This window comes from Ammospiza caudacuta, chromosome 15, assembly GCF_027887145.1.
Source record: "Ammospiza caudacuta isolate bAmmCau1 chromosome 15, bAmmCau1.pri, whole genome shotgun sequence".
NCBI lineage: Eukaryota > Metazoa > Chordata > Aves > Passeriformes > Passerellidae > Ammospiza > Ammospiza caudacuta.
In genome coordinates this window covers 14375795-14660517 of record NC_080607.1, presented here as the reverse complement: position 1 = coordinate 14660517, position 284723 = coordinate 14375795, and the positions used below count along the sequence as shown (strand labels likewise).

The following is a 284723-nucleotide window of genomic DNA, read 5'->3' as shown; positions in this document are numbered from 1 at the left end:
GAGGGTGTCTGAGGCTCATCAGCTGAAGGATGGCAGCCACAAGAAAGCATTGGATCCAGACTTTGGGAAAACAGTGAAAGACCTGCCTCGGTGAGAAAAGCACCCCACACAGAGCTTAGGGAGCCCTGCAAAGGGCAGGGAGAGTGATGAGCCCAAGCTGAGCTTCCTTCAACCCTGCCAGCTCCAAGGTGTTGCCCTTCTTCAGGCAATGACACTTTCTTGCAGAGGAGGTGTCCAAGTGCCTGGTCCTATCAAGATCTGGGAGCTCTTGGCAAAGAGGCTGAGCTAGAGCTGGTGCTGGGGGTCCCATGGGGGAGCAGGGGAACAGTGGCTGGTCCCATCTGGGTTTTCAGAAGCTCATGTCCACCTGCAGTGCTGTGCCACACACTGAGTTTCACTGAGAGTGGCTTGATGCCCAGCTTTAGGTGAAGGGAGATGCCTAGGCATTGCCAGCTCCCTCCCTCTCCCCAGCAGCATTATTTCTGCCTCACCTGGCCCAGTTGCGTGTTTCCAGCAGCTCCTCCTCCCCAGCCCTTTGGGGCTTTATTCCTTTCCTCTATTTTTACTTGGGTTAGATCCCTGTTTTGTCATTTTTAATGAGAAACGAGATGAAACAGGCCCTGTGATTCTCACAGCTCCCTTCCAAAGCCAGGGAACAAAATATACCACACTGTAACTTTCAGTTCCTTTTCTCTTTTATTCTTGGTTTCCTTTTTTTTTTTTTTTGCCTTCACATCTTCCAGCCACCTTTTATATATTACTACTTCTTATCTCTCCAGCAAGGCAGTGACACAGCAACTTGCTTAATCTTGAGCTGCTGCTCGGCTCTGTGATGGGAACAAAGCAGGAGCCAAAATAAAATGTGATCTTTTAACAACATATTTTTGTTATGGATTTTTGAAATATTTTATGATTTTTTTTTTTCGTTGTGCTGAGTTGTATTGAAATGGAGGGCAGGGGGAGAGGTGCTGCTTTATTTATTGCAGGGGGTTAGCTGGCATGGAGACTCTGGATGTTGCAGAGATACCTGAATATTGATTCCATTTGGAGTTTGCAGTCAATAAGGGGATCTGTCACCATTGAGATATTCCTTTTTTTTTTTATTTCTCCCAGGACCGTTTTTAGGGAGGAGATTTTATCCATGTGTGATGGCTGCTCCCTGCAAAGATGTTGCTAAACCCCAGGCTGCTGCCAGCAATCACTTCTGAGCATTAGCTGTGCTCTTTGTTGTGCTGGCAGAGGAGGATGGAGGCAGAACAGGTGCTCAGAACAGGAATTTTCAGCACCAGTCGAGCTGTGTTGTGTCAACACAACGACTCACACCCATCTGAACTGCTTGGAGACTTTGTAGGAAGTTTACCAGGGGTTAAGGCAGTTGTATGAAGAATATTACACTGAGCAGACTCCAGTGCTGTTATTAAATGGCATTCTTGACTGGGTGCCATTTTCCGAGGTCACGGCTTGTTCTGCTCACGGAAATTGAATTCAAAACCTGCATTTAAATAACGATAAGTCTGTGGCTAAAACCAACACAAACAGGGCAGCAGAGAGGGATGATATTCAGTGCTTGATGCTTTTCTTTCTTGTCTGGAGCAAAGCTCCCACTGTTTCTGCTGTCTAACAGCAGGAACAGAGACAATCCTCCTCCAGGAGCATCTTTCACTCCTTGTTTCTGAATAATAAATCGCAAAGGTGGGAATTTGTATCAGGGAATTCAGACCAGTCCAGACCTCAGTGTACTTGCAAAGCAGGAACCCAACAGACTTTTGTGGTCCCTGGTTTTGATTAATGAAAGGGAAGTGCCTTCAAGGCTTTCTGCTCTGGAAACTTGCATTAAGGAGGAGATCCCATCTGTGCAGGCAGCTCCTGGGGACACGTGGACCAGGCTGGAGGGTAAGGCCAAAGAACACTCCCTGTTCCTTTTGTCTTGGTCAGGGACTGTGTGCCACACTTTTCTCACAGTACAGGCAGTAACAGTCTCACAAAGATAAGCAGAAATACTGATGAAATAAAATACTGTTCCATGCCATCAGGTCCTTTCTAAGTGAGGTTCATGAGTTGCTGCATTCACAGTGCTGCCTGAGAGCTTACAGGAATGCAGCCCATACAGCCTAATCCTCTGCCCTGGAGACACTTCTGTATTAACTCTTGTGTTGAAAAGGCCTGATAAAACAGCATTTTTCTTTCTCTGCTTCCATATGATTGCTGTCAGAGCAGAGGGACTCAAGGGGAGGGCATGCAGAGCTGTACCAACAGGAGATTTTGACCCTGCAAGCAGCAGGGTGGAGTTTGTGAGGATCACTGCCTGGCATGGCAAGCCCTGATCTTCAGCACAAGGAGCTGTGGTCAGTATTTCACTGATCACTCCTGGATTAGGTGCAGGGTGGGAGTTAGAAAAGCCATGAAATGGAACAAAGGGAGGTTGGTTCATGTTCCTGTGGGATGCGTGTGGTGCCCTCTGTTCCCTTGGTGATGGTGGCAGTGGGTGTCACTTTTTGCTGGAAAAGCCCCCATTCACATGCTGTAAAATTGGATAATATCCATTTATCTGGGGTGTTCTGAGCATGCCATGCTCTGAGGAGCAGGTTCTGATCATGCAGGTGGTCCCACCCTGCTCAGAGAGCCATTACGTGAGAAAGAGTTCCTGTGTGTGCCCATATCAGTAAAACCTTGGAAGCTCAGCTTTTTTAGGTGGTGGGATTCTTCTCTGCAGTGCTGGGCCTCCTGAAATTCCTTTGGCTGCAAGAGCTGAGCACTGCCGAGGCTATTCAGGAATTAGGTGATTTCTGGGTGTGTTTAAAGTCCTGCTGATGTAATAAAAAGGTTTGTGCTGTCTTTGGTAAGGTTTTATGTGCCATAGCTCCTCACAACTACATCTTCTGCCTTCAGACAGATTAAGTAAATCCTTATTCTTAGTGCTGAAAAGAATGCCTTTGCATTTTCCTACTTGCAAGTCCAGCCTGTAACTTTTGGGCAGAGGGTACAAAGTCACACTAGTGCAGGGAGCACTCTCTTTTACTCTTCTCTGTAAAAAGGTGAAAGCACTGTCTGTTTTCTGCCTCAGCCACAAGATCTACAAGCATTTTCTCACTAAAGTATTAAAATTTATGCTTCTAAATAAAGCACAGTCAAAAAAATCTGGAAAATAAAATAGTACATTAAACTAATCCCAAGAGTTAGGCAGTGTAAAGCCCCCTGTAATCAAAGTGTAGGAATGTGTGGCATTTCTGTCTTTCAGCTTCTTTGTTCTTTTGATGTAATGAAATTCTCCATGTGAGTGAAGTTGCATAAATCTGACTGTGAGCCTCAGCACGTCTCCAGAGCAGGAGGTGGTGACTGTGCCTTTCTGCTCTGTGAGCATCCCATGGCATGGCTCTTGCAGGATTTGTGCCCATCCCACAAATGGGATAACCCATGGCACTGGCCTGGGCTTGGCTAGGGGGAAGTCATGGGGCAGAATTTGAAACTGGTTACAAAACATCCCCTGAGAATCAATGTCAGTCCTCTTAGTCCAATATCCGAGATAGTGAGAGATAATTGAGACCATTCCCTGTGCCTGAGGGCCTTTCTGCATCTCAGGGATGGAATTGTTGCTGGATCTGCATATAAATGACACATGGCAATTTCTCAGGCATATCTGTGGCTCTCTCCTAAATCCCAGTGGGTCAAAGTAAAATGGAGTTACTCAATTTATACGTTAAGCTTCAAGTAAAACTGGGCTTAGATTGTGGCAGAAGGATTGCTTTCTGGTTTTCAGGTGTCTTGGAGGTGTTTCCTCCATATAGAAAGGCTTGCTTGGTATTTCCCCTGAGTTACAAAACATCTCTGGTTATCAGAGGTTGTTATTGTTCTGAGAGCGTGGGTGAACAAGTAACGTGTGTATGTGAGGATGTTGCTCTTGGTTGAGTCAGGAGTCCCAAGATATCTGCCAACAGGCACTAATAAAACCTTGAAATGATGGAGATTTGGTGAGGAGTAATGTCCGCTCAGTATTGCCCCATTGAAACAGACAAAGTACTCAGCCTGACCCCAAATGTTGGGAAATTCCTGCTGAAATCATCCATGTAGAAGTTGTGGATGCCCTTAGTGTGAGTTACACACATGTACTCTGTGTCATTGACTGGAAAACCTCCTTCAACCCCAATTATCTTCCTTTTGGTGTTTTTCCTTTCAGAGTTGCAGGATGATGGGATGCTGTGTGTGATCCTTCTGACTTGGAAGATCTGAAATTAAAATGTGCCTGAAATCTGTGATTCAATTCCAATATATTTGTCCTTCCCAGGTCAGTGCTGCTACTTCTGAAGAACCCCACCTTCATCTTCCTCTGCTTAGCAGGAGCAACTGAAGCAACCCTGATTGCTGGGATGTCCACCTTTGGGCCCAAATTCCTGGAGTCTCAGTTCAGTTTAAGTGCCTCTGAAGCTGCCACCTTTTTTGGTAAGGGAAACATGTTTTTGCAATGTTTTCCCATTTTTCCAACAAATAGAAGAGCACTTTTAGCTCATTTAGAATGGAGACAGATGCTTTGCAGTTTAATTATGGACTGGTTATCCCCTTCAGCTGTTGGATGGGATCATTTCCTATCAGCACACCTACACCCAGTGCATTTCCAGAGCTGCATCTACTGACATCAGGAAGAAATGTGTCACTTCTGTAGCCATCTGTTACCCTCTAGAGGAAGGCAAAATAATTGTAATTCCTCCTAGTGCATCACCAGGAAACACCGGCTAAACATTTCCTCTGAGGAGGGATGTCAGAGCTGGGGGGGATAGCATCCAAAAACTGGGAGATCCTCACCCAAGTGCCGTAACATAGACCCAGGAATGGTGTCCAACAAGCATCAGCACTCCTCAAAGAGCCAGTTGTAAGATCTCTGGGGAGGAAAAGCTGCCTTAACAGGTTCATGCCAAATTACCTGAGCTGTTACACAGGACCACCCACTACAGCAGCATCCACTGAACTCCCACCAAGAAGCCACACAGAAAGCAAGGAGTCATTTATATGCAAAATACACTGCAATTAATGTCTTCAAACCTGAAAACTCCTTGCTGACATTTCCAAACTCACTTGTGGGGTTTTTTTCCTCTTCCTTTCCAGGTTATCTGGTGGTGCCAGCCGGAGGGGGAGGCACATTCCTGGGAGGATTCCTCGTGAATAAACTCAAACTGCGCTGCTCAGGAATCATCAAGCTGTGTTTGCTTTGCACAGTGTCAAGTCTGCTGGCCATCTTCATTTTTTTTATCCACTGCCCTAACATGCCCATGGCAGGAGTAACCCAGATGTATGATGGAAGGTAACAACAACCACCCTGTCTGTCTGTCTGTCTGTCCTGAGGGGATCTGCTCAGAACAGGGTAATTCAAACACACAGTGCTGGTGGCAGTTATGTGTGGGTGTGTTGGTGTTGAAAGTTGGTGTCTCACACCAGAGTGTGAGACAGAAAATAGATTTTTTGTGTGAGACAGAAAATAGATGTCCTGAGTTTTGCAGTGAGATGGAGTTTATGGAAGAGGCTCCCTAGTTAGTAAGGGAGGGAAGATCAGCAGCACCAGAGTGGGAGATATTCCACCCTTCAGCTGCCTTTGCAGCAGCCCCCATCTCTCTCCAGTGGGGTAAACTGGACCAAAAGTGGGAATCTCCTCTCTGAATGGAAGTGTCACCCTAAGAGCTGGTCACTTAAACTCCCTGGGTGGCTGTGGGAGAGACAGTTCCAGGGCATGGTTAAAATTTGGTGGGATGAAAGCCTTTCCAAGCCTGGGGATCCATCACAACTCCCACTGTCCCTTCCTCTCTTCATTTCCTCCTGTGAAGAGCTGCTCACTGACTGCTCCTGTGTTTCCCTCAGTGCTTTGCCAGGTGGGCACCTCAACCTGACAGCAGCCTGCAATGCCCAGTGTGGCTGCCTGCAGGGCACCTACAGCCCTGTCTGTGGCACTGATGGCATCATGTACTACTCCCCCTGCCACGCTGGCTGCAAAAGTGTGTCTGTAAACCTCAGGAATGGCAAGAAGGTAGGTCTGGGAGCACTGTGCATGAACAGGGTGGTGGCACATCTCTGAGTGATTTGGCTGGCTCATATGGGTTTGAGATTTGCTGCAAATCAGTGCAAAATCAGGCAGGGCAGGGTGGATGCTCTCAGGTACCATGTGAGATAAAGGCAGGAGGTACTCTGAGGTCACCCTGCTTTGCTTCTCTCATTGTGTCCAATCATCTTTGCCTCATTCTGGGTCAAACTCTGCTGAAATCCGTGGAAAATCACCCAGGCAGGCGGGGAGCTTGGTAAGCCCCTGATTTCTGTCCTAGTGCTCCTTTAGGGTCTTGGATGAACATGATGCAGCTCCTCATCCTTCCAGCATGTTGCCCATGGAGTCAGGTGAAGGCTTAGGGAGGGTAGAGGTGATACTCAGCTGCCTGGCAGAGTTAATTTCCCTTGCTTGATATTCCTGTTTGGAAACAGAGGCGTGTCAAAAATGCGGCTTGATTTCTACTTCCTTCTGGGAGTCTAACCAGCTGCTTTCTGCCCTCCCTGAATTTCTTATTTTTAAAGCTTTGACTGTCACCCCACTCTCCTCAGCAGAGCCCCCACCAGCCTTTCTTTCCCAGGTCTACCAGGAATGCAGCTGTGTTGACAATGCCCTCCTGCCTGGCTCTGGCAAAGCAGAGGCAGGGAAATGCACCTCCTCCTGTGCCAAAAAGCCCTTGCTCCTGTGCTTCATATTTGTGGTCATCCTCTTCACCTTCCTGAGCAGCATTCCTGCCCTGACTGCCACTCTGAGGTAAGCGGGGATGGCCTTGTCCTCTGCCAGCATTGCAGGAAGCCTCAATATCCTCCTCTCTGCTTTTTCCTGCTGGATCAAGCATGGGAAAGGTGTGATGGGAACCACTGAGGTGATGGCAACCTGGAGACATCAGGACTAATTCCTGTCCCAGTCTAGCTGGGAAAGTAAATTTCAGCATTGGGAGCTTTGTCCTCTGACATGGGATACACACATGGGATACATTGGCAGCAGGGGTGGAGGGACTCTGCACTGGGGTGACCCTAAATCTCCAGAGGGATGGAGGTCCCAGGTGAGCTGCAGGTCCCAGGTGAGCACAACTCCAAGGACCTGGAGTTGTGAAGCAGGGAGGTGATGCAGCCTGGCAGCATTTTTAAACAAACCCCTTTTTCTCCCCAGGTGTGTCTCTGACAGACAAAGGTCCTTTGCACTCGGGATCCAGTGGATTGTGGTACGAACCTTAGGTATGGAGCAGAGGGAATTTGAACACCAAAAAGGTCTGGTGGTTCTGTCACCCAGGAATAAAACACACTGGGTTGGAAAAGAAGGGAGTAGGACACACACTGCTGAAAATGAGGATGCTTTCTTTCTTTTGCTGCCTTTCAGGACAACCTAATTCCCTTTGCATGTGATTTACAAACTCAGTGGAGGGTTCTGTAACACATCACAGGTGACAGGTTCAATGTCCTGCCAATGTGCTCTAATTTTAAGGAAAAGGAGCAGAGGTGTTGAAGCTCCTGTGAGTGTCTTTTGGCTCTTGTGCAATGTAGGTCAGGATGGCCAAAAGACCTGCTGGACTCTCAGATCTTGAAATCCAGCATATTTTTGATACCTGGTAGCTCTGGATGCTGCAGGATGAGTTCTCTTAATCATGGTATCATCAGAGCTTGGTGCTTTTCTGCAAAGTGCTGCCCAAACTGAAGGTGCCCTCTCTCTCTGCCCACAGGAGGCATCCCTGGCCCCATTGCCTTTGGCTCCATGATTGATAAATCCTGCCTGCTGTGGCAGGACCAGTGTGGGGAGCAGGGCTCCTGCTACGTGTACCAGAACTCAGCCATGAGCCGCTACACCCTCGTCGCTGGACTGGTCTACAAGGTGATGCTGCTGCTTATCTCCACTCCCTGGTAAAGCAGACAGGTTTCTAGGACATAATGTTTTGCTCTGGGAAAGATTTTTACAAAATTGAGTTGCCCTGATCTGGCCCAGCCCCAGACAAAATTAAATTTTCACACAAGAAGTTTCTCAGGGAAGGCAAAAGCCCTGGTAGCTTCTCATCAGGTAATGGTGCTCCAGACACCATCATTCTGTTAAATTCCCATTATTTTCTAGGATTACAGCTTCTATTTCACCATATGAAATACCTCCTTCCAACAGCAAACAAAGTGATTTTTGCTAGAAATGGAGTAAAATATCCAAGTGCAGTGTATTAGTGAGAGTGAGGGATGGCATTGTGGGCAGGCTGTAAATAACCATTCCCAGTCACTGCTAGAAAATAAGAGAGCTTAGAGCAGTGGGCTTTATTTATTAGCAGAAAACCATCATTTTAACTGCTCCCAAACAAGCACTTGCCCTAGATAGTAGTGTTTAGCAGCTGCTATAATAAAGGGGTTTTCAAAAGCCTTCCAGCAAAAGGCTGAGGCAGTGTTGGCTCATGCAGCACTGTGCTCCAGGTGTCTGTGTGGGGCTGAACTTTTCCAAAATCCCATTGCTATGGGGCTGGCTAAATTCAGATTTTTACCCCCTCTGGCTCTCAGTGCTGCTCTGCTTCCCAGGCTGGCCAACATCTCCTCCTCCCTAAAGCTTGCTCAGCAAAGCTCATTGCAGATGTGGGGTGGTTTTGGGGGAGAGCAGAGAGTAATGAGGTGTCTCCATGGCTGCAGGTGCTCGGGACAACCTTCTTTATAGTGGCCTGTTTACTCTACAAACCTCCACCTTCAGAGTCACCTCCAGGCAGCTTGGATGCATCTGAAAATGGCAGCAGAGACCTCCAGGAGCACAAGCCTTCACTGCCAGCTGAAGAGGATATATAGCACTGTCCACATGCAAGAGACTTTTTCAAACTGAGAAATACCACGAGAAGACATTATGCAGTTTCCCAAGGGGTTTTTAAATCAACAGTAATATTTTAAATTTTTATTCTTTTTTTTAGTTGAAGATAAATAATTTAAGTGACCACTGGTGTGCTTTGCTATTTTCTTAACAGCAGAAGCACATTTAAAGTTGTGCGCTGGTGCCACATGCAGTTATTTAATTTTATTTAAAGAAAGGGCTACTGTAGCTTTATTCTGTGTCTGTGACAAGCCAGGACCACGTTCTCCACTTGTGGAAGTAATCACTGGTAACTCCAATGGAGCATGTGGGGTTTAAACCACCAGAGGATCTGGGCCAACTGTATTGAATATCTCAATTGTAAAGCCAACTGTAGCAAAGCTCCTGTTGGGACTTCCAAGCTGGGGAGGAGCACTGCTGTTCTGCAGTCTGCACTGCAAAGGGGTCACTGGCCCTTGAACTGTTGCATGCAAAGCAGACAGCCCTGGCAGTGTCCTCCTCCTTCCCACGGCACACAGAATCACTCTGTTCAGGAGCAGCTCCTCTCATTATGCAAGTTCCTATTACTGGGAGAGGAGATTTGATTAGCAAATCCATCAATACACTACAGGCAGCCATTCCCAGAGCTGCCAAGCACTGTACACTCACTGCCTCACTCATTGCAGGGTTTACACCGTGGTGACACTTCAGTTTTTTTATTTGTGTTGTTTAAAAGTGATGCCTTTTGTAATGTACTGTGCAAAACTTGAACTTCTTGCTGTTTGCTGGGCGTGGGAAGGCGTGAGATACAGATCTATGCAATGTTTATCTTGGGTTGTTCTGTAAAGACAGTGGGTTTGGGTAAACAGAAAGGTTGGAGTGAATTTAGTTTGTCTCTAGACCAGTAGCCTGAGGGGTGGGTCTGCCTTGTGGAAGGGGGATGCTGGCTTGTAACTCTTGCAGGGAGAGAGGGCAGCGTTCCCAAAACGACCTTTGAATGTGCTCTTGCAATATGGATCAGGACCTTTCTGAGGGGCAGAAGAGGAATTGGGGCACATGTGAGTCTGGCTGCCCTCTGAGTGGAGATCAGGCCAGGCTGGTGCTTGGTGTGCAGCCAGCCACAGGGTGCAGGTGCATCCCCAGGGGGGCACAGGGAGCCCCTGGAATCCTGCCTGGTGTCACTGTGGTCACAGGGCAGCGCCTGCAGCCCTGAGCTGCACAACTGCCCTTCCTTCCTGCCAGCTCCCACTCAGATTTGCTCTGTAGATGTTTTTTTTATATTCTGTGTATTTGTGCTTCCACAGATGGACACAGGATGGGCATTTGCTTCCTTCATTAGCAGAGGACTGACCCTCAGAGTGTTCCTGTTGCAGGCAGGGATGGTGCTGCTGGGAGTGGAGTTGATAGTCAGGTCAGTGGAGGAAAACAGCTTCTTCCATTCACAGATCCCCTTCCAGCAGAGCCACAGGGTGAGCTCTCTGCTTCCAAACCCTTGTTTCCCAGCCCCTGAGGAGTGCTGGGACACACTGTGCACCCCCTGCCCCATCCCTGGAATTGCTCAGTGCCAGCTTGGCTGGGGTTTTGAGCAAAACTTCACCATCAAGCTGAAGATGCCTCTGCCCACAGCAGGGGATTGAAACAAAATGATCTTTAACCCAAACCATTCAATGATTCTATCTCTAGTAACTCCTGGAAAAACTAAAAGTGATAAGGGCGAGATGGATGGTGGCTTTTGGTGCTTGTGGAAGGGCAGCTGGTGCAGCTTTGATGGGGCATGCAGGAGAGCCCTGTTTTTCTAGAGAGGCAGGATTAGACCCACTGATGCAGGATTTAACCCCAGCCCTGCCCCAACACCTTCACCTGGGTTTGGAGCCACCTGCAAGCACGAGCCTGTCTCCAGGCCTTGCCCTTCCCAGCTTAGACACCTTGGGTACAAGCAGGGATCTTAGATGGGCAAATGCATGAATGTATTTTGGGAGCTTATTTTATGTATGATGTATTTATGAAAGTTAGAAGTTTTTTCTTCTCATATATATATATATATTGTATGTATGGGTGTATATACATATACATATACATATATATATATACATATACATGGATATTGCAATGCAATTTTAGTGTTTATAAAATGAGCTTTATCTGAGTGTGTTGTTTCCAGAGCTAAACAAAAGCTCCTGGGATTCTGGGCATTTATTATGTTGCTGTGGGACTGGCAATTCAAGGATTTTAGTAAGCAGTAACATGGCATTCCTATTCCATAACCAGGCTGTTTAGGTGTACAGGTAATTTAAAATATTTGGAAGTATGTTTTCGAATCTGATATGAAGTATTATATTGCTATAAAGGCATAGAAATATAATCACTCTTTCACAGGTACTTGTGTGTGTGTTTTTCATCACTTGTCCTCCTTTCCCAGCTGCAGTTCTTGGCAGGGGTGTATCCATGGTGCCATTTGCTGCAGGGCCAATGTGGCATCTCCGAGGAGGAAGGTTGGAACTCAGGTTTATGCTTAATTTGTAGCATTAATAAGGCCCCTCATGGCTACGGGAGCTTCAGGCACCAGGTGACTGTGGAATTCACAGGGAACCCCTGACAATGGGAGAGAGAATGATGTATCTGACTCCATCTTATCAGAAGGCTGATTAATTACCTTATTATACTATATTCTTCTATACTATATTACATTACCTCTAAACTGAATCTGCCAAGCACTCAACTCTGCACACAACTGCACAGAATCTCATGACTGTCCCTTGACAGTCCCAACTTACATATACACATGGCCCTGACAGGCCAAGGAAACAAAACACCATCACTTTGGGTAAACAATCTCCAACTGCATTCTACTTTGGCACAAACACGGGCACAGCAAATGATAAGAATTGTTTTTCCTTTCTCTGAGGTTCAGAGAATGTGAAACCCAGAAATATTCTTGGGAAGATTTGTGCCTTGCTTTTCTCTGTGAAAAGAAACATGGGGCTACAGGTGGCCTCGAGGCCCTGTGAGTTGGTGTCTCCTGCTGGATTACCCTCTCCTCCTGACACAGAGGATTGCTGCTTTTGGAGGCAAAAAGAGGTTTGTGGCTGCTGGGGAAGTGTTGGAACCCAGGACATTCCTCTGGCTGCCCTGGATGACTTGAGACCCTGGTGAGGGGCTCAGAGACCTTTGCACAGAGTCAAAACCACCTGTTCCTTGGATTTTACCCCATGGAAACAATTACCCACTTTGTGTGAGGAGTTACAAGCCACAAGAGTGTGAGTAGAATGATAGTGAATTTGTCACAGGGTGAAACAGTAGAATTCTGGGGATTTAGAATGGGACTTCAAGAGGCAAGATGGAGGGATCTGAGTGTGCCCTGTCCTTCTTCTTCTTGTCCTCCATCTTCTGCTGTGATGGTGACACTTCTGGATTGGTTTAGAGTAGAGACAGACTGTCTAACATAGGTGATAGGTATTGGAAAATTATTGTAAATAAAATACATATAGTTCTTATTATAAAAAGCCAACACCACCCCAAGAGCAGTCAGTGTGCCATGAACTGACCTGCTGGACAGATCTCAGCAGGTCAGAGAAAGAATGTAATAGATAAAAAATAAGCAACCTTGAAAAGCAGAGCTGAGGAATCTCGGCTTCTTCTTCGGCCCTGGGGCTGGGAAAAAAAAGACTTTTTAATGCCTCAGGAGCCATTTCAGCAACACAAAACCCAAGAGGGAAGAAGAATCATTTCCCTTCTTTCTCCACAGACCAGCCCAGTTGAGGCCATGGGGTGTCTGCCCTGCTCTGGTGAGTGAAGATCAGCAGCTGAGTGTCACCTGTGGTTGGCTCAGGGCCATTCACGCCCTTGGGGACTGCAAACAAACGGGGTCGGTGCTGAGCAGAGCCGCGGGGAAGTGACACAAAGGAGAGCCCGGGGCAGGGCAGGCAGCAGGAACTGCGTGGCATTTATCGTGGCAGCATCCCAGGCAGTCAATGAGCCGTTTCTCTCTGCTGAGGAGTTTGTTTGGAAGCTTCCTGGAGGTTTGAAAATGCCAGTAAAGAAAAGCTGTGAGTGACACACAGATGGTTGTGCAGAGCCTCCTACCCTCAGTCTCTCCTACGCCTGGATGTGCAGGAGTGGCTCATTCCTCCCTGTCCCAGCTCCTGCATCCTTTGGCTGCCCTGCCCCATCCCTGCAGCTCTCTGAGGCAGGAATAGGAGCAAACACCGACAATTCACTTTGCATGCATACAGCACACGAAAGGAAAATAAACACTAAGCAAATAGAAGGTGATTGGCATGATGTGATTTCAGCAAAAGGAGGAACCCCCTCTTTTTCCGAGGGTCAGCCCCTCAGGGTTTGTGCAGGGCCAGGTGGGCTGGGAAGGTGCCACTAGATGGCAATGGAGCTCGGTGCCATGGCCAGCACATCCCTGTGTTGCTGGCAGCGGGTGCTTTTTGTATCGGACAGAAATCCAGTCCGTGTGCTGTGTTCCAGCTTTGCAGCAGCAAAACCACAATACCTTTCGTGACATCCAAATAAGGTCCAAAAGTAAAATCTATATGTATCTATATATACATATATTTATATATATGAATAATGTATCTAGTCATACATTACTCCATGGGAAATACACAATTTGTAAGCAGGAAGCTGTGCAACAGGTGAGGGTTCAAACAGAGCAGCTGTATTATTTCTACAAAAAGCTGGTAAATTCATGTTTCAAGCATTCCCTTCCCATTCCCTTCTCTGAGCTGTCATTCATATAAAAAGGGAAGTTTTTAGAGTTTGATTTTCTTTCTTCAGATGTTGTAATTGGGGTTGCTATTAGCCTGATCTTTTCACCTCACTCTGAGACAAGCCTATCTGGATTCTCCTGAAGTTAAAAGGATGTTTGATTTGGAACACAGGAATAATTCCAGGTGCTCTGGACCAGGAGGAACTCCATGGTAAACCTTATACTGAGCACAGTGGTCTCTGGGTCAGGCTCATAATTAATAAATTATCTAATTTGCTTTGAAATCAAACAGAAAAAAAGAGGAGTGGTAGTTTAAGGGAAATGTGCGTGTTTTACCAGCCAGGGTAACCTCAACCCAGCAAATGTGAGGATGGCCAGGAGGTGTGAGGAGTGGCTGTGGCTTTGCCATGGGAGCAGAGCTGGGTTTCCTTCACACAGTTCCAGGGAATTTGAGGAAGCAGAATGGGCTGGCATTTTCTCTTGCCAATAATTTTCTCTGGAACAGAATAAATACCAGGATTTTCTTGTCTTCCCTCAAGTTTTCATATTGACCTGCAAGCAGCAATTTTAGAAGAGGAAAATGAGACCATTCTGCTCCTTCTAATGAAGTGTTGCATGTCTTCTCCAGCCAGGGAGCCACCATCCAGTTTGCTAGAGAGGCACAGAAGAATGAATCTCACATTAATTTCGAATTTTCTGAGGTGTTACATCTCGCCTGCTTCATTACCAAGTAACGCTCTGTCAGTTAAGAGAGTCCTCTGAGAAACCTAAAAATGCACACAAAGGGAGGACTCACCACAAATTCTCTTACAAACCTATCCTTCTAGTAAGGGGGGAGCAGAGCTGCTGTAGAATGAATATTGCAGTAGTTCAGTGAAACCCTGATGCACGAGTAACTATAGAAACTGTAGCTCCAGACATGAGTGTTCAACATACTAATGTGCCCTGCTCCAAACTAATGTGAAAAATGTGATCTCTTACTATTCTGGCTTTCTGCTTTAAAAATACAAAATCTGTTCCAAGTGGAGCAATGCTCTGGAAGTTGATGAAATCACAGATGAAGCCTTGCACCTCAGCAGGGGGAAGAACAGAAAATCCTGAGCTACCCAAGCCTCTGTGGCATTGCAGGTAAAATCTGACCTGTGGTTCATAGAATCATGGAATGGTTTGGGTTGGAAGGGACCTCAAAGATCATTGATTCCACCCCTCTGCCATGGGCAGGGACACCTTCCACTGTCCCAGATTGCTCCCAGCCCCATCCAACCTGGCCTTGGACACTTCCAGGGATGGGACAGCCACTCTGTGCCAATTCCAACTGTACGTTTACCACCTAAAGAGTAGCAATGAAAGCAATTTTAATAGAAAAATGAAGTGCTTGTTGTGCCTGCATGCTTTCATTCCTGTGGAGGGATTGGCAGAGGATTTGTCTTGGGAGATGTAGACACTTACTTTTGTTTTATTTTGTGAGGAAAATAAAATCCATAGGGTTGAGCTTGATGCACCAAAAAAAAGGATGGATTTTTGATTTTTAAACACTTAGGGTTGTCCATTTAACTTCTCAAAAATTTGCTGCTCCCTGTGCTTCTCTTGAGAGACAGCCCAAGCTGCTAAAGAAACCCACTCAGGGGCCTTCTGAGGCGTGGTTCATCTTTCTTTAACAATATCTTAAAACCTTATTTTTATCTCTTCTTTTTCAATTTTCTCTTTTTAAATGTGATAATTCCCAATTTCCCCACCAGCAATCTGGGAAGATCATTTCTGCAATCCTTTTAGCACTTCACTTGGATCTGCTCTAAGAATATTCCCTCATTAAGGCACTGCAGTGTCTTTCATTTTCTCTGTGCTGGGAACTGGGCTCTCAGCAGTGTGTTACCTGCATCTGCATAAATCAGATAACCAGGAGGAAAACTCATGAAGGCCCAATTTATCAGTGCTTTTCAGGCATCTCACACTTTGTAGGTCAGTGGATTTGTGAGTGTTCTGGGTGCCTTATCTGCTTCTTGTCTTGCTCTACATCTCACTATGCTCTTCTCTGGGAGATAAGGCCCCTCTCATTTTTCCATAGCTCTGTTATTTTGCTGTCCTGGAGATCCCAGCAGCTCCCAGGTGTCTCCTGGGAATGGGTTTTAGATTCCTGGAGTGTTGGGGTGGATGAAACAGGAAAGCCTAATAAATATGATTGTCTGGCAAAAGATTTTGAGAATATAGAAACTATAAGCGAGATTGAAATGAAAGTAAGCTTTGAGATCCCTCAGTTACTGAACAGCTGGAAAACAATGGTGTGGCTGACTGAAGGTGGAAGAATTGATGGAAAATTCCCTCTGCTTGTAAGCAGGCCCAAGGGTCTGAGCAGACCCTACCAGCTTGGCAGAAGGGGCCCAAAGAGGAGTTTTTAGGGTTTAAAATGTAGCACAGTGTGGTAATGTAGTGATTCTTATAGGCTGCATGGAAATGCTATAGCATTTGTATATTGTACCAGATTGGTTCGTGAGAATTAGAATATTCAACACAGAAGATGATTTATTGTATTGTAACGAGAACTTCGCTCTCTTAGCTCTTGTCTCTTAGCTCTGACCCCTTCTACTCTCTTATGCTTTTGCTCTCTTACCCTCTCATCCTGTCTCCCCCTCTCTTCTCTTGGGCCTGCTCCGAGCTGTGGCTACAGCTCCCAGCAGGGCCCTGCACCCAGGCCCTTTGCAATAAACCCCAAATCCCAGCAGGGCCTGCACCCAGGCCCTTTGCAATAAACCCCAAATCCCAGCAGGGCCTGCACCCAGGCCCTTTGCAATAAACCCCAAATCCCAGCAGGGCCCTGCACCCAGGCCCTTTGCAATAAACCCCAAATCCCAGCAGGGCCCTGCACCCAGGCCCTTTGCAATAAACCCCAAATCCCAGCAGGGCCTGCACCCAGGCCCTTTGCAATAAACCCCAAATCCCAGCAGGGCCCTGCACCCAGGCCCTGTGCAATAAACCCCAAATCCCAGCAGGGCCCTGCACCCAGGCCCTTTGCAATAAACCCCAAATCCCAGCAGGGCCCTGCACCCAGGCCCAGTGCAATAAACTCAAATTCCGTGACCCAACTTCAGAGATCTCTCGTCTCCGTCCATCCCCACCGTCCTACCCCCCAATGCTCCTACACTGGAGGATGCTGTGAAACTGGAGAGCATCTGCTCCTCCCTGAGCTCCCCTGGGACAGCTCTGTGGGCACTGGGGGCAGCTCAGAGCAAACTGAGAGCTGATAAACCTCTGTCTCCAACCTCAAACGTTTAAAAACTGTGGGGACAACTAGAAACCATCCCTGTCCGCTCTGCTGCCCGTGCCCAGGGCGGGCACAGGGGAATCGCTTCCCTCCGGAGCATCCCGCAGCAGCCAGATGGGTGATGCTGCTCCCTGCGAGCTGCAGGGGAAAACCCGAGCGGCCCCGCTCGTGTTCTGCTAATCTAATTAGGCTGAAGAACATCATTAATACTCGGTGTGCCTCATTGATTAACATTAAGGTTTCTCTCATTAGCGGAGCTTGGGAGCCGCGAATTCCTCCCTGCCCCGAGTCGCGAATGTGTTGTGTTATCTCGAAGGCAACATCTCCTCCCTGCCTTGCTGAAGTGTTTTGCATTTTTACAGGGCTGTTAGTGATAGGGGGAAAGGGAGGAGATGGGGGAAAACCCCCGAGTACTGAACAGCAGAGGGTTTTGCACAATGTAGGTTTATCTTTTTGTGCCTCATTAACAGTGAAAGGCAGAAATATTATTAATTTTTTTCAATCTCATAACAATAACTGAAAGATTATTAATTTTTTTCAATCTCATAACAATAACATTTTTTTCCTATCCCAAAACATTTTTTTTCCTATCCCAATCCCCTCCTTGCACTGTGGCTATGGAAGGGATGTGAATGGGTCTCTCCTGTCCACATCCCCTCCATAGCCACAGTGAAAGGAGGTGATCCCACATTTATTAAATGCAGATTTTACATTCTGCATAATAAAAAAAAATATTTTTATTAAGGAGCTTCAGCGAGCTGAAAACCTGGAACTGTACAACTTTATCCATCAGAATGAATCAGACCCCAAAATTTTCATTTTACAGGTCTCCTTTCTTTCTTTTTTATCTCCTTTTATTTTTTTTCCCTTCCATTTCATAAATATCTGCATATTAGTTTCTGCTTATACCAGGAATTTTCAGTTCCTGGAAGGATAAATGTGAGATGATTTATGTCTCTTGCCAGACACACTGACCAGAGGGATTTCCCAGGCTCCAGCAGCTGATCTGGGTGTAGGAACAGAATCAAATTTAGGCCGTCAAATTATTCCTTTTGCAAGCAACTACATGCAAATTCTGGTCGTATTTTCCCTTTTTCTTGTCCTACCAGAGGGATAAAAGAAGTTATAAAAATATTAAGAACTCCAGACTTTCTTAGGGAACTTACCAAGAGGCTGTTTTATCAGACAGCTTTGCCCTGTTTCCTAGAGGGAAAACTGTTTTTCTGGTTTTTTCTCAGTTGTATTTACCTGCCCCAGTTTTCCCCAGCACAGAAATCAGTCTGTAATTTACACATGGTCCATCTGAGCCCATCCAGGGCAGATAAAAGCCCAGGGTGAGGCCAGTGCTACAAACCCTCCCTGAATGTGGACTGGCCTCTGCATTTCTGGGTCTGGTCTCATTCCCCAGAGTGGTGACAAATCCCCTGTGAATCTGGGTCACACCAGGACAGTGACAAAGGAGCAGCACAGGCTGTGTGTGCTGTGGCTTCTGCTCAAGGACAGCCCCTCTCCAGCTGGGAAAAATGAGTTTATTCTTCGGGAATGCACATTTAAAAAAAAAAAAAAAAGGCTAAGCAGATTAATGCAACTAATTGAGTTTCATGCTTTCTTCCTATGGAGTCATTGTGGAATTTTATTTCTGTTTGTTTCAGGGGAGAAAAAGGCACTTCCAAGAAGCAAATAATTGTATTTACAGGATTATTTTTGTGTTCATGGGCTCCTGGGGGAAAGCAGTGGGAATGAGCCGGGCCCGTTGTGATCTGACTCACAGATAAACTGCTCAATGGACCCACTTCCCAGACTGCTGCTGCTAATTTGGGCTGGCATTTGTTGATTGTTTTCCTTTCATGCTGCTCGTTTCCTCTCTCTCGCCCGCCTGGCATTGCCCACACTTCTCCTTTCAGCAGGACAAAGCACCCCAAGGCTCAAGATGTTCAGGGAAGATCCCATGGCAAACGCTGCCCTGTGCCAGGGGGCAGCTGCAGGTTATTAAGGTTTATTCTTGTATTTTTCTGGCTTCCCATTTCCAAAGGGACACAGCTCAGGGAAGCCAGAGCCAGGGAAATGTGAATGAGGAGTCCTGTTAGTGCAGCAGAAATGGGACAGAGGGGCAGCAGCTTTGGGAGGTGATTTATTGACCCCCCCTCCTCCAAATAGCTGCCCTGTCTCTCCCATCCACATCCCCTCCATAGCCACAGTGCACAGAATGATCCCACATTTATTAAAATAAACTCCTTTTATGTCTCTGCAGCTCAGGAAAAAGCATCCATCCTATACCTGGAGTCCAGTTCTTTTAAAACACATATTTTTGCATGTTTTCAGCCTAAAATAGGGCTTCTGTGGATTTAGGGGGGTTTTACCCACATCTCTGCCAGATTAGGTTTTGAAAGAAATAACATCTTAGCTTATTCCACCCAGGATCACAGCAAATCCTCTACCTCTGGAGAGCTTTAGTTACCAGATTTTGTAGAATTCTTATACAAATCCTGTCACTAGATTAAAGGCAGATCTGAGCATTTTATACCCTCCAGGGCTGCAGGGCCCCTGGGTCCCCTTGTGGCCCAAAATGGGGGACAACCCTCCCCAGGCATGCTGCAAAGGGTAAAATCTCTCACCCACATTTTCCTCAAAATCCCTGAATAAAATAAGCCAGAGAGGAGGTGTTCATCAGGCCCTGGATTGTCTCAGCATCAGGAATAATTACTGTGACATTGTGATTTTCTGCCTGCTCTATTAAGCCAACCTTGGGGACCAGGGCCTCCCAAAGGGTCCCTGTCACGTCTCCCAGCCCTTCTGGGGATGCCTCAGCTGCCCTGGGGGGCTCCAAAGCAGCACATGACGTGTGCTCAGGCACCTGGATCCCTCCTCAAATGTCAGCCTCCGCCAGAAGTTTTGCGCTGCACAAATTCACCTCACTTTCCCTCTGGCATTAGGTTACGTTGAGTATGGCAGGAATATGCATACACAGGGCTGGAGGAAGAAAGAAATGCTTTAAATGAAAGATCAGGTTATGAATTAAAGATAAAGGAAATGTGATTACTGCAGAAACCAACTGAGAGCAGGCAAATGCTGAGGTGGATTAAGGAGGAAGCGCCAACTGAGCGTTGCCACGTTTGCTTCCATAATATTCTGTTTATAGAGATAAAACCAAAAACAATATGTAGCTTGAAAAGAGCAACATTTAACCTCCCCCGTGCCAAGTGCTTTGATTTAGGCTTGTCTTGGTGTGCCAGGTGTAATTAAAACTCCTCAGCAGCTGTGGAAATGGTGGAAATCCATCCTTTCCTACCTGCAGCCACTGAAGGCTGTCGCTGGAAGCAGGTGGGTAAGGAGGCACCAGGGACAGATCATTCCTGGTAACCTTTGGGCTGACAAATGTGATGTTTGGGGCTTCCCTTCCCTCTCTCTGCTCCACAGCACTCCCCACCTCACTGCCTGGGGTTTTCTCCCTTCTCTCACACACAGGCAAGGAGTGACATTGTGCAGCTGTGGGGAAATTCACCCTGACCATGCACAGAGTCCAGAGCTGCATCCTTCTGCAGTCCTGCTGCCCAGTAAGGTATTACATACCTGGGTAATGACATTAAATGGACCCAGACTGGAAAGTGTCTTGGAAAAGACAAAAAAAGTTAATTTTTGACTCAATAAAACATGATGACAATGGTAGATTAACTTAAAACTCTGTACCAGACCCAAGAGCTGCTAAAACTCGACAGATTCAGTTTTGAATTCTGGTAAGATCATGCAAACTTTGGTGCAAACACTTAACTCAGACCTAAAGCTCCTAAAATTAAAACCCAAGAAGATCTTACATCTTCTTGCGCAGCACCTGAGCAATCCAGATTACTTCAACCCCTGCAGGGTCTTGGTGCTCAGCCCCACCTCTGGCCCACTCCTAAACTGAAATTTCTGCACAAATCTTCCCAGAACTAAGAAGTTTCACTTGACATTTTAGAAAATCACTCAAGGAAAACAGAGTTAACACACATCATACCTCCCAGCCAGCAGCACATGTTGGGAGAATAGGCTTCATTTCACTAACTCAGGATTTTTAGCACTATCCCTGCTGGAGAAGATGGCAGATAGCAAAAACACATGGTGGAACCAGGAGCTGAGAGAGAAATGTTCTTATCTCATGCTTATTCATTTATACCCTTAAGTTCTTATTTATCCCATGTCCACCAGCTGCTTTTCTCCTAATTAATCCCCTGCGGAGGGTAAACCTTCCTCCCACTGCCTTCCCCACACATGGGCTCTTCAGAGGGGCTCTGAGCTCTAAGCTGCAGTTAGGTTGTGGTGCACAAAGGCTAAATAAACAAAGAATCACCTCTTTGGGGATCCTGTAGCTGCAGGGAGCAGAGGGCACTCCCCACATCCCCTGTGCTTTCTCCTCCTGCCTGGGGCAGCATCTTGCCAGGTCTCAGTGGCATTTGTGTCACTGCCATCACACCTGGCCCTGGAAAGGTTTTCTGTGTGCTGTGCTCTCAGCTGCTAATTTGAGTAATAGCATCACTGTAATTACAAAGGGGAAAAAAACCCACAGAAAGAAAAGGAGTCCTGGGGTGTGTAGGCAAAACAATGAGGTTTGTTTGAGATTCCTCACTGCTTTCTTGATCTGATCAGTGGTTGCAGTAAATACACATGAGTACATAAATTTGCTCAGCCTGGCTTTTTCCTCAGCTTACTCTCCACAGACAGAATGTAAAAACCATCATCATTTGATACTACAAAACTGCTTGACATTTTTCATCGTGAATATCAAGATTGTTTTCTTGCCACTGCGAATCCCTGCGGATGCGTTATGCCCGGTTATCTCAGCTCAACACATTTCACAGGGGGACATGTTGTAAGAGTGGCAGGACTGACAAAAATAAAAATTCACTTCAATGGAGAAGGCAAATCTATTTCTTGTTTGGCAGGCTCTGGCAACTGGTGCTTAAACAGCTCCTCATGCATTTCGGATGCGCTCACAGCACTGGGGCTGAGAAATTGCTGCCTCCCAGTCTGGAGGAGAGACAGGCACTCTGCACCACCCGACTGATTGTGGATCATCAGAGCTAAAGCTGCACTAAAGCTGCTGCTTAAGTGCATTTCAGCCTGGGGAATTCAGAGCTGCCTTTGGAAAGCATTCTGCTGGTTTGTATCCACATGAATTGGTTTAAGCATCACCCTGTGGTGGTGGTCACAGGGGTCCCAGGACAAAGGAAGAGTTGAGAATGTTGACGTTTCAGAAGGCTGATTTATTGTTTTATGATATATATTATATTAAAAGAAAATTATGTATTAAAACTATACTAAAAGAATAGAAGAAAGGATTTCATCAGAAGGCTAGCTAAGAAAGGAATGGAATGATAATAAAATCTTGTGACTGCTCACAGTCTCAACACAGGTGGCTGTCATTGGTCATCAAGTAAAAACAACCACATGAGACCAATCAAAGATGCGCCTGTTGCATTCCACAGCAGCAGATAATTGTTTATATTTCGTTTCTGAGGTCTCTCAGCTTCTCAGGAGAAAAAATCCTGGCAAAAGGATTTTTCATAAAATATGTCTGTGATATCACCCCTACCCGGGACAGAGCAGAGCAAGGGGTGGTAGAGGTCCTGCTGCCTCAACTAAGCAAAGCAAATGGACATTTTGCACCACTTCTGGGTGCAAATTCCCTCCACTAGGAATGGGGGCTGGGAGAGCTAAAACCCATTTCAGGACTCAAAATATTTTGAAGTATCTAGTCCAGCACTTCATTCTGAGGAGAATTGCCTTCAGCAGAAAATAAAATCCTAACAAGAACTGGGTAAGAAGAAAGAGCTGGTGGGACAGGCTGGATGGTGGGATTTTGGTTTTGTATTCTCCCTGGACACTTCACCAGTCAACTCACCTCCTGAGCTTGCCATGATGCCCAGAGATGTGGGAGCAAAGGTTGGGGTCCCAATCCATGGCCTGATGTAGCTGGGAGCCAGCTTGGGTGGCACTGGAGCAGGAGCCACAGGTACCCAGCAACTGTTATCCAGATTAATGGAAAATGGGCAGGAGACCTGGCTGGCTCCCCTGGGTCTGGTGAGCAACAATCCCAACGCTGAGTGAACTGCAGGAACAGAGTGTGCCTCATTACAAGAGCTCCTCATAAGTTATTCATTGTTATTTAGACTCAATACCAGACAGCAAAATTTAATCAGCCAGCATTGTGAAATAGCAGTGAGGGAAAGCTGGCGAGCAGCTCCACAATTCCAGAGGAATTATGAAATGGGCCCTGTGGCTTCAGCTGCTCATTTTGCCATGTTTTCAGCAGCCCTGCTCTTCCTGTGTTATTCTCACCAAGCAGAGGCTGTTGGTTTCACCCCTGTCCACGGCAGCTGGGAAGGTCCTTGCTCACCTGCTGGGACATGTCTGGTGGGTGAGACCTTGTGCTTGGTGGCACATGGGCAGGAGAAGAGTTACAGAGAGTATTTGGTGGAGGATGTACTATCTACACTGTGTTCACACTCAAAGCTCACCCTGTCCTTGAACATTTAAATGGAGAATTACTTTCAAAGTGACCCGCTCCAGAAACACAATTACATGGATTATAATGCAAGAATATTACCAGTCTTCCATCCTTTTGATAATGCCAGTTCAAGCCAGCTGCAGAACTTGACTGCCGTGAAGAAGATGTGGCTTTCCTCTTTTTTCCATCTTTTTCTATTTGCATTTCAAGTCTGTAAGTGTGTTCTCCAGGCTTCATTCACTTGACAATGACTTTGTATTAAGTTCCCCATTCAAAGCCCCTCAGGTATTTCCTTTCCCTCAGTGCTGCTGTCCTGGGTGAACCAGAGAATCCTTTAAACTGCAATAGTGATTAATTACCATCATTGTGAAGGGATGCTAAATTTCCCAGTTGTGACTTGATGGCTAATTTGGTTTGTGAGACGAGCAGAAAGGACCACTGGGCTCTTCTCACTGGAGTTTGAAAAGTGATGTTTTAATTAAAGTTAGAGGCACCAAAGAGGATTACCCTGTCTGCAGTGCCAGCTCGGAAGGCACACAGATGAATGGGCAGGGGATCAGCACAAGATCACTGCTAAGCTGGGGCACAGAGGGAGGGAGACACCCAAGCTGCCCCCAGAGAAAGGCTTGGCAGCCTCACCTTGTTTGCTGCAATCCTTAATTGAAAGAAAATAGGAAAAATCAGATAATAAACTCAGCTTCTGGGTTTTCCCTGGATCTCACGGAGGTTGCAATTTCTTTGGGAAAGATTGTCTTGTGTTCAGCACAGGTGAGGCCCTGAGAACTGTGTTTGAGTTTCCCATGCTGTTAATGACAATGCACGATGTTACTCATAATGCCAGGTTGAATCCCTACCAAGAAGGAAAGGGAAAACATTTCAATAATTGCTATCATTGGCTTGTGGCTATTTACAGCACCTTGAGGGGCAGCATGCCCTGTCAGAGAGCTTTGTGATCCTTTATCCGAGTCCTCTCTCAGCTAAAATTGGAGATACTCCCTTCTCATTTCCCTGATGTCCTTGGCAAGCAGCAAGCCATGTGCTTTTTAATACATGTTGGTAACACTATTTTCAAGTGCCCCAGAAGGCTGATATTTTTGTGTGCCTTTTTAAAATGGAGGAATACATTAATTAATTAATTCCAGGTTCCAGGAGAAGCTCCTTGCTTCCCAGTCTCAGGGCTGGTTCCCAGTATCCATGTCAAACCACACTGCATCTCTGTGAGACAAGGAAAAGGAGGGTAGAAAATCCCCCCGAGCATGAAAGGCTGATGCATTAGCTTATTGCCTCTCCTATCCTCACTAATGCCATAATCTGATGGAATTAGGAGAGATGGCCCAAAAAGCAGGAGAGTGGAACGGTTCCCTCCACAGCCATAGGTACACATGGACCGCAAGTGCACATCTCCGTTTTTGCTGGGTGCCTCGGGTGGGAGGGGAGGCAGCAGCTATCCCAGCAGATGTGGAGGAGCAGAGACATATGTTTGAGTGGTTAATGGCTCCCAGGGGGGCTGCTGCAATCACTGCCCTGTGGACAGCAGCCCTTGTTGGGAAGGACAGCACAGAGGCTGAGGCAGAGCATGCCTCGACAGGAGATGGTTTCACAGATGCAGGAAAGGGCTGTTGGAGGGCCCTGTGGGCTCCTGGAAGAGGTGACAGGGTTTTCTCACTGGCTTGGCCCATCTTCCCTTCTCCTATCAGCACTTGGAGGGGTTCCATCCTGCAGCTTCATCTGCCTGGCTTCCTTCAGCACTGCTTGTTCACAGCCAGCCTTCTGCTCTGCTTGCTGCTAATGAAGTAATCCAGCGTCTCTGCCAGCCACCTGGTGCCTTTGTTAAACGGGGAGGGAGCAGCAAACTGTTCTCATCTCATTGCTAAGCTGACAACTTTTCTCATGTGTAGAGTCATAAATATGCAGGAAATTCAGCGACCACATCCAATGCCTGATCCTGACTTCAACCTGACTCTCAAAGAAAGGCGAGCCTGCTCAGAAATCCTGGACTTTGACTATTGTGCAGTGCCTGCTCTTCTCCCCTGATCTTTATTGTGTCCCCACCTGAGTTCTCACTAAATGAATAAATTCATACCTGTCAGTGCAAATTGGGAGCCCTGTACCAAACGGGGGAGAGGTTTTGTGAATATTTAATCAAATGGAAGAACAATGGAAAGTGCCAAGGCGTGCAGTGCTCAAGCAGCAGGTGATGGAAAGCAGGTGCTAGAGGCTCTGCTGGTGGCTGGATTTGGCTTGGCACAGGGAATCCTCGAGGGGCTCTGTGCAGTGCAATGGTCTGTGGGAAATAAGTGCTGGAGAACAGAGCTGGATCACACCATCCATCAGGATTCAGAGGCAATTCCATGTGCTACGAGTCTCATGCACGCTCATGTTGGTTTCCCACATATCTTGTGCTATTCATGGTCTGAAGCTGTAACTATTTGGGTGAGGAAAAGACTCTGGATGGGTCCTGATCTTCTTCCCAGCCTGCAGATAATGGTGTTACTCCACTGTCTCCACCTGAGTAAGAGAGATCTGAATGTGAACAGTGCATTTTGCATGCTGGAACAACATAAAATTATGGAGCTTGCCAAAGGTCACATAATGATGGAATTGGGAAATTATAAAGGTACTGGAAAAACATTAGATGATATCATATCTACAGGGCCACAGCGCTCTTCAAAGATTACCCCAAGCCATGGCAGCCCTGACTGTGTTTTGTGACTCATTGACTTTGTGGGAAAATATTTTGCCTAAAAACCTGCAGGACTTCTTGAATCAAAAGGACTTTCATTAAAACATAAAGTAGTTCCAGCATTATCAGATCTTTCCTTTTTCTTCTTTCAGGAGCTTCTTCAGAGTCTAAGATGGTATTTGTAGGTCTAGCTGGAATTTGGGAATTAATAAATAAAGAAGAAACCAAAAGGAAATGAGTTATTAACTGCATTAAACACCCAGGCTAGTCCTTTGTACCAGAAGTGTAAGGAAAGTGGGTGGGTATGGACTAATTAGACTTGATCTTCTGGTTGCCAAAAAAATTTAAATATGCCATGAATTTGCCACTCTTTTTTTTCCCTTAGTTTTTATTTTCATCTGCCTGTAACAGTTTTAAATACTGACTCCAAATGTAATATGCTTCCAAAGCAGCATTAGTGCTGAGTCTAAACCAAACATTATCTGATTAAATCTTGACCCAGATGAGTTTGTCTACTTTCTGTGCTTCTAAATACATATTTACCATATGTTGCCTCATATGCTGCTTTTGTTTTTTACTGATTCTTGGGCCCAAATGCTGTAATAATCATATGTTCCTGTTAGTCGTGAGTCAAATGAAGTTCCAAGTTTGCAACCACGTTAACAAGTCTGAGAATTAAAGAGCATCAACATCCATGGTCAATCATCACCCTGGTCAACCCTGATGCTGTCACTTCTTCCCAGCTCCAGAACCAGGGGCCAAAGCCTCAGTGGATGTGGATTTTTCCCTGTGCTGAGGCTGCCCCAGCACCTTGCAGCCTCCTTAGGACTCCTTTTATTCTGCAAAATCTTGTATTCGTTAAAATTATCTCATTTTCAAACTGTAAGCAGCCCATGGCTCCTAGCAGCCCTTGCTGCCTCAGGGAGGAGGTGATGCCTGCTCTGCCCTGGGTTTCTCCCCCATGAGGTTTCTTCTCTTTCAGCCTCTTTCAGAAGGGCAGGACAGAGCTGAGCAGCTCCTGAGGGCTGGAGTGCACAGCTCAGGACACCCCCATGGGCCCCCAGCTCTGTCCAGCTGGGCAGCCCCAACACCACAAATCTTTTAGCAGCTGCTGAGCCTCCAGCCCCAGCTCGCACCTGAGCTGTCAAATGATCCCACACAGAGTGTGTCAGATTGCAGGGAGGGCTGTGGTTGGTCCTGGCTGGTCCCTGGCTCCTCTTCTGCAGCATCCTGCAAGGAAAATGTGTTTTTTCTTATGGGGAGAGCTGTGTTCTCCCACCTCTGCTTCAGCATAGCCTATAACCCCCTACACACTCCCATGTGGCCAGATTTCCAGAGCAATCATGAGGAGGTTGAATGGATCCCATTTCTAGTCTGCTGCTTAAAAATATCTTACATTTTGGGCTGGGCACAAGGCTTACTAAGCTGCACGTTTATGCAGAGTATTCAGACTTCTTCATCGACTTAAATAAAATTTGACAGTGCCTACAAAACCTCTGAGCTTTTGGAGAAAATCTAAATCTTTTTTAATGTGTTGAAGTATTTGCACTGTTGAAATGAAAGCGAACATAAATGCTGGTTTAATATTTATCCCTGTTTGTACTTGGATTTTATTTTCAGGGTTCTGTGACAGCAACATAAATGTAAGTTACTGCTGATTCATATTCACACTTAATTCCTTTCTCCCAAACCTCTTTATACTTCTGCTACTTATTCTTGCTTGAGCTTTTCCTTTTTTTACCTGTTTCCTAGCAAATTATAGTTAGAGGTGAAGCATTTTCTAGTTCAAGCTAATTTCTTGAATTATTCAAGCATTTAATTTAAGGAAAAGCATGCAATTATAGCAAAGTACTTTGGAAAATTTTAATCCTTAACTAAGAAGCTGTCTTGGAGTTTCTGGGATGCACAGGCTGAACTGGGAGCCCACAACAAAACCCATGAGTTTCATTCTCCAGCTTCAGCCCTGTGGTTGTGCTGTAGCAGACCCAACATTGATTTTGGCTGCTGCAAAGCTGGTCCCATTAAACACACCTACAAGAAAGCCTCCCAAGGGAGTGGCTTCCTGCCTGAATTGCAGAAGTTTCTGTGTTTAATTTAAATATCTAACATTGAACATCCTCGCACCCCACGCTCAGAATTGATTATAAACCTTGGGATTTATGTCTCTTTCTGTCAAAGAAAATCCTCAGTGGGCAGAATGGGGAAGGAAAGTGGAAAAGGCTGCTCCTTTCATGGGCTCAGATCCACATGTGCTGGCCAAACCCCATTATGGATAATGTTTATACACATTCTGCATCCCTAATCTGCCTTATTGCACTGCAGGTGCTCAGCCTGGCTCCAGGAGTGGCAGCTCTGAGCTGTAATTGCAGGTTTCCTGCAGGTTCATTGCAACCTGCACCACCAGCCATCTCCCTGATTTATTCCAAAACAAAAACATTCCTCTGGATATCAGCACACAAATTTAATTTCATTCATCTTTGCCAGGTTAGAAATTGCACCCGTGAATGGGGTTTGCTGCTGGAGCAATGGGAAAACCATTTAATGTCATTTAAGCCATTTGGGACCAAATCTCATCCTGGAGGACAAATCCACGGGCTGCAGGAACCAGGGGGCTTCAAGGGAGGTTTGTTTGAGATGTTTGCTCAGTGCCAAAACCAAGCATGAGGCTTTGCTGCTATTTTATAGGTTGGCAAAAAGATCCACATAAACACAAGCTGTAATAATTAGCTTGAGACAGTAATACACGAGTGCACTGAGTTAGAGGGAGGGAGTGGATTTTGGCCCTGCTGTTTCTCCACTCCATTTGATTTAGGTGGTGGCATAGAATCATAGAATCATTAAGGCTGGTAAACACCTCCAGGATTGTCAAGACCAATCTTAATGGAAATATGAAAATATATTGGTGGTGATATCTGCACCCAGCTGGGATGTGGCAAAAATCAGAAACTCCAGAATTTTGGTGCAGGTCAGGAAGGCAGGATCAGACTCAGATGTGGAGCTCTGCCACTGATTCCAGACTCTGGGCAGAAACTGAGCTCACTGAGGTTGTGTCTCCATCCTCTCTCCACAAACTGGCAACATTCAAACCTAATTTGCCTTGTAATGATTCCCATCTAATGTTTTTTCAGAAACAACAGCGAAACGTGCGATTTCATGAAGAGAAAATCAAAGATGCTCACGGGGTGTTCCTGTTATTATCGGCACGTTGTGGGCTCTGTCTGTGCGATCAAATAAAGCAATGAGGATGATGATGATTACTGTCACTTGCAGCACAACCTGCCCCTGATCAATAGCAGTTCTCCTGCTGAGCCCAGCCCAGCCCAACCCCTGGGGCAGCAGGACAGGGTGGTGCAGCAGGTCTGGATCTGCTCCTGGAACACAGCCCAGGAGAGACCCTGCAGATTGCTGGGCTTGGATTGGCACTGCTGTGCATTGAGCTGGGCAGGGAATGGGGGACAGGAGTGCTCTGTGCAGCAGACACTGGAGGGAAGCCTTTGTTTTTGGGAGAACCCCCTCCTGATGCATCTGGAGGTGGCTAAAGCAAGGGCACTTCTGCTCTTCATAAACCAGAACCATGATTTCAGATCCCGCTGCACGTCCTGGACAGTGGATCTCCAGGAACTTGGGGTGACATTTATTTGTTTCCATCTTTATCAGGTCCCTGGAGCCAGCAGGACCATTCCCTGTGTCTCTCTGGTGTGTGAGCAGTTGAAGCCCCATCTGTGAGGATGTCCTGGCTGGAAGTATCCCCTCCAGCTGCTGTTTGCCATGGAGCTGAGCAGAACAGCTCCCTACCAGGCAGGAGAGGAAGAAAAGTGCTTTCTCCATGAAATAGCTGTCTCCTGGAGGAGTTATAATAGTAGGCTATCACCTGGTGAGGCTGGTGGGAAGATGGGCAGAGCCCTGTCAGTGAAGAGTGATTCACTGGATAACTGTTTTACAGGAGAACTCGCAGCACTAATCACAACTTCTCACTTGCTAATGGCTGAGAAGAGTTAAATGAAGAGTAAAAATAGCTTCATGTCTTCTGAGTCTTCCATGAGCATGGCACCTGTGAGGAAGTCTGCAATTAGCCAAACTGAGAATCTAAAGACAAAAGGATTTGACTTATCTCCTTGACTTTGAGCACTTGAAGAAAAAACTCAGCCTGTCAGGAACGGAACATGAGACTATTGCACCTCTCCTTGGTTGGGAGCATCACCTTCTCCCAGAGCCTGTGATTAGGTTCAAAAGCCAAAGAGGATGAGGAGTGACCCCTGCAGGAGTCAGCCCTGTCTCCATCTCTCCTCTCCCCTCCTTTGGGGCTGAGCCAAAGGGCTGGGACTGCCCTGGCTCCAGCACTGCTGTGCTCCCACCACGGGCTGCAGGAGAAGGGGACCAGTTGTGACAGGACCCTGCAGCTGGGTTTGCTGTGGGGAGGTTGGTGGCTGAGGGTGAGATTGCCACATTTCCTGTCTCTATTTGCTGTCAAAATCTGCTCTGAACCAATTTCGCTTAAATTGGCAAAATTGTTTCTTCACATCCTCCCTTTTACATCTTGAAGCAAGTGTGCATTTGATCAAAATCTTTCTTTTTATGCTTTGAGCTCAGGCTGTGACATGTCACGCTGCTAATTCAATACCTACACATGCCCTTTTATTCCAATAAAAGACGAACAGATAAAGTGATCTCCTCATATTGCAACACAAGATGGATTTTATTTCTTGCAGGTTTGCCCTTTTTCAAGCACATCTCAGATCTCTTTATATGACAGACTATCAATTTCTCCTTCTAGCTGGCATATTAGGCCCATAATAAAATGTGTTTGCATACTTATCGAGGGAAGCAGAGAGGCTCACAGAGGACAGGGGTGTATTTCTGAGCTCCTTGGAGGGGCTTCTGGGCAGTGAAATCTCCATTAAGGTACAGACACAAGCAGGTGGGAGCTACACATCTTCCAAATGCATCCAAAGCTGAGTCCTCACAAAGATGAATTTAGGACTTGCTGCTTGCTCAGCTCATTTGTAAAGGTTTCAGAGGCTCATCAGTGCTGTTAATTTGTTATTCTCCAGTTATGATCCACTGAGGTGTCTCAAGTGCCTTTCTTTCTCCAGGGAGACATTCAAATGAGACACCCCTGGAGACAAGATCGTTTGGGGACAAGTGAAGAACTCCAAAAGGCTTTAAAAATAACTCTAAAAATCTTTTAAAATAACTCCTGGTATTTATGGCCTAAATCCCATATTTTTTTATATGCCCCATATTGTTATAGGCCCCAAACATTGGAAAATAATTTCTAAGCATTGGCCTTGCTGCACAAATTAAGCTGTAGAGGTGTCAGAAAATGTTGCCTGTGGACTTCTGCCCTCTAGAAGTATTACTTATGCAAACAAAATCCAGGCAGATCCTGCCACCCTGACTTCAGCTTGACTTTTGGCTTTTAATTCTTGAATTTCACAGCTCTGTGCCTCCTTGTGCCTCCCTTGCAGAGGAATATTTCTCCTTGCACTGAGGTCAGCCTGCTCATCCTGCCAGCATAGCTCCAGGTAACACAAGGGCTTTAAGTGAACCTCACACAGTATCAGAGCCAAGCTGACCTGTGGCTGCAAAGTTTGCTGAAGGAGCAGAACAAATTCTGGAGAATCAAGTCATTTAAGAAATAATTTTGTTAATTGAACTCTGTCCAGCTGCCTCCCAGTTCAGCTCACAGCTGCTTTGTGGAAGTTTCTGTCATTGTTCCTCCTCTTTGCCACCTGAAATATTACTTCCTTTGGTGACATTACTGAGAAAAAAGGACTCCATCTAATTTTTCTAACCTATTTCCATCCTTGTCACCAGTGTGGCTTTGCTGATGTTTAGCAATTTCCTGTATGAATGCACCCTTCTACCCAAATCATTCTCCAGATTTTTTCCTCGGGCACTCAGACCTGGATTCAAGGCTGGGTGGGAAACTTCTTCTGTTCTGCTGTAAAAATCATGTTCTGCACTAAAAATGAACTTGTTTTGGTTTCCACATCTCCACACGTGGGCTTTGTAAACAAAAGTTTACCAATTCTAGCAAAGACACCCCAGGATCACCCCTTTGCTTTGGCATAAGGCTTTGGAATGATGTTCACAGGTTAGGCAAGACAAGTAGCAGAGCAGGGAAGTCTCTAGAAGCAAAAATGAAAAGATGCTGCAAGAGCAGACATTGTTTTCTGTAAGATGAAAAAAAAAATCCAACTTATTTTTTTTAACAGTGAAACAGTTGGAAATATTTTCCCTTGGAGTCAGAACAGCTTGTCTGTGATTTATGAGAATCTTTATAATGATAGCTATTGTCCAGAGAGTTCCCCTTCTCAGTAAACATCTTTCCACTAAATCAACCAAAGATTTATTTCCCACAAGCTGAGCTCTTTTTTCTTTTTTTTTCCCCTTATTTCTTCAGTACCTGCAGTTCCCCAAACACCTCTGATGAGACTTATGGGGAAAAAAGATGTCAGACACTGAATGCAGCCCCAGTTATCAATGAAAGGCACTGAATGAGCTCCCTCTCTAACAGAGCATGAAAGGAATGAACTTCCCTGGCCTTTTTTTGTTTTTGTAGTTATATTTTTTTTCTTTATCTCTTGCATCCTTTGGTTGTTTTCTTACTGTTTAATTTAGAGCAGCCCCAGGGCTATATATATAAAATATAATAAATAAATAAATAAATATAATATATATAGTATATATAGTATATATAGTATATATATAATATATAATATATAATATATAATATATAATATATAATATATAATATATAATATATATTATATATAATTTTATATATGATTTTATTTAATGTATATAATTTTACATATATATATATATAATTTTATATAATTTTATATATTTTATATATATATATATTATAGAGCCTCTGGAGTTGGCGCTTTTACCTGACGATGGGAGCCTTTTCCCTTGGGTTGGGTGCAAAAACCTCTGAGCCATATCAGAAAAAGGAAATGAAAATCCCTCTCCAGAGACTCTCTGCTCACTCTTAACAGGTTAATGCTGGTTTTGTGCTGTCTGGTTCAAGATGCTTGAACTGAGCAATTGTCTGGGTAAATCTGGCCAAGGGGAGGAAGGAAATCAGCACAGTGAGGTGTGAGATGTGGCTGGGAGGCACCAGGGTGGGCACAGGGCAGGGAGCTGGTGCCTCTGCAGATCTGCTGGGCTCAGCAGGACTGCAGCTGCCTCACAGACAAAGCACCCCAGGCAAGCCCATGATGTGATCCTGACAGTTTCCTGGCCACAGGAGTGTGAATAAACCCTTCCTCTGAGTCATCAGAGCAGCAGGTCCTGCAGTGACATCAGTGAAGAAGCAGGGCAGAAACTGGGATTCTCCTCCAGGCTGAGCTCAGGCAGCTGCAGGGCAGGGATGGAGCTCAGCAGCCTCAGCAGAGCCTCTGGTGATGGTCCCCCTTCCTCCTGGTGATGGTCAGGAGGGACTTGTGATGCCCTCAGAGGCTGCAGACAGTGTCAGCACCCTCTGCTCACACAGGGATGGGGATGCCAGGCTGGGCTCAGGAGCAGCCCAGGCTCAGGGTGCCAGTGCTTGGAAAAACAGGAGGATGTGGGCTCTTAAAGGGAAGAATAGCAGGAACGAGCCAGATTACAGAGAACCAATAATTAGCATTTGCACAGGTCACAGCCAGTCTACAGAGAACCAATAATTAGCATTTGCACAGGTCACAGCGTGCTTTGGAAGACACAAAGTGCCAAATTTTTGAGTTGGAAATGTCAAAGCCAGTGTAGGGAGTCCCAGGAAAGTTTCCACTGGGAATCTTTCTGGTGCTGAGCCTGCTGCATCCATCAGTGCTGGCCTCCCTGGAAAAGGAAAAGACTTTCTGTGTGCCAGGGACCAGGGTGAAGGGTGTCTGAACACATCCTGCTCTTTGGTGACATAGAGCCAAGGAAAAAGCTCTTCCAGCCCATGGCATTTCCAGCATTTAATAGAAAAGCTCACGCCAGGAAAGAGCACAAAGCATGGCCAGTGCTTTTTGTGTTTCCTGAAATCCAAGGCATTTAATCAGGATCTGTGAGCACTTCAAACATGTGGGAAGGTCACTGGGAAGAGACAGCAAAGAGCATTTTGCTGCCAGGGATTTTTGCTGTGCTGCTTTTTCCTTTGCATTTTACAACTGCCAGGCCCACCAAAATTTTGGAAAACAGCATCAGCTCTTTGGAGGAGTGTTGGGAAGGATGAAAGTTTGACAAGAAAGTCTCACAGATATGTATGCTTAGCAGAAAGATTTTTAAATGTAGAGTCTGCTGAAGGAATAGAGATGGAAGCAAGTTTTGGTATAGAAGAAAAGAATTGCTGAGCCAGTCTTGCTGGCTAACCAAGGAGGCAAAGGGTGTGTTAGTTAGAAGGGGTTTTTATGACTTAGCATAAGGATAAACCCACCTCAAACAAGAAGATGTTTTTACCAAGCAGAAAGATAGCACAGGCAAACAAGCCTGCAGATGTAGCAAGTAGAAAAAAGGTCTCAGAATTTTTCACTGCAAGAAAACTGAAAAACAACTTCTAGCTTAAACTGTAATGTAGTAACTTTTAGTGATTGGAGAATAGTAACATGAATATGGTAATTATAGTAATTATGATAGGCTATAGGTAATAGTTAAGGTATAGATTGGCTCTGCTGTATTAAGATGCTCAGCAAAGAAAAATATATAATGCAATGTAACCAAAACCAAAGGGTCTCCAGGCCTGCCTGCAGCTGGAGCTGACAGCTGTAGGCTCAGCTCTGTCACCCACAACCCTGGACTGCTGTGACACCTTGGATGGAATAAGCTGCATTTTGGAGAGCTGCCTGGAGTCCCACATCTCTCATTTTGGCTTTTACAGAGGAGGGCTGAGAAAATGAGGTTAATCTGAGAACTGAGTGCTGAGAGCTCCTGGAGGATGCTGGTGCGGTGTGTGAAGGGCTGGGCTGGGCTGGAGCCTCCTGGCAGGCAGGGCTGTGCTCCGAGCCGGCACCGCTGCGTGGAGCTGTTGGGAGCACATCTGGCAGAGCCGCTGCAAATTCAGATTAAACCCTGGGGAACCCAGAACAGCCCATCTGCATGTGCCTGCTTGGGGCTACAATGCAGGGTCACAGCTACAGTGAGTGCAAAGTTTCCATTTAGATCCACTGTCCCTTTTTTTGGTATTTGTTCTTGGAATAAACCCCAGGATTTGCAAAGAGAAACCCTGAGTGCAGCACGACTTCTGTGCGGTGAGCACTTGTACTGCATATATAAAGACAAAATGCATTTATTGCTGTGAGAAATCAGATTTGGGCTTGTTGCAGTGCCAGCCCAAGGGACCCCAAACTCCTTTATCTCCAAGCTAAAGCAGTTGGTATCTCCTGTGTGTGTCCAGTTAATGCATCACATCACTCTCTGATGTTTGAGACAAATACTACCAGGTCTGTCAGCCAGTACATTCATTATCTTAGAAGAGGTTTTGCCTCAATAAAAGACTGAATTTGACCATGTAACACACAGAGTACAGGACCTGTAAAAGTTGCCTTGACACCTTATTTCCCAGTTCTTCCTTCCCAGACACTGATTTTTCTTCAGACTGATTTTCTTTCCAGTAGCACCATACACATCACAGCCTGTCCTGGGTTTTGGGCTGCCTTTTTCTGTTTTGAAGCTGCCCAAGAACACACATGCTGTGGTGTGTGATCATTGCTCTGCTCTGGGCATGTCTGTCCACCCTGCCAACCCCCACACCGACGTGCTCACCCTGCAGAGCCTCAGCGGGTGAATCTGCCATGAAAACCAGAGTCAATAAATTTCCTGTGTATCAACTGGTTTGATTTAAAACACTCTTCTGAAAACAGCTTAGCCAAAGGCAGTAAATATTGTTTATTGCTCAGCCAAACCAACACTTTATTTTGCAATAAGTTGAGTGTAGGAGTGCCTGTAAGTAATGATCCAGTCAATATTGCCACCAACAACGCTGATCAATGTCTCTTTTTCTACCGCCCCTTTCTCCCTCACTTCCTCGCTTTTCAGGCACAGCATGCCCCCAAAAACCCCTGTACACTCCAGGATTTTACCTTCCCAACTCATCTTAGACACTCCTGACTTTTAGGGGAGAGCCTGTCTATCGGGAGCCCACTGGGAAGTGATTTTAAAGGCTTCCATCAGTCCAACATCCCCTGCCTCACAAACCTGCTCCAACAGGGGTTTGGGGCTGGGTGCTCCGTGGGGAAAAGGTTGATGCTGTCTCTTAGCACCAACCCCTTGCAGAGCTTTCCCTTTGCTGCTTCCCATGCGGAAAAATCCTGGCCAATTTCATCAGGCAGGAATAAGATTAACATGAAAAATTCCTAGTGACTGGAATCACCTGGAAAAAGAAAAGATGAAAAATACTTGAGTCTCCATAAAAGGGGAGTGAGGCTTCACATCTAAGCCACGGTGGGACCCTCGGCTTGAAGTCCAGGCAGTTTAAATAGATGAGGTCTTTGGGTGACATTTTCCTGCAAGATTTTAAGTAAATGCCTTGCAGTAACATTTGAGATCAGGCGTTTTTTTTAGTTTCCATGATTCTTTTCCTTTTTTAAGCCTCAGACACACACACACAAAATATATTAAAACGAGCCCAGATTAGCTAAAAGGTCGGCTGGTTCCGAAACAAACACCAGGGATTTATGGTGGAGGCTGTGGAGCACAAGAAAGGATGCGGCTCATCCCCGCCTCTGCCTTGGCTGGGAGAGGAATGTGGATTAAAACCTTGCTGGGAGCAGGAGTGAAGGTGTTTTTGTCATTCATTTTGTAGAAAGGGAATTCACAATTCCCCCAGGGCATGAGCTGGCAGCAGGGAGAGAGAAGAGGTGCTGCACAGGAAAGGGGTGGGAAAGGGGGAGATGTTTTGGGTGCATTCCAGGGCTGGCCTCAGGCTGGATCAGCCCAGCTCTGTAAAAGCCAGGTGAGGACAGAAGGGAGAACCTGCCTGGGTAAAAAACTTTTTGGAAAGGGGGAAAGGTCGATCCCTGCCTGGGGAATGCAAGGCTGCATCCCAGGAGAGAAGCTCTGTGCTCAGCACCCTGCCTGTGAGGAGCAGAGCTGTCTGAGCATCCTTCTCATGTGGCTGAGGCAGGTTTGACAAGGAATTATTAGAATTTACTAAATTAATTAGCTCATAGAAACGCACTGCTGAGGCCTTACCTGATGGGAGCACTCAGCCCATTTTTGTGGTGGTCCCCACCAACTTCCCCATGCACTTTTAGGAAAGATTTCACCAGTACAAACTGCACCAGCCCGTTGAAGTGTTGATTGTAGATCAACAGCCACATTATTTCCAGGTACCTGCTCTTTCAGTTTGCAATTAGAATTATTTTTAAATTATATCTCTTGATATTCAGTGCTTGGCATGGAGGGAAAGTGGAGGAGGCAGCACATGGAGCACTCAGGGGCAATTCCCTCCTTGTAGCTGTGCCTGAGCATCTCCTGTGTGCACAAAGATGAGGCAGCAAAACCCAAACCAGAGCATTTCTGCAGACAGCTATTGATATAAATGTGCACATCCACGCTGCAAAATTAGACCAGCAGATGGGTATCTTGTTTGTGGGAATAGCAACAGCTTTTCACAAGGCCAAAATAAAGTTACAGCGCCAGAAGGGACAATAACTCTTCCTTACAGATGAAGATCCCAAAGGAACTCTCTTGCTGCACCTGTGGGAGAGCTGTTTAGTCCATAACTGTGGATTTGTGCTTAAATCTTGGGGCTCTGAGCTCCCCCAGCCTGGGGGCTGAGGGCTGGGGACAGTGGACAGCCAGGTTTGGATCCCAGCTGCAGCTCTCCTTCAGTACACCCCTTGTTCCTCACCTCATGTTCCACTCTCCTTTTCCAGGAGAGTGGATCCTGATCCACCCCAAGACCTTGTCCAAGGCTCAGGAGCAATTGGGGAGACCAGCTGGGAACAGCAGCTCTGACAAACTCTCTCAACTAATAGAAATTTCCTAATAGAAGAGCTAAAATGGAAGGAACATTGGTGTTAAGAGATTATTAGTCATTTTCTAAACTAGAGTGGGATGAGTGCCGGAAAATATTTCTCTCCAAATTGATATGAATAACATGACTAAATAAATCCAATTTTGGTTAGTCTTCCAAGGGGTTCTTACTGGATGGACGTAAGAGGAGCAGAACTGGGGGGAATATTGACTCTTGGTGGATGGTTGGGGAAAGTTTGCAGTTGTATTCATGAAATTATTTGATTTACTGAAGAATTAGATATCTTTCAGCTAGGTAAGAGCCTGGGTGAACACAGAGCCCACTGGCTGTTGGAAACAAGGTACTCAGCATCTGCTAATGAACAGGAACAATTATGGCTGTCTTTGGATAAACCAGTGATGCCCTGAGTGGGATTTTCCTCCATCTCCTCGCTTCACTTTTAAAGATTTTTCTCTCAAAGGTGACTGAGTGGACAAACAGCTCACCAGAGATTTACAGGGTGGCTGAAAGGGTAACCCCATCACAGATCATCTTTGGGGAACCGTTCCCTGTGGAGGATCCATTTGTCACCTTCAGCATCACCATGAGACCCCACAATCCCTGTCCCAGCAACAGGGAAGCTCATAGAGGAACCCATATCCCCAAATATGAAGATATTAAGGGAAAAGCCACTGATAGGGACCAAAGCAAAGCAGCTGAGGGTGCCCTAGCAGGTCAGGGCGCAGGTAGGTATTTATAAATGTATTTTCCCCTTCATTTACATGCATTTATCCCAGCAGCAGCAGGAGCTGAGTGGGTATTTGGGAATCAGCAGCGCCTACAGATGTACAAGAGTGCCAGAACAGCCCTGATCCCTCTGCTCACCCTGTGGGGATGCAGGAGGGGGCTCAGCCCCCCAAGCAGCCCCTTACAGCCCTCAGCTTCAGCCTTAGGGAGGGATGTGGGGCAGTCTCGGTGGGGAGCGGCTGTGCAGCAACCGGGACCTTCTCCCTGCCTCTCCCCCTGCACGGGCCGGGCTTTGGCACCGGGCTGGGGCTGCAAAACCCTCTCGGCAGCGGGGCCGGGGCACGGCGGGGAGCGGCGGGGCGGGCGGGTGTGTGTGTGTGTGTGTTGGTGTGTGTGTGTGTGTCCCGGTGTGTGTGTGTGTGTGTGTGTGTGTGTTGGTGTGTGTGTGTGTGTCCCGGTGTGTGTGTGTGTGTGTGTGTGTGTGTTGGTGTGTGTGTGTGTGTCCCGGTGTGTGTGTGTGTGTGTGTGTGTGTGTGTGTTGGTGTGTGTGTGTGTGTCCCGGTGTGTGTGTGTGTGTGTGTGTGTGTGTTGGTGTGTGTGTGTTGTTGTGTGTGTGTGTGTGTGTGTGTGTGTGTCCCGGTGTGTGTGTGTGTGTTGGTGTGTGTGTGTGCGTGTTGGTGTGTGTGTGTGTATCCCGGTGTGTGTCCCGGTGTGTGTGCCCCTGTACCGGGGTGTGTGCCTGTGTGTACCGGGGTGAGTGTGTGCGTGTCCTGGTGCGTGTGTCGGTTTCCCGGGATGTGCCCGAGTCCCAGTGAGTGTGTGTCCGTGTCCCGGTGTGTGTCCGTGTCCCAGTGTGTGTGTCGGTGTGTCGGGGTCCCGGTGCGTGTGTCGGTGTGTCGGTGTGCGTGCCTCTCCCGGTGCGTGTGTCGGTGTGTCCGTGTCCCGGTGTGCGTGTCCGTGTCTCAGTGTGTGTCCCGGTGTGCGTGTGTCGGTGTCCCGATGTGTGTGTCGGTGTGTCTGTCCCGGTGTCTGTATCGATGTGTCTGTCCCGGCGCGGCGCGGAGGCTCCGCGCAGCACACACACACACGCACACAGACAGACAGACAGACACACACACAGACACTCACACACACACACACACACACGGACACACACACACACCGTGTGCGGGGGAGCCGCAGGGAGGGAAGGAGGGAAGGAGGAGGGATCGGGGGCCGCTCGCACCGGCACCGAGCGGGGGGCGCGTCTCGCCCTCGCACACGCGCGGCAGCCCCGGGACCGCCGGCTCCTCCCGCCGCGTTAAAACCGGCCAAGTTCGGCGCCGGGGGCAGCGGCGGCTCCGGGCGGCGCTGCCGGGGATGCACCCGAACGCCACGGCGCCGGCCGTGCCCGCGGGGCCGCTGCAGCCGCAGCCCAGCTATGCCAACGCCAGCAACCGCTCCGACCTGCTCCCCAAAGTGCCCGACGAGGAGGACCTGGACGTCAACACCGACATCTACTCCAAAGTGATGGTGACCGTCATCTACCTGGCTCTGTTCTTGGTGGGCACCGTGGGCAACTCCATCACGGCGTACACGCTGGTGAGGAAGAAGTCGCTGCAGAACCTGCAGAGCACCGTGCACTACCACCTGGCCAGCCTCGCCTTCTCCGACCTCCTCATCTTCCTCCTCTGCATGCCCATCGAGCTCTACAACTTCATCTGGGTCCATCACCCCTGGGCTTTCGGGGGCGCCGTTTGCAAGGGCTACTACTTCCTCCGGGACGCCTGCACCTATGCCACGGCGCTCAACATCGCCAGCCTCAGCGTGGAGCGCTACATGGCCATCTGCCACCCCTTCAAAGCCAAGAGCATCATGTCCCGCAGCCGCACCAAGAAGTTCATCAGCTGCATCTGGATCGCCTCCTTCCTGCTCGCCATCCCCATGATCTTCACCATGGGGCAGATCTACGGCAAGGACCGCGATCCCGACTCCCTCATCTGCACGGCCATCGTGGACACCTCCACGCTCAAGACGGTCATCCAGGTGAGGAGCCTCCTCCAGCGGCTGCCCGAACTTTGCGGAGCCGGGCGGGGCAGCGGGGAAGGCTGGAGCGGGGTCCGGCTCGGGATGGGATGTGCCGGCCGTGGGATGTCTGGGATGGGATGTCTCGGCCATGGGATGTCTGGGATGGGATGTGCCGGCCGTGGGATGTCTGGGATGGGATGTCCCGGCCGTGGGATGTCTGGGATGGGATGTCTCGGCCATGGGATGTCTGGGATGGGATGTCCCGGGCAGCCCTGGCGGGACGCACCGGCCCCGGAGGGATTTGTGGGGGTCTCGGCTCCGCTCGCTGCTCCCCTCTCCTGCCCCGCTACTCTGAGCAGAGAGACCTTGCCCCGGGGAAAATCCGTGCTAAATCCCGGAGTTTCCCATGCCCGGACATTCCCGTGTCCCGGTCCGCAGCTCCTGCTGGCCGATCACGGCCAGAAACCCCCGAATTTCCACCCTTTCCCTGCATTTTTTGCATCTCCCCCCCTTCTGTTGTAAAGCGGCCAGCAAATTCAGGGGAAATAAAGCCATCTCTCTCCGTTCTTTGCGTTGATCCAGAGCCCTTTTCCTCAGTGTAGTGACAGCTCCTAATTTCGGAAAGTTTCGGACATAGGCTTCTGAAAAGGATCTGCACGGTGGAAGTCAAACTGCTATTTTTGCAGTTTTGGGGAAATCCTTAGCTGGTTTTAGCAGCCCCTCCTGACTTCAGCAGGGCTTTGCTGCTCTCCACACGGTGCTAAATCCAACACGCCCATGCGTGGAGCGGATTTCAGCACCAACACTTGCCTTGCTCCAGTGCTCCGGCGGGTTGAGGCATTTGTTTACTGGAGCATTGAGCTTGAAAAATGTAAGAGACACGCAAGGAGGGACAGAAGAGAGCAAGACACCACTCTCCATAGCCCCTTGGCTGCCAGGCTTGCATGTGATAGCTGCTCAATTTTTTATTTGGAACATGAATTTCAGGTGGGGTTAATCAGCGGGCAGCTGGAATTTAAAGCTGCATGGGCGCTGAAGTCGCTGGGATGTTCCCACACTTGAAGGGAGGGAACTTAAATGGAAATGGATCAGAACCATTCCTTGCCACTAAAAGCAGGTGAGGGTATGTGCATTTAGATTTAAGACCAGAGTCAGTAAACGTTTAGACATAACTCTCCCAGTTTCCCCTCTGTACTGTTCAAGTAAACCAAAATCAAGCCCTGATAGAAGCCCTGGATTTCCTCTGCATTTTATCGTGATCCCTAACTTTCAGCCGAGGTGGTGAGGGCTGCATTTCTCCTGTAGATGCCTGGAAGGTTTTGTCAGCGGCAGCCCAGTGTACTTAACCCAAATTCTCTGCTCTCTGAGGAGACTGAGCCATCTGATTTGAGAACAATGGGACTGAAATGCATTATTTCCACTCATCTTCCTTCTAGGATTAAACTGATGCTCGTTGTTACCATGGTAGGGCTAAAACCAGAGGATTATTTCCTTGCCATATCTTTGGAGATTACACTTTAAACAATTCTCAGTGCACCTTACACTCTTGCAATTATTCGGGTTATACCTTATCCCATTAGCCAGTCAGGAGTAGGAAGACATGAATATATTATGTGTATGTGAAGTTCACCTGTGGGCTTTTCTGCATATATATATCTTTAATTAACTAGTGGATTAATTTAGAAGTTAAAAGAAAGAGGCAGCTGTTGGGGGAGAAGGAAGAACCAAACCCCAAACTGTGCCAATCTGTTCCTTCCCAGGGGATCCGGCTGCAGAAGTGGCTTTGCCAAGCCAGGAGGGTTTTTCCATGGTTCCACTCCATTCCTCTGAGCACAGGGAAGCATCACACAACGAGAGGCAGGGCCCTGGGCCGGGGAGGGCTCTGGAGTGAATAAGCAAAGCAGCTGCAAGTCAGGTTTGAAGTGCGTTAATGGAAACCGTGGCACAGCGTGTGAGCCGGCCCGAGCTGCGCAGAGGTTTAAAAAAAGACAAATGATGGAAGAGCCAGGAGAGAAAGGGCAGTGCTGATGTGCAGTGTGACGTGCAGAGGTCTTGCTGGGTGGCAGTCTGGAGCCCTGGTCCTTCGTGGAGGGTTCAAGCTGCTTCAGAGCATCTCTGCATCTCTTTGAATTCATTTTCTGTCTTTAAATTAAGGAGAGCAGTGATGCACTTGCTCGAGCTGGCAAATCACTTGTAATAAATCACTCAACACATTTCACTCCTATTCCTGTTTGGCAAACTGTCTAAAGCAAACTGGCATTTCTTTTTTGGAAGCCTTTAGTTCTCCAAGTGGTTTTATTTGTTGACTGATTGAAAGAAGTTCAAGTTCTGTCCCAGAACAGGGCATTGTAACCATTTGTGCCCTCAGAGACCAGTGTGAGCTATGGTTTTGTTGGGATCATTACAGGAGAAGGATCCTCTCTGAACTGGAACGAGCTTCCTGGAAAAAGTATTTCACAGAATCACAGAATATTCTGAATTGTAAGGGCCTATTTGACTGTAGTAATTCAACATCTCTGATTTTGAAAAAGTTCCTCTGTGTTTGCTTTGAGTATTCAGATTTTAGTGGACATATTTTAGTGAATGTGAACAATCAGGATTCCTTGTAAGAAAAATTTTAAAAAAGTAATTATTCAAACAACATTCAGGAAATTTGGTTCTTGCACGTATTAACCTGCACCACTTAAGCTCCACAACAACTCTAAGAGGTAATGACTGATGTTCTTCCAGCAATTACAGATTGTTCAGGGCAGCACATAATCAGGAAGAGCAGCAGGTGAGACATTCTGCAGGGTGACACTGTGTGTCCCCACCATCCCTACACCAGGCATGTCTCACCTCTTGCCATCGAGGCATAAAGCCCTGTGTGGCCTCTAAAATAGAATTCTTAGAATTATTTCCCAGCTTTGCTCATCACTGTCCTTGCAGCTACTTTAATCAGCCTGTGGATCTGGTTTATTACACATTCTCCACTGCCAAGTTTTCATGTTGCTTCTGCCAGTCAGGGATGTCTGCTTTGGATTTTGGCATCCACGTGGGATCTGGTACCAGGAGTGAGTCCATTACAGCCACATTATTTAGGTCTAGTAAACCCTTTAGCTGGCAGACATCCCCTGAAAAGCACTGCTGCCAGTTTTAGGTTCTTTTTCCACATAGATTAAACACCTCTTAAAGCCATACAAGTAAATTCATGTTTTCATGGCACTTCAGCTGGAGGAGGTTTTAAAGCTCCCTGTTGTGGCAGCAATAGAAATGAGAGTTCTGGGGCAGGATGAGAGGTTTTCCCTGTTCACTTTTGAGTCTGTGCCTGTGGGGCTGGCTCTGGTACCAGCTTCCCCCAAACAGGATCCCACTGAGTATCCTGCTCTACCATGTGTGCCATCAGCATTGCACAGCCTCAGCCCTGATTTTCAAAAAGCTCTGAATTTTACTGGCCAGATGCAGTTCAAATTGATTTTCCTGCTTATTGCTTTCTTACCTTCATCCCTGTTTTCTGGAAAGGTTCACAGCAGAATCTGGGGAAGAGGGGAAGCTGAAGGAAACACCTCCAATCCTGGTGCACTGTCAGTCCCCAGAGCTCCTCAAACCAAAATTTCCTCAAACCCAGGATTTCATCTGAGCCTGGGCTGGGCACAAGGGGAGCTGGGTGTGGGCAGATCCTGCACCCCAAAATTCCCAATGGGAAGGTGTTTTCCCACAGCCTGTGCTTGGATGGCTCTGCTGCAAAATGTCCCCCAAGCCACAGCAAGTGCCTGGAGAGTGTCTGACACATGCTAATGTTTGATTTGCGCAGACAGCTGGTGTGATCCCATTTATTAAAACACATGGCAGCAGGCCCTGCTCCTCCAGAAACTGCCACAGCTCCAGCAGCTCCAAGTTGCTCATTTGTGAGGGCAGCACTCGGGGAACTCCTCTGGCCCTCCTCACCCTTTGGCAGGATCTCTGTTCCCTGTGGATCTGCTCAGCCTGCGTGGCTGCAGCTCACCCATCCCTCCAGAGCCCTTGTTTATTATGTTTTATGAAGCCTGATCACAGTTTGGATGATTGGTAGAGTAAATAACTCTGCACACTAAACAGCTGTTTGCCCAAGTGGCTCCTCAGCTTTATTTCTGCCTACATTTCTTCATTCAATGCCTTTGAAGGGACCTGCCAAAGAGCATCAGGTGTGAAGGAGGTGGAAAGGAAGGAGTCTTGACATCCATTGCCATGCTCTCTACACACTCTTTCAAGATCATCTATTTGATTTCCATTTGTCTGGGAGGCTCACAGAGTTATTAATTCCATGTATGATGTTGCAAACGCTCCCTTGCACTTTCCCCTGGTAATCTTGTCCCAGAGAAAAAAAAAATCCAAAATTCCTGCCTACATTTCTTCATACAATGCCTTTGAAGGCACCTGCCAAAGAGCATCATGTGTGAAGGGGACAGAAATGAAGGACATCCATTGCCATGCTCTCTACGCACCCTATTAAACTCATCTATTTGATTTCCATTTGTCTGGGAGGCTCACAGAGTTATTAACTCCATGTATGATGTTGCAAACACTCGCTTGCCCTTTCCCCTGGTGAGGAGCACCTTGGCAGGGTGGTGGGATGTGCTCACTGCCCTGGTGCTGTGGAAGGCAGGGCCCTGCCCACCATCAGGTCTGTGATGCAGAGTAAATAAACATGACAAGCATTTCTCCATATTATGTGAAAATTGCAAGCCATAAAACCAAATGGCTGAATTCTCTCCCAGGTTTGCTGGCAAATCCTACCCAGGATTAGTCAATACTTCAGGAATCCTGTGTTTATGCTGGTATTGACTAGAGGAATTGAAGTTGATTTCTCTTCCTTAAGTCACAGCCAAACTCCTACTGTGGTTTTTAATAACAGAGCTGTTCTAAATCACCCACTACACCAGGGAACTCCTGTGTGCCACTCACGCCTCACAAAGGCACCTTTGTGGCAGGACTGTGTCCCATCAGGTCACGGTGCTGCCACCCCCTCAGGTAGACAAGAAAATGAGGATTTTGGTGTGTGGATCCATCCCCACAGTGGTGGAGAGGGACTCCAGCAGCAATCCCATCTGTTTGATGGGAGCATCCCTAAAATGCTGCCTTATTTTCACGGGCTATTCAGGGAACCCAGGGCTTTAACTCAGCATATGCACGACAGCCCAGCCTGCCTAATCCCAGCCCGTTTACACCCTGCTCTGTCTCGCAGCTAGATCTAATTTAAATAAGCTCTTGTGTTCATTGCTTTACATAACCACTTTGCCTGCTGTGTTTTGCCAGTTCTTACATAATTTGTTCTCTCTTTTCCCCCCTCAATTGATTTTAATTCACTTGATTTCTCTTTCCCTCCCCCTTCCCAAGATGTCAGCTGGAGAAATAATAAAAAAATGAGGAAATGTGGCCGATTGATTCAGCACTTAGGTTTTCCTCTTACCAGCAGCTTGGGAAGGCAGAAGACACGAAGGTAATCTTGTACTTGCTTGTCCCAGAGAGAAAAAAAATCCAAAACCCTTCGTCTGCCTTTAATCTTTCAGATCATTTAAAACAGCTATTTAATTGTCATCTCCCTGCTTCCCCCCTCCTTTCCCTCAAAGACTTTCACTCTTGTCTCTGTGCAGCATCTGCTCCAGACTCACAGATGGCTTTTTTTGCTTCCTGACGTTCAGAAACACTTCTGTGTCCTGCCCGAGGCAGGCAGGATGTGCAGCACCCCCTCTGTGGGACCCAGGGGTGCCTGGGTGGGCAATTTGGGCTTCCATGGTGTCCCCATGGCTCTTTCCCTGCTGTGAAGTTGCCCCTTGTAGAGGGACATGAGGCAGAGAGTGAGCAAAGGGGACTGGAGGAGCTGGGGGACGAGGTGGGGAGTCAGAGTCTTAAAGCAGAGAGCATTAAATGAGCCAAACTCATCAGTCCCAGAGCTGACACCTCTCCTTTCCCTCCCATTAAGCAGATCAATCTGGGTTTTTACATTCCCAGTCTGTCTGGTTGCCCTCCAGGCCAGGCCACTCTCGCTGTGAGAAGCTGGAGATGCCTGCAATGCCCAAATGGAGATGTCACTCAGTGCTCCACTGACATCTCCCACATGGACACCATTTCTCCTATCCAATTGCAAAGGTATGGGATTCAAAGAACCCCAAACATATAATGGTTATGATAAATCAGATGAGTTATTTGGGGAAAAAGTGCTCGGGTTTGGAAAAGGTGGTGATGGTGGAGTACTGACCCTGACTGGGGACCACATTTCTGAGCTGACAGTTCATTCCCAGTGTTTTTTTGCATTCAATTGTTTTCTATATAAGGGAGGAAAATATTAGTGAGACAAGTTTGTATCCCATTATCCAAGTGCCTTGTCTGTGAAGGTCCATCCTCCTCCTCCTCGCTGCTTGGAGTACCAGAAACTCCTCATCCCCCTGCTCCTGCCAGGACAGGGATGCTGTGGCACAGGGCTGGGCTGTGTGACTCCCATCCTCAGCCTTTGGAGAGGATGCATCTTCTGGGCTGCAGGAGCTGCTCACCTGCAGGTGGTTTCAGCATGTGAGACTTGCTCCTCATCTCCTGTGGTTTTCCACTTCAGTAATTCTCAATGCACAGTGCCCTGCTGGGCTCCATGGGGGCTTTTCCGCTCCCAGGGAGGGAAAGACACAATGGACAAGGTCTTTGTAGATGAAACTTTTCCTTTGAGGAAAAGTTCAGTGAGGCTTCTCTGAAGCTTTTGTGTTCTCATGGGCTGGGGGCAATTGTCAGCTGAAGAGAGGAATCAAAGAGATGAGATTCTCCTTGTAGGAATGATTAAAAAAAAAAAAAAAAAAAAAAACAAAGAAAAAAATGTAAACTTTCATAAAGCCTAATATTTGAAGGGAAGAAAAAAAAAATCTATTTTATGCAAAATGCTCATGAAGAAGCTGGGAGTAGCTCTGGACTGCAGAGTCCTGGACAGAGCAGGAAGCATGTTCAGAATCAGTAAATCAGGAGGCACAGGAGGGGCAGCTGTGCCATGGCTGTGCCCATGGCTGTGCCTGTGCTGTGTGTCACTGCCCTTGGCTGTGTGTCACTGCCCTTGGCTGTGTGTCACCTGCAGGGGAGCAGCCCTTGCTGCCCAGGCTCATGCATGGCTGTCCCTGCTGCCTTCTCCTCCTGGGCAGGTCCTGCTGCTGCTGTCCCCTCCTGCCTGGCTCAGCCTGAGGTGCTCCTGCTCTGCTCTGCTCTCAGGGCTTTGGGGGGTGTCAGACACCCAGAGGAGGAGCAGTCCCACCCTTTAACCATCCCATTTTCTTCCTCCTTTAACCTTGAAAGAAGGGGTTCATCCCCTTAGCAGCTCCACCCAGACCTGCTGCAGATGTGCCACGAGCACTGGGATGCAGGATGACATCTGGCTCAGCAGACCCCTACTTCTGATCAGGACTCCAAGGAGCTAATTAATACAGTCATTGCAATGCCACATCCTATTAATTTTAACTGAATCAAGAACAAAGGGTGTCTGCACTGCTGAACCGAGCAAATGTGGTCTTAATATGTGGCAGGACTTTTGTACCACCTTGTTCCCTTGGAGAATTTGTTTAATAAGTCTGTAACTATTTGAGTATGTTCAATAAGAAATTAACCCACTTTCCTCTCCTATTCAATGATTTTTTTCAAAACCATCTTATAAAAATGCGGCTCACACAGATGCTGGGAAAGTTTAACTCATTACTGGCATCACTATTGATTCCTCCTGCAAAGACCTTACATTGTATCCCCACGGGGGTAATTTATACAGTTTAATATTCTCATTTAATTCCAAAAAAGAAACTCAATCCTTTGAGTTCCCCATGTTTCATTTTTTATTGCTGTCAGTCATGGACTTGTGACACTGTCAGACTTGTTCCTTAAATCCAAGTGTGTCAGGTTTGATAAAGCACTGCAGGCAGAAGAAGGATAGGTTTAGACTAATAAAGAGATTATTTGACCTCAAGGTACAATGATGGGGAGCTGTGTATGCCCCAAACACTTAATAGACTGCACTAACTAAGCCAAGGAGCAAACCCTGCCTCAGGCTTGTCTCCCTGACAGCTGGCAGGTGTTTCCTGGCTAATGCAGGACAGAAAATCCCTTGAAAGGGAAACAAGAAAGGGCAGAAATTTGATCAGTAAGTGTCTCAGAGTGCAGCAGAGTGCTCCTCTGGGCACATGGCCAGCCTGGCACTCAGAACACAGCCTGGAGATCAAACCATGCCAGGAAAAAAACCCTGTAATACCTGAGGCTCCACGAGGCTGAGAGGAGCTGCAGCAGAGAAAAACACAGAGGAAAAGCAGTAATAAAGTAACCAAGAAGTTCACTTCTCCTTTGGGATAAGTCCTTTTTTTTCTCCCTTGAAAGTGTAATTGAATTTTCTTTGCTGCCATCCCCAGCAGCCCAAGGGGAGGCTCCAGCACTGCCTGCTCAGCCTTTATGGAGAAAATCCATAAGCAGAGTGTGGGCATGGGGAGAGGGAAGCAAAACTGTCCACAATGCTTCCAGCACTCACAGAGCTTGGGCTGACACCCTTAACCTCACAAAACAGGTTAATTTTCCCCCAATAAAGAGTTTCTCAGTGATGGAATTGCCACCACTTTTCCCTTCAGCAGGTCAGGAGATGAGCAGAGCTGCACTGGCCACTGTCAGCAGCTCCCACACTTGGGGCTGCAGACAACAGGGGGACAGTGTTTGACTCAAATATGGCCTTTCATTTATTTATGCTGCCTATCCACCACTCAGTATCATATTTAATGCAAATAACATTCAAGTGAAATCCCCACTGATAGGCACATTATGAAGATTAACAGCCTGGCTTTTCCATTACTCTGCTTTATACACTGTGGATTTGTGCCTTGTGCTTTGTAGGCAAGTGCTGGCAATATTTGAATCCAGAAATCCATACCTAAGCCTGCTGTTTTGCAAAAATCAGTGCCCAAGGGCCCGCTTGTGATTCCACAGCCAAAGCAAAGGGCTGGAGGCATGAAAACCTCTGGGAAATGCTGACAACCTGGTGGGTGAGAACCTAGAAGGGTTATTTTTGCTGATCACACAATGGGGCACTGGAGAGGGGTTTATTTCTTTTAATCATATAACCCACTTTTCTTTTAGACAGGCTGTCAGGAAAATTAACCTCCCCAAGTTTAAGGTGATACTGGACATATTCTCATGCCCTGAGATTGTCTGGAGCTGGTTTATTCCTTTGGATCTTTTCTGGTGAATTTGTCAGGTGCAAGGCCACGGGCCCAGCACCTCAATATGGAATTTTCTAGTAGGGTTTGTGTCTGTTTTGGGTCTATTCCTCCCTCTTCTCACCTTTCATGGAAGAGAAATGTGACAAACATCACTGTGTAAATGTGGCCAAATCTGTTTGCTGCCCCTCCAGAGGGATGCCACTTGTTCCCTGTGCCACCACACAGAGTTTGTTTGAAGACAGAGCACCAGCAGCTGCAATAGCCATTTTCTGAGTCAAAGGAAGCAGCAGAAGCCTTTTAGACCTTGTGTCACTGCTGAATGCCCTGCTTGGGAGCAGCAAAAAGCTCAGGGAGTTTCCAGATGAGCTCCATTAAGGGTGCATTTTCCCTCAGCTCATCACAAGCCAGAGTATGGGGGTGTCACCAGCAGAGTGTCCCAGGGCAGTGCTTCCAGGGAGAACAAAACCTCAATCACCCAAAGAAAAGGCTTTTCCAAGGGGCCAGGGCAGAGAGGGGACAATAACAGCAAAACAGAGAGGCTGTGGTTCCCAGCACCTGTGATGGTGTTCACAGGGGTGTTAGCATGAGGGAAGAGAGGAGGATCTGACTCCATGTTTCAGAAGGCTTGATTTGTTATTTGATGATATATATTACATTAAAACTATACTAAAGTAATAGAAGAAAAGGTTTCATCAGAAGGTTAGTTAAGTTAAGAATAGAAAGAATGATAACAAAGGTTTGTGTCTTGGCTCTCTGTCTGAGCCAGCTGACTGTGACTGGCCATTAATTACAAACAACCACATGAGACCAATCCCAGATGCACCTGTTGCATTCCACAGCAGCAGATAACCATTGCTTACATTTTGTTCCTGAGGCCTCTCAGCTTCTCAGGAGGAAAAATCCTAAGGAAAGGATTTTCCATGAAAAGATGTCTGTGACACACTGGTGCTTCCCATAATGTCCTGTCTCAACAAGGTTTCACCCTGGTGCAATCCCTGCTCTCCCAATTCCCTCTCCGCAGGGTGGTTCCCACTGCATGAGGAGCAGGCTGGAACCTCAAGGAGATGTTTGAAAGGAAGAGAAATGCTTCAGGTTAAAAACAGGGATGGGGCTTCAGGATAGAGCTGTGCCTGGGGGAGCCACTCTGCTTTTTTATAAGGAAGAACAGGCCTCTTGCTCAGTGATATTAGTGTTAGGGGTCCTGCAGGAAGAGAGGATGAAGATGAAGCAGGGCAGGAGCCATTTATTGTTGAGAATGAGATGCCAGCTGCTTTGCTGTTTGGCATTTCTGTCTCTCCCACCCCTGTCCCTGCCTAGCTGATCTCCTCTCAGAGGGGCTGAGATGTGATCTGCAGGGAATGGCTTCATCAGAGGCACATGGGGCAGAAGGTCTTTACCTTCCATGATTGCTTTTATCTTCCCTCTTGCCCCTTGTTATCAATGGAGCTGCTACAAAAAATACAGTTACAAATATAGTGAACAGCCAGAAATAAATAAACTTTTTTTTACTTTAAAAAGAGTGTGTTTGGGAAAGAGAAAATTGCTGGTCATACCCCAGAGGTTTTCTCCTATCATGCAGAGCTCTGCTAAACTTCATCCCTTAAATATTGCTCAGGCAAAAGTTGCTTTAAGGGCCCTCAGGAGTTGTCCCTCATGGTGAGGTTATATCTCTGTGCTCCTGCATAAACCATGTTCTAATAATGTTTCTGTTGTCTGCTTCAAAGGTTGTTGGTTTTACCCCCATGAAATAATGGAAAAATTTGTTAAACTCATCAACTATTTAGGGGAAAAATGCAATTTACTCCATTTCAATTAGAAGAAAACACCCAAAGCAATAAAAACCCATTGGCAGCCTGCAAGAAGTAGAAGCAAAGAGGCAGGGGCAGAAACAGGGCAAGAAATGACACTTTTATAAACCTCCTGCTGGGTAGGGATAGAAGAGGTCTTTGTGCCTGCAAAACAAAACTGTTTTTTCTGTAAAGCAGCTTTTGTCTGGGGCTCTACACTGCAGCTGGAGCTGCACTCAGCAGCCACACGCCTGCACACAGGCTGACTGACTTCCTCCCCACTGCATTCAGAGAAGCCAATGCTTTCCCTTGGGGCTCCAAGTCAGGGCTCTGCTCTCAAATTCAAGGAAAAAAAAAAAAAAACCCTAAAACATTCCAGGTGACTTTTCAGAAGGAGTTAGTTCAGGTGATTTGCAAGCCTTCCTTTTCCCCCCCCAGTTTCACAGGAGCCCTTGGCTGGGGCTGCGTCTGTCGGGGTGCACTGCCTCATTTTCCACCTGGATTTGCTCTCACACCTTTCCTGAGCCCCGAGGCAGCACAGAGGAGCTTGTTTAAAAGGCCACATGCATTGATCAGGCTGTGGAGATGCTCTTGACTTGTGACCTGTGGGTACCATTGAGACAAGGTTGAAGCACAGCTGAAAATCTTCTGGGCATAATTCCATTCCAGCATTGGGCTTCTTTGCTCTTTGGGAAGCTGGTCCACACCTCAGTTCCTCACACTTTGGAGGGTCAGCCACTGCTCCCAGGCAATGAGTGATGGGATGAGGTGAAACAGCCTCAAATTGCACCAAGGGAGGGTCAGCTTGGATGTTAGGAAAAATTCCCATACTGAGTGGTTAAGCAGTGATGATTCTGTGAAAACCTTAATAGTTAGCAGGTTTCCCTCTATTTGTGTCCTACAAATTTCCCAAATTTCCATCCCATGGGCCCACCCCATGCTCCTCTGCAGACCCAGCGCCCTCAGCAGCAGTGCTGCTCTCCTGCACACACCCAGCCTGTGGCTGGGGCCTCTCAGGTCAGGGAAACCACTCAGGTGGAGAAGGATTCCTTCTGCCTGGCTGCCTTCCTTACAGACAGGCAGCAGTCCCAAACAGGGGGTTGGTGTTGAGATGGGTGAAGCTGCTTTCCTTCCTCAGAGCTGGGGAATCGCCCAGGAATGGGTTTGGCAATCAAAAACCTCCTCATCAGTGGTAAATCATAGACTCACAGGATGGTTTTAATTGAAAATGACCTAAAGATCATCTCATTCCGACCCCCTGCTATGGACAGGGACAACTTCCACATGAACACATTGCCCCAAACCCTGTCCAGCCTGGCTTTGGGCACTGCTGTGCCCAACATCCCAAGAGACTGATGGGGACAAAATCCCCCAACCCTTTCTGGGAATGGACTTGATGAAAATTATTACCAGCAAACATTAAGAAAGAAGCCTTGAAAAATTACTTTCCAGGCTGTGGCAGTGGTTGTTTTGACAGAGTTTTGATGCCTTCATTCAATATTCCATTGAAGCTTTGCTGGAGATAAGTGATCTCATAGAAAACAGGGCTTTTGTGTCTGGTCACAAAGAATGATTTGCAAAGACTGCTGAGGGAAGTAGAGTACTTATCCAGGGAGACAAGAATTTCAGCTGAAAATAATCATGGCTTTTTCATTTATAATTCTAGCTGCAACTTTGTCAGAAATCTGCCTCCATCCAAGCTGATTGGGCTGGAAATGGAGCAAACCAGTGGAAAAAAAAAAAACGTGGACTGGTCACCCCTAAAAAAACAGCTTGTTCCAAGACTTACTCACAAAATGCTTGCAGCTTCTCTTTCTGCTCACAGCGTGGTGTTAAACAAAACCTGGGATGGTTTTAGGAGCACATGGCTGAGGCAGTGATGCAGATGTGAAGTGGAGCTGCTGCCCTGCCAGCCTCTCACAGCTGTTGGGTGAAGTTTTGTGTTGAAGTTGTTTTAAGGTGAATGAGACAAACTTGCCTGGAGCACCAGCACCAAGCCCAGCAAAGAAATGGACTGATTAAATAAACAGAGATCTCCCTGTTGTTAGTGCTGTTTAGATAACTTTGATATGCTTATTTTTCAAAGTAAATGAATTACATAACTCTTTCCCCTATTTTTGGCCCCAGAAGGAGTTGGTGAATTTTCTGTTTCAGAGCAGAACATTTGTGCTTTTCCCCATGATTCAGGGAACAGTTTTTAGTCTGGAGCTGGTGTGTGGATGATTCACAGTGACACATTTTGTGTTGGCAGCAAGCCCCGCCTCGAAAGCCTCGATGCTCTGGGCTGTGCCTCTCCAAAATTTGGGCTTGAAGCTGCTCTGGGTCTGGGGGAACCAGGCTGAGCCCTGGACCACAGCAGAGTGCAAGCTGGTCTGTGACAGCCTTCCTTGTCAGAGCACATCCTTATACTTGTGAAAAGTTTCATGAGTTATTTTACTTCCAGTTTTCCCTTTCTTTTTCTCTACTTTCCATCATGGTTTACATGTTCTCCTCCATTTTTGATGCTTTCTGGGCATCTTTTGGTTTGCTGCTCTGAGGCTTTTATTTTTTCTTCTTTTTTTTAAAGCAAAACAGGCAGGGTTGGAGTGTGGGCTGGGTCTGCTTCCCAGAAGGCTTTCCTTGCTGCACTGGAAGGAAAATCATTTCCCACCCTAGCTGTCCCTGGCTTCCATCACTGAAAGTGAGAAGAGGTGGAATGGTGCAAAAAGTGCTGTGGAAACTGCTGTGTAACTCTCCCTTTAGTGTGTGATCCATCAAAGTAACTACATGCGGCTCAGGAACCTCACACTGCAACAATGGCATTCTCCTGTAGCTTTTCTATTTCCATCTAATTAAAATGTTATTGTTTCCTTCATGTTAGTTTGCATTTTAAATAAGGAGATGGGGACAGATTTGGCTGATTGGTAACTTACTCTCTGTGTGAGTAAAGATCAGCACTAATCACCCTGTCACACTTGTGCTTTCCTCTTCCTCATGCATCTCAGACATCAGATTGCAAAGGAAGGGGAGAAAGAGGCTGGGGTTTGATGACAACAGATGACATTGATTTATTTCCTCTGCTGGGTGTCAGGAGGGGAAGGTGACATGTCCTTGCCCACTGCCTGAGCTGCATTTTGAGGAGTGAAGGAATGTTCATCCCAAAACACATCTCTAGTCTGGAATTTAATGGGCTTCCATCTCCTCTTGCCTCTGACTTTTGCTGTGTTTTATCCCCTGCCTCCTCATTGTGCCAGGAGAGGGCAGGGAGAAGAGCAAGGCTGGGCATGAATGGAAACGTCCCTGCTGGAAACATAACTTGAAATAATCTCCATTAAACGTGGCAGGGTTCAGCAGCACCTCAGAGCAAAGATTTGTTCCCAAAGAGCCAGGATGCAGCAGGGACCATCCCCACCACCCTGGGCAGGCTCAGCAGCTCAGGCTCCCCATTTCCTGGCCACAAAGCCCCCCAGCTATGGGAGGATGCTCTGGAGGTTTGGGCACATGAGCTGGGGGCAGAGGTGTGAGACCCAGCCCAGCTGGGAATGGAGGGGTTTGAGCTGGGATCTGGCCATTTGAAACCTCCCCTGTTCCAAAAATTGAGCTAGGATCTGGGCATTTGAAATTTCCTTTGCTCCCAAGGCTGAGCTGGGATCTGCCCATTTAAACCCTCCCCAAAGGTTGAGCTGGGATCTGCCCATTTAAAACCTTCTCTGCACCAAGAATTGAGCTGGGATCTGCCCATTTAAACCCTCCCCTGCTCCCAAGGTTGAGCTGGGATCTGCCCATTTAAAACCTTCTCTGCACCAAGAATTGAGCTGGGATCTGCCCATTTAAAATCTCCCCTGCTCCCAAGGTTGGGCTGGGATCTGCCCATTTAAAATCTCCCCTGCTCCCAAGGTTGAGCTGGGATCTGCCCATTTAAAATCTCCCCTGCTCCCAAGGTTGGGCTGGGCTCTGCCCATTTAAAATCTCCCCTGCTCCCAAGGTTGGGCTGGGCTCTGCCCATTTAAAATCTCCCCTGCTCCAAAGGTTCGGCTGGGATCTGCCCATTTAAAACTCCTGTTCCAAAAATTGAGCTGGGATCTGCCCATTTAAAACCTCTCCTGTTCCAAAAATTGAGCTGGGATCTTCCCATTTAAAATCTCCCCTGCTCCCAAGGCTGAGCTGGGATCTGCCCATTTAAACCCTCCCCTGCTCCGAAGGGTTTCTGCAGCCCTGGAGCACGTGTGCTTTTGGAAGGTATTTTTAGCAAACTTCAGTTTCCTGAGGGTCACAGAGAACTGGAGCATCAGCATCTGGAGGAGCTGTCATTCCACTTCCAGTCTTGCAGGAGTAACACATTGACTTATTTATGAGAGCAGTCAGCTCCCCTCTCCCTGTGTCTGACAATCTGCTTTACCTCTCCCAGCTCAGAGAAATAATTTTATTGTCAACCATTCTGGACCTCAAATAAAGCCTTAAAACAAGTTAGGCAAGCTTTGAGGGAAATGGAAATGTTCCCGGATTTTGTTTTATTTTATTTTTTCATTCTTTCTAGAATAACCCACTCTTTCACTGCCTAAACCAGCGAGCAGATAATCACTGCTCTGGCCAAAAGGAGGGGAGGAAATTACTTATTTTACAAGACAACATCCAAATACTTTGCACCCAGTAGGAGAAGCCTAATCTGTTGGCTGGAAAATGCCTGTGTCAAGAATGACTAATCTGAGACCAAATGATACCTGGAAAATGAAGATATTCAGTGCTCCCTGCAGAGAAAGATCCATCAAAATGAAAGGACAGGCTGTTTCCTCCTCTTTTATTTCAGTCCTAATGAAGTTTCTTCATTTCTACAGTTTGTTTCTTTCTGGATGGGGGTGGGAGAGGCAAAATACTCTGGAGCTTCATGCTTGAAATCAAAGTTTTCTTGCTGTCACAACCCCTGCACCCAAATGCTGTGCTCACAAAAGCTCTGATGCTTGGGGAGGAATCCTGACCTTCCCTGCTGTGGCAGGAACCCAGAGAAATGTTGGGTGAGGAGGCTCCAGATGAGATCAGAGCAGGTGGGGGATCCCCAAGGATCCTTCATTCCTCCTTCCTCCTCCCTCTCCACTGGAGATGTTCCTCCTGCACGTGGGAGAATGATGGGGTTTGTGTCTCATGGTGAAATAATTTGTTTTCAAAGGAGAAAAAGGAGCTGGGGTTAAACCAAGAAGAATGAACTAAGAAATTTATCAGGGATGAGTCAAACAAAGCAATTAATCTGGGGTTATCAAATTAAACCCACAGCACTTTGTGTGCAAATTGAGCTTCTGTTCGAGCTGAGGTGGCTCACTTTGCTTCATTTTGGGCTTATAACCCATCTTTTTCTTCTTTCTTCTTTAGCTTATAACAATTCTGAAATAAAGCAGGAGATCAGCATATTTTCTTATTTAATATTTTGAAACAAAATGTGTTACTGTTTTTAGGGACAAAACAAGTGTTTATTTGAAAACACTGAAATAGTTCAACATTTCCCCTTTTTGGGCTGTACTGTATATTGAATTATGACCTGAAGCTTTTGGTTTCCTTCCAAAAATTCATTTTGCATCAAATTCACCGCTCTCTTAGGAGATTATTTGTCCATAACTGCTGCATTCCTAAGCAAGGGCTGTGTCCAGGTTTGTAATTCCTCACCTTCTGCCTCAGCCTTCGTGGGTGACTGGTTGAGCTGCTGGAGTTTGGCACCAGGCACCTCCAGAAATACAAGCACAGGGCTTTACCCTCAGTTTAGGGGCTTCATCCTGCAGAGGAGTCCAAAAACACCCTGCAAAAGCTCTTAGAGCAGCTCTGAGTTATAGCAGATATTCACAGTTCATAACACAGGAGCAGGAGGGTTCTAGGGCCACAAAGTTTGCTTTCACTTTTTCATTTTATTAGGTTTTTTTCCTAATTGCCTTTAGTCAAGGCAATTAGAACTGCTCAGCTATTAGAAGCCTCTTTCAGGACAAAAACATTTTTCAGTTGCTTTTGTAACCTGTGTTCTCACATCTCCTCAGTCCCTGTACTTTGCATTGCCTTACAAGAACATGTCATAACTCCTTAAATTCACAAAGATCTTAAATTCTCCAAACAGATCTTCCTGGTAATATTTTTGTACAGCTTTCACTGTGTCACTGTGATGAGTCAAAGCACAACTGATTTGGCTTCATCACTCCCTGAGCCAGGTTCCACTTCTTTTAAGCATTTTAATTAATGCATAATAAATGAGTAAACTGATACTTCAGTTGTCCCTTAGAAGTTAGGCACATTCTTCTTGGCATTCTCTCTTGATCCATTTTGTTTGAAGTATCTGTCCTCAGTGGGTCTTTTTTTAAAATTTATTTTGCTTTTGCTCCTTCACTGCTAAAGATCAAGTGTTTTTCCTTGCTTGTTTCAGGTATAGACCATAGAGGTCCTGGGGGAAGAGTCTTTAATAAGGTCTCTAATTTGTTCTAAATACATTAATCCAAATAGCACTCAAGTGGCTGGTGTCTCTCCTTCTTTATGTTTGGTTTGTGCTTTTCATTTTGGCTCTCAGGTTGTGAGACTGGCTGCATCATTAAAGATCAGACCAATCCCTTTTTTTTCCATCTGTAGGATCTCTGCTTTACCAAAGGCTGTGCAGAAAAGTAGAATTTCACAGAGAGGTCCTCACCTGTGAAGTTTTGACACACTCAAATTAGGTTTGATCTCTACCTTTAGAATTAAAGCTGGTTCATACACGTATTCATACAAACAACCTTTTTTCATGCAAAAATGGCTTTATAATTGCACTGAAATGGGATTTTTGCAGAGGCAACAGCTTTGTCTGCTTGTAACAAGTGCAGCTGCAGGGACCTGTGTGGAGCTGGATGCCCACAAGCTTGGGCTGAGTGAGGAGGGCCCTGCCCTTCTCAGCTCCCTTGTGTATGATGTGAACCTGAAAAAATGGTCAAAGTTGCCATAGACCCGACACTGTGGCATTTTTTCCAAATGAAGCAGTGCCAGGAAATAGAAGGTGAAGTGATGGAGAGCTGTAAGTAGTGGAGGAGGGAGCAGTGTGGGCTGCCCATCCCCACAGGAGAGGGAGTGATGCTCTGCAATTCCCCTGGGCTGGCTGAGCCCTGCTTTGGCCACTGTCCTTGTCCCCATCACCCACCTGCTGACTGTAAACAGCAGCTCAGCAGGGAGATGAGTTTGGGAATGTTTCATTTCTATCTTAAACAAAATCCAGTGGTGCCTCTCTGAGCTGGTACCTCAGCACAGCCTAAAGGAGGGAATTGCTCACATGGTGAGGGCCTGGCACAGGTGCCCAGAAAAGCTGTGGGTGCCCCATTTCTGGAAATGTCCACAACCAGGACAGACCTCAGAGCAACCTGATCTAGTGGAAGGTGTCCCTGCCTGTGACAGGGGGTAGAAAGAGGTGAGTTTTAAGGTCCCTTCCAACCCAAACCAGAGTGAGTTTGTGATTCCCACCAGGTTTACCTGCAGTGATTCACCTTTCCAAGCATTTAATTGCAGTATACATGAAGGCAGCAGCATTTGTCTCCTTGCTAACATCTAGTTTTGAAACCAATTAAAAGACAGGAGACAATTAGAAGGAAAATGTGCCATGGCTCTTCCTCCTTTGCCCACGGTGTCACCTTTGCTGAGCGCTGCTTGCCCGAGCCTTTGTGAGTCATTGCTACACAAGAGAGCTCAGAATTCAGAGTGAAACCAGCACTTTAGTTCTTGCACACCCTTGTTTGATATCCCTGCTCCTCCTTCAGCACTTCCAGTGCCAGTGGAACAATTGAGAACATGGATGTTTTCATTTCCATGGCTTGGTTTCCAATTTGGCAGCACAAGGCAACAGAGGAGTCACTTCAAAATACTGCAAATTCCTCTAAATAACCATGACAAGGCCCAGTTCTCTCTGAATTGGTGTAAAGGCGAGTTTTTGTCCTGAAATCCAAATTTTGCTTCATTCATTTATAATATTCATGCACTCAGTCTGCCAGCCTGGCATTTCAGCTCCCCTGTGGATGTTTTTATTGCCTTTAGTCAAGGCAATATTGCACAGGAGTTAGATTGAGGCATGGAAAGTCAGACTCTCTGAGGTCACTTGGAGGCTTCATTTATAAATAAACCTTGCTAGAAACCAGAGAAAGTCACTGTGGAAATGCTTGGGCAGGTGAGGTTTAGGCCAGACCAAGTAATTTTCTGCCTCCGTCTATTTACCTGAAGAACAGGAATAATAAAAACTTTCTTGTATCCAGAAGGGAATGGATGGTTTTGCTTAATGAATCACTTAATATCTTTGTCCATAAAATGATGCATAAATTCATCATAGCTCCACCATTTCAGCTCTGTGCATGCTACTCTCTCTCCATGAAAATTCATTGCAGTACCTGAATGCTGAGTGCTAATGAGAATTCTCTGCACTTAAAGGGTTGAAATTAAAATACTGCAATTACCAAAGTATCTTCCATTAGATGGAATTATTTATGAGAACTTGTCACTTAAAAGACTCTCAGATTTTACTGAATCAAAAATCAAGAAGTTTCAGGCCATTGTCATGTCTTTTCTTCCTCCGGAGTGACACAGGATCACCTCCTCTACATTGCCATGGGTTATTTGGGGAACAAAGTCCAGGTTTTCTTATGAGCCTTCTCCAACCATTGTGGAGTCTCTGTGAACAATTCAGAGTTGAATTGCTTCATTTCACCACTTTTGATGCTCATCCTTCTCATGTCTGGTCCTTCACGGAAAGTGAATCTGGAAGGGCTTTGCTGTCCTGGACTACTACTACTGTTGGCAGTGACCAGAGGGAACATCACCCCACCAAATAATAACATTTTTTAGGTTTTTTGGCAGAAACAGACCTGAAATTGGCATCTCTGATCTCCTATGGTCCATCTCACCTTTTTAAAGCTTGGAGTTTCTGAGGCTACGCTCAGATCCCAACTGAATGGGGCTTTACTGCAAAAATTCCTTTTCAAATGGAAGAAGTAAATAATATCAGAAGTGAGCCATCCATTGTGAACTATTATTTTGTAGGTAGAGAAAATAGCTTTTATTATAATACTGAACTGAAATGAAAAGCAAACCAAGACAAAGTAAAGATGTGGGTGAGTTCCTGGGAGAGCAGGTCCTTTGATCTCAGGTAGGAGCAGACACCTCAGTTTTGTATCAGAAAATCAATCTCTCAGTGTAACTGTCGTGCAAAGATGCCCACAGAAGAGGCCAAGGACACTCCTGGCAGCAGCAGAGGTTCATTTGAGATACATGTTTATTGTCCCTGGGGTGGAGGTGAGCTGGGGGTATCCAACATGCCATAAAAGCAGTGTCAAAGTCCATCCTGTGTTAGTTAAAGCAGTGGCTCAGCTCAGAAGTAGATGTTTATGATTAAAATAAATTCCTTGGTTTGAGGGCAGAAAGGGTCACAGTGTATCTCAAATTTTTTATTAGCCTTTTGCAAATAGAAATTATTTTAAGAAATGGGTAGTAATAGTGCTGCTTCTCTGTCCCTGCCTTATTGTCGAAAGAAGAAAAAAGACTGAAGAAACTAATTACATTTGAAGTGTACCTGATATAAAAAAAAAAAAAGAAATTGAAGAAGTCATCAGTCACTGAAAAGAGGAGAATGTTTCATTATGAAGCCAATTTGCCCTTTATTGTGACTGATGTGTGCAGGTGTTTGCCTGCTCTGTGCCTCAGAGTTGGGCTCTGAGGGGATTCTCAGAGCCCTCTGCTCAACATCTGAGCTGATCCTGCCCCTCTTCCCATCCCACACTGACCCCTGTTTTCACAATATGCTGGAGAAAAAATGGAGCAACTTTAGAACATTTTGAGACAGAAATTGAGACCGAAATCAGAGAGACCCACACTGACAAGGGCAGGGGCTGGCGCATCTCAGCTCTGCTTCTCACCTGGGCTTCTGCTCAGGGAAGGGGAAGGGTGTCACAGACATCTTTTATGAAAAATCTTTTCTTTAGGGTTTGTCCTCCTGAGAAGCTGAGAGGCCTCAGGAACAAAATGTAAACAATGGTTATCTGCTGCTGTGGAATGCAACAGGTGGATCTGTGATTGGTCTCATGTGGTTGTTTGTAATTAATGGCCAATCACAGTCAGCTGGCTCAGACTCTCTGTCCGAGACAGAAGCTTTTGTTAGTCATTCTTTCTTATTCTATTCTTAGCTAGCTTTCTGATGAAATATTTTTTTCTATTCTTCTTGTATAGTTTTAATGTAATATATATTATAAAATAATAAATCAAGCCTTCTGAAACATGGAGTCAGATCCTCATCTCTTCCTTCATGTTAAGGCTCCTGTGAACAGAAGGGAGTGTGGCACATCACCCCTGAGAGCTGCCAGCCCCCAGCACAGCCTCCTCCTCTGTCCCTGTCACAGCCTGGATGGATGTGGGGGCTGCAGGACAGCAGCAAGAGACACCTTGCTGTCCCTGCCAGAGGGGACAGGCACCCTGCCATGGCCTGCAGCCTGCTGCCTTCACCTGGGACAGCTGAGGCCAGCATGCTGAGGGCTGGATGCTGTCACTGGGGCAGGGAAGGGACAGTGAGCTCCCTGTCACAGCCAGGCAGCACCAACAAGGCTCTCTGCCCCACGCCTGGCATGCTTTCAGCAGGCAAAGCTGGGCTTTGTCCTCCCTGGGTCAGTGTATCATTGTCACTGCTAGAAGTGAAGGGATGGGACTATTTGCAAGCTAAGAAGGATTTATTGCTCAGATAAACATCGGTCTCAGAGGCTGTGAGATTTTAGAGGAGCAGGCATTTAGCCAGAGCTCAAGAGTAGTCACAAGTTCTTTGTTACGGGGCAATACAGAACTTTCTAACCCAATAGGCAGTTGCCGCAGGGTTTATTTTACTTTTCTAAACTATCACCTTTACTTACTTCTACTGCACTGCAGATCCTTTTATCTCATGGGCTTCTAACTCACATGCACACAGATGCTTCTATTAAAACTTCTAAACTCTCTGTTTATTCCGCACAACCACACCCTTACATAATAACCTTTCACCATCTATCAGTACAGTCTCTCACTTACCTAAGGCATATTCTCACCTACAACTATAATAAAAGTTTGTGAATTTTTTTGCTTAATATTTTTACACCACTCTCAACTTCTCCTAAGGCTGCAGATCAAACCCTCCAGTGTCTGGGGAAAGTTTCTGTTTTCCTGATTTTCCTGATTGCCACAGGAGCAGAGCTGCTGTGTGTGTGTGGCTGTGAAAGCCCAAAATGCAGGGCTGGACATGGCACAGGCCAAAACAGCAGCAGCAGCCCCTCCTGAGAGCAGCTTTTTGCGAGGAGGTGGAAGGAGAAGGATCAAAGGATGGTTTTGCTGTTGGTTTTTGTTCGGCAGCATCAAACAGAAGCGCGGCTGTGCCGGCTCAGCGCTGGGTAGCAGAGCCAGATGCTCCAGAGAAAATCTGCTTCATTTCATTCCTTCAGCTCACTCTGGAGCTGGGTTTTAGTAGTGAATTAAAAATATTAAAAAAAAATAATTCAAGGCTAAATAGTCGATTCTTGGCTATGAATATTTATGGCTGTATTGGACTTGCAAATTCAAGGTAATTTAAATGTCAAAACTGGTGTAAAATCTCTCCTTTGGAGGGTAAGTCAGAAAATTAAACTTGATTACAAGCCATAACATTTGGAAATTAGCATCTTAGGGTATCAGTGATAAACACTTCTGTACATCCCCTTTTTAAGTGATACATTTTTAAAAGATGAGAATTAATTTTAATAAAAAAATGGTCCCTTAATTAACAGTGAGGTGATTAATGGGGAAATCCTGGTTGCATTCATGACACTGTGATTACTTCATCTTGCTAAATCACTTCCTCTTTTGCAAGGAATCTGCCTCCACAACTGTTTGGACAGGAATGGTTCCTACCTGAGACAGCCTTGAGTCTGGGCAGTCTGCCTTGGGGATAAAAGCAGCAATTTTTGCACTGAATTTTTTTGTGCTTCAAAAAGGAAATTATTTTGGTTAATGCATAGCACAGGCCAGTGTAAGTAAGTGCCAGCAACAGCAGCTGCAGCATCTCTGTGAGCAGAGGGGGATGTGACCAGCCTTGGACAGCACCATGCAGAGATTCTGCTCCTGACTCCTGCACTGCACAAATCAGGACATTGGAAGCTGATACCTGCTCCAGGTCAACATTCTCAGCCATTCCTCCATGGAGCTCTGGGGTTTTGAGAAAGGTAAAGCTGAAAAACAACCCAGCTTTTAAAGGCCTGTGAATTGTGCTGCAGGAGCTGGAGCTGGTTGGAGATTCTTCTAAACTTGCAATCAGAACCTTGATTTGAGAAATAGAAATTTATACCTTTGCTCCATACAGAGTCCAAAGAATTATTTAACCTAGCACCTAAGGGTTCCCTTATGGATTAGATTTTTAGCCAACCTCAAATGCTGGCTACAGCCAGGTGGGTACCTCTACTTTTTGGGGTAAGATCCAGAGAAATTTATAACAGCAAAGAAGCCACTCCACAAGCAAAACATCTTCCTCATGCCAGTCATTAACTGGCTGGATTATGCTTTAGAGCAAAGCAGGTTACATAAAGTCTGTGCTCAGTAATGACTCCTCAGCAGAAACAAATCTGACATTTGGCCTATTAGCCTCATTTGCAGTCTGCTCCCATAGCATTTGGTCTCACATGTTCATTTTGTACTTTAATTTGGAAAAAAGAAAATCAATTTTGAGAAATGGGAAAGCATTCGGGGCTTGCCTGTGCTGTGGTTTGCAGGAGAGAGCCGTGACCTCCTCGATCTGTTTTGCCTTGGGTTCATTTTCTGGAAGACCATGAGGATTTGGGGTTATGGGGTCTTCCAGCTGCCCAGCCAGGCTTGGGAGCCACAGCTCATTAGGACCTGACCTGTTCAATGCAGTGCCTTTTAATTGGCCAGCAGAGACACTGCCACCAGGGAAGATGGCTCGTACCTGCTTTCCTCCCCACCTGTGCTAGATTTAGAATTTCTCCCTTGTGTGTCACTTGATCCTTCCATACTGCCGCCAATATGGGGATTTGAGCCTTTCCATGCTGATTTATCTTCATGGCAGGACATCAGCCTGAAACCAGGAGATCCTCCGAGCTCCTTGGAGATGCCAAGTCTCTCTGCAGCCCCTTGTTTGTCTCATCTCCCTGGCCAAATGGCTTTTCTCCAAAAACCTGCCCCCCACACACACCTCCTCAGGATGACACCTGTAATTCTACTGTAAGAGCAGCAGAGTGCATAGTATTACTGTAAAAATATTAAATAGGCCCTTTCAAGTAGTTTGAAAGCCTGTGCATGAATAACCACCCTGGTGTCTCCTCAGGAGCTCATGGCTTTCCATGCAATAATGTTCCCAGAGCCCAGGTGGTGTCTCCACAGCAGCCCTGGGTGCCCATTGCAGCACAGGGGGATCCATGTGGAGGGTGGTACTGGCTGTGGAGATGTCCAGAATGACTTGTGTCCACTGGGGACCCTCTCAGAGCAGCTGTTTTCCCTAAAAACACCCCAAAACTGCAATGCCAAGATACCCAAACCATTGCTCACCCTTGTGCCCCTCTGTGGCTGCAGTTCCCAGCTGGTTCAACCCTTGTGTCCATCTTGCAGAGAAAATGATCTGTCCCAAAGCTGCAGGCATGGAAATTGCTCACTCAGATGGAAATGGACAATTTCATCCAGTTCTTAAGCCTCCTCTGAAAAAAAGGGCTCTGAATGTCTCTGGCTCTGAAGCTTTTATTTGCATTCCTTTCCACATTTCTCCGAGCCATTTGTATTTCATCCTTACAACGCAGAAGAAAAAAAAGGAAAAAAGAGTGATAGACACATTGACTGATGGTGAATGGGCTTTTTTCCCACCCTCTGGATTTATTCCTTTTCCTCCTCCAGCTCCTGACATCTTCAGCTCTCCAGCTCTCTTTTTCTGTAAATATCCTTAACAATGAATGGACCCAGGAAATGTTCTCAGGGACACACAGTTCCATGGAGAAACCAACAGCCACACTCAGATCACACAGGCTGGGCTAAGAAAGCACCTAAAAATTGTGATGATTATTAAAGCTCCTTCCCAGAGGCTGTTTCATGTCCTGAGGATGCTGGGGATGCTGGGGACAGGAGCAGGACCAAGCAGCAGCCACCAAATTCAGCAGGAGCCCTGGGAAGCCAGAGGCACCCAGTTTCCTTCTGGCCTCACTGCCTTGCTCCAGGAACACTCCCTGGATTCATCCATAATGTTCACAAATTTTCTGCTGCTCTGTTTTCAGCATTACAGCCATGGCAAGTACCCTGCAGGGAAAGGAGCTCATTTCAGCAGCTCCCAAAGGCAGCAGGAGCAGCCCTGGGAAACAAAATAATGACAAGGCTGTTGATTTAAGTGGCATGAGCAGGGCAGAAGCACCAACACACTCCCAGCAGCACCAGGGGACCAAGGTGCTCCCATTTCACATTGCAATCCTATTTTTTCCCCCACTGGCATTCATCTTAAAAACTGGGGGATGCAGTGGAATTAATGGGTGACACAGAGCTAATGTGTGAAGAAGACAAATCTGTTTTTGTGTGCAGTTTATGTCTTGCCCACAGCAAGAGTGAAAAAAAAACCAAAAGGATTTGGCCATTATAAAGGAGGTGCTCCATGAAATACAAATGTGCTTTCTGACTTCCCAAATAGAAAAAAATGCAGGGAAGTGACTGAAATTGTATCAGGTTGAGTAGGATCACAAAGAACCTGAGCCCTCCATGAATAGCGCCTTGATGATAAATCAGTAAAAGAAGTCTATAAACAAAATGTGCTTCGTGATTTGCCTTGCTCACATGGCTCAAGTGCAACAAAGAGGGAGAATTTGAGTGTTCCTCAAGACTCTGCCTATCAATACTTTTCCAATCACCCTGATTATGGGATGCTGAGGAGCAGAATCAGGAGGGATGAGCTCTGCCTGACCTCCCCTCTTGGCTGTGTTCGCCAGGCAGAACTCCTTGAAGGAGAGCTGGAGATTTTCCCAGCCCACTCCAGAGCCTGCTGGGGACAAGGACAGACAGACACAGCCTGCTGGGAAGGACTGCCATGGAAATGGGAATATCACAGCATTACCTGAGAGAAAGCTCAAACCGCGCTTTGCTCAACGCCACCACTGTCCCCAAGCCTTTGTGTCAGCCAGGAGAGGTGCTGGGGCTGCCCAAGCACCACTTTAGGCTGCAATTAATTGGTGTAAACTGGGAAAAATTCTAAAAAAAGGAAAGAAAATAAAAAAAAATAAAGGGAAAGAAAAGCAACCAAAGGAAATAAAAACCCACATTGCCACAGCTTAATAAAGCAGCTTGGGGAGGAACTGTAGCATTTTCTGTGTAAAGTGAGGTATGCTCCAAACTTCAGCTTTTAAGTTCAGACCCCCAGAGAGATTGTTAGATTTTAATTGCTACCTTAATCAACATTTATTAGTGCTAACCAAAGCTCCTCATGGATTTAAAATTCAACCCAATTGTCAACTACTAATTACTTTAAGCAGACAAGCTGTTATTTTACCAGCTGTATTAATGAGACTTTTCAGCATATGTGAAATATTACAAAAAGCTTCAGAAAAATTGATCCTGAAATGCAATTCAACAGATAAATTTTTTTTGTCATGACATTACTTGTCTCAGACACTACAGCATCTCTTACCCTCCTCTACCTCCACCTCACCTGGCAGAAATGCAAAACCAAAATTGAGTCTGATGTATTTTTTCAATAGGAGAATGATTTTTTCTTTCCACTTGTTTGGGTTTTTGTTTAACCTAACTTTCCTTTGAATTGTTCTGAATTGGGTCTAACGTGTTTTTCAATAGGAGAATGATTTGTTCTTTCCATTTCTGTGGGTTTTTGTTTAAATTAACTTTCCTTTGGATCCTTCTGCAGTGTGTACCTCATGCATCAGACTGAAGGCTGGTTTATAACAAAGTCTTTATCTTAAATCTTCAGCACCATCTTGGGGAATGGAGCTGATTTATTAATTACCCTGTGCTCTAATGAGTTCCTGCTCTCCTGTCAGCCAGCTGCTGGTTGCACCCTCATTTTTCCCCCACAAAGGGTAGGACAGAGGGACACGAGTGGCAGAGGGGAGCCCAACACCCTGAGTGCTACCCACTCATTTATTTACACACTCATTCCACATTTTTTGTATTTGTATTTTGTATTTTTTTGTATTTACACACTCATTCCAAGTAAATTACACACTCATTGCAAGTGTAAACCTAGAGTGTGACAGCCCCACATGAGCCAAACAGACCCACACGTTTCTCTGTCATGATCCACCTACCAGGAGAGTGTGGGAAGGAAGAAAGAAAGAAAGAAAGAAAGCAAGCACCGCTTGATTCAACTGTTTGCTGCTCTTCACTGGCAGAAATCTTTGCTTGTTTTGCTCCTGTGCTCGTGTCTCTGGCTTTGTTCCCCTGCTAGAGCAGACTGTTCACTAGAATCCTGAAACAGCCACTGCAAGTGACTTCATAGCCATGTGGGAAAAAAAGCATCCATTTTGATGATGAGGGATGAAATGACTCAGTATTGCCAGAACAAGAGAAGCTGGGGGATAATTGGCTGTCACCAGGGTTTGAATATCTTTCTTGATGTTCTCTTTGAGTAAATATCCAAGCATCACAGTCTCATTCATGACAACAGCCATGCCAGGCATGAGCCAAAGCAGAATGGAATAGCAGGCACAGGTTAGACAGCAAGGATCTGGATGCTGGCTCACAAAACCAGCTGCTGTGAGTTATTTACGGGGTGATAGTGCCCTCAGACACACCTGCAGGCTGTGCTGCCCTTAAGGCTGTGGTGGCTGCAGCATCCCAGGCTGCAGAGGCCACACAGGAATGCCAGATATGATGAGCACTGGCAGTTGTGCTGAGGAACTCAGGAAAGATGTGATTTCCTGGGGTTTCAGAAGAAAATCTTCAGCCATACCCAACACCAGCACCAGCCTGCTCCACAGGGAGCACCATGCAGACACTTTGGGTGAATGTGAACCCCGTGAGCCCCCACGACTTGTGCAGCCCAGTAGGGAAGAAGAACCAAAGGAGGATAAGCAGAAAATGACGGCAAAATCTGGATTAGGATTACTCAGCCGTCAGGAGCATTAGGCACTGTATGAACATTTATTAAATTCTTTAGAGGGCTGACAAGCAGCAGAGCTGGAGAAACCCAAATATCTTGTGAAAGGCAATGGGCAATATCCCTTTGGCAAAAACCAAAATACCAGCAGATAGTGAGTACTGAAATCCAACTGCACTGGTAAATTATTTAAAGTGCATTTCCAGTCTGTCATTTGAAGTTGAAGGATTATTTCCCCTTCAGTAGAACATAGCTGCTGGGTAGGGTGAGGGGGAAATGCTACCAAAGACTTGTGTGTTCAAAGGGAAAAGCATGAACATTATTCACTGAGTTTTTGTTCAACCAAAAATATTGCTCTAAATAGTGCAATGGATCTGAGCAGCCAGGCTGAGGCCAGCAAACTGACAGCATATGAATTGACTTTATTCCTGTTTGCAAGCAAAATTGGCTAAATTGAATTAATTTACCTTGTAGCTCACTGTACCAGTCACAGGAAAGGGAGAAGGAGGGAGCTGGACTCGGTGAGCCTTGTGGGTCCCTTCCAGCTCAGAATTTTCTGTGATTTCCTGAGGGAGGGAGGTGGGGAGGGTTTGAAGCTTTGGGTTAATGATGATGTGATGGAGGATCATCACTGCTGCTCTGTGACTTCTTCGGTCCCTGACCCAGCAGCTGTCCCATACCAAACCCTTCCTTTTTAAATTCCACATATCCCTCTTAAATCAGTGGCAGGACGTCTTAAATTAACTAAACTGAGATGTAAAAGGCCCCACATTCATCATCTTCATCAAGCTCAATCCTACAGAGATCTTGGGTTATTTGGTTTTTGTTTTTTGTGTTTTTTTTTTCTTTGGCATTGGGCTTTTTTGATTACTCTTCCATTTTTCTAAATAAACAATTTTCCTTCAGTTTTATTAAGAGAAAAAGCTGAGTGTCCATTATATAAAAGGCATTTCCAGTGCACAGTGGTAAACCCTAGAACCTTCCAATTTGTCTATTCCCCAGTCTATTGTTTCCAGGATTTCCTGAATTTCACAGTTTTTCTTTCTCTTTGGAAGGTGGAATCAGCAGAGCCATTCAAGTTCGACTTTGATGGGCAAACACCAGGAAAAGAGGAATTTTTTCTCTTAAAAACAGTTATTATGGCGTAGGTTTTCTAGCATTTAAGGAGGTAATGAAAAGCTCTGAGATCCCCAGGGAGTTCAATATTTAGGCATTACCCTTGTGTACAATTAGGAATAATAAGATTTATATGAAACAGTTATGGATTAATCACATCTTTTGCTGTTAGTCACAATAAATAAATAAATCTGAAAATATTTCAGGTCACAGCACTATATCCATGCATAGAAATGAGGTTAAATGATCCTTCAGGTATGCAGCCATGCTCAGGAATGCCACCATCATTCAGTGCTCTGACATCTTTCCCAACCCACCATGAGCAAGAGGCCCATTTAAGTTGCTCTGCATCAGATGTTATTTTTTATGTACAAATGTTTTCTCCAAGGAGGGAAGTTTATGAATGGGAATGTTTCTGCCATGGATATGATGGATGTTTTTTGTCAGTTCACAATTTATTTCCATCTGTTCTGTATCTGATTAGCTCCTGCAGAGTATGTGATTAACTCAGCTTCTCAACATCATTAGCTGCTCTGCATTCCCATTATGGTTCATCAGTGTGGGACCACACACAGGCTCCAAAATGGTACACGTTGGTTATTCTTAAAACCTTAATCCACGCTGCCTGGTTATTCTCTGTGATGGCCACAGATCCAGGGAGAGGAGCCAGGAAAACATCACTGCTGTGGAGCAGACACAAAATGCTAATGAAAACAGAGTTTAAGCAGATCCTCGTTCTGATCTCAATGCTGGAGCTAAATTAAGCCTTTTGGAAGAGTTCAAGGCTGGTGTTATCCAGCTGGAGACAGCTCTGGAGGCACCCAGCCAGCACAGAGAGAGGAGAGGAGAGGAGAGGAGAGGAGAGGAGAGGAGAGGAGAGGAGAGGAGAGGAGAGGAGAGGAGAGGAGAGGAGAGGAGAGGAGAGGAGAGGAGAGGAGAGGAGAGGAGAGGAGAGGAGAGGAGAGGAGAGGAGAGGAGAGGAGAGGAGAGGAGAGGAGAGGAGAGGAGAGGAGAGGAGAGGAGAGGAGAGGAGAGGAGAGGACCATGCCCTGTGCATGGCCACGTCCTCCTGCTCTGCAGCAGGTTGGTGGTGTGAGGAAAATTAATCCACAAACAACAGAGGTTTATGTACAAAAAGGAGACAGAGGAGCCCTTTCTGGCTTTATTCCAATAAAGGGAGAGGCCATGGAGCATTCTCCTGGGATCTCTCAGATTTTTGGAGGACACAGCCTCCATTTTTATCCCAATTTCCCGGCCACATTTCCCTTTTCTCTTTCCCCATTGGCTGAGGTACCTGAGAGGTACAGACTTCCCTGATCCCAAAGATTCCCCTCTGATGTATAACCCTCCCTTTTAATTTTTAATTCTCACTGATCTTAGGGGTTTTTCTTCCCCATTGTTTTTTTCATCTATCAATGTCTAATTTCATTTATCAGCAAACCTAAAGTTTATTTGTAACAGCAAATATGTTTTTCCATTCATCAATCAGTGAAGCCTTTCCCATTGTTTCTTCTATCTCGCAGAGCTAGTTTTATCTACCAGCAGACCCACAGCTTGTTTGTAAAGACAAATCCTCTATTCCTCTCCTAGGTACCTGCACCTTGTAGATCTCCAAGCACAGCACAGACTGCAGTCTGCTACCCCAAGCCTCGTAGTAACACGGATTTTCCTCTGGTATAAATATCTACCAATACAAAACCTGAACCTCCTCCACAGCCTCGAGCAGGCAGAGCTCGAGAACGAGCCTTGTGCTTTATCCTCTGGGTTGTCTTTGGAGGGGTTTCCCTCAGCGAGCAGAGCAGTGAGTGGCTGTGTCAGGAGCAGATGCTCACATGGCCTTGCTGTGCAATTAAAGAGCTCCAGCCCCAGGGACACCAATGGCTGCAGGGCAGCAGCAGCAGTGCAGGGACAGGAACCAGTCCAGGGACCCAAGAGCATCCAGAAGTTCCATCTGATCATTAATCTTCAGACTTATCTGTTCTCTTTCCTCACCTCAGCACCCGTACCTGCAGTCTGCTGTTCCCAGACCACATCCAGAGCAGAGATAAGGCTGGGGCTCCTGCAGAGGTCTGAAATACAGAGTGTTGGCCAATTCCAGCTCTTGTGGCTGATGCCAGCTGAGATCAACAAAACCTGCTGAGTTATTTAATTAGCAATGGATTGGACAGGATGAGCCTGTGTTCCAGGCTTTTCTTGGGGATTTTTTCCCTCTGGATGAAAACTCTGGGTGTCCTGCTCGTGTCTGTGCTCGTGCTCACACTCTCATCACTGCCCCAGCCCCTGAGCTTCAGTGCTTGTCACTGCCATCCACCCTGTCCCCACAAGCTGTGTCCTGGCTTCAGGCTCTGCCTCTTAACCCAGAGCTGATCATACATTTTGACATCAATACCTGTGACTGGCAGCCACATTTTACATCACTGTAACCTTTCTTTGAAACGTCTGGGCTTGATATTCAGCGAGTTTGAAAAGGTCTCCCTGAGGCACAGGGAAGGTCTCTCTGAGCTCCTGCAGCTCCAGAGGGTGAACAGGGCAGCTCTTTGGGGTGAGATCAGAGCAATTCACACAGCCGCACTCTGTTACCTTGGATAATGTGTGTGCAATGTGTACTCACCTCTAGCTGGGTAGAAGAGGCACAGGGTATATCAGGATGTAACAAACAGAGGCTTTTGTGGCCAATTCTCAACACTTCAAAGAGAAAAATAATAGCTGGGTTTTGGTATCTTGTCTTTGATTAGTCATTAAGCTAATGATAGGATATTAGATCCTGGATCTACTCAGATATTTGCATCCTGTCCTGTCGCAGACATCTTTTTATTAAAAATCCTTTCTTAGGATTTTTTCCTAAGATGCTGAGATTTTTTCCTTCTGAGAAGCTGAGAGGCCTCAGAAACAAAATGTAAAGAATGATTATCTGCTGCTGTGGAATGCAACAGGTGCATCTGTGATTGGTCTCATGTAGATGTTTGGAATTAATGGCCAATTACAGCACAGCTGGCTCTCTCTCTGTCCGAGTCACAAACCTTTGTTATTCATTCTTTTCTATTCTTAGATAGCCTTCTGATGAGAACTTTTTCTTCTATTCTTTTAGTGTAGTTTTAATATAATATATATCATAAAATAATAAATCAAGCCTTCTGAAATATAGAGTCAGATCCTCGTCTCTTCCCTCATCTGAGAACCCCTGTGAACACGGTCACACTGTCCCTCTTTGTGAGGAAAGGGAGGGTTATTTCACAGGGCTGAGCTCAGTGGGGTTTGTGTCACTGTGGTGCTGTGAGGGATTCAGGATTCCACCATCCCCACCAGAAGTGTCTGCACAGGGCACAGAGTGTCCCCCAGCCAGGTCAGCAGCAGCCTCTGCCCAAGGGTGACAGCTCTGTCACCCCTGCCACGCTGTCAGGGCTCTGGAGAGAGAGATGCCCAAATGAAGTGTGACAGGCAAACCTGCCCCAGATGAACCTGGCAATGCCTGCAAAGGTCGAGCTCCTGCCCAAATGCACTGGTAGAGCTCCAGATACACACACAGACTCTGGCACTTGGCCAGATATTCCTATTTACCCAGCATTTGTGCTCCCACACCGGGATGCCCCGACCCAAGGGAAGGACCAGAGCCAACACACTGCAGTACTGCTCCCCTCAAAAAATTCCAGAGGAGATAAATTCCTTTGCTAGGCTGTAGTTGTCCAGCTTCCATGCTTTCCCCTGTGCCAGTTACTGGCTCCAAAAGCAGAGTTATTTTCTTCTATCACTCACAAACACTAGCCTCTCCTGCCCTGCTGTAGCTAAATGGCATTTACCTGACAATCCTGAGACACTTGGCATGGAAAGCTGGAGAGCTAATGTAAAGGTAGGGTTAATTAGATGGTTATTTATTTACAGTGGGGGAAAAAAAACCTGTGGAAGCTTTTTTTTCATCAGACACATCCTGTGAACATCAAACACGAGTGCCATTGCCAAATGCTCCCTTTGGCATCCCAACACGATGTACCTTCCCCTTCTCTGCTTTGTCTTGCACAGATTGCTGTATCCTGGAATGCAGTACTGTGCTTATTAATGGCTGAAATTATCCACTGGCTGGTTAAAAAAATGCTAATTCTGGCTACTGAGTGAGATAACCAGTAATTTTGTAAAGTACATTTAGTCAAATAAGATTTTTTGGCAGCCAAATGTTGTTGTAGCAGAATGTGCTTCCCTGATTGACATATGCTAACAATACTGCCTCCACAGTCAGGGGGAGGATAATTTACTTTCCATTTCCATTGGAAATGAGGTGAACCAGAATGTGGTAGATTGTTGAAATGTGGCTCTGTGGTTTAACAGATCTGCTCAGAACCACAAATCAAATGATGTGCTGTATCCTCAGTCCTCTCCCTTGTCACTTCCAGGAAACCAGCAAGGACACATCTCCTCCTGAGTCAGTTTTCAGCTCCTTTGGGGTTTCTCACCATTTCCCCAGGTGTATCTGCACTGAGAATCCTCCCCAGCAGAAAGCAGGGAGGATGCAGCCATCTCAGAGCATTCCCCAGGTGTGCTCAGGGAAATGAGCTATGACAGAAACTTATTGGGTACAAATGAGGTTTCCCCAGCTCCTCATCATCCACACTTCTCTCCATTTCAATTGTCCTGAAAAGAAAGGGAGAAAATCTCTTTGGGCATCCAGCTCACTCTGGAGGGGCTGTGTCCCTGGAGAGGCTGAGCTGACAGAGACCAAGGGTTCGCTCTGCTCTCACCTCACTTATCAGGCTGCAAGGGAACATCTCTCAGCTCTGACACAAAATCCCTGCCATAACCCAGGGTTAAAATTATCCCTTAATCTCAGTTGGTCCCTTGTCCACTCCAGGGGCCTTGCTCCTGCTACTGCTCCATGGGATGCACCACACTGTGACCAGCATTTCATGCTCCACTGGCTTTGGGAGATTTTATTTACTTATCTGGAAAAAAGGCATGAGGGAAAACACATGATCTGTGTTCAAAAATCTTTTATTATCTCAGTATTGGAACATTTTCTTTTTCTCATCTAAGCTCTTCCAATTAAAATGTTGTGAGTGGTTCTGATTCTTGGCTGTTTTTATCATACTTACAGTGATGACTTTGCCACTGAATGTCCAGAAGAGCCTTTAGCCTCGTGTTCAGTTTTAACCAGTTCTCCAAGATCTCACTCATTTGTTCTGTGCCTGTCCAAAATCTTGTGCTGATGGACCATGAACAGCCAGCTGCAGGTGGCTCAGGTGATGGAGTTTTGCTGGGAGCAAAGGCCACCCATAAACAGGTGTAATACTCATCAATTTTACCCTCCTTGCCTTCAGATGTATCTAACAAAAAAAAGTTTTGTCTTCTAGTAGGGATCCAAACCCCATCTTTTTCCAAAGTGGCCACTGATGTTGGAGAGATTATAAAATATCTCATTAATCACCTCCAAAAGTCTTCCTGCTCCTGAACTTTTGAGTGTGTAGTCCTGGGATCCCCAACCAGCTCCTCTTGAGCAAGGGGGAAATTTTCCACTGACTTTGAGACGTGGTTAGAGGCACCAACTCCAGCAGTGTGCAAAGCCACCTGAAAATGAAGTGTTGCTGCACTGATGTGCTCAGTGTGCTGGGCTCCCAGCAAGCAGATCAACAGAAAAACAGGGAATATAAAGGGTTTGCTTAGGAAAATTGGCTTTTCTAGCCCTTGTGTACTTTGGGACTTTGTGTTTGCAAATAATAATTCTTTCAACAAATTAAAACATTCTGCTACTGGGGAAAATATTGATTTTTTTTTTTAATATATGAAAGTTTTGCTACAAATCAAGATGGGGAAAAAAATCTTTAAATATAGCCTTTGATGGAAACTATGCAATATTCCCACTTTTATCATAACAATTCCTAAAAGGGAAAGTCAATGCTATTCTAGCCAATTTCATAAGCTCTTTAAGAGAATTCACAATGCAGCTATGGAATGAATCAAGGCTTTTAAGACAGCTTGGAAAAGACTTTTAGAGTTCTGCAAAATTACATCAAGCAAGTGTAATTTACAGCTAGGGCAAAATTTTAGAATGAGAAACAATAAATCCTGACTCTCAGGTGACAGACTGAAACATTTCCCGAGTTAAGTGGTGCATTTTGCTGATGTGTAGACATTGTTCAGCAGTGGGGAAGAGGAAGGGCATTCTGCAGCTAAAGCCACAGAAATTGGAGTGAGGAGCTACAGGGTTCATGTCTTAGTCTGACCAGGTAAATCTGAGCAATCATTTCCCCCCTGTGTGCTCCAGCTCAGCCTGGCTGCATTGCAAGGGTTAAATAGTTGGTCTGTACTGCTTAATGATCTGTCTTAAACTGTGGAGGCAACTCCAAAAGATAACTCTTTTTTATATACAGGAGGCTGTGAGATCTTTTAGAAGAGTAGAAAACTGTTTTATACTTAATAAAAGAGGCCATTGGCAGCTTGTGGTGGTGGGGTGTATCTAGGAATTCACTCAGCCCGCAGAGGAGCTCTGTTGTTGTTATCAGCACAAACGGGAGAGGATGTTCTCATCGTGTGGAAGAGACAAAACCCAGCTGGTGCTTTTGCTTAACACGTTGGACTCTGGAGCACAAAGTTGTACAGAGGCTTGATCCATCCAAAGAAAACCTGGGCAGCAACCACAGAGCCTGTCTTCACCAAGAGAGGAGTTTCTGCTTCAGATCTATGGACAGAGAAAGTGAAGTGTTTCTGATGTGCCTCTGCTCCCCTGTGCTTATGTGCTGCTCATTTCTTTTACAGGTGCCCTGCAGCGCCTTGGGGGTGTGGTTGGGTGATTCCCATTCACATCCAGCATTTCTGAATCCCCCCAGAGCACAGAGCCCACAGATCTGCACCAGACACAGGGTGTACAGAGAACCCTGTTGGGTGATTCCCATTCACATCCAGCATTTCTGAATCCCCCCAGAGCACAGAGCCCACAGATCTGCACCAGACACAGGGTGTACAGAGAACCCTGCCCACCTTGGTGATGGTCCAGCAGGGGTGGGTGGATGGAGAGGGGATATCTCCATCCCAGCAGATGGAGCACCTGTCTCTAGATGAGGTTTTGCAATCTGCAGAGGGACCTGGCATTATCTTGGTTGTTCTGTGTCCTACATCACTGAGGTGAAAGATAAGTCCCTGTCTGAGGAAGAATTCAGCCTGCCTTGGAGCTCTCCCACTGAGCAAATTCCCTCTTGAGTTTCAAAGTTTCATCTTTTTGTCATTTTATCACTTCTAATGCAATTGCTTTCGCAACGATTTGCAGCACGGTTCAATTCTTGTCAATATTTTGAAATTCTAAAAACTTGAAGGTCTTTTTATTTGTTCCACCCTCAGCTGAGTGATGTGCTGAGCCTCCTCCTGTGCCATCCAGCAGAGAGGATGAGCTCTTGGGCTCAGCAGAGCAGCTCCCCATCCCACATGGCAGATGTGCAGGCAAACCCTACATGTGCCTCTGTTTCCCTGGGCTGCCCTTTGCCAAGCTCAGTTCCACTGGGGTTTCTAAACAGCCCAAAAGCCTTCCTGCATTTGACATGAACTGTGACTTCCACTTGATTCAATCACTGCTTAATTTGATCCTCCATTTAATTTTATCAAAACTGTAGTAATCAAATAATTTGTACTAAAAACATTACAATTTCCACTTGTTTATTCTGATCAATTTTAATCCTTTCAGGCGCAAGGTTTATTTAACGTAGTTATGAGGTAACAAAACACTGTCATTAAATCCACAAGGAAAGGACACAAGACAAAAAAAAGATAGTTAAAAAGGTCCCAAGGAGGGCTCATAATGCAGGAAAAAGACAATAACACACTGTTATTTAGAAGGCACGCTATGCATGATGAGAGCTAAGCAGCATCCTGCTGGTTGTGAGATGAAAAGATCAATGGCATGTTTCAGACAAGACATTTCTGGCAATGAACTGCACTGAAAAGAGGAAAATACATGAATGATCTGAATAGATTAGATATGAACGATTTTGCCTTTTTTGGGTGTTGACCGACATGAATGAATCTGCACCAACAGTGTTTGAGTTCTCCTCTGTACAACAAACCTCCAAAACCAGCTGAGTGAGAGGAGGGAAAGCTTTCCACTGCAGGCTGTTCCTCTGTTGCTTTGAGAAATAAAACCCAACCTCCTTCTCTGCTGCTCCTCTCCCTGACTGTGCCCCATCCCTCCCCTGCAGGTGAACACCTTCATCTCCTTCGTGTTCCCCATGGTCGTCATCTCGGTGCTCAACACCATCATCGCCAACCAGCTGCTGGTGATGTTCAGGCAGGCGGCCCAGGAGAACCAGGTGTGCACCATTGGTGGCCAGCAGACCATGCTCAGCATGTCCATGGAGCCCAGCAGAGTGCAAGCCCTGAAGCACGGCGTGAGGGTCCTGCGTGAGTATGGCCTTCCCTTGGGGAATGGAGAAATGGGACTGGAGGAGGAACAGGTGGGAAGTGGAAAACACTTTAGCCCAAAACGCCCTCTCCTTTTGTCTTTGCTTGGTTTTAGGAAAATTAATCCACAAACAACAGAGGTTTATGTCCAAAAAGGAGACAGAGGAGTCCTTTGACTTTATTCGAATAAAGGGAGAGGGCATTCCCCTGGGAACTCTCAGATTTTTGGAGGACACAGCCTCCTTTTTATCCCAATTTCCCGGCCAAATTTCCCTTCTCTCTTTCCCCATTTCTGAGGTACTTGAGAGGTTCAGACTTTCCAAAACACCTGATGCCAGAGATTCCCCTCTAATGTACAGCCCTCCCTTTTAATTTTTAATTCTTACTGAATTTAGGGGTTTTTCTTCTCCATTGTTTTCAGCTTTCAATGTCTAATTTCATTTATCAGCAAACCTAAAGTTTATTTGTAACATCAAATACCTTTTTCCATTCATCAATCAGTGCAATCCTTCCCATTGTTTCTTTTATCTCCCAGAGCTAGTTTTATCTACCAGCAGATCCACAACTTGTTTGTAAAGACAAATCCTCTATTCCTCTCATTGGTTTTTGCAAAACTAAGGAGCAGACCTGCTCACTCTGGAAAAGCAAAACCAACCCAGCATTTTAATGATTTAGCCGACAGCAATTTAAGCCTTGCTTGTGTTGTTTCATTACTTCCCTTTTTCTGCATAGCTCTGGTTCAGACAGAGCTTGAATAAAAGATCCTGCACTCAGGAATTGAGCTGTACTGCAGAGTAGTGGATGTCTTGATTAAATAAACTGAGGAAAAGACCAAAGAATCTGGTAGCTTGACCTTAGAGAGGATAAGGCAAAAGCTGCCCAAAAATATTACCCAAAATATCTAACAAAGGGTGCCCGTAGTGGTTTTAAACATGAGATGGGGAGAATTTGTTAGCAGAAAGCTTTCTGGTGTTCTGGTGTTTTTAGAAGGTTTTGGGTTGGCAGGGACCCCAAAGTTCACCTAGTCCCAAACCCTTGCCATGGGCAGGGACACCTTCCACTATCCCAGGCTGCTGCAAGTCCTATCCAGCCTGGAATTGGACATTTCCAGGGATGGGATATCTTGATATTTGAAATGCTTTGGCTCAGACCACACTTCCAATGAGGGAAATCCCTAGAGATGGCACCAGGAGCCTCCACGACATTTTCCCAGCTGTTTTTTACAAGGAGTGCATCCCATGCAGCACTCCTTGCCTGTGCCATAGGTGAGAGCCACCTGTGCATTCCCAACTGGGAAACACCTACTGAGAAAAAGGAAAGAAAAGCACAGGGGACATTAAATTCCCCACAATTATCTTGTTGGACTGTGTTTGTTTACAGTCTCTGCACCCCAATGAACTGTTACCCAGGGGTGGGTGAGGAGGGAGCCCTGCTTCCCCACGGAGCCTGCCAGGACTCTGCTCCTTGCTATCCCTTTCTGTTTTTTAGCACTTCTGCCTGCTGCCACGAAGTGAGAAGCTGCCTTTTCTCACTCTGCTACACCGCCTCAAACACCTCTCTCTCTCTCTGTCTCTCCTTTTAGTATTGTATCCTCTTTGATCATCAAGAAGAGAGAGCTCTTCATGAATAATAGCAGAGAAACCTAAATTTACATCTGGCATTCCTCAGCACTGGAGGAAATGCACCTCACCCCCAGGTCCACATCTCCTCTGAGGCTCTGAAAAACAACCCTTCACTTTCTGAAAAATAAGCCTAATTTTCTTTTTCATCTTCTTCTGCTTCCTCATTTCTCTTCTCCAGGCAAAGTTTTTAGTTTGCTGTGTACAGCAAAAGCTGAGAACATTTGGCAAAAGTGAGGGTTTCAGTCTGGAGCCTGAGGGGGTTCAAAAGTGGGTCAGATGTGGCACCACGGGGGCTCCCTGTGCAGGGATGCCCAGATATTCCAGGCATCTCCTCAGGGCCACCCCAGCAGCAGGACTGAGCTCCCCTCCCTGCTGGGAAGGCAATGAGAGGGCAGCTGTTTGCTGCATTTCTGTGCTCAGGAAGATCCAGCAAATAAAAAAAATCCTCCCTCACTTTTGCCTGTGATTCACTCCACCATGCAGAAATGCTCTCTTTATCCAGGAAATGGGAGTGAAATCCTATGCATTTCAGTTTTCCAGATACAAAAAACCTGATTTTTTTTCTTTTCTTACTGGAGCTGCTTGATTCACACTTTTGTCACCTGTTCCTCATGAGTTACATTTTAATAACCCAGCTCTCTGAGCTGTCTGAAAAGCAGCAAAGAATACACAAGGATTCACATGATTTATCCATCCTGGCATCCATGACAGCCAAAATCATGAACAAAGTCTGGGCTCATTTATGGAAGAAAAGAAAAATGACACTCATCCCCCCTTATAAAACTGCTGGCAGGGTGTCAGAGCTTCATGGGGGTGAAAGAATTTTCCATTTCCAAAAGTGAACTTTGCTCTGAGGTACAGAGAAGGCTGATTTAGGTCTAAGGATAAAATGTTTCAGAACTTGTAAAAGCAGTGCTTAGAAAACAATTTTTTGAGGTTCATGGTGTGCAGGGCTGTTGGATAAGAGCAGAGCAGCAAAAACTTCCCTGCTCCAAATGTACTGAGATTAAGTATTTGTTTACATTGAAATAAGAGCTAAAAGTGGCCAGGCTAACAGCCTCATTCAAAACACCCACAACAGTGTTTTCCTCCCTTTTGGTAGCATTTGTGAATTTTCTTGGCTCTGTCTGACTGTGGTCATGTACAGAATAATGAGGGTGATCAGGATCAAGGGATGTGTCAGGCCTGTTGCCTGGGAGCCAACTCATTAAGTCAGTAAGCAAGAGATTCCTGATTCCTGAATTCCCTCTCTGCTGTCAGAGCTCACCAGGTGTGAGGATTCAAATTCAGAGGGCTCCAGGCACTCACAGCTTTCCAGCTTTTTTTACTGAGGATATCAGGGCAACCAATTCTGTTGTTAAAAATACCTTCCACTAACAGATTGCACACCCTCCTTCATCCATCCAACTCCTTCCATCAAACACCTCCAGGCTGTGTTGCTATTCCATGGCTCTGCTGGAGCCCTGGAATGCTGAGTCTCCCAAGGCTGTGTGATGATTCATAGGATTATGAACGTTTTCTGATATGCCAATCACTTGATAAAACTCTAAATAATCCTTAAATACTCACATGTATACACAGAAACACACACCAAAGCAATCACAGAATCATGGAATGGTTTGGGTTGGGAGGGACCTTAAAGCTCATCTCATTCCATCTCCTGCCATGGCAGGGACACCTTCCATTATCTCAGGTTGCTCCAAACCCTGTCCAACCTGGCCTTGGGCACTTCCAGGGATGCAGCAGCCACAGCTTCTCTGTGCCAGGGCCTGTCCACACTCACAGGGAAGAATTTCTTCTTGATATCCAGTCCAACCCTTCCTTCCCTCACTTTAAATCCGCTCCCCTGTACTGTAACTCCAGGCCCTTGTCCCAAGTCCCTCTCCAGCCTGCTTGGAGCCCCTTTAGGCACTGGAGGGCCGCAACAAGTTCTTCCTGCAGCCTTCTTTTCTCCAGGCCGAACAACCCCAATTCTCTCTGCCGCTCAAAAATCAGGGTGTATTTGAGCTTGGCTCAGGATGAAAGCTCTGTTCAGCCGAAATGTCTTCTGGAAATGGGGCAGTTTTGTGGCATGGACTGATACCCCCACCAATCCCCCTGCCTGCAGCCCTCAGCAGCTCCTGGCTGCCTATCAGACCATTCCCACGAGGATGGAAGGAGGGCAGGAGTTACTGAATGGCACAGCTGAGCTCTGATAACGACACTGAGACAAATTGATGGACATCAAGGGGAGGCTCTGCATGGGGGACGTTGGCTAAGCCTATTAAAATGTAATCAGTCCCAGGTAGCGTTTGCTCTGTCACTGAAGCTGCTTAGTGAAAGCAATTATAAAGCACTTAAAGGTTTAGCCAATTAAAATAATATCCTTCAGTCTCCCACAGCTGGCTGGGTGATGCTTCAGTAAAATGCCTCTTAGCAGATGAAGTCAAGATGCATTTTTTACTGAGCATCTGTGAATTTTTAAATTATTGAGGCCTCTGTATTTCATCAAGTAATAGAAGACAAAGGCCAAGAATTAATGATGTATCCATGTATTTCATTAATTTGTGCATTAATAATTCCCCTTCTGAACAAATATTTTGAAGAGTCCATTCATTTCTCCTCACCAATGCTCCAAGTCTGAGTTATTCATTTCAGGAGGAGAATATTGCCATGAGATTTAGTTTAACCAGCCTACAGGCAGGAATAGCTCATACTTTGCAGCCACAATACACAGAAGAGCACCAGTCTAAAACTCCTTAAACAGTTGTATTTCATAATTTCCATATTCTAAGGAAAGCAGATTTATTTGTTCATGAATCATTTCTTTTCAAGAAAGGAACAGAATTCATGGCATTTTGTATCTCTAACAAAAAGTCTGAGCAACTCCAAGTGGAGTTCAGCAAAACCCCTGTGGCATTAAGCTTGAGTGGAAGCTGATTTTAACAGCTGAAGTGTCACACTGAAATTCGGGAGGATAAATTACCTGTTTAACAGTTGTATATATTTCCCAGAGATGTTTGTAGTTGTAGGTTTACTTTGCAGCCTGCCAAGTGAGATAAAACGAGCAGCATCAGAGTGCTCCATAAACACCCTCAAGGAGCAAAAACCAGGGGTGGCTGCACCTCTTGGGACAGGGAGCCTCTTTTTTCCCCTCTGTGTCCCTTTGCTCAGCCTGGCACAGCATTCCTGCAGGAATTGCAGGTTCTTGTGGCTGCATCTCTGCAGAAAACTCCAGCATAGGCCATGCCCTCACAGCAGATTTTTCAGGTGTTAAGCCGTGACAATGTGAGTGTTTAAAAAGTTAACTAATATGATTCTAAACATGAAGTCTGGCCAGGGCTTTAGTCAGTGTGGAAGCATGCAGAGAATACAGCTCCAGGGTGCTTTTGATGAGCAGAAACTGTTCTGGGAGGAACAAAGGATGTGTGAAACTCAAAACTGGAGGGGAAAGAAGAAAGGGCTGCAGAGGAAGCCAGTTGAGATTACACCTGATCTCACCAAATAGAAAGAGACCTGAACCTGGTGAGGATAAAATGGGATTCCTTCTTTACCTTTCAAAGAGGAAATTCTCTTCCTTTTTCCTTCTTTCTCCTCCAAACATCCAGACATCCCCAGGGGAAATGGCATGAATGAAGTTTAAATTGAATCAAGCAACCTCTTCTCTAATTTCCAAAAGAATAATTACCTTAAAGGAAACTTGGGAAGAGACCCCAGTATGCACTGGGACAGCAGTGCTGTGATGATTGCTAGTGCCTGTTCTTGGGCCAGATTTAATCTGTATTTTCTGCCTTGCCCCTTATGGATGGAACTGGTGCCAGGGGATGATTTAACCACTGGCGTGAGCTGGGGCAGAAATTCACATCTATTTTCAAATCTGTCATCTGAAGCCATTAAAAATCAGGACTGGAGAATACAATCTGGGTGAAATATGTTGCTTTTGAATGCCAAAAGGTTTTTCCATTCTCTGTGCTGTCTCACTTTCACTAATAAAGAGGAACTTGGGGGTTTTTTTATCATACATTCAGGAGAATTAGGGGATTGTATCCAGCAAATGTTGTGTGTTTTCAGTGGTGTTTAAAGGAGCTGAGGACCTCTCAAGCTCACTGTTACTCCCAGTTTCTTCTTTGCTCTCCTGAGTACTCCTGGTTCATGCTGGTGGTCCCCAAACCCTGCTGATTGTTACTGACTTTTATGGAAATCCTTTCTTCCACAGCCTTATGACCCAAATACCAGCATAAGTAGCTTTAATTTTACTGGGCTCCTGCAACCCCTACTTTGGGACCTGCTGATATAAATATTGCCAAGAGCATGTCAGGTAGAACATCATGTTAATATAAACAACACCTCGAGGTTTGAGGAGGCAGTGCCAGCTGTGTCTGCACTGGCCCAGCTTTCACCACCTCTCAAACAGCTTTTTAGGAGAGGTTCTCTTGTAATGGCATCAACTAAATAAGTACATAAAACCTAGGAGGTTGGGATATACAAGGATTGTTTCTCCAGAAACCACCCTGATAACCTTTTGTACACCTCATTAGTACCAGCTGGTGGGTGTTCACCCCCTGGGCAGCGTTGGCGACGAGTCTGAAGCACACAAAAAGCTGAGAGCTGCTGCTCAAGGGGGCCAACACCTCCCCAAACAGCTCCTGCCTTTGCTCAGGAATTCCACCGGGCTGCTCCACATCTGTATGTGGCTCAGCTCCCCGTCAAGTGCAGAGAAAAAGAAATAAATTCGTTGAAATAGCCTGGACAAAACTATCAAGAGAAGATGGATCCGAGCTTCTCTGGAGGCCTCAGCAGCAGCAGAGATGGTTTTAAGAAGGAGCACCATCCCTTTTCTGCCTCTGCTGGAGATAAAGGAGGGCAGGACAGAGGGATCCCCTCGCCCAGGGCCACCCCGGGGCTGCAGGGCTGTGACTCAGCATCCCAGAAGGGCTGGAGGAGATGAAGTGAGGAGGAGGAGGAGGAGGAGAACACCAGCCCAGCTCTGTGCCGCAGCAGCAGCTCCGGGTGAGTCAGAGCTGTGGCTCCTCACCCGTCACTGTCCCAGGGCTCTGAGTCACCGTGAGCCTCACATGGCCCCACCAGGGCATGGGGGCTGCAAACCCCTCCTGAGCCCACTCCTGAGCTCAGCCAAACCAGCCAAATCTACTCATGGTGCCCTCCCTGTGCACATGCTAACCCAGAGGAGCAGGGCAGGCCGCAGCCTCAGCCCAGGGAACGCACAAGGCAAAATAAAACACCCAGTGTGATTTAATAGAATTTAACTCCCAGGATTGCTGCTGTGTCCAGTTGAGTCTGAGAGCAGAGACTGGCACAGTTTAAATCTCCTCACAATGAAAAAGGTGCCAGTCAGAATTGATGTTTCTCTCTGCAGGACTTCCTGAAGGAAAAACAAACCAGGGCTCGCCCTCTGCCACTCCTCCTTCCTCTCCCCTTCTTCCTTGGCATGCAGTTCAAACAGGCAGAGAAAAGAGCCATTATTGGACAAAATAGAAAAACACAGGATGTAATAATTCATGGTTTAATACACATTTAAATTGGGAGTTTGATTTAGAAGGGAAATGAGGGCATGCATTGGTGGAAGGATCATTCCCTGCCACCCCTGGCACACTGAGATCATCTTGCTGGGGTCCCGCATCCACTCCCAAGCCTTGAGGTTTGGCACCTCATTTGCTCAATTATGGGAAATATCAGAAGCTCATGGAGCAGCTCTGCTCCTATTAGAACCTTATTGAATTAATTAGAAGTGAGGGATGTGTCTGGTTTATTTTTAGTTCAAAAAATAAAGGCAGGAAATCTCAACCTCACCAACACCACCCTGGACAGTGACCCCATCACATATTGAGTCAAACCCTGCAGTGCTCAGCTCCAGCAGCTCATCTGCTCCTTCTTATTCCACCAAAGAAACCCATGTGTCAAGCTTGTGATGATGGAGAACACATCCTAGGAGATCATAACAACAATAAAAAATCATTTTGGCAGACGGTTTGCCCGGGATTTGTTTTACAGCTCAACCATTTTGACAGGCAGAGCAAAACAGCAGGAAAAGGAACCAGGTATCTGGGAGAAAAGGGAATTTTCATTCTGTATTAGATGAAAGTTAACACAGTCTCGTGTTTCATATTCCTCCCAGGAGAGAGGACCCAGGAGGGCAGGATTGCCACCCTAAATCTGCTTGATCCCTTGTGTGGTAAAATGAAAACATAAGGATTAAGGGTGACAAATTCAGGTCGGGATCTCCTAATCTGTGCAGCACAGAGCTGCACAGTGTGTCACCCAGCTGGGACTTCCAAATCAGACCGTAAGTGTCTCCAGTGCACTTCACATGTTTAATAGAGATTTAATTGCGAAGTGATTGCGTGTGATATTACAGAATTATCACAGATTACTTAATTGCTGATGTTAAGCAGATACTCCTCTCAATATGTGTTTTTGTTGCTATAGATCCATATTATTTGTCACAGAATTGCCTGGGCAGCAGAAGAAGCAGAGATCATTTACCAGGGGAAAACCACTTTCATTTAACGTGTTGGTAAATTTAACAAGCAGATGTGTGAGATTCTTATAATTGGCTGTGGAAAGAATCCGGATCCTACAGTTCCTAAAGAGCTGCACGCAGGGGTGAGCAGCTGAGAAGTGCCAGAGTGTGGAGGTTTCCGCAAAAATTAAGATGTGCCTGAATGAAGCTGTGTTTGGAGGCATTTGGGAAGCTGCTTTTGCAGCCTGAGAGTGCAGCTAATCCTGTGCAGGACTGGGAGAGCAGATGGGCTGGAGCTGTGGTGTTGGCTCTCTCCCCTCAGCCTGAGGCTGATGGATGCAGGAGGAGAGGCTGGAGAGTTTTGCTTCTCCTGCAGCCCCTGGGAGGGATCTCTTGGAGAATCACAGCGGGGCTGCTCCATCCAGGACAAACCAAAACCCATCCAGCAGAGAAATGGATTTCTGGAGGTGGCCAAAAGCAGAAATGTGAAGGAGCAAGGCAGCCACAGTCCCACTGAGCTCCCATGGGATGTCCCACCTCTCCTGTGCCACACATCATGCAGGGCTCTCCTGCCAAAGTCCCATCAAAGCTCTTCAGGGAAGGATCAGACACAGGTCAAATTCATTCACTTGATGGCATCTGAAGGGCTGCAGGCTGTCTGGTGAAGAGTTACATCTGTGATCACTGAGGCCACAGAGCGGCCAAAAAACAGTTTGAAAAAATGAATTCACTTGGACAAGAGAATAAAAACAGACCCTCTAGCCTTCTTTCCAAAACATGTCCCTTCAGTTGCTTAAATCTTTATTGGATAAATGGCTTTTGCAGCATTCCTGGAAGATGCTGTCATGCATCATGGAATGGAACCTTCTCCACTGTTAGCTGTGTGTTTAATGAGAGAGGGAGCTCATGGAGTTGGAGTAGGGTGTGAGTAGGGAGCTGGACACATTTTCTAATTTCTGCTCTCCTGTGCCTCTTAGCTAAGCATCAGTGATGAGGAGATGGAGCCACAGCTAGACTTATTCCTTCTGGACTGCATTATCCAAGGGAAACATCTACTTGAGCTACAACCTGGTCCCTGTGGGATGACAGCATCTGGGTTTGGGACATATCCACATGAATATTTTCAACCCCAAGACAGAAAACCCCAAAAATTTGGCTCCGTGTGCCAAATCCACATTTGTGGTACCTCACTCTGGAGCAGAGCTTTGCTGCTTCCCAGCCCCTTACAGGTCACATAAAGGACGAGAGTGATGTGTCCTTTGTTGTCTGTAGAGCAAATTTGCGACCAAAAATAACTTAATTATTTTATTTAGTTTTTATTTTCTTCTTGCCTTTTATTGTGTTACGTTTTAACTGAGATTTCTTTATTTCCTGCTAGGATTCTGCCAGAATCCTGCTGCTCCATACAGAAGTTGAAACACATATTACAAAAGAAAAAAATCTTTCTCTTGATTGCCTGATAGATCTGCTTTTTAATCCAGACTGACAATGGCACTCTATCAACAGCACTTTTATGTCTCAGAGTTGTTGCATTTTATTTTCCATTGTCTGATATCCCTCAGAATCTGGAAAGGAAAAAAGCAACAGTGTCTTTCTCTGCTTACCCTTTAATCGATCATTTTTATTATGACAAAGTCCAGACCCAAACACGTTGTAACCTCAGGTATGGCACAAACGTAGAACAAAAGGATGAGCCCTGCCACTAGAAAGAGCAGTTTAATGATGCTCAGCACTGTGGCCAGTGGCTCCAGTAGTAACAAACTAATGGGATTAGAGTGGTCCTGGCTCCCTGTCTACCTGGATGGAAAACATACACCAGTTGTCTGTGAATACCATGGACAAAAACCCTGTGCCACAAGGGCGTGAAATTGAGATACAAACAGAGTTTCCTTTGAGCGAGGAACTGGGCATGGCCAGTCCTTCATCTGTACTTTCTGCTGTTCCTCATGTCCCTGCCCCAGTGCTTAGTGCTGTTCTCTGTTATTTCTGTTTTGCTTGTTTTTACAGACATTTGCAGGCTGCTCATCCCTCAGGGTTATCAATTCTTTGCACTACAGCAACACAAGAACAACTGGGGCTGCAGGAAAACAGTTACAGCAATTAAAGCCAAGCAGACAGGTCCCTTTTTCAGCCTGATGGAGAGTTGCTCACAAAGTTAAGGCTTTTTTGCTGCCTTGCAGGTGCTGTGGTGATTGCCTTCGTGGTCTGCTGGCTCCCTTACCACATACGGCGCCTCATGTTCTGCTATGTCCCCTCCAGCCACTGGACAGAGTGAGTCACCATTTGGGGACAGGGTCCCCCCGTGCCAGGACAGGCTGGGGGCTCAGGGTGGGCTGGGGGTGCCAGGCCAGCCCAGGTGTGCAGGTGGAGGGGGGATCTGGGAACAAAGGTGTTCTCCAACCAAGGGGTTCAAGTCTCAAAACCTGTCACAGACATGTTTTATGAAAAATCCTTTCCTTAGGATTTTTTTCCTCCTGAGAAGCTGAGAGGCCTCAGGAACAAAATGTAAATAATGGTTATCTGCTTCTGTGGAATGCAACAGGTGCATCTGTGATTGGTCTCATGCGGTTATTTCTAATTAATGGCCAATCACAGCCCAGCTGTCTGCACTGTCTCGGTCAGTCACAAGCCTTTGTTATCATTCTTTCTTTTTCTATTCTTAGCTAGCCTTCTGATGAAATCCTTTCTTCTATGCTTTTAGTATAGTTTTAATATAATATATATCATAAAATAATAAATCAAGCCTTCTGAAACATGGCATCAACATTCTCATCTCTTCCCTCATCCTAAGACCCCTGTGAACACAGTCACAAAAACCAACTTGCTGCTTTGATGTTTTTTCTTTTGGATGTCTTAGTGTTTGCCAGGCAAATTAAGAGTTTTGTTATACCTAAATCCCTCAGGAAGCATTATTTTGAACCAAAAGGCATCATCAGCCCCTCCTCCTCCTCCTCCTGAGGGCTGCAAGCACAGCCTTCAGTCTGGCAGCCCTTGATGGAATGACATTTGGACAGGGGGGTTGGTACACCCAGAGTGGATTTTAGTCTCTGTGCAGAGATATTGATCCCAGCCCTAAGATGCAGCAGCTCCTGTCAGCACACAAATAACTCCACGAGGCCACATTTCCTCTCTGACAGGGGAGATGACACAGGTGGGGGAATGGCTGTGCCACTTACTGAGCCTGGGCCAGGTTATTTGCTAGGTTTTCAGGGAGAGGATCAAAATGAAATGCCAGCAGTTGCTGCTGATTAGGAAATGTCCAGATTGTCAGAGAATTCCAGGATAATTGCACAGACACTGCTCACAGATGTGCAAAGGCACCCCCTGCTCCTTTCTGAGGCACCAGGCCAGGCTCTCCAGCAAAGCAGCCACCAAACTAATTATTATTTTTTAATATGTCATTAAGAGCTAATGCTGTCTGGGGACACACACTGAGGAAGGCTGAGATGCCAAGGGATGCTCTCTTGTGTCTCCTCCCACCGTGTAACATCCCTGCTCTCCCTGAGACCAGGACAGTTTCTTTCAAGGGAAAGGAAAAAAAAATCTACAATACCAAAAAGCAGAACAACAATGAAAAACGAAAATTCTTTCAATTCCAGACTCAAAATATAATAAACTAGGATATAGCAGTCTACTGACTGGGACTGTGGATCCAGCCACAGTAAAATCTAAACTCTATCTTCAGTCATGAAAACTGAGCTCTAGGCACACACTGGGACAAATTCTTGTTTCTCCTTTGCTTTCCTATATGAAAACCACTTAAGGCACTGTTCAATTATGTAATGACTGCATTTGCTTTGAGCAAGAGGTTTAGAGAAGTCTGTCTGCATTTAGTGGGAATTTATTCATTGTGGCTGTGTTCATATAATATTTTTTTCTTCTTTTTAAAACCATGATTGATTTTAGGAAAACACTGAATTTACAAAATGATAGTGAACTATCAGTCTGGTGGCTAACCAAGAGTTTGCAGCAGCTTGGCATGTTCATTAATAAACACATGTACCTTCCCCCTGAAGAAGAGAAATTTTTCCAATATTAATTCTTCATAACTACACAAAGAAACTCTGTAAGAACTGAATGGGCCATGCAGTCCTTGGCAGTGCTGAGGGGGTGTTGAGGGATGGGCAACATAGTCCAGCACTCCTCTATTTATCTTTTGTTAGACACTGCTCAGACTAGAAAAAAGATCTGCAATTTTCACCAAGATAAATGATTCTGAGGAACATCTTCCTGAAAATGAGACCCGTGGTGTTTATAAATGCTTTACCAGCTCAGGGCTGTTGTTCTCAGTTGGCCCAAAGAAAGATATAGCCAAAAGCATAAAAGATAATAAAACATTTTCAACCAGTTCTAGTTGAAAACATTAAATTGTGGTGGTTAGGATGTGTTTCAGAAGCATGCTATCATCAGTTTGCCCCCAGAACAGGAAATGCTGTCCTATGTTACGGACAAATCCCAACCCAGGGACCCATTGAATGAGCTGATGCTGCTCTCACTGCCAGAGGGAGGAGAGGGCTGCATCTGTTCCTGGAGTTTGGCTCTTCTGCAACCTCTGTAGATCAGAACTGCAGCCAAAAAAGTCAAGCTAATGTGTATGTATGACACAGAAGCGAATTTCCATCTGGCTCCTCGGGTTCCAGAATGACTACTTCCAAAGAAAAATGAGTGCATGAGGTAAATATCTTGTCTGGATCCAGGGCTTAAATAAGTCTCTAACTGCTGGTGAGTGGCATCTGATCCACGTTTGACCAGTTCCAGCTGGAGATGTAGATGGGTTGTGGTGGCCCAGGCACCTTTGGTAAGCTCATGTTTGCAGCCTAGGAAGGTTAGCTGGAAAGCAGCTCGTGTTTTTCTCACCCTGTGACTTTGAGCTCTTCACACTCAGATTTTTCTCTTTCATCTGTTCTTCCAGTTTCCTTTACAACTTCTACCACTACTTCTACATGCTGACAAATGTCCTCTTCTACGTCAGCTCAGCAATCAACCCCATCCTCTACAACCTGGTGTCGGCAAACTTCCGCCAGATCTTCCTCTCCACGCTCACCATCCTGTGCCTGCCATGGAGGAAGAAGAAGAAACGACTGGCCTTCACCAGGAAATCCAACAGCATCTCCAGCAACCACACATTTTCCAGCCAGGTCACAAGGGAAACTACGTACTGAAGCCAAAGGAGGAGGAGGAGGAACGCAATTCATCGAGGAGTCAAAACTTGAGAGAGGCCTCTGTGACTTTCATGCATGGTCTCCAAATTCACCTGACACAAATGTGTTTAGCAAAGTCATTTTTGTTGGAAAAAATAGGCTTTGTTCTGCCAGTAACTTTGAGGTTATTTTCAAGCATTGGCCTTGCCTCTTGTGAGTAATGTCTACATGTATTGTAACTTCAGTCTGGCATAAATCCAGATGTGGTGTTAACTGGGAAGCCAAAATGTGTTCAACTTAGGCAAAACTGTTCTGCATTTCATCCTTTTCTCAGTGCAGAGATGCCGTGTCCACATCCAAGGGTTTGAGATCACATCTCCTGGTGGCACCAAGCAGAGAGTTGGATGAGGAGAAAGAAGTTTGAACAGAAAGGGATGTTCTTGGAGAATGGATGTGCTCATCTGTGGGATGTTCAATGAACGAGGAGTGAAAACTCAGGGAGCCAGGTGGTTATTTTAGAAATTTATCTCCATTGTGAGGAATACGACTGAGGTGCTCAAGAGAGCCTCTCTGGCTCCTTGGAATTAAATAAGAACAGATGATGCCTTACCTAGGCTGGGGTGGCTGTGGCCTGGGGAGTGGGGTCACCTTTGGCTTTAGGGCATCCACAGTGCCTGGCTTTGGCACCACTGCAGCAGAGTCTCTGGCAAAGCCAAGAATGCAGAGGCTGTGCCCAGATGGAGCGCTGAAAATGAACAGAAATGGAAAAATCTTCCTTTTGCCATACAGCCAAATCCTATTTTTTACCAGGGAGAACAGTTTGCTGGCTTGCATTAAGAGTTGAGAAAACTCTGAGCTCATGAGGGCTCCTGGCTGCTGAGATAAGAGCAATCTGCCCCAGTTCTGTGGGACCTTCAGATTTTTCCCATTCTTATTCCAGTTTTACTTGTTTCCTTGCCATTTCCACAAGGCAGACATCTCACATACAGCAGTTGTAGGCAGCAGGTCCTCTTGTTCTACCTTTTTTCTATTACTTTTTGCTACCAGAACTGTTGGCACATCTATCTGCACCCCTAATATGCAGATAGTTCAAACACAGAGCATAAGAAACTCTAAACTGGGGAGTCTGTGCTCTAAACCCACTTTCTTTTAATAAGCCAGAGGAACAGAAACAGGACCTGAAAATTCCCTTTGAAATTCAAGAGAGAAGGCAAGGAAAGCTTGAGCTTTTCTCTCTGTTCCACCTCTAACAGCCCCTTATATGATAAAACAAATTGCTCCAGAGTCTTTCGTACTGAAACACCTGGGCTCTGGGACAAGCTGAAGGGCTTTAGTGACCTGCACAAACCTGGAGCTGACCAATCACCCTGTGCTGATGGTGACCTGGTGTCCCCTTTCACACCACACACCATCAGGAGAGCAAGACTTTCCTCTGAAAGGTGACAAAGCAGAAGAGCCAGCTCAGTTTGGCTTTCTGGGCTTTGCCCATGTCAACCTTCAGCTAAGGAGCACCTGTGGTCCCCAGCTGGAGCCACAGTGCTGGAGGTGAGGGTCACACAGTGATGGAGGCACCAGCACCACTGGTGACATCTCCTGCTGCAGATGTTGCATCACAGAATCACAGAATAGGTCAAGTTGGAAGGGAATCACAAGAATCACTGAGTCCAACTCACTGGATTTGTCGTGTAGGTCCTGTTGGGCTCAGCACAAAGAGGAAACACCCATCTGGGGGCATTTGCTGTGAGTTCTCCGTGACGAGTGACAACTTTTGGGGCATTTAGAACCTGTGTGGTATTTTATTTTGTCATTTAGAACCTGTGCCCAGCTGGCCACCATGGCAGCCCATCAGCCGCACCTGCCAGGGATGGGATGATTTTAATGCCAGAAACCCTGCAAAAGAAAGGGCTCAAAATAAAAATCGGTGGGGCTTCAGTTCCTTCTGACTCAGCCAAACTGCAAGCTCTGTTCTGTCATGCCTTCTTGTGATTTCCTGCCCTGGTTGTACCAAGCAGAGGGCAGAGATTATATTTGACCAAGCACTTTTGTTGCTCGTGGACTGTTGACTCCTTTTTGATAAAGAAAACAGTTAGCGGCACACAAATAAATAAATTGAAACAAAGAGGAATAAGGGAGATTGATCTCTTCAGAAGGAAATCTGTGAGAAAACAGCAAGTATTTTTTGTGTATGGTGTGTGAAATGCTTGGGCAGGTTGGAAGAAGAAAACCTGCTCATCCTGCCTAGTGGCAAAATCCAGGTGCCATGAACAGGAGAGGGGAAAAATCTGCCTTGAGAGAAAGAGGAGTCTTGATGTCACACATTTAGCATTGGCTCTTCAGGCAAGACACTTCAAATGTTTCTGGATTACTCAAAATTTTTTACTTCACCTCTAAATACAGCCAACAGCTGGGAGGAGCTTTCTGAAACCTCCCAGGGAAGCTGTAACTGCATTGCTTTGACTTTCATTACCATTTAACACCCTGCATGTCTCATTTGCTTTGAAATATTAAACATTATTACTACACTTGTTCAACACAAACCTGCTGAAATGTGCTTGATTATCTTAGAAGACACCGTACAAAAATTGTTCTTTCACATAAGATGCTTGGTTTAGATTTTCACTACTGAGATACCCAGGCAGCTTACAGAATATTTGATCACAATTCAGAGAAACTGCCAGGTTTATTTTAAGTTTGACACGACAGTGGGAAAAAGCTGGAGTAAAAATGAACTTCTCATAAACTCTTTCCACTGTGTTTCTTGGGCCACTCAAGTGCTGAAGAGCTGAGGGAATTTGGGGGGTTTATCCAGGTGGTTTGCTAACTTCTACAGCTCTGTTCTTGCAGTTTGACAGGAAAGCAGACCTGGGTCCACGGCCTTAATCTGAGATTGCAGCTCAAAGCTACCTCTTCCACTGGCCAAATCTGACAACCTTGAGCTGAGCAGTGTAAGTTACAGCTGGTTTATCCACTCTTCCCTCCTCACCTAATTTTGGTATATTCAGCTTAGAGGTGTGGTTCCCTTGAGCTCAAAGAAGTGAGGAAAGCTGATTGCAAACCAGATAGTTTCATGATTTCCAGAGGATCACTGGACAGTTTGGGTTGGAAGGGTCCTTAAAGACCACCCAGTTCCAAACCCTACTGTGGGCAGGGACACTTTTCCCTAGACCAGGTTGCTCCAAGCCCCATCCAACCTGGCCTTGTAGAGGAAAGCTGATACAGTAGAGAAGAAAAAGGTACAAACTGCCCCATATTCACCAGAGAAATAGTTCTTTAGATGCCTTCCAACAATGATTGAACTGCTAACCCAACAAATTTTTTAAATTTAATCTGGTGTGAATGGCTTTTTCCATTAAAAAGAAAAACTCCCATCCCTTGTGTCCCTGCCTTGGCTGCACTCTGCACCAAAGCAGAGGTGAGTGTTGGGGCCTCTGCTCATCTATGCAAATTCCCTGTGTTTGGAACTGTTTGTTTTGACTAAAAAAATAATAAAATCTGTGGAACCCCACAGATGTGAAGTGCTGCCAGATGGATTCTGAGAAATTCCATTCTGAACAGAGTCTATCAAGTGACCCCTTCAAACATTATTTTGAGGCTTTGTTTCTCTTCAGAGTGCCCTTGGCAGAGCCATCAGCTTAGCAGAGTGTGAAATCAGGTTTATGAAGTAATTTTGCTATTCAGAAATGTCCCCCAGACAGGACTGTCTCACCACAGGCCAGTCCATCAGGGCAGGGATGCTCTGCTGAGCTTGTCCTTTTTTGCAAGGTGCATGAGGCCTCACTTCAGTGAGATTTTCAGGAGAGAACTCAATGGGAAATCAGCCAGGAGGGTTGGCTTTAAACACAACAGCAGCAGGACCTTTGCATTTCCAGCACCCAGTGCAGCAGCCCTGGGTGTGCTGCGTCAGCCCAGTGTCCTCCTGGCTGTGTTTTTGGTAACTCTTTAACCAAAGCTGTGTCTGCTGAAGCTCTGTCTGGTTCTTCACATATCACAGCTCACCCACTCTTCCTGTTCTCAGTCTGGATTTGCTTAAAAAGTAGAAATTGCTGATCCAAGATTTCATGATGCTGTGTCCTGGCTTTGTGACTCAGAGTCCTTCCCCAGCTGTGCCACCTGATAGTCCTGCACATATTGTATTTATGGCAAATATTTTTGAAGTGCACCTTTTTATTTTTATTTTATTCTGAGATACAAAATGTTGATGTGCTTTATTTTTTTTTTTTTGTGGCCTGTTGCTCAATGGGGAAAAAAATGAATGTTAAAAGTGTGTCAGTGTCTACTTTGTGATATTTTCTGTGACAAAGGGAAAGAAGAGGGTGTGGAATCCTCCTGTATGGCAATGGGAAACACTCTTTCAGTGTAACATGCTATTATTGATACTGTATTTACTGATCAAAGTGTACTGAAATGGTTAATTCCTGATATAGCCTTTGTACTGTATGGTATTTTATTTTGTCATTTATTGATCCTAAGAAATAAATATCCAAATTTAAGTCTGGGTTGTTTTTTGTTTGAAGTGGCAGGTGTGCCTTTATCACACAGTGGTTATCAGCACAGACACCCTGCCTGGGCTCTAAACTGGTGGAACCACTGGCCTTGAACTGGGATTTGCAGCTGCTCTGCAGAAGGGCCCTGGGTGCTTCTGTCCCTGCACTCTGCAGCTCAAACCCGTCCAAGCATCAGCTGCTGCTTCTGACTTAGCTCAGCAGACAAGCAGGGGGACTGGGTTAGGTGTGAAGGACGCTCCCATCAGTGATGTTTGCCCTGAAAATCCTTCCTGGGATCTGTTAAAGCATCAGATCTGTGCTGTGCTGTTGGGCAGAGCAATTGGGAGCATCCAGGAGCCTGGAGTGTGGGAATAATGAGATCTGAGCAGTTCCAAGTGCTGAGATCCCAGTGGCACTGCAGGGTCTGAGCTCCTGCCTTGCCTGTCTCCCCTGCTTGCTGCTCCCTACTGCAGGGCAGATGTTACAGATGTTGTAGCTTGGCCATTACTCTGCAGCAGCTTTGCCCAGAAAACTGAGCAGGTTGGGGCTTTATTGCACTGGGAGCTGTAGGGGCACGGCAAAAGAATCTTCACCCCCAAGAATGATGAAAAATAAGCAGATTTATTGTGTTTTAACAGTGAGACTTCCCCTCCTATCTTCCCATCTTTTGTGTGAACCTCTTCCTCCCTGGCATTTATTTTTCTAACACAAATGTAATTTTGTGGGGACAGAGTGCTTGGGTATTACCCACAATATTAAGGTGTCCTCACACTAAATGAGCAAAAATCAGTCACCTTCATCCTCTCTGCAGCTCCTGGTTAATGTTCTGTTGTGCAATAGCTGATCTGAGCCATAAAATCTTCATACTTTTTAACCATTCAACCCTTTTGTTTTGATTTCTGATGGAAAGGAAGGTAGCGTGGAAAGCAGCAAGAGAATAAAATTTAAATATTTGGAATCATTCATGCCTGGAAATTCCATCTTCTAAAACCTAACTCAAATGGTCTCCAAAGGCTTTTTGGTGCTGCTTCCCAATGAGAAGAGCAGGATCCTCTATTGTCCCTACACCATCAAGCACTAAGAAATGAAAATCATTTATTTTATGGATCCTTTGATTTGGTATTCAGCCCTGCTCTGCTCAGAGGTGTATTTTCAGCTCACAGCTCCTGTCTGCAGCAGTGGAAATCCACAGCACGTGGCAGCATCCTTGTTTCCTGCCTGCAGGAGATTTCTGCGCTGGGGTCCCAGTGGAGCCTCCATGGGTTGTGCAGAAATTCAGTGTTCAAGCTGGAGTTAAAAACCTTGCTGTCTGCTCATGGCTTGTCTAGCACAGGGCTGACTCCCTGAAAAAGCCAAATCCTGGGAAGCTGAGCTTCCCATCCCTCCCAAGCCACCCTGTGTCACGAAATCCTGCACCACATCCCGCCCCAGAAATGTGCAGGAAAACAGAAAATGTGGAGAGTCAAATAATTCTTTTTTTCCTTTAGAAAGGCACAAGGACTGTGCCTCGAGCCATGAGGAATGCTTTGAGCTCGGCCCTTATTTCTCATTTCAATTATAAAAGCAATTTCCATAGTTCACGAGGGGAAAATTTCAGGCACCTTTCGGAAAAAAATGTTACGTTTTAGTAAATGGCTTCATAAAACTTAATAAACATCCATGCAGAAGTTAATTTATTTAAAATATCTTTAAATCCTGCTCTGCCTTATTGAATTTGTTGGAACAGTAGATCAGGCAGGAGTATATTCATGAGGGCATTTAAGCAATAAGGCAGCACATCACAGTTATTATTCCAGGCCTCCTGTGGGCTGGGAAGCACAGAGCAGAACCTGACGTGATTTTGGGCACTCAAGTGCAAAACCTCTCCAGAAGCACAGGCACAGGCATGGTCTGAGTGCTGCAGGGTGGCCAAACCAAGCTGCTGGGGTTGTTTCCTGGGAACAAAAACCATGCCAGGGGAGCCCAGAGCAGCCAGCCCAGCATCCATGGGCTGCCAGCCCCGTCCTGGGCTCACTCAGCCAAATGCCAGTGGGAGAGGATCACAGAATCATGGAATCACAGGGTGGTTTGTGCTGGAAAGAACCTAAAATCTCATCTTATTCCAACCCCCTGCCATGGGCAGGGACACCTTCCACTATCCCAGGCTGCTCCAAGCCCCATCCAACCTGGCCTTGGCCACTTCCAGTGATCCAGGGGCAGCCACAGCTTCTGTGGGCACCCTGCGTAGGTAGGCCTCAGCACCCTCAGAGAATTTCTTCCTAACATCTAATCTAAATAGATAAACAACAAAGTTAGTTAATCACCATATCACTGGTGATGCAAACCAGCCAAGCCAGCCAGGAGTTTCAAGGAGGAGAAAGGCCAAAAGTTTGTAGTGAGTGTATAAGGGCATGTGTGGGTGCTGCAGCCACACCTGGCATGATGTTTTGCCCAGGGTTGTTGAGCCTGGAGAAAAGAAAGCTCCAGGAAAAAGAACTTAAAACCCCTTTTAGTACTTAAGGAGGCTTCAAGAGAGCTGGAAAGGGTAAAAACTCCAGTTTTTACAAGACCCTGGAGTGAGAGGATAAGGGGAATGGCTTTAAGCTGAAGGAGTGTAGATTTAGATCTCACTAGCACCCAAAAATTTCACAAACATAACGGAGATGTAGTAGCCATTGTTACCAAAGTTTAACAGCATTAGGACACTTCCAACAATCCAGCCCACTCCATCCCTTTGTCAACTGCTATGGAGCTCATTTTAGGGATGGATTTCAGGCACAGGAACTTCTGGGATTCACCCAAGGGCCGCAATGAGATCCTGCAGAGCAGAGCCTCAAACCCCAGCGTTCCCAACTCAGCTCCACCTTTCCCCTCACTCAGCATCAGCAGGTGCCTCATGAGCTATATTAAGCCTCCATTCCAAGACATATATTAGCAAAACATGCCAGCATTGAGCCATTAAAAGGCAGCTTCTCCCTGGCTGTCAGCAGCCTTGTCAGAGCCCCTGGCAGCTCTGAGTGCTCCTGTTATCTCCTGCACACTGCAGGAGGTGAAGCACTGTGTGCTGAATTTAAAAAACACCCAAACAGCAACAAACTCCATTAACTGGGGCTGACCTCAGCAGTGCCACGGGGAGCTGTAAGGAAATCTGTGGCACCTGACATTTTCAATGTTTTAGTTCTTCTGTCCAGCTGGAAAGCAGCGACGACTGCCAACAGCATTATTAGCACAGCTCCCACACAGAGCATGAATTCTTACAAAGTTTCACATTACTGCAATCAATCATTTTTTGTTTTGCTTCAGACCAGCAATTGGAATAAGATTAATTTCTCTTTGCCATCAACACAAGCATGAAATGCCATTTTTTGTGACCAGTCCAGGAAAACACCTGATGTCATGGTTGGTGCTTTCTGACTCAGAACTTTACACTTAATCCCTCTCCTTCCTCCTGGCTTGGGACAGACCAGAGCAGGCAAATGGCACAGGGATTTTAAAGCTGGCCACCAGTGACACCACAGCAAGGCAGCCAGACTGGTTAATCCTCTAGCACCCTTCAGGAGGCTGATGTAAGCACAAGCCCATAGGCTTTTGAGATGAAACAAAATACAAATTTGTGGAGCATTTCTGAGCCTTGATGAATGTACACCTGTGCAACTGGTATAAACCTGTTTGCATCTGCAAAGAAACTCAGTTTGTGTTTGTAAGTGACCCAATCTAACTCTGTTTCTCTTTTCTGAGGTTTTTTTTAAACGTATCATTTAGCAGGGGAAAATTATGCTCTTCATTCTGTTCACAGCTCCAGCCTTAAATGCCAGAGGTGCTGACCAAATTAAAAGAGAAATCCGAGTTCACAGATTGTGTCTGGAAGAAATAAAGACTTTGGTACTGATTTTCATTGAATAAAGGACAGTATCTCTTGCTTTTTGTATATATTACAGGGGTGAGGGGGGAGAGCTTTTATCACAGCATGGCTCAGTGCTTTTTAATATGTTGCTCATCATTTGGAGCTCACTGGCATTCACTTGCAGATTTCATTTTGTATCTTAAAAAGTTTTCATGGACTTTTGGAGAGAGGGAAAAATGCATTCTGCCCTGCTGCCAGTCTCACTCCAAGGATACACCACTACAATCAGCTCCTCATGACTAAACGATAGAATGGTTTGGGCTGGAAGGGACCTTAAAAATCATCTCATTCCAATCCCTTACCTCATTCCACTAAATCAGGTTGTTCCAAGCCCTATTCTTCTGGCTATGGAGAATATCATCACTAAGAGCCTTGGAGAGCAATGCTTTGCCTTAGGATGGTTGACTGGTAAAAATTCCTCTCCCCTTGCCCTAGGGTGATATGATCTCTGGGAGATCAGCCACGTTGTTATCATCTATCCCTGGGGAAGATTCTTCTGGGAGAACATTTCATCACTAAGCTAAGAAGAGTCAATGTGTGAGTGGCAGCTTTATACTTGTGAACAGGAAAGCCAAAGCAATGCAGAGATGAACATTAAAATAAAAATTGGGGAGGGCTATTTCTGCTCCACTCCTCAGAAAATGCAAAATTAATGAACTTCTCTACAGGGAGATGGAGGCACAAAAAGTTTCTGCAGAGAGGAGATTTCACTTTGGTTTCCCCCCAGCTCAAAAACTCTGACTTTTCAAAGCTCAGCTTTGAGGGAGATTGTGCCATATCAGCTTAGGGTGTAGGATAAAAGGTACAAAGGATTTCAAATGTCTTCAGAAAGTGTGGGCACCAACAGTGCACAATGACAATTCTGTTTGCTCTCTGTACATCACATCATCCAAAGGATTCACAGATCTTCCCAGGGAGAATACAGTTGTGTCAGTAACATCAATGTGCAACAGAAAAACCAACTGGAAAATGGAAAAGGGAAAAAAATAAAATACAATCTGCTCCTTTCTGAATTTTGCATTTTAAAATATCAGTTAAAAGCTTTTCTCTTCAGCCAAAATCTCACTTCCACTTGTTTACAACAATTCATCCCCTGGTGCTGTTCATTTTCCTGGGAGATCAGCTCCAGGGCTCAGGATCTGCCTGTGCTTCATATCCATCTCTCCAGAAGGCACCACAGGGTTTGAAGATTGGTTGGCTTCATCAGGAGGAAAAGCCTGTTTTCTGTGAGAGGGGACCATGAGTCACAGCACGACTTTGATGAAACCAGCAGACTTCCTTGGAGGTTGGCACCAGAGTGCTGCAGAATTAGGAGCTGTAGGACCAAAATGAAATAATGAATCAGAGGATGTCATGGGAAAGGTGTTTTGTTGGAATGAAAATTTTTAAAACTGAGGGTAAGGTTTGTTTATTTGAAATTGAGCCTTTTTCTCATGATGCACAAATCACGTTTCTCAGGAAGGTTTTTAACTGTGCACAGAGATATAGAGAATAGGATTGTGATAGAAATGAGGGGAAACAGGAGCTGGGCAGAGGATCACCCATGCAGAGGGATGAAGCAAAGGCACAGGTACAACCCTGTCAACCTGCTCAGTAAATCATCCCCTCACCAGGCATCAGGGTTAAGCAGAAAGCAAAGAGTTAACTTTGCTCACATCTCCCAGCAAATGCCTGTTCCCACAATCCCTGGCTCTTTTTGGCCAGAGTTCTGTATTTTTTAGCTGTTCTCAACTCTCTTGTAGAGCAATTATTCTCCAAGTGCAACTGAGGACATTTTCCCTTCTGCTCAGATGAAATTTACTTCAGTTCAGTTTGGTGGTAGCTCCTCAGAGCACCTAAGGAAATCTCCTGTCCTTAGAGTCTTCCCTGTAGCTGCCCAACAAAGGGAAAGCTGCAAAAACCCTTGGTGGTTTAGCAGAGGGGAGGATCAGAGCTGCAGAACCTGAGGAATGGGACACTCACCTGGCTTGCAGGAGAAAGAAACCAGTGGGATACCTGGGAGAGAAATAAACTCCCAATTATGGGAAGGGTTTCAGGATTTCCTGCTGCCAAACACAGCTCCAGAGCATTTATCTGTATCTTTACCAGTACCCACCTTCCCACATTTGTATTTTCAATCATAGATGTTTTCAAAGTGATCCCTAAGCTCCAAATATTAAATTTAGAAGAAACGTTCAGTCACGGACCCTCAAAATGAGGGCGTGTTTTGTTTGATTGATTTCATCTCCAGTGCAAATATTCACATCTTTCCTACCAGCTCCTTTTATTTAGGATTAACAAGTACAAGTTTCACTTGAGCACCTGTGGTTCTACCTCATGAATGTTGAAATTGAGAATAATTTGTGTTTCTGTTCATATCAAAGTATCTGCTCTATAAAATAGCTTAGGTCAGCTCTACCTTTTTCTGTTTATGAGCAGAAATATTTCTGGCTTTATTGGTGTTGTGGATAGCCTTGTTCCTTGCTCTGTTTTATTTAGTAAGACTGTAGCTTTAATAAGATTTCTATACTGAGATTTAAACGGCACAAATTTCAAATAAATGTGCTCGCTGATCAAGGCACAAAAGAGAAAATATTTTAATAAATTGAATATTGCCTTCTATCTACTGTTCTTCCAGCAATAGTGACCTGGAGTCTGAAATACAATTCAACTCTAGCCATAAATATTCATAGCTGAAAGTCCTTATTTTCCTTTAAACTGTTCTGTGCTGCTGGAAATTCTAATGTTTCAAAAGTCAAACGCTGAGACCTCATCATAACCAGAAGTACCAGAAAAACCTTGATGCAGAAAAGTGGATTTCATTTCAAATAAATCATGAGCTGTGGTGGGGGGAAAAAACAATTTTTTAATATATATATATATGTTTACATATTTTTATATTTATATTATATTTACATTTTAGTTTTTATTTATATAAAATATGTAATATATACAATATATATAATATATTCAATCTATATAATATATTGCATATATTATATATAGAATAAATATATATTATGAATCAATATACTATGAATAAATATTACGTAAATAAAAGTAAATATTATATAAAAATTAATATATGGGTGTTATATAAATATATCTAAATTATACATGTTATTTATATCATATTATACATAAATATATGCATGCTGTGTTCTGATGCACAACATTTCCATGGGTACAGAGAAATTAAATCCAAGTCAGGCAAAGCTGGGATTGCACAGCCAGATGTGGGCTATGAGACACTGCAGTCACCATGGGGATTGTGCAGCCACATCTGGATCTCACCTGAAGGAAAGCTCTCCAGGAAGAAGAGACCAGCTCATTTTAAAGCATCACTTTGAGAAGCCCGGTTCTAGTTCTGGTTATCAGTCCTGCAGCACTCCAGGAGTGTTCATGCACTCATCAGGTGCATGAAAATTTCCTTCTTCCCACATTTCTCCTCTCTGCTCCCATCCCCTTGGCTGGGCACCACGTTTCCTTCTAAGCCACGCCAGGAGCTTGCAGCTGACATCCCCAGGAGCAGGAGGAGCCCAGGACACCTCTGAGCAAGGCTCCCCCCTGACCTGCAGAGCCAGAGGCACTTCGGGCTGTTTGCTGAGTGTCCATGCACAGGCAGGGGACAGGAAGAAAGGTGTCTCATAAACCCCGTGACAAATGGGAAGAGAGCAGTAATTCAATTACTCTGCCCAATAATGTTACCAAAAAGGATGAAGAACTTAAGTAGATAATTGTTTATCCTTTGTGTTCATTGTTGATTCAAAACTAATACAATTACTTGTGCAGGTGATGTCTCAGTTGTGATTCACAGGGGGGAGGCAGCAATTCTTGTGCCTTATGAGCTGTTAATTCAGCATGACAGGCTTGGCCTGAGGACACCGACAATGTTGTCATCTCAGCTGCCTGATGGCACAAAGCTGAACTGATCCATTCTTTCTCAAAGGCTCAGGGAATTCTGTGAATTTGGCGGAAGTGTGTGGTGGTGTTTGAGGGTCCCCAGTATGAGGGAAGAGATGAGAATCTTGACTCCATGTTTCATGTTTTCATTTTATAGTTTTATTATATTATATTTTTAAAAATTACATATTGAAACAATTCTGAAGAAAGAGAAAGGAGACATCAGAAAGCTAGAAAAGAATGAATAATAAAATCTTGTGGCAGACTTAGAGAGTCCAACACAGCTGGCTGTGATTGGCCATTAATTAAAAACAATCCCCATGAGACCAATCAAAGATGCCCCTGCTGGTAAACCATATCCAGACCCCATTCCACAGCCATCAGACAGTTATTGTTTACATTTCGTTTCTGAGGCTTCTCAGGAGAAAAATCCAAGCAAAAGGATTTTCATAAAATATATCAGTGACAAAGTGGAAATCTCTCAGGTGACAGCTGTGTACCAGGGGAGTTTCTGTCCTTTTTTCCCCCCATAACTCATAGCCATGGTCCTCTCACACTTTGGTTTCACCACCATTCTTTGGTATATTTTAGCTCCAGGAAGGGAAGGGATGTCCCAGGGAAGTCACCTGCAGAGTGGGCTTTGGAGCACAGGTGACAACCTGTCTGTGGCTGGGCTGCTCACTGCTCTGCCTGTCTCCTGCTGTCAGCACAAGAAAACTGCTTATTTTCTCCCCCAGTTTTTCCCTGTCACTCTGTGCCAAAAGCCTCATCCTGCTTTCCAGTGGCTCCTTGCCATAGGCGGAGGCTGGGATTGTGCCAGGCACCCTCCTCTTTGAGCAGCCCCAGTTTGGGTCTCCAAACACTCCCACACAGGTCCCTGTGTGCCCAAACACAGCCCCCTGTGGGAGCTGGTACAGGGGACAATGTGGTGGCACCTGGGGCTTCCTGAGGAGGCGCAGATCATCCCAAAGCTGTGCAGAGCTGCTGCTAAAGCTCCTGCACATCTCAGGGACAGCATCAGCCCAAAGGCTGGGGAATGGAGCAAGCAGAGTCCCAGCAGCACCCAAAGGAAATGACTCCCAAACAGAGATCAGACACAAAATACCAGCTAGGAACCAGAGCTGTGGGATGCCTCTCCTCACAGCCTCCTCCTCTGCTGCTGACAGAAATAAACCTGCTCAGCTGTCACTGTGGAGCTGGGGATGGGCCATGGGGAGGCAGGACGTGTGGGGGTGGATGAGGGGGAAGGATTTTTTTTTTTTTTCTCTGTGAAAACATCCAGTTTCACCACTGACAAGTCTGACAGGTGGAAACCAATTTAAAAAAAAGATCCTACTCACAAGTGCCTGGCATCTTTGGAGAAGTTCCTCAGCTTTGCCCACTCCTGTGTAGTAACTGCTGGGGACACTGCTCTCCTGCTCAAACAGGGGCTGGGCTGAGGTTTTGACAGATAAGGGGTGATGTGGTCACATATCTCTTTTGCACATTTCTGTGGGCTCACACATGAACCACCCTGTTTGGAGCAATGCTGCAGAAATGTTGATTTCAGCCTTTTGCTCCCATTTTCCCATGAGATACTGACAAAGCGTCTCAGGAAAGCATCAGCTATTTCAGTTTGATGCTTGGCAAAGCAAGGATAAGGATTAGCCTACCTTCACCATTTCATTTTCTATTACACACTCAAAAGGATCTGAATTAAAGGATCTGTAAGGCAGGTCCTGCCAATTCATCATCATCACTCGGGCTTGGCACAAGAGCAGAAAATTGCTTCTTCCCCTTCTAGGGTCAAGTTTGAATTTAAACACAAGCTTGAAGTTAAACACAAGTTTGAATTTAAACACATATATTCCTGGGAATCTGCATCAGAGATGTTGAACACCTCCTAACAGAAGAAGCAGGATGGCAAAAAGAATGTTATCGTTCAGCTACATTTGCAAAATTCCCATGCAAAATAAATGTGCATTACATGACTGCTGCAGCATCTCTGAATTGCAGGCACTTCAATGTTTTAAAATTCCCTCATGAGCTTTGCTCTGCCAGCTACTAAGCAAGTTTCCCCCTGTACCCTGAAGAAAGTGAGTGTGGAGAGCTGCCAACACTTTGTAGGGTAAAGCTTTTCCCGAGAAAAGCTTTTCCAGAGAATCAACTTGCTTTCTGTCACTTCAGAAAAGCCCCAGGAGGTCTGAACCCTGCAGGCTCAGACAGAAGCAGTCTGGGTTTAATGTTCCAAGAACAGATCAGACTCCAAGAGCATCAGCTCCTCCTCAGCTCTGCAGGTTTGGGAAACATCTCCACAGGTTCCCTGGTTGTGCTGCATTTCCAAGCCAGGAAACCCAACAACCATCCACCCCTTTCCCAGGGATTCTCCTCACAAGCAGGGTGAAACTTCATAAGGAACATCTGGGTAAGCTCAAACGTGGTCAAGTGGCCACAGCAGTGCAAAGGGTTTGGGTTTTTCAGTAATTATCATGATGGGCTTTAATGTCATGAGAAATCAAGTTATTTTTTTGGATTTCTCCTAATTATAGAACAGGTAGGACAGCAGCACTTAGTGACAGCAACAACAACTCTTTCTTAAATTAGAGTATTAAATTTAAAGTATTAAATTAGCTGTGGAGATCCTACAAAGAGCAACCACAGCAAGCAGTCCTGGCTGACAGCAGAGATCTCACCTCAGTGCTGCAGCCTCAGCTCAAGCAGAGGAGTCTCTTTCTCTCCCTCCAATGCTCCTGCCACAAGCTCTTTCTTCTGCAGTGTTTGTTCACCTCTCAGGATGCTGCCCACTCCTGTGATCCATTACAGATCTCACGCTTTGGAGACTTTTAAAATGTTTCCCCTTTCTTGAGTGCCACTTCTCTTCAAGGAGCCACTGTGGGCTGCTGAGCTAAGACAACATCCACCATCAGCCAGAGCTGCACAGCTGCAAAATCCAGCTGAGGGCAGCGCAAGGATCACTAACACAACCTGCCTTCATTACCACAACCTGCCTTCATCATCAGCACAACCTGCCTTCATCATCAGCACAACCTGCCTTCATCATTAACACAACCTGCCTTCATCATTAACACAACCTGCCTTCATCATTAGCACAACCTGCCTTCATCATTAATACAACCTGCCTTCATCATCAGCACAACCTGCCTTCATCATTAGCACAACCTGCCTTCATCATTAACACAACCTGCCTTCATCATCAGTACAACCTGCCTTCATCATTAACACAACCTGCCTTCATCATTAACACAACCTGCCTTCATCATCAGTACAACCTGCCTTCATCATTAACACAACCTGCCTTCATCATTAGCACAACCTGCCTTCATCATTAACACAACCTGCCTTCATCATCAGCACAACCTGCCTTCATCATCAGCACAACCTGCCTTCATCATTAGCACAACCTGCCTTCATCATTAGCACAACCTGCCTTCATCACCAGTCCTTACAGGAGGGCATTTGGGACTGCTTGGCAAATCACACAGCACAGCCCCATAACCCCAAATTTACCCATTCCTGCCCTAAAAAAGAATCTGTGGGGTGATGACTGACAGAAGGGCTGATTGGCCAATGTCTCTTACCCTGCACTCATGAATTTTCATCCCAACACCTTCCTCACAGGGCTTCCTGAGAGCCAGGCTGATTTTATTGAATGTGACAGGAGATAACAGCACCTTATAATAATTGTGCTTTTTTCCATTGTGAAAACCATAGAATGCAGCAACCTGCAGCTCTCTGATGAGCAAAGGGACACCTGCCTGAGCCAATATGTGATGTGGGCAGGGGAGCTCTGCCTGCCCCCATTCCATCCCACACAAAGAGGAACATCCAGGAGGTTGGAGCTGACGTCCAAAGCATCTCATGACTCACTTGGTCCCCTCATGGGCAGCACAGAAGAGATTAAATGGAAGCAGAAACACACTGGAGTGCACCTCCAAGGAATTGATAAAATGGTTTGCCCTACCTTGTTATTCTAATTTATTCCTAGAGACAGGCAGTTAAGTGCTGGGTAAGTCCAGCAAGGGAATCTACTTCCACGGGCAAGAAAAATCTTGCTTTCATTTGTGAGACTCAAAGGAATTGATGGCTGGAAATTTCTCCAAAACCAAAGGGAAGACTTCTGCCTAGACCTGTCTCTCTCACATGGGCATCACCACCATGTGTTAGAAGAACAGGAGGTGCAGCAGGTTGGACCCTGGCAGTGTTGAGAGCAGAGGAACAGGACCCACATCAAGGTGTTCAAGGTTTGTTGTCCCACGTGCTGTCGGGCTCTTGGCTGCACAGTGGCTCCCAGCAGTGGCTGTGATTCAGGCTGCAAGCACAGAAAAAACTGCCTGCACATTTGCTAGCAAAAAAATCAGGAAGTTTGGTGAAGATTACAGCCAGAGCAGGAAGCAAAATTGTTCCAAATTCTTTTAGCATAAAACCACCAGTACAGAAATATCAGTATCCTAAAGGAATGCTCACATATTTCATTTCTTCCTTTCAGCCCCATCATTCTCCAGTGACTTTCAGCTTGCTCCACTTGTAATATATTTTCTCCAACAATAATGAAATTGATGCTATTTTCACCAGCCCTCAATTTCCTGCACATGCTAAGTAACACTCCTGGAAACTGATACAGGGAGTGTGTGGCTGTCACTTGAAATCAAGAATTAATTAAGGTGCCTACAGCCATCCCTCAGGTGTTGTCCTTGGCTAAGCACAGGCAAAATGAGACAGTGGAAGGATCACATCTGGAAAAGGGAACGTGGATATCACTCCTACAACCTCCAGCACCAAAAAGCTCCAAAAAGAACATGCAGCATTTCCATGCATACATACTGGAATGTGCCCCACATGCAGAGGCACAGGAATGAATTTTGTGAGATTATGGGAGGGATTACTCAACAAAACCCCCACGGATTCTTGCAAAGGCACATGGCAGATTGTTCTTTCTGATTTGTTGCCCAACCCAGGGTTTTGGTCTCTGCCTTTTCCCACTTTCCCATTCTTTGCTTGACATGGTGGAATTTCACCTTGATCTCAGCAAGGACTGATGAGCTATGATGCTTTTCCCTCTTAGCAGTTCTGTGCACCAGCCTGAAAATAATTAGGTGGAGCACAAGAGATGTAAAAAGTTTCTGATTTTAGGAAGATTGCAGACTCACAGCTGATTCTCAGTGCACTGATCCGGCAAATATTTTATGATGCTGCATGTGAAGGACGTTGTGTGAAATTATTGTACTACATTTAATTAGCTCTCTGTCTCCTTTTCAGGTCTGTTACACATATATTTCCTTTCTTCCTGTCCAATTAATCTACACTGCTCTCTTTCAACTTGTGTTTTCATTTGGCAGCATAGCTGACTCTGTAGCTGGTTGTTTACTTAGGAAAGTGGAACTGAGGCAATTTGTACAGAATAAAAAAAGCCCTCCTGTCCTACAGTATGCATTTCTAGTGGCAGTCACAGGCACAGACTCTTTCCCCTCCACCCTGTAAACCCCAAATAGCTGAAATTCCCCCTGAGTGCACTGTGTGAAGCAGAGCTGCAGCCCAGCTCAGATCTGTGCCATTCCTCCCTCCTTGGCAGCATTTTGAAGTCTGGAGGAGCCAATGTCCACAGCCTTGTATCAAAGTCGTACATCTGCCCACCTTTGGACAGAGAATATGTTCTCATTCATTTGCAACTCAGTACCATATGCAGCAGAGCTGTGTTAATTCAGCTGTTTGGACACTTGGTTTGGATTAGCAGAAATCCCCATCCCTGTGTTGGAATGATAATATTCTCACTACTTGTTTTTTTAGTGCTGTTTTTCACTAAACAGGAAGACACCTTGGCAGAAGCAGAAGCAGACACAAATATGAACATTAACATAAACACAGCACATGCACAAAGTGATGCAGGAACTGTTGGCAGCAGAAGGATCAGAGGAGCCCCAATCCAAAGAGCATCACTCAGGAGGGCTGGGAGGAGCAGGAAGGTGGCTGATGAGATGATGTGTGCTATGCAATCAAGGATAATCACACACTAATTTTTACCATCACAGGCAAATACTGGTTAGTAAATCACATCCCAGTGGCTTTTCTTACAGCCTTGAAGCACTCAACATGTAACCATCACCACTGGATGATGGTGACATTGGAAAGAGTAACATGTCGCAGACATCTTTTATGAAAAATCCTTTCCTTAAGAATTTTCCTCCTGAGAAGCTGAGAGGCCTCAGGAACAAAATGCAAACATTGATTATCTGCTGCTGTGGAATGCAACAGGTGGATCTGTGGTTGGCCCGTGTTGGTTGTTTCTAATTAATGGCCAATCACAATCAGCTGGCTCAGACAGAGAGTTCGAGCCACAAGCCTTTTTTATCATTCCTTCTTTTCTATTCTTAGCTTAGCTAGCCTTCTGATGAAATCCTTTATTTGATTCTTTTAGTATAGTTTTAATATAATATATATCATAAAATAATAAATCAAGCCTTCTGAAACATGGAGTCAGATCCTCATCTCTTTCCTCATCCTGAGACCCCTGTGAACACATCACAGTAATACATTGTCTCATAAACTGAAGGCAAGGAAATCTATACAGATTTGGTTTTCATCCACAGTGAAGCAGAGATTTGGTCCTCTTCAATCTCTCAGTCATTGAAAAAATAATTTGATGGGACTTTGCCTACTCCTCCCTTCTCTGAGTTCTGCTAGGATTTTCTTGGGATGTAGATTCAACAGCCAAAGCAACTCTCAGAGAGCTCAGATGTAAAGCCAGACTTCCAATGTTGGAATTTACACACAGGGGAACAAGTATTTATGGTTGCTTCTGCCAGAATCTGTGCACAAACCCTGAGAGTATTTGTTGGTGAGGAAGAGAAGTGAATCGAGGTAGCAGTACATGAAATTGCATTAATGCTCTCCCTTCTTTGCCAACAAGAATTAAAGCTTGGGGCCAAAGGTCTATTCCTCACCTGATTTTATTATCTGGCCTGGATTTAATTGTGAGCATCTGTTATCAGATGTGTTCATTCTCTTCATCAGGCTCCAGACAAACACACACAGCCACACACAAAAGCCTCCCCCTGCTATTCCAGCTGTCTCCAAAATGCTTCAGTTTTCAGAGCAGCATCAGTGAATCCTGGGATGCCAGAGGGAAGCTTAAATGAAGGTGGACAAAAACATCCAGCCAGTTAAAAACCTGCCACGTTAGAGTCACATAAATAAATGTTGATGTGGCTTGAAGGGGAACATGTTCTAACATCAGGGTTTAGAACAGCAAGCATTAGAAAAACATGAGGAAAGGATCTGTTACTGAAAAGCCAGCCTGGGGAAGTGATCACCTTCTCTGTTCACCCAGTTTTGTCTGTGGGTCTATTTTTTTCACTGCTTATTTATCACTCAGCTCCATTCTGTACTTCCTTCCCCATCCCTGGAAGTGTCCAAGGCCAGGCTGGATGGGGCTTGGAGTAACCTGGGATAGTGGAAGTTGTCCCTGACCATGAATTTTAAGGTCTCTTACAACCCAAACCATTCGATGAATCTCTGAGTAATCCTGCTGGCAACACACAGCCAAATTGTTTTGGGGTTTTCCCTCTCTGTTCCCTCACAACCCCCTTTCTGAAGTTCCCATCACAGGCTGGGACCAAATGATAGTGAAAATGTGATTTTGCAACATGAAATTCCTTAATGTGCCCCTTCCAAGCAGATGAATTCAGAAGTGGCAGCCTCAAAACAGCCCCACTGCCACAAGTTTGAGGCCAAACACTCCAAGAGCCTTTATTTATGATTTCCAGCAAGTGTTAGTAAGCACAGCCTAAGCTCCACATCCAGACTGTAAGGAAAGCATTTGGAATACACAAATACCCCTGGTCAGTGCCCTGCCTGTGGTACAAATGTGCCTGCAAGAGACCAGCTTGTAAATCTGGGCCAGAGCCAGCTGAATTCAAAGGATGATTTCCTATCATCTCTGATGGGCTTTGGGATCAGGCCCAGCCTGCCTTAAATCAGGCATCTGGCACTTAAATAAACTAAAAGGTTTCTTAGTTTGTGGTTTTCAGCCAGGCTAGCAGCAATATGTTGTGCAAAGAGAAAGCTCTCATGTAATATTCCTTCCTGGTTGTAGCTTTGTCCTAAGATGACAAATGTTTCCAAATAGATTCACATTATATAATTCTGTTAAGGATGCTCTGTGCATGTTTCATCATGGGTCCCTCTATTTCTATAAATCCCTTCCTGAAGCATATTTTCTATTAAGTATATTGATTTATATGTGTCAGAAACCATATGCTTAAAGGAAAAGGACAAACTAAGTTAGTTTGTTCTCTTTTTTTTAGGAAAGAGAAGCAGGAAATAAGTGAGAATAACTGTAGTATGTGAGGGCAATTATCTGCTGAAAGAAGAGATAAAGCCTGTTCCTAAACAGATCAGGTAGATGGGGACAGATCACCTCACCATGAAATTAGCCCTTGTTTTTCTACAGAAATGTCCTGTCAGAGGTTTGTCTGTTCAGCTGAAATCTGATTTCTGCTCATCCCTGAGAGAACTGATCAAGGACTTGCATGGCCTGATGGGCACAGATGGAGTTTTCACCTTGGCCAAGCAAGGGAAAGTTGTCAGCTGTGCCACGATGTTGTGGCCTTGGCTGATGTGATAATCAGAGAATCAGAGTGTTGCAGGGATCCTGTCAAACCCTCCTGACACTGCTCCTCCATCATGCTCTGACAGCCTCTGCTGGTTATTTCAGTTTTCTACACATTGCACCTCCAAACATCCCTCAGCTGCTGTTTTTGGGTTTCATGAGCAAAAAAAGGGACAATTTGGTAGGGGAAGGACCAAGCCCTTCAGTGCCACAGGGCTCTCAGCTTGGTCTGTGCATCACTGACCTGCACTTTGCCTTTCTTGTGCCTAGAAATAAATGTGTGCATGAAACCCCTGGCACTCAATACCTAGGGGATCTGCTTTTGGCCAAGAATTTTCTGCAAGGAATCCCGTTTGTTAAATTCTCTGAGTCCTAATTAGAGAAGGCAGTCCCTACCATTTATTGGGTTTTATGTATGTCTTTGGCTTTCACAGCCTCTTCATTCCAAATGGCCCAAATAGTTTCTGTCATGTCTTGCTGATAATCTGACTGCGATAAAACCTCTCTTAGTGTTATTAATCTCTCATGTGGAATCATGTGAGCTTGCCAAAGTCTGTTTCAAGAGCCTTTGAAATTAATTCTCCCATTGCAGAGGGCTGGACTCAATGACCTTAGAGGTATTTTCCAACTTTAATGATTCTATGAGCTGATCTTATAGATCAGGCTTTGAATATGAGAGCAAATGTCAACATTACATCCATCTGCACAGGGACTTACTGCAAATTTTATTTATTTACCTTAGGTCTGTGACTGCCAACTGCTATTATATCAAAGGCACCCATAGCTACTTCAGCTTTTATTATATTGATTAAATAACATGGGCGCACATCAAAAATTGATTTCTGAGCACGGTGAAAAGCTCTTCCTCCAGCTCAGGGAAAGGATGCAGGCTGGCCCAGGCAGGGTTGGTGCACTGGGCTGCCCTTTGCAGTCCCCATCCTCTCCCAGGCTTGTCTCCCCACGTTCCTCCTCTCCCAGATTTGCAGTGACATCCCCAGCAGGAGCTGCTGGAGCCTTGAACTCTCTGCCATCATTTGCTGCTTCTGATGAGAATGGGATGCTCTGGGCAATCCCGGGCAGGGTGGAGGGCAGGGAAGCAATTAGCAATCCACCCACAGCAGGGAGGGAACCGTTTGCTCCAGTAGCTGTGGGGGCAGCTGGAAGGAGGAGTTTCTTGGGTTAGGATGCCTCTTGCTGCTCTCTTCTGGAAGAAGGGCTGGAGGGAAAAGATGAATTGGGATAGAGCTGTGATTTCAATGTTTTTCAGTCTCTCCAGGCTCTCTTTGCAACAATGGCAGGTTGTAAAATATGCAGCAAGGGCAGAAACGTGGGAAATTATATTAATGACAGAAAAGCTCAAGCCAAAGAATACTCTGGAGGAAATGAAATCTCTCTGAATCGTCGTATCTTTTCTCAGCATCTTTCTTTGTCTGATATTTTGGTTAATGGCCATGTGTCCTGGCTCCCTCTCTCCTTCCCTGCCCCTGGGGAAGGTGTTTTATTCCAGCAGTGGGCACTTTTCTGGGGTTTGGATTGGTTCTGTCCAGTGCAGAACTGGAGTTTCCCTCTGAGGTGGGAGCCGTGCCTTTGAGAGCAGAGACTGAAATGCACCCAAGCCATGGACGCGTGATATTTCTGTCCTGTCACATCCCATTAATGAGAAAAGTTGGCAAAACATTGATATTATGGTAGAAGCTGATGTTATGGTAGAAGTTGATGCTATGGTAGAAGTCGACAGTATGGTAGAAGTTCTTCCTGCCGAGTTTTATTTGGTTTACTGTAGCATCTCCAGTCAACAGCAAAGCCATTGTCCCTCTGGGTTTGATGTTGCTCTAACCTCGACACCCCTTGCCCACATTTGGTTTCCACTCTGGCCAAAATCCAGAGATTTTGGAGCATCAGATCAAAAATTTCATTTTGGGCTCATCACTGTGACAGGTGGGTGAGTTTACTCCTTTCATGGCTTGAAGATAAGCAATTTTTTCCTCAAGTATCAGCATAACTTTTATTGAGTCTTCGCAAGCAAGCTTCTATTGTTTAGTCAGAGTTATTGTTGCTAGAAAATGAATGGTTGTGAGGGCTGCTGGGGACTGGAACTTTCCCTGGATTTGAATTGAATGATAAATCTAAATTAACTCTGCTATAGAAATGAAAGGAAGGCAGCAGCTGTCATAATTCTGTGTCTTTGTGGAAAGAAAAGTGGAGCTTCCTGCTGATGTGCAGGTGGGAGCTCTGGGTCCCAGAGCATGGTTTGCCAAAGGGAGTTACACCAAGGTTCAATGAATCAAACAGCTGTAACTGCATTGGGAGAGACTAAAAACCCTCTATTACAATAAAAAACAACCAGCAAATTATTTCTACCTTGCTGTTTCCTCTGGCTGAGAGTATGGCCTTATTCTTAGGAGAAATAATAGGGTCAAAGATGAGTCTTGGAGCATGATTGGAACAATTTCCAACACTTTGTGCATCGTTTTGCACTCCTTAATCTCTCAGCAGATCCCAGATATGGGAATTTCCCCTAGGTGTGTGTAGAGGTGCCATAGCAGTAATGACTTGCAGTGACCTGCAAGATAGGGAGCAGAAAATTGCCAAAACCTGGAAATATATTACAGTGAGCACACCAGGGAGTTCAGGGTCATGCAAAACCAGAGATAATACTGTGTATTGCTGAGCAACACAGACTCCAATTCTAAATTCACTGGGACATGTTAGAAGACAGGAGCAAAGGCAAACTGCTCAGATTGTCAGATAGAGTTGTCTCACCACCTAAACTTTATCCCATTTTAATTTAACATAAATAAATATTTATATAAAAAATTTAGGATAAAATTTATTTTATTTATTTATTTTATTTAAATAAAATTTAACATAAATAAATTTCTTAAACATAAATTAAATTTTTTTTAATATCCCTAGAGAAAAGGGGATTATGTGATTGGAAGGGCTATGGGCAGAGCTGGGATCTAGATGAGCCATGTCACGTGTCAGTGGTTTTTACCACAACTACAACATAAAAAGTTCATCATCCTCTCCTGCCTGCAAACTGAATTTGTCATTTCCTCTGCTTAGAAAGGGAAAAAAAAAGCAGAAAGATGGAAATGCTGTTCTCCTCTTGTAGCTCATCTCCCAAAACATCACATCAGATGTGATAGCTGTGAGTGAAACTGGGTCACTCAGCTACAGCAAGTGACTTTAATTAAACTTCTTGGCAGGATCCAGGAGGGCACTGTGTTCACACCTCTAATTTAATCATTTTTGGGTGGCTGCATCCAGCCACGGGATCCCCCTTTTGTCCCTGTGCTCTGCTGGCATCCTCAGCACCCTCTGACCCCACCAGCCCATTCTCATACAGAAGATACGAGAAGAAAAGCTCATTCTCATACAGAAGCTACAAGGAGAAAAGCTCATTTTCATACAGAAGATATAATGAGAAAAGCCCATTTTCATACAGAAGCTACAAGGAGAAAAGCTCATTGAGCTGAGTGCCAGGGGCTGGATTGCTGGTACTTTTGGGATGCCCCTTTCTTCCCTCACTGCTCTCCTTAGAGATGGTGAGGAGAGGCCAGGCTGGCACTGAAACACTGCCCTGCACACTGGGGTGGGAGATTTTGGTGCAAGGATGGGAATTTTTGAGCCAGCCCTCTGCAAGATGTGGCAAGGTGCTGCCTCCTGCTCTGCTGTGCCCTGGTGCCTCCTCCATCAGGCTGGATTAGATTAAAGCACAGAGCATTACACAGCATCCTGGGGTATTAACCTGAATTTGTGCCCAGTCTGTGTGCATCAGATGATAATGGCTCCCTGTCAGCAGAGCTGCTTGGGAAAAGGAAGACAATTAATACAGGCATAATGAAAACAGAGAGAGTGGGAATAATTACATTTCCTAGTTCTTGTTAGAGGCCTAGTGTGGCTCAGGGAGTGGCTGAACATGGCAAGAAAGGAAGAAAGGAGCAATTAAGGGAACGCAGAAGTGAAGGGAAAGAAATATTCCCACAGAAATTAAGACTAGACAACATCTCTTCTTCTTTTTTTAGTTCTTTCCTGAAACTATATGCCACCAAATAAATAACTACTTATGGAGATCTCTTTGGAAACAGGCTAATTTAGAATTTCTGTCCCTGATAACAGACAAGCATTTGTTGGGTTTATAGGAAGAAAAAAAGTTGTTTCTTGGGAAAGGTCTAAAGTTCCAGGCACCTTATTTCTGTCTTCCAGGCTTCTCATAAGAGAAATCAAACTTGATTTAGCACTGATTACTGTCCATGAGTCACCTGTAATTTAGCCATCACTGATTTAGAGAGGTATCAGGCATAAATGGACATGGAGTAGAAGCCAATGTACAACTGATATTTTTCCATCAAAGACAATAACTCATAACACAGGAAACAGGCCACAGCTGATTTAAAAATGATCACACTCTTAGAGAAGTAGTGAAAAACTTGTCAAACTCTATCTTCTGCAGATTTATTTTTAGCAGGTGTATCTTACATATTCAGAAGTCCCTGGAGGAATAGATGAAATAGAAGAGGTTTTTAGGATGCCACCTGACAAGCGAGTCTTGTGGTCAAGATATTGGACTGGGAGTGAGAAGAATGTGCTTTAGACCTGTAACACCATATTTATTCTTCTGATGCCTTCAAAATAAATAAAATAAGAAAAAAAAATCTTAGTATTGTTGCCCAGCCAGAGGGTACTGCAGTGATAAATGCATTTGTGCCTCTGAGGCACCCAAGCAGTGCCGAGGCTGCAGCCTCACTGGGACCAAGACAGAGTCTCCACACCCACCACTCACCCCCGGGTCACCAAGTCACTCCAGACCCTCTAAATGGAAGTGACAGACACAGGATGAACTGCAGAGCTCTGGGAGAAATGGATCTGTCGTGTGCTTCTGACCCTGTCACCTGCCCTCTGCCCACAAATCCATTTATTCCACCCTTCCCCAGCACTGCAAGCTCCGCTCTGCCAGCATTTGACAACTGAATCCTGGCTTTGATGAGGGATCTTTAGGAGCTTCTTTGGCATATCTGCAAGGTGAGCACTGTTCTAATTCACCAGGGCTCTAATTCATCTGGGCACAGGGTGAGAACTCTCTCCCATTTTCTCTTTAAATTATTGCTTTGCATTTGTTGATTCCCCATCCCTGGAAAGATTCAAAACCAGGTTGGATGGGGCTTGGAGCAACCTGGTCTAGAGCAAAATATCCCTGCCCATGGCAGGAGGATGGAATGGGATCAGATTTAAAGTCCCTTCCTATTACAGCGACCTGTGTGGGTCGCTGCTGGTGAGAGAGAGACGGTGAATCTTGTATCTTGATCAGAAGGCTTATTTATTAATATATGATATAATACATTATAGTTATACTAAATAGAATATATAGAGAGAGGTTTGCAGAGCTGCTAGCTAAGCTAAGAAGAGATAGAAAAGAATCCACAACAAAGTTGTGTCCAGGGACTCAGTCCCCTGGCTTGCACTGATGATTGGCCCTTAATTATAAACATAGAAAATGAGCCAATCAAGGTGAATCCTGTTGCATTCCACAGCAGCTGATAATAATTGTTTACCTTCTCTTCGGGGGCCTCTGGCCTCCCGAAGACGCAGAAATCTGAAAGAAAGGATTTCTGTGGAGAAATGTCTGCGACACCTTCCAACCCAAACCAGTCTGTGATTCTGTGATTTAAAGAATATTCAAACAGAACCCTGCAGTCACCAGCAACCAATTTCATTTCCCGTGTCAGGGAATAAGTTACTACACATTACCAATAAATAGAGCGAGAATGTAATAATTCTAGAGAGAAATGTTGTTCCAAAGGAACTCAAGTGGACCTGAATGGAATAAAATACAGCACAAAAAATATCCCTCATCACCAGCTACTTGCAGCAAGCACAGCATCAGCCACACCACCCAAGGGCAGCCCTGTCAGGATCAATGACATCTTTAAGTAATCCAGCCAGGACAAAAACAAAGGAAAAAACCTCAGTGTTCAATATCTTCCCTGTACTCTGTACACGTCACAGAGATGAACTCTGGGGAAGGCAGTGTAATTAAAGCATTTTGGTGCCCAGGCATCCATCAGCTCTCCCTGCACTTGCAAGCTGGATGGGAAACAGCTGTCTGCGCCACAGAAGGATCTGAGACTTTGAGCTTCTGGTTTTTTAGAAGCCTGATCAGTCACAGAGATTTTATTGGCCCTTTGTAGGGGCTGACCATTGAAACTGGGGTGTCACACATTCCTTATGAGGATATTTGCTTGTGTTCATTCAGTACCTGCCTTCAGCTACAGTTTCGCAGGAGAAATCTAAGAAAACATATTAATCTCTCAGTCTCTAAACCCCAGCTTTTATTTTAAATTGACTCCTTTGCTTTGCACATGGAAGGTTTGAGAGTGAAGCTGCCCAAGGCCACAATTTAATTTGGGCGAGTCACACACCTGAGTAGACCTGAGAAACCAGAGTATTGGCAACAGCACCAGCCCAGGGACAGCCCTGCAGACCAGTGCATGGTCTGAGGCAGGCCAGATTGCTATTAAACATGATCTCAGCACAGACAATGTTTCAGAAACTAGAAGTTTATTAGGCTCAATATTGACACTCCAATCCCCAGCAGTTGACAGAACAAGCACAAATTCATCTTCTGCCTGACTGGGCACCTCTCTGCTCCTCTCACACTGACAGACTCAGATGAAGCACATTTGCAGCTTTCTTGGCAGATCAGCCAAGGATTTTTGCCATCTGAGCTGTCTCAGGCCAGCCTGATTCACTGCCTGGTCCATGCACAGCCAGCTCAGGGCAGGGCACAGCACCTTGGTGCCAGGGAGCTCACAGGGGCAAACAGGACAGGTGACACTGTGGCACTGCCAGGAGGGAGCTGTGGCACTGAGAACAGCAGACATGTGTTTGTGTGTGTGTTGGAATGCAATCCAATCCTCCTCAGAAAACAGAGCACTGCACTGACACTGATGGGATTGTGAGGAAATTCTGTCCACTGAGCATACTTGAAAGACAAAGGTAAGAGTAACAGAAAGCATTTTCTCTACTGATTCAGCCTCCCCAGATGATTTTCCTATTACTCAGGGGAGTATTTTATACTATATTTGGAGCTGTTGATGATTTCTAAGGATTTTCTGCTTGACCATGAAGGCTGGGGATGGACTCAGAGCTCCTGGGCCATGGAGCTCAGGTGCCATCAAAACCTTCCAGACATCCCAGATGGCTCCAGGTAACACATCAGCTCCCTGGATTACACAGAAATTCCAGCTCTGAGGGGCTGAAGGAACTTCTCTGCTTTCAAGCATGAGTTTTGCCACAAGTAGTGCCCTGTGCTTGTTATAAAGCACAGTTTAACAAACTGTACCACAAAAAAAACCTCTTGCTGCTGCCACTTCTTGTTTTTGTACTGCACAGGGTCACAGGATGAAGCAGGGCTCCCTCAGACTCCCTGGGTTTCTGTGATTCCTCCTTTCCTTCAGGCAGAAAAGCAGATCTCTCTGGAGGGAGCACCTGCAGGGGGTCCAGACAAGGATTTTCTCATCAAGGGAACCGCCTGCTGTGCCTCTGCAATCTTCACTGAAAATTGGTGTATATTCCTCAGAAAATCATACCAAAGAAGATCCAAGGCAGACATCAACCACTTCTCATCCTAATGGAAAAAAAAACTCTAAAAAGCTGTGAATACCAGCTGATCACACCAGTGAAAAGGGCAGCAATTCAATTAGCCAATCCATTAATTATTAACACAGTATTTGTTTCTTCACTTTCCCGAGGAAAAACATAAAACTCTACCATAAAATCAAAATGGATGATAAAAGCAATCCCTGAGTGTGTATTTATCAACTCTCACTTTCAAATTTGCAGAGAGCTGCCACCTGTAAGAAAAAAAAAAGTCCTGTTTGAATGTCATTTCAATCAAACCCATGCAGTGAGCAGAGGGATCCCCATCCTGCTGAATGTGGGTGTCTGGCAGCCACTTCCCAACACCTGCTGGTGATTCCAGCAGCCTCATCTGCAGGGTTTTTGGCTGGCGGCTTGACTGGGTTTTTGCAGCTTGTCATCCCTGTGAGATGGGCATGGTCCAACCTGCCATCCCCATCTGTCAGAGGCTCCAAGGCTTGGCTGTCCATTCTGCTGCTTCTCACAGCACAAATTGGTGTAATTTGGTCAATTTGCACCTTTCCTGCATTCCCTGTGCATGTCCCACTGTGACAGTCACTGCACAGCTCTGCTGAGAGGCAGGACCTGCTGGGAACCCCCTGGAAGCTGAAGGCAGAGGGTGGAGTGACTTTGGGGAATTTTGTGAATTTTGTGACTTTTGGGAATTTTGTGAACAGACAAGGTGGGGAACCAGGTTCTGAAATGTCACTTTCACAGATCCACAGCATGGTTTGGGTTGGAAGGGACCATGAAGCCCATCCAGTGCCACCTTCCACTTTCCCAGGCTGCTCCAAGCCCTGTCCAGCCTGGCCTTGAACCCTTTCAGGGATGGAGCAGCCTCAGCTTCTCCGTGCCAGGGCCTCACCACCCTCACAGGGAAGAATTTCTTCCTAACATTTAATCTAAACCTTTTCCAGTTTAAAGACATTCTTCCTTGTCCTGCCACTATTTTATAGTTTAAGGTTTAAACTTAAGGCTGACCCATTCCTTGAATCCCAGCCCTTGGTCTTCCCTGAAGCCAATTTTCTGAGCTGTGCCTGTGATGGGATGACTTAAAAATTACCCCTTTGTTATCAGCATCACCATTTTGATCCCATTCTGTTACCTCTCCTTAGGTGGAACAACTTTCAGCCCTGCAGATCATCACACTTCAACTCCATGGAATGAGCAAGTCCCTAATGAAGCTGAGAGCAGCCAGAATCTGCCCTTTAGAAGGGGCTGGGATGCAAAGGGGAGAGCAGAGGAGTTTAAAGTGTCTGTCAAACACACACCAAAGCTCCAGCTAAGTGGGCTGTGGAAAGTTTAGTTCATCCCAGACTGAATTAATTTGTTGGTGTGTAATGTTAATGAACCTGGGCTGCTCTGGCTGGAAACAGAGCCTGAGTGTGCATTATTTGGAGTGAGTGTATTATTTGGAGAGCATGCATTAGCCACCACTAGTGCCTTAATTAGTTTTTCAGAGACTGTGTCTGAACAGAAAGGTTATGGAATAATAAGTGATCACGGCCTCTTATTGTATTTGCTGCTCTCTCCTAATTTATTGGACATTAAAAGAATGGTAAAGAGAAATAAGTTCATCAGAGTTATCCATGTTGTGGGCAAAAATGAAGCGTGTATGTGTTTCACAAATTATCTGAAGCTCTCAGAGTCAGAGAAGTTCAGCTTTGATGGAATTCCCTTTTCAAGGGACAATCTGCCTGCCAAAAACCAGACATTTTTCATAGAGCTCTTGGATTCTGCCAGCTCCCTGTAATCCACTTGACTGATGCTGCAGTTCTCTTCAAAGAGCAGATCTGCATGCAAGCTGCATGCCAGGACAAAGGAAACAGGGCAGTTCCAAGAACTGAAATCCATCAAGGCCTTCTGGCAATGCACTGAGGTTCACAAAAAGACTTGGACCTGGAGAAACAGGGCAGGATTCAATGAGGACAAGGGGCTGATTGATGGGAACACAAACAGGCCAGGATGGTAGACAAAGAGAATGTCAGATTTCCTGGAGAGAAGGAGGACAGCTCTTGAAAGATGGGGTTTTATTTATTAACAAAGACTTTTGCATTTTGTTAAAGCAGATTATGGAGCAGAGCTCACAAAGGCAGAGACGAGGATCTACCTGGAACAGGAGATCCAAACTCACCCCAAACTCCTGACAAAGCCTCAAAGCCTCACCCCTTCTGCCCTGTCTCTTATTGGGGAACCCCATTATATCCTTTTTATCCCCACGCTAGGGAGAGATCCCTCTGATCCTGATCCTGACCCCAGGGCAGCAGTGGCCATTTCTATTTGCACAAACCTCCCTTCAGATCCTTGAGGACATTCTCATGCTGAAAATATGTGGAATCCAGGCCCATTCCCTCTGGTATGTCACGGCTGGTCTGTTCTCATCATTTCCTTCACTCTCAAATATAACCTCTTTTACCTTCACTCCCTTTCCTGTCACTTCTTTATTATTGATGAAACAAACAGGGGTTTTTTTTGACTTTTTTTTTTTTACAAAAAATGAACATTTCTGTGTTCCACATAATTGTGCCTCAATGTAATTGTGCAAGGCTTGATTTTGCCTCTGAGAGAACCATTTGCACACACAGATTCCCTCCCTCCCTCAGGTATTTTCCTTTGCCTCATTGCTTAGAATGAAATGTAAACACTCCAGTCCCTGCATGGTTCTGCATTTCATTGTGTCTCATTTCCATACTTGCAGTTTCCTAGCAAGTCACACCCCATGATTTATAGCAAAAGGAAAATAAGAGACCAATCTGTCAGCTCTGCTATTGAAAACCTGACACATTAGAATGTCTAGAGAATTGCCCCTAATCAAACAATTAGTGAAATTGCAGTGTATTTAATTATTGGTAAATTTACCACATACCCTTAGCACACAGCAGCCAAAACCCATTCAGAAATGATTTTCCTTTGGAAAGCTGCTTTCTTGTGTCAGGATAACATTTGCCATGTTCAAACTTCTCAGCCTGGATTAGCAGAGTCTTTAATGTAGACAAGGATTACTGTATTGTTAGCAAACTTATATATTCAAATGCTGATGCCATGATGATGCAAACAGCATTTCCTTCAAAGTCTGGAGTATAAATTAAACACTGAGGGAGATCAAAGTCATCTAAGGCTGTTCTGAAGATCACAAAGGAACAGTGAGAGTGACATAGATGCTTTTTCATTTCAACAAGAAATTTAATTTTACTGAACTTTAAAACCAATCTCTGACAAAAGCTTTACACAAACTGCTTTTTTTCCCACCAGAATTGTTTTTTCTGACCAGCCTTGGCTCACAGTCTTGTCACAAACATCTGTAAAGAAGAGAGGGGCTGCACAGCATTGGCCTCAAGAGGAAAAGCCATCTGCAGCTGTAGCTGTCAGCAGGATGCAGAGCATCCTGAAAAGTCCTGGCTATCAAGAGCTCCAAGATGAATCACAGCCACCTGGAGCTGCAGGGAGGGAGAGTGGAGCTATCGCATCTAAGGATGAAGAGCTTATTGCAGGCTTACAGCCTTGCTCTCGTGGCTGGGAAAAGCCTTTTAATCAGCTCAAAGGTGTCCTTATCACTCCAGACAGCAGCTCCTGAGCCTTCCACTCATGGCTTTAATAGAGGAGGGGAGAAGAAAGGTTGGGAACAGGAGATTTAATGAAAACTCCTTCTTAAACTGGAGTGATTCACAGATAATACTTTATTGAGGTTTTTCCCACTTCAAGCCATCAAGTGAATGCCAGTGAGGAGGATCAGATGCTTCTCCCCCAGAGTGGAAGGACTGAGACAGAGATTTGAGCTTATTCATCCCCAGCTACAGAACCTCCTGTGCTGCAGTTTTTCATCTCCTCCTGCCACACAGAAGGGAATTACTGGCAGAGGAGCACTGGAATTGCCCAGAGCCCTCTTTGAGGGGGACCAGGGTGGGCAATCTTTGCTATCTCTGACACATGATGCATGCTTGGCTTAATGTCCCAGAGGAACAAAATTCAGCACCTAAAATTCAGCTGAGGCCAGACACTGCAATAGAGTAAATAAAATCCTGTTATCTTCAGATTGATCCTGGGTATCCCCCTAGTCATGCATCAGTCAGACAAAAATAAGTCAGCAGCAAGGTAAATGGGTGATATTTCATGTCTGTGGTGCACCTGGAAGTAAAAAAAGAGGATTTTATTCCATTCTAGCTTTAAGATTGACAGGTTTGTAATGTGTTACTATGACTATAAAGTAGTTCTTGGTCAGAGCTTCTGTATTATTTCATGCAATAACATGGTGGTGCCCAAAGGACATGGAGCACTTCATCCCTCGGGTTCCTGTCTCTTAGTCCCTTCAGCAATATTTATTTCCCAGAAAACAAATTTCATTTTCCAAAAATGGACTGTTGTGCCTTTTCGGTGTGCAATGCTAAGGAAGGAAACATCTGGAAATTTCATTTAACAAACTTAAGAAGTAAAGTTGGTTTTTGGGGCTGCATATTCTCACTGGAACACCTCCAACTCCTTACTCAAAGCTCTTTTGGTCTCCTCAGGGGAAGCATTATAGCAGTACTGATGCCCTTATGGATTAGACAATTTCTCAATAATTAATGACACTTTCCCTGAGCAGCTTGGTCAGCACCCCACTAAACAGCACAAAAACAAATGAGGTAACAACAAAGTAGTTAACCAGGAGGGAAAATAGGGCAGGAGCTCTGAGTCTTCTTTAATTTTGCCAAGAATCTCTCAAACCCTGGTGTGGGCAGATGCAAAGCAGCCCTGGTGCTCCCAGAGCTGTGTCACACTGGCCTGGTGGCTCCCAGCCCCTTTTGCTGTGTGACCACCAGAGCAGAAGGTTTGGCCAGTCTCTCCTGGTACTCAGTGGATGGGGGATTTCCAGCAGGGAGAGCTTTTTTACCTCTTAAAAAATTCCTCAGGTTCTCTGGTATCACAGGTGCCTAAGTTGCCATCTCATGAATAAGTATATACAATCACTGATTAGACATCATCATCATCATCATCATCATCATCATCATCATCATCATCATCATCATCATCATCATCATCATCATCATTATTATTATTATTATTATTATTATTATTATTATTATTATTATTTCTTCTATATAATATTTTATATGTTATTATATATTCTTTATATTCTAATATATTTAATAATAATTTCTGTGTAGTGTTTTGGTAAAAACCAGTGCCAGCAACTTTCTGAAAGCATTGGGATGTTGGAAGTTTGGAGGGAAGGGAAGGGAAGGGAAGGGAAGGGAAGGGAAGGGAAGGGAAGGGAAGGGAAGGGAAGGGAAGGGAAGGGAAGGGAAGGGAAGGGAAGGGAAGGGAAGGGAAGGGAAGGGAAGGGAAGGGAAGGGAAGGGAAGGGAAGGGAAGGGAAGGGAAGGGAAGGGAAGGGAAGGGAAGGGAAGGGAAGGGAAGGGAAGGGAAGGGAAGGGAAGGGAAGGGAAGACACATCTACAAAGGACTGCTAAAAAAGGATTTTTATGTGATTTGTCTTATGGGATTTTCTGGCTAGCAGTAGTATGGCCATACAAAGAAGAAATGCACCTGGACATTGAACAAAGATTAATGTGACAGGATAAGGCAAAAGATCATGTCAAGTGTAGCTGGGGCAAAACAGATTTCATACTTACAATTTTTTCGTTTTTAAGTTAATAAACACTTTCTTTGGTACTCTTCCCCTTTAAAAAATAAAGTCACTTCAGATTTTTGGAAGTTTCTCCCTGGTGATTGTTTGAGAGCTGCCTGTTATTGCCCCAGGTTAGCAGTAATCAGAACAGAGCATTTTGAAATGAGCTCAGGAAACTTTCCCCAGGACATCTCAATCCATCCTCTGGATCAGTGTTTTCAGCTTCCCTGTCTGTGGCTCTGCATTAACAAGATTTATGTGGTTTTCCCTTGGCTGGGACAGGGGAGCCTCCTCTGCTCATCCATCACTGCTTTTCTCTGAGCACCACAGCAGCAGCAGTGGCCATCCTGTGCTGTAGGAAATAATGCACTTTCCAGTCCTTCATGGTGTTAATTCACCAGATAAACTCAATGAAATCCCAGAAGGACTCAAGTGCAGCTAGCAGCAGCCCAGAGAAAGAGCTGTGCTATGGAAAAGGGCATTTCTTGTGTGAATCCATGGCTGCATTCTGTAGATAAGATAAATATTGCTTATTTAGCTGTCACCAGTAATGAAGATTTTCTTTTCTGCAGGCCAATTTTAGTAAGCATTAGCACATCACGGCAGCAACTCTGGTTTATTGGGCTTTTTTTTTCCTGGTTTGTTGTTTTTTTTCTATTTTGGAGGGGTTTTCTGGCTTGTTTATTTAGAGGTTTTGGGGAGTTTTATTTGTTCTTTGTAGGCTTGTTTATTTGGGTTTTTCTCGTTGTTGTTTGTGGCTTTTTGTTTCCTTGGGGTTTTGTTGTGGTTTTGTTTGGTTGATTTGCTTGTTTTGGTGGGGTTTTTTTCCAAGTTTGTTGTTGGCTAAGTGTTTTGTATTCGTCTGGGGTTTTATTTCCAGAAAAACCTAACAGAGTGGGCAGATAGAAGAAATACTGGCAGAAGTCAATATTGATTGGAGATTAGGACAAAGGGAAGGATAAAGGGAAATCCATCCTGAGGGGAACACTCCCACTCCTATTTTCATTGATAGCAATTTTGGGCACAAACACAACAGATTTGCTAACTACCCCTGCTGGTGTTCAGTTTGCAGAAACTGGATTGTAACATGAGTTAAAGCAGAAAATGAATTGCAATATGAGGAAAAAGCAAGATAAATGTATAAAAATGTATCAAACACCCAAAGATATCTTTACAGCATTAATTCAGGGAGAAGCTGAACTGATTGCAGAAGAGCTGCTCTTCACACACAGCCCTGGTGCTGTTAAAACAGTCACAAATGTCTTTTTTTAAGCTTTTGGAGGGATCCCTTGTGTGTTGTAACGTAACAGCTACACCTTAAGTGAACTCCTGAAATCTCTGACAGAACCACAGGACCTCATTGTCTGCTCATTATTTCTGGTAGAATTACTGAGTTTACACTGATACATGAGAATAAATAAACCCAGGCTGTGCACTGTGCACTAACATTCTCCAAAAGGCTCATTAAGGTAATTGTGCCTTGATTCCAGGCTCACCTCCAGGGCTGGTTTGTGCACCCAAAGCCAACACTGAGAAAAGTCCTGTGGAAAAGCAGAGTGTAAGTGAACAGCAGCACTCCCACTCTTCCCTCTGCTCCCTGAGGATCTGCAGGAGCTGTAATGTATGCAAAGGACTCAGGGGGACCCGAATTTCCTCTGAAAATGCTCCTCACAGGAAGCCAAATTACATTTCTTCATTCAACCACACCAGCTGAATTTGCATTTGCAGAATGAGTATTAATTTCTTCGTGATTTTTTGCTCCTCAGAGAGAGATTTCTTGTGGTTTGGGCCATTTTTCCACCACATGTGCAGATTTCCCACCCAGAATTGTGGCTGCTTAGTTACCACAACCTTGTGCACTGTGGTCAGTGCACATCTAATGGAGAAACAGCATTTGCAGCACAGATATCAAACATCAACGTTTAAATATTACTCTGAAATTCAAGATCTGTGTGCCAGCAATTTCAATGTAAATGAACAAAGGTGACCTTTGTTTATTATATGATATACCTTTGTATATTATTATCTTTTAATATAAATAAACAAAGGTAACCTATTTTAGTGCATCAGCTCCTCCCTGATATAGAAAGTTCTTCTAATATTCCTTTTTTGCTCTGGGTTAGAGTTTAATCCTGGTTACACACGTGTGACTATGGATCTACTGAAGAGATTTCAGTAGCTCTCACATTGATCCAAATATGAAAATTTGGATTGTACTGACTTTGCCCAATGTTCCATAGTGGATTTGTGACAGAGATGAAATAAAATCCATCAGTTCTGATGTACTCCCTGCTGTTCTCCCCCTTACACAACACTTTGTTACATAAAACTTTTTCTGGGGAAAAAAAATAAAAAAGGAGAGGGAATGGGAAAAAAAATAGCATCTTTTTGGTTGTAAGCCAGTTTTCTGTATCAACATGGCAGCAGTGTGTGAAGTGAAGCAAGATTTCCTTATAGCACCATGTGACAAAGCTAATCAAAATAAACATCCAAAAAATAAAGAAATTAAGGGTGAGGTAGCAGACTGTGGGGAGAGCAGATGGTTATTTAAAATAACAGCAAATTTTCCATGCTGACTGCAACTATAGCTCTTGTCACAAAACATTGTTGTTAATGGCGAAAGATAAAGCAGAAACATCATCAGAGGATTTTGTGGGGCTGGGGAAAGCAAAATGATGAAAAATATATGGGGAAGAGGGAATTTTCCTCTCTCTCTTGAAAATCTGCTCCAAATACCAGTGGAACTAGAGCAGAGACAGCAGAAACAGCAATGCAGGAGGTGGAAGGAAGAGCACAATGATCGAATTTATCACACACAATAAGAGGTCTCTCCCAAGCCCAAGGATCAGACGCTGTGCTAAAGGAGAATCTTTTGTCTTCTCAGGAATGGAAAACCACAAAATTCATAGCTTGCAGTAGTTTGAAGCACAGAAAAGAGGATCCAGACCCTGAGAAAGAAGCTGGGAAACCAGGATTGAACTAAGATCATTGCTGAAGTCATGGTTCAGGATGAGCCACTCTCTCCCAGCCTCAAGCACAAATCCACAATTGAGTTCCAAGTCATGGCTTTGGTCAATCCTGACATTTTAAAGGCTCTTCCCACTTTTAAGGGCAGTGTATGCACCAGATGTGCTTTTTTACAAATTCAGATTTAAATGTTCTGCAGGAACAGGGAGATGCAGCTTCCGAGGCAGAGAGAGTGTTGCGGCCAAGTGCCTCAGATTCAATGCAGAGGGGATCTGGGAGCTGCCTGCAGCGTTGCTCTGCCCACTTTGCACTCTGAATCCCCTTTTAAGGCTGAATAAAAGAACTAAAAATGAGGAATTGCAGGCAAATTGCTGTCTCTGTGCAGTTCAAGTTTCCAGAAGTGAGCTGTCAGCACCCTGGCAGAGCGGGGAGCAGCCGGCTCCGCTCGGCGCTGTGAACGCGTTTCCAGCACTCCAGACACCCCCGGATCTTGGTACAGCGAGCAACAAATGCAGGAGCAGCATCTTTTCTGTCTCCTGCACAGAAGGGGAAGTAGAGGGACACAGTCTAAAGCCCCAGAAGCTGGGGTGGCTGTGACACAGAGGATGCAGCTGCAGCTTTTGCCAAGGATTTCACAGCACACACCACGGACAGTCGTGTTGGTTGTGCTGGTACCACCCTGAGCTGGCCTCTGGCAATACCCAAATCTGGGAGACCCTCCCTTATCACCTGCCCTTTCCTATCCTTCCAGCCTGTTCTGCCTGTCTAATTTGTGCTTTCCATTACTGTGAGGCAGATTTTCTAGGAGCTATTTCACTCCTTTAGCAAAAAAATTTGGTTTCTGAGTTTTCCATTGAAGGCAGGTTCAGATCGGTTGGAGCAGCTTCTTCTCAAGCAGATACACCTTAGTTCTTGTTTTACACAACTTTCTACTTAAAAATATGTTCAGCAGCTCCCTAAGCAACAGAAAGGACAAAGGCAAATGCTTGTCTGCCCAGGAAAACAGAAATGTTCATGTGTCCATCCTGATGAACAACTGCAGCTGAACAGCAAAGGAAATTAAAGCATTTTTCTAATTCTCTTCCTCCTAAGGGATCATCCCTGCAAAAATTGACTGTGTGGATGCTCACAGTATTTAAAATCATGCTCAAAGGTGTTTTCTGAAGAACAAGAAAAGTTTTGCTGGGAGTCTCAACTCCTGGTGACTGGACTTCAGTCAAGATCCTTCTGCAGCATTATCCAGATTAATTGTAACTCGAATTTTCCTCAGAATTCACACATCTTTGCACTGGCTTTCCACACCCTTTTATTTAAACCCTGATATTATGTAACCATTTTATCTCACCTCTCATCAGCACAGTATCTGAACACTTCCCACATACAAACTGGGAGGGAATATAAACTTCAGTTAATTCTTTGCCTTTCTTGCACTTTGGGGCGAAACCTCAGCTTTCATGGCAGCTTTATTTTTTATTTTAGATATTACAGTTTCTTCTTAATGTGCTGTTGCTTGGTTAAAAGGGATTTACTGAAAGAAATCTTGTTTTCTACAGAAATTTCCAGGGTTGTGGTACAAAGGTGAGGAAAAGGCTCTGGTAATCCAGAGGAGAATCCCAGAACCTCTGTTTGTGGGGTGGCTGAGCATGGTTAGAAGGACACAGGACAAAAAGTAATGAGGACAGCTTTAGGAGAGCTGACAGAGTGAGTGCTGAATCCAAAAGGAATTTAGGAAGGAATTCAAGCCCTGTCTCCTGTGTCAGGGGCAGATGTAGGGGGAGCAGAGCTGCAGCCACACATGGATGTGTCCCAACATCCAATTTCCCAGTTCCCATAAAAGCATTGGGCTTCTCAGTCTGTTTCATTCTGTTCTGTAAATGTATCCTACCTCCGTGGTCAAAGGAAACCAAAGTTTATCACTTTCCTCATTGCTGAGGGCCTTGAAATTCAGCGCAGCAGCTCCATCCCAGATTCGATTTGTCAGATTACATTAGAGCCCTTCAGACTTAAAAAAATGGGGTCCTGGTGAGCTTCTCTATTACATTTCCAAAACTTCTTGCACTTAACAGCATTTTTCAATAAGTTTCTTTGCAAATTAATTGTCAGTGTGATTAGATTCGTATTCAGTCTCAGGTGCTGCACACAACAATTGGAATGTCCATGTGAATTTGGAATGAAACACAAGATTAAACTCGCTGTAAAGCAGAAGGAGATCAGTGACTGGCAGTTTTTTAGCTTTTCTTTCCTTGGTTTGTTTTTTCCTTTGAAATACAAGTTCTTGCCAAGTTTCACTACCCCCAAAATCACATGCCTGTTCCTCTAATAAACAGCTGCTAAATGATTCTCTGAACAGTCTGTTCTCTTCCTGCAGAAACCAGGCAGGAGCCCACCTCCAGCTGGACTTGGCCACTTCTCATCTTGCTGTGCCCCTCAGAGAAACACAAAAGCATTGAGACAAAGAATTCTGACAAACTTACTCACAGACTCGCATTTGAGGATGTGTGGGATTAACTTTACAGGAAAATGTATACATTGGGAGTCAGATGTCTGGGGTGGCATGGTGAGAAGAAAAACCCAGAAAACCAGAAAATTTTGTTTTCGTGAGAGTGGGGAAGCACAGCATGTACCAGAAATGTTGACAGCATTACTTCTCTTGCAGTTTCAAGACATAACCCTGCATATAGCACAGGGATGTTGGACAAATTCAGCACTGCTACTCAAACTGAAAAAGGAAAAAAACATCTACAAACTGCCATTGCTGCTGCTAAACCTCCAACAAAATTTCTTCTTTTCTGATAAAGGTGCACTTTGCTTTAGGTGAAGTTCAAGAAAAATCTGTACAGATACTAAGATTCCTTTTGAAACTGTTATCTCTATATATCCAACATCTAAAATAAATTGTTTGCCACTTAAAATAGTTTTATTCCAAACAGTTCCAGCTCTGTAAGTGCTAGCTCTGTGCCAGCTCTGTGCCAGGATTTTTCCCAGAGGCAGATTTAAATCATGAGAATTAACATCAGACCTTTTCTGACACTAAGAGAAGTCTGATTCTGGATTAACAGCCCGTGGTACCCGGAGTGGGGAGTGGTAACCTGTGAAAAGATTGGAGAACTAAAACCTTCAGGCTAGCAATTGCTACTGCTCTGCTGTGCCACGTGCAATAATGTCACAGAAGGGACACCAGTGTCATCAGCAGGGCGCCACGAGATGCTTGACCACTCCTAAATCCATTTTCCCTAAGCTGTGTTTAATTACTTGTAAAGTTACATTGAATTTGGAAGGAAGGAACTGTCAGAGTGCACCACGAGGCCAAGTAATTATCCTGCATTCATCTTTGGCTGCCCCCATCCCCTGAGATGACCTGAATTTGTGAGTCTCTGAGCTCTGGAGCCTATGGAACCACAGCATCAAGTCCAGGGGATTACAAAGAGTTTTCATTCTGAAGCTAAATGCAAAGGCACAGAAAACTAATGATGATTCTGAAGAACATTCAGGTTTCCAGTTGCTAACACCAAAAAGACTCATAAAGCAGGAAACATACAGCTGCGTCCACCCAATAACATCAGTTTGAGATCTGATGCTTGATCCCACTTATCTTAATTATAACTTCTCATTAACTAGATAAAGAGAAAAGCTATTTTAATATAGTATCTCTTGGCAGAAGACTCAATTGAACAGAAAATTGAGGAAAAAAATTAGACTCACAGTGCAGTTAACAGTCAAAATGAAAAGCTTTTCCTCAGCTGCCCTCTTGTTATAATAGGTCACAAAGTTTTACAATTCCATTATCTTCCATGATTGGTCCTTTTTTACAATGTAATTGGCAATTGTTGTTTCAAACTGAAAATTAAAATGCAGGGTTTGGTGACAAAAGAAGTTTCTTTTATTAAGACATATTAAAGAATTAAGAGCAGTTCCAGTGACTGAACTCAGAGGATTCAGCCCAGTGTAATAAAACTTCATCATGTTTAAATTATTTAAAGTACTGTTTGCTCATAACTGAAGAGTAAAGGGAGCAGCACAAATGCAGTATTCACTTTTCCAGTAAGTTTGTGATCTTCATTTTCTAGAAATATGTTTGTCAAACAGCTTCCTATTATGAACTTGATTATTACCTGTATTAGAAACAGGAGCCTCAAACAGCCATTGTCAAAATTCATTTCAGAAATTGGTCTGGAAGACAAGTACAAAGGCATTTTATCAGCAACCCTGTCTAATAAAACTGATTAGAAGAGCACAGTTTTGCATGAACCCACCTTGATCATAGTGAGAGCAGATAGCAAATGTTCTGAATTTGAATAAATTAGCAACAATCCCATCAGGGAGCAGAGATAAGGTAATATGCAGATATGAACTGCAGCAATAAAAGGTAACGTGGGAAATTAGATAAGATTATTTTTCATAGCAACTCCACTAAGTTGATCCAAGAAGAATAACAAAAAGAATTCGAAGTGAATGCAGAATATTGTGGTTTTGGATTCCTCTTCCAGATCAGACTGTGGATATAGTGGAAAATTCATCAGCTCTCCCTAAATCCCTTGAAGATGAATTACACTTCTGAATTTGTGTACACAAACAGCTACACACCTGATAGGTGAAGCTGTTTTCTAAGGGTGGAAATATTCCCATTTAATCCCAACTTTGATCATGGAATATATTCAGGAACCAACCAGATTCCTTTGCAATGGAGAGAAATTAAATTAAATGGATGTAATAACCAGATTCCTTAAAACAGCTTTCGGAAGTGCTAGACACAAAATGAGGAGAAAGTGTCAAACACAAAATGGGGAGAAAGTGTCAGACACAAAATGGGGAGAAAGTGTCAGACACAAAATGGGGAGAAAGGGCCCCTTCCCTTGCTATGCCCAGGGGTGGAAGCCACCCTGGATCATCCCAGCTGGACACCCAGAAAGGCAATGGCAATGAAATGTTGTCCTGAGCAGGACTAGAGCTTCTGAAATGAGAATACCACAAAAAATCAGCTCTGGGGATGAACATTTGGCACCTGTACAAGGACAGCAGTCACAGCAGGCCCAGGGCTAACTCTGCATCTGGGTTTCTATTGCTTTCACTGATGAAAATCTGTCCCATAAAAAGCTAAAAAACAAAATAAAGGAACATTAAAATGATGAGACCAATTTGAAGGGCATCATTTAACAGAGGCACTGAACAGCCCAGCTCAAAAAAATTTGCCACAAACATTATTTTTTTCACCTCTTATTTTAGGTTTTTCCACTTGTGCTATTGAGCATTTGATCTTCAGATTAAGTAAAAGGGACAATGGCAGACCCAGATATCGGGGAAAAAAGACATTGTGAGACAGGCCATTATAGGAGGGAATTTCTGAGAAACTCAACTTTGTTGAAGTAGATTTGGTGGAAGGTTTTTCCAGTTAACAGAGCTGGAGCATTTTGCCCCCTGACCAAGGTCAGTGATCCTTGTAAGGTCACAGAACCCTTCCTTTAAAAGCATCAAATAAAACATTGGTAGATGCAAGTTCTAAACTTACCCCAGCTGTAAATATTTTCTAGTGGAGACTTAGTCATTGAAATGAAAAACTGTGGTGATTATATTTAACATCACCAAAAGTGCAGAGCATTTAAGGTAATAGCTTCCATGGAGGGGAAATGAAACTCTGGGGATAAAACCATCCTTTAAACCTTGTATATTTTTATTATCATTGCAGGAGCAATTCAGAATTCTGGTGTGCAATGTTAATAGGACAGATTATAGTTCACCTGAGTCCCAAATTTCCTACTGCTAAGGCAAAAGAGATTTTTACTTATTATTTTCTTAAAGTCTGTTGAACTCTATTATATGGCAAGATGTACCTGGATTCCAAACAAACTTTCATCTGCTACTAATAGGGGGTTAAAAAAGAAAGGCTTTTGAAAGTCAGATGTATGGGATTGAATAACTCCTATTGCAGGTCTGTGAGTGAACCTTGAGCCTAATTTAGTCTCTCTAAAGTTACTGCAAAAAGAAACTTTTATTTTTAAAGTTTCGGTATCTCATAGCAGCCAAGAAAGCTTGAAAAGGAGCTCTGTTCTGAAAGACTTGGAGTTAGCTCTGAGGTACAGTAAGTTTGTCAAATATAAATTAGACATTAAATTTCCTTCACATATATTCAGTCCCTGTAATACAAAGGGCATAGACACATCAGAGTTAATAAAATACCCCACAATGAGGATAGCAGTTAATAAATGTACTGATTTTGTGTGAATGAGGGGTCAGCTTTGCCTCTGCCCCATCCAGCCAGAGCCAGACTCCTTGGCAAATGGGAAAAGTTGTTAGTGAATGAAGATATAAAAAATAAAAAGAGGATTTTTGTCCTGGTTAATTTCTTTTGGCCATGCAGAAGCATCTCCAATGTCCTAAAGAACAGGCATGAAAAGGCTGGGGAATCGGAACACCCTGATATTGCTTGGATATTCTTAAATTATGTCTCCAAGAGCAAATCTGTAGCAAATGCTGCTTCTCTACCCCATTCCCAAGGGCTGGTCAGAGCCTTGGGAAGGCAGGAGAAAGCCCCCCACAGACACTGGCACCTTCTGTATCAGCATTTCCTTTTGGATGTGAAAGTGTGAGTAACTCAGATCTCATCAGAGATGGTTTTAAGAATGGGAGAAGAGTGAGAGATCCTTGATTTCTCCTGCAGGGGCTGGAGGATGAGTCAGGAGCACCAGGGTGTGTGGGTGTGATCCAAAGCCCTGTGTGCATGATCAGCTCATCCCTCACAACCCTGTTCCAGCTTCTGAAGACAGATTTTATCAGTTTTTAGAAGTATGACCCCCAACACACATGATAAAATCCAACAGGTATTTTCTTTCCAAGTGTCTCGCATGGATAAATGGTGAAATTATGTATTATGAACAAAATCAGTCTCTTCATACCGTTCAGAAAATGCCTTGCATTTAATACTTTACCTCTGGTATTGTCTCAAGGAGCATGAAACCAGCATGAATGGCTGAGGCAATTGAGAAATCCTGAACAGGAGGGGAAGCTCTGTCTCTTTGCAAAAAGCTTCCAGGCACAGCTTGCTGGGAAAAGCTGTGGAATGTGCTCCCAGGCTCTGTCCCTAACATGATTATGCAAAGTAAGTGACAGTAATAGTGCTGCCATGCCATCATTTACATTTGGTCTCTTCAATTTTATGTAATTTTCATCGAATTTAGGTCTATCAGGTCTATGGGAGTCATGAGAAAATGACATCCTTACTCAAAGCAATTGATGCAGTCGAAGAAATGGGAAGTGCTAAGATTTCTATCCATTATGCTAAGGGGAGAAAACTATCCCCACAATGCAAAGAGATAAAATCTACTTAAAGGTGCAAGTTTTCAATTACTTCCATTCCAGAAAAAAAGGGAAAAAAGAAGAGCTCTGTGAATCACAGCTGTCCTCAGAGCACTTTAACATATGTGCTCAGGTGGGAATTTTGATACATATGTAACATTGCTGACAGACCTGACCCAGCAAAGGCTGCATTCCCATAGGAATCTCAAATTGAGTTTGGAGTGAATGCTCTAAACTTCAAATATCAACTTTGGGGTAGAGGCTACTGAGCAAAATAAATGAGGGATAAAGCAGGAGCAGTAATTTAAAGGCAGATTTTGATTTAGTAAAGCAGCAGAGCACATTGGCCAAGTCAGCCTCTGAATCCACTATAAACTCCTGCAGCTCCAGAGTAATGAGGTGCTGCTCTGAGTAGGAAACAGTGCAGAAAGTGGTAATTAGAATTCTGGATGCAGTACAGAACTGTTGATCCAGTGGGCAGGTTTATGCAATTAAGCCTCTGATGAAGATATCATACATAATTTACCAAACTTCTTAAGCAATCCCTCATTGGCATCATTGGCTTTTACATCAAATTATGGCTCCTCACTACAGCTTAAAAAATCCCTGAGTTTTGCCACACAAGCTGCAATGCACTGAAATAAAGTTCTGCCTGCTGAATCAGAAAGCAGGAAGTAGCCAAGTATATCAATCCATAACAAAAACAATTGCACATTCTACCTTGGTGATATTGTTAGCTGTATCTGTGCCTTTTTACAGGAACAGATTGATATATATATAGAGATTTTTTTAGCATATTTTTTATATAGTGATGTCAGTCATGACAGTGTTGTCTGCAGCCTTTCTTTAAACCTGTTTATTTACTTGAGGGTTTTTTTTTGCTCCTGAGACACCCTAGGCAGACACACAGTAAAAACTGACATTTTTTTGGCTATGAAGATGGAAACACTTCAGTCTAACCCAAATACTTTAAATTACTGATACAGTTATTTTGGCCTTATTTTTTTTTTTTTTTTGTCTGTGTTATTTCAGAAGGAATAGCTGGCTTTGCAATATGTGCTGTAAATTACAGGAAAAAAAAGAGAGTCCCAGGCCTGAAAATTAATAACCAATTGTCCCATGTCTCCTCTTACAGGTAGCTCCAAAATAACCAAATAAACATAAAACAGAATACATTCTACAGAGAATTCTACCTTCACTGACATCAATGGATTTTTTCCCCTTTGATTCACACTTGGGCATAAAACTACTTTTTTATTTTTTTAGTCAGTCTGGGGGTTTAGTTTTATTAAAGATGTGGGTGGAGTCATTGAAAATGTGAAGGACAAAACTCAGAGATTTTAGGCAACACCAGGCAAAGTTGCTCCTGATCCAGGGCTGCATCTGCCTGGTTAAAGGCAAAGTGACCCAGGTTAAGAACATCTCCTACCAATGGAACCACTGCAAATATACTGATGATTTCTGAGAATCCAATTTCTTCTCCAGGTGATGGACAGTGAGGAATTTGGTTCGACAGATAAAGCTCCAGGATGAGATGTATTGGTTTATCAAGCATTCCCTACTGTGAGTAATTATACACTTTGTACCTTAAGGAAAGACAGGATTACACAGCTCTGTTTTGCTTCTGTAAATCAAATGAAAATTTAGAATCAAACCAGAAGTGTTTATAAAACAAAACAGGAGATGGGACAGGACTTATTTCCATGACCATTGAGAAAAAAATGTCCAGTGAGCAGAACTGTCTTGTTTCAGAGATACCCTGACTCTAGAGACCTATTTCTACAAATTTGGACATTTCTTGATGAGCTGGCTGGTTTTATGATTTATCATCATTACAAGCCAAATTTCAAGTGGACTTGTTCCTTCCACAGCTCTCTGTGCTGTTTCCTGTGCCAGCAGCATTGCCTGGCTGTGGCTGCAGTTTTACCCCTGCTTCGGATCCATCCCAGGAAACAACTTCAGGCATCACATTGCAGCCTAAGGGATGATGCTGCTGAAAGATTAATACCCTCAACAAAAATGAAATGCCAAAAAAAAAGGTCCCTAAGAGGATGTCCCAGACCCCTGAGTGGTTCTGTGTGTGTTTAAAGGAGCACACGTGCTCCATGAAAATCTGCTGCCACCCTCTGCCACAGCGACAGCTGAGTGTGGCTGTCGTTTAATGCCAGCCAGGCAGGGTTACTGCTTCCCTGCTTCCCTTCTGAAGATCCTCTCTGCTCATGCTGCCTGTTATTTTACAAACTAGTAGTTGTAGTTCGGAAAAAAATATTTTTTTAAATGCCCCTGAGAAGAAAGGGATGAGCTGAGCAATCCTGATCAATGATGAAACTGTCAAGGAAGGGAATTTCTTCAGGAGCTGTCCTGACCAGCTGGGCTAATGGGACTTCAGTTTGGCTGACACTTAGGCACTATCAGTAAAAACCTCCTTCAATAAAACATCCTCTGATGTTGGCTTGGGCTAGCCAAGGATTCAGGAATTGATCCTGGTGCTCACCTTGAGCCTGCTCATTATAAATCCCCTGGTTATCTTTCTGCCTCTCTGTAAGCCTGAGGTATGATGGATTTATTAAACTGAAAACTTAGTAAATGGCTTTTCCTTCTCCAACCCTTCTGTGCTGGGATATTTTAAAGCACAGCAGCAGCAGTAACAAACGCCTCTGTGCATGCTCAGAGATAATTATTTGCACTGTTTCCATCTACTTTTCCAACGTTTGCCATCTGATGCCCACCTAATATGAAGCCTCCCTCCGCTGGGAGAATGAGCACAAATGATCACAAGGGGAAAATTCAGTTTGAGAACATATGTCTGAGCTGAGTGGATCCCCTGTGTGACAGCTGCTGCCCTCAGCCTTGCTGCTTCCTCCTTATTTTGATTTAAATTCCCCATTTTGCACCAGTAAGAAGCTGTGCAGGGCAGATCTTGAGAGTGACTTTTCCATTCAATGTCCTTGTTTAATATAATCAAATACACCTTTAAGCAAAGGAAAAAGGTAATTACCTGGAGGAGGCAATGCTGCTCTAAAGGGCTTTGTGATAAAACTCAAACAACAAACAGCTTTATCTTAGAATGGGGAGAAAACCATTCACATATCAAACTATCTTCACTGATTTATTAAAAGATATGAAAAATAAACAAGCTCCAAGTTTTGGACAATCCCCTGGGCAGTTCTGTTAAAACAAAACTTCCCATAGATTTCACACTGAAAAAAATTAATTTTGAAAGTACAGCTAAAGCTTTCAAATCACATCAGAACTCTTCTCTTCAGGAGGTCCTCCAAGTCACGAAGGGTATTTTATTCAGAAACACTGGATTGTGCCAAGGTACCAAGGTTACTTATTTTGTAGGAGGATTTATGGATCTGAGAGTAATTTGCTGCATGAAGAAGCTCCAGAAAAAATGTACTTCTGCATGTACTTCTTACCTGTGTAAGAAAAATCCTGTTAGATTTTATATTTAAGAAGTCCTAAACCTCTCCAGCAAAGGTTAAAAGACTGGGTTAAAAGTAGGAAGATGATACTCATTTACAAATGTTCGTGAGGCACACCAAAAAAATTACAGGATTTGGAACGAAATTTTTGCTTTGTTAAGGGCACTAGCACATGGTGTTCTAAAATAATGACAGAAATAGTTGTAGCCATATTGCTTATCCCAGAAATCCAACATTTCTAGGGAGAATGCCAAATGCCAGGCGGATTTCTCAGTTGTTGCAAAGTCTTAGGAAATTACTGATCATCTTCTGGTGGGGGAAACACTGATCCAGCCAAGGGCTCAGCACCCTTGGGTGACACAACAACCAGCCAGTATTTTAAAGCTGAAAGCAGCCTAAAGAACAGGAAGAAAAAGGAGGGAATAAAATCATGCATGCCTTACACAGCCCATATCTGCTTAAACCCAAAAGTAGAATTTAAAGTTGAACGAGAGAAGTGTAAATTTTTGTGAAAAATCTGTTCAGTGACTGAAAAAAACAAAACCAAACCAGTCAAATTTAATGAGGGAAAAATTAAACTCTGGTCAAGATCCAGGTGGAGGCTGTATGTGGCATTATTATAGGCTCCCATATGTTTCCTAGAGGCATTGAACGTGACAAGGGAATTCAGACACACAGAAATGTAATTATTTGTGATTGAAGCAAAATAGCAGCCAGTTTATGCACACACTGCTCCTGTTGCATTAATATTATTGCACTGAATTGAATTGTTTTCAGATGCTGTTGTATTTTCAGAGGTAGACATAGGTTTTTTTCATATTCTGTTTCACATGTTACTTTTTTTAGCCATCAGAACTTAGTGACATAAAAATTGCTGTCTGAGTTGACACAGTTATTCCCTCTTGATGTCTTTAAGTAGGAGCATAATGTGACAGATGAAAGTGCTGAAAACTCAGTGTCTTACACAGGCTTAAAAATAAGTTATTCCTGCGAAACTTTGAAAACTGTTCTACTGGGGAACAATTTTTATACTGAAATTTATTAGCTTTTCTTTCTCCCCTCATTTTTCTATGTCTAGAAACACGTATGAAAGCAGGGATTTAGTTGTTGAGGAACTCATTTCCTCCCGCTGTGCAGCCATCACAGGAAATCATAAGCCTTTTTCTCAGTAGCAGCTGAGGACCAGGCAGCAGCAAAGACCAAATAAACACTGAAAGATTCAACAGGGCTGAGATTTAGGGCTGGGTTTAACTGCAAGAACATGAGGACCCGTGTTTGAGATTGGCAAAGTCCTGTGGACAGGTAATTTGGGCTCAAAAACGAGGAAATCTGTGAAGCCTGGGCTGTGTGAAGGCAGGTGCAGCACAGGCAGGACACGGGTACAGCAGTGACAGCAGGCAGAGGGAATATTTCTGAGATTCCTCTAGTCTTGGTGCAGAGAAGTCGTTCCAGCAAGATCTCTGGTCACTCTGGAGCTCTCAGAGGAAGATGCTCCTGGAGAACTTCAACAGCACCTAAGCCAGACTGGAGTCACAGAGTCCTTTCCATTCCCAGAAGTCAGACTGAAAAAGAGGATTTGCACCCAGGCATCCACATCCAGGGTCCACACAACCAAACTTCACACATGAGGTTCTGGGTTTAAATTATTTCAAATGTTTATTTAATGTTAGACTAACCTGCTCAGGGTATTAATTACATCAAGCCCAAAACAATGATACGAGTCAGCTCTTGGGTACAAACAAGTACAGAAAGTTCAATTTCAGAAAATTGCATCTTTCCCTTCCTGCTTTTTATTGTTTGGATGATTTGCATTAAAATAATGTCTCTGCTTGTGAGTGTTTGCCCCCACTGATTTATTATTCACTCAGAACACTCATTCCTTGCATATGATGTGATCATTATTTGTTGTTGAAATACTTTTAATGTCACAAAATGGATTAAATCTTCAAGTGAGGAGTGAGCAATTGGAAAGCCCTATCACCTAAGCAACAGCACTCCTATTTCGTGCCTGTATGTCTAATTATACCTAACAAGGCAAAAACCCCTTATCTCCAAGGGAGTCATACATTCCCTTTCTTCCCAAACAAAAATTTTTCTTTTATGTCTTAAATGATGGGCAAAGCTGGTAGGTTCTGCATTTTGTAACCAAGCCAAGCAGTTATTTGTTAAGCATCAGTGCCAGGCTGGTATCTGATATAAATGATCAATATTGATCAAAAACGATTGGTTTTATACAAAATGATCCTGTTGTAACAAGGAGAAAGGTTGCAGTGCTTGGGAAATCCTTCTGCCATGGCAGTTTTGGGGTAAGCATGGAGGTGGCCAAGGCTTCAGCAGGGCAGCAGGGCTGACCCCCAGCCCTGCTGTGACCCCCAGTTCCCATCCCAGTCCAGGGGTCCCAAAACACAGAGCAGAGCCCATGGGGATGGCAGCGCTCTGTTGCCTCTGTGACTGGCTCAAGATGAAATAAACATGGACAGGAGAATTTTCTCCTTTTTAATGCTGTTAGAAATGATCAAATCGTGAGCCAAAATTATCAAAAATTTAGCAAAGATTTATTACTTTGTCTGCGAGACCGAAGTTCATTCTTCGAAAGCACCGCAGCCAAAGACACAGTGTCGAGCCAAAGACACAGTGTCGACACCGGGTGAACCTGGATCTGACCTCCCGAGTGTCAGAGTCTCCCCCTCGGTTCACATGTGCTGCTTCTTGCAGCGAGGTTTTATACAGCTTATTCTGCCCGAGGCAAAGATGGCCGAATTTCCTTTGTATCTCTTCACATGCATGGCTGTTTCTTTCCATGCGCAGAGCTGGACAAAAGCCGGGTCCAGGTGTGTAGTCAGCGACAACAGGCTCCGGGAAGCCGTGTATTCACATGTATCAGTTTGGCGCCGCTGACTATCTTGATAGATGCAATCAGCAAGGCGATAATCGCTCTTGGGTGACTCCTCTCAACTCGAGCAACCGGTGATTATCACTCTGGAAGCTTCTATTCTTACCTTAAGGCATCAATCCTTATTTCAACTTGTGTCCGGGAACTAGTTGAATCTAAATAGGCTGGAACGGTCAAAAGACATGCTTTTGGATTTCACAATATATTATACCATACATTAATAGCATGGTTTACCCCTACCATATACTACAACGCCTTTATTAAAAGTGATCAGCTTGGGTGGGGAGAACCCACAGGTCCGCGCTCACGCCACTGCTGCTCCCAGGGGTGACTCGGAGGAAGAGCACAGCTTTGTCCACTGGTCTGTGGGCAAAGCTTGGAGCTCCATCCTCATGAAAGCATCAGGAAAATCCCTTGTTGGCATTTTCTGATCAACTCCCAGGGTCCTGCCTCTAGCCAAGGTCCTTTCGTGGCTAGGGCAAGGGCAAAAAAAGGTCTCAGCGTCTCTGCAGGCTCTGGGCTTTGTTCCTCCCGTCCAGACATCACTTTGATCTCTTAATTTTGTGCTGGCTCGTTGTTTTAGGGGGTTTTGGCTAGGTTTGGTGAGGGGTCTCTCCCGCTGCATGCTGGATCCGATATCATTTGCATGTTGACTCAATGTCCTTTCTCCTCCACCGGCTGGGTGTCATCTTCTAGGAAGCAGCAGGGTGTCACTCGACAAAAGGGGCAATTCTTAACCATCAAAGACAGGTAGTTAACGAAAACGACCTGTGATTACTATAACAAATAGTTAGAACTCCACCCTGGCAGCAAGTGGTCCAATCTGTACACTCCACAACCTTTTTAAAAAAATTGGCAGCTTTTTTTACTTATAACACAAGAGACCCTGAAACACGACCGCGGTGCCCCAGAGCCCCGCAAGGCCCTTCCAGAGGCCCGTAATCCTTTCTTTCCCCAGTTGTTCCCCAAGCTCTCCCCAGCGCTCCATCATGCTGCTCCCAGCAGTCCCCGAGCCTCCTCCGGGGCCGAGCCGCGGCCTCGCCCGTCCCTCAGGGCCGCTACCGGTGCTCAGCTCCCGCCTCCGGCGCTGCGAGCGCGGGGCGGCCCCGTCCGGAGGAGCCCCCCCGACCCTGCGCGGCCCCGCCGAGGCTCCCCCGCCCCAGGCCCGGCCCCGGCGCGGCCGTGCCCGGCTCCCGGCCGGCAGGAGCCGCTGCGGGCGCGGCGCGGCGGGGATGAGCGAGGCGGAGGGCGGCTCGGCCGCCGCCGTGGAGAAGCCGCCGCTGCCCGCGGCCGGGCCCGGGGCGGCCGCGGCGGTCGCTGCCGCTGTTGCGGCCGCTGCGGCCGCGGCGGCGGGCGGGCCGGAGCCCGGCGCGCCGGCGGAGGAGGCGGCGGTGGTGTGGAGCCCGGAGGTGGAGGTGTGCCTGTTCCACGCCATGCTGGGCCACAAGCCCGTAGGTGAGTGCGGGCCGCGGCCTGCGGGAGCCGGGGCTGGGAGCGGAGCGGAGCGGGGCCGGGGATAGGAGCGGGGCCAGGCGGGGGTTCCCGAGCGGCTTCAGCGGCCCCTGCAGCCGGGCCGGGCCCGCGGAGCGCGGCGGGGCCTGGGGAGGGAGCGCCGGGCCCGGCGGGCCCCCGAGCCGACGGGTGAGCGGCTGCCCTGCGCTTCCACTGCAGCACAGTGCGGGTCACGCTGCAGGGACCCGGCTTAGGCAGGGGCATTGCAGAGCACATGGCACGGGAGTGTGTCCAGGCCGTTCTGGAATATTTCCAGTGAAGGAGGCTCCACAGCCTCTCTGGGCAGTGTGGTTCAGTGCTCGCAGTAAAGAAGTTTTTCCTCGTATTCAGGTGGAGCTTCCTGTGCATCAGTTTCTGCCCATTGCTTTATGTCCTATTGCTTTTGACATCCCCCTTTAGATATTCATAAGCATTATTGATGTCCCCTCTTAGATATCTCATTTGGAGACTGAACAGGCCCAGCTCCCTCCGCTTTTCATTGTCAGAGGGATGCTCCAGTTGCTCCTCTGTTGCCCTCAGTGCACCCACACCTGGAGCTCTTCGTCTCTCTTGTACTCAGGAGCCCAGAACTGGACACAGCACTCCCTGTACATCCCTTGGGATGTTTCTCACACAGCCCCTCTAGAAGCTCTGGCTGTGTGTTAAAATTACCCACAGGGGCACCCTCAGCTCCCCAGAGAACAGCACCTGCAGTGTAGGGTGGAAGATCAGCCTGCCCAGCTGCCAGCCGTCTCTCCTGCAATGTATGGATTCCTTGTAACAACATGGCTTTTTAAATTCATAAGTAAATAAATAAATTTATTTATTATCTCTAAGTGTCATAAATAAAACTGTTAGCAGTGTTAATTGCTCTGGGTTCTTCCCGCAGGTGTGAATCGCCATTTCCACATGATTTGTATCCGGGATAAATTCAGCCAGAATATCGGACGGCAGATCTCATCCAAAGTGATCTGGGACCATCTCAGCACCATGTATGATATGCAGGCTCTTGTGAGTATAAAGGGTTGATGCTGTTTCATGGAGTTCTGAAGTTGTGCCAGGCCAAAATCACTGGGCCTGTTGTGCCTTTCATGGTACTTAGAATTAGGTGTCATTCCAGTGAGTTGATGGGGTTTTCCCTGAATAAAAAAGTAGATTCAGTAGGAGACAATAAAACCTGCAGTGGCTTGTGAGGGTTTTTTGGGTGTTTTAGATACCATGTTCTGACTTTGTTTTTTAAAGTTGCCTAAATGCTGATCCAGAACATGTTTATATACATATATAAGTCCAAAATGAGAATGTTACCATTGTTTACATAAGAATTTGCTATGTTTGGGTTCTAAAAATGATATCTAACGATCCTGAGTTGAGCTCTCAGGTATCCTGACCTCAGTAATCAGTTTGGTATCAGAAGTCTCCTGATTCTTTAACATCAATAATGTCTTGTTAAAAATTATTTAGCTCCTAATTGCATGTAAAATAGAACTTGAGATTGCATGTCAAGATTCAAATTAAAGTCTTTACCAGTCACTCACAGAGATCCTTCTTTTCTTTCTAAGCATGAATCTGAGATTCTTCCATTCCCTAATATAGAGAAGAATTTTGCTCTTCCTGACGAAATGATTCAAGAAGTAAGAGAAGGTGAGATGTGATTGCAGTCTCTTGTTCTTGGTTGCTTTAATCTCATCTCAGAATCTTTTAACAAAATTCCCCCCAAAAAACATGTATTGTCAAATCTAATAGAAATATGCAGGAGTTTGACAGAAATCTCAGATTGAGCAGTGAGAGCTGAATTTTGAAATTTAGCTGATGTGTGCTATCCAAAGAAGGAACTAGAAAATTTAAGCACCTGCCAAGGACTTCTTGGGATATTTTAAACTTCAGTGGAATGTTTCTGAATTACTAGGTACACTAAAAATTCAGTGTAAAATCTTAGCACAAATAAGACATTGCAATATGTTTTGCTTGTTTAGCATTTCACTTTCTCATGTTAATAACAATTTCTTGGCACTGAATTAATGCTGAACATTGCATGGAGTATTTGCAAACATGCAACTATGCAGAGGCTACTAATCCAGAAAAAGTCCATGTGGTCTAAAACCATCTAACCATTGCCAACAATGCTTTCTGTAGGAAAAGTAATGATGGAAGAAGAAGTGAAAGAGGAAGTTTTAAAAGAAGAGATGGAAACGCATGCAGGTCCTGAAGAAGGTAATTTTGTAACTCTCTACTGTGTAATACGAGATTAAAAACCAACTGTAATTGAGAAATTAATGTTAAAATGTAAATCCAAATGCAGTGTACTTTGTGATTTGTACTCAGACTTAGCCTGTGCTCATGCTAAGAACTTGACTAATTTAAGAGTGCACAGAGTAAGCAGCTGCTTATTGAAAAGATTTCTTCTTTGCTCCTAATGCATCTGTACAAAGTTGTATAGCTTTGGAGATTTTTGGCTTTATGTACTTGACAAACCCCTGGGAGTCTGAAGGAATTTGAGGATCTCTGGAAGAAAGCTGAGTGATTTTTTTGAACTTGAATGCTCTGTGTTGGGAACTTTGTAGTCATGGGGGAAATAGGACCTATAAATCGAAAGAGATTGTAAAATTGCGTGCTGAAATGGGAACGTGGGCAGAGTGCTTATTTTATTTTATTCTCATTATCTTGCTGCTTTTAAATAAAAGGCTTGTTTTCCTAACACTTTGCTGTAGAACAAGTCAAATGTGAACAATAGAGATCCTGCTATTTATCTTAACAGACAAAGCCAACTGCTATCTATATAATTTCATCATATTTATATCACTGAATAAGTGGTGTTTAAAGACTGTAATAAAAGATCTAAACTGTATTTTAAAATATATTAAAATTTTGGGTGTTCAGTTTTAAAATTATCTATGGTACCAAATGTAATGACTCCTGTTGATTATAAATTCCATAGATTGGTCCTCTGTTTCTGTAAGTGTTCCTTTAATTATTTTAATATTAAGTGCTGTTTAATTCCACTTAATGAGTTTGATTTTTAGCCTGTCAAAATATATGCCTGTCTTTAAAGCAAATAATAAAAGCAAGATGTGCCTTTCTCAGAGATTTTTCCTTAAGATTTAAATGATGGACAAGTATGCTGAGAGTCGATTGTTTTGAGAAGTTTTATGGAATATAAAGAAGTTTGATATCACTCTTGTTTGCCTTTGTGTATGACTCTGATCTGGAATCATTACTTTGGTCCTGTTTCAGTTTTTGCACCCTCTGGAAGTTTAGGAAAAACAACAGAAAAGCCAAGCAGCAAAGAGAAAGAGAAAACTTCATCAGATCCTGGCTCCAAAGAAGGGTCTGATAAGAGGAAGCGCAACAGAGTCACCGAGAAGGTTCTGAATGCCAACAGCAACCCCTCGAGTCCCAGCGCCGCCAAACGACGCAGGACGTAGAGCTGAGGAGCAGTGACAAACTCTGGCATGGGAGCAGGAAAAACAAGGAGCAGCACACAGACTTTGGGAGGAAGTAGAAGACAGTGGAGCCAGTATTTGAGGAATCTGCGCATTGGCTCTGTCTCTCCTGGGGGTTTCTGGGCAGCAGCGAGGAGCTGCCACCCCGGGGTGTGGGGACAAAGCTGGCAGAGGGGAGGGTGGGTGTGACAGTGCCAGGGCTGCATTTCAAACCAGCAGCACACTCTGTGTCAGCACAGCTCGTAGGAAGAGTGCCCCATGGGGCACATGGGCCATCAAAAGCAGAGGTGATTTCTGTAAATGTGGGATAGCTTTTTCTGTCATTGCTGTCTGTGACTTTACAGACCATCTGTAGGTAATGTTTGGCCATTTCCCTTCCATTTGTATCAAATGCCTCAATTTGTTGGTTCAGTAAAACTAAAATTATTTTAAATGCAGATGACCACTGCATTTGAAGCATTCTGTTGCTCTCATTGCTGGAGGAACTTCATTTCACCCTTTTTGATGTAAAATTTTTCAACCATAAGTAAAGTGAAAATTATAATGCCTCTAGCCCAAATACTTAATAAGTGTCCTAAATAAAATATCTGGTGATGACACATGGTTTTATAAGGGATCAGCTGAGCTGTGCCTGAATGTGGAGGTGTTGCTTCATCCATTTGTAATACAGTAGCGTATGACAGTGGGGTTTGTACTTAATTATTTATTTTTTTAAAGCAGTTTTAGTAGATGTGAATGGAATTGGTTTTCCAAAATGTTTGTTTTGTTCTACAACTGAAGAATCTTGCTGACATTGTAATGCTTATCTTTTATATGCTAGAACATAGAGATTTGATGATGTTACTATTTTTGTGTTGTCAAAAGATGGATCGCAGTCAACACACACCTGTTAAATGGTGAATGAAGCAGGCTGAAATGGTACTGAATTTGTTTCACTATATTAACTATCAGTTAATAAAAAGAAGAATTACTTCTTGATCTCTCAGTATTGCCTTCAAGGTGAGGCATTAGGAGTCTTCTCATTTTTTGGTTGTATTCTAGGTACATAGCCAAGTTCTTGTCTGCCTAATTTGCTTCTCTTGTTTTATACAAAGAATAAATTTGACTTGTTTTTATTTTACTAAATGGCAGTTGTTGTGTGACTTGATTAAAATCTGGCCCAACTTATTTTAGAAGTAATATAGCATTAAAGTGTTGATTAGTGTGTCACAATGTACATAGATTTTGGCCATAAAGTGCAGATTTTGGAACTCAAGTCTCATGTCCCTATGAGCAAATCCTTCTCATCCATGGGATTCTAATCAAAAAGTTTTGCTCTACCAATGAAATGTTTATACAGCTTGAAGTAGAAATATGTCGACAATGGCTTGTACTGGTGCAACCACTCAGCACCAACCTCATAGCACGGAAAGCCCACTTGGGGATTTCACAGTCAATGCAGCAATGCCGACTTTTTATTAATTGTTTGGATGTGAAGTTGAGTATCAGCAAATGTAAACACTTTGCTTGTTGCCCCCTTCGCTTTCAGAGTGCTGGCTCTTTGGGAGTGCTGTTCTTCAATCCCTGTTCTGTACAAGGCCGGCAATGCCGTTCTCTGATCCCTGTTCTGTACAAGGCCGGCAATGCCGTTCTCTGATCCCTGTTCTGTACAAGGCCGGCAATGCCGTTCTCTGATCCCTGTTCTGTACAAGGCTGGCAATGCCGTTCTCTGATCCCTGTTCTGTACAAGGCTGGCAATGCCGTTCTCTGATCCCTGTTCCTGTACAAGGCTGGCAATGCCGTTCTTTGATCCCTGCTCCTGTAAAAGGCCGGCAATGCCGTTCTCTGATCCCTGTTCTGTACAAGGCCGGCAATGCCGTTCTCTGATCCCTGTTCTGTACAAGGCCGGCAATGCCGTTCTCTGATCCCTGTTCTGTACAAGGCCGGCAATGCCGTTCTCTGATCCCCGTCCCGAGTCCCGCTCCCTCCGCTCCGCCCGGGGCCCGCGGGCGGTGCCGGATTCCCCGGGCGCGGTGCGGGCGGGCGCAGAGCCCGCGCGGGCGGCGGCCAATGGGGCGCGGCGGCGCAGGAAGGGGGCGGGGCGTGCCCGCGCTTCCGTCCCCCCGTTCCCCCCCACACGTGCCCGGGCTTTGTGCGCGCGGGCGGGCGGTCCCGCCGCTACATCTCGGTCCCTTTCGCTTTCCCTTTCTCTTCGCCTTCCCATGGCGGCCTGGTTCGCGCTCAGGGCGGAGGAGGACGAGGCGGAGGACGAGGCGAACCTCTGGAAGTACGACTCCACCTGGGAGGGGGAGGAGGAGGATGAGGAGGACGGCGAGGAGGAGGATGGCGGCGGAGGCGAGGCTGAGGGAGCGGCGGCGGAGGAGCCGGAGGATGCGGGGGAGCCTGCGGGGCAGGGCCGGGCGTGCGGCAGGTGGCACGGCCAGGTGCGTGTGGGGACAGGGGACAGAGCAGAGCCTGCGGGGCACGGCCTGAGGGGAGCCCTGCCAGCCCCTTCCCGGCCCTTCCTTGCCCGTTCCCGGGCACAGCCGCTGCTCGCTGCCCGCTCGGTGCCAGGCGAGGCTCCGCGGCCCTCGGGGCATCCGCGCCACGGAATTTGTCCTCATCTTGGGGAAGCAAATCCTCCTGGAGGAGCAGGGTTTACGGGGGTGCTGTCACTTCATGTCTCCTCAAGATCGGTTACATTGCCATGAGCTAGGCAAAGTAATTTTAATTTGTTTTTCCCCACCGTTCCCCGTTATGTGGGTGCTTTATCCCATAAGCACAGGTGGTGTGCGGCACCTGCCTGTTTGATGTTATGGCATTGATGTTCTTTTAAGCTTTTGGTTGGTATCCTCAGCTTTGTGTGGTGGCTCTGTCATGCCATCAATAAAAATCCATTACATAACATCTGCTCAATTTTAAAAATGAGCTGTAACTCTTTATTTCTCGTAGACGTGTTGTATTTCTTAGGCAGCGGGTGTAGAGCAATTCTGAAAACCAAAAAACTCGAGATACGTGTGCAGTTTTGAGCAAGCTGCAAAACACAAGCACATGTGTCTGGTGCTTTAAAATAATATTTATTTGAAATAAAATGAATTTGTTAGTCTTATCTGAGGTTTCTGTTTGTTTCAGTGGATTTCAGTTTGACGTTGGGTGTCAGTAATTTCTTCTCCAGCGTTGCTTTGGTAATTAGAGCTTTATCCTTTTCAGTACTTCCCAGGAAAAATACGCTACAGTCCTTTAACTCCTCCCCTTTCTGGGAAAGGGAAACCACTGCTTCACTTGGAGTTTCATTTCTGCAGCTCGTCCTTATCTTTAGAATGTAAATAGGCAGATAAAGCTTTCTAATGAATATACTTTTTTAAAAGAGTTTCTAATTAAACTTCTTTTTTTTTTCCTTCATAAGCATTAAAATAGAAATAACCACTTTTGAAGGAACAGTAAATTATCTGTGCACACAGATCTGGGAAAGGCCAAAGGTATTTTGGGTGGAATAGCTGTAATTCTGAAGGGAGGAGGCAGAGATTTCCTTTGAAGTTTTTTGCACCGTTGGAGTGCACTCTTATCAACTTTTCTTTTGTATGTGGCTGGACTTCACAAGCTTTAATAACTTCAGAACGTTCCCATTGTTCTGTTTGAATGTATTTGTTCTTCAGGTTCCTTGTTTTCCTTAGAGCAACTCTGGATGGTGACAACTGTAAAAGCAAGGATCATTTTTTCACTCCAGTGAGTGGACTTCTCCAGCTTTGCCTTACAAAGGAGGATGTTGTCTCTGAGACAGCCTTGAAATATAATTCTGCATTTTTAAATAGGAGCTCTTCCTTCGGTGGTGAATGTGTAGGCACCTCTCTCTGGCAGTGTCCAAAAAATTGTGAGGGCACTGAAAATGAATGCACAAAGAAGCAGTAAGTCTTCTGCTAGCCATTTATGCCTTTGCAGCCTGTCCAAGGCATGGATCAATTTCCCAAACTTGTTCCTTACTTCTGCTTATTTTACACTAATTCTCATTCTTCTCCCCTCAGCTTGGATGGTTTTCTTTATGGCTGAAGCAGATAAAGTCTTTCTTTGGTATTGAGGTTAGAGTTTTTTATTTTTATTTTCACTATGGGCTTTCAGAACAAAGTTCTGCTTCTGTCTTTGCATTTCACTTGTGTCTCTGTGAGTGTTCATAGCCTGAAGTTCCTGCAGGTGTGTCTTTCCAGCTCTTTTGCATTTCAGTGCCTTCAGCTTCTGTGGGTGAGCTTAGAAAACTTTGGGGGTTGTGTTCATTTTAAGAAGTTCCCTCAGAGACTGCTGTAACGCCTGGAGTTCATGATCAGCTGTTTTAATAACAAACCCATGGGCCTGCCTTCTCCTAAATCTGCATCAACAAAAGGTTCCAATCACTCTTCTGGACTCTTATCTTTCATGTTCCTGTGCCTTGTTCACAATCCACATCCCCTTTGGTTCCAGCAGCTTTCCAGCTGGTTTCTCATCCAGATCCCCTTTCTGTCACCTCTCCTGGTTATATTCTCTGCTTCCCTTTGCCTTTCCCACAGCAATGCATGTTGTGCCTGGTGTGATGCAGGTTTGGAGTGTGAAACCCACTCAGTTTTGCTGTGAGACAAAAAGGTGTTGGATTTCTACAGAGAGGTTTCAGCCTTTGTGTTTCTTACTTGGAAAGAAAGGCCTTAATTTTGGTAGAGACCCAGGAACAGCACCTGCTTGGAGAAGCAAAGCTGAGTTTTGCTCTCTTTGCTTCCCCATCTTGTTCTCTGGATTGCTGTGCTCCAGGTTGTCTTTTCTCTGGACCTGGCTTCCTTCTGGTCAAGTCTTCTACAGCCTCTTCCACCATGGCATTGCACCTGTCTGTGTGCCTTCAATGACTCTTCAGCAAACCCCTTCTCTTTCTGAGTGGGAGCAGTCTGCTGTTCTCCTGTCCCACCTGGCTGTGTTCAAGGATGTTACTTAAGAACCTTAAATGTAAAGAATTTCTGGGATTATTTGGTAATTGGGAACAAAATTGTCATTAATGCCACATGACTGTCATCAGGATAACTGAATGGGTGACTTCCTTACAGCAATGTCTTACAGATGTAGACTAATTCCTGCCCTAATAATTAATGAACTAGTGATCAGTGTTTGAAAATTATTTTATTTCTCTCTTGTGCATGTGATGTTAAGAAATATCAAATCAGGTTATGAAATAACTTGGGGGAGGTTTTGCTGCTTCTTTCTTCTAAATTTCATTTAATGCTTGTTCTGCAAGATTCTGCACATCTTACACCCATTTCCCAACTTCCCTGTTTTCTCTGTGAGCTGGCATTGAACCCCCTGGCTGTGCTGTGCTTTGGGTGCCTTCTGTTCGTGAGCAGTCTTGTTCCTTTTGGTGCTTCTCAATTCACAGAACACTGTAATAAAATCCTGTCATGGTTTGGGATAGGATGGTTCAGCACTCAGCAAGATTGCACCTGTCTATGTTGCTTGTGAAATGTAACAAAATCCCTTATCACTGAGGTAATCAAATGTATAAATAAATAAATATGTATATATTTCAATTAAAATGCACTTTAAGCTAAGGCATACTTAGAACTTCTATTTGCATGAAGTAGTTCAGAGGGGGAAATAAAGCTGTTCTTTGTGAGTTCTGTCTAAATGTGACACTTGGAATGAATCTAGCACATCTGTGATGAGAACCTGGTGCCTTTTCATGTGGCACCACAGGTTTTTCTCTGTAGCAATTTGAATTATGCATAAAATACAGTGAATTCAGCTGTAACTAGGTAAATCTGTCACTTGGCAACTAATAAGGATCCTGTGAGTCACTGCTGTGGGTATTCTCATTTTGTATCTATTTTTTTATTTTCTTAGTGAAGTTTGGTTTCAAAATGTTCCAACTAAATGTTTTCTATTTGCAGGATCAAAGCTCAAATTCCTCACTGCTGTCTTGGAGGAGTTTTCAGGTAGGCTTGACATAAAATTTGGTTACATGGAAAGATGGGTAATAATGAAGGTTATGACTGGAAGAGAATTCCAATAAAATAAATATTTCATGTGACCATGTGGCTCTGGTGCTATCCACTGTCTGAATCAGCAAGGCTGATCTTGAGCATAAAGCGAAGATGAAGAAAACTTTTATTTCAGCAAGGTCTGCAGGGAATGAGAATCTTGAATTCAAGGGATATTTCTGCATCCTAAATTCTACAATTTTAAGGTCTAGCCTCTGTCTTCACTAGGGTTTATAGCAACTCAGAGACATGTCTTGTTTTGAAACCTTTGAGTTAAGGGAAAAACAATCCCATTTTCATATTGGGATCTCCAGCTTGTTCTGATCTTTTCCATTGGCAAACCCAAGTGGGACAAAAGATATACATAAAACATAAAAACCTTGATTAATAAGATGAGAAGGAAAAATAAAAGTATTTTGGTGGCAGGAGATGGTGTTATCTTCTCTTAGTTTAAATTTGTCTTCAGGAATGCAGAGACATGGCTACAGCACCAGTCTGGTTGGTTTTGGGGGTGCTGGGAGTGCAGAGGACATGCAGGGGAACCTGTGTGAGGTGCTGAATTCAGTCAGGGCATTATATAATGTTATTTTATTTTGCAGAAGGTGATTTTGTGATTTTATTCTGAGTCTCTGCTCTGTCTCTTCTCCGCAGTGCAGCGGGAGGCGCAACTGGACCGCGGCGCGAGACCTGCAGAGATACAGAAACCATTACCCAGTAGGTGCTCCTGGGGCTGCTCCTCACCTCTCCTGCTGCAGGAGCTCTTCCTGCATCTGGGAGCTCCTTTTTGCCTTTGCTTTACAGGCTCAGCACCTTGCAAGGATTCATTTGTGAGGGGGAAGGGATGATGTGCATGTGGGTGCATCAGAAACAAGCTGCTACTTACCAAAGCACATTTGGAGGATTTAGCTTGAAATGTGTAGGGAATGTGAGGGAAAGCAAAGGGAAGTATTGCCTTTTAAAGGGTTGTTGTTTGTTCATTTCTTGTTCTCATCTCCAGGATTTGAAAGAACCAGAGAATGAGGAGGATGAAGAGATGTGGAACTTAAGCTTTTACAAAAATGAGATTGCTTTTGTGCCCCACGGTGAGTGCTTTGTGTGGTGGCTGCTTGATGCCATCTGCTGCAGCTGGGTGATGAGAGAGTAGTTTCATCCATGTGAGACAATAACAAACCAAACCAAGCAACCAACCAAAACCACCACCCAAACCAATAAAAACCCATCAAGAACTTCAATTTTTAAATATTCCTGCTGTATTTTCCTTGGTATTCTGGTGGTAGGAAACAAAGGTATTTTTCTGGCTGGTTGTCTTATTGGAGGAGTTAATGCTTGTGTGTAAATATCTGGGTTAGGATAGTGAGCTGTGTGGAGTGACTGACTGGCTAACTTTATTTTGGTATCACTTCTTGCCTGACCTTTTCCTTTTCCTTGCAGGTGTGCATATTGAAATTCTGCTCTCATCTTGGGGGGACAAGTATGAAACACTGGAAGAAAACCATTCCTACATACAGTGGTAAATTGTTTGCATGAATACAATGCCTCTCTAGTTGTGCCTCTTGTAAGTGTCAAGTGGATCTGTATTACTGATTTTGGCTTCACACATGGCCCAAAATTGCTTCAGTTAATTGAGATGCACTCCTGAGGAAGCAAAGCACTAGAACTCCTGAAAGCACAGGTTTCTAGTGCAGCTGTGGCAATAGATCTCAATCATTTGTGGTCTTGTGGCACAGAGTTAAGGCAAGGAGAGAGAGATCCACATTGGCAAAGTTTTTTGTTATTAGTGTAAACAGTACTTTTATGGGAGGAGTTTACTAGAACAAAACTTCTGTGTCCCTAAGGATGGGAGTTCTCCAAGAGCTACCTGTGATACCACAGATTTTGGAATCTGTTTTGGTTTTAACAAGTTGGGTACCCTGGGTTGGATGTCATCTTTGCTCATCTGACCTGAAGATTCCTTTCTCTTCAGGCTGTTCCCTTTACGTGAGCATGGGATGAACTGGCGTGCCAGGCCACTCACCTGTCAAGAAATCCAGGTATTTATCTTAAGCTTTTGTCTCTTTCTTCTTTGAGATCTGAAGGCTGTTAATATTTCCCCTAAATACCTTATATTTGAAGTCTAGTGTTTTTTTCTGTTGTTTCCTTGGGCTTTTAGTGTGCACAGAGCTCACAGTGAAGCATTTGCATGTCTTGTGTCAGCAGTGAAATGCTAATGATGCAATCAACCCTTGTTTAGAATTCAGGTGCCCTTAATCTGGTGCAGGTAATTAAGGAGTTGCATTTTTTTTTTTCTAATTGCTGTGTCCTGTTTTCAGGCCTTTAGGAAGTCCAAGGAAGTCATGGACAGGTTTTTACGTGCTTACAAGCTCATGCTGGGATTTTATGGAATCAACCTCATCAATGAAGAAACTGGAGAACTTAAGAGAGCAGAGAATTGGCGTGAACGATTTGAAAACTTGAACAGGTGATTGTGTTGATGCTGTTGAGCATTTACTACAGCCAGGCACTTCTTTGAAGGGGAAAACAAAGTCTAAGCCTAGGAAATCGCCAGCCATAGAGGAATGGAGACTTTTGTTGATAAATGTTATCTAGTGAAAGTATTTTTAACTTTTATTCTGTTAAGCTACAAAATAGAAGTCTTTCCATATGGTTCCCTGGTTGTTTATGAAGCACCCTTAATGTGTGTAAAATGCTGTGAGTCCTTGTGTGAAAAGTGCTCTGCAAATGGGATGGTTTTATATTATTGCAGGTTTTGTGGAGTAAGTAACAACCCTTCCTGGTAATATTAACCTTGAAAGGAGAGAGCATAATCACAAAAGAAAAAACAACTTGAAGTCTGTCAAGTACTAAAATAGAAAAGGAAAAACCAGCTGTGTCTAGCTTCAGTCCTGAGGTTTTGGCAGCATCTTTCATGCCTGTATTCTCAACACTACAGGCTCTCTGTCAGTATCTGCCCCAACATGGTGGTTCTTACCTACTGGTGGCTGATTGAGAAAGCCAAAACCTTTCCAAGCAGCTGGTGATGAATCCTGTCAACCCAGGGAGGGTTAGGAAGGACCTGCTGAAGGCAAACAGCAGCAGTGGGTGCCTTAAAGTAAGCCCATCTGTGCTCCCATTTGCATTGTCAAACAGTCTTTAATGGCTCACAGTCAGTAAGTGATAAAACATTTTCCAGATGTCCCAGAGGTTCACAGTGACTTGTAAGGCTTTCCCTTGATAGCTTTGCTTTTCTGTTTTCTCCAGGTTCAGCCACAACAATTTGAGGATTACTCGCATCCTGAAGTGCCTGGGGGAGATGGGATATGAAAACTATCAAGTGCACTTGGTGAAGTTTTTCCTCACAGAAACTCTTGTGGAGGAGACATTACCAAATGTCAAGAGAAGTGCCTTGGATTACTTCCTGTTCACTGTCAGGAGCAAAGAAAAGAGGAGGGAACTCATCCACTACGCTTGGCAACACTTCAAACCTCAGAGCAGCTTCGTGTGGGGGCCTCGTGACAAACTCCAAAAGTACCGACCCCGCTCTGCCAGGGCACAGCTGCACCAAAGGCCTGAGGATAAACTGGACACCCAGTGTCAGAAATGTGATCCTGTGGAGAAGGATCAGAACCAGTGCTCAGAGGTGGAACAGAAAGCTGGAGATGCTGTGGAGTTGCAGCTTGCAATGAGTGATGAACATGTAAAGGAGAAGATAAGCAAATGTGTTTTGAAGGCAGGAGATGATGAAGAAGAGAAAGAAGCTTCATTTGGCCAGCTGGAGGAAGAGGATTTAAAAAATGAAGCTGAAGAAGGGCAGGGTTCTGCAGAGAATGATTGCACAAAGGAGAGCAAGAAGAGAAAACTGAATGCAGGTTTGGCAGGTGCTAAAGGCGACGGATCATTGAAAAACTCTGCTGATATTGAAAACATTTCCCATAATCTGGGAGAGTGTGCAATTGATGCAGAGATCCCCTGCTCAGAGCCAGGCTCCCAGGCTGAGGAGGATCAGGAGGCTCTGAAGGAAGATGATTCAAGCACCAAAGAGCCAGCGGCGCCGGAGGCCGCGGACGCGGCTGTGAAACGCAGGAAGGTTGATAAAAAAACATCCAGAGGCAAACAAGTGAACTTGGCCATAAACCTGAGCATGGGGCCCTCAGCCTCTGCTGCCAAAGCAAATCCAGCTGCTGCTAACGGTGAGGCTGGAAAAGGAGGTGTCAGTGAGGAAAATGCAGCTGTGGAAGTGCCAAGTGAGAAGGAGGGTGGTGGTGATGCAGATGGTGGGGCTGTGAGAGCCCCAGCTGCTTCCAGGCCCCCCAGGACTGGCTGCACTGCTCCAGTCGAGGATGGCTGCAAGTCCAGTGGAGATCAAAACTCAGCAGGGGGTGATCAGCAAACTCATGGGGGGCAAAAGTGAACTAGGTGGGGTTGGACAGCAGGAAAAGGTGGAAAAGGCAGGTGAAAAAGGGCAAGCAGAAGACAAAGAGAAGAAGCAAGCTCCAGAGAGTCATGAGCAGAGCATGACACGCGCTTGTCCTGAAGAAAACAGTGCTAAGGTCCCACCAGAAAAAGGTGAGGGCTCTGAGAATGGAGCAGAGCCTGGTGGAGAGCAGGGAGCAGCAGAGTGAGAGCAGCACAGTGAGCACCTGAGCCAGCAGAGATGGCACTGCCCTGTACTGGGAGCCAGCTTTGGTGGCTTGGAGAACTGAATAAACTTTGGGATGATCCAGCTGGCCCCTGTCTCACTTTCACTCTTCCATGATTTTTCATCATCTGTAGTAAACTCACTGAGATCCAGCTCTTGGTTACCCTAAAGAGGAAAACTTTATTTACTCATCTTCATGGACAGGCTGTGTCCTGTTGCTGGGTTTTATCTGATGTTCAGGGCTATCTTGGAGCAACGGGGATTTTTGCACTTTGCTTTGATTCTGGTTATGTCCCTACTGAAAGAGAAGAGGAAAACTGATCTGTCTCCTTGTTTGAATTACCTAAGTATTTATTAAAGACATGATTTTTAATGTAAAGACAGCATGACCTAATTTGCCAGGCCTTTCTACTGCTGTGTAACTTCTGTTTGTTACTGTGAAAGGCTGTACCTTCCCAGGAGTTTTCCTGGCAGAATTGCTGTTTCTCTAAAAGAGATGAGTATATGGATTTCACATGATGTCAATGTAGTTGCCTCTTTTCCTATAAGGAAAGTAGGTTTGGCTTTAGACTGGGATAGATCTGTAGCCAAAATGTGTCTCTGACCAGTGTAAACCTTTGTGTAGAGATTCTGTTCTCTTGAGGTGCAAAGTGCTGAGGAATTCTCTTTATCCCCACAGAGGTTGCTTTGTAGTTCTTGTTGGAGTTAAGACTACAAATTGCCTGCTGCTTTCTAAGAGAAAAAGCTCCAGGTTTTGCATAAAACTGTTCAGAGCTGCTCTTCCTTCCCCGTGTGTTCCAACCACTTTATATAGTCTTCCACAGATTTTTTTGTCCATGACTGTTTCAGAGGCTCTCATTTCTCAGTTGCCAAAGCAGCACAGATATTACCCAGTGCATTTTTTCAGCTTTAGCTGGTAATTTGCAGTGGCCTGGGGGGGCTCTTTCCTGCAGGCCCATGGCTGAGGTTTGATGTGTCAGATCCAGCCAGTTTCCTCCTTAGGGCAGGATTGCTTTGCCTTTAATGTCAGACAGCCAGGGCATATTCCAGTGCAGCATGTCTGGAAACCACTGGGCTTTGTGGGGCACTTAATTGAAACGTTAATTGGAGAGGCTATCTATGCTTGTCTGGTTCATTTATTTCCAGCCCTTAAGAATTTACTTTCAGACCTTGCCAGCTCTTTGCCTGCCTCTGTTCCTGACCTCCCTGTCAGCTGTTCTGCCACACTGCACACACTCCACAGGTCTGGAAGAGCATTAAAACAGTTTAGCACCTTCACTCCTAAAAATTTACAACAGAGAATCTGTTTCATGAAGCAGAGGAAATTGTTTCCAACAGCCTGAAGGTCTGGACTTGCTGTTTGCTCAGGTTGTTTGGGTTGGTTTTGAGGTTGTTTGGTGCTGTTTGGTTTGTGTAGGAGATGGCCAGGGAGCAGATGCAGCAGCTTGTGCAATGTCAATGTTTTTCCTCTCTGCTACAGCTCTTAAGAAGCTTTATCTTTCAAGGAATTTGAGGGGTGATTTGCCTTCCCAGCCTGTAGGTTCTGATCCAGCATGCCACATGTGTGTGTGGGAATAAAAGTCTGCAAGCCCAACATCTGATGTTCATGGTCACACATGTACTGAAAAAAGGCTTTAATATTTTAAAATACTTCTTTCTTCTTAAGAACAGATGGAGGTAAATAGCCAATAAGACTACACTTAACTACAGATGGAAATACTTGAAGATGTTGAGTGAAAATTCTTTCCTAACAGATTCCTAAGAATTGTTAATTGTGGCTTTTGTACAGATTTATAGTAATTTTCTTATTTAATGAAATTTTCATTGTGAATATGTGCTCAGTTGGGGCATAGATCCTATATCTTGTTATGGTTTTGTGTTTAATGGGATTTCACTCTGATCCCCAGCCTGGAGTGAGTGCTCAAACCAAGCCCTTCCCTCTCCTGCCAGGTTCACTTTTGGCTGTAGGTGTGTGTGGTGAGTTCACAGGTGTTTGCCAGCACTCAGAGCTGTATCACGGAGTCTGTGATGTTAATTCCCCTATTAAAGCATGACTTGAAAGCATATCAGTTTCCTTTTATATTTTTTCATCTTTGAGGGTGGGATATGACCTTGTATTTACCCACCCCCCTGGAGCCATGAGCTGTTGCTTGGTTCCCCCCAACAAGAGGGTGCCCTGCTGGGCTCACCATGGCACACAGCTGCTGTTCTTCCCTGTGGAGGTGCTGCCCAGTCTTCCTCCACCTCTAAAACTTGTCCAGTGAATGTTTCAGAGGAAAACATCCCCCCATGCTGCTTGTTTAATGATGTGCTTGGAAATCATAGAATTGCAGAATGCTTTGGGTTGGAATGGACCCTTACCTTGGTCCAACCTCCACCTTCCACTGGACCAGGTTGCTCCAAGCCCCATCCAGCCTGGCTTTGACCACCTCCAGGCATGGGGTATCTGCTTGTTTTTGAATGTTTTGTGTTGCTTCTGCAGCTCTTCTCCCACAGGTGCTGTGGTGCTCTGCAGAGCAAACCAGGACTCTGCTTGGAGCATCCCCTGGGGCTCCTGCCCAGCCTGGCTGTGGGAGCTTCAGTTCAGGGGTTTTTATTCCCTTCAGGACACAAGAACAGGGGTGTCTTTGTGGTAATTGATTAAAAATTTCCTCTAAACCATTGTGTCCCCTCAGCTGTGCTCCCTGTGGATGTGGGATGGTGTTTAAGGTGAACACTCCCAGGGCCCTTGCAGTGCTGGTCCTGGGCAGGCCTCATCTGCTGCAGCCCCCCAGCCCTGGCTTGCTCTGGACAAGGTGTGGCTGAGGAATTTGGGTCTCCTTTGCCTTCCCTCCTGCCCCAGCTGGCCTCAGTGTGGAGGAGGAGGTACAAGCTGTGCAAAGCTCTCTCCCTCTTTGGGATTTGGGGTGTCTAATAAAGGATTCCAGTAACTCTGGAGCCATCAGAAGGCTTAGAGACACACATTGCCTTTCTGTCCCCAACTATTCCACAGAACCTTGTGGGAACTCAGAAAATCTGAGCCCTTTATCCCTCTGCAAAGCTCTAGGAATCCTGGCTGCTGGGGAGCTGGTCACACAAACACTGTGTGCTCCTACAAGCCTCCTGTTGCACAGATGCCAAGCTGCAATCAGGTATTTCAGTTCCTCAGCTTTCACTTTCCACTTCTCTTGTGTTCCTAACCAGATGAGCTGTGTCATTGCAGCCCTGAGGAGTCTGGCCACCATTCCTCCCCACATCCAAGCCCTGCTTTGGATGAAATTGCCTTTAATCAATAAAGGGAATTGTGAAACTCATTGCAGGAGATGCATCTTCATGAATCTGTTGCCATTTGGGGTCACCAGGTAGGGAACTGTCCTGTTTCCTTCCTTACAGCATTTCATATATTTCTTTGTGCCTTTGAGAATGTTCCTCCTTTTCCCTTCCTCCTTGTATCTGTCTGTGATTGTGTTTTCTAACTAGCATTCATAATTTCTCAAGGAGTCCGTGCTCTTCAGATCACCCTAAAAAAACCCCCTGAAACCAGATGTGAACAACCTCAGAGCTAACAAAGCACCTCACTAAGCAGTGAGTGCATTTCTCTGTGGTATCGTGCACTGTCACAGGTTTCTTAATGTCCCTGCTGGAGTTAGGTGAAAAATGGAAAATTCACTGAAAAACTCCCCCTGTGTTTCTTTTTACCTGTCCAGCACAGGGATGGTGATGGACTTTGGGAAATATCCTGGGTGAGGTGAGAGCTAAGGAGCAGCTTTGTGTTTGCTGCTGGAGTATCCCAGCTGTGCTTCTGTGTCCCTGCTCCCAGCCCAGCCCTTCCAGAGGCTCCTGGAGCAGGAGGCTGGGGCAGGAATGAGCTGCTCTGCTGCTCCCCCTCCTTCTCCCACCTCCTCTCCTCCAAGCTCAGCCCCTCTCCCTGCTCCAGCTGGAGCCACAGGTTTATCTGGAGGCGAGGAGTCCCTGCTCTGTAAGCTGAGAGCCCCGAGGAGGAGGAGGGATCTGCTGGACCCCGGAGGAGAAAGGGTTTGGCAGCCTGGAGGAAAGGGAGAGAGGCAGAGCCTGGGCACCATGGCTGGAATCGCTGCTCTTGGGCTCCTGTCCCTGTGTCAGCTCTTGGCCACAGCATCAGCTCAGGTGAGAAACCTCATTTGTGTCTCGTGCTCAGGGGGAAACCTGTATGGGTAAAATAGAGTGTGTGTTGTACCTGTGGGGTGAAACGTGGCAATAGGCAGGTATTACTCTGAGGTTTATGACAAATGTGCACCTGGGTTTGTACCTGTGTGGGTAGGTGTAAAAACTGCTGCTTTCTGTTTCTATAGAAGTGGTGTTTTCCCATCCAGGACTACAATTATGAGAGGGGAAGCCTTGGAAAGGACAGATCTGTTGATTCAAGAGAAACAGTTTGCTTTTACAATGAAATAACAGATCTCCAGTGAAACTGATCTGATCTGGGTCTTTATCTGAATCAGAGTTTCTTACTCATTCCCTCAATCAATTTTCAAATTTTACACTTACAGCATGTTTAACCCTTGCTCACTTGAGACATGAAGCTGCATTAAACTTCCCTGTCTGGTGTTAATGTTATTGTCTGGGGAAGTGACTCCTCAATGAGATTTTCATTGTTAGTGAGGAATTTTCACAGCCTGGCTTGGGAATTCAGAACTCTGCTGTGAGCAGAGCTACTTCTACAATGAAACCTTTGTTCCCTGAAGCTGCAGTAAGCTGCTCTCTGGAGCCCTCTCCATACAGAAGTCATTTATTGGACCTTTCTCTCCTTCCCCCACCTCAGACCTTTCCAAAAGCCCAGATTTTCAGGGGGCACCCTGCTCAGAAAGGAAACTTTCTTCTCCAGTCTTCGTTGGTGTCTGCCTGGCTTTGCCATCACCCATCAAACTGGGGCTATAAATTCATTATTTCTACCAAGCACTTGGGCTTTGCATTTCCTCCTCTGCCCAACCCAAAACGTGCCTGTAGTCAGAACAATTTCCTATACAACAAAATCTCTTTGCTCCCCAGTGACCAGTTTGCACTGCCAGTAGAGTAAAAGGAGCTGGGGATGTGCTCAGTCAAAAGGGTTTTCCAAAGAGCCTTGCACTGCTCTGGAGCCCACCCAGGCTGGCAGGGGGTGCAGATTTAGGGTTAAGCTGTAGGATTTTTGCCAATGATTTCTGATCTAGCCCGTGTGTTCCTTCTGATGGAAAAACAAGCTCTTGTCTCTCACTTTTCCCCAGTCCCTTCCAAGAATTGGACCCCAAGGCCCCCCTGGACCTGCAGGACCCCCTGGACCATCTGGCAAGGACGGCATTGATGTGAGTGGGGCAGGGCAGGGCTGGCTGGGCCAGGGCTGGGCAGGGAAGCTGCTCCTGCTCTGCAGATCCTCTGGGCATCCCTGGGGGAAGGACCTGGGAAATCCTGTCCTGTTCTGCAGGAGGCTGAACAGCCCGTGGGGTGCTGAGCAGGTTCTCTGCAGGATCAATCCCCTGTCCCCAGGGAGGGCTCAGGGGTTTGTGACCCTGCTTGCAAAGTGGAATATTTCTCTTTTTGTGCAGAGGTATGATGTGTGTGGGGTCAGGGCACGTTCAGCAGTTCAAAGACAGATTTATGTGATGCTTCACAGTATCTCCATGTCTAGAGAGGCTACAAGAGACTCAAATATGCAACACTGGACACTGCTTTTCTCTTTTTAGTTTTGTTTCAATATTGTCATCATGGTTATCCCTCACTTTGGCACAGGATGTGTCAGGATCTGACTCTTGTGTTGCCAGACCTGAGTTTGTAGTGGCCCAAAAGGCAAATAAAATGAAGAGCCCTTGTTTCATCAGGCAGCTCCTTACACCTTCTGCAGAGGGAGAAAACTACATAACCCAGGACTTAATGGAGGAGAAAATCTTGTTCTGTTACTTTTAATTTGTGTTTCCATAGAAATTAAAAATATTGCTTCTGTGCATCTGTTGGATAAGGACTGAATTGTGTCCTGTAGTTGGCAGTGGATAAAATGAGCATCAGATGGACCTTCAGCAAGACCACATCAAATGCAAAATTTGGGTTCCTGCTTCAATTTCCACTTTGAGCAGCTCTTGTCTCTCTGAGCTGCCTATGGAATAGTGCAGGGGTTTTTAAAGCTCAGCTGAAGTGCATTTATTGGAATTGGGCCCTTAAGCAACCTTGAAAAAATCCATTCATTCCATGCAGGCCATTTTCTTTTGAATAAGGAGGTAAAAAAAAATAAATGTATGCACTCCCTGGTACATGGTGAACAAGGAGTGTTTGTGCCTGCAGTGGGGAGCTTTCCCTGCAGCTCCTGAGCCAGGCTGGGCTGAAGAGAGAACCTCATTGATTTCCAGCTGCTCCTCTGAGTGTCCTTTTGGCTAAAGGAGTCTGTGTTCCTGGGAATCTCCCTCTGGTTTTGTGGTTCCGAGAGAGACGTTCAGAGCTGGCACCTCGGCATCTTCCAACTGGTTTTGGTGGCACCATTTTTTGGTGGTGCCGTTTTTTGGTGGCGCGCTTTTTGGTGGGGCTGTTTTTTGGTGGCGCCATTTTTTGGTGGCGCTGTTTTTTGGTGGCGCACTTTTTGGTGGCACCATTTTTTGGTGGCGCCAGTTTTTGGTGGCGACGTTTTATGGTGGCGTGCTTTTTGGTGGCACCATTTTTTGGTGGCACCATTTTTTGGTGGCACCATTTTTTGGTGGCGCCGTTTTTTGGTGGTGAGCTTTTTGGTGGGGCTGTTTTTTGGTGACGCGCTTTTTGGTGGCGCGCTTTTTGGTGGCGCCATTTTTTGGTGGCGCCGTTTTTTGGTGGCGCCGTTTTTTGGTGGCGCCGTTTTTTGGCGGCGCCGTTTTTTGGTGGGGCTGTTTTTTTGGTGGGGCTGGTTTTTGGTGACGCTGGTTTTTTGTGGTTTGTGTTGGTGGCGCTGTTTTTTGGTGGCGCTGGTTTTGGTGGTGCTTTTTGTGGTGTCACAAAAGGCTTCAGGGGACACTCCAGAAGACGACAAAGGGAACTGGTTCCAGTTTTCAGCAGGGCATTGCTGTGGCCAGCACACTTTGGGAAAGGCTGGCTGTGATCCACTGTGGAAGCAAAAAGAAGAGTTTGGGAAGGATGAAACCCTTCAGACTTCAAGTTTCAACTTCTGCAGAGAGGAAATGGGAAAGAAACCTCATAGTTTTTCAGTTCCTGCTTTCTACAGGATATTTAACTCTGGAGCAGCACCAGCATGGTTCTCATTGCTCTTGGAAGCAGGAGCCCAGGGAGGTGTCAGTCTTGTGGACCTTCACCTTTTATCCACAGCTAAAAGCTTTGGAAGGCTCCCTGTGGGACAGAATCAAATAACAACATCTAATTAATGAGAAGAACTTAGCCCTAATTAATCAAAAGGCTGGGTGAAGTGTTTCAGGTGCAAAGCCCTGCAGTCCCAGCTTCAGCCTGGGGTTTTGGCTGCCCAGAAATAATCTCTAATTTGAACTTGAAGCCCATCCCTTGCATGGATAGAGGATGTCAGGTCCCTGTTCAGGTGAGGTGGTCTGGCTGCCCAGGAGGCTCCAGGATGGTTCCTGCTCCTCAGCAGGACATGGAATCCTTTCAGGGGTTGCACAGGAGCAGATGCTGGGCTGTGCCTGGTGTTGAGCAGAGTCACACAGCCTCCCTGCTTCTGAGCTGCCATTTTTGTGTCAGTACACTCCAAAAAATGATGGTAAATAAAATTCCACATTTTCCTAGTGCTGCATGGGAAGGGTCATGTGGATCCTGAGTGGCAGTGTCAATTATGCCACTGCAGAGTGAAACTATTTTTTCATTTTTCTTTTGTTGCTGAGATTTTTTCTTCAATTGCAATTGAAATTTTTCTGCACTGTATTCCTGAACTCTGTAAGCCACTCCAGCCAGGTCAGTGTGACAGGTGACCTTGGATGAAAGTGATATGGAAGTGCTCTGGGTATCTTTGAGCTGGGTGCTCAGCAGTGTCCTACCATCAGCTGTGAGCACTGAGAGGTGCGGAGCATGCAGCTGAATTATTCAGGAGATCTCCTTGGATGAACTCCACCAGCACAATTTCTCAAAGGTCCAGCTTTCATCCCTGCCTTTCAGGGGGAGCTGCAACATTAAGTCCCTCTGAAATATTTTATAATTAAAGCCTTTAACAAGCTTCTCGTTTCATACCCAGTAACAAGCAAAATCTCTCTCCCAAGACTAGAAACAGCATGTTTTGATGGAAAGAATTAGTGACAAGTTCCTGTGAATTATTTCTGGAGATGTAATTCCCTAAATTGCTAATAAGCAATTGTCACTTTTCAAAAATCAAGCTTTCTTTTTTCCCCCTCTGTTTTCTGTCTCCTGCCTTGACTTGCTGAGAAAGAGAAAACTTCCCCATGGCACCAGGGGAGCATTTCCTTTTGCTGACAGCCCTTGCTCTAATTCCCAGTGACCTGGCATTGGGGGTGCATGCCCTGATTAGGCTTTGGATTCAGCTCTCTGAAGTTCTGGGGCTCCTGCAGGGTTCCACCACCACAGGATCAAGGTTTAAGATGGTCCTCAGCATTTTTTTATTCATGCTGTGACCTCCCTGTGCAGATTCCCACCACAGAGGAAAGGAGAAATGCAAGGGGCTGGCAGTCCCAGGTGCTTGAGGAAGGAGCAAACCACCCCTGCAGCCCTTTCCAGCTGCCTTTTCATTCCCAAAGAACTGCTCCTTTCATTTCCTGGGCAGGGAACTTTCCCCAGCCTGCTATGATAAAACTATTTATGGAAAAGCTGTGGGCAAAGGACACTGAAGGAGTTGCTTCAGCAAGTCAGAGCATAAAGATGCCTCTGTTCAGGGCCCCTCTGGTCAGTCAGGGGTGCAGGACATAAATCCTGAGCAGCTCCAGGCTGGAAGGATTTGCCCCCAGCCCTCCCAGTAAATATAGAAACCTGCTGTAAATCCCACAGCTCTGCATTCACCTCCTGCCCCATGGTGGGAGGGATGGTGTTTTATTTCCAGCCTTGCTCTGTTAATAACAATCCTTCTTCCACAGAGATTTTCTCCTCCCAGGGCTGCCCCTTCCCCTCTGCTCACCCACAACAGCTCTCACAATATTCAGTGTATTTACCCTAAAGCCAGGAAGGCAGGTACCCTCTGGACAGGGACACAAAGTGATTTTCTGTGGGATGAGTTGGAAACCAAGCTCCAGTCAAGCTCGTGCTCTTCACAAATGTTTGCCTCTTTTGGGGCCTAACAATAAAATATAAATTTTTTTTCTGGAGTCCACACTCACACACATATGAATGTCAGTATAGGGCATGAAAGAACACAAGTGCACACCGCTGCTCTCAAGGTGAAGAAAAAAGGAAGTTTATTTTCTGACTCCAACATTTATAGTTTTTCAAAAGTGACTGTGGATTGGAGGGTGACAGTGCCACCTCTCCAATGACACCGGTCAAACTGACAGTCTACCAAATTTCTACTGCTCCATAAAAGAATGCAAAATAATGAGTTATTTACAGAAAGTGTGTGAGAAAGTTTGTTACACGAAAGTCAACATCAGAAGGCTTAGAAAATATTAAAAAATCAGGGTGACATCTGAATGTCATTACAACTGGTTGAGCTGGGAGAAGTGAATAAAGACTCACAAAATGTTGTCTCACAAACACCTTTAATGCTGTTCTTAAAAGCTTATTTTTATTACAGTAGAGGAAAAATTAGAGTGCTTTTGAAATATTGTATGAAAATTGTGTTTAATGCAGATTGTGCAATTGGATTAGGTGGAAATCAGTTGGTGGCTGTGCTTGTTTGCTTTCCCTGTCCAAGTTTAGTCATATGAAGGAAATCATTGAAGACAGTTGTTCATTCTTCACTTTGTGGTGTAATCCCCATCTCCTGGCAGTGCCACAGCTCATACTGTGCCCTGCAAAGCTGAGTTGGTCCCTGAATCACCAGGAAAATGTTTGGAAGCTGTGACACCCATCCAGATTCCTCCCTGCCCCATTTGCAGCCATTCCCAAGGGGAAATAAATTCTAACCATGTCTGGAAGGAGTTGAAAGTTCAGGAGCAGTGGTTCTCTCTGGGGGTTGGGGTGTGGATTTCCCCAAATCTGCCACTGCAGGTGTTAGAAAAGGCTATCCAGGCTCATCCTGCTTGGGGGGCAGCAGGTTTAGAGCATCAGCTCATGAGACTGAGCCAGGTAAATGTTGGAGAAGGCATGAGGAGAGGTTTGAGTGCAGTTGGGAACATCCTTGTTGGAAAAAGTCAGCAAAGCTTCAGCACTAACGCTTTTTCCTCTTTCCCCTAGGGAGAGCCAGGTCCTCCTGGTTTGCCAGGCCCACCAGTAAGTATTTCCTACTTGATATTGACTTCTCCCTCCTTTCAAAAGGACACGGGACATGAGCTGGCACTTCCAGCCTTGCTTTCCTCTTCACCTGCCACAGAATTCCTAGGGGTGGGGATGCTCAGGGGACAAACACATTCTCCTGCTTGATTGCTATCAGAGAAACAGAATGAAAGTTAAATTAATGAATGAGATAAATAATAATAATGAGATAAAGCCTGTGCATCACCTGAATGGGGACAGGTGTCATGGCACCAAGCCACATGACATTTTTGGTCATTTTTGGCACTGCTCTGAGTCTGCTGCAGCCCCTCAGCCTGCCAGGGGTGCCCAAACCTGTATCGGAGAGAGCCCTTTGCTCTGGCCACTTACTGCATCCCTTCCCTGCTAAGAACACCTTGTGAGCACGTGGGAATGAGCCAAAGCACTGAAATGTAGGATTTTAAAGCTCATCATTCATAGCAAGATTCACCCATCCCTTCCTACCCCTACTAAGAACAGCTTGTGAGCACGTGGGAATGAGCTAAAGTACTGAAATTTAGGATTTGGATATGGATTCATAGCAAGATTCACCTCTCATCATGGGATTCTCCCATGTTGCATGGTGTAGGATTAACACATCAACAAATGAGCTTCCATCCTTGCATCCTTGCCGTGTTTCTCCTGTTGTTTTGTTATAATAATTGACTTATAATTGACTTTTGTGATAATAATTGACTGTTTACCTCATGTAGGGGCCAAAAGGTGCCCCAGGGAAGCCTGGAGCTGCAGGTGAAGCTGGATTGCCCGGCCTTCCTGGAGTGGATGTGAGTATTTGTCATCTTCTCTCAGGTTTTTTAAACCCTTCACCCAGGCAGGAGAGTTTTCCTGATATGTCTCATCAACTTCTCTGTGCCTACTGGAGAAGGAATGGGAGTCCTGGACCCACATCTATGTCTTGCATGTCAGGAGAAATTGAAGGAGAAGCAACTCTGGGCTGAATTAAGGAATATGAGAACAATTTTGAGACGTGTTACTGACAAGATGGAACTCTGTTGATATTTTGGGTTTTTTTACAGGGTTTAACAGGAACTGATGGCCCACCTGGCCCAAATGGGCCTCCAGGAGACCGTGTGAGTACCTCATAGATCCTAAATCCTTTAAATGCTCATTGTCACTGAGTGTGGGGATGATTTTCACATTCTGCAGTAGATTGGTGATATTCAAGTGCTGATTCTCATGTAAACCCTTGCAAAATATTTGGATCCTTGAAATGCAGCCCCAGGTGGATTTTCATTAGGCAGGGCATGAAATCCACATTTCTTTCACATGGCTTTGAACCTGCTTGGGTTGCCTCAGTGGTGGCTGTACTAGGGATATTTCAAGTATCCAAAAAGTTTCTTGAAGCAGTCAACAGACTCAGTTGTGAAGTTTATCAAAATGCAGTTATTTTAGCCTGTATTGGCAGTCTGAGTTGGCAGATCTGTGTTGTTTATAATTAATGCCACTGGGTATTAATTGTTTGAACTTTTGCCTTTTATTATTTCTGGAACTGTCCATATGGTTGCATTATTAGTTGCCATAGTGTTCCCCAGCCAGCCTAGCAAGAAATAAGGATTTTTTCTGCTTTCTGCATATTCTAGCTCTGCTGAGAGGCACCACAGGGACAGAGGAACAGCAGCCAGAGATGATACAGATGTCCTTCTGATCACCCACAGTCATCTCCCCTCTCAGGCCTCCCTGTGACATTAAGGAATAATCATTAATGAGCCTCCCAGCACAGATTGTGATCCAGCATTGCTCTTCTCCTGTCTCCCAGATGGCAATATGGGGCTTGTGTCCACAGCTGGCTTGTTGGCCTCTTGGACTCAGGGCTGCGGTGATGGGCTGGATTTCTGTCCCCTGTTCAGTATATCCCAATAATCCACTTGTTGGCCCAAGGACTTACTGAAATCTAAAAAATCTGTGAGTTATTTAAGGAGATGAGCAGTACAACCATGTACTGTACAGATTCTGTCACCTGTTCAGTATATCCCAATAATCCACTTGTTGGCCCAAGGACTTACTGAAATGTAAAAAATCTGTGAGATATTTTAGGAGATGAGCAGTACAACCATGTATTTGTGATATGCTCCTCTTCCTTTGCCGTGTGACAGGCAAAGTCTGTGTGGCCACTGGCAAAGCTGAGTGGCAGAACCCAAATATCCTGGTCACAGCTCCCAGCCTGTGTCCATCACCACCACCACAAACCCCACTCCTTTTCTGCCCCTTGTGCCCATCCTTCTCCCCAGAGATCCTGGCCACTCTCAGACATTCTGTGGCAGCAGCCCAGCAGCATCTGGGAACAGATCCCTGATTTTTAAAGGAGGGAAGCTCAGGAGCACCGTGGGATCCTGTGAGCAGTTCTGAGCCCTGTTTGGGGCTGGGTGGCAGTGCCCACCTTGGCACACAGCTCCTGCCTTGCAGGGTGATTGAGCAGAGGGTTTTTGGGCACAGGAATTCCTCTCTGGCTGCCCCAGACAGGCAGAGCTCGGGTTTGCTGGGCTCTCCCATTTCGTGTAACTCAGTCTGGCAGCATGGGGCAGAGCTGGGACCCCTCCTCAGTTATGGGAGCTTTTCAAGGTCACTGGTCCATCTGGGAAATTGCTTTAATTGGTCTGATAAAAACCTGGGGAAAGGGAGGGCCTCTGAAAGCTTTAGCACTCCTAATGGAGCATTGTTAGCCCAACTTGCTTGTTTTCCTCCCTGTCTTGTAGAACATATCTCAGTCTTGCAGGACTCACTGAAATAAGCTGTTTACTTATTGCTGTGGGTTTGAATTCATGCTTAACACTGATTTCTTCAAAATAAGCTTAATTTTTTCAACTGGAGTGTCTGAGAGCAAAGCTGCTTAGCATAGGGAAGTGGGCTCACAGAAGCCACTTTTCAGTAATGATTTATTGCCAAACATTTCCAGAAAGTTTTTCATCTTAAATATTTCCTGCTGCTCTCAGCACCCATTAGCTTTTCTCCTGCTTCTGCTTAAAGACTGATTAGATCAAGTCTACTTGTTTTTTCAATTTTAAAACCCCTTTATTCTTAGCTGGGTCCAGACTTCCATGTTAGGTACTGGTGTCCTTCATTGCAAAGTTCTCAAAGGCCATTTTGAAGTTTGTTGCTTTCCAATGAAAGCAATAAAGAAAACATAATTACTCACTTCTATTTATGAATGTCATAATAATCAAGTGTTTTCTATGCTCCATAACTGTCTATTCACAGAGTAAATTGCTACAAAATGAAAAATTACGATGATAGTGTTTTCTAATCAAAACAGAAAGAACATTGTTACCAGGAGAACGAATTGAGTCACACAATGTTATTAAAATTGAGATGTAAATTAGAGTCTCTCCTTTGCCTTAAGGCAGTAGCATCAGCTCGTTCAGGGATTTCACAATTTCTTACTTTACCAGGAATGTTCACTGCTGCATTCTGCACCTTACACCCTCCAAGGAATCAGAATTAGGGAGCAAAGGGCCAAAGTTTGGCATGTTGGGTGCTCTGCCATCTTTCTGGCCTGTTGCATAAAGCAGAAAGGGGGGATGCAGCTGCTTTCAGAATGAGGGTGCAAGTGAGGGGGTGCCAGAAATTCAATGTTTTCCTTGCAGGAGGAGATCCCAGCTGGTCCCTTACAGCCAACAGTAGTTGTGAGGATTTTATCCTGCAGATAAAAGTGACTGGGGCAGAGCAGAGTGACCTGCAGCAGGAGAAATGAATGAGCTGCCATTCACAGCACAGCTGATTTTATTGGATTACTGTCCTCTGCTCACAAGACCACTCTTAACAAGGCCTTGGGTCCTCTGTGTCTTTCTCCTTAAGCTTAACAAGGGAAAGCATTTCTAACCTCCTTTGGCCTGATTTATTAAAAACAATCGATATTGATCTAGTACCGATATCCAGCTGTGACAGACAAAAACTCTCTAACCGTTTAAAGTTAGAAAGTGGATGTTTATTGTGGGATAGCTCCCAAATACACACTGCAATTTACAGGTGATTACAGAGTCCTTTTATCTGTAAAAGTATTGATTTACAGGTGATTACAGAGTCCTTTTGTCCATACAGGTATTGAATACCCAAAATACAAATGCATATTCATGACTTTGGTACATCCCATTCCCCACTTCGTATGGTAATCGGTTCAAAAGCTATTAAGCATCTGTAGTTTGTTCCTTGAAATGGGTCGGTGGTCCCTTTCACGGGGAGGGGTCCCAAAATGATGAAGTAAATGAAGTCTTCCTCGTTCTGACCTTTTCAATGCAAATATGACAGATCTCTCTGTGTTCTTATCTTCAGTCAAGCAGGAGCTTCTCAGCTTCAAGAGTGACTTAATTCCAGTCTAAGCCCCAGCCAAGCCTAAGAGTGGGAATGCAAACTGGGAAAAGGAGATGGGGGAATTGCCAAGGAAGCAAGAGAAGAAGCAGAAGCTGCCAAATCTTTGGCTTTGCTTGAAAGGAAAATAGATGGATTAATAAAATTTGCTAGAACAAATCCAAATTCTGTTAATAGTTTTAAGAAGCTTAGTAATTGGATCTACAATGTGAATGTATTATGAATGAGAATATTTCAAGTAGATAGAATTCAAGTTATGAACGTTTAGATATTCATGGAGGATATTTTAGATATTCATCTGAGGCCAGCTGGGACTTCCAGAGTAATTATCCATATATTTTTGTCCTTATATGTGTGAATTCAGCTGAGCATCTCCAGTTCTGTCCTGCCTCTGCAAGACACTGCTGGAGTTTCCCAGCAAAGATTGGTGTCAAGGAGAGCAGGCCTTGGTGGCTCCCCATGTGGAGGTCCCTCTTTTATCCCTGCTGATTTTTATCCTGTTTTATTCCCACAGGGTGCACTGGGACCTGCTGGGCCACCTGGACCTGCTGTAAGTACCTCCCAGAGCAGCTCATGTGCTGAAAATGTGGAATATTGTGCCAAGAGAGGAAGGGAAGCTTTGCACCCCAAACAAAAGGATCAAAGCCTGAATGAGTGAATATATTGTTTGAAATGTTTAAATGTGTGTGTGTGTGACCTGTTCAGGTAGCACAGACCTGCTTTTATTCTCTGAGGTTCTCTAAAAGCAAACCAGCTCGGGATACAGACTGACATTTCAAATGCTATCACAATTATTAGACATTATCTAATGTCTAATCAAAATTAAAAGGAAGAGAAAAAGGAGAAATAGATAAACTGGAGTATTTTCTTCCTCTCCATGTCCCACCCTTGTGCCACCACACATCTCTCTTCTCACAGATGTTTCATAGGTAACAGAGATGGAAAGGGAATACAAATTATTAGAGGCAGCAAAAGGATTCATCAAAACTCTGCTCTGATGGCAAATTATAATCATTATAATGGGGCAAGGGAGTGATAAGGAAACTTAAAACAAAAAAAAAAATTAGCAGCATTTTTCCTGTGTGCCCATTTTCTGAGTGATCTTTCACTGTTTCAAATGTTGTTTTCAGGGCAAAGGACTACCAGGACCTCCAGTAAGTAATAAGATTTTTTTTTTCAAAAAAATTATAAATTAATATTAATAATTAAAGAACTAAAAATTATAAATTAATATTATAAATTATAAATCTTAATTTTATTGGATTTGACTGGATACCCTGAGTGTTCCAAACCCACCCCAGGGCTCAGGTCCTTCTGCTGTGCCAGGAGTCCTGCAGATCATTGACCCTGTGGGGTTTTTTTCCTGTCCCCACCCTGGGGAAGCTGGATTGGTGCAAACCCAAGGCTCAGCAGCCTTGTAAGCAGTGGGAGTGACCAGCCCTGGGGCAGCTTTGGTTTGGTGGGCCCCTGGGAGCTGCCCTGTGCCTGAGGGATGCAGACTGGCAGTGAATTCCAGGGGAGTTTTTGGAGTAAAAAGCAAGATGTGCATTGGGAAGCTGCTGGTGAGGTGCAGGTGGAGCTCCTTGGGGGGAATGGAAAATGGGGACAGCCCAAGTGATGATTTGATGATTCAGTTTGAGCTTTCATGTTTTCCTGGTTCTGTACTGCATTAGTGTGGAGCTCTGAATTTCATATGAAGTGTTAGCAAGTTCCCCTCACAGTGTAGTCAGACAAAACAATCCTTTTCCAGCCCCAGAACCAAGGACACCACTGCAGCTCCAGCCCCAAAAAATGCAAACAACAGCGAATTGAAGGGAGCAAACTGGGAGGGTGGGACTGCATCACCTGGAGCTGGGATTGGACATTTACCCCAATATGGAAATGGATCAAAACTTATAAAAGTCTGAGAATTTGTGACCCAGGATCCATCTTGGGTGTAGCCCTGCCAGGCTCTTGCACTGCCCAAGGTGCATTCTTTGAGGGCCTTTTAATAAATGCCAATTTTGTTCCTTTAACTCTGTCCAGCCCCTGTTCCAGGCAGCCTCTCAAGGCATCCCAGCTGCTGGGTACCCCAGGTTTGGGGTGCCAGGGTCAGTACAGATATTAAAGCTCTTCTCTCTGTCCAACAGGGGCCTCCAGGACCCAGTGGGCTCCCAGGGGGACACGGATTTCGGGGCCCTTCTGTGAGTGTCTCCCACCATTTAATCCTCGTTTACTGAATGTGCCACCACCACAGAAGAATGAGTGTTTAATTTTTGTCTCTTACCTCTCTCTGAAGTGATATTTTGCTAGCCACCCCTCACATCCCCTTGCATTTACATTGAAAGGGAATTCTTACTGTTTTCCTCTCCTTTTAGGGACCTTTTGGTCTGCCAGGATTCCCAGGGCCTCCTGGACCACCCGGGCCTCCTGTAAGTTGAGACTTGCAAATAAATGTGAGAAAATTCTTGGGGAGGGGGAGTCTGGAATTTTCTTCTTGCTGCACTTTTCATTTGTTGCCCCTGCCATGAGCACTGAGCAAACACCATGTCCTGAGGAGAGGACTTTTCTCTGGGTGTTTTATGGTGATCTCCTGTTTGTTATTTGTGCTCTGTGTGAGGAGGCACCCAATGAACCCCACCTTTATGGCACACAGGGCATGGGGAGGGCTTGCTGTTCTCTCCAGCAAGGTTTTTGTGCTTGCTTGGATCAGGATCTGTGCTTGCAGGGCCAGCAAGGGGGGACTCTCAGTCAGGTCCCTGTGTGACCATGTTCACAGGGGTTTCAGGTTGAGGGAAGAGATGAAGATCTGACTCCATGTTTCAGAAGGCTTGATTTATTATTTTACGATATGTATTATATTAAAATTATACCAAGGGAATAGAAGAAAGGATTTCATCAGAAGGCTAGCTAAGAATAGAATAGGAAAGAATGATAACAAAGGCTTGTGGCTCAGACTCTCTGTCCAAGCCAGCTGACTGTGATTGGCCATTAATTAGAAACAACCACATGAGACCAATCACAGATCCACCTGTTGCATTCCACAGCAGCAGATAATCAATGTCTACATTTTGTTCTTGAGGCCCCTCAGCTTCTCAGGAGGAAAAATCCTAAGGAAAAGACTTTTCATAAAAGATCTCTGTGAGAGTCCCTGCTTTGGGTTTGCTGTGGCCTCTCTGCAGTGTTGAGCAGTGGGACTGGGGGGTCTTTCCCAGAGTCAGGATGAAGCCAGGCACAGCTGCTCTTCTCTAATTGCTGCCTTCATCACCTAAGGCCCAGGAGTCTTCCCTGGCATCTCCAGGGATGGTTTCAGCCCTGCTGTGTCTGCTTCTGGGGCTGGTGCAGCTCAGAACTCTCCAGGTTCAGGGCAGCACTTTGGGTCTGTGTGTGCTTTGTGCTGATGCAGCTGAGCTGGGTCTGCAAAAATTGTCCTAGAAATTGTGTTTCCTCCTGGTGTTTGCCTTGTGTTTAAAAGCCACCATTCCCTGAATTGCAGGGTCTTCCAGGTGCCCTTCCTGACGGCGGTGGAGACCTTCAGGTAGGTTTTACTTTATATAGCATGGAAATATGGTTTGGTTTAATCCCTGATGTGACTTTTGGTAGGCACAGCTGGGGGAGTGTCAGACCATTTAACATGCACTGTTTAGACTTGCAGGAGTGGGTTTAAACCACCTTATCAGGATGCACAAGTGTGGGGTGTGTGTTTCCTGGACTGAAATGTTTATTCAAGGAGGCAGATGTGCACTGGAACAGATTTCCCATTGAAGCTGTGGCTGCCCCATCCCTGGAAGTGTCCCAGCCCAGGCTGGACAGGGTTGGAGCACTCTGGGACAGTGGAAGGTGTCCCTGCCCATGGCAGGGGTGGAATGGGATGAGTTTTAAGGTCCCTTCCAACCCAAACCAGTCTTTGATTTTCTCCTCGATTTTTGTTTCCCAAAATGCACATTTTGCATGCATTCTCCATGTGCTAAACAAGTCCAGCATTTGGTAACAGACAACAGCTTTCCATGCTTCCAACCCTGCTCTGCAAAAGAAAGGCAGAGTGTGCAGCCCTGTTTGTTCCCAGGGATGGTGGCCCTGGTTCCATGGACAGGTTTAGGCTTTGTTTAGGTTTCCTTCCTCAGCAGAAAGCCCTGATCCCTTTCTCGTGGGGGAACCAAAGGAGTGTTGGGTCCAGGAATGATGGAAGTGACATTTGCAGATTCCACAGCTGCTGTTGTGACAGCTTCTCTGGTTTCCTAATTGGCATGTCCCAAAAAAAGCTCCGAGTCAGTTTAGACTGCCTGATGGCACATCACATGGCAGTTAATAGGAAATGGTGCTATTTCTGCATGTTTAATTTAAGTTAGCCTGTGGAATATACTAGAAAATCAAATTTTTGCTACAGAAGTGCTGCCTGAAGTTGTATTAAAAGAAAAAAAAAGAAAAAAAAACCAAACAAAACGAAAAACAAACCAACAAAACAAATTGAGAGCTATTTGTAAAATTTCAAGACTTTGGCCTTTTCCTCATTAAATTTCCAGTCAAGCTGGAGTTCCCACCAGGGGCTCGCCCACCCCTGGACATCTGCAGATATCAGCTTATAGGCATTGGGTTTTTATTGGTGCCCTTCAATTAACTCTGATGCCTGTCCTTGTTTCATTTAAGGAGTTGGCTACAGGAAATCAGTAGGGGTCAGTTAATGCAGAGGATTTGATATGATCCTAATGATTTAAAGAAACTGATCCAGCTTCATTGGGTTCTTCAGCATTTTGGGCTGTGGACACTGTCAGCCTTCAGAAAGGCTCCCAGTCCATGTTCAGAGTGGAGTAGGCCATTCATAAATCATTATTTTGTGTGGACCTCTAGGATCCTGTTCCACAGGGAAATATTGGTCAATCCATGGTGCTGTGACTCCATTGGATTTAGTGAATTTAGAACCAAAATCCACAATCAATTTTTCACCTCCTGGATGAAGCCAGCCTCCCTGGATGTGCTGTGTGCCCGTTAAACCAAAGTGTTTCTGTTCCCTGCAGTGCCCAGCTCTGTGCCCACCAGGTCCCCCAGGCCCCCCTGGAATGCCAGGCTTCAAGGTAAGGAAACATCACCTGCAATTCCAGATCTGTCTCCCAAAATAAACGCCACTATTAAACTATATATTAATTTTATATTAATATATAATTTAAATTTAATTATATTTAATTAAATTTATAACAGTAATAAATATTCATCATATTTAATATTAGGAATATTTGTAATAATAAATAAATAATATATAATATAATTTTATAATAATATTTAATTTAAATTTATATTAATTAATGTGTATATATATAGATATAGATATATATAGATATAAATATATATAGATATACAGTCTCTACATATAGGCTCCACAGCTCCCAAAGCAGCCATGCATTTGCATTTATTCCTCCAAATGACATTTAACCCTTGACACGGATTAAAAACCCCTGCAAGGTCACTGGGGCAAAGCTGATGGACAGGAACAAACAGGAGCAGAAATTCAGAGCTGCCTCAAGAACCAAGTGCTGAGAGCTGGAAAAACCTCACCAGCTCCTAAACTGCAAAATGTAACTTACATAATTAATATAATACAATTTAATTGTTGTTTTTATAGCCAGTGTAGCAGCGGGCAGATTTATGTTTAAATATTTTAAAGAGAATTATTTAGTTGGCCTCTGGTATATAAATTTTTAGCTCTCGGGAGTTAAACATCTCCTCTCTGTCCCCTCTATGTCTTTGCAGTTATGGACTCCAGCAGTGAGATAAAATAAAAAGTGATTTGAGTTCTTTTAGCAGGATTTAGGAGTTGGCAGTGAGTGGAGAACTCCTGGGAAAGGCTCTCAGTTCCTCCTGAGTGACCTTTCCCACCTTCCCTGCCTGCCTGGGCTCTGCACTGAGTCATAAATGTCATTACAAATGCAAAATGTTTGGGGATAGCTGCTCAAAATTCATAGCTCATGCAATGGAAAACCCAGTGCAACTCTCCAATTATGATGCAAATGGTGCCCAGGACCTTTGTTGTGGTGAGGAATAACATCTGCCACGGCTGGAATGAGCCTGGGTCTCTCCACAGCCCCAGAACAGAGCCAGGACTCAAAGTGAGTCAGAGCTGATGAGAGAGATCTCAGTGGGACGTGGATTTCTTTGAAAGCTTGATGATGCAGACGTTAAAGATGATGTAAAAAGGGAGGTTAAAATGCAGAATGGGGTTCTCAGGAGTGACTCATCCCCATTTCTGGGGTGATGGGAGCTGAGTTCTGGTCCCTGGGTTTGAGAGTTGCATCCAGGCCATGAGCTTGGTGCAAGTCACTCTGGAAAACCAAACCTGGGCATTTTCAGGAGCTGCATCAATTCTGGTGCCTGACAGCCTCCCCCAGGAGGGATCTCCGTTCACAGCACACCTACAGACTGCTTTCCCTCAAAGTCATTTGGGAGGTGGGGTTCAGGTTTCACAGCTGTGTCACCAAACCTAATTTTGAAACAAGACTCCATTGGGATGTGAATAATCATAACTCTTATTTCTAGGGACACACTGGTCACAAAGGGGAGCCTGGTGAAGTAGGAAAACAAGGAGAAAAGGTAAACTTAAAAGTAACAGGGGAGGATTTTTCTCTTTAATAACACCTTGAAAAAGAAATAAGGGATTTTTTCAAGGAGGCAGGGAGGAATGAGGGTGTTTCTGAACAAGGAGCAGTTACTTTGGCTGAAGTGCATTGGGTTCCACTGCTCTCCCTCTAGGACCATGTGCTGACTCCCCAGGAAAATTCATCTTTCCAAGGATCATCATGTTAAAATCAGTTTGAATTAACAGCTATTCTTTGCCATGCAGGGATCTCAGCTCAGGAAAAGCCCTGCTTTAATCACTTGGATAAATTCCTGACTGATAATCACTTGGATAAATTCCTGCTTTAATCACTTGGATGAATTCCTGATTGATCTGAATGCTTGTGCACATAGAAATTGTCTGTAACGTAGAAAAACATTCTGAAGAGAAATCTGGGAGGGAGAGAGAGGGAGATCAAGGAGGAATAAGATGGGGCTGTCCCTGGCTGTGGTTGCTGCTGTCCCTCCTCCTGTCTGATTGATTTTTCTGTCCCAGGGTAACCCTGGCCCTCCCGGCCCTCCAGGGATTCCCGGCGGTGTTGGTCTGCAGGTAACCCCTCCTTCTCCTTCTCCTTCTCCTTCTCCTTCTCCTTCTCCTTCTCCTTCTCCTTCTCCTTCTCCTTCTCCTTCTCCTTCTCCTTCTCCTTCTCCTTCTCCTTCTCCTTCTCCTTCTCCTTCTCCTTCTCCTTCTCCTTCTCCTTCTCCTTCTCCTTCTCCTTCTCCTTCTCCTTCTCCTTCTCCTTCTCCTCCTCCTCCTCCTCCTCCTCCTCCTCCTCCTCCTCCTCCTCCTCCTCCTCCTCCTCCTCCTCCTCCTCCTCCTCCTCCTCCTCCTCCTCCTCCTCCTCCTCCTCCTCCTCCTCCTCCTCCCTCTCCTCCTCCCTCTCCTCCTCCTCCCATGGCTTTGTCATGTGGACTCACCTTGGTTACACAAACACTGATTAAGTCTGAACCGATTTGTTTCCTTAATTAGGGCCCAAGAGGACTGAGAGGCCTCCCTGGTCCAATGGGTCCAGCTGGCGACAGAGTAAGAGAAAAACTGATTTTTTCCTTTTCCTCTCCACCACCAGTTTGTCTTTTGAGAGGTGCCAGTGGCACTTGTCCTTACTGAATCCCACCGGGAAACTCGCAAAGGTACAAAGTGTGGGCTGTTCCCTGAAGCTCCTCCATCAGAACAACCTCCAAAGTCAGGAATTCACACACCCAAGGGACTGGCAGGGTCAACCCCAGCCAGACTGAATCATTCCAATCAAAAGGCAACACTGACAGTGCTATAGAATCTTGGGGAAAAAAACCCCACAAAACAAAAGAGAAACATTTCATGAACATTTCACTTTCTGTCTGTCTCTTTATAAGAAAAAGCCAAAGAATCACTGATGGACAAAGGTTTTCAGGACACAAAAAAGGCTCTTCAGTGAGAACAGGGTCAATCTCCAGCTCATTGAGGCTTTGGATTCCTGTCACAGTCCCTTGACCAGCAGCCCAGAGGCTGAATGGGTTTGAATTGGATGAAGTCATGCATTTATTTAGGATCAAGAGTGTTATCAAGATAGCAAGGCCATGAATGCTGTCAGTATCAGAGGCACAAAGGTGGGGAGATCCAGAGTGAAACCCTTTGTTCAGAGTGGGATTTGTCTGTCCTGCAAACCAGCAGGAGATACAGGGCTGTCTTTCCAGGGCTTTTGTGTTTTCTCAGGTTGTGGTGCAAGGTGGGGATTCTGTTACTTCACCCTCTGCCAAGCCCAGGCTCACAATGATGTCTGTCTGTCTGTCTGTCCTCTGCAGGGTGACATTGGATTCAGGGGCCCACCTGGCATCCCAGGACCTCCAGGCAGAGCTGTATGTATCCCACTGGATATGTATCCCACTGGATATGCATCCCAGGCTCTCTGTGGCCCTGCCCTCCACAGCCTGGTTTATTCCTCCTTCCTGAGCTCTGCTGCCAGTGAGCAGAGCTGTGCTGCCCACCTCCAGCAGATTATTCCCTTTTCCCTTTCCCTCCACTCAGAGCAGTGTTATTTTACCTGACCCAGACCTCACCTCACCCAGTCTCCCTTTGCCATGCCCCACACCAGAATAAATTCACCACACTTCCATTGCTCTCTGTGCTTCACTGCCCTTCCTTGAGCACCAGTAGTTGTGGGCAAGCCCTGGAGAAGGGAATATCCATTAATTTTGGAGGAAAAATCAACCCTTTTGTGAGCTGACATCCCTTGAGCCTGCTCTGTTCCCAGGTGCTCTCAAGGATTTTTTCTCCAAGCAGGAATAACTGTGTGTTGAAGATGGAATCCCCATCCTTCTGCAGAGCTCCCTTCTGCAGCACCACCCTCTGGGGACCCCTCCCTAGCCTTGCAATTATAGAAGAAATTCCTCCAAACTAAAACAAAATGCGGTACTTTCTCACAAACCTTTTTTCATTACAGCCAGCAGGATCTAGGCAGTAAATATTAAAGCTTTTCTCCCACTCTGTTTCTGCTTAAAGAAATTGCTTCATTAAATGAAGGGGAAGATGGTCTCTGCCCCGAGGGGCTGTTGGCAAGGTCCCTGCTGCAGAAGGGGTGTCAGGAATTGGGGTGTCAGGAACTGGGGAGTCACTGAGAAAGGGCAGCCCAGCTCTCAGGGCACTGTGTGTGCTCACACCTCTGCTGACACCAGCAAACAGCACAAAAACCAAAGCAAACAGCACAAAAACCTCTCATTTCACCCCAAAGCAGCAATCTCTGCCTCTGTGTGATGAAGATGCTTAATGGCTTTTCCTCCTCTGTCACAGGGAGACCAAGGGAGCAAAGGACCTCAGGGGTTCCGGGGGCCCAAAGGTGACACTGTAAGTGCAAACCCCCTTTGCTCCAGTCCAGAGACTGTTCCACAGGTTTATTATGGCTTGTGCTCCCTTCATTTGCTTGAAAGGGATGGAAGCACCATCTCAGAAATGAGATGTTTGACTCTAAGGTGTCCAAGTGCTGCTACAGCCTGGAGCACAGGGAGCAGATCTGACATTTCCATCCCTTGAAATGATCAAGGATCTTCCCAGGTGTTGTATCCAGCACTGGGCTGGTTTCCTGATGTGTCCCAAACCTCCAAATTTATCTGGACAGAGAGGACCCAGCTGAAATGGAATGGAATGTCCCTACAGAATTTGAGTGTTGTCTTTGTTGACTGTTCTTCAGGTTAATTCATTCAGGATTAATTGTTATTTTCTAGGGTAAACCTGGACCAAAAGGAAACCCAGGGGCTCGTGGGCTCATAGGAGAACCTGTAAGTGAGTTAAGCAGGATGCAGGTCTTGCTGTTGGTCTTGCTTGCAGATGAGGAGATCAAACAGAACAGGCAAAAATCTGCTCCTTGCCATTCTTGCTGTCAAACTCTGCTCTGTGGTCTCTGTGCAAGCCCAGCTGGGCTAAGCCACAGCTGTACTGCTGCTAATGAAAATCTCCCAGCACAACTGGGGCTGGACTCGTTGCCAAAATCTTCTTTGATGTGAATTTTGCAAACCACAGAGCCTCCTCTGACCCAAACCTGTTCTGTCCATGATTGCAGGGGATGCCTGGCAAGGACGGGCGGGATGGAGCTCCTGGACTCGATGGTGAGAAGGTTTGTAAAATCCTGCTTCACACTGCAGGGAAGGTTCCTCAGACTGCAATTCCCCTCAGGAAGCTTGGCTGGAAAGCATTTCCTTCTAAAAACTTTCCTGGTACTGTCACTAGTGAAGGAGAGCGAAAATCTCCCGTTAGTTAATCCTGAGGGAACTCCCTAAAGAAGGAAGGAGCACAAATGATGTAAACTCAGCTGTGCCCTTGGGTTCAGTGGCTCCTGCTGGCTGACTCCAGGCCCTCAGAGATGCCTTTTCAGAGTTGATTTCAATAGCCTGGAGACAAGGTGCTGTCAGGGGCTGGTTGCCTGGTCCCTGAGCAGAGCTCCTGCAGGAACATTGAATGTGCTGCCTGGGAAACTCTGGGAGCTCCTGTCCGGTGGGTGCTCACTCCTCGGGACACAGCAGCTCTGGGTCCTGTGCACACAGGGAGGGAGAAAAGCACAAATGCCTGTGTAGGAATGTGTCCCCTGCCTGTGCCAGGCCATTCCCTGTGCCGGAGGATCCCTCCTAACCTGTCCCTGTCCACAGGGTGACGCAGCTCCCGTGGGTGCTCCTGGAGAGAAGGGGCCAAATGGACTTCCCGTGAGTATGGAGCAGGACCTGCCACCCCTGGGGGCTCGGTGTGCCTGCAGAGATCCTTCCTGGGGACAGAGCAGGGTCATTCTGGGGCTGTTTCACAAGGAGCTCTAGTTAGGCCAAGAGGAAATGTGTAACAGGTATCTTTTATGAAAAATCCTTTCTTTAGCATTTTTCCTCCTGAGAAGCTGAGAGGCCTCAGGAACAAAATGTAAACAATGGTTATCTGCTGCTGTGGAATGCAACAGGTGCATCTGGGATTGGCCCATGTTGATTGTTTCTAATTAATGGCCAATCACAGTCAGCTGGCTCAGACTGTCTGAGACACAAGCCTTTGTTATCATTCTTTTTCTATTCTTAGCTAGCCTTCTGATGAAATCCCTTCTTCTATTCTTCTAGTATAGTTTTAATGTAATATATATCATAAAATAATAAATCAAGCCTTCTGAAACATGGAGTCAGATCCTCATCTCTTCCCTCATCCTCAGACCCCTGTGAGCACAGTCACAGAAATGCACTTTTCCCACCCTGCAGACAGGGAAGGAGTGTGCCAGACAGGGCTGGAGAACACCTGGAGCAGCAACTCACAGTAATTCCCTGCCTGTTGGCTTCTCTGACTCTTTAAAGTCTAAACTTGAGAGGGATTTTCTTTTTCACATCCCACTGATGTGCATCCCTTATGGAGGCAAGATCTGGGGTATAATACCCTGAGCTCTGTCCCTGCCTTACTCCAGTGCTTATTGGCGAAATGTTTCATCTCCCCAGACTTCCAACTATTTAAAAGAGATCAAGTATTCCTTTCTTCCTGCATTTGCAGAATATTTTGAACTCCCCTGGAGAGAGGTTTCTGCAGTGCAAAATGTTGCTGCTGCTGGTCCATTTGCACATCCCTGCTCTTTGCTCTCATGCCAAGGATTTGTGCTCATGGAGCTGCAAGGGCAGCAAGAGAGACATTGAAATCATAATTTTCACAGTGAAAGCTGCAGAAGTTCTAAACCTTCCATTGCTTCAAGCAAAGGTCGCTCCTTGTGTGTCAAATCAGACCAGAATAACAAATTTAATAACTTCACTACTTCTGACATTGCTTTAATGTGATTTTTTTTCAGGGTCTGCCTGGAAGAGCAGGTATTAAAGGCTCAAAGGGTGAACCAGTAAGTGAATCTCTCTAATGACGGGGTCTGGTGGGCAAAGTGGTCACAGCAAGACTTTGTAGCTTTGGGGGACTGGGAGGACTTACCCCAAATTGATGTATTCTGTATTTCTGCTGGGGCTGAAGAGCTGAAATTAGGTAAAATAACTGGGCTGGCACCTGGTTCAGTAAAGACACAGCAGATCCACAGGAGAGTCATCAGTGGTTTAGAAAACCTCATCCTTTTGTCACAGTCCCAGGAGGAGGAGGTTTGGTCTTTGTGAATCAAAAGGCTGAGCACCAGCAGGAGCAGAATGATCTCATCTTGCCTTCTGCAGATTTTCCCTCACCTCAGGAGAAAAACTTCCATGGAGCTTTAGATTGACACCTACCTGTGAGATTAAAGAAAGCCTCAGGCAGACCAAAGCACTCCAGCACAAAGCTGCTCTGAGAGGTGTCTTTGTCCCTCTCCTTTATGAATTTTTCCCTCTGCATCATTATTGCTGCTAATGCTCAGGGAGGAGAGCAGGCTGCAGGAAGGTGGGGCAGGAATCTCCTCTGCTGTGCAGGAGGGAATGGGATGGGATATCCTGGCATCCCCTGGCCCCTGGTGCCAGGAGAGAGTGTGCAGCTCACCTGTCCTCTGGTGCTGTGGGCTTTGCCTCAAATCTGTAAAAGTTTAATGCTGTTTTTATTTCCTGATCTAGGTTTTAACTCCCTCCTCCTGTTGCTGCTTCAGGCAGGACAGAAATGACTCCCTGAGGTGCTGCTGCCCTCACTGAGTGTTTGCTTTGTGCTCTGCAGGGCAGCCCTGGCGAGATGGGAGAGGCAGGTCCCTCTGGAGAGCCAGGCATCCCTGTAAGTGCCCACATTCCCATTTACCATGGGCTCTGTTGGTGAATTTTAAACCCAGCTGGGGAGGGGGAGCTCACGTGCTACTTCCTTGCATCAATAAATCTCCCACTGATGCAGCACCTGCAGTCCCAGGGGGTTGAGCACTCCAGGCATTGCACAGTGGTGTGAGCTGGCTGGGCAGGGTGCTGGGCAGAACCCACAGCAGTGGGCTGGCAGAGGGACCAGGGGGGCAGGAGATGGGGGCTGAGCAGCCTGGCATGCAGGAATGTGTCCCACAGGGCTGGGGAGGGTGGGTTTGGGTTTGGTGGGTTTGGGTTTGGTGGGTTTGTGCCTCCTGAATGTCACAGCTGCCTTTGGTGTCCCTGCCAGGGCGATGTTGGCATCCCTGGTGAGAGAGGTCTGCCAGGACCCAGAGGAGCAACTGTAAGTACAGAGCTGGCTGAGAACCAGAGAGGTGCCAAAATAGGGTTGGGATGGCTACAGCAAAAAGCCATTTCTCTCTCAGTGGTGTCTCTGGGGAGCTTTGGCAGCACAGGAATTCCTCCCCAGGCTGGGTCAGGTCCTGTTCTCACTGACAGCTCCATGCAAACGCCAAGGGATCCCTCCCATTTCCCTTGGCAGAGCAAACTGCAGCTGCCAGGGGGTTTGTGGAGCTGCAGGAGGGGCTGGGCACTCAGCAAGCCCCTCACTGCACAGGAACAGGAATGTTCTGCCCTGCTGAAGTGAGGATTAGGGAAGCAGAGCTTCGCTGCTGCAATGGACTTGGCCACCAGCACATGAACCTGAAATCCTCCCCAGTCCTGCATCCCTTTCCTTGCAGCACTGCAGAGGGATTCCCTGCAAAACCTGAAGCTATGGATACAACAAAACTGGGAATAACTGCATGGAGTCCCTGCTCAGTAGCAGAGATTGTAACAAATAATACCAGGAGGGTAAAACCCTGATTTTGATCCCATTACTGAAAATGCTTAGGTACTTTTTCATCTTGTCACTCCCAACTATTTCTGCTGTTGGGGATGTATCTGATCTTCCAGTGGTTTCGTTGGGTTTTTTCTTTTTCTTTTCTTTTTTTTTTTTTTTTTTTTTTCCCCATCTTAATCTCATTTTGAAATCCAGGAGCCTACAGCAAGTCTAATATGATTTCTGGTACGTGCCACTTGGAAGAAATTGAACTGCATGATTTATTGTTTGTGAGCAGCTTCTGCTTTAACTTCCAAGCAGAGGGAAATCAGCTTTAGAAATAAACTGTATTAATAATGTTTGCTTTTATGTCTGCAATTTTTCACCAGAGTGGCTGGCCTCACAAAAGGTACCACATTATTGCAGCCAAAAAGCAAAAGCAGTTGAGCTGATTGTGTTGGTGCAGAGTTTTGACAGGGGTGCAGTTGCAGCTGAACTCATGGTTATGTCTAACCTAGGCTTCTCATTTCTGATTTGTTTTATTAGAATCATAATTTATTTGTTAAGAGTGGGCTGTTCCAAGAGAGGTGCAGGATTTTTCCACTGTTAAGGCTGCTTGACACAAAATAATTTGGGTTTTTTAGCTTTTTCTCAGAACCTGTCAGGTCCCTCCAGCTCCCATCAGCAGCTCAGCAGAGCCATTTTTGATGCAATTTAACTCAACTTCCCTAAAGCTTTGTATTTATAACTTTTAAAGTTCCTTACTGAATTACAAGAGAAAGGCAAAGTGGAAAGCAGTAACCACAAAAATACCTGAGCAGTTGTTCAGCTTTTTGAGGCTGGTGCTGCTTTATGTCAGTGGCCAGTCTGGGGTTTGTGTCCCTGAATGCTCCACCCAGCAGGGATGGCAGAAAGGAGCCAAAGCTGCAGCCCTGCCTCATGACAGAAGCTTGCTGAAGGCATCTATTTCAAGATGACAGTTTGCAAAATGAGATTTAAATGCCTAAATTACTTAGGGTTTTTTTTTTCATCCAAGATCTTTATTGGATATGTGATTTTTTTTCTCAGGAGAAAGCAATAGAGACTCCTAATGGTAACATTCATGTTCTGTCTGGTGAGCTTTTAAAAGCCCTGGCAGCATAAAGTGCTGCCTTTTTGTGCATTGCTGGAACCAAGGTGCTCAAACAAATGGATGCAATTGCCATTTTTCATTTCCAAGGGCCTGCAGCATGTGTTTTGCAGTAGTTCCTTGCAATCAATTAAAAGCAGAATATTGGGACAGCAGATCCCTCTAATGGATGCTGTCTGTGCTCTGTCATGCTGCCACTTTTTGCTGTCCCTGATCTCTGCTACTCATGAGCATGGCATGCTCTTAAGCACTGATTATCCAAATAAACCTTTCTGCTAACAACAATGCAATTAACAAAGCTCAGCAAACACACAACCAACTTTGCAGGGGCTGCAGCGCAGATCTGCCCACTCTGCCAGTTCAGTGGCACAGCTGACTCACCTGGCCCCAAATGTTCTCCTCACCTGGCCCCAAATGTTCTCCTCACCTGTGCAAACCCAGGGCACCACAGGGAATAAATATTTCTCTGTCTGCTCTGGGGTGCCCTCACCCCCAGGGCAGCACTGACTTTGACTGTCATTCATGGAGAAAGTTTCCTAAACTCCAGAATAATCTAGAATCCACAAAAGTGTGAAACAGATTACAGAGAGTAGTGTGGGTATATCACTGGGTGATAAACTTAGGTTTTGGGATTTTTAGTATGCTGTGGATGGCAGCAAGATGGAGGGCACAGAGTGTCGTCCTGGGCTTCTTCTCCATGCTTCTTCTTCCTCCTTCTCCATGGGTTTGGGTGGCATTTTGTAATTGGGCAGAAAAGTCCCCATTGCAGCTCTGTGGGATCAGTTATTGGGTTAAAAGGGAAAATAATCCAGGTGTCAGTTCTTAATTGGATAGTTGAGTCTTAAAGGACCTTGTAACAAGAGACTGTTGGCCATTTTGTGCCTTCTAATGAAAAGCTGCAGAACTCACAGCAGTGAGACTGTTTTACTGATAAGAAATAATAAACACCTGAGTGTGAACATGAACTACCATCTCAAGTGCCTTCAATGAAGACCCAGAAAAACCAACAACTGGTATCCCCACACTTACCAAAGCTGATTTTTCTCTTTGCAGGGACCACTCGGCCTCCAAGGCCCCATAGGAGCCCGTGGTGTCCGAGGCTTCCAGGTCAGTGTCACAGAGGGGACATTCTGGTGTTTTGGCAGATCAGTGCTCTCTGAAAGCCCCTGGCCAGACATTTGGGTGATGGCAGTGAGGGAAGGGAAGAAATCTCCTTCCATTTGCCAGAGCCAGCGTGACACCTTCATTACCACGGGTGGTAGAAAGAGCAAAAGGCCAGATAAGCTGTCTGCAGGAGAAATTTATATTTAGTGTTTGTTTGCAGAGGGAGGGGTTGAGTTTTGAGCCTGTTCCCTGGGAGCAGCTGTGGCTGCCCCATCCCTGGAGGGGTCCAAGGCCAGCCTGGTCTGGTGGAAGGTGTCCCAGCCTGTGCCAGGTGGTGGAACAAACTGAATTTTAAGTTTTTTATGACTTTTTGGGTTTGATCTTTGTAAAGACCTCAGTTTCTCCTTGATCTGCTCCGCTCTGTTTTTCTTCAGTGAATTCCTCCTGGGGTCTCCAACATTTCTTCCTCTTTTCTCCAAGGGTGTGGGACCTCCACTCCCCGCTGGCACTGGCTGAGGGAACATCACTTGGTGGGATGAGATATTGAAGGTTTATTAATTTTAAGTGGTTTATTAATGAAAGACCCAGGGCAAAGGTTGGAGCCCCTCACACATGCCTGACCTTGGACCAGGAGAGAAGCTGGAGTGAGCTCTCCCAACCAACACAAGTGGGGGCAAAAAGGAGAGAGACATCCCAAAATAACCTTTCTGAACCTGTTATGGAGACTGGTGAGCTCCCAGGGTTCTGCACTGTGAGCTGTAGCTTGGTTTTTGTGGTTCTCCCAACAGGGCCCCAAAGGTGCCAGCGGTGAGCCCGGCCTGCCAGGCCCGACTGGGATCCGTGGAGAGACAGGAGACAGGGTAAGGTCAATGCTCCTGGCACCCATTCCTGCTTGGCATGGGCATTTAGGGGGCAGTGGGCACCCAGACGTGGTGTAGCTGATGTGTGCTGGGTGTCCCTGGGGCTGCCCAAGCCAGGCCTCAGGGCAGGGAGCAGGATCCATCCTGTCCCCTCTGTTCCTGCTTTCTGTTCCTCTCCAGAAACTCACACTATTTTCAGACAGGGTGAATTGTTTAAAAGCAAATTCCAGGCCCTATCCTATCCAAAATATAGAATGTTCTGGAGTTTCACCTGTTCCTCACACTGGTTCCACTAAAGCCTTGCTCCCCAAGAGCACAAGAGAACTAATTCATGAATTTTTGTTACTGAGATGCTTGATTAGACTCTCTGGATTTTTTTTTATTCCAGTTTTATCAGTGACTTTTCTTTCTGAACATCAAAACACATGGGCATCCCACCTCACAATAAATGTGACTTTTTATTTAAATTAGTTCATTCTCAATTTGAAAGAAGCCATCAGGGCAAAGTGAACAGCATTTTTTGGGAGTTTGCAGGAGAACGGGAACCATGTGTTCACCAGCTCCCTCCTCCCCAGCTTTAAGGTGAAAGTTTTTATTTTTTAAAAAGAAGCTTTAAGTTGCTTTCTGTGTAAGCAACTGCAGCAGCACCACAGGGGTTCCACAATGGCCCTTCTGTGCTGGCTCCAGGCAGGTTGAAAAAAGCCTTTTGGAGTGGCTGTGGGCTGGAAGTGTGAAACAGGAGCGTTATTGTGGAGCTCTGGGGCTCCTGGCTGCATTCGGGGCTTTGCTGTGGTGAAAAATGTACAAATTCAGAGGGGAAGAGGCCCTTGCATGAAGCTCCAAGAAGAGGGAGGGAAAACTTTGTGCTTAAAGCAGTAAAAAATAATTCAGGTTTTATTTCTGCCTCTGAAGTTCAGTGCAGTTACTCTGAGATGGGATTGTTGGTTGCTCAGAATGAGAGGAAACGGCCTCAAGCTGCAGCAGAGAAGGTTTAGATTAGATATTAGGAATTTTTTTTCCCAGAAAGGGTTGTAGAGCATTGGGACAGGCTGCCCATGGAAGTGGGGGAGTCCCCATCCCTGGAGGATTCAAACAAGGTGTGGATGAGGTCATTGATGGTTTAGTGGTGCTGGGCTCACCCTAAACCCTCAAGCTGTGTTTTTACAGCCTGAACAAACAACCTGTGCTGCTGGGGACACAGAAAGCACCCAGAGATCTGCCCTGGGTCAGGATAAAGGGGAGAACTGCACACACAGCATCCATGCAATCACCCTGTCCCAGCTGCGGCCAGCTCATCACACTCTCCTGAAATCAATGGAGACCTTTCTGTGGAAAAAGAGAAATCCCCTCATGCCTGAGCTGGCTGAGTACTGACAGGCTTTTTCACAGTCCTTGGACTGACTGCTCAGGCATGTAAACCAGCATTTCAGTCAGTGTGCTTGCTGGCATGAAAAACACCAGTGGTTTGGTGCATTTGACTGGAAGATTGTGACGGTGCTCACAGGGGGCTTAGGATGAGGGAAGAGATGAGGATCTGACTCCATGTTTCAGTAGGCTTGATTTATTGTTTTATGATATATATTACATTAAAACTATACTAAAAGAATAGAAGAAAAACTTCTCATCAGAAGGCTGGCTAAGAATAGAAAAGAATGAATAACAAAGGCAGCTGTCCCAGACTCTCTGTCCAAGCCAGCTGACTGTGATTGGCCATTAATTACAAACAACCACATGAGACCAATCAAAGATCCACCTGTTGCATTCCACAGCAGCAGATAATCAATGTTTACATTTTGTTCTTGAGGCCCCTCAGCTTCTCAGGAGGAAAAAATCCTAAGGAAAGGATTTACATAAAAAGATGTCTGCGACATAAGATATAAAATAGTGTTGAGATAAAATACATCAGGCATCCTGCTGGGGTGGGATATGGGATGGGGAAGGGCTTGGCTGCTGTTGCTGACTGAGGCAGCAATAGACAAATATTTTTCCTAAGGATTTTTATTATGATGAAATTCCTGAGGATCCTGGATGCCAGCAGCCACCTGGGGCATTGCCTCTCTGGGCTCCCTCCTGGAGCACTGAGTGCTTGGCCAAAACCATGAGATGAGTTTTGTTGAGCTGATCAGAGGAAATGCGTGAAGACATGGGGCTGGCAGTCCAGAACTTCTTGTTCCTGCAGTGAATTGGAGTTTTGAATGAAAATCCTCTGGGCTAAGCTTGTCTTTAAGGGAATGTTCCTTGCAGGGCTTGGTCTTTGGTGACTGAACTGTGGTTTTTGCCATAAACTGTCATGGAGCCTTGAGACTCTGTGAAGTCAGAGGTATAAAATTTAGATTAAAATGTTCAGAAAGGAATATATTGCTTTTGCCTTCAGCAAACATAAAACAGGTGTTATAAAGTTTTAGCCACTCTTGCATTTCTACATTCCATTGTCTGTTTTTCTGAGTTATTTTTCATTAATAGAAATCCCCCCTCTTTTTAACTGAATGCTTGAAGTGAACAAAATAAAATGTCCTTGTTGTGTATGTTTGTTCTCCTCGAAGATTCAGTTCTGCTGAGCCATCTCTAGATCTAGTTAATAAAAAAAGATCAGTTTGCAGATGCCAGATTGATGAGAGTGCTATAAAAATCCTGCTTGAAGGGTAAAATGGCTGAATTTCACATGTAGATTTTGCAGTAGAGAAAAAAAATTGGGGTTCTCCTGAACTCCCATTTGCTCTGCTCTCTGGAGCAGAAATGTCTCAAATAGGGCTGAAAATGTGAATGTCAGGTAGATAAAGATGAAAGGATTTTCCAAATTGCCTGGATTACTCCTGAGGTGATAATCAGTTCATCATCTAAATGTATTTTATTCCTGTGGCCATGTTGTTCCATTAATCTTTAAATCAGGGGCACCTAATTCTAAATCCTAGGAAAACTGACAATCTAATAAGGCCTTGAAAAAGCATCTTGGCTTTTTGCCCTTGTGGGATGAAAATATTCTTGTCTGTTTTATACCACAAGTAAATCCAAGCTCCTCTCACATCACAGGCTCAGAAATTACCCCACAACACAAACCAGGGATGTGGAGAATGTCACAGAGCAAGCAGGGGGGCTTAAATCCCTTCTTATTTCCAGGAAGTGTGAATGAGATTTGTACCCTCTTACTTTGGCAGCTGGGAGACTCTGCCCCTTGCTGAGAGTGTCTGACCACACCAGGAATTCATAGCAAAGTCACAGTTGGAGCTCATTTGCTTCTTTCTCTTATTTATTTATTTTCAGGGTCCTCTCGGTGCTCCTGGTCCCAAGGGGAACCAGGTAAGTGATAACTTTTATGCCTTTGTCAGCAGAGGCATTTAAACCAAATTCTAGGGACAGCCTTTGACAGCACAAATGGCTTTTTCTTCCACAAATGAAAATATTCTGCAGCAGAAGCCAAACCCCTCTCTGGTCCCATTTTCCCTGCATTGGCACAGACGTTGTCTGTTCTGGTGGGGGACTCATGGAAATGCTGTGGTACAAACACCTGGCCCTCAGTGGGTGTTTTGTAGCCACAAGGATCTGTGCAGGAGCTCCTCACATCAAATCCAAAGTTAAGTTTAGGAGTGCAGCTTTTCCTGTGCCTGATGAAGGATGTTTCACCCTAACCTCAAAGCCTGGCACACTGATGAACTAGTTTAATCTTTTACTTTTTGCTGCTCAAGATCCATGCTTGGTTTAATCTCAGCAATGAGCTTTTGGGCCAGTTTTCATCAAATATATGGTTTTTATTAATGCATGGCTGTGTTCTTGCAGTAAGTGGAGCTTTCCTAGCAAGCTTTGCTGGTTTGGTTTCCCAGCGTCAGTGTGCTCTGTGTTTTATTGCTAAGGGGAGAAACCAACCTGATCTCTGTTTGTCTTGGAAAACTTCCCCTGGAAAGCCATGGAGTCACCATAACAATGTTCATGACCTGCTCTAATAGCAGAGCTCTGTGCTGAGCCAGCTCTGCCCTGGGCAGGGATTGCAGGGATTTGTGTCACCCCAAGCACACAGATTGCTCAGGCTGCTGCTGGTGGAGATGAGCAGCAAAGGGCTGGGACAGGGATGTCACAGAGCTTTGCCACCCTCTGCACCTGTCCCAGGAGAGCAGAGGGATGTTCCTCACCAAGACATCATGCAGTTTGAGGGTGGGATGAAGCTGGGACCCTGCTCAGGAGGCCATGAGAACAGGACACTCAATATTTGCCTGTGGCAGCAAGCCCTGATTTCTGTGAGCCAGAGCAGGGGAGCTGAAATTTAGGTTCCCTGCTTGAGGAATACCAGTGCCAGCATGTGGATCTTTCTTGGTTCTCATCCATATGAATCCAGCCTTTTATCCAGGTGCCAGCTTGTTGCAAAGGGCACCCAGTCTTAGTGCCAGCTGCCCTGTGCCCATGTGCCCTCACCAGCAGGGGAGCAGCTGCTGTGGAGTCCAGCTTTGGGAAGAGAGAATTTCTCCTTGCTGGAGCTGGGAGCCCCCATCTCCCCCAGGGTATCCCAGAGGATAAATCCAGGTCCTTGCTGTCAGCAGTAGGTGCTCTGTTAACTCTGCTCTCTCTCTCAGGGCATTGCTGGAGCAGATGGCCTCCCAGGTGACAAAGGAGAGCTGGTAGGTGTCCTTTGTCCTTAAATTCAGTACAGTTGACTCCTCACATAACAGATGGGTGCAGAAAGCCATGGATCACTGTGGTCAGTCAGAATTAACCGAGATCTCCAGCCCTGCTGCGAAAAGGGGGCAACCCAAGCCTTGCGCACATCACAGATTGGGGTTTAGATGTGCATTTCCTGAATGAATCACTTTCTTATTTCCCTTTTCTTTCTGACAGGGTCCCTTTGGACCTCCTGGCCAAAAAGGAGAGGTAAGTGTCAGACACTGGGGGCTCATGCCCTGAAGGATTTAGGAGTAAGCATGACCATTGCTTAACTATAAACTCTGTCTGGTGTCATTACCTAGAAGCAGGCTTTCCTCACTATCATGCTCTAAAATCTATGAGAAAAATGGTGATTTCTGGCATTCAAAATATTGAAATCTGTTTGACAATTTTGCTGCAGCAAGGACTGCTCTTATCATGACCTATATATGCAGAAACACCCTTAGGATGTAAGAAATGGATCTGATCCTCCATATCCATCCAGGAAACCTCAAGAAAGTTTTAACAAACGCCCAGGAGATTACTTCCATTTTAAGTGGTTTTGGTCTTTTTTATTTCTCACTGCAGCCAGGAAAAAGAGGAGAACTTGGTCCAAAAGGTGTCCAAGGACCAAATGGGACAGCTGGAGCACCAGGGATCCCAGGACATCCAGGACCCATGGGTCACCAGGGGGAGAGGGGTGTCCCTGGCATCACAGGCAAACCTGGACCTCCTGTAAGTACCTGCTGCTTCTGAGCACAGTCAGGGAGCCTGGGAAGTGAAAAAATGGATTGTGGGGTTTTGAATGCTATCCAAAAAATAAGGTCCTGCATTTTAGCAGGCAAAAATAAGGCTAAATAAACCCCAGATTAAATATCTGGCCTAACATTAAAATTAATTGCTGCCATTTGAACAGCAGAGGAAGAAGGGAAGCTGTCACCTTTTGAGGAGGGAGAAGAACCCCCTGCTCTTCATGCAGGACCTTGTGCTGCTTCCCAAGCTCCTGGAAATTTGTTTTGTGTCCTGCAGCTTCTGCCAGGGCTGGTTATTGATAAGGAGGTTCCTACAAAGACAAATTCTTGTGTTAACTGCAGGGCAAAGAGGCCAGTGAACAACATATCAGAGAACTCTGTGGGGAAATGATAAATGGTGAGTATTACTGAGAGAAAACTGACTTTAATTACCAGATCAGTGGATCCTGAACATAAAATGGCTTCTGAGGTTTGTTAATTTTCTGTCTTCATATGAAAAAAAAAATACATTGACCTTTAGTGTAATGAAATTATTCAGGAGGTCATCTTGTTGTATTCAGGAGGTCACTTTGTTGGGGATGTCTTTTGGTGTTCTAAAATTAGTATTTTTAAATTATTCATCATGGCAATGGTCAAAATGCACTGAAAGCAGCTTTGGCACGAGTGTTGTGTGAGACCTCCTGCCCTAACCTGTGTCATTCTGAGCTCCCCTCTCCTCAGTGCCCCTCATTTCCTTGGAGCAGGTCCCCAGGGAGTGTCCTTCTTTATTCAAAGTGACTGTTTTGCATTTGGAGCTTACATCCAAAGTGTTTTGCATTTGGAGTTTACATCCCCTGTTTGGGATGAGGTTAAAGTTTGTTTCAGGAAATTATTTTAGTGTCATTTGTTAGAATACTCTAATCTCCATATAATGGAATACTCCATATATTAGAATCCTCTCATACTAAAATAATATTCCATATATTAGAATCCTCTAATATTAAAATCCATATATTAGATTACTCTGATACTCTTAATATCTCCATCCGTGGAGATGTAAAAAACCCCAAAAAGCCACAGGTAAGCAGGAAGGGCCAGACCCACTGTTCCCTCCTGCCAGGAGCAGCGGCAGGGAGTTCTGCCTAAGGAAAGGTGCAAATGTTGTAGATGCAGAGTTTGGTTGTGTTTTTCAGAGCAAATCGCGCTGCTGGCTGCTAACCTGAGGAAGCCCCTGGCTCCTGGGATGACGGGACGGCCGGGCCCAGCCGGGCCCCCCGGCCCCCCTGGCAGCACGGGCAGCGTGGGGCACCCTGGGCCTCGCGGGCCCCCCGGCTACAGAGGGCCAACAGGAGAGCTTGGCGACCCTGGACCCAGAGGCAAGTTAAAAGTGAAACAATTTTCTTCTCTTTTATGCCCACTGAAATGAACTGGTGCTGAATTCAGCACTGGGGAGAAGAGATCAGCCTGTGGTGGAGTTGTGCATCTTGGGGGGTGGTGTTGGGAAGGATGAAAGTTTGACAAGAAAGTCTCACAGATATGTATGCTTTGCAGAAAGATTTTTAAATGTGGAGTCTGATGAAAGAATAGAGTTGGAAGCAAGTTTTGATATAGAAGAAAAGAATCGCTGAGCCAGTCTTGCTGGCTAACCAAGGAGGCAAAGGGTCTGTTAGTTAGAAGGGGTTTTTATGACTTAGAGAAAAGGATAAACCCACCCCAAACAAGATGTTTTTACCAAGCAAGAAGATAGCACAGGCAAAAAAAGCCTGCTGATGTAGCAAGTAGAAAAAAAATCTCAGAATTTTCTACTGCAAGAAAACTGAAAAAAAACTTCTAGCTTAAACTGTAATGTACTAAATTTTAGTGATTGGAGAATAGTAACATAAATATGGTAATTATAGTAGTTATAATAGGCTGTAGGTAATAGTTAAGGTATAGATTGGTTCTACTGCATTAAGAGGCTCAGCAAAGTATATAATGCAGCCTGCCTGCAGCTGGAGCTGACAGCTGTAGGCACAGGCTCTGTCACCCACATCTTAGATAGAATAAACTGCATTTTAGAGATCTGCCTGCAGTCCCACATCTCTCATTTAGGCTCTCACAGGGTGCCATGTAAGCAAAGATCTCGGCAGCACCCAGGGGATTCCTGTGTAGCTCCTCCTGTTCTCTCCCCGTTGGGAGCTGTTGGTGGCTCCAGCTGCAGAGCACAGCTCACTGTGGGAATTGTGTTTGTGATTCAAGGTGACCCTGGTGAAAAGGGAGACAAAGGACCTGTGGGCCAAGGGATCGATGGGCCTGATGGTGACCAAGGGCTGCAGGGTAAGTGAGGGGAAATAATAGTAATACTAATAATACTAATACTAATAATAATAATATAATTGAATGCTGCATGGCTGAAGTGAAGGCTGAGGAGGGACAGCTCTGCATGCTGATGGCAATAGATTATCATCATTCATTTAAAGGTGTGATAACTCTGAGGCTCTCCAGATTAAGGGAAAGGATGGTGCCTGCTTCCTGATGATTCCTTTATTAAAATACTCAAGATTAATTTATGCAAATTAATTAATATCTCTTGAAAACTTGGAAGGATATTCTTTATTTTGCTCACCTGTTAAAGCAGCTTTTCTAACTGGGATTATACTTGTACAATGAATAAACTGCAGGCACCAAAAGCAGGCTCTCCATTCACAGAATTTCATAAAGCCAAAATATTTACAACCACAAAATCTATACTATAAAATTTTATAATATTTATACCCTGTTGTCTCAGAATCTTCCATAAAATAATTAATCCATGTTAATAAACTGTGAGCTCACACAGCCAAAACATTCCTTGACCAAATTAGGGATAAAAAAATCCAAAGCACATACTCCAGATTCAGGGTAAATTTATTGAAAACACCTTGTACTCAACAGGCCATAACAAGTGTGATGTACAGACACTCAAAGTATATTAAGATCTCTAAAATCAACACATATATACAGATATTAAAAAAGAAAAGGTGGAAATATTTCATGTATCTTTCCCCTCTCTTGTTTAGGACCACCTGGTGTGCCTGGAATTACTAAAAACGGCCGTGATGGTGCTCAGGGTGAACCCGGGCTGCCAGGGGATCCTGGGACTCCTGGCACTGTTGGGGCTCAGGGAACTCCAGGAATTTGTGACACGTCGGCTTGCATGGGAGCTGTCGCAGCATCAACTTCCAAAAAATCATAAACCAACAGTACAAGAAGTGAAGAAGTGACTGAATATTTAAATAAACAGTGCATTGTAAGAAAACAGAATCCTTCTAGTGCTAAAAGGACAGATGCTCCTTCTATTCTATTAAGTGGAGACTTTGACACAGTTCTATGAAAAAGAAAGCATCAGATGAAAAATTTAATTAAAGATGCTTTATGACTATCTTTTCCTTCCCCCAATTATTTCCCAGAGTTTTTACTGCTAAACAACCTCACATTTCCTTCCTCCCTTTGCTCAAGAGACCTGCAAGAGGAAGCATTGCTCCTTTTTACCATCACCCCCCCTGTACTAAAGATCACGACTTTTTGCTAAGAAAGTTTGAGCCTTTTCCATTGAATTCCTTGGTGCTGCTCCCACTGACTTCAGTCCTGCAGGTTTGTGCTCTCAGACACGTTGTTAAGACACTCAGGCACCGAGCTGCCTCTTCCATCAGTGGAAATCAGGCATTTCAATATCCTGTATTTTAACATCTGAACCTTCTGGCCTAAGGAATGACCATTGCTTAAATCTGTGTTGCCAGCTAGAAGTTTTCAGATTGCACCTCAAATATTTTGGCAAGACTAGTAAACAGTAATCCTCTTGCAAGCAAATTCTGCAAAAGGAGTAATGTAAATATTTTAATTTCCAGGGAAGAATTTTTGCATATTTCCATATGATAACGAAGGAAATGAAGTAACAGCATTTTCATGACCTCTACTTCAGCTATTTGCACAGTAATTGTGATGGAACCCCACCTAAGAAAGGATGCTCTTTTAAAGTCCAGCCAAAATCACCTGTATGAACTGTTGTAAAAATAAAAGGAGATTTTTTTTAACCTTTTCTTTTTGATGTTGTAAGTGTCATTATACAAATCAAATTAACTTGGCTAAACTCCATTTTCCAGAGCTAGGTTTTACTAGTATTGTTTGCACATAAATTGCTGCAAAATTGTTCTTATCCGTGATTTAAACCAGTATTAATTTTGGTAGAACTTTTTATACTTTAAAACTTGCTAGCATCATCTATTTAAAAAAATTAATAAAGCCACTCTCAGCTCACACACAGTTCTATTTCTGTCCTATATGCCAAAGCCTATGAACGAAGCATCATATTTCTCTTTAAATATAAAAATAGTTTGTGCATTTAAATATCTACTGTTTAAAATATTCCACTTTTGGTCTAAAGTAACAACACAAGAACCTATTGGACAGTTGTGTGGCAGACATTAAAAATAGGACTGAATTTAAAAATGCCAACACCATTGCACTACTCTTTGGAGCTAATTATGTTAAATATGTATGCAAATGCAAAATTCATAATATACACAGTTTAGAAACTATGCACTTGTTCAAATAACCAATACAATATTTACATTTTAAATGGAAAAATGGGCATTATAATATGGTAACTTCAGTTTCTTTTTACACTGGAAGAATGAGTTTTGCATCTAGCCATTAAAATAACAGGAAGATAGAAGTTCTACGACTCTTCCAATCTGTACTGCATCATCTTTAAAAAATAAAATAAAAGCAAAAAATTAAATGAGATCCCAAAGCAGGATGACAAGCAAATTTTGTATAACTAAAGGGTTAAAATAATTAGTTATGACATTTTCTTGTAGCTTCTGGTCCCAAAGCCCCTTGAACAGGGCAGATTCCCATTGCTGGTAGTTACCTTCCATTTCCATTTGCAATAGAGAAAGTTTCCTTTAAATTTCTATTTATATATATTTACAAGTTACACTTTCAAATTCCTATTCAGTATGTAAATGGAAAGAATGAAACACAGTTTGCACTACTGTCACACAATTCAGGGTGGGCAGCTCAGGCTATTTGGTCTCCATAGCTGTGCGGTTTTCCTGTGCTGGACACATTACACATGAGTCTGGTCTTCCAATTTTTAGTCTCCTGCCTGTTTTACCACAGAACACAGTCTCAAATTCCTGGAAAAAAATTAAAATACAAAACATAAATGTTATATTTAATACAGATGTTTACTTGAGATGGATGCTTTTGTTTCATTAATGCCTTCAACAGGAAGGAGGAGGGGGATGTCCATATCTAGAGCAGCAGGTTTTCCAATAAACACCCTCCTAAAATTCTTAGCAGAGCTAGAATTACTCTGGAGCTGCTACTACTGCTGAGGAGAACAAGAGTTGCTTTTAAGGCATGTAACCCTTTAACTCTGCTCACCCACTCAATACAGTGTGAGCATTAGCTGTGATCACCCTCCCTGAACAAACTAGAAGCCTGTGAAAGAGGCAGAAAAGAGAGAAAATGAAGGAGGAGAGGAATGATTGAAGATGACCTTAATTTCATATTGTTGTCCAAATAGGATCATGCTCAGGAACTGTGTAACTAAAAAAAAAATTAATTTAAAAATCTAATTTGAAAACACTGACTGAGGAGAGCCTGTAATTTCTTACTAGTGACTCAAACAGCTGAAAGAAATAAAAATTTAAAGGAAGGTTCAAGAATATATTGAGTCCTTCACAAACAGCATCAAGCAGAAGCTTTGCTTCTCAGTTCTACATTATGACAGCTTTAAAACATTTCCCATTTTAATAAAGACCAAAACCAAAATGAGATTTCAAACCTGCTTCAGGGAGTCGCCGTGCCTTTCCTGAATGTACTTGAGGAATGCAGTTGTCCACTGCAAAGTTGTTGCCTTGTCAGTGTCGATTGTGCAGAAGGGAACGAGGAGATTGAGCTCATCACAACAAACCCGGATCCTGCGCCTGCAGGCAAACACCCAAGCTTATCACCCACGGGCCAGAGGGAAGGGAAAATACAGAGAACAGGAAAACTACTCACATTAACCAGCAACAGACTTTGGGGACTGCTTTGTGTTTGCTACAAGCTTTGTGTATTAGATTTGTTACACACAAGTCACCTTATCTTTACAGAATGGCTGAAATGTTTTGAAATCTCTTTTTGTTTGTTTACAGAGTGAAAACACAAAGACAACCACAATGAAACAGATTTTTTTTCCCCTCTAACAAACACCAAGCCCTCACCTCCTGCACTGCTATTTCTTGGAGCTAATACAAAATATGGCAAGTTTACATTTACTCTGGATAATCAGAGTACTGCAGTAGCAGTATTTGAGGCTTCAAGAGGTGTTTCATGGCCCCTGCTCCCAGAATTACCTCCTGTCTCTCTCCAGGCGGTTGTGCCTTTCCCTCCTCTGAGCACTTCCATCCTGGGAACCACTCTGCACCTGCACACTGGAGCTGGGCTGTGCTGACTGCCAGGGGCCCTGGGCAGCTGCAGTGCTCTGGTTGTTGTCCCGGGCGTTCCGAATCTCACCGAGAGGTTTGCGATCCATGTTTGCATCCAACAGATTTATTCGGCTGCAACTTCTGTTTATGGCTTGCTTGCATAAGGTGTCTTGTAGGAAAATAAAAATGAAAAGAATGACCTATTTGTTACTCTCCCATTAACCTGAAAATACTGATCATGGAAAGTTCTTTTGGTGCTTTATTTATGTAGAATAATCTTTGAAGCTTTACTGCCAGCCCACATTGATTCTTACAGCAAGACATGTCCTGCAGAAGACCTAAGGCACTGCTTGCTATTCCAAAATCCACACAGCTTCTATTTTCTCAGAGAGCCCACTGAGATTGTGCCTGCCCTTGGTGAGCACTGGAGGCAGACCTTAAAATCTTCAGTTTGATACTGACTACTGATACTGATCAGCTTTGGGGGTCAAAGAATGTACCCCTCTGCCACAGGGTTTGGTGGTGTTTGCTCAAAGGCTGGACTCAGTTGTCTTGAAGGTCTTTTCCAACCTTAATGATTCTATGATTCTAAAGAAACCAGCTGCTGACCCAAGGCCCAGATTTTCCAAGTTACTTAGTAACCTCAAGCCTCCTCATTTCAAGCCAGAAGTGCTAAACAATTTTGAAAGTACAGCTAAACTTATAGATGTTGAACCTCCTTGGACAAATCTAGCCTCATGTTGCCTATAGAGCATCTTTGCCATAAGAACATCACCTCCCACATTCACTAAAATCATATTAATTCCAGAAAAGAATTCAGAAAAAAATTACATTTGAAGACCAAGAGAAAACTAAGTGAAAAGAAGATAAATGGTTTACCTCCAACTTTAATCCAAACTTCCTCAGGCAAAGCTTTATTTATAGCACCTACTGTCTGTTTCGTGGATTCAACTTCCTGATAGAGAAAAGGGAATGTTTTGGGTATCCCAAGGTCTTGATGTTTGGCAGCTTCCAAAATAGTGCAAGATGTTCCACAGGTCTGTGAAAACAAAAAGGAAATAATTACAGAACAATATACATTAAAACAAAAGAGACTATTGTGATATCTTTCTGCTAGCTTCTTAAATTACTTCTTCAGACTGAATAAATCCCAAATACACACAACACAACCATGGGGTTTTGACAGTGGTGAATTTTGGGGATACCTCTGACATTTCTCAGTGCCTTGCTATCACTTTTGCTTCAGAGGTTACTGCAAGTTGTGGAGAGGGAAATATCTTTATCACCAAAATGAATTAGAAAGAAAGGAACTACAGAAAATGGTCTCTTTGTTGTCTTGCACAGATGAAAAACTGATTAAGAAAAAAGAGATCTGATGGCCTACCGCTCATTACTGGGATACAAGTAATTACAAATGCCACAAAAGTGACTTGATTGTCTTAAAGATCAATAAATAAATTGCATTACAGATTGTTCTGATCACCCCTATTCAAACCCAGCCACACTCTACCACAAATCTTCAGAATTCTACCACACCCAGGAAGTTAACACTATCAGCATTGGAAGGTGGCAGAGGAGAGTTACCTGTGCTTGGGAAGGGTTAGCACTTCCAGCAGCAGAACATGCATTCATGGTAAAGAATGGGTAAGTGAATGGTAAGGAATGTGTGGCAGGTGCAGCCTTATTTTTCCCTAGTGCAGCACACCTGTTCCCTTGCTGGTGAAGAGGAACACCCACCACTTCTGAGGGCTGGCGGATCAATGTCACTAAACTTCAGACAAAAACAAACAAACAGAAAACATACCAGGCTGACTGCTTGGAAATGAGTGCAGAAATAAAGTACAGCTACAAATATTCTAGAAACTACCACCAAGAAACCACTTTCATTTACTGTAAACAGAAATCACTGTTATTGCTATATTGCCCACTTCAGGGGCCAAATAAAAGAAAAGAAAAATCAGCCAAGGAGGTATTTTATTCTGTGCAATAACAAGGTGCTTCATGCCTCAATAAAACATTTTGTCAGCACATTAAGATAGGTACAGGGCTAGGTTGTGAAACAATAGTTTTGCTCCAGTTTTCCCCATAGTCAGGCCTCCACATTATAACCCCAATCTATCACCACCATTATTATTTTTTTATTATTATTATCAAAAATCTACTTTGCTTTTAGCAAGCTGCATATTAAAATTAGGTAATGTTCTCTCACCTTTATTTACAGTACATGTTATCAAGAATAAAGTCATAAAGTAATTAATTTTGGAACTCCATGCTGTACCATTAATGCAATAAACAGAGGGGCCTAAGCTGAGCTCAGTGGAGTCGCAGCCACGTTTGATGGCACAGTTTAACAAGCCCAACCCATCCTTGTCATATATTAAAACAAGCACTATTCACAGGTTTCACTTAGCAAATCACTTTTGAACTACATGATACATAGTTTAACAACATAAACTAAAAGTAATTGCAACACACTTGTTAAGAGTTACTCCAGATTCTTGGGGTTCTTGACATCTGGGGTTTTCTGTCGGGCTGCTGTTGAATCTGTCTTCCAACCGAGCTCTGACTGCAGGTTTAGATCTAACCTCTGGTGCCAGTGCCGAATTTTCAACAAATATGTTTTCCTTATTCTCCCCCAAGAAATTTTCACCCTGTTTAGCTTTTGCTACACTGCATCCCGAGGCTTCTACAGAGCTACTACTGTTGGGCGCTTTCTCTCTCTGGTTCCCAGGGAGGTTGGACTCGCTAAGTAACATCATCCTGAGCTCCTGGAGGTCAGCATAGCCCAGGTGCGGGTTAGAACTCGGCCAGTAGCTGTCACAAGGCAACCCTGACTGACAGGTCACTGGGCAGACCGACTGGTTCCCAGAGCTGTTGGATGAGCCCCCGTCCTGACTGGTGCTGGGGGAGGGCTGCTGCAGAGGGGGGTCTGCAGAGGGGCCAGGCGAGGAGAAAGCGCTGAGCCTGGCTTCCACTTCACCTTCGCTACTCTGCGCCTCCGTGTGCGAGCAAAGTATGTGCTGCAGCTGGGTGTACTCAATGTCCATCATCTCCACCAGGCTGGCCTCGGGGGTGGCGAAGCCAAGGTTTTGCTCACCAAAGGAACTGTCACTTGAGCCTCCAGGTCCGACAGCAACGGGAGCGGGGTCAGGAACACTAGCTGGGCTCTGAGGAATGGTCTGAGGCTCCTCGGGGGCTGATCCTGACATGGCTACAGCAAACCTAATCAGTTACCAATGTCCCTTTCAACAGAAAACCATAAAACCTTCAACAATTGTCAGTACTATCCATTAAAAAAACCCAAAGGCAGAAAAAATTGCACTTAACACTGATTGGCGAGGTAACAGAGTGGGGACCAAGCTGCCGCTGGCGGGGTACCTGACACCCTGACCATGTCTCCCCCCCGGGTGAGACCCTCCCTCCCCCTCCAGCACCGCTGCTCACGACAAACGGCCTTCACCTGTCCCCGCCCCGGCCTCGGCGGGGAGGCTGCGGGCACTCTGCGGCCTGGCACCCCCTGAGACAGCGCCCGGACGGCGGCGGGGCAGCCCGGGCGGGCGGGAGCGGGGCCCCCGCGGCCGGGGGGAGCCGTGGGGAGCCGGGGCGGGCAGGGCCGGGCGGGGCCGGGCGGGGCGGGGGCGGGAGGGGACGCGCGGGCCCTCAGCCCGGCCGAGCGCTGCCCGAGCGCGCCGCGCGCCGCCGCCAACGGCTGCGCGTAACCGCCGCCCGCGCGCGGGGCCGCGCGCGCCACGCCCCGCCCCTGAGGCGGGACCGGCCCCGCCCCTGCCCGCCCCTTCAGGGCTGAAACTGACCCGGGGCGGAGCCCGGCGGTAATAACAGTGGGGCAGCGGCGTTGTGAGGAGATAAGGGAAGAGAATGTGCGGCTGCAATGTGTGCTTACAGACTTTTTCTAGTTCTGGACACACTGCTTTAGCTGATTTGCGGTGCTTGGCTGGGTACACGTTGTTATGCTAAATTTTAAAGAATTAAACCTATTGGCTGTTTTGCCTACGGCTAAACTCTGTTACTTGGCTTTGTCGCTAACGGAAAGCTCACAAAGAGCAACGGCCGGGGCTGGGCTGCGCTGAGGGAACTGCCCCACCTGCACCAACAGCATCACCAGCGGCACGGCCCAGGCAGATTTGTGCAAGAAGGAAAAGGCAAATAAACCAGCTGGATTGACGGGATAAACCAGCTGGGTTAACGGGAATCGCTTGTCATTCCACACGAGGGGCCCTGGGGCCGCCCCAGCCCCGCAGGGAGAGCCCGAGCGGGGCAGTGAAGGTTCCCCGGCCCATCCCGCCCCGGGGTCCGGATGGGAAAAGTGAGAGGAAAAATGGTCCCAAGGCAGTGTGCACTGACATCTCCATGAAATGCAGCCACAGTCCGACGGTATCACTCGTGACTTCCCTCTAGACGCAAACCCAGGAACTTTAAAAGCAGTTTTGTGCACACTGAACTCAATATACACTTTCCTACTTCTCTAATCCTCTTCCACACTCCCCTTTACAATGCTCACAGTTATAGTACAGCCCTTTATAGAAACAATAATATTTCTGTTTATATTGTTCTAGACTTTGCAGGGGGGTTTGCAAAGAAAAAGATTTATCAAAATACTCTTTGTAATGTTAGCTTAGTACAAACATAGACAAAAGCTCAAAATAGTGAGTTCTTTCATGTTAATCAAAAGTTTGGGCAAAGCCAGAGAATTGTTTTGCTGTTTCTTGCAATGCAGGACAATCATTCAGTGCCATTTTTAGTCTCTGTAAATTGAGTTAAATTGTTATGTGGGTTTCAGCCTGGTTTTTACCACCTGTTGTAGTGGAGGATACAGGAACCCTGCTGCAAAATCCAGCTCCAGCTGATTGTTAGCTACATAAAGCTGTGGTTTAACAAAGTCACTGGAGCCTATGCTGTTGATTTTTTTTCCACTTGATCTCTGTGAGGATGGATTTACCAATCCTAAAGCATAAACAGATCCCCCAGACTACTAAAGGAGAATTTCCTAAAAGATGAAAAGCCACACACCTATTTCATAAAAATGTAAAGGCAAGAAAATAATAAATGGTGTGACCTGAATTAATACTTTTTCTTTTCTTCAGATTTTTTGATGTAAAAATCTTTAAATTCCAAGCATTCTGATTAAAATGTAAAAAAACCCCTTCAGAATAAAGGGGATGCCTTAGAGAAAGAATCAACCATTAGCACAGATTTTTACTATTTTTAGAGGGCCCACAATCAAACATTGCTGTGATATCCTGCAAAATGTCTGTCATTAAACTACAAGGAAACAAAACCCCTGTGCCATCAGTCTCTTGTGGTTTGTTGATAAATAGCAAAATGTAGAAAATAATATACACATACACATTTAAGAAATGGACAACAGCTCTCTGTAGGTGTTTATTCTACTTACAGTAACAAAAACCTGTGAAGTCCCATATTTTAATGTACAGTGATATATTTTGCCATATAAAATACAATTTACAGAAATTTCTATCAAGTAAACCTAAACAAACACACATTTTGCATACTTTTATGTATGTCTTTAAATTAGAAACATCTCATTAAGAAAAAAAATCTTACACCGTAGTTGATGTTTGCATTTAATACGATTTCTTTGCATGTTACTGTTTTCCCTCGGGTTCAGGACACAGATGATCATTTCAGCCAGCAAATCCTGGATGTACAAGGACCTCAAGGATGCACCAATGTGACACTGGTGACACACATGCTACCTGTAATATAGTCCTCAAGATGCAAAATGTTCACAGGAATCTGATTTTACATTTCCAAATCTATCTTAGCAAAATACCAAAATATTTACCCAGTGGTCAATTTACACATTCAAATAAACTAGTGGGATTTTATTTTTATTTCACACTTTAGAATTACGTGCTTGAGGACTACATGGGAAGTAGCAATGTGATGTATTTCACCATGAAAAATGTCCCTCTTCTATCACAACATGATGTACCACCATAATTTAAATTTTAATGCAGCTGTGTCTTTTTCAGTGGAGAGTTTTATATACACTGCCAGCCTAAGTAGGGCCTAACAAAAGAACAGTATCATTTATTTTTCAAGAGCCCTTTTAGAATGAAAGAGCACTTCTGTAATGAAAAGTTCAATCAAATTGGGACATTTCTTAAATCTGTGGAAAAATTCTGCAAAGCCTAAACAAAACCAAAAAATGCTCCACTAAATCAGTTCAATTGAAGTAACAGATTTAGTGGCCTATTTAACCAAATGCTCTCTCTTCCTTTGGTTTAGCACTTTTCAAAATAAATGTCTGATGTTTTTTTTAAGTTTTGCTGGTTATAAAGGTGCTACTCTTGTATTTTCTTTAATGACAGATTTGTAAACATGGGATATTTAAAACCTCATGAAAAATAACTAAGTATGACTTGTTTCTTTGCTGTACACTTAACAGATGGATTCAGACCCAAAATACATGTATATAAAAGGAAGATAGTGCACTTTAAGCTTATAACATTCCATTTTCAAATCCTCCATCAGTCACAAGTAATTATTAACACTGTTCTTTTGCAGCTTTTTCCTAAACACATGACCCTTCCATTGGAAAAGAAACATGACACCAACATTTTTAGTGTGTGCTGTAGGAACAATTTTGACACCAAAATATCAAGTAACTGAGATGTAAAGGTATGGCTCCTCAGGTATGGGTTAAATTCTCCTATAAAATTACAATTCAAGTTACTGGAAAACATAACTTTATAATCTTAAAAAGCAATATGCTCTTCTTAGACTTTTTCCATTTCTGTACTGTAAATGGAAACTTTAAGATAAAGATGCAAGTAGAAAAAACAAAATTTCAGTACAGTTAACGTTGTGAATCTTTATAAGAAAAACATTATGCACAAAATGCAGCAAGTGAAAGTCCAATATGTTCTTGCTTTTCATCTATCTGATTATTTTCATTCACAGTTGTTCAAAAATTGCTTATTTGTCAGTACATCGGGTAAGGCTAGTTTTACAACAGAATTTTTTAAAAGGTGAGAATATGTACAGTATTTACAGATGTGCAGTCCTTGCTGTGTTGCCAAAGTGTATTATTTGTGGGAAGAATCAGTCACAGTTCTATGACTGATTGCTGGAAGATGAAGCTTCAGTTTCCACTGGTTTCTGAGTTTCCTTCGGTGTTTCTGGCTTTGTCTCTTTACCAGTTTCCTTACTCTTACTCCTATCTTTGCGATCTTTCCCTCTTTCCCTGTCGCGATCTCGATCTCTGTCCCGATCCCTTTCCTTTTCCCGGCTCCGATCCCGGTCCCTGTCCTTCTCTCTGTCGCGATCCCTGTCTCTGCTTCTCGATCGCTCTCTATCACGTCTTCTGTAAGAGTCCCTATCTCTGTTTCTTGTCCTATCTCGGTCTCTGCTTCTTTCCCAGTCCTTACCCCGCTCTGAATCCTTGTCTCTATCTTTGTTTTGGCTCCTATCTCTATTTTTATCCCATTCCTTCTCTCTGTGTCTCTCCCAGTCCCTGTCTCTGTTCCAGTTTCTGCCACGGTCTCTTTCCCAAGGTCTGCCGTGTTCTCGATCTCTTCGTCTTTCCTCAAAGCCTCTACCTTGGCGATTATCTCCTTGTTGAAGCTCTTGCTGATCCAAACTCTTATCTTTATTTCCTCCCTCATATCTCTCTCTCTGTCTGCCTTCAAATGTCTGGCCTCTATAGTCAGGATTTTTGCCTTCTCGGAAGTCAGACGTGGGCCACTGTCCTTCCGACTCAGGTCCTTGTCCAGACATATTGGAAAGAGATGCAGATGGTCCACCTTCCTCCCACATCTCTTTTCTGTGAGATGGATGGCTTGGAAGGTCCAGGAGTGGTCTTGGGGGTGGTTTCATACCTTGTGGTGACTGACCCTGGTAATGAAATCTAGAAGGAGGTTCATCTTCTTCTGGAAACATTGGAGGTGTGCCTCCTCTTGGTCCTCCAAACTGATGTGGTCCTGGACCTCTCTGGTTGGAAAATCTGGGTGGTGGGCTCCCTCTCCGTTCTTCATATGGCTGTGGCAAAAGTCCCCTTGGACCAGGCATATGATTTGGAGCTGGACCTCTCTGCCCTTCAAATTGATTTGAGTGAGGTCCTCTTGGTCCCCCAAAATGACCTGGGGCTGGACCTCTTGGTCCTCCAAACTGAGGGCCTCCTCTCTGTCCTTTAAACTGACCTGGAAGGGGTCGTCTTTGACCTCCATAAGGAAAGGGCGAAGGTCCTCTGTTTCCCATATACTGGGGGGAATCTGGTCCTTCAAACTGTCCTGGAGGCCCCATCATTTCATCATATTGGGAATCTGAGAATTCCATTTGTTCCATGTGAGGGTCCCTATGATCTTCAAAATGAGATGGTGACATTCCTCTTGGACCACCATGATAAGAAGGAGCCGGGCCCCTATTATCACCAAAAATAGGTGGACCATGCTGTGCAGAAAATAAGGAGGGAATGGGACCCTTTTGACCTCCAAATCTTCCAGACTGAGGTCCTCTTTGCCCATCATTATTTGGAAAACCGTGCTCTTCAGAGAACTGTGGTGCTGGCCCTCTAAAATTAGGTCCATGAGGTCCTCCAGGTGCGTTGAGCATCATTGGAGGTCCCTCTTTCTGTCCAGACATAGAAAACGCTCGGTTTTCCTCAAAGTGCTGTGGGGGAGGTCCACCCTCACTCTGAGCTGGTGCAGGTTCAGTTTGTTCTACAAACTGATGAGACCGAGGATTTCTTTGTTCATCATATTGCACTGATGAAAGACCCATCTCTGGTTCAAAGTGTCCAGCTGCCTTTTCCTGCTGAGGAAACATTGTATTTGAGAAGGAATCCCTTCCCATTGCTTCCTTTGGCTCATTTGACCATGACATTTGATGCATCTCTTGCAAAGATGGGCTGTCATTTGATGCGGAGAAATTAGGCTGAAAAGATGTACTTGGTGGGGTTGGAAGCAGCACTTTACGTATAGGTTTGGAAGCAGAAGGATCTCCAGAAGCTGACTGACTCAAGTTTTCCAAAGTAACTTGAATGGTGTGTTCAAATTTGCTGTTAGATGTCTCTTTCTGGGGCATTGTAGATGTCTGTTCACTTGAAACCCAATTATCAGCAGTAAAACCAGGTGGAGCAGTGGAAATTAAAGCATTATCTTCCTTACCAACTGAAGTCTGCAAAGCATTTGGAAAACTTGCTGGAGCAACTTCTCTTGTGGCTATCTCATTCTGTACTACCTGTGGCTTGATTCGAGAATCAGCACTGTCATTCTCTGTCACCATCCTTCGAGCCTGTCGAGGATCTCTGTTCTGCCTTGGGTCACAGCTCTGGTTTAAAACTTGTGCTTGCTGATTTAAAGATGAAGGTAAATCTACTTTTTGTGTAGCTTGCTGGTCTTGATGGAATAATTCAGGCTTCATTAGGGAAGCTTTTGCTGGTGGAGGTGACATTAAAGCATCAGACACTGAAAAGTGAGCCATTGAAACACCAACAGCTGCTCTTTGTTGTCTGAGGGCTTCTTCTTGTTCCTCTAGCTGCCTTTTCTGTTCTTCTATTTGTTTGTTTAATTCTTCCAACATTTTTTGCTGTTCTACCAAGGAGGAGGATGCAGATAAATCAGACACAAATGAAGCAGATGCTTCTGAAGAACTGCTTTTACTGTCTGTATACATTTTGTTGGGTAAATCATCAACAGTAACTTTTGCTTCTTCCAGGATAGTTTCATCCTCTGGATCATAGGCTTCATCCTCTAGTTCTGCTGTAGTAGATGGCTTTTCCACGCTGTAGCGTTTGTCACTCTCACCAGTCTGTGTTTCAAAGGCTTTCTCTGGACCATATTCTTCCTCAGGATCATAAGGTCTGTCATCCTCCTCCTCCTCTATGGCTTTGTCCTTGGACATCTGCCCGAACTGCTGCACAATGGGGTCCAGCAGAGGAACCGCTGACATCCCGCTATCTGCTGCAGCTTGACTTTCCTGACTGGAAGACTGAAGAGTTCCAGAGTCCTTGGCAAGAGGCTCAAAAGTTTTCTTTTTCCCAAAGAGGGTCTGCAGGATGTGCTCTAGAGGTGTGGCGGTTTTCGAGGATGAGGAGTGTGTGGCAGTGGTGCTTGCAGGAGCAGCTGTTGAAATCGGTGGGGTCACAGTGGTCGTGGGGCCACTTTTAATGGAGGACAGTATTTTCAATACTGAAGGTGTCACTGCCGAGGTGTCTGGAACAGGAGGTGGAGGTGGAGGTGGAGGAGGAGATCCAGGTGGTGTTGTACTCATGGTGGAGTCTCCTGAATAAAGTGAGTATTTTGGAGTTTTCTTCTCTTGTGAAGCTGGAGGGCCTTTAGAGAACAGGGATGGTTCAGCTTCCTCATGTGCTTGAATTCTGCTTCGCTTCTCCTCCATTTTTTCTGTCTCAGTGGCAGGACGTTTCCCTTTCTGACAGATAACCAACCCAAGGATTAAATTTGGCCGAGATGATTCAAGACCTGAAAGAGAACACAAAGATTGTATAGGTAAAAATCTGATTTTTAATGATGCTTTCAGTAGAAAACTATTATTTTACAAAGTGGCAAGTACAAAAGACATAAAGGTAACAGTTTTCTAAATTCCATCAGACCTATTAGCAATTTTCATTAGTCCACAAGCATATGCATTTGTATTTCTTACTTTTTATATGTATTTATATATAAGTTTAAAAGTTTAAATTCCTTCCTCAACATGTTTAATAAAGGATGGTAGCACCAGGCATCGTAGTTAAAGTGTTTCTGCAAAAGTTCAAACCGAAGCAAACTGTTATTTTTGTATCTTTACTTTGTTTCTACTGTTCAACTACCCCCAGCTCTCCTCCTGAAAAAGCAAATATTTACATTTAGTTTGCAAATATACACAGAGATACTGAAAAGTGAGAAAACTTGGACTAAACATTGCTATATTGTCATATAATCTGTGCTAAAAGTCCACACTGACACCAATCTATAAACATTTTGTCTGTCTCCAAGTTAAACAAACACCAATAATGGCAAAAAAGAACACATCAAACAATGGAAACAATGTTAAAAAGCTGGCAATTACTCCCAGTTTGTTGTGGTTTTTTCCAGCCAGAAATTATTTTAAGAGGCGGGAGAAGCAGGGAACTGCAGTTGTCCCAAACAAGCCCAGGAGAGGTGTTTGGTTGGGCCAGCACCTGCTGCCGGGGCGAGAAGGCCTTGGAGCTGCTGGGCACAGGGTGGGAATCAGGCCTTGACAGGTCAGTAAAAAACACCATGAGCAGAACTGCTCCTTTGTGAAGAGCTTCAGACTTGAAGGAGATGTATATACACAAATGATAAGAAAGTTTCAGATAAAGAGGAAAAACGCAAAGGGCTGTAGGCCTGTCTCCTGTATTTCTGCCTCCTACATGCACAGTCCCACTGGCAGATAAACATGCCTAGAATGAAAGGCAGGGACTAAATCCTTTAACATACAGTGGTGGCAAACATAGAAAATCTTCTAACTTCTAGACTAAATGGTCTTTAAAAGCCCTCATTTAAGGGCCACTGTCCTCCCTATATGTTCCATTAGTTATGATTCCTATTCAGCAGGGAAGCAGTAATATAGATATATAAAATAACCTGTGAAATAAAAGAGAATATTCATGGTGGATAAATGGCAATGTGAGAGCTCTGACCTATGTTGACCCTTCCATTCAAGATCCCGTAAGTAGGAGATTTTTATATATATGGGCCTTGTTTTTATTAAACCAACTTCTCACTAAGCAACAATTTTAAATATCTAATGATTGGCACCAAACCCCTTTTCAAACCAACACAACCCCCAAACCCCACAGTAGCAGATAGATTCTATTAGCAAACCACATCACACATACATTAATCTGGTGAAACAACTCAGAAGTTTTACTGGGACTCCTAAATTTATCATCTAGAGAGGAAAACACATCAGCTGTTTTCCTAAATTTATGTTAATGAATAACAACTCCCCAGTTGGTGGGTGTTGACCAGTGCAGAGCATCTCACAAACAGGAGTTCACCCGGAAACTGCCAGTAGGCATTTGCTGTTCTGCTGTTGTTAAATGTTTTGATTACCAAATTTCATGCAGAGACTTGTGATTTATGCAATTAGTCACAATGAATTTCAAACACTGAATAACTGAAATAAACAGGTGTCAAAAATCCATCAGGCAGGATATCTAATAAACAGCAATTACTGAGAAATCAGGTTTGAAATCCTGTAAGAAATAGAGATCAAGTCACTAATTAAAACAGAGTAAAATTTTAATACACTTTGAAGACAAAAAATTCCAGCAGCAAATTAACAGCATTACTTATAAATTATCATGTTTAGAATTTAGTCATAATAGAATAAATCCATTAAAATGTTACATTTTGATACTGGAATTTTACACAAATATTAGAAATTTTGCCTAAGCTGACTTCTACACTCAGTTCTGAGAGATCAAATACTACATGATTCCTTCAATGAAGACACATGGTCAGAGCAGCTTTCAAAGGCCACAGCCCTGTTCTATCTCAATATCCATAAATAGGTTAAGTGCCTAATTTTAGGAACAACAAAATGTTGACTACAGTCTGCCACTACTGCTAAATGACTCCTTTCACAAACACAGCTTTTAAAAGTGCTGCAAGCTGTGCTGGCAGTTAGTCGTTTTCAGTGCTAAATTATTTATAACAGTTATTATCCTATTATGCATTTGAAATCCCCAGTCTAGTTTTATTGAGTTACTTCCTGTAACTAAAGCCAATAAAACAGGATCTACTAAACACTAGTATTGAATTAGTATTTACTTTCCTTGGCCTTAAATACATTTTTTCATTAGCTCAAGTTTACCATATTTATATGGTGTATATTGGCCCCATCTTTCCCTGTGAGCAGCAGCTGATAAAAGCTGACCTGCACTGTTCAAGACACAGCTTCTGCCCATCCCTGACAGGCCCAAGGGAGGGACTAAGCACACCTGTGGTGAATTTTAAACTGCAGAGGCCAACACACGCCTTTATCTGTATCTCATCAATGCTATTTAAATATCTGTCCCAATTAATCATGAGAGCAATTGACAATGGCCATCAGATTTGTGCCCCCTTAATTCAGAGCACTGTGACACACGTCCACGTTCAGGCTCCTCTGCTGAGTGGAACTGACTGGCACAGAAACTCAGGTTTGTTATGCCACATTTCTCTACTGTTGCTGCTTTTCCTAATGAAATCTGCTCAGGTGAACACAACAAACTCCATTCACAGTTCAGGCAAAATTTTGGTGTGTTGGTTTTTTTAAAACCATTCCAACAGCATGAGGAGATTTCAGGCCTTCATATTCTATGAAAACTAGCAGTCCCTATAAAAAACTACCAGAAGACATACCAGCATTTGTGGAATCGTTGCTGATATATACATGTCTATTTTAGTAAAATTCAGCTACATAAGATAATTGATACATTCCCATCACCACTAAATCCCTCAATAAATCACTTTCTATTAGTAATTAAGTCTGATTATACTATTTTTTACAACTGGAAGTGGTAATGTGTATGTGAAACAGAGAAATAATTCACATACTGTAAACTACTGCAAAAGGACAGTGCAGAAGAGCCCATGACACATAAAAGCTGGCAATAAATATCTGAGTTAATAAATATAAATCAGGATAACCTTCCATTTTCCTGTGATTTTAAGCTGCCCATGTCAAAGCTTTCTGCAGATCTTCTAGGTACTAGTGCAGTCCTCAGTTGTGTTCCAGCTCCGATCCATCAGAAAACAGGAGAAATTCCTAATCCATATGTGCCTGATGGAACTGGCTGATACAGCTGGAATATCTTCTAACTAGGATTTCTGGAGTGGCAGGGCTTGATTGTCCTCTCCCTCCTCCCCCCTCAGCTCATACTTATCTAAATATGAAAGAGCATCTAAAGGCAATGCTTTTCCAGGTCTTGCTAGACTCTACTGGAAGGCACACGATTAAAGTTAAGGAGACAATGACCACGTTCCACAAAATATTTTTATTGATTATGAAAGAAAGAAAACACAGTAAATTCCATCAGATGTCATTAAAAAGGTGTGGACTACAAGCTGTGGTTTTCATACATACAAAAAACAAGAGGAACAGCTTACCTGATTCTTTTCACTGCTTTTAAAACACAACACAGGTTAGCACATCTGAGATAAAGGCTGCCACAGGAGTTTCTAAGTGTTACCTGATGGCAGAACTCTTTAGTGAATCTTCTGTGAAACTGTTCCATCTCTTGGCCTGCCTGCCCATGGAACTTTGTTCCTGTAACTTTTGATCTACTTGGCCTACAACTCTTTATGTCAATTTGGAAACCTGACTTATAAAATTTGCCTCCACGAATACCAGTTTTGAAATACTTGTGCACTTGAAACTCGGCAAAACCAGTCTGATATTAAAAATATCTCTTATTAGTAATAAAGTTTGGCTACATTTGCTAACATTCAATCCAAGGTATAGAGTTTCATTTGAAATGAAGCCCATAATGGAGAAGTAAGAAAAGTGTAGAACAGAAAGCTGGTAGCTATTCCTTAAAAACAATCACCTAGTCTGTGCACTGCTCAAGGACAGATAAAAGAGATTTGAAGTGTATAAGAAAAATCTTGTCTGAGGATGCAGAGCAAGTACCCTTGGCTATTTCATGGAGGAAGGGACAGCACTTAAATCATGATGCTCCATTTGTTGAAAACCTGTCCCAGCCCCTGTTGCTCCTGCATTAAAGCTCTGAGAGTGCTTTATTGAGTTTTGTGCTACACTTGTGTCTGAGAGGCAGAGCTCACCAGAAAGGAGAGCTCCTTGTTGCTGGTTCCATACCTACCATGCAGTGCCAGCCATGGCCACGACAACGGAGTTCTGCCTTTACTGCAGCCTGCAGCTCTTCAGCTTCCCAGCCTGGTATTTGCTATAAAACCTACATCCTTCTTTGGAAACCAAGCATATGCATCTCCTTATCCTTAGATGAAGATGAAGATGAATTTTGTGGAAGGGTGTTTCACAGCTGAATTCATTCTCGGTGTTTCTGTCACCATGTTCAACATGGGGCAAACTCACCAAACACTACTACAGGTAATTTTATCTAAAAATAGAATAATCTAACCCTAAGGAATTCCTTTCTCCCCAAAGGACTGATTTTCTGAAGCCTGTGATTTGACTAGTTTGATCCAAGTAGAACAGAACATTTCAAGCACCTCCTGCCCCACACTGCATGTACAGATTAACTCAGCATGGACAGTGACAATGCAGTGGAAGCACCAGAAATGTTACCTGTGTCTTCACTCTGACTTCTTGACTCCTCTGTGGTATAAGTTTCCTGCTTGAATTAAGTGATGGTGAATGGCTTGTAAGGATGAAGGGTTTGTGAATTTAGGAGTTGCTGATAATAGGGTGGGAGTTTGTTGTGGTTTTGTTTGTTTTTTTTAATATAGTGGCTGTTCCACATCCTTCATTTTACATGTAACTCATATGTCTTAGGAGAATGAGTTATCTTGTTTGAAAGATTAAAGTTTGGACAATTTTATCTTAGCAGAGTTTGATTTCCAGTTTTTCCCTAATTAGGTACTTTAAAATTGGTTTTATATAAAAAATTTAACTAATGATTACATTAAATATTCAACAACTTGTCTCAGATTGCCTTTTGTCTTGTGATTTTACCTAGCATTGAACCTCCCCTGTTTTGTGCTTACCTGGTCCCTCAAAGGGCAAGAGTTTGGAAGGAATTGGGTCCTTAGAACTCAGGGGGATCAGGTAGAGATCCTTGACATGTCTGTTGTTATTAGCTACAACACCAAAACGACCACGACTGCTAAAATAGGAGTAGAGAGAGATATAGGCAACTTCTTCTTCTTCTGTTGCGGGATGGAAACGAATCAAACACAACTCCTGGAATACAAAAGCAAAGTGGAAAAATTCAACCTGCAACATACCAGCAAATGAAATGGTAAAGGGCAAATTCCAGAGGTAAAATAAACTGCACATTTATCACTCCAACTGTGTCTACAGGACAGCACTCTAGATTTAAGAGGCTACTGCTGTTCAATTTGCAACATTAAAATAGAATTAGGTTTGTCATTTTAGAAACACAAATTAGTTGTGTATCTTACATCAAACTGAACCGCTTGAGGCTCAAATGAAAAAGAAATGGAAAATTCTTAGTTTCCTGTTTATCACTATAATGTCAATTTTTTCACCTCTGAAGTGGTTTTAATACCAAAATATATTAAATTATAAGTTCCTTTTCTTTAATATTTGAATTTCAATCTTCAGTATTTCAGTTAGAAAATAGTTTGAGGATTTAACTACTGTGCAGGAAAGAGAGATCAAGGTTTACAGCTCAATAAACACATTACTAAAATAAATAAAAAATTTCAAAGAAGTGGTTTAGGTAATTTTCCATGTGTGATCTATGTCAGTATTTGCTGTCAACTACCCTATATTATGAAAAGTTGTCATTTTACACTGCTTCTGGGTTTTGCAAAGGATTTGAAGTGAATACCTTAGAAAGTGAAGATTTGAGTTTGCCAACATAATCCCAGACTGTCTTCGGTGAGATCCTCCCACCAATGTGAATTGTGTCAGGTAAATCCTAAACAAGAAATATTACATGGTAATGTAAGAAAAACCAAAAATTAAAACCAAAAAAGGCAGTGCATGTTGCCCCATCCCAGTAGCCCAGTGGATAGTTAAATTTTAGCACACTTTTGTGCACATATTTTTAAATTCAGACAGGCTATTCCTAAATTTGGAGGTGTTTAATTATGGCATGTGACCCAAAGGCCCACAGGATACATGGAACAGATACACACCCCAGACATGGAGAGCAGCAACACATCAAATAGTTCTGTATGCCCATTACTGGCATTTATAGGGAAACTGTTTCCCAGATAATATTTCACCTACTATCTGAGATACAGCTTTTCTCCACATTTGCAGTGAGCCCAAGTAATTTGAATTCTGGTGAATTTCCTGTCATGAGGACAGTGAAACTCTTTTCAGCAAAAGCAGTACTCAGTAGAACAAGCAAGCCTACTAAGTCCTAAACCATACATTTGTAATTGAAAATTCCTAAGTCACCTAAAATGCCCTTGAGAGAAAAAAACAGAAAGAAAAACCTTTCTACTGTCTCATTATTTGAATGTACACCCTCTCAGAACGGTATCATCCAACTGATTTTACTTGAAAATTAGTAGCAAGGATGATACTTTTCATAAATAGCTGAACAGAATTTTCTAACAGATCATATCAGTGACCCATCTAGCTTGATAACAGAACAAGACACACACTTTAAAATACTGGCTCCTAAACAAGGAAGCTGATGTAAAGCCATTATTCCATGGTAGATCCTAACCTATGTATAAACACGTTCAAAGACATTAGAATTCCTCACAGATTTGTGAGGAACTGTTAAAAGGCTGAGTTTTTTTCCTTGAGCTATTTTTCCTATTACTACAAAGATGTCATTTACCACTGCTTCAGCTCTAATGTAACTCCATAAACACACAGTGCCCCCAGCCTTTCTAGCAGCAGGAACTGCAGCACAGACCATTCCAGACACACACACACCTCACTAAGATAATCAAAGCACCCGGAGACTGGATAGGCTTTAGTGACAAATTTGGCCACACTCTGCATGTTAATAAATCCTTTCCAAATGGTGTTGAGACGAGAGAGAAAGAGGGAAGTGTCGCTGTCCTGAGGTGAGTGAGGCTCTGAAGCACTGCAAAACAAATCCAAACAGAAAGGTTACAAATGCCAGTGAGGATGGGCCCTTTATTTTAAATTTTCTTCCCTCCTCCTATTGATCTGGTACTTTCTTTTGAATACCTAACAAAATTTTTACTAATGCTTTGTTAATGTTTTCAATTAACTTGGTAATAGTTAAAAAAGCAAGGAATAGCAGAAAATAAACTTGTAGCTGCAGACAGTCAAAGAGATGCCAAAAGGAATGACTTTTATAAAACCAATCATAGACTTCTCACTGATTAAATAAACAATATCCTTTTGAAAGTGACTCTGAAGTAAAAGAACATGCTATGAATAAAACTTGCAAAAGGATATACTCAGTAATATTTAGTTTTACTATTGTGTGTATACTCAGAATGTGAAAGAAATCCACTTCCTTTCAAGCTGACCAATTGGTTAATTTGAATTTGGATTTAGATGCAACAGTATGTAATCCAGTATTAAAATCTGGAAATGCTTCTAAGCAATCTCCTCCATGCACTGTCTTTCTAGATATTAATGCATACTCAGACTTCTAAGTCTGCATGACACCCTCAAGTTTATTTCTCTGCTGGAACATTGTACACTCATTGCTGATACTCTGTGCATCTGTTGATGCACACACTGATGCTCTGAAAACTTTACCAAGCTAGAAAAAGCCAATGAGTAGAGATGGCATTTTAAAAATGTGAATCAGGCTCCCTGAACTTTAAACCTCAACAAGCCTTTTGGCTGAAGGAAAAAGAACAGGATATGGGACACATGGGAATCTGCAGAGAGCCACAGGAGGGATGTGGCAGCTGCTGAGGATACGCACTTGATGTTGGGTGACTGATGAACCGCCAGGTATCTGGGATCTGGTGAGGAGGAGGGTTTGGTTAATATTGATTTGGGGACAGTCATAACTGGTTTGGAAGTTTCCTGCTTGATTTCCCCCGTGGAGGCTTTGTCAGCTGTGGGCCCAGGACGCAGGGCTGGTGTCACAGTCGCAGAGGAGCTGCTCATGGCTGTCCTGGGGTCTCTGCCAGAAACCGTGACGGTTGTGACAACAGGGCCAGCACAGGAGGCAGCGGGAGCAGAGACCTCTTCAGGTACAGCAGAGTCTGTGCTGTTCTGGCTCTGGCTTGTAGGAATGTAAGTCCCTTCTGTGGTTGGCTGGGAAACTGTTTCTGCTGCCGGTTCAACATCAATTTCCATTGCGTCATCAGCAACCGGCTCTTTGTCAGGCTCTGCTGCTGGGGCTGCTGCAGGACTCTCATACTTGGCCTGCGCTTCTGGCTTTGATTTCAACTCCACTTTCTTAGCAGAAGGCCCTGTCTTCATCTTCTTAGCTGGTATCTCATCTTCTGATGCTGAAATCTGACCTATAGATTTATATCAAGCATTTTTGATTAGTATTTAATAGTAGTTTGGAGAAACTATTTAAAAAAAAAAAAAACAAATAAACAAACAACTCTTAAGTAACAGTTCTTTCACTTTGCCCAAGGTGAGCATTGTCAATAAATACCTGTACAGATTTTACAGTTCAGGTCAAAAAGATGGGCTCGATGCTGACTTGTTGTATCCTTCAACATACTGCTAAAAACATCTAGGGAAGGAGGACTGTTCAAATTGGGTGCAGTTCGAGTTGACTCCTGCTGTTCCTAAAAGTGATTAAACACAAAAAATATGACAGCTGATCGTTAACTTCAACAATAAAAAAATACTTGTAAAACTGTTCATTCAGTTTTTTAAAAGAATACATAAATGTCCTTGCTTAAAGCATATCATGTTAGATGGAGTTATCATGTGAAATGTGTCCAAATTTCAAGCCACAGTGCCTTTAAAGCAGAGCTCATGTTCAGAAAGAAAAGATTTTTCTGCAAATTGACATCAAGGGCTAAAAAGTACACAGCATTTTTGAAGTGCCTGCAAAATACACCTATCACTGGTTGTTGCAGTCCTTCACATTGAGGAATGCTCATAGCACACCCAGTGGGTAAATAATATCCTCACAGTTCAGTGAAGCAATTTGCCCAAATGCGAAGCCCTAACTGCCCTTTCTCTCCCTTCACATCCTCATCTAAAGGAACAGCCCCAGCACTCACATCAGAGTCAGATACTGGTGGAGAATCCTCCATATTGACAGCAGGCACATGTTCCCGTTTTACAGCTGTTTTTTTGATTTCGTGAGATTTGCTTTTTGGCTCCACCTGAAAGAAAACAAAACAGTGTTGGTAAAAGCTCCATCTATTTATTTTATTCTGTACTTTGCTATCATTTGGTATGTGGTAGGGAAGAAGTGTGTTGAAACTGAGTGTTATTAGTATTTTGTTAGGAAGAAAATGGTGCATTAATGTATAATGGATGGTAAAGGGTAGCAAACTTGCTCTTAATTTGTACTTAACGACATAGGGAAAAATGTTACTTACTGCCTTAGCTGGTTTCTCTTTCCACACAGACAGTTCTTTAGATAAAAGCTCTTCTGGCTTCATTCTCACCAGTTTTGACAGGGAGATTTCCTCACGAAGGACACGATGGAAAAGTCCCTGCAAACAGAAGAGACTTTTGCCATTCTGAAGGGAACCTGCTCAGGTAACTGGGCAGGGAAAACCTGCTCCAGTTTCTTAATCCTCTGTTAAGAATACTACCTACTTATAAGCAAATTTGGAAAATTGCAGCAACCAGAAATCAGGGATGAAATAAACTCCAAGTAAAATAAATACATCACATCAAATGCCCAAACTGTATAAATACCAATCACCAACTAAAGTAGGCTTTGAACTTCTACTTAGATAAAAATATTGTAAAAAATGCTTGAATGCTTTTATAATATCATTTTATCATTTAATTCATAAGTCTCTATTTTGAAACTCCTAATGTTGAGGGTAGAGTCTGACATACCATTCAAGCCCAAAAGCATGTTTCTACACAAGTTTGCTGTTTAAGAAAATTCCAAACCTGGTTTTTGGGGTCCTTGAGATTGAACATGATGCTACGGTATTTGCTCTTGTATCTGTTGTCTGTCCCTTGGAACAAATTAAACATCTCCTTCTCAATGTTGAGTGCCACTTTCCCTACTTCACTCTCTGTCATGACCAGGTCATCGCTGTCATTGACTCTGTTGCAAACAAGAACAGGAATGTGTGGTTACATCAGGGGTAAATGGTTAGGTGCAGTCACAAAAAAGGAAATTTTTCAGACCTGACCTCCTCACCCAGGAAAGGCTTGAGACTCCTTTAAATGAAACCTCAAAGCCAAAGTCTATCTCAGGATCTTGAACTCTGGCAAACTTTAATTACTGCCTGCAGATGGCCATGGAGAGACTTTGGGAGACTCCTGCTTGTGGCACTGCCACCTGGAGTTTCTCAGCCAGGAGTGACACAGGGAGCCCAAGCACCTGACTTTCAGTCCTTGATTCCTCACTGTGACCAGGATTTTCTTCACAGAGACAAAACCAGAGGCGCTCTATGGCAAGTCTTTATGGTTGTCATTCTCTTTAATAATTATCGGGGGAAAATCTGCATTTTTTGGTGTTATTTTTTTTCCTGTCCTACGTGATAGCTGCCTGTTGACAAGAATTTCTTGTTGTTGATTTTCATGTTGGGAAAGGAGGCAATGTCTCCTTTGGTGAGCTTTAACAATGGTATTTCCTGTACTATGTTCCCTACAACTCTACATCTCCAGACTTTAAGTCTCAGAGCACCTACATTATAAATGCTTCTATCCTGTGATTTAATCCTTCTGCTGTAATTGTCTCAATATAAATGGGACAGTGAGGTTTCTTTTTATAAAAGCTTTATCATATGTACATTTATTTTCTATCAAGAATTTTTATTTCAAATATAAACCTGAGATGCTGACTCTACTTGTAGTAATTTGTTGCATAAATTCAATCCCTCAAAATTCCCTACCAAGACAAACTAAACTCTCCATGCTACTTCTAGGTGCAGCTTCCTATATAAAGTGTTTTGAATTCCCACCTCTTCCATAAAATTTCTTTCAGGGATCGTCGAATATTCTGTCGGATCTGAGAGTTGGGCTGCGACTGGGCAGGACTGGCTGAGGCTTTGGCTTGGCTACTCCCAGCTGCAGCTGACACAGAAGACAGTGAAGGCTTTTTGAGTCCCCCACTCAAACTGGAAGACGCTGGAGCTGCTTTCTTGGCAACTGATGAGCCATGAGAGAGAGGTGCCTGTTTGGAAGGAACGCTGCCTGACGAAGGCCAAGGTTTCTTGGGAATGACACCTTTGAAACTTCCAGCAGGTTTCAGTGGTGGTTTAGTTAGTGAGGTGTTGGAGTAGGATGGGGGCTTCTTTGAAGGCAGATTTTTGGGGAGAGAAGAGGGCTGTTTCTCCAGGATAGTTACCACAGCCTTCTTTGGTGCTGATGTGGACTCTGCTCGATCTTCGTTCCTTTTCTCTTCCCTTTGAGCTGTTAAAACAGAGGAAAATACAATATTAAAAGCTTAACTTTATAACTTCATATTCATGAAGACCTAATACTGATATATCAGGAAAAGTCAGTGAAATACCATCTCCAGTGAACAGCTACCAGGCAAGCAGTTGAAGCTATTTATTCTCATTTGCCTTGTTAAAAGTGATTTTTAAAATCATGCAATGGTTGACTCGTTTGTTGAAAATTTTGTGCATAAGAAAAATGGGGGGGAAAAGGCACCACCTTCAAGGATTCCATGGTTAAGCTTCAAAATCAACCCAAATACTTATACATATAAAAAATAAAAATAATGCAATACAATCCACACGCTATATTTAAACAGAGAAAGTCCCACAGCATTTTACAGAACCAATTAATTACAGAGATTGACCTGACAACAAAGTCCATGAATTTGAAATTGTACTGATATTACCATAAGCTGAGTATTACTGAAGCTTAATAAAAATATTCAGTTCCTAGCTAGAGTCTAGATTTAAAGAATATTTAAATATTAACACTGCTGTCAGGCTATAGTCATCTAATTCTCACCATTCTCAAACTATTCCATTCATAATATTCAATTTTCCATTGAAAATTCTAATGTTACAGTAACTGATACACATCATATGCAAGAAAATTTATGAAGTCTAAGTAAAAGCTCTTGTTTTCACACCTGTAAAAGATATACTTGCACAGGATTTTAAAAGCAAATATGTTTTTAAATTGCATTTCATCTGTACCACCTTCTGGCATGGAAAGGAACAATTCAACCCAGCAAAAAAAGCCAAATCCCAAAACACACACAACCCTCTCCAACAGAATGTAATTTCCAAGACATCAAATTTACATTGGGTAACAGCAGCATATGGATCCTGAGAGCTCAAATGAGGATAGGTTCTGAGGGAAACTACCAAAAATCAACTCCTAAAAGAGTTGTTTCAAACCTTGTTGAAGGTCTGCAGGTGTTATCAGCCCACACCCCTTAGGTGCAATGCTCAGGATGCCTCCTGGGCAAAATCCAGGAGTTCCAGTAACTCTATCAAGGACCAACTGGTCCCTCTTCACCTCCCAGGTCTGCTCTGATGAGAGCAGAAATCACTGGAAAAAGTCCAAACTGTTCTGAGATGGACTCGATAGGGACCAAGCCCTCCTGAGGGGGCCTGGTTCAGAACACCCCACACATCAGCATAAACACCCAAAGTAATCATCCCTCAAACTGCAGAGGATTTGGCATCCTTAAGGGACAAATGATACTACCTTATTTCATGAAGAAATGGCCTTGCAAGTCTCTGCATGCCCAGTGGAGCCCAGCACTTCCCTGGACAGCAGCAAGCACTCCCAGCAATGCCCTCACCCCCTCCCTGCAACTGGCCCTTGGTGCTGGCAGCTTCCACGGACACTGGTGGGACACGAGTCAAGAAACACCACAGGAACTGACCTTTTTTAAGCTGAAGTGCAAGGGTGTATGCTCAACTTCTGCTGGAACATAGGAAGCCAGAAGATGGAGAGACACTCCATCTTTGTCCCTAGCTTTCTCCTAGAAGTATTTTACAACTAAGGATTTTTTTCTGAGCCAGATTTAACTACTTGAAGTGTAAAACAAAACCCACTGCCAAAGTACATTAAATCATTTCATAGGCTGTGAGGATTCTGCTCTAAATGAAATGCAATTATTACTCTCACACCACTCCCAGAGTTTCCCCTAGACTGGCCTTGATTCCTGTCTAAGCAAGGGACACCTTCCATGTGAGCCACAGTGTCTCTCTGCATGTCTCCCCTATTCCAGTTGTCAAGAGGACTGGCAATGCCAGGAGGGAGGAAGAAGATAAGGAATTATTGCTGATATAGTTGATTTGGTCAAGCCGGGTCCCCAGAACACAAGAGGTAACCAGCCAACCTATTTTGAGGTCTTGAAGAGATATATATACCCAAATACCCAAAATATGTGCACTGGTAACACTGCAGGAATTACTCCCATTCTCTTTCTCCTGGTTTATTTACCTTCTGCACAGACCTGTACCTTTCCAGGCAGGTAGGACAGCAGCACACTCTGTGACCTGCCACAGCAAGGCAGGACAGAACAGTGGCTTGCAAAGTGACAGCAAAATTCAATCCTCAGTATTAACATGTTAAGTTCTTTATGGTTACAGCAGAAGTACGACTAAATGTATTCTCAATCCTCTAACCACTATCTATTTAATGATTAGTTCAAAGTACTTAACAAAAACTACATTTATAGAACTAAAACCAGCAGAACCAAGATGTTTTGTGTCCATCAGATGTTGTGTATGTATAAGAACTATACCCACACCAAACAACTTTCTGTTACAAACAGCTATATCACAGTAAGAATAGAGATTTGTAAAATAAATAAAAGCTATTAGTACAAAGCTAGATTGGCATTGCTAGGGCTGAACATCAGCAGTCTGTAAGGTCCAAGGACACACAGAGGCATCCTTTAAGCTGCCAGCTGACACCATGACTGTTCTCAAGGTGTGTGATTTTTATGCTTCTTTAGCCAACAGAAAACATGCAAAGACCTCCATAGTATCATGCATGCTTGACAGTTTCAAGCTACAATGCTATTTTACACTAATTTCTAGTGTCTCCTGAGCAGGACTTGTTGATCGGACATGGATGGCACATTCTTTATGTACTAACTCAGCCATAAGTGACTCCTTCAGTTCTCCAGAACTACCAAGGTCCTGTTCAAACTGACACTGTCCAATCAAGTGTGTGCAGGTTTTGATAAAGGATCCAGAATACTTAGATCCTCTGTAGAAATAATCCCTGACATGTGTACATGAGACTAATCTAAAAAATTCTCTTATCCTGTTTTGACAATGAGAAATCAGAATTTTTGTCCTATCAAGTTTTGGGTTTCAGTGTCAATGTGCTGCCCCATAATTCAGCTGAAGCAACTCACTGTGTATTACACAGGTCTGAGATCCAACACCCAGGAGCAGCCAGTGGAGGGTGGGGAAGGAGCAGCACTGGCTCTTGGGGTGGCAGCTCACTCTCCTACTGATCTATCCACAACATGAGCACACTCCAAAGCTGACAGCACCTCCTGACAGGTATGGGAACATGCTAAGTGTCTGTTTGGAAGCACTAGAAGAAAAATGTGCTCTTTTCTGAGAGCAGTATGCCAACACATGCAGAGCTTTACTTCTGAACAGATGCCAAAGCTGCTCAGCAAATGGATGAGACAGATCATGGAGGAGGCATTCCCTCAGCCCATGATTTCCAAGTGCTTGGCCCTGCAGTCTATGGGCAGGATGAGGAAAAGGCACAGCCAATGCTACTGCACACACTGGCCACTTTATACCATGGTAGGTTTGGTTCTTTTAATCAGTAGCTCCAGTGCATCTATATTAAATGTCCTAAACCAAATTTAAAACAAAAGGATGAGACAAGCACTGAACATCAGCCTATCCTACCTAAGAGATTAACATGGAGTTTCACCACTGGCAGCTTAGAAAAAGGCATTTGGTGGTTCTTCTATTCAGCCATGTCAAAACCCAGGTCATCCTCCCCGGCTTGATGTCAGAAACACAATTTAAAATAACAGTAAATCCTAATTGCCCCATTTTGTCCCATGGGCCACTTGTTAGGACAGGAAGAGGATCCTTACTGAGTGGAGGGAGGTGTGGGCTAAAGAGACCGAGATGCAGCTGCAGCTAATAAGCCAACACGATCCCAGGGTGAAACGTAATGAATCCTCTGGCAGAAAACCCTTCATTCCTCCCAGGCTTAACAAACTTGGTGTACTCACTACAGACAGAACTAGAATCTCTCCCATCAGGTGTCAACAGACACAGAACCCCCTCCCCTGAGGAAAGTCCCCCTGCAGTTATACTTGACATTACAACGCTCAGCTGGGAACGAGGCTTCTGCATGCAGAACAGGACAGAACTGCCACGGCCCCTGCTGGGACAGACGAGCCTGACGGTTCCAGGTACTTCTGAACCTCTCAACACGGTGGCTCAGCACTGCCAGGCCACTGTGGAGGCCCAATTAAGCAGGATTTCCAGTGTAGGGCTGTTAACTTTACATGAAGGATTTGCAGGTTGTACTTGTATCCCAGTCCCTCACAAACACCTGGAGGCTGGGTTTTACAGCACCAGCAGGAAACTGTATCTATTCCAATTGTTAAAGAATATTTCTGTATAGCATTTAATTCCATTTTAGTTCATTCCCCTTTCCCTCTCCACCCAATCCTTCTTTGGAGTTAGAACTTTTTAAAGCCACTTCAAAAACTAATCCTGATTTCTATATATCTCATTTGTGATGAGCTGCTTTGCTAAAACTATTACCTACTTCTTTCAAATTTTAAATACTAGGAAATAATGTGCTATTCCTTTTCTCTGTATAGCTTTAAAAGCATTTAAATCATAGGTCTTCAAAAGAACTTTAATTTCTGACTCTAGCTGATGTTAAAACTTTCAAATGCTGTGGAGATAAACCACAGGCTGTTACACCTGAAGAGCCCATTTCACAATGACTTCAGTAAGGCTGGTTTTTTGGCGGTTTTCTAAATTTAAAAAAAGCATCACAGCTCCTCTTACAGGACATTAAAACACTTCTGTGCAATACATCTTGCAGCTGTGCAGAACATTGTAATTTTCTCTACAGAATTAAGATTTTGGCATAAGCCTGGTCATACACCAGCACTACTGTCTCTGCTGTCCAATATCATCTCCATGTTTCCCCCACGTTCTCTTCCATCTACATTCATCTACTTTCTTTCCCCAGGGTGAATTTCCTTCAGGCAGCGTTGGAGCCAATGGCTGTGTTGTGTCCAACTTGCACAGAACTTTCTGCAGTGGGAGAAGAACGTCAGGAACCCAGCACTTCATGGGGCGCTGCCCAGCACAGAGGCAGCCCAAGCCTGTCTAGGTTTTACTGCTCCTTTTCAGACTTCTCTCTCATTACAACAGAGTTTTAGGGAAAAAACCAAAACTCCGTAACTAACTTCAGTCTTAAGCACAGTATATGAACTTCTGTGGCACCAACAGTAAGAAAGCTGGTAATTAACATTTAACAATAAATCTGTAAAATTCCACAAAATTAATAGTGCAATCTAAGCAGAGAACAGCCACTTCTGATCCACCTGTACTAAGTAGATTTTTATGCCTTTAGAGGGGAGAAAATCCACAGTGCTGCAGCAGTGCAGTTGTAATAAACCCATTAACACCTGTTAGAAAGTATTTACACAGCCAGTGTAAAGGCTGAGCAGAGCTGAGCAATTCCATCCTGCGACAAGCTGACCCAGCTGGCAGGAACATAGGTGTGCACAGCCCAGCAGAGCCAGTCACCTACGCAGGGCCTGCCCTGCCAGCGTTTTGGGTGTCACACAGACCGGGGCAGTGACCTCAGCGTCCCACGGCTCCTCGGGCTCAGCCGCAGGTGGCTGCGGTGGCCGTCCCTGCGCCGTTGTTGCAGCGCTGCAGCTTCTCCGCTCCGAGTGGGGCAAGGTGAGAGCAGCCCACTGGCACACAGGGCAGCACAGGCTGCTGGCCTACGAGGGAAGCACCTCACCCCTTTGCCAGTAGGTGAGAATTTAACAACCAGGTTTCCCCTCTGGATAATTGTTGGAAGACAGGCAGGATTTCCCAGCCTCCGAACTGGTGTGGTTCAGCAGTTTCCTACTGCCACTCAGCCCATGTCCCAAGAGGCGTCATCTGACACAGCAGTGTGATGACCCCCTCCTGTGTGACTTGTGACAGGAATAACCTGAACAGAGCAGAATTTAACCAACCCCCTGCCCCAAGCAGTGGCCACTAACTTTAATCCACGAGTTCTTCTGAGGTGAAACCTTTTTGAACTGAAAAAACGGAGTAAAAGACGCGGGTGAGCAGGTGCTTTAGCTGTCAGTCCTCAAGCACTCCACAACGGGAAGCTACTTACCAGTTCCGAGCCAGCTGTGCCCAGTCCATGCTGGGGCCGCCTGACATCTGAGCCTCGGGCACTGCTCGGCGCCGCTGGGTGCCCCGAAGCCCCCTCTGGTGGCACCGAGCACCGCTGCCCGCGGCTGTGCAGATGAGGAGCTCCGGCACGCTGCAGCTCCGAGCCTGCTTCTCTGCTCTCTGCTCACATCTGCTGCTGCAGGGCTGTCACTTCCCTCACAATAACTCAGTGCTAGCCCTAATTCCCACGTGTTGAGCTGCTCTTAAATAGGCTTCAGTGTTAGTTTCCACTGTTACCTGCCCCATCTACTTTCACTTACAAGACCAAATCAAATTTTATTGAACACTACTAGTGTCTGGCAGATGCTGCCTGCCCCACTGCTGCGCTTTGAAAGCCTCCATCAATTCTGATCTGCACTGCAGTTAAGCTGCCTGTGTGCCAAGCCTCTACATTTAGGCACACAAAGTAAACCTGTCCCTAAAGTTAATTCAGGAGACTCAGAGATAAGGGCCTGCCTTTCCTGCAGTGATTTGTGTTCAAGCCAACCTGTAGCTCTGTGCTGATGCACATCTGTAGCTTTGACACACGAGCTTTATTTTAATCTACACGATACTGTAGTGATCTATCTGATCTCTACTAGACAACTGCATCTTTACTCCTACCCCCCTCTTGAGGGAGAGAAACACTGTCTGAGGCAAAAAAAAGGCTTCTTATTTTCCAGACTGTTCATGGATTGGCATCATCACTCCTTGCAGGGACAGGCCATCTTCAGGTTCCAAGTTCAGCACAGATGGGACATAGCAAATCAGCAGCGAACTTGATTTTAAGGGCAAGTGATCACCTCAAAAAAATCCCCTTTATTTGGGGACTAGCAAAGAACTTTTTCACTGGCTATACAGTCAAGTCAGCAAGTTCAAAATACTGAAGTAAAATTAGCAAAAGAAAGCAAAACAGCAAGAGGGTGGTGAGTGTTTTTAATCAAACTTTCATCACTTTCAGTGTTGATGAGATAAACCACCCTCATATGCACATTGCCTCTGGAAGCTGTAGCAGGTTTCTGCCCCCCAACCCTTCCCCTGAGCAATGGTTCTCACACTGAAGCCAAGCACCCCTGATGGCAGGAGTGCTGGCCTGCTGTCTCCAAGTGCCTCGGGTGTGCTGCTGGGTGTTTGACAGGTACGTGCCAGGAGCAGGGACCAGCCTTCCTAACTTAAGAGACGGCAAAAATCTTCACGTGGCTGCCAGCCACAGGTGTGACATACCTTGCAGAGCAGAGAAGGGGAGCTCCAGGAGTTCTCAGGCAGGAGATGAAAATGGCTCCCCAGGAATCCCACTGCTCCTTTTAACTGGCTGGGTGCCAGGGGACGTTGGCTTCAGCACCACTATGTTCTGCCTCCCTCCACAGGCAGGGCTCAGGTCTCGTGCCAGCTCCAGGCCAGCACAGCCCCTGCCAGTCTCACGACAGGAGCTCAGCACTGGAGCCAGGTTATTCTGCTGTACAACCCTTCCAAAGCCAGGTCTCCAAGGTGAATTTTTCAGAACTTCTGGCAGACTCATCTTGGGTATGCTGATCATTATTGGTCTGTCAGCAGCCCTTCTGAAAACTCCTCTAGTTCAAATGCTTAGGCCAGACCTACATGCAGGGCAGCCAGGTGTCCCAGAAAGTGGACAATACCAAAATCAGTAATTCTTTTCACTTCCCTGGTACTACTCAATACTTACTGCCTCCCAGGATGGGCCTACATTGCTGAACACAGCATTAAGCAAGACACCTTGGCTTTCTAGGAGTCAATTCAGATGCCAGCAGCAGTTCAGTTGTAACAGTATGGAACCTGGCACAGCCTAGTTTTTCCTGTGGGGAAGCACTCATAACCAAAGGAATCCAGTTCACCTACAAGCAGTCCTGGCAGGCAAACATATCTATGGCTTAAAAAGCAAAATTTCAGTAACATATTATTTTAAGTTAAGCCAAACCAACAGCAGTATATCCACATCCACTTCACTCAACATCCACAACTTCAGGTGGCACGATCGTGCCTCAAAAGCAGCATTAAATTGGCACCACTTGGGTAGATAAGACCTTCTCTTTTACTCTTCATATCACTACTTACTGCTCCCTACATTACTATTACTTCCTGAGCAATAAATCCTGTCTTTAGTACACTCTATATTCCCCCTGCTCTCTGTAGAGTGGTTTATTTTCTTTCTCTCCCGTCTTCATGCTGTTATTACATAAAGAAAAAAAAATGAAGACACAAGGAAAGGCACACATAAATTATGCATGCTATAATCCTGCCGTTTTGATACCCACAGCAGTTTCTGCTGGTGGGGCATCCCACTATGCCTGTGTTCCATTCTCAGAGTCTCCTTATTTTGTTAGAGGTGTACAGGAACAAACAGTCCAAGACCTGTAACTACAACACACATCCTAATCCCTTCGCGTGTGAAAAAGTTCAGCTGCAGAAAAGATTAAAAATACTGAAAATGGGTAACAAAAGGAAATTTGCATCACCAGAGCCAGGGCTCCTACTTCCAGGAGGTGGCAGCGTTGTCTCTTCGGAATTCCCTGCAGGGAAGCAGGAGCAGGACCACAAACATTGACGGTTTCTCTGAAGGAAACACTCCCCCCTTCCAAACCTCACTCATTCTTTAGTGAAACACTGGTCCCAAATAAGGTATGACCATAATTTGCTATAAATTCACATTGTATCTGTCTGCAGTTCATGTCAACAGAAGTTACAAGTTACAATGTAAACACAAGTTCAGTGATTTGGTGCGACAAGGGCTTGTTATTCTGAAGTTTTCCCACAAGAACAGAAACTTAAGGCTTCCTTTTGAGCTTTCGTCTAATAAACCCTCCTCACTCTCCTGCATGCTTGGCTGCTTTCTCAGGAAAAGCAGGGAAGATATTTAAACTGTCTTAACACCTGAACTGAGTAAATTATCACTTTGTGTATTTAAGTCTAATAAATCAGGTGAACTTCAAAGCTTTAAAGCACCAATGAATACTTAGCATACTTAGGACTGGGCAGTTTAAGAACAGGGATACTGCAAATGTTTACTCTCCTCCCCTCCTTTAGGATTAATTTTCTATTTTAAAACTGCATTTGCTGCTAACTTCTGCTTGACAATTATTAGCAAAAATACAGAAAAAGTCTCTTACAAGTGTTGCTGTTGTAACATGGATCTCTGAACAATGTTCATAAATCTCAATAATCCACATACTTGTATGAATCTGGAAGCCAGGATGACTTCTGAAATGCAATGTAAGAGCTGAGCACTGCATATTAAATTAATACTAATTTTCCTAACAAAAGTAAAAGCAACTCTTCTAAAAGGGAATGTGACTCAGACCTAATTTCCTTCTATATGTGTCCTTCAAATGCTGTCTGAAACTTTAGAAGTACTTGTACTTAATATTGATTTATCAAATCAAGATATTTCCCACACTTGTTTTTAAATTAATCAAACTCATTTTCACTGGGCACAGAAAGATGGAAGAGTGTCATTTTTCAGGCACCAGGTTCTGATGCACCAAGTCACTTCCAAGTGCAGCCCTAACTCATATCCCAAAGAGACACAGGAAAGTTAGGAAGTGAAGAAACACCAAGTAATGGGGTAACAGAAGGAAAAAAATATGACTGCTCTGCATTATGAACACCAAATATCCCTTTTCTAAAAGGGAGGGAGAAGGGCCCTGGTGGTAGGCTTAGATGCAAATATATTATATGCTCTGACCACCCAGTATATCTTTGAAAGTGACTTGATTTCTTGGTACTACTTAATAAAACAACTATCTCATGTAATAACAACGAAGTCTTGTAACTCACAAGTACTGAGTAAATACATAAAATAAATCTATGTTTGAAATGATAAACTGTCTGATGTAAAGAGTATTAGAGAGTGACTCTGTCAATCAGGTTAAGTTAAGTTTTCTTAATTCCTAAAAGGTCTCCTGCACTGAAGTTGCAAACAAGGATTTGGTGAACATGGCTGGAAACTCTGGAAGAACATGGGCAGCATTCTGAAATACTGCATCTGGAAGTCCTTTGCTTCTTCTGGACTACGAGTCCTTCATAATCAATGTTCAGAAATGCAGATTCCTAATCTGGGATTTGCTTGGTTTTAAGATTTACACCTAAACCAGACTATGTTTGGCCCAATAAACATGTCTTCCTTGACAGAATAGCTCAGACTTAAGAGATTTCTCACTCTTAGGTACCTGAAGTGAAGTGAGATGACTCTCATGAATTTCCCTAATGCTGTAACTCTTAGGTTTTGAATAGCATATAAAGATTTCTTAGAGAAATAAAATCTGGTAGAGTACTTTTGCAGATGGTGCACTGGCAGCTCCTCAGGAAGATTACAGCTCAAATCTATCCACTGAAAAGCAGGGCACATTTTTTCACAAATACACAATTTATCTGGGCATTTAGTAATGGCAGAGCTCCCACATATCAATTCAACTTACCTTAAAAAAGAAAATCTGAAGCTCTTCCTTGCATTTGATATGAGAATTCTTCACCACACGAACTAGGCTGTTCCCTATTTGTTGCTAAAGTCTGGTATTTACAATATTTTAGAATCAATTTTACTATTTTGCTGCATGAATCCAGTTTTCTACTCAAAGTGGTTAAATCTGTAAAACCTACAGTGTGGTAAATCTTAAGAGCAAAGTCCCTTAAAAAAACCCTCAAAGGTTCTGCCTCACAACCTGTATTCCTGTCTCTTAGGAAAAAAACAAACCCTAAAGGAATAAGGACATTTAAAGTGAAATAGTTCTATGGACACCTGTAACTGTTACAGTCAGAAAAATCTGATGTAAAATAAGCCCTTATAGTTTCATTTATGTTTTTCCACTAATTTTAGTTATGTTTAAAACACTATTGTTTCTAACAAAAAAGGCTAAATTTTCTTTAAAATAATCTAAAATGAATGGAAGTTAATTAAAATATATATCTTAAGGGAGTTTACTATACAAGAGGTCAATGGCCTAATATGCAGCAAAAATACACAGAGAAAAATTACAACCATTTAACCTGATGTGGGTAAAGACCATTGAAATATACCTGGTATGTGCCTTGTTCATCAACAGCAATTTAGTGTAGCTGGTGTTCCCTCAGTGCTTAAAAGCTCTAACTACAAAATCTCATCTTAAATATGATTTATCAGTTACTTTACGTGTAAGTGTTCAATAATTACATTTACTTATGAAAATAAAATGTAAATTGGCTGAAGTGTGGTTACAAAAGCTGTGAGAACTGAATTTCTGATTCATTACTCTTCAAAGGAGGTCACGTGGTTTGTAACTGAAATGTCAGATTTCATCTCAAGTTCCAGAACTGCATTATAAAACTACTCAGAGTGAGTCAGTCAAAAAAATGTCATAAGCAAAAAGACTTGTTCAGGCTTCAAAGCAGTATTTACTTACCTTTGCATGAATTACAAGGATGCTACTCAAAACCTGCAAAAATATGCAAGGCAGTAGCTCTGCCCAACATCCAGCTGAGATGTGCTCTTTTGTGTGTGGATAATGTGTGGAATATGAACAGAGAAAGGGAAAAAAAAAGAAAATAAAGATAACAGAGTTCTGCCTCCCAGCCCAGCATACAAGTAAAGGATGGTCCTTAAGTTATTTCATGTAAGAAAGAAAAGCAGCAGAATACTTGACAGTTAAAAGCTGTTTGCAGAGGTGTCAAATATCGTTGGATACCACGTTGAAGATTTCACTCTTTGCACCAGGCACTGAAAATGCAAGACCTGAGAGACAGGTGCCAAATCTAAATTACAAAAATACAATTAAATTAGTACAGGCAATTGCTGATTCACAGTGCACACCGCACAACCTTTTGGTAAAAACACAAATGTCTCAATACTTACCTTCTAGATTAGAAATAGACACTTTCTTTATGGGAAAGATTTCAAGCTTAACCATGAAGTTTTCATCCAGAAATCAGCTGGGTAGATCAACAGGCTCTTAATCATACAACTGTCATATGATACATATGAAACTCCTAAAAGTGTCTCTCATTTGTGTGTATCTGTGTGAATCTTTGAAGGTGGAGAAAAGTAGCTTGGTGCCACAGTAAGAAAAAACCCCCAAATCCTAAACTCCCTAGTTTTGCAGAGCCAAGAACGGATGGGTATTCAAAGAAAATATGATTACTCAGGAATATCCCTAAGCCATACATACATTTGAACAACAGTGCAGGTGAAATGGCAGCAGTCCTTTCAGGCTTTACAGCATTGTAATTATGATCGCTGGCCCAGGATGGCGTGATGGGTTCTGCTGCTGGCTCTCGAGCAGGAGCTTGGCTGTTTGCCTCAGTCTTGGCTGTGCTCACAACAGTCTTCTTCACGTTCACCTCTCTTTTCTCAGGGAGCTGTCTCTTTTGGTTTGAAACTGGTTTGATGCCCACCTGGATAATTAAAAGTAGCTTGATTACTAATAATTATCAAATATATTGCATTTCACAAACAAGCAGAAAGCGTTACACACACATACACCAGTTTCTTTTATAGTAAATTCCTTACTTTTAAGTGTACCATTTGAAATTATTTGATTACTGCAAACCCAGTAATTTGAAGTTAAGAAGCCAAAATTAATTGCCTTAAGGTAAAATAAAAATATGTAATTACTTGAAATAGTACTTTCTTAAAAGTCGTTGCCATCTAGACAACCCTTGCAAGGAGCTATCTCCATCTAGAGGCAATTATTAAGATTTCTTTTTAAATGAAAGTGTTTTATTGTCCTTACCACAGGAAAAGGCAAGAGAACAACAACAAAAAAAGTAATAGAAAGCTCCTCTTCAATGCAGAACTCAGCAGTTTTATTTAAGTCAAAAAGCAGAGGACAGAAATAAGGCACAGTGCTCCAGGGCAACTGCTCTGGATCATGAACACAAACTTACCTGCTGCTGAGGTTTTGGTATGCCAGGCTTTTCAGATTTTGGTTTGATCTTCTCTTTAGGTTTTGGTTTTGCATCCTTGCCAGAACTCAAGATCTTCATGGTGGCTGCAGCGTGCTTGAGGATGCAGTCGTTGCTGCAGTAGACGGAGTCGGGCTGGGCCACGTTGAAACAGCCGGGGCCGATGCACTTGGAAGCACCAGGAGCTTCAATCACCTTCAATACAGAGAAATGGAGTCAGGTCAGACTTCAAAGGGGAAACAGCAGGAACAGCCTCTGTAGCATGGAGAAATGCTTACACAGCTCATGTGCAGACTCTGCAGCTCTCACCTGCACAACTGCCAACGTGAGAACAACAGTTGTTCATGACACAACACAAACAATCCATACAAATGTAAGAATTTCACTTCTCTAACACATGTTTTACAGGATGTGCTGCATTTTCAATGGTTGGTCTGCTAGCCCCGAGATAAAGGAGGCTGATTTCCTAAATTTTCAAATCCCCTAAGTACACAAATGCTTTTACTGATCCTCTACATGGTATGATAAATGTCCTTAATAATGCAAAGCTGGGGTCTCAACAGCAAGGTCTCTAAACCATTCCCATCAGCTGCTGTCCCCAGCCATGCACACATGTAAGAGAAAGCACTCAGATATTCAGGTGTACAGATTATTCTTGCTCTGTAGGTTTTACCAATTTTAACTTTAGAAGTCTCCAACTTAGATTCTTGTACACAACTTTGCCATAGCCTCCTACAGCTTACACATTTATAGGTTTGTCTCTGCAATCTGAATTTTCCTCTAATTCAAAAATCACTCTCCGTTTATATCAAGGTCTTACAGATGAAGAACTTCCTCTTCCAATGTTATGATTCAGAAAATAACACACTCCTTGAAAACAGAGTGAATTAAATTGAATTGTAGAATACTTGAAAGCTTTTTGGGCTCCAAGCTTTCACCTCTGGATACTGTGCTTTTAGTCTCTCTTCTAAATTACTTTTTAAAATGATACAAGATACTCACAACTATTGTAGTTCTAAACAACCTCTTGCCATTTGCAATTACCAAAAGTAAGTTTTTCAGGAATATTTCTAGTTAAACAAATATTATTTGCATAGTGCAATTGACTTCTCTGCAATCAAAAGTCAGTACATGGCTTTATCTGCAGCAGCCTGATAAAACCTGGATTTAGGAATTTTCCCATTATGTACACACTTAACAGAGAAGAAAAGATAAAGAGCACTTGGTGATAACAGTAGCAGAGCCAACACCAACAGCACTGGACTCTCAAAAACCTTTGTGTACAAAGGTGTACAAATGTATTGGAAAATATTTTTGAGAATACTATTTTCCACACATTTATCTTAAACCAGTAAATATTTATATATTCAGCTTAAACTGTTCTATCTATACATAAATCTCACTGTGCTGCCATGGTCAGCTCTAAATGTCCAAGACACTGGCACTACTGCAGCACCTTAGGCAGAACAAAGACAACCCCTGTAAAGCACTTGTTTTTTTTTAGTTTATGTACATTAAGCTGAAGAAGCTTCTACACCTTTCCAACTGGGCATGGAACTTTATATTACAAAATTTCAACTTCAAATACTGAAATAGTTCCAAACATATATTTTTAGATTTAAAAAGGCAGAGTAAAGAAATTCCCTATTTGCTGATAACCTAAAGGTTATCAGGACAAAAATCAGAACTTCAAAGACTAACTGGAAGCACAGCTGGAATTAACTCCAATAGAGTTTTTTTCACGTTAAGTAAAAAGTTTCACTACCACTGAAAATGTCCAAAATATTGGAGATTATTTCAAAGATAGTATAAAACAGCACAGCATTCCAGAATTTTTATTAAAAGAATACATCATTGTTTGACTTTCAAAACTATTTAAAAAGGGAGAACAGCACAAACTATTTCCTACACCTATATAAAACCTTTAAATCCCTCACTTGAAACTAAGTTTTAATTCCTGTACTGATAGAATTATGGATAAACTTCTGCTAGCCAGCAGTGTTTGGTGGGCTGTTCAGCTTATGTGTAGCTTTAAAATCAAGGCAGATTTATAGTCATACAGGTCATTGTCTCCACGTACTCAGTGAAACATGAAAAATAAGAAAATTAAAATACTCACAGGCTGAAATATCTTTAGTTTTTTCTTCCCACTTGGATTTGCAGCTTTTTCAATCCTACCCTTGATTCCTTGGTCCTCAACTGATTTTTGTTCAATTGTTCCTATGCTTGTGAATTCTGTGCCATCCACATTTCCTTGCTCCATTTTAGCTTCCTGCTGGTCTAGTTCTGAAACAGGCTCATCCTGTCCCTGGAGAATGGTGCAGTTTGGACAGATATAGTCCTCACCATTCCTCTCCAACAATCGCCCTCGAGCCTCAGAAATACCCACGCAGTCACCATGAAACCATTCCTCACATCTATCACAACAAATCATAAACCTGAAAAAAAAAAAAAAAAACCACCAAGGAACAGTAAAACACTGTGAAATGAAAAGACAATTAACATTCCGTGAATATTTCAAGCAACACAACTTCAGCACCCCAATAAAGCACCAGTGCACAGTTCTGTCTCACTGGTTATTTCTGTATTTGTTTATCCTTTTTTAAGTATTTGTTCTAAACGACCTGCCAAAATTCAATATACCCAAAAGCTCATTTAAAAAGTAATCATGAGCACCTAATTGAATTTTTAATCACAGAAAAATTCCAAGTCCTGGCACTGTGTCTGCAGCTGAGCCCTTTGCCTACCTGTTGTTGTGAGGCTGACGACAAATACAGTACAGGGCATTTGGGTCGTAGATCTCAGACTCTGATTTGCTTTTGGGCTGTTCTTCAGGTTCCTCATCTGAGGCCCCCTTTGCACCAAGGGCAGGCTTCTCCTCCTTCTGAGCCTCAAGATCTTCAGTGTCCTCCTCAGACACAACCACCTGACTCGCAATCTCAGTGCTGTCTGCAGTCTCAGGCTCCTGTTTGATAGGCAGCTCAGACTCATCCTGTTTTTCAGGTGTGACATCACCAGTTTTGGCAGGATCTTTTCCTGAGTTCCTTTTCCTCAGGTGGTTCTGCACATCCTTCAACACCAGCTGAGGTTTCTGCTCAACACGTTTCTTTCTTAGCCGATTCTGCAGTTCCTTTAGTGTTAACCCATCGCTGTCACTATCAGAAGTAGCATCTTCCTCTTCCTCCTCCTCATCTTCTTCCTCTTCCTCTTTTGTGGGTCTGCTTTTAGGGCTTTTCTGCTCCTTACAACTCCTGGTGCAAATCCTCCTAGTGACAGGTTTGGTATCTGGAGTGCTCTCAACACTGTCTTCAGAAGCAGTTTCAGCATCAGTGGCTGGCCCAGAGGCTGCTTCACTGGAGTCCTCCAGGGTGGTGGGAACGCTCCTCCTGCCCCTGCGCCTCACCGTGGTCAGGAACTCCTCCACCCTCTCTGTGCGCTTGGGCTGCCGCCCGCTCCTCCTGAGGTTGGTGCCTTGCTGCTGCTGCTGGGGCTGCTGCTCACTGGAGTCCACATCAGCATCTCCTGCACACTCCCTCTTGGCAATCGTGGTCCTCCGAAACCCCCAGGTTTTCCTGAACTCTTTGCTTGTTGGCTTGACAGACTTTTGTTCCTCTTCATTGCTTTGCTCACCTTTGTCATCCAACACTGATGCTAAAAACAAGGGAAGAGGTAATAAAGTGGTGGCGATGAATGATGTGCTCTCATAAAACCTTTTCTCAATGTGTTTTCTTTGTGACATCTATGTATCTCTACTTCATATGATGAGCCTCAAAACAGATACAATATTTTCTTGTGAATGTAATACAACAGCAGTAGCAATTAAATACATCACTGATCACTGTGACAATATAATCCAGTTGTTCCTGTTTCAAACTCTTGAGTTACTTCAAATCATTTACACACATGCATACATGATGCACAAATAAGCACATTTTCAATTGCAAAGGAAGAACCCTTACCAGGAGAACTGTTTTCCATGTTGTCAGTATTAGCTTCAGACTCTAATGGAACTGTGTTTCCAGCTTGTTCCATAGTACAGGCAACACTGTTCCCACTCTGAAATGCTGAACAGAAACAAAATGTCCAAAATTCTCATTCAAAATATTCATAGCCCAAATAATTAGTAAATATTCTTATTTCAGTATTAATTGTAACAAGTACTTGTATTTCAAGCAAACTCCTTCATGGTATGAATCTACCCTGGGGTTTGTCTGGGCAAAAACTTGACAGCAGTTCCACTCACTTCTGTGTGGAATGAAATGTAGGAAAGGTTGGTCCTTGACATGGTTGTTTACAAAAATGTTTTCAGCCTACATGATCTACCAGAATGACCCCAAAAAAAATCCCTGATTCAGCAAAGAACCTCCAACTGTGACAGACTCAGCCACAAAAAAAAAGAAAATCTGTGCTGACAACCAGATCTATTTTCTCATAAGACTTTCCCAGCTTATTAGAAGACTGTTATTTGAGAAGGCAAAAGCAAATGACAGAAATAAATGTAGGATCTACATTTTGATAAATTTGAGAATAACCTGGTCTATTCAAATGATTTAAAATATTTTTTTAGTATTATTTATTTAATAACAAGTATTAAAGTTGATATATTTCCAATGAGCTACATGCCCTGGAACTGCTCCTGAGGGCCCAGACACTGCTCTGCAGCAGTGACACTGCTCCCAGGGAACTGGAATGGGCAGCAGTAATTGAATCTCAAAGAACAGGAAAACCAGAAAGTTATTTGAAAACAAAGGACACACCCCAACTCTCCCCAAGGATGTTTCTGGACACGTGTATCCCAGGCTGAGGAATTGCAAAGCCATACCAAAAGGGAACATGAGCAGAATTCCTACATGACAGCACTGAAGGATCAGATGCTTTACACAGATGTACATAACACAGCTCCAAGTTTTCAGAGACACCCTTCAGCAAGCTTTTCCCAGTTTTCCAGTGTTCCCTGGGAATAAATGCCTCCTTATTTCATATACTGCATCACTTCCATCACTGTTCTGTCTTAACACAATCCCTCCTCTGCAAATCCTCTGCTTTCAGTGTTACATTTAACACTGCTGGAACAGAAACGTTAAGGGCCAGTGCTATGGAAACAAAAATCTATGCAGATATGTTGAAAAAATTAACACTTCAGTTGTAACTGTGAATACTATAAATGTCACTGGAAAAGCAGCAGACGTCAGAACAATAATTTAAATAGTAACTGATTACTTTTAACATTACACACAGAATAAAAAGTGAATTTTAAGCCTGCAGTACACAGGCAAAGAGCTGAATCTGTCTCAATCCAATATGAAATTCCTTTAAGTGCCCCCATTAAAAAAAAACTAATGATAAATTTTAAACTTTTTTTTTAGCAGCACTAAAATTGTATTTGTACAAAAATGTCACAATAGAATTAAGGGAGTAAGCCAAAATATTTAAAGTTTACATCTTTGTTGACTCTGGAACATGAAGAAACATTCAAACCTAGAAGCAGAGATTACCCAAATTCTGAGATAGAAATTTCAGCTAAAATGTAAATAACTAAGAAGGCTCTCCAATGTCCTCTGTACCTGACAGAGCATCAGAGGCTTCAATGGTTTCTCCTTGAAGGGCTGAGCCAGAGGAGGGCAGCACAGGATCAGAATCATTCAGCATCCTCCAGCCAGCACATGCTGAATTTCCTGACTCACAAGTGCCACACTGAATCTCCGAGTTGTCAGCAGGTCCAAATTATATCAATCCTCCTTTTCCTGCTGGCTCCTGGAAAACAACAAAGGGACAAAATAAGGCATCAATATACTTATAAACATATCTTACTGTTGTTTAACTAAATTAGGAATTGTTTTGCTTCTATTACACTATAAAGCAAACTACATTATTTTGTCTTCTTGACAGTTTTGCACTTTCAGAAATACACTGGAACTGGAAAAAAAAAGTCAAAATTAAGCAATACCACATCCCCAGTTACCAACAGCCAATATCTTTGAAAGAAATACAAAAGATGATTGCACTCTCATTCATTCATTTAGATTCAATTAAGATTTCCAGAACAGCAACAAAACTGTAATGAAGAATTTAGTCCATGTGCAGCATTTAAAAGCATCCTGGGAGTGGAATTTACTAAGTGCAGTCAATGAAAATACAGAAATGCTTTTAAATTCCATTAGCACAGCCCAGCTTACAATAGGGCAGATTTAGTGATTTACACAAAATTTCAATCCAGGAGACATAGCAGCTCTGAGTGCCTGAGTTTGATCATCAGCAGGCAATGCCTTCACTAATTCAAAGCAGCCTACCAGAATACAAGAGCACTGGAAAAGAATTTGGGAGTTAAAGGAGGACCAGTCAGACAGAATGAACTGGACTATGACATCAGTTAGTGAAGAATAAAAAATGAAACCAAACACAGACCCTGTGAGTCAGCACCCTGCAATGGAAGATGCAGGGAACTGCCACAGCAGGTGTAGGACCTAACTAAAACAATAATTCTCTGAAAGGAACAAAAATCAGTTATTAATACTTCAGGTGAGGAGACATACAAATTTTAAAGTAAAATAATCCCTCAGACACACCAATACATAGTCTAACTTTGATTTTTAAACAATACCTTTTTTTTTTACAAATCTCTGAAGCCCCAACTCCTAGAGCATCTGTGCTCTTCCAAAACCACTTTTTACTCCCTAAGCAATCATCATCTCTAGGTGCTCTTCAATGTCACTGTCCCAAAAAATAAGGAATGGGGAAAAGACAAAACCTTCCCCAAATGCAATTTTCATCAGTGGATCACTTTATTTCATTAACTATAAACCTCAAGATTTGCATGACTGTGGCAGAACAGAATTAGTAAAAACAATACTAATTGTACTAATTGGAGTATAGAGCTAGATTCACATCAGTATTTCTTCTTCCCCCTGTGCCTTTTCTATATGGGATTATGTATATTCTTGGCCTCAGTCAACCACTACCACTCCAAGAACAGGAGGAAAATTAAACAGCAAAAAAGAACAGAACATACTAATTATAAAAGCCCTGGTGCTCTATCTCATGGCTCAGAATACCTGCTCTAATAGGTGTTTTGCTCCACTGCCTGAATCAGGGATTGTATCCAGGGACTCTGTCACTGAGTTTTAAGTGCCTCCTTCCATGGTGTAGTTCTGTAAGAACCTTTCAATGTCCCTGTTCAGAATCTCCAACTGATCACACATCACTCAATTTCTAAGTGATATACCTAAAGGGAGAGGCAAGCCAGCTAATCACTTCATTTAACTCAGTATTAAACTATGAAACAAACTAAGTCTGTAGCACACACAAAAGGTACCTCCTGTTTGGGTATTTACCCTGAGGAAGGAACTGTGTGCAGGGCTGTGCTCACAGTGCTGCACCTGGGCATTCAAGGCCCTGTGTGCAACCTGCTCTTCAAATGATGTTTGAGTATCACCACAACATTCCAAACTCAGAACCAGCAGCAACTCTTAGGAGGCACAGCTGGTTGAACACAAAGTGCATTTTCCAGGGTCACTCACTGCCCACCCAGTGCCTCAGCTGCACAGGCTCCAGCTCTGATCTAACAGAGAGCAGCAGTAACACCTGTGATAGCTGAAAACACAGATTCTATGTCAGAATCAATCTAATTGCTATTACCTACATTATCACCTTTTTTACCTACAGGAAAAATTACCTACAGGAAAAAATGTAATGGAACTCTAATTTTGAAATAATTCCCAATTTGAGCGAGATAAATGTACAGTGCACTTAAACACTGAAGTTACAGATCCCATATGTTTGCTGTAAAATGCCTGGTTGTTTCTTATTATTGCTTTGTATTTGCACTTTTTCCTTTCCCATGTGTTTCAAAATATTTTTCATGAAAAAGAGGAAGTTTCACACTTACTTTACATGAACCTGCTCTTGCAGAACTGCATCTTAAAATAGACTAAACTTAATTGCCTAAAAGAAGCTGAAAAATCAAGTATTACCAAAACACAAAAGGATGAAGCCTAACTCACAACTATACTTTGCACTTCTAAGCAAATGTTCTACAAACTGTCTGCGAAAATATTTACTAGAACATATGGCAACTTTGGAATCTCCAAATACCTCTTTCTCCTCCAGATTCAGTGGAACTTTTTGTTCATTTTGTTCTGTTTGTTCTCAAGTTCAGTGTTCAACTGCAGCTGAGATACTGACAGAAATGTCAACAGAAGCAGAAAATTGGCAATCTTGTTTTAGACGAGCTGAACATCCAGGATAATTTTACTTATTTCTCCTAACACAATGTATTAATCACATTTCTGAAATTGGAAGTTCCAGCTGGAAACTGAAAATTATTGTACTTCCCCTAGTAGACAATTCCCATCAGCATCATCATGTCTATCTATGTTAGGTAACTATATCTAATATTATGCAGAATATTAGAAAGGATATTTTGTTCCTCTGAAAAAACTGAGGCTAAAAATCTCAATAAATGATGAGAGAAAAAAGGCAAGCTAACATGAACAGACATACATTCAAAAGGCTGAGTTCCTGCTGAGGGTCACGGTTTCTGTGAGAAGGAGTCTCCAGTGGGAAAATGTCTAAGGTTTTAAGACCAGCTATAAATGAATTCAGAAATACAAATCAGGAGTTGTTGCAGTATCACGAGCATTCCAGTGAAACAGAACAGTCACTTAAATGGAAGTGGAGCATAAAGCTGATGCACAGTATCTCAAGAAAGAAGGTGCAGTCAAGGAAACATTTATTTAGTTTCTTCCTCACTGTCACAAGCTTTTAGTTTCAATTTGGTCAACTATTCTCAAGCAGTAACAAACCCGAAATCACAGGGCTGCCACACTGCAAGTGCAGAGGCCAGCACTCACATTCAGTAGCTGTGGATTCTCCAACCACTGCAAACCCTTGTGGTTTTCAATAAACAGACTGAAGACATTGCAGAGCAGACTCAGCAGCCAAATTAATCAGAGACCGAGAAGAGTCCCAAATTTCAAATCCTGCTACTGCAACACCTCGCAACAGACACTAAGAATATAATTTCCAAGAAACCTTCACTCATCAACATCCCGCTTGTAATCTCCCTTTCACATTCAGACAAAACCTCACCGAAAGCTCTCTTATCTACCGCCTTCCATTGTGAGCCAGCTCGCAGCAATCACAGGTGGAAAAGGAGAGATTATCTCTGCCAGTAACACATGGCTGAGATATTCATGGCAGGATGGGCTGAGGACACCTGGATCTGCTGACTTCATTAAACCCTTTTTAGGATGCCCAAGATAACATCTTCATCCCAGGTGACAGAGCAAAGTTGTTCAAGAACATCAACACTTGCCCATCTTTTTGTATTTGTTTTTCTAGATAAAGAATGATTCAATAAATTATAACAAATATGCATTCAGATGGGAATTTCCACTTTTATTTTTTCTCATTTCCCTGAGGAAGAGATAAGAGCTCAATGGGTCCTCTGAGTGCATAAAGGTTTTGTCTTTACTGGAGCTGATTATTTTAACTGCATTAAGAACTCCGTGCTTCAGGTAACTGGGAAGACTTCACTCTAAAAAATTATCTTGAAAGGAAGCCTAGTAATAAAACCTTTAACAGAACTAAGCCTATCGTCCAAAAAAGTAACTTTATTTCTTGTTTATCTGAGGATTTACATACAAAAAAAGTCTGTCCATAGTGAGGACAAATTCTTCAGATTCAGCTTAGTGGGGATTTTATTCAGTGTTAGAGGAATATGCATGAAAGACCAGTGATCTTTATTCCCTCATTCTCACATATAGATAGCAAAATATGCCACATTTTATTCCCTGATCTTGGATGTCAGCACCCTTCAACACTCAGCCAATTTGCTGTAATCTGCACCAAAGCTGGCGCCTCATTAGGGATTACACCGGCAGCTTGCACAAATACTTTAGTCCAAACAATTAATACCTGACACCTGCTCATTCTCTTATCTGCTACTGCCTTGAGAACTCTACAGCAATGTCTGTGATTTTGAAAGATCACAAAGTACTCACTCCTACACAAATATCCTTGAAAGGAAGATTTGCTCCTACTTAAGACTTGTGATAGACATTTACATCTTTTAGATTTTTAAAGGCTTAAGACTGAAACTCCAGTTATAGTTTTAGATACATTAAGGAAATGCAATGGCCATGCCCCAAGAACAGGATGGAAATCTCAACAATTACAATGGCCAGTATAAGGTTCTGAACATGAGGGTTGGTGAGAAGACACTCTTTGCATCTTTGCAAAGAAATTCAAAGCATGATTTTACACCAGGTAGGTTTTCAAAGCAGGTATCATTCACCAGTGACCAACTTCATGTCCATGTCCCAACAGAAATCCAGTCTGTCCCAGTATATAAGATATGAGCTTTAGTTAGAATGGCTTATATCTGATTTTTAGATGTATTTTTCTACAGGTTTCCTCAGAATTTGCTTCATATGCAAAGCACTTGGCTGAAACAATGATATCCCAGTCAGGTTTCTTAAATATCAAATAAACCACAAGATGTTACAAACAGGGCAGAAAACATCCTTTTCAGAATGATGTAACAATTTCCACTATCTTCTGTGAAAGACTTACTGAGCTTGGCCTATGATAACCTCTTTCAAGTGCTAAAACGTCCTAATCAGCAAATATAATCACATGAGCAAAACCAAAACAGTGTGAGAACTCATGAGGATTTAATTTCTGATGCAAATAAATTTTGGCATGGCTCAGCTGATGCACTCCTACTTGGAAGACTGATCCCATTGAAAATTATCCTCCATCCCTTTTTGGCAAAGATGACAGCTGGGAAATCTGCACTTTCTGCTAAGCAGCAGCAAAATGAATCCCTTGCATCACCAAGCACTACAAAAGAGCCCTATGGATGCCAGTTGGGCATCACCTACTCTGTACAGGAACAAGCAGCTCCAGTGAGAGCAGGGACAAAAGTGCAACTCAGTGACCCCCAAGAACAGCAGGGACAGGTTCTGCCCTGGCTCTGGAGATGCCCCCTCCACCTGCTCAGCCATGAAAGAAGCAAGGACAGAGACTTTACTAGCATGGAAAGCAACAGAAAATCAGATGCCACAGTATAGCTTGTCTTATATTTTCATGTAAAACATATCCACAGCTTGCTAATTAAAGTGTCTTGTGAAGGAAGGGAAACTTCTATAAACAGTTGTGAGATGGAGCTTGTGACAAAGAGAGGCACTGGGAGCTGAAGAATGAGAGGTGACAGCCCTAAGGCTTAAGTCTGGATATTGTGAGACAGGAAAACTGCGGCCCTAACTCCTCCCCTGCACTCCAAATAAGTTACTATAGCACTGCTTGACTGCTATAGCCAAGCTGCAGCTCAAGGTCAAAAGTCCAGACATTCCTGGCAAACACAACAATTTTATGCCAGAAGTTTACATTTGAAATATCATGTTAAAAATCAAGTCTGTATAAAATGACAGCATTTCAATGCTTATAGTTAGACCTAAGAGAATAAAACAAAAGAGAAAGAACACTACAAACCCTGTAACACTTATCTCTAAGTGCTTTGCTGGCTATCATTAAACACACTAAATGAATTCCTAGATTACAAACTAAGCCACCTCTACCTACAATGCTAACAACTTAAAAGTGGCAGTTCATTTTTTCCTATTCTAGAATCAATGTATTACTCCATTTAAAAAATTTAACAAGCTTTTACATTTGCAAGATGTAGACTGAGCAGTAACAGCCATGCTCCTCAGGAAGAACCCAGCCTAATTTGAGAAACCTGGGCTCTTCTTAAACACCACAGGAAGCAGTAATTATTCCAGGCCAATAGGAGCAGCTTTTTACAGCCAAATTAAAACAAAATATCACCAAGATCTAGTTTTAAGGAGGCTTTTAGTATCAGGACAGTATCTCAATCTCTGATGCACAGAGCATGGCAGGGTAATAATTTGTCAGGGATGGCACCATGGACACCTACAGATGTCTCACACCATACCTGAGTCTACTCAGACCTGCTGCTTGTGCCCTCACCTCCCATTACACAGAGGTTCTAGGACATTTCAGTGGAGCTCTGTGGACTGCAGACTTTCTGCCTTTTTATGTTTGGTGCTGAAAAATTCTTTCAAACATTCATGGTATGAACGCTCATCCTGCCTTGGTACAGGGAAGCCTGTTAAGTGCACATTCACATGACACCACGTACCAACGCACAGTGCTGCTGACAATCAACTAATGAGATTTAAAAGATAAACAAACATTAACTTCTTTTTTGAAATTTTCAAAGATGCAGAAACAAGTTTTCAATCACCTTCTAGATTTTTCTATTATGAAAAATGAGACTTAATACATTTATAAATTTCACAAGATCAATACTTTCCAAAACAGAAAATAATGAAGAGTTTAACTTTAAAATAAACTTTAGAGCAAACCAATTAACAGCTTTAAAATACAAGGAAATTGATTAATTCCAAGAAGAAATGGCTTCCCTTAATAACAAGATACACTCATTTGGTCTTTGTACTTGAAATAATAAAGACATTAACCTTTCCATATTAAAATGTCTTTAGTCACACATTATAAACCCTCTCTGCTGGGTCTGAAACTGAATACCTTCAGGCTTTCCATGGTTTCTGTCAGGCTGCTCACTTACCTTACACAAGCCTCACAGGATGGAAACCTGTGCTCACAGGACAGCAGTCCTGCACGTTTGTAGGGGATGTGGGAGCTCCTGGAAGTGAGGAATTTCAGTGTGTGCAGAGCAGATTATCAGATTAGCAGCACACACACAGTGGGCACAGCAGCAGACAGGGAGCAAAGACAACGAGGGACTCCACAGTACAACAGAACTGCAGCAAGCAAAACCCCAGAGCAGCAACCTGGTTTGTGCCAAGCAAAACACACACACACACTGAGGTTTATTTTGATGTCTTTCAGGTTAAAATCCTCTTACTTGAGATTGCAGCACACAGGACCTGAGCAGTCAAGGGAAGAAGGGATGGACTGCTGGGCAGGTCATGCACAGAATGACAATGGCACCAGGCCTTACAGGCACTTTACTCTGGGCAAGCAGCAAAAAGAGCTTCTTCGAGCCAGATTGAAGTTCTCACAGTTAAATTCAGCTGAACAGCAATTTCTCATAGAAATACTCAAGGCACTTTAGCAGCAGGCCCATCAGATATCTGGCAAACACGAAGATTTAATTTAGTAACAGATCCTATCTGTACTACAGATGTTGCCTGTCACAACTGCACAAGTCAGGAACGTTAAGGGCTACAACCCCTAATCACCAGAGCTGGGCTGGCTCGAGTGCCTCTCACTGCTGTAATCAGATCTGCAAAACTGCACCTTTACCTGTGTCTGCAGGGTGGGGCACTGAGCACCACCCTGGGCAGTGGGCTCAGGGCAGCTGCACACAGAACCCAGCTCTATCACAGGGCCCTGCAAGCAGGGAAGAGCTCATCTCAGGGGGGAAAAATACTTGGAAAGCTCAAATTCCTTGGGAGAAGAAGTTACACTGGCAAATGTAGGTAGGTGTGTAGGCAGGAGAGATCAGCTCTGTGTCAGCAGCTGGGGACAGAACTGTGACAACAGCACCGACAAACTCCAGTAACCCCTAACACAAGGCACTTGCACTGTGCACACCCTGCAAGCTGTAAACCCATAACTGTGTTTGGGAAACAAAATTCATATTGCCTGTAGTGCTTCTGGCATTTATGAAAACATTAATGTAAAGAGGGAAGTAAAGTATTACATACATGTCATTTTTATTTTCTAGGCAGAGCTCCATGGGAAGCCTGGGCAGATACTGACTTAGTAACAGACTGACATTTGGCATTTCACTACTCCTACAACATCTTCTGAAGCCTTTAGTCACATTCTTCTGAGTAAGATAATCCCATAGTCACCCTAACAATGAAAATTTAGCCCCCAAAAATCTGAGGGTTTGGGTCAGGTTTACTTCTGCGTTCAAGGTCTGAACAGTATGAGCAACAAACAGATTTTGCCCATGAGGGAAAGCTGTGAGCAGAACCAAAGCAGCGTAGAGAGATCTACTGTTTTGGTTTTTTTCCCTTTTATACAGATTAAGAAGCAATAAACACAATTTTAGGTGGTCAAATGTTTAGATTAAAAGCCCAAGCATGATCATCTCTTACCAAGAAACCTTCTAAAGGCTCCAGCAAAAGCCAATTTTACAAGTCATGGTTGAAAGTTTAGTCAACAGAAGTATCAATTACAAACACTGTCAGGGTATCTTTAGCAATCCCTTTACATCATCTTGAATGGAAATATTTTGCAAATACATACTATATATTTGCCTAATGTTCAATTTCTGCAACTGAACTGGATTCCTTAGCAACTGCCCAGGAAACATTGCTTAGGGAAGGCAATTCACACCCTCTGGCATTTCTCCACCGGGGCACCAGGGAAATCCATTCTTATCAGGGCCGTTAGGAACATTCAGCTGTAAATCCAACAGCTAAATCAGAGAATCTTAAATTTTAACTTTTCACAATCCCACAGCTTGTTTATCTTTAAATAATCTATCATTTCTGATCCTACCAGTACAGCTGCTGTAGAAAACAACATTATGTGGTTATGCAACTTTTCCCCTTCTTTTGTCTGTAAAAAGTGAGTTAAAATATAACCTCTGAAACCAGCTATCATTTTTATTCTTATTCCACCAAAATAGCCTCATTAAATAAACAGAAATGAACTTCTTCCAAATTTGGTGAAACACTAATTACAGCACGCTGATTATGTTATTAAGGATGCAGTAAACACAGTTGAGTTTCCAGTTTTGATTAGAATTTAACGGGAGAACATGCATAATGCTCATTTAATATGTGTGTCTGAGCTGCCTAACTGGAAATTTAAGCTTTTTAACCTCGCAGTTTATCAGTGCTCCAGACCACCGTCAGTAACACCTGTCAAATATCAGCTTATTTCAGAACTGCCTTAGATAAAAACTTCCCAGCAGTGAATCCTCCAAGCATTAACTGGGACTGAGAACTCAGGCCTGACTGCACACACGACCAGGAACCAGCTTTGCATAAATTGGGTAAATCTTACTTGTATTAAAATCCCCTCCTTGTATCTCCTACCACTGCTCTACTACTTGTGGCACAAAGGGCAGAAATGAATCGGAGAATAAAAGTGGTGCAGAGAGAGACAGGAGTTCTGGCAATTGAAGCCATCTAGTGCCACTCTCACCCAGCCCTGCCCCTGCTTCCATCAGTTATGTTTTATAACTCTCAGCCCAACCCCTTTAATCCTTGCTCTTCCTCTTCCCACTAATACCTCCAGATTAAAGTTTCAGGCTGTACAGAATTAAAATCCCACGGTGGTTAAGTTACAACTATAAAGACAATTACTATCTTAAACCAGAAAGAAATAACGTGATCAACTGCCAGAAAAATCTTCGTAGTAAAGCTGGATTAAGCAGAACAAACACTGGCTTTTGAGAGTCCACTAGACACTGAAAAAATATTTATTCAATTTTATCTACTAACCTAGATTTGATTCTATTTGCATTGCTTTGGGGAGGTTTTTTCTGAGGTTTTGGTGTTATTTGCTTTTTTAATTCAAAATCCATCTTTTAGTTATATGCAAACACCCTCTGAATCATGTGTGAATATATATTAGTTTATATTATTATTTTATATTTCAACAGTTTTAAAAACTGCAGCTATTTTTGCAACACAGCAAAACCTTCATTTGCATTCCAACAGAAAATACCCCTTAAAGAAACAACCCAAAAACTTTGTAAAAATTTATTTAAACGCTGGTCTTTAAAACACCAATTATTTGATTTTCTAATCAATGGAGGCTGAAGGCCAACATGGGCCATTAGTGTTTCACCCCAGTGCATTAAAACACCTTCATGTGTGACACATTTCTGGAACTGTCAAGGGAGAAAAAATTAAGGCCTAACTGAAGAGCTATTTTAAGCTTATTTCTATATTTATTCCTATAGAAAGTTCTAAATGTCAAGGAATGATAACAAGTGGCTGGCACACATAAAAGTGGAGCACAACCTAGAATATCTACTACAATTAACACAGTACATGGTACACTTGGACAGTAACTACACATCATTTTTCACTGACCTGCAATTAAATTGCTTAAACAGCTAGCAAATTTTGTTTGTAGAAGTAGCACCAAGACTAAAGCTATAAGTAATTGTTAAAGCTAAAGTAATTTGAATTACCCTTTAAAACTGAGGAAAAATACACAAAAAAACAAACAGTGGAAAAAGTTATCATAAAATGAGACAAAACGTAGTTTAATATTACTTGCCAAAAGATTTAATTAATCGAGACTTTGATTACTTGGTACTCAAAAGAGTTATTTCTGAAAAAAAAGTGAACTCTATTATCCAGGGAAAAATAACCAACCAAAAAAATCCAGGGAATTCAGGAATGCTATATACATTCTTCTGAGTGAAATAAAAGGAATCAAGATTTTTTTTCTCCCTGAAGTTCCTGGAATGAAAACCCATGAAAGCCCATGCAAGAAAAAGAGCATGTTACACTGTTTCAAATTATTGGAGATAAAAACTCCAGGGTGAGCATAATACACATTCATTTTATAACACATGGTGAGATTATAGCATTCTTATCAAATTAAAAAGGACAAGCTCAGATAGTAAGATTTTCCCAACCACAATTAAAACAGAAGCTGTTGCTTGGAGGTATAAATTATTTAACTGTATGAAACAAAATTTGGTTGCCACCAAACAATGCTTTTTACAAGCCAAAAAACCAACTCCAAATTATCACCACCTCCAAGAGACAGCATTTAAGTACATTAGTACCATTTAAGTACATTCGTGCCAAGGACAAGGAATTGGCAAGGAATTTACTAAATATTTGAAACCGACCTACAATTCCTACTGTCTAAATATTCGGTTTTTTCTCCCTACAAAACAGTCAGTGGAACACGATTAAGTTCAACTCCTCGTGTTTAACTCACCAATAAGGAGATCCCTCCTTTGCCCAGTGAAAACCAACACCTCTCCGAGGCAGGGAAGTTTCAGTCCCACCCGCCGGAGCCCCGGAACGATTTCGGTTGGGCTCGGTTGGGTTTCGGGGTCCCCAAGGGCGCCGCCCCGCCCCAGCCACCCCCGGCGCGGGCCCGGGGCCGCTGGTGCAGTCGATGATGCCGTCACGAAGCAGTTCCCGGTGTCAGCTTGGCCATGACGGCGACGGGCTCCGAGGACACCCGGCCTCTCCTCGCCTCTCCTTCCCCCCAAGATGGAGGAGCCGCCTTCAGCCCGCTCCGCCCGGGGAGCGGCCGTTCCGCTCCGGCCCCGCCGCGGCGTGAGCCAAACGCTTCCTCCGGGGCCCCGCACGGAGCCGCCGCCTCCTCCGGACCGGGCCAGACCGTGCCGTGCCCGCGCCCCGCTGCTCCCCGGGGAACCCCCCCCCACACCCGAGCCACTCCGGCCGCCCGCCCGCCTCCATTTTATAGCGAGCCCAAAGGTGGCCGGGCCGCCTTTCCCGCGACCCCCCTGCCGTAGCGGCGGCCCTGCTCCCACTCTCCTCCCGCCCCGGTACTCCCCTACTTGCCTCCCGCACTCACCGCGAGCAGAGAAGGGGAGCTCTCGCCGCGGCCGCCAAAGGTCTCAGCCGCGCCGCGCCGCCATTTCCTCCTCGCTCCGCGGCAGCGCTGGGCGGGGCCACCCCGCCCCCGCCACCATCGACACCGAGATGGCGGCGGCGGGGCCAGAGCGCCGCCCTTGGCGCGCGCCTCCCGGAGGACCCGGAGGGCGCTGGGCGGGAGAGCGGCGGCCCCGCCCCTCAGCGCCATGGCGGCCGCTCCGCGCCTCACGCGGGGCCCTCAGCGCCATGGCGATCGTTCCTCCCGTGCCCGTTCTGCACTCCTCAGGCCCGCTCCCGTTTCTCTGCTCGCAACCCCACGCTGATCCCGGGCACAATATCTACTACAATTTAGCCACGATTCGTCAGGGTGGACGGGCAGCGGAGCCAGGCTGCTGCTGCTGCACAGCCACCTGCTCACAGCAGTTGTGCTCCCCACCTGTGCGCATTCCTCTGGGACCTGGTTGGTTTTTCTGTTCTACTGACATTGTTTGGCAAATAGCTGCTCTAATGCCTTCCTCTGACTCCGAGTTCGGAGTGCTGAGAGTGGAATGTTCTCTGAACACATGGAGCCTCCACAGGAAACATCCTTGATCAATGATTAAGCTACTAAAAAACCACTGCAGGATCCAAGCTGCTACAAATAGCTACAGGGAGTTAATTTCTATTTACACGTGGAATTCCTTCTGTTGCTTTTTGGGACATTGGCACCCAGAAACATCCATTCCTGACAAACACTGAGGGATCCCAAGGGGTGCAGAACACCCCCAACACCACACAAAGACTCCTGCCCTGGGCACCTGAGGAGCCTTTAGACAGCTGGAGGTGTGAGTTTGGCTCTTTGGTTACCCTGATCCTGCACATTTTTCCTCATGGATTGATAACACAGGTTTCAGGTGGATTCCAGATACATACAGTGTTTACTGAGATTAAGGAATGAAAACATGAGGGGAAAAAAAAAAAACCTACCTAGAAATAATTCTACAGAATTACAGGATTTTGTCAAGTGTTTTGATTACATCTTTTGTAAGTCTATTCAAGACTTCTGGTGGCAAAAGCTCGGGATAATGCTGGAAAACCTGCTATTAGCATAGTCAGCCACTTTCTGCAGCTGTAAAACTGGGCAGTTTTAATACTTTACCCAGAAACACCAAGAGGTAAAAAGCCACAACAGATTCCTGTGCAAAAGTACAAACCATCACAATTACAGGCAAGCAGGAATTCAGATTTTGTTCTGCAGCTACAGAGCTGCAATACATGAAATCACATGGAGGGAAAATACCTCAGGGTTTGGTACATCAATCTGCAGCGTGATGTATGCTCAGGGAAAAGCTAGGAACATGCTTTTAATGGATAAATTTAGCATCTAGGGAGTGCTCAAACCCAGGAATTACACACACCAACAGAGAGGGAACACGCAAAACAAGGAACTGCACAGCAGCAATGAATGGGGGATGCCTGCCACAAGGAACAATTGCAGTGAAACAGGTATTAAATTCCTCTTACACACCTTTAGTAAGAGGCTTACACCACTTTAAGTAGTGGTGATGCAATCTGAGCACCCAGTGAGTGCCACCTGAGCACAGTACACTTCCAACCACAGAACCTCTACACCTTTGTGCTAAAGCCAGTCAGGATCTACCTTTGCTGCCTAAACATGTGTCACCTCAGTTCTTTCCCTGCCTTGTTGTCTTCCTAATTCTTTTCCTTTTACAGCCTAATTTCTTTTAATTTAGGAAATTTACTCCTGGGTTACTGGTCTGAATCTACATCATTCTGGCAGCAAAGCAGGAGGAGCATTTTTTGGTTATAATGTGACTTTTTTTTCACTTTAGGCCTTCTCTCCTGTAACATGCTGGTAATTTGTGACTGGTTTGAAATGAAAACTCTGCTAGGAAATCCTAGAAGGGATTAATAACCATCAGTCAGCTTCTAAAACAGTCTAATAAGCACTTTAGCTGTCTCTCCTCCTAAGACACCAGAGAAGCTTATGCTGAGATACTACAAATCCCTCAGCACTAACTCTCCTTAAAACTTTTTTCCACTTCCTTCCAAAAGTGGGTGGTCAGTGCATTAACTTTCCTCTGCTGCTGACCCATCTTATTTATGCCTTGGGTTTCCCTAATTAAGGTTTGTTTGTGTTTTTTTTTGAACTTTGGGTTTCTAAAATTGGCCTCACTTATATTTGTTGTGTCTCACACAGGGGTTGTTACTTACGTGTGACCCACAAAACCTTGTGACATCACTGCTGTGTGGCACAATGTCCCCAGATCTGGGATGTCACTTCTCACTCACTCTCCCCTTAACCACTCTTTGAAGATGCATAACCTTTAAATATAAACACAACGCTTATTTTATGTTCATTCCTTCCCTCAGTTCTCCATCACTGAATTCTCTGAGTGAGCCAATTGCAGCAGCCAGGAGAAACTGCAGATGAGAACCCATGGATGAAAGCAAACAAGCAGGTCCTTTTCCCTCCTCAGTCTCTGCTGATTTTGTTGTATTTAACAGATAATTAAATATATTTAAGTCAGAAAAGACTAATTTCTCTAGGCTGTGCTCCAATTTTACCTTTTTTCTTTTAGTGGAAAAAGGTCTCTGTCCTCAGAGCTCTGCACATCTCAAAATAGACACGTCATGTGGCAAGGTAAGGCTTCTTCAGGATTCTTGATTTTCCAAAAAGGCTGGATGAACACAGAGAAATACTTTAATGAGGGTTAATCACATCCACATAAAGTAAATTCCTTCTTTACCAGCTGAGACAAACTTGCAGAATTTTCCCCCTTTCCAATTCTAGGTAAATTCCTTCCCTTCAATACAAGTATTTTTGTGACTTCTCCTGGAATTAGTGACTTTGGTTTGAGATTCACTCCATTTAACCCCAAATATTAATCATCAAAACACCTCTTTGAAATTAGGATTTAACAAATTCTAATTAATGTTAAAAATCTATAAACTGCACTTACAGTTATAGATTTGTTTTAATCTCAATTTCTTTCATCTTGTCCCCCAAAAAATCCAATTTTCCATGTTACTACTGCCTCATCACAGTAAGATTCTTGTAGAACTGTGGCATATTCTATGGCTCTAATAAATTATTTATTACATCATAGGTTTTCTCTGTTTCAACATAAGCACAACTGTAATGAAAGTGAGTTTTGGAGCCTGGGTTTTATTACAGTTACCAGATCAAGAGTGAAAAGTGTACAACTGTGTCCATATTCCCCATCTGTGTGAGTGAAATTACATTTTCCTGAGGAATATAATTTGCAGCATTTCATACAGACAAGTGTACATTTGTTCTCCCTTGAAATGTACAAATCAAGGTTTTATTGCAAAATGTGAAATATGTAAAATTTTCTGAAGGGAGGATGTTCTTTGAAGTTCTGGGGAAGTTAACAAAGCTTGCTAAGAAGGATGTACCAATGATTGTGGACACAAAGAACGCAGAATTCATGGGCCACAAGGCCATCTGACACAACTCCAAGATAAGGAAGACACTAATAAAGCCAATTCAGCAATTGTTTTGAAATCAACTCCAACTGGGTTAAAGGTAATGCGGGCAAGGGCAGATCCTGACCACTGACGGATCCAAAACACGAGACTGAGCATGCGGATTATTCAACTTGTAGCCAATGAACTCTAATTCATTTGCTAAAATGTATAAATAGTAAGAAATTTTGATAGTTGGTGTGCTGGCTCTGTGGATTTGCTACACAGCACCCGTTTCTGCGCAGAACTGTAAATAAATCAAATACCTCGACTCTGTGTGTGGATTGGCTTCTTTTTCACCTGGTGCAAGAACCTATTCTGGCAACACTGCGTTCCTGCTTTACCTGCAGTGACCCACAAACCCGGGCGTGGGTTCACCAACGCCTCAGCAGCCACTGCGCATTTAGACAGAAACCATCAATGCTGAGCCAGGACAGCTCCCAGCCCAGCCGATCTCCACAGTGGAAGCTGCGGGGCTGCACAGGGATCCCGCAGAAGGTGCCGTGCCCGTTTCCCTGTCAGATGGCGGGGCCGCAGCTCCCGCGGCCGCTCCCCACAACCGCAGCTCGCACCGACCCCGCTGGGACCGCGCACGAGCCGCCGCCGCCGCCTCACACGGCGGTTCCGGCGCCCCTCGCGCCGAGCACGGCCCGGATGAGCCTCTGCCTCAGCTGCGTGCGGCGGGGCCGGCGCTCAGTGCCGTGAGCGGAGCGGGCACGCAGGGCAGCAGGAGGAGGAGAAGGCGGGCGCTGTCCCTCAGCGCCCCGCGGCCGCCATGGCCGCCCCCGCCGCCTCCGCGCTGCCCCGGCCCCGCTCGGCCGTCGCGTGTTCTCGCTCGCTCCCCGCGCGCTGATTGGCCGCGAGCGCCGCTCTCGCGAGACCCGCGCGCCTGCGGCCCGGCGGAGGCGGCGGAGGCCCCGCGTTCGTGCGTCGGAGCGGCCCCGGGCGCGCGCGGTAAGATGGCGGCGGGGGGGCCGCGCCGGCCTCGGGGCACGGCGGGAGCGGGGCCCTCACCCTGAGTGGGACCCGCCGGCCCGGCCGCCGCTCGCCCGCTGCGGCTGCAGCGGAGGCGCCGGGCCTGTGGCGAGCGGGGCCCAGCGCTCCCGTGGCCCAGCGCCCCTGTGGCCCGCGCAGGCCGGGCCGGGCCGGGGCGGCGGGGGAAGCCGGATCCGCGGCGAGCCGGGCAGGGCGGCTGCACCAGCGCGGGGCGGCGGGAGCCCCGTTCCCCCAGCGCGGCTGCGGAACGCGGGGCCGGGAGCGATCGGGGCCCGGCGGGTCGTGCTGCCGCTGTCGGAGTTGCCGGGCCGGGCGCGGGTTAGCGAAGGGAGAACCTGTTGGAAGCGGCTCGCGGTGAGGAGCCGCGCTGCCGCTCGTATTGTCTGACCCGGCTGGCGGTGCCTGTTGCTGTTGTTGTGGCCGCCTGTCCTCCCCTTTCGCTGCCCCCGTGGTCGGGACTTGGAGGTAGAAATTATAAACGCGGCTTTGGTAAAATGCTGTGCCTGCCAATCCGAACAGAAATATCGTCTAGAAAAATAGTGGAGATAACGTTTTGGTAGCGCTGACAGGAGAACTTTCGGGGCAGCGAAGCTGAGCTAGTGTAAAGCTTTGAGTTGTACACTGGATAATTCATCATTGACAGTTTTGTAGCTGTGCGATATAGGGAGCTGTCCGAAGTTTTGGTGAAGATTTAAAGCAGATATTGTTTACGTAGGCATTGCTAGAAGTGTTTGTCATAGTCTTTCTGGCTGGATGTCAGACTCTGATTTGCTGGTTTCACACTGTGATGCTGCATGTCCTGTGTAAATTCTATACAAGATTTTTATGGAGTGGACTTAAGAGTAAGTAGAAGAAGATGGTATTTGAATTTTTTATTCTGAGATTTCTGAAAGCAGCTTTAGGGGGGCCTGGTAAATAGATACAGGAAAGTGCAGGAATGAGGAGGAAAAAATGCAAAACTCTGGTTTAAGATAAAAGGGTCAATTTTGAATTATTTATTTAAAAAAACTTATAGAAAGCTCTAAAGATGGCAGTAACACAATTCTTACATAGATTAAACTTATTTCTTTTTGAATCATGTTCAATGAGATGCTTTTCTTTTGTAGTTGGAGTCCAGGATGAGTTATGCAGAAAAACCTGATGAAATCACGAAAGATGAATGGATGGAAAAGCTTAATAACTTACATATCCAGAGAGCAGACATGAACCGCCTTATCATGAACTACCTTGTCACAGGTAAAAACACCTGCAGGCTCTTCATGTGTGTCACATACTTTATCAGTTTGGGGTAGAATATGGACCTGGATGGAGTGGAATTAAGGGCTGTGAGAACTTAGTCATTGCTGTTGGCTTCTCTTAGCAAAGCCCAACTGCTCTGGTGTTCTCTTAGCTGCAGACTGACAAAGAATCAGAGACTGAGCAGTTCTCATGGAATACAGATGACATTTATGAGCCTGAACTCTTCTGCTAAATGATAGAGAAAACAAAGTGTTTTCTGCAATGCTGTAAACATGACCTGCTTCTCCGTGATATCCTTTTTTGTGCCATTGAAACAGCTCAAGATAAGTTGCTGTTGTTAAATAACAGTCTGAAAGCTGCAAGAACAGCTATCAGAAGCAAGTTTTTAACTGGGCAGAAAGATAAACTCTGAGAGGGCACTGTTGTCAAAATAATTTGAGACCAGAATATTAACCCCTTCAGCACACACCCTGGCTTTATACTTGGAACAGGCCAAACCCCTGGGGAATTGTTGGTAGTAATTAGGTGCATGCCATCCCAGGAAGCTGTGCTAGGGCGGAGGCGTTTGTATCCATCTACACCCCTGTTTACACTGAGTGTAGGGAAGCCTCTGGGTTGAAGGAAGAGCATCTCAGTGGGTGGTGTAAATCAATTTTGTGTCTGTGAACTCAAGACCTGAGGTTTAAAAGAGCTGTTATAACCTTAAATACTACACGAGAAAGCAAAATTATATCTTCTTGTCTATCTTAGAAAAACTGCTGGATCTGTGTAAACAGATCTGGGGCTGGAGGGCAAAGCAAAACCACCCACTTGAAAATGTGACTTTCACAATCTCATTTTGCAATAAGCACAGTGCTTTATTTAAGTATAAAACAGGCTTTCATGTTAAGAGGTATTGGACTACAAGTTCCTTCCCTGGAGAGTGAGCAAACATGAGTTCAGAATGAATTAAGCATTTATAATAAAATGCCTCTTGGATAAATGACTTCTTATATAGAGGAGAATTTTTCACAATTTTGGGTTAATCATTAAACCCCCAAATTGCACAAGCAACTCTCAAATTAAGCTGATATGTTTTCTTCTGAAGTGTTTCATGCAATACATTCTATGGGTAAAATGTTCCTATTTCAGAGGGCTTTAAAGAAGCAGCAGAGAAATTTCGGATGGAGTCTGGAATTGAACCCAGTGTGGATTTAGAGACCCTGGATGAAAGAATAAAAATCCGTGAGATGATCTTGAAAGGGCAGATCCAGGAAGCCATTGCATTGATAAACAGCCTCCATCCAGAGCTGCTGGATACCAACAGATATCTCTACTTTCATTTGCAGGTGAGGACAGGTGACAGACTTTTATCTTTGTCTTAGAGTTTGCTGAGAGAATGGGAAAAGTAGTGAGGAAATTAAGGTTGTGTTGGGAGGTTTGTGACTGAACATGGATGCAACTGTGGGTGTTCTTGTCATTTTTTGGTAGCAATGGGAAACTTTGTGGCATGGTGCAGGAGCCACCATATACAGTTATTAACATGAAAACTTGTAACAGCACCAGTGACTTGTGACTTACCAGCTTCCAGTCACTGTTGGCCTGAATTCCTTTAGTAACCCATCTTCTCAAACCCTCTTACTCAAAAGCACCAAGTTCCCTTTTCCAGTAGATTTTGCAGCCAACTTGCTGCTCCTTGTCTCACACATTGAGAAGAATTGACCTCAAACTGTCAAATTACAGATTAGCATTTGTCTCAAATTACACACCAGTGTCTGAATCTTCCAGCCTTGCAGTAGTGGAGATTTGTTAATTTGTTGAGCTAATATTGCTGTTTCTTTCGTGTGTAGCAACAGCACTTGATTGAGCTGATCCGGCAGCGTGAGACAGAGGCAGCTCTGGAATTTGCTCAGACCCAATTAGCAGAACAAGGGGAGGAGAGCAGGGAATGCCTGACAGAAATGGAGCGCACGCTGGCTCTGCTTGCCTTTGATAATCCCGAGGAATCACCATTTGGAGACTTGCTGAACATGATGCAGCGACAGAAGGTAGTCCTTTCTCAAAGGGAACTGATGTCTTTTATATGGATGTTATGAAAATAAAATCTAAATATTTTTGAAATGCTCCGAGAAAACTTATATAGTGATATGCAAAAGAACAGAAGTGTTTATTGAGCAAGATTTAAAAAATGGTGTTAATATATTCCAAATGTATTCAACTGCTTGGCTCTCTTCCTTCCTTTCTCCAGGCTTCTAGTTGGTGGAGCTTTGTTCTGGCCATTTCTGAGGAATTAGCATGCTAGGTGTGCTCTTCCCAGTGTCTGCATGACTTTAGCAGTGTTAATTATATGAAAACTGTCACTGAACTCCGGTTTTTCTTTTCCAGGTGTGGAGTGAGGTTAATCAAGCTGTTCTAGACTATGAAAATCGTGAATCAACACCCAAGTTGGCAAAATTACTGAAACTACTACTGTGGGCTCAGAATGAGCTGGACCAGAAGAAAGTGAAATACCCCAAAATGACAGACCTCAGCAAGGGGACGATCGAAGAGCCCAAGTAAAATGTGTGCAGATGGACATCAAAAAATCTTAGTACTGCACAGTATACATTTATATCAGTCTGTGACTGAAATATTTTTACTACAGTACAGCACTCAATTCAGATTTTTCAATGAACATCTAATTTGAAGGGAGAAAAGTCCCTTTTAAATGCTGCAAAAACTGCATTGAAAGGCGCTGTATCTCTTTGGAAGTCTGACTTAGGCTATGCACTATAATACATTTTTAAAAAAAACAATTAAACAGGACAGGAAAAATAGCATTTTTAAAAGTACAGAACTCAAGCTTTCTAATTGGCTGCTGATGCCTAGTTTAGTGGCCAGTGAGTTAATATGGAGTTATATTGGCAACTGTTCAGTTTAACTGTCTCCTGTTTGAAATGTGTATATAGAACAGTGAATATTTTCTACCTTTAAGTTATAGCCAGATATACATTCCCCTTAAAAGTAACTGGTCAAGTTTTCATCTATAAACTTTGCAGTAAGGTCAACTTTTTGCTTAGGAAATAGTGTACAAACTTGTAAATCATAATTTAAGGACTTTTGTTTTGGTTTTTTTTTCTTCCTTGTTTCTGACTTCTTGGTGCTTTATATGGTGAGAGCTATGTTCATAATGGATCAGTGACCCATCTTTTCAGGAGGAGTATTGATGGAAATAGGTTTTTCCTTAATATTCACAAATGACCAAAATGGCCCCAGAGGCATTTGAGGGTTTTTTTAACAGGGGCCTTTTCCCCACTATGTTAAAACTGCAGCAATTCCAGGTGGCTGCTACAGCTTTGAAGGCCACTGGATGTCTGTAAGCTGAAAGATTCATGTTAGGAAATCAAGGGGTGGGGAGAGATGCTTGTTGAAGCCTCTGATGCATCATCTTGTGCAGGATCTGCCTTCATGCTTGCTGAATAAGAATTGTAGTTTTAGAGCTACTTGGGCTGTTTTTATGCCTTGAGCTAAGCAAAGCAGGGCTGTCTAAAACCAGAAATTTGCATTTTGTCACTTCTTCCATACCTTTCTGAAGAGATGCAGTTCATCCTCATCTGTATTTGTTTACTGACTGTCCTCACTCCAGTTAGAACTATAGTTTTAATGTGAAGTCCAGACTTTCAAGTCAACAAAATGTAATCTTCTGGGTATGGGATGTTCTGGTCGAGTGATTGCAGCACTGCACACTGGTGTATACCCAGTGGTAGGAAGCACTAATCTTGCCAAATCTATCTCTAGATTTTTAGGTCTATAGATCAAGTTTTGCCAAGCACAGAGCAAGCTGATGAGTGAAACAGTTTAACATCATGAGACACTGGCAGTTGTCACACCAGTCCCATACTGTACATAATCTAGTCTTGTATGGTAGGTATTACCCTGTAGAATGAAACTTAGTTTTCACTTAATTTTACTGGAATACTTAATGCATTAAACTGTATAAAGCTTTGCAGATACACCTGGCTTAGGGGAACTAACAAAACCTGTTACTGATTGCATTACTGTGAACACTGTTTACTTGTGTAGCTATTTTGGGGGGGGAAGGCCATTGTTTGTTAAACAGCTGTGAGAGATGCAGAGCACCAAGGTTAAGCAAGATGATGGATGTAACAAAATCATTTGTTCCCATTTCTTACTGATGGTTCTGTTCTCCACTTTGAGGCATTTGTGGTAGGGAGGTCTTCACGTTTATATATAACAAACAAGCTATCAGTAGCCCCCCAGCTACAGCAGCAGTTTGGCTTTCCTTCACCCAGGCTGGTTATTCTGACACCAAACTTTTAACAGTTGTGGGTTTGGTTGTTTTGGGGTTTTTTTAATTTTTTTTTTTTTTTCTTTTTGAAGTCGGTTGATGTCTGAAAACCATGTATAACTTTTAGTTTGTGAGAAACTGTATGGTTAATGTAACTTTGTTTAATAACAAACTGCAGAAACAAAACTGGAATAGCTCTAATTTCTTCATGTAGAACTGATCAGCTTTTCCTCTCTGTTCTGACACTTGTGTTGTTGAATCTCCTGTACAGCTTCTCCCTGGTGAAGTGGAAAGTGGTGCGGTTTTGTGGCATGATGAGCATTTTTCTCCATGAGAAATGCAGTATTACAGCCCTGGGTGAGAAGTTCACTGTCCTCCTAGAATGCTACCTTAATTCCATAGAGTATTTGGGCAATGATTGAGCATAGATTACTTGAATTTCCACGAGCTTGTTGTTTTTTTCCATTAAAAAAATAAACACGTTTTTAAGGGGGTTAATATAAAATTAGTCTAGAACTATTTCACTTTGTTTTTATGAACATGCCACATTGATAAGCAGCTTTAATCTGTAAAGTTTTTGGTAACTGCAAGAAGATACTCGAAAGCTATGCATTTTAGAGAAAGCATAAAGGTAGTGATATTGGTACTTCTAAGGATCTTTATATTAGTGTATATAAAATAGTTTGCATATACAAATATAATATATAATCTGTTTGAAATATTCTTGAATGGTAGGGGCTGTGAAACATATTATAATTTATGGAAATATTGTACACAGTAAACAGATGTCTCAGTACACAAATGAATTTTTGTCATATGCATGAGAAGTGTCTTATTTGGTGACTACTAATGAATGGGCTTTTGTTAACCCATTTTTGTTAGATAACCACTTTAACAAATACTATTAAATGCCACTTTGATCAGTTTGCTTTAGTGTAAAAATACATATTTTGTTCCACTGAATTTAGAACAATATGAAAATAACTTTTGTAAGATTTGTTCCAAACCCAACGTTGGCAGACAGATCTGGTCTTTAGAGGTGGTGCACTTTTCCTCCCCCAGCCTTGCCTTTGGTGAAAGCAAATAAGATATTTTCATTCATGCTATGGATGTGGAGAAGCTGGATTGTAAAAAATATCCTGTCTTACACCTCTGCAGAAAGGCTGCATAGCAAGTGTGTTTGATTAGGCTCCAAATCTCCCTCCTTTTCCCAAAGCCATCACCTCCCTGTAACTGTCTTTGCTGTTCCCATGTTTTGTTTCTGCCTGTCAAATCTAAGCTGAGCTGTGGCTGCTTCTGTTGTACAAAGGAGGGATTTTGGAAGGGTGGGGGTTCACAGACTTTCCTGAATATGAAGTTGTGGTGATACTTTGAGAAATACTTACTGAACTGTTTAATTTTATATGGTTGGAAAAGCAGAGGCTGCTGCACAGAAACTTAACAGCAGAATTTCGAGTAAAACATTTCCTCTCAAGACTTTTGAAGAGGCAAACATACACCTTTAAGCCAGATGAAGTACATCTCTCTCTTTAAGATTATTTCATTAAAACACTTTCAGCTTCTTTCACCCACATTAAAAGAAAAATTGAAAATAATTCTGCTTCCTTCCTACTCCTTGTAAATACAGGAAAAGCCACTACATTATTCCAGGGTGATTTTATTGTTTTTAATTTGTAAAATTTATGCTTTGTATGCTTGAGTATAAGCTTAAAGGCATTACTTTAAAAAATCCTTGACTAGCTGAGTGTTGTTCAACTTATTTCAAACCACCTTGTGTCCAAGTGGGTTGCAAAGCTCATTAAATGGAGTTGGATCCCTGTGTGTTGTGTCTTCACGGGAAATGGGGCTGCTGCTGTCAGCCACGGCTGAGAGCATCCTTGAGAGCCAGAATAGAGCAGGGTAAGGAGTCCTGTTTGCCCTGAATCTGCCCTGAGGCTGCAGGTTCTGACCTGCACTGTAGCTCTCTCTTCCCTCCAGAAGCGACGCTGTGTCAGGAATTGTTTCTGCTCTGCTGTCCTTAACAAAAAGGGACGTGGAGGGTTTGGAGCTTTTGTTGAGATGGTGTCCCCAGCCCTGCTCACTGCTGAGTGTGCTCAGCTGAGCACAGAACACAGAGCTCATGAACAGCACCCTCAGAAGGATTTGTACTTCTCCATGGGCACTCGAGGTGCTACAAACTATTTTTATTCCTTTCTGCTCCCCCTCTGCCTTCACTTAAGCACAAAGTTGCCCAAGCTACTGGTGGGCTGCATGTTGATGCTTTCAGGCACCTCAGACCAGAAAGCCCTTTGTGTGCTGTCATGCTCTTCATGAGGATTGCAGCATGATTCCAACCATATCCTGCTACCTTATCTCACCTGCATGAGTTGCTGCATGGAAGTTGCTGTTCATTTACAAGCAGGCTCAATTTGCCAACTTCTCTGATAATTTGCTTTTTTTTCAGTGTATTGCTGCCTAGTAATTTTACTATGTTGGATTATGTAGCAGTAGAAACCTGTGTGTGTTTTCTTTATTGTGTGGAAAAGTTGCATTGAAACTGTGCTGGGTTAAGGAGCTCTCAAGCTGCACTCACTGTCCTTTCAGGAGACAACAATTGTCCTTCATGGAATGTGTGAGCCTTTTGCTCCATTCATACCCCTTCAGGAATTGATCCTAATCTGTGCTTTACTTCATAAAATCTTCAAATAATTCAACCATTGTATGGGTGAACTACATGGATAGTAAATATCAGATCAAATATTAACCCAATAATCTTTTGTTTGGTTTAACCTTTTGTTGACAGATTAAGCTGAACACAGGAAAAATGAGAGGAGGTTGTGTTCTTGTGTAAGATTATTTTCTTTAGTCAGCACCTGTCCTCTGAGCTGATTCCCTTTGTCGTTTAATCAGCTTGGTGGGAGGTTTGCTTATAGAAAATTATGCAGCAGTAAAAGGAATGATGTCTGTGTGTTTACTCTTTAAATTTATTTATGTGAATGTGATGGATATTGCACTCAAACACTTTCAACTGCAGCTGGTTTGGACAGTGAAAGTAGCTTCTTATCTGAGGGGCAGATTAGTCAAGTTCCTAATTGAAGAGGTGGCACTGAGCAAGACAAGGAAAGGAACAAAAAGGTACAAAAATAATGAAAATTTGTGCTTGACTTCCAACTCAACTAACTCACTGGAAATATGATTCATTGTTGCAGTGTCAGTGTTGGAAGTGTTTGCACCCCTCAGCGGTGAGACTGACACAGGATCCCTCATACCTAGCTATGAGCTCACACGTTTTCTGCATCTACTCTACCATGCCCAAGGCTCTTCAGTTCTTTCCTGAGCTTATTGCATGGATTTCACTTCTGTAGTTACATCAGAGCCCTCCTGCATCGAGTTAACTCCAAACATACACACAATTTAAGAAACCCAAAATACATTGTCAGTGGTTTACAGTTTTGGCTGCAATTTGCCATGACTTGGCTCCCTCTTCTGGAAAAGGGGACAGTAGCAGAGTGAATAAAAATACTTTATAGTTTCATTTCCTGCCCAAATAAAGGGAGGAAAGCCTACAACTAAATGAAAGCTAAAGTGGTTACTACACCAGTCTCTACTTGCAGCAAAGCTTGTTGTATTTGTGTTCTCTGTGTGCAGCAAGTCTGTGTGACTGTGCCTGACCTTTTTTTTTTTTTTTTTTTTTTTTTTCCCTGAGGAAGAAATAAAAGCAAATGATAAAGTATGACTTGATTTCTACTTTTTCAGCAACCTCCTCTGTGGAGCTGTCTTTTGTGTATTTCACCTTTGCGCCTATTTCACTCTCAAAGTTTCAGCTCAATAATAGTGTTATGCTTCCTGTAGCAAACTGTTCATCGGGGGCCTGCCAAAGGATTCATGCTGGGAGAAGGATATTTGAATTACCTAAACATTAGTCTGCTAAAGGCTTCATTCCACCGAGGATGGAGAGGTTTCTGGCTGCAGGAATAGCAGACAGGAGGTGTCTGCCCTGCACCTGCGCGTTTGGGTGCATCCCAGCATCTCTGGTACCTTTCCCAGGGGCCATGCACGACCTTGCTCGGGCTGTGCGGGAGCTCCTCCATCCTTTGCTCACCCGAAGTTTTGCCGTTCCAGCTTCCAGGCTGAAACCGGCCACAGCATCACCTGAACGATGCCTCAACAAGGCTCCTCCAGCCTGCTGGTTCATGATCTTAAAGTGAGTCACGAGTCCTTTTGTTGCGGACTGAGATAGCCATAATTTCAATTATTTATTTCCACAAATGAGTTTGATTATCTCTTTCAGATACAGCAAAGCAGCGCCTCTATCCAACAGACATAAATCAAGCTGCAACACCACTCATCCCTATTTATTTTATCTTCGGAAGCGAACGTTATACTCGCTTCTAATCCTTAAAAAGCAGAAGCAGAGACTTTTCTGCTGGCAAACCCGTCAGAGCAGCGGGAGCAGGGATCAGGTACGGGAGCAGAAGGACAGACCCTGCTCCGTCCCCTCTTTCGCTGCGCCCGCTGGGGGTATCAGTAATGACCAGAGCTATTCCCTGCCCAGGTATGGGAGCAGAACAGACCCTGCTCCGTCCCCTCTTTCGCTGTGCCCGCTGGGGGTGTCAGCAATGACCGGAGCTATTTCCTGCCCAGGTATGGGAGCAGAACAGACCCTGCTCCGTCCCCTCTTTCCGTGCCCCCGCTGTGCCCGCTGGGGGTGTCAGCAATGACCAGAGCTATTCCCTGCCCAGGTATGGGAGCAGAAGGACAGAACCTGCCCCATCCCTTTTCTGTGCCCGCTGGGGGTGTGAGTAATGAACGGAGACTATTCCTTGTCCAGGTACGGGAGCAGAAGGACAAACCCTGCTGCGTCCCCTCTTTCCGTGCCCCCGCTGTGCCCGCTGGGGGTGTCAGCAATGACCGGAGCACAGGGAACGAGCGGAACCCCGCGGTTCGCCGGTGCCGGCACCTGCCCTTCCGGATCTCCCCGGCTCCGGGGCTGGCAGAGCGGCACCGGCTCCGGCCCGGGCGGGACTTCCCGGCGCGGTGCGGCGGGCGGGGGCGGCGGGAGGCGCTGACACGTGGCCGCGGCCCGGCGGGGGCGGGAGCGGCGGCGGGGCCGCGATGTGAGCCGGGGAGGCGGAAGGCGCTGCCCGCATGGCCGCGGGGGGCGGCGGCAGGAATGTGCCCCCGGGCAGCGGCATGAGGCGGGATGGCGGCACCGAGCCCTACTGGTCCAGGTAAGGCTGGAGCCGCTCCCGGGAAAGGCGCTCCGCTGCTGGCGGCGCTCTCCGGGACTCCCCGGTGCCCTCCCCGCATCCTCGGTCCCCGCAGCTCCCGGGAAAGATGCGGCTCCGGGATGGAGGCGGTCGGGCGGCCCGCAGCGCTCCCGGAGAGGCGATTCCGGAGGAGCTTGGTGCTCCCCTCCCGTCCCTGTGTCGCTGCTGCCCTCCGGGAGGGACACGGTCCCACCGCCCCGCTGTCTCACTCCTCCGGACTGCAGCAGGGACGGTAGAAGGAAGGGGGAAGATAGGGAATTACGGTGAAAAACAGGGAAAAAAAAAAAAAAAAAAAACAAAAACTATTGAGCTTATTTCTGGCCTGTAATCAGCGAATCAAATACAAAACCGCTATGAGGTTCTTATCGAAGCGTTCCAGTGGGGATGTTTGTACTGGCGATAGTCATTCATTGAGATAAAGTCTGGAATAGGAGCTGGGCAGCAGCTAGACAGCAAGAACCGCTCTTGATGCAAAGTCATTAAAATACTTAAAATGCAGTTAAAGCTCCGGTGGGCACTCCTAACAGCAGGGGCACAGGCAAAGGCAGGGTGACTCGTTGTCCGATGCTGCTCCTCTCTGCCTCCTTGGCAAATTCATCCAGCACCAAGACTCAGGATCAGCCCCTTCTCCCATCTGGTGAGATGATGATTCCAAAGTACCAGTGGGGCAGCTGGAATTCATGGTCAGAGGCTTTTCCAAGCTGGGACTCCCTGTGCTTGAGAAATCCGGCTCGGTTTCTGCTGGCTGATGTGCGGCTGCCACCGTGGTGCCCAGCCCTGGGGCTCCCCCTTCCCCTCGCCTTGGGGTCACACTGCGGGGACCCCGTCCTGGCAGGACAGCGGGACAGCCGCAGGACAGACAGACACCCGTGCCAAAGCACAGGGACGCGGGGCCAGGGGAGGGATTGCCCCGGGATGAGGTGGTGTTTCTCACCCGTGGCTCTCTGCAGGGGCAGTTCGGCTCTGAACTGCTGTGCCGAGGGGGAATCCTCCTGCACTCACAGACTGGGATGTCTCATCAAACCCACGCTCGCTCTGACTAACGCGGTGGGTCTTAAAGAAGACCTTTGGCACAGAGGCGCTTAACATTTGAAGGTTCTTTCCCCCTAAAGCGCTTAGGAAAACTCCTCGTCTGTCTCCCGCCTGATAACTTTTACCTAAGTCTTTGAGAATTGGGAGTGGTGGGACCGACCTCACACCAGATTTTCACGAGGAAAAACTTTAGTTTATAGGCTTCTCCTCTAGGAAAAAAAAAAAAAAAAAAAAAAAAAGAATTTGACCAGAACAAGCTCTCCTGTTTCTCAAATCTCTTCGGAAAAATGCAAAACATAGATAACACTTTCCAAAACAAAAGGGATGAAAACAACCTGTTGATCGAGACTGACATTTTGAGTGATCCTGACCGTGCTAAGTGCTGCTAATAATTGAGAGAATCCCGTTAATGGGAAGGAGCAGCAGGATAACCCTAAGGCACCTCAGATCATTATCTATATTGCTGTAGTTCACAGCAGCTGAGATCATGTCCCCATTGTTTAGTGTAGACACAGAGGTGGTCACAGCCCTTCTTTGGGGAGGGTTTATGGAGGTTTTATGGCCTCAAGTAAACTGGGCAGGTGGAGGTTGAGTAAGGAGGAGCAAAAAGGGGGAATGAACGACCAGATCATTGGAGCAGGTTAGTCAAGTTGTATAAACTACCTCATTGGGTGAAGTGAATTTGGTGGACAATTTGTGAACAGTATATGCAAATAAACAATTTCCATATTTCCCAAGAAGCGAGTTGCTGCCATGGGGGCAAGGTGTTATCAAGTGGGGGAAGTGACATGGGCTCTCCTTTCATGCTCCAACAAAAGACATGCCAGGCAGCCTTCCAAGATCTGTCAGAGCCAGGAGAGATAAAAACTTATCTTGGCAGGTTTATTTTTCCATCTTTGTTCATGCTGCTTCTTCTTTTGTCCTCCCTTTCTCCAACTGGCTTCTCTTTCCTCTTCCACTCTTCTTGCCTTGTGTTTTCTCCTGCCTGCCTTTCCCAAACTTTTCTGCAGGTTTCCAATGGCTCCATTATCACACATCTCTTCCAAGAGCAGCACTTGGGGATTTCTGTTCGGGGCTTGAAAAAGCCTTCATGCTTTTGTAGCACATCTGGACAGTTAGAGAGCATTTCTTAATGATGATCCTGACATGCCAAAGCAGGACCCCTCGGGCAGTGGATGGGTTTAAGCATCTCTGGTTTGACTGAGGGAAGACCAAAGCAGTGAAAAGAGAAATGAGTCGCTGCACACAAAGCAGATCCAGCTCTGGATGTGGGGTTCACATTTTGGATGGTGCCTCCAGGAGAGAAATGCAGCATGAAAAACTCACTGTGCCCTGGGAAAGCGAATGACTCCTGAAGCCACTCTGCATCTCCAGCCTCCGGCTACACCTGAAGACAAAGGGTGATTATGAAAGTTTCTTTAAGCTCCAGAGATAAAAGGAGTCCTACCCTCGGCCACAGGCTGATCTCCAGTCACCTGATCTTTGCCCAGAGACAACAGCCAGTTGTTTTTTCTGAGTTCTGTGCCCTCATCTTTTGTCAACATGATGTTGCAGCTTTAGTTGGGTATTTGGGGTATTTTTAGTGGTTGGGATTTTTGTTTTACAAGTTCCTCACCCTGGGTTTAATAGTGACTTTGCTGAGAACTTTTTTCACTTGGAAAACATAAGCAGGGCACACATTTCATTCCTGGCTGATCCATGGATGCCCTCAGATCAGTGTGCAAAGCACGCCTCTGCTTTATTATTGTGTCTTCTCACCACCTCCACCTGGACTCAACAACTACTTCCAGCTCATATGAGCTGCTGAAATTTAATTTCATCTTTGCTTTTGCCGAAAGCAAGAAATGAAGAGAGGGAATAAACCCAGAGCTCGTTTGCTGAACACTACTTTGTTGCCATCTGCAGCTCTGTGGAGGGAGCTTGAGCACAGGAGGCGGACAGGAAGCCAGCAGCTTTCCCAGGAAAAAAAGCCCTGTGTCCTCTGTGCTGCTCCTCTTGGCTGCTAGCTGGATTGGGAAAAAAAAATCCAACAACTCTCCCCTAAACCCCAAAGCTAGTTTTGACAGTGACAAATCATTAGCTTGGAGCTGGTCTAGAGCATGACAAAATCTGCTTGAGGAGGGAGGGGGAATTACTCCAAGCCTCTCTCTTGACAAGCATGTTAGATTTTGATGGAAAAATTGTTGAGAAAAAAAAAAAGAATTAGAAGTGAAAGGACTGTCAAACAGGGTTAAAAATACCAACCTGGGCATTATCTCCTGGTACAGGGGTGTCTGCATGGCTGCTGTGTTGGTGCCACGTCAGTCAGTCCTGCTTGTGCTGGAGATTATTGTAAATTAAAGCTTTAGGCAGGGAAGCTGGAGAAGAGTGTTTTTGAGGGAAGATGATCCCATGGGCCTGGAAATGGGTGATGAGGGAAGTGTGGACACACCATGGATGACAAGGGGACCACAGGCACCAGCTGCCAGTGCTGGGGACATTCCCCTGGGTGGGGGTGGCCTCAGCTTGGGCTGCTGGGTGTGCTGGGTGTGCTGGTTTGGAGCTGGTGCCATGGCTGGGAGCTCAGTACCACGCTGTGGGCTCATCCCCATCCTGCCCTGGGCTCCTGCCAGGGCCTGGGGAGTGTCCCCTGCTGGTGGCTGGGGCAGTGGGAGGGCTGGGGGCACAGGGGGTGACTGCACTGACGTGTTCTCCCTGCACCCCCCAGGAACTGTTCCTGGTCTCTTTTTAGAGAGGGGAACTGAGGTGGAGATGCCCTCCCTGGGAGGTGGGTGTTGTGCTCTGCTGATGGTGCCCATCCTGTGCAGATCAGGAGCTGCAGTTCCCAGTTCTCCTTGCAGGGATGGAAAACACCCACAGATATTGCAGATGGCTTCTGGCCAAGAGCTGTTGCTGGGACACGCTGTTCGTAGTCGTGCAGTCTAACACAGCTCTGTGAGCACCTGAAAATACCTGGGGGTCCTGACTCGTGCCTTGGAGGGGCTAAACTGGGATGTAATTGACAGCCTGAGCCCCAGAGAGTCCATCTCAACAGCGACCTGAGTGTCTGCCAGAGCCCTGCAGACCGGGGAAAAGGAGGGAGGCGAGGCAAGAGAAATAAAAGTTGGATAAATATTTGCTCTGTGGCATCTACTGGAGAAATTCCTCCAGCAGGAAAACACACTGCAAATAAAGATACCCTGTGCTGCTGGCTCTGCTTGGGCTGCCAGACAGCTCAGCTTGCTTTTGCCCCTTTGGGGATCTCAGGCATCCTTGAAAAATCCATCCTAACCACTGTGCCCTGACTGGGGGATCCATTTGGTTGGTGGGAGCTGGGTCTCAGGGAAGTCAGGGGATGCTTGGAAGCAAAGACATTTCCACCCAGTGTCCAAGGCTGCATTTGGAGGGGGAGAACCAAGGGACATCAGACAGGGCTGCCTCAAAAAGCCACCCAGGAAGAGTCATAAGGGCTTGGGTTAATTATAGTCTGGGTGGTGGTTGGAGGTTTGTGAAATAGGAAGTGTTTCTGGCTGCATGGCTGCTTTGCTCAGTGAAGAAGGTCTCGGTGGTGTGCAGGAGGGGATGCACCTGCAGTGCCTGTCTCCTGTGGGGAGGAGGGGATTGCACATCAGGCTGGGCACTGAGGAGCCACTGCCATCACTCAGCACCAGGTTACATCAGTTCAGTGGCTCCAGAAAAGCTCCAGAGATTCCCTGCCAACGGTGTGGAGGGCTGGCCCCTTTCTGGCCCCTCTCACAGAAGTGCCTGTCACATACAGCCAGGACTGGCCCAGGGATCTTGGTGGGAGATGCTGGAGGGTGAATCAGGCTGGTGGCACCAGTGACAGCAGTGGCTGTGATTTCCTGTGCTCTGACTTAGGCTGGTTATCTGCAGCACATTCTGTCTCCCTCCCTCACCAGGGGATGGGTTAGATTTAATCTGCTACCCCTGGTGAGGTTTCACTTCTCAGATGGCTGATGTCACCCACAAAAACTTCTGTTTGATTTGTCACTATTCCTGGGCTCTGAAAGGAGGGGTTTAATTCCTGTCTTTGTGCTAGTCTAGGTTCCTCCAGTGTAACCTCTGCTGTTGTTGTTTTGCACTGAGCAGAACGTTGAGTCATTTGCAGCCTCTGTGATAACTATAATTAGGAGAAAATGCATTTACAAAGCTCTTTCCTGTGATGCAAGCACGTCATTGTCCTTGCAGGGAAATCATTCCTGCCATGCTTCCAGGTGGGTGTGAGCAGCTACTGATTACATTTGACACTCATAGTCTTTGCATGGATTTTCCTAGCTGGATGTGCTGCCTAGAGAGGAAGGGGTAGACTGAAGCCATCATTATGTTCCCCACTTGTTGTGGGCATAATCCCTACTGATTTAATTAAACATAAAGGAAGAGAATATAGAATGGAGTAGTAGTCAAAAAGAACATTGAGAGTGTGTCATACACCCAGAGATTTATTTAGTACTGTGGAATAAAAATAAAAGTCAAGAGAAAAATGTATCCCTGGAGTTTTGTCAGAACATCAGCTGGAGAGGCTTCTTGAGAGAAATGGAGTAAAGAATCCTTGAGATGCTTAGGTCTTATTCTCTCCCTCTTACACCTTGCAGAGTTATACAGGCTTTAGGATAAAGGAAGAACTCTTGATCTGGTAATAAAATGCTGCTGTGCTTATCAGGATAGCTGCAGGTTATTCTGAATGACTGGAGAGAGAGAGCTCAGCCCCACTCCAGTGAAAGCTCATGAAGGTCTCCCTTTGCTTCAAGGGAAAAGTACAATTTACAAACTATCTTGGTGGCTAAATAAAAGAAAATGCCTCCACACATCACTGCCTGCTGTGCTTTACTCCATCACCTCGATTGCACGTTCAGTAGCTCAAATTTATCAGTGCAGTGCTCCTGGAGATAGCAGAGATTATGGCCTGGACTGGCAGCAGGAGCTGTGCCTGCAAACATCCTATCCCTGAAAGGTTTTCCATGGTGGTTATCCCCACCTGCCCTCTGCCTTTGATGGGGGATTTACACCCAAAAACTCCTGTTGCATTGTCCTGCTGGGGTTTCTCTGACCCAGCCATGCAGTGTCCTGGAGCCTTTGATTTCCCTGTGCTTTTCTGTGGCAGGCTGGGGTCGGTGGAGCTGGAACTGGCTGGGGGTGATTAAAAACCAGCCCACCTTTGGTTTTGCAGCAAATGGAGATATGAGTGAATATAACTTCCTTTCAGGGTAAGCCCAGGAGGGGCTCTGAGAGCATTTCCCAGCTTGTTGGAATGACTGAGGCAGGTCAAGCCCTGGTTACTCATTCCTCCAGCAAAGAGACGTGAGGTTTGCCACTTTCTGTGTTATTTTGTGCACTCGTGCGTGTGCACAGTAACAACAGTTCCAGCCCTCTAAACACCACCTGAAACACTTCCAGTTCCTCCTGCCAGAGGTTAGCCCTGAGCTGCTTATCTGCCCTGTCAGGAAACAGCAATAAATCCATCTCCAGCAGGTTCACCTGTTCTGCTTTTCATTGTTCCTTCACCTCCCCCTCTGTGAGGGCCCACTTACACCTTTATAAATAGGGTTGTGCTGTGTGGATTAACCCACATTTATCATCATTCCAAGACAGAGAAACCAGCTCTCTGTTTGATGTAGAAGGTGACCCGGGTTGTTTCCCACATGGAGGGTGGGTGTGTTCAGCAGGCTGGAAAGCCCAGGGGTTACTGCCCTGGTACAGTGAATTCCCCTGGAGCACAGAGTCTGTTAGCTCAGTGCTTTGTGCTCTGGCCTCTGGGCAGAGAAATAATCAAACACAAGTAGTACCAATAGTGGGTGTTCTTACTCAGCTTTTAACTCTGTAATTCACTGGCAAAGGGGGCACCCAAAGTGGCATGGCTGAGGGAAGGCAGAGGGATTTACCTGACATTTGCAGCAAAATGTGTTTGTTTTCTCCACAAGTTATCACTGGCTTGCTTCTCACTTACTCCTGTAGGAGCCCTTTTCTTGATGCTGAGAATTCACACCCCAGAAATATATATTCTGTTAACATATTTTCACTCTTATTATCTAAAATTTCTTATCTGTCCAGACTTAATTATTTTGCTTATCTCTCTGAGCTCTTCAGGCCCCTCAAGTCCTGTCTCTCTAAAGAATTCCTGCATATCCCTCCTTTTAGTAGGTAACACACAAAGCACCTCCCCTGGGGAATGGGTAGAAATGCCAAATAACTGATGTTTGCTTCCAAGAGGTGTGTCTCATGCAGGTGCTTCCAATGTCATGCCCTGACCTTTCCTTTGTTATCCTTAACTTTTAAAGAACAGTTTCTTGTTTGGGGGTAACAAACCAGGTTCCTTCCCATCTTTCCCTCCATCTGCAGCCAGTGATGTCCGAGCAGCCCATTGCACTTTGCAGCCTATGGACAGACATTTGCTGCTGGACTCCAATAGTGTTTGGGATGAAGCTGGCATCATTCCTAAAAGCCAGCAGATGGGATGCACTCTGTGTCAGCACCGCTGTGCCTGGGGGGACTTGTGCTGACCTTCATTTTATCCAGACAGACTCGGCTGGCAAAGCCAGGCTGACCCCTGTCGCAGACATCTTTTTATGAAAAATCCTTTCCTTAGGATTTTTCCTCCTGAGAAGCTGAGAGGCCTCAGGAACAAAATGTAAGCAATGGTTTTCTGCTGCTGTGGAATGCAACAGGTGCATCTGTGATTGGTCTCATGTGGTTGTTTCTAATTAATGGCCAATCACAGTCAGCTGGCTCGGACAGAGAGTCTGGGACAGCTGCCTTTGTTATTCATTCTTTTCTATTCTTAGCCAGCCTTCTGATGAGAAGTTTTTCTTCTATTCTTTTAGTATAGTTTTAATGTAATATATATAATAAAATAATAAATCAAGCCTTCTGAAATACAGTCATATCTTTGTCTTTTCTCTCATCCTAAAAACCCTGTAAACACCACCACAGACCCCTAAACCCTGGCTGTGCAGGGACCCACAGCAGGGGCCCAGCATCCCCCCTGCCCTGTCCCACCTTCCTGTCCCTCCCTGCAGGCCTGAATGCCGTGTGTGGACAGCGATGCTGCTGCTGGGGACGTGCCTGCTCTACTGTGCCCGTGTCACCGTGCCCATCTGCGCCGTGGCCCTCAGCTCCTACTTCGACTGGGACAAGAAGCAGTTTGGGGTCGTGCTCAGCAGCTTCTTCTGGGGATACTGCTTGACACAGATTGTTGGAGGACACATCAGTGACCAGTACTGGAAATTATTCTCATGTTTTCTTGGTTTGATGGCGCTTAGCTTGGTTTTGACCCCTCAGTTTCAGTTCCAGACCCCAGTGATGGGTTGGAGGCTCCAGTGTGTCCATGGGGAGAAGCTCTGGCTGAGAAGGGATGTGGGTACTTTAGAGTGGCCAGATAGAAGCTGTGGATGTCTCATCCCTGCAAGTTCTAGGATTTTGTAAATACAGCTTGTTTGATCTGATCTGTACAGATGATCTTTGTTTTCAGTTCAGCATTTCCAGTCTCTGCCCTACATTCTTTTCTTGAGCAAGTCCCCATGCACTGTTTCCATCATGTTTAGAAAAACTGTCTCCATTGTGTCATATGAATTAAAAAGCAAACAATTTCCCCAGCTGGCTGTAAGGGAGGATCTGAATCATTACCTGCTTGGGTCCCTTTCCCCAGCCAATCTATTCTTAGTGAGAGAGCTTTTCTATGAAATCTTTTGTGAGGAGCACATGCCTGGAAGGGATGCATTATCTGTGAAGTGCACTGTGCTATTTAATTGAGGTCCTTAAGAGTTTGCAAGAAAACACCCGGAGAAACCTGAATGGCAGAAGGCAGAGCAGAGGATTGCAAAAGAGCAAATGGAAAACAGCATCACTGGTTAAGAGAAGCAGAACAGTGGCAGCAGTTGGGCTTCCCCTTCATCATCATCAGAGAGTTGAGTGCTGTGAGATCTCTGGGATCAGTTGGATGGGCAGGGCTGGCAGGAGGTGGGAAGGGAAAAGGTCAGAGCTACTCCTCAAGAGCCAAGAGAAGAACAGGTTTGACCAAAAGGTTGATCTCAAAAACAGGTTAAACAAGGAAGGGCACTTGAGTCTGGGCTCGAGGACTTTGCCCTTTGGACTTTGCCCTTTTGCCCTGCTGTTGGTGATAATGTGTTTTCTCTCTTCCAGAATAGGAGGTGAGAAAGTTCTCCTCCTTTCAGCGTCAGCCTGGGGGTTCCTCACAGTGCTCACCCCGCTGCTCACCCACATCACCTCAGCCCATCTGGTTTTTATGACCTCCTCCAGGTTCCTCATGGGGCTGCTGCAAGGTGAGACCCCTGTCCTGAGCCTGTCCATGAGTGTGCAGTGGCCTCCTTGCACAGAGGCTCATGTGCAGCACATTGAGATGCAAGTCCTGTGGTTTGCAGTGCATGAACCCTTCCCATGGGTGTCTGAGCAATTCTCTGCCCCAAAACAGCCTCCACATCCAGAACTTCATGGGAAAAACCAGTGACATTTCTAGAGAAAGTCACTGACAAGTCATTTCCCTGTAGAAATCTCTCTGCCAGACAGGGGCTGCTGGCTTCGGAAATCATCTCTGGTCGTGTTTGGTTTTCCACATTTTAAAACTCCTTCAAAACACTCAGAGAAAATTGGCCCTTGCCAAAACTTTTGGATAACTTGATTTTCCTTCCCTCTTGCCAAGCTGCAGCACTGGGAAGTGCATTGGCACTGATGGATTTACAGTAGCAGTGGTGATGATGGAAGGGGATTATGGAGAAGGCACAAAAAAACTTTTGATGGCGACGGATCCACTCAGTTTATTTTATATCCATGTTTTGAATTTGACAAAAATTTTGCTGCTTTGTCTCACTGTTTTGCTCACTCTGGATCTTTTAAATTTGTTTTTTTTTTTTTTTTTTTTTTGTGCCTGACTGCTCCCTGCCTTGCTGCTGTTTCTCTCAGGGGTGTATTTCCCCTCCCTGGCCAGCCTGCTGTCCCAGAGGGTCCGGGAGAGTGAGCGAGCCTTCACCTACAGCACAGTGGGGACTGGATCCCAGTTTGGGTGAGTTCAGAGGCCTCTGAGAAGCACTGACAGCTCTGGACATCCCATCTGATGAAATGCCATTAAACAGTTGGAGGCAAAACTCACAGCCCAAAGTACATGTGGATGCACGGGTCCTCAAGGACTCCTGCTGCAGCTGAGGAAGCCTCAGGCAGTTGCTGTCCTGCCTGCCAAGGATTCATGAGTTGTTTTCTCTTTCTTTTCAAACCAGACTTTGAAGGCTGTTTGCAGCATTTAATTACTGTGGGAAACAGCCCAATTCAGTAGGAAGAGCCTGACACTGGTCACCTGTCCTCTCTGATAGATGGGAAGAATAGAACTTCTCCATCTCTGCTGATCTCCATCAGAATTTCCTTTCTAAATAGAAAAGCTGCTTAAAAGCCAAATAGAAATATCACTGTGTTGAATCACTTAGTTTTCCAATGTTCTCATTTCTTTTGCTGCTTTAAACATTCTCTGGGATACTGCACACCACCAACCTCCTTTCCCCAGTGACCATTTTTCAGTGAGGGGCAGGTGAGGGTGAGGTCCCTTTGGGATTTCTCCTGCCAGTGAGGATCTGGCCTGAGATGCCACCCAGGGAACAGGACAGGTTGCAGAGGTGGGACTGGTGGCAGCACCCACACGTGCAGTGACTGAGAAATTCTCCCCTGTGAGGGTGCTGAGAAGGTTGCCCAGAGAAGCTGTGGCTGCCCCATCCCTGGAAGTGCCCAAGACCAGCTTGGATGGGGTTTGGAGCAACCTGGGATAGTGCAAGGTGTCCCTGCCCATGGACAAGATGAGCTTTAAGATCCCTTCCAACCCAAATAATTTTAGGGTTCTGTGGCTCGGTGACAGCAGTGTTGACCCCAGGGACAGTGTCCCACTGATGTGCTCATTCTGAGCTCTCAGCCAGGCCAGTAAATCTGAGTGCTGTCCCTTGCAGAACGCTGCTGATTGGTGCTGCAGGATCTCTCCTCCTGGACTGGTACGGCTGGGAAAGCGTTTTCTACTTCTCTGGTTTGCTCACTCTGCTCTGGGTTTATTGCACCTGCAAATACCTCCTGAGTGAGAAAGGTGAGTCCAGCTGCGTCCCTGGGGCTGGCAGTGTTCCCAGGAATCTGGGAACTAAGTGATTCCTCTCCATTATTTCTGCAAATCCTGTGTGTTTCCCAGATCATGGCTGGTTTTACACAAAGCTTTTGCTCAGATGTGTTCTGTAACACACACTGTGTCTCACCCAAGATCCCCAACCCAAAAACCAGGATTTGAGCTCTTGCAATGCTGATTTCCTATTTCAAGTCCCATGCTGGATTATATCATTGCTGAGAGCCTGATCTGGCTCCTCAGTACTCTTTAAGCACCAGTGAAAACACAAAACAGAGCATGATCTTCAAAGTGGATTAAGCTAAAGCAGGACAAGATACTTACTCCAAACTAAGAGCATCTACACATAGAGCTTTTTAAAACCAGTTAATCCACAATATCTCTTCCCAAATAACTGCCTAGGAGTAATTCCACATATGGACAAACCATTACACCTGGCTACAGCATTATTAGGGTGAGTGTGGCATGTAGGAACTCAGCTCACTGGGAGCTGGGTGTGTGCCTGGTGCTGCACAGAATCCAAACCCAATCTCTATCAAAGGACTTTTGTTTAATTATAAAAGAGATAAAACACATGGGTGAAGGTGGCTGGGTGGGGAGGGGTGTGGAAAAAATTTAGTGTAACAAGGTGTTTCCATGAGCATTCAACACTGGTGGAGCCAAAAAACCAAGGGCTAGAAGGAGATTACAAGTGGTTGTAGAGCAGTGTCCCAGGGCTGCACAGGGAATTACTGACCACACCTTTCCTTGGGGTGTTTTCTTCCCTGCAGAACTCACCATCCCCATGAACTATTTAACGAGAGGCCTCTCAGTGCCCAAGCAGACCAAAGTTCCCTGGAAGCAGCTGTTCAGGAAGGCACCGATCTGGTAGGCAGCTGCATGCATTGGCCAGGCTGGCAGCATCCTCTCTTTTCTCCTCTCTGGGCTTATTTCTTCTGCCTCTGTGGGTTTTGTATATTTGAGAAGCAGAACCAGTTTTCTAATTCCTTCAGTATAAATAAAGAGCTGCAAAGGTAAGCTTAGCAAAGGTGGTTTATGTTCTGCCCACAGGGCTGTCAGGCTCGAATGTTGCTGGCAAATCTTTCTCCTTCCCAGGCTGTTCCCCTGGATGAGTCCTGTGCTCCTCCAGAGGAATATTTTCCACGGGTCTTGTTGGAAATGCTGATTGTAATGGGCTCCTAACAAGTGCTGCTCAGGGGCCCTGGGTGGCACAGGCTGTGTTTTCATTGCTGCCAAACATCTTTTTAATGGCCATTTTCCCTCTGGGATGCTGCAGTGAGTACTGAAGCCTCTCCAGGAGTGTTCCCAAGGGCTGTTTTAAGGCAGGGAGGAGGAGGATGATGGGGGTGCAGGGCAGCAAACCCATTCCTGCCTTGAATAACCCTAGAAAACCCTAAACACCACCTCTTGGAGTAGGAGGGCTCCTGCAGGGCTGGAAGGGAAATGCAGTGGCATAATTAGTGCCTCAATTAACCTCACCTGGCCCCGGGGCTGTGTGGTGGGGCAGCAAGGAACCAGCTGCAAGGAGAAAGCTGAAAGCAGCGACAATCTGAAGCTGAAAATCAGCTGTGACAAAAATCTCAGGAAGCCAAAAGGAGTAGCTCTCCATGACAAAAATCTCCGGGGTTTCTGTGAGGAGCTGACACCTGGAGTGCCCTCCCTTTCCCAGGCCCCATGACCTGTCCCTGCTGACTGTTCCCTCTCAGCTGTGTCTTTGCAGGGCTGTCATCATCGCCCAGCTCTGCACGGCCAGCACCTTCTTCACCCTGCTCTCCTGGCTGCCCACATTCTTCAAGGAAACCTTTCCCGACTCCAAGGTGGGTTGGCTCCAAAGCAGGGGCGTTGCTGCTCAAAGGAGGTGCCTGCCAAAAGGGGGTGGAGGTGAGGAAGAGGATGGCAGAGGGATTTGGTGAGAGCAGGAGGAGGTTGCCCTGTGGGGTTTGGAGCCATGGCACCCCTGCTCATGATTTTGGAGATCTCTCCAGGTTGCAGAGGCTGGTTTCTAGTTGCTTGTTTAGGGATGCTGAAGGGTGCAGGAAGAGCAGCTTTTATTGGGTTTTAGACTGCTTTTCTTCTGAGGAAAAGATAATTTTTCAACTAGCACAAAGCTCATGACGTTATGCTGTTGAAAATAACCACCGTTCACTCCTAGTTTTTTTACAGACTTTTTAACTGGACTAACATTGTACAGCTCAGGCCTACCTGTAAAAATTATAATAAATATTATTAATTAAAATTACCATTAATAACAATACAATTAAATTAAAATTACCATTAATAACAATAATGTGCACTCCAAAAATACTACAAAAGCTCCCCTCTCCTCAGCACAAACGATACTCCCATTTTTCAAAAATCCAGGCAGTACTGATCTGGGCTGAGAGCTGGCATTTTCATCTTGTTCTCAGAAACTCAGTCTCCTCCACAATGACTCTGTTAGCTTTTTACAATTTCCAGAGCTGCTTACAAATGCCTTTTCATATTACATATGTAAAGCTCTTTATGGCATACTTGATATTTATATTAAAATCATGTGTTAAACCAGCAAACATATTGTTGTGACAAGATCTGTGCACCTCGAGTAATGTGCTTGTGCAGCAGTAATTTACCATCTGTTAGGCATTATATCATGGTGCCCTTATGTAAGATGCTCTATAGAGTGCTCCTGCAGCTGATAATAGTTTTGTGCTGTTTGAAACGGGCTGAGGCTGCTTGGTTTTAAAGGATGGGTGATAATCCTTAGTGTGGGTAACCTGGGTCACCTGCTGGCCAAAATCCCTTGCTGCAGGTGCCAAAATCGCCTGCTGCAGGTGAGCTGGGCAGCTGTTTGTGGCCACCTGAGTGAAGGTGATGCAGGGTTTGGCTCAGGGTGATGGGCTGTGTGATGAGACAAAGCTGAGGTTGATGTGCTGAGCTGCTCTTAATAGGCAGCACGACCCCACAAAGCCCATGAGCTAACATTGTCAAAAACGACCCAGACCCAGATTTCAAAGGCATGGAAAGATGCAGATGGACCCTGATGTGATTTCCAGGAGCATCTTTAACAGGGTTATTCAAACCCAAGATCATTCAGCCCTCCCACACATCCCAAAGCCAGACAGGAGGAGGAGATGCCCCTGCAGGGTGATGGGCTCTGAGCAAAGGGGGAGATGCTGGGGGTGGTGGGTGCATGCATGGATGAGTGGGTTCAACCAGCTGAGATGAAATCCAGCCCCAGCCCACACTGATTTCAGCACCAAAGTGCCCCTGAGCAGCTGTAATCCAGCTGACCACTAATGGTCTGTGATTACAGCTGCAGCTCACTTAATTGAAAATGGGCCGAAGGATGTTGGTGCTCATAATGTTCCCTAATCCTGCCATTAGAAAATCCAGCTCTGCTCCCTCAGCCTCACACAGTAATGCTGCTAATGAGCTGGAAGCTGCTGGAAATTTTGCCAGCAGCTCTGCTGGGGACCCACAGGAAACCCACACTGAGCTTCCCAGGGCTCTGTGGCTGCCCACCACGTCTTCTCGCTGAGCAGTGAACTTTGCTGTGCTTAATCCCTCTTTCCCAGAGTTTTCTGCCTCTCCCCTGGATGCAGCATTGCTGGGGAAGAAGGAAAAATGACAAATCTACAAATGCTACAGGCTGTGATGCACCTGCTCCCTCACAGAGCTTGGATTGGGGCACAGGGCAGCTGAGAGCTGGCTCTGCCAAGGGGGTGCTGGTGCTGCAACAAGCCCTGAGTGCTTCATTATTTCTCTTTTCTACAGGTACCACAGACTGTCAAAATATTTGCAAACAAACTCAGCTCTGACAACAAATCTTTCTTGGTTTTCACTTCTTTTCAGGGCTGGGTGTTTAATGTAGTCCCCTGGCTGGTTGCAATTCCGACGAGCTTGTTCAGTGGATTTCTGTCTGATCATTTAATTAGTCAAGGTGAGAGCTCTCTATGGCTTTTCCTCAGCTCTTATGGGATGTGGGAGGAGGACCTGGGTGGGAGGAGGAGGGCTTGTTGATGGGGAGGAGACCCAGCAAATAAACAATGTGAGGTTCTGATACAAAAGCAGAATAAATTGTCCAGTGTCCAAATCCCATTGATGTGTTTGGGGCTCTCTTTGACCTCGTCCACCTGGAGATGAAATTTGGGCATCTGAAATCTACTGATGTTGTAGTTTCCTTGCTGGACAGCAAAGTGAGCTGTGCTTAACTCCAAGTGTCTCTTTCTTCTCCAGGGTACAGAACCATCACCATTCGTAAGTTCATGCAGGTAAGAGAGCTGGAGCTGTGGCAGAGGAACCTGAGTTACCACTTAAACTCTGATTGTGTGGCAGGCTAGACCTTGCATGGAGCTGGGTTGGGGGTTATAGATGGAAACAGGATTTTCTGCCTTTGCACATTACCTGGTGTTCAGGATGTGTGAAAGGAAATCCAGAGGAGAACCCTGGCTGAGGAACAGAGCCTGGGTTAATAGCAGCTTTGAGCACAGAGAGTGCTCTGGAGGGGTTTTCTTGCACAACCTGTCCCTGGTTATTCCAAATGACCCCTTAGGTACTGAGGAAGTAACAATACAAGGGTGAAAATAGAAATGCTGGGTGAGAACAGAGTGTATCCCCTGTTCTGCAGCATCACATCCCTCTGGACACACCTCTGGCACAGAAGGACATTGAGGGGGGAAAAAGAGGAGCACAGGGTGCAGCACACAAACTCATGGCATTGGAAAAGGGAACAGTTTGTTCGTGGCAGGAGTTGCTTTCTTCTTGCAGAAAACGTGCTGTGGTGTTTAATTTTCCCTTTTTTCCAGGTCATTGGCTCTGGTGTCTCAAGCATTTTTGCTTTGTGCCTGGGCCAGACCTCCAGTTTCTGCAAAGCAATAGTGTTTGCCTCAGCCTCTGTTGGACTGCAGACCTTCAACCACAGGTGAGGAGAGCCTTGGGGGCCCTCAGGTCCCTGCACATTTGGCATTTTGGGGTCCTGGAGGAGACCTGGCTGTGAGAATAAGAACTGGCACCTGCCCGAGCATTGTGGTTGGGACCCTGTGAGGCTGGTGGAGTTTGGAAATAATCCAGCAAACCTCTAGCATGGAAGGGCTTGGACCAGCCAGGAGGAGGGAGATGGAGCAGGAGGGGAATTGAACACTGAACACTTTGAGT

At 44.6% G+C, this 284723-nt stretch overlaps 10 protein-coding genes across 12 annotated transcripts in view; 7 read left to right on the top strand and 3 right to left on the bottom strand.

Moving 5' to 3' along the window:
- The window catches only part of SLCO4A1 (solute carrier organic anion transporter family member 4A1), a 15372-nt gene extending 4295 nt beyond the window's left edge, over positions 1-11077 (top strand). Inside the window, exons 4-11 of the mRNA XM_058814862.1 lie at positions 1-90; positions 4283-4437; positions 5098-5293; positions 5845-6010; positions 6603-6775; positions 7175-7239; positions 7722-7870; positions 8656-11077. The exon at positions 1-90 is cut by the window's left edge and continues 22 nt beyond it. Coding sequence (XP_058670845.1) covers positions 1-90; positions 4283-4437; positions 5098-5293; positions 5845-6010; positions 6603-6775; positions 7175-7239; positions 7722-7870; positions 8656-8805 — 1144 coding nt within the window. The 3' untranslated portion in view covers positions 8806-11077. The remainder of the gene's footprint in view (positions 91-4282; positions 4438-5097; positions 5294-5844; positions 6011-6602; positions 6776-7174; positions 7240-7721; positions 7871-8655) is intronic.
- Positions 11078-39981: 28904 nt separating this feature from the next.
- Positions 39982-95715, top strand: NTSR1 (neurotensin receptor 1). The gene is made up of 4 exons (XM_058814782.1): positions 39982-40647; positions 77918-78119; positions 88382-88472; positions 91114-95715. Exons 1-4 carry the CDS (start codon positions 39982-39984, stop codon positions 91361-91363), a joined length of 1209 nt encoding a protein of 402 aa, XP_058670765.1. The 3' UTR covers positions 91364-95715.
- Positions 95716-143257: 47542 nt separating this feature from the next.
- MRGBP (MRG domain binding protein) lies at positions 143258-148081 on the top strand. Its single transcript, XM_058814686.1, has 5 exons — positions 143258-143480; positions 144406-144527; positions 145076-145157; positions 145650-145727; positions 146748-148081. Exons 1-5 carry the CDS (start codon positions 143258-143260, stop codon positions 146936-146938), a joined length of 696 nt encoding a protein of 231 aa, XP_058670669.1. The 3' UTR covers positions 146939-148081.
- Positions 148082-149157: 1076 nt separating this feature from the next.
- Positions 149158-159601, top strand: OGFR (opioid growth factor receptor). The gene is given in 10 exon segments (XM_058814580.1): positions 149158-149379; positions 150958-151011; positions 152833-152877; positions 153574-153636; positions 153920-154004; positions 154354-154432; positions 154886-154952; positions 155232-155380; positions 156160-157284; positions 157286-159601. Coding segments are annotated over 10 exon segments (2124 nt in total). The 3' UTR covers positions 157521-159601.
- A 1995-nt stretch (positions 159602-161596) lies between these two features.
- COL9A3 (collagen type IX alpha 3 chain) lies at positions 161597-198225 on the top strand. Its single transcript, XM_058814876.1, has 32 exons — positions 161597-161662; positions 162760-162837; positions 167789-167824; positions 168559-168630; positions 168883-168936; positions 172683-172718; positions 173299-173322; positions 174298-174351; positions 174526-174579; positions 175644-175685; positions 177163-177219; positions 178676-178729; positions 179250-179303; positions 179724-179777; positions 180536-180589; positions 181521-181574; positions 181952-182005; positions 182287-182340; positions 182870-182923; positions 184024-184068; positions 184851-184904; positions 185271-185324; positions 187984-188037; positions 188823-188894; positions 192156-192191; positions 193457-193501; positions 193719-193751; positions 194112-194258; positions 194618-194672; positions 195448-195630; positions 196493-196570; positions 197293-198225. The coding sequence occupies exons 1-32, from the start codon at positions 161597-161599 to the stop codon at positions 197466-197468; spliced, it is 2037 nt and encodes a 678-aa protein (XP_058670859.1). The 3' UTR covers positions 197469-198225.
- Positions 198226-199299: 1074 nt separating this feature from the next.
- On the bottom strand, positions 199300-203900 carry TCFL5 (transcription factor like 5). Its single transcript, XM_058814934.1, has 6 exons — positions 203167-203900; positions 202276-202462; positions 201571-201730; positions 200620-200860; positions 200067-200208; positions 199300-199413 (listed from the first exon to the last, which is right to left on the bottom strand). Exons 1-6 carry the CDS (start codon positions 203898-203900, stop codon positions 199300-199302), a joined length of 1578 nt encoding a protein of 525 aa, XP_058670917.1.
- A 2182-nt stretch (positions 203901-206082) lies between these two features.
- Positions 206083-253266, bottom strand: DIDO1 (death inducer-obliterator 1). The gene is made up of 17 exons (XM_058814445.1): positions 253200-253266; positions 241223-241412; positions 239618-239722; positions 238406-239309; positions 237778-238096; positions 235641-235853; positions 234923-235148; positions 222366-222816; positions 221344-221503; positions 220815-220931; positions 220491-220595; positions 219911-220046; positions 219221-219767; positions 218245-218398; positions 217178-217267; positions 216369-216564; positions 206083-211154 (listed from the first exon to the last, which is right to left on the bottom strand). The coding sequence occupies exons 2-17, from the start codon at positions 241305-241307 to the stop codon at positions 207790-207792; spliced, it is 7173 nt and encodes a 2390-aa protein (XP_058670428.1). The 5' UTR covers positions 241308-241412; positions 253200-253266; the 3' UTR covers positions 206083-207789.
- Positions 253267-257464: 4198 nt separating this feature from the next.
- On the bottom strand, positions 257465-258783 carry LOC131564219 (basic proline-rich protein-like). The gene is made up of 2 exons (XM_058814556.1): positions 258754-258783; positions 257465-258232 (listed from the first exon to the last, which is right to left on the bottom strand). The coding sequence occupies exons 1-2, from the start codon at positions 258781-258783 to the stop codon at positions 257465-257467; spliced, it is 798 nt and encodes a 265-aa protein (XP_058670539.1).
- Positions 257609-265029, top strand: GID8 (GID complex subunit 8 homolog). 3 transcript variants are annotated; one of them, XM_058814716.1, is made up of 5 exons: positions 257609-257662; positions 258811-258940; positions 260075-260271; positions 260773-260970; positions 261308-265029. In XM_058814716.1, exons 2-5 carry the CDS (start codon positions 258823-258825, stop codon positions 261479-261481), a joined length of 687 nt encoding a protein of 228 aa, XP_058670699.1. In that variant the 5' UTR covers positions 257609-257662; positions 258811-258822; the 3' UTR covers positions 261482-265029. The 3 variants fall into 3 exon arrangements, with proteins under 3 accessions (XP_058670699.1, XP_058670701.1, XP_058670700.1); XM_058814718.1 differs by lacking the exon at positions 257609-257662 and adding an exon at positions 257877-258058; XM_058814717.1 differs by lacking the exon at positions 257609-257662 and adding an exon at positions 257947-258169.
- Positions 265030-268301: 3272 nt separating this feature from the next.
- The window catches only part of SLC17A9 (solute carrier family 17 member 9), a 17434-nt gene continuing 1012 nt past the window's right edge, over positions 268302-284723 (top strand). The window contains exons 1-10 of the mRNA XM_058814840.1: positions 268302-268420; positions 276505-276702; positions 277628-277767; positions 278405-278504; positions 279430-279560; positions 280361-280457; positions 281311-281407; positions 283422-283509; positions 283806-283840; positions 284375-284490. Coding sequence (XP_058670823.1) covers positions 268338-268420; positions 276505-276702; positions 277628-277767; positions 278405-278504; positions 279430-279560; positions 280361-280457; positions 281311-281407; positions 283422-283509; positions 283806-283840; positions 284375-284490 — 1085 coding nt within the window. The 5' untranslated portion in view covers positions 268302-268337. The remainder of the gene's footprint in view (positions 268421-276504; positions 276703-277627; positions 277768-278404; positions 278505-279429; positions 279561-280360; positions 280458-281310; positions 281408-283421; positions 283510-283805; positions 283841-284374; positions 284491-284723) is intronic.

Bases quoted from the DNA above. Each gene is read 5' to 3' on its own strand.
- LOC131564219 (XM_058814556.1), bottom strand. From the start codon at position 258,783: ATGATTCAAAAAGAAATAAGTTTAATCTAT. The intron at 258,233-258,753 runs GTAAGAATTGTG...CTATTTTTCTAG, and splicing joins AAGAAATAAGTTTAATCTAT to ACGATATTTCTGTTCGGATT.
- COL9A3 (XM_058814876.1), top strand. From the start codon at position 161,597: ATGGCTGGAATCGCTGCTCTTGGGCTCCTGTCCCTGTGTCAGCTCTTG. The intron at 168,937-172,682 runs GTGAGTACCTCA...TTATTCCCACAG, and splicing joins ATGGGCCTCCAGGAGACCGT to GGTGCACTGGGACCTGCTGG. The intron at 188,038-188,822 runs GTCAGTGTCACA...TTCTCCCAACAG, and splicing joins GTGGTGTCCGAGGCTTCCAG to GGCCCCAAAGGTGCCAGCGG.
- GID8 (XM_058814716.1), top strand. From the start codon at position 258,823: ATGAGTTATGCAGAAAAACCTGATGAAATCACGAAAGATGAATGGATG. The intron at 258,941-260,074 runs GTAAAAACACCT...TTCCTATTTCAG, and splicing joins CATGAACTACCTTGTCACAG to AGGGCTTTAAAGAAGCAGCA. The intron at 260,272-260,772 runs GTGAGGACAGGT...TTTCGTGTGTAG, and splicing joins ATCTCTACTTTCATTTGCAG to CAACAGCACTTGATTGAGCT.
- TCFL5 (XM_058814934.1), bottom strand. From the start codon at position 203,900: ATGTCAGGATCAGCCCCCGAGGAGCCTCAGACCATTCCTCAGAGCCCA. The intron at 200,209-200,619 runs GTAATTCTGGGA...GTTTGCCTGCAG, and splicing joins CGCCTGGAGAGAGACAGGAG to GCGCAGGATCCGGGTTTGTT. The intron at 199,414-200,066 runs GTTTGAAATCTC...ATTTTTTTCCAG, and splicing joins ACGGCGACTCCCTGAAGCAG to GAATTTGAGACTGTGTTCTG.
- NTSR1 (XM_058814782.1), top strand. From the start codon at position 39,982: ATGCACCCGAACGCCACGGCGCCGGCCGTGCCCGCGGGGCCGCTGCAG. The intron at 78,120-88,381 runs GTGAGTATGGCC...GCTGCCTTGCAG, and splicing joins GCACGGCGTGAGGGTCCTGC to GTGCTGTGGTGATTGCCTTC. The intron at 88,473-91,113 runs GTGAGTCACCAT...CTGTTCTTCCAG, and splicing joins CCCTCCAGCCACTGGACAGA to TTTCCTTTACAACTTCTACC.
- MRGBP (XM_058814686.1), top strand. From the start codon at position 143,258: ATGAGCGAGGCGGAGGGCGGCTCGGCCGCCGCCGTGGAGAAGCCGCCG. The intron at 143,481-144,405 runs GTGAGTGCGGGC...TTCTTCCCGCAG, and splicing joins GCTGGGCCACAAGCCCGTAG to GTGTGAATCGCCATTTCCAC. The intron at 144,528-145,075 runs GTGAGTATAAAG...TTTCTTTCTAAG, and splicing joins TGTATGATATGCAGGCTCTT to CATGAATCTGAGATTCTTCC.
- DIDO1 (XM_058814445.1), bottom strand. From the start codon at position 241,307: ATGCTGAATGATTCTGATCCTGTGCTGCCCTCCTCTGGCTCAGCCCTT. The intron at 238,097-238,405 runs GTAGGCAAAGGG...TTTTTTTTTCAG, and splicing joins CGTCAGCCTCACAACAACAG to GTTTATGATTTGTTGTGATA. The intron at 235,854-237,777 runs GTGAGTATTTTA...TCTGTATTGAAG, and splicing joins AACTAAAGATATTTCAGCCT to GTGATTGAAGCTCCTGGTGC.